Here is a 249,929-nt window from a genome sequence, read left to right as displayed (position 1 = left end):
GAATGCCCTTCAGAGAACCTCTCATTAGCCAGACTGCAAAGCTTTGAGTTCTTTTGCTATACTTGCTATACGACTGCCTGGGTTTCATTTAAACATGGGTGTAATATGTGTTCATATGTGTTCACAGAATATTCGGTTTAGTCTTTCATTTTTCCTGGACACCATATTCAGTCTTATGCAGAACTCAGTTAAATTATCACTCTACCCTAAAATAAAAATTAAAGACCATACAATCTTAATACAAATTGTATATACTCTAGGTATTTTTTTCATATGATTTTTATATAACTTCCAATACATCAGAATTATGAAAAAGTTAAAGCATTGCCTTTTAAACTAGAACCAGTTTTTGACCCTAAGCCTTTAATCTGAAATACCAAAACCAAGAGCAAAGTCTTGCTCCTCCCATCAACCAGAGGTCATAGAATCTGCACAGAAATACATCTGTGCTTTCCTGAACTACTGCCAATTTTGCATTTATCCTTCCTTCTATGCATTTGTTTCTATGTTGGATTTGATGTTATCTGTGGCTGTTGTGTTTTGTCTATAATGTGTTCTCTCTTTTTTTTAATGTTTTATTTATTTTTGAGAGAGAAAGACAGAATGGCAAGTGGAGGAGGGGCAGAGAGAGAGGGAGACACACAGTCCAAAGCAGGCTCCAGGCTCTGAGCTGTCAGCACAGAGCCCAATGTGGGGCTCAAACTCATGAACCGTGAGATCATGACCTGAGCCATAGTTGGACGCTTAACCGACTGAGCCACTCAGGGGCCCCGTCTGTAATGTGTTCTTAATACACAACCTATATCAGATGCATTTGTATCAGTGTTATCGATTATAGGCTAAAAAATCTCAGGTGCCCTTCAGAAGGGAGGAGTTTTAATAGCCAATGTCTTGAGTCTTGGGTCTGCATTACACCCACCTGGGGTGATTTGTTTATTCAAACACGGATGTTGCCCCCTGAAGGTTCCTCTTCAATAAATTTGGGGTGGGTCTGGGATGTGTGGGTGGCTCAGTCAGTGAAGCGTCTGACTTGGACTGAGGTCATCATCTCATGGTTTGTGAGTTCGATCGCCATGTCAGACTCAGAACCTGGAGCCTGCTTTGGATTCTGTGTCTCCCTCTCTCTCTCTCTGCCCCTCCCCTGCTTGTGCTCTGTCTCTCTCTCTCTCTCTCAAAAGTAAATAAACATTAAAAAATTAAAAAAAAAAAAGATGTGAAGTGGGCCTTACCACTAATTCTGATGCACAAGAGTTGAGAGGCATTCTTTTTAATATTATGTCAAGTCCTGTCCATAGTACCCAGCATACTGACCCTCAAAAACTCTTTCTGTAACTGGTAAACTGATTTGAGATGGAGCCTCACTTGAGGGGTCACAGGCAGTCCTTGCACAAGTAAGTCCAGTGATTCTAAGGAAATACAATGCTGACAAATCCACAGATGCACTTGACCTGTGTCCCTTGAGCCCACCAGATTATTGATTTAACCAGGACAGGCCCAACCTCTTTTATAACTAAAAAAACTTTTGTGGGGCACCTGGCTGGCTCAGTGGGTGGAGCATGCAACTCTTGATCTCAGGGTTGTAAGTTCGAGTCCCATTTTAGGTATGGAGATTACTTTAAAAGAAATACAATAAAATCTTAAAAAAAAAATTTTTGTGTGTAAAGATTCTAGTTGCTAACAATCTAAGAAAGAATATGCCTCTGTTGTCATAAAACACTCTTTATATTTATGGAGTTCTTTTCCTTGACTTAAAATAACCATCTATTCCAATAAGCGCTTCACATATAAGATCCCAGAGCTGAGTTTTATGATGCAGTAAGTTAAAATTCCTGAAGATTTGCGGGTAATGTAATGGAAGTCAGTGTTCTATTTTCTTGGTATAAACCATTTCCACGCTTGGTAGCTCCAACAACGGCGATTAGTTTGCGGCAATCCTAAAGCTGCAAGAATTAACTGGATTTAGACGATGGGGCCTGAAGGCCAGCCCTGGTACCCTAGAGGAAGAAGGGCCTGTCTTCCTGATCTCCGTGGTGCTTCACAAATGCTAGGTGTGTCAGAATCGCCTGGAAAGCTTGTTAAACACGTAGATTCCTAGACCTCACCTCCAGAGATTTTGATCGAGTAGCTCAGCCACAAAGCCTAGGAATCAGCAGGTTTAACAGCCACGCCAGGTTGACTCTGATACAGGGGAGGTGATACCTACAGAAATATGCTGGGTTGTGCTTTATTTATTTATTTTTTTCACTTCCAGTGTCTGAAGGAAACTAATTAAAGAGCTTAACAACCTCAGCTATCGTGGGGTTTTCCCATGCTAGGCATGTAGTAAACTGTTTTTATGACCTGTTTTCTAACAAGTGTATTTATACGTCAAAGAACCTCTTCTGCCCCTTGGAGACATTTATTCCTGGTTGAAATTCAGTCTTGGAGCCAATGTTTTCAAACCCAATGAATTAAACTGTCTCACCAAAGTTACTGGGAGTGTTTTTACAAGTGCTACCCTTTAATCTGAATGAAAATAAAATAGAGACTCCACTAAAACAACTTCAAATACAATGCATGATCTAACCAAGAGAGGATACTGCTAAGTAATCTGACAACATGACTAGTTCTCTGTAGTGGGAAGTAGATGGTAAGCAGTGTTGCAAAAGGGCTCGACTGAAATGGTGGTTCAGGCTGTGAGGCCATTGTGAGAGGAGAGGAGAGATGAGAAGGACCTTTCTCACTGCTTTAGTACCACTGAGATCTTCCCTAGTTTGGGCTGAGGTAGTGGGAGAAGGACCTGAGGTGAGTCCCTTCCCCCATATGGTCTTTTCTCACCATTTTCCTCTTCTGACCCTTGCTCTCCCATTTTGGTTTCCCTTACTTTTTCTCAGAGGTATAGTGAAGTCAGTGACCCAAGTAGAGCCCTTTGAAGGGGGCCACTTGACCTTTGAAAAACATGGCGATGATACATTTTCCTGCAGACTGTCAGTCAGAGGTCTCATCCTCACAATTGAAAGGGCGCAACAGTTTGTAAAACCAATCCATCTTTTCTTCCTTTTTGATGCTCACGGTAGTAAAGTCTATCGTGAGGATTTCTGAAATGGGGAGGAAATAGGAAATTAGTATCCTGAAACTGATTTGGAACCTCAGACAAGCCACCATTGTGAGGATGAGTCACCAAAAGGTCTGGGAGCTGTTTGCCATCTATCAACGCAGAAGGAGGTTAGAATGGAAATCAGCGAAAAACAAATGACTCAGTTTTCCTTTTTAGAAAATGCTCAGTTCCAGTGGCCTGATTTCCCCATTTAAATAAAAAGGATGAGACCATGGCCAGCCAATGGCAGTCCAGGCTGGACAGTTAGGGACAGCTTCCTGCATTGGTGTCAGTCAAAAAAGTGAGGTTTCCCACTCACTAGTGCTCTAGGAAACTTTTTGCAGAAGCTTATGACATTATGTACCAGGAAGAGGAGATGTAAGTCAAAGGAAGATTCGACCGTGTATTTATTTCCTGCTTTGTCAGAGACTCATGTGATTGGAAAGAATGAGAAGGCCTGTGTTTCTGTCCCAACTTTTCTATTTACACGCTATGTGACTTTGGCAGGTCGTACAACCTTTTTGACAGTGTTTTCTCTTCTGTGAAGTGAGAATAATATCTTATCACAGGGAAGTTGTGAAGGGCAAGTGAGATAGTATACCTGAGTTAGTGTACATTTTTAAGCCCTAAAAAATGTAAAGTATCTTTGCTGCTGTGAAGGTATTTGGAGGGATGGCAATGGCCTTGGGTCACAGAAATGAGGCGAGAGAGAGGGAGTGCACTATTACTGCTTTGAGGGGAAATGGTAAATGTTTGAATGGACATCCCTATTATCATATTTCATATATCTGAAGATTGGCCTTCCTTATAAAAACTCAATCATGACCATCATTGATTTCAAAATGTTAGGTAACAAATGTGTCAACAGTAGACATTTCTGATTAAAGAATAATAGCCATCATTTAATGCTCCCTTTAGACTCAGCATAGTAATACGCTCTTTTTCAGATGATCTCATTTAATCACAGCCCTGTGATGCGGAAGTTCTCAACAGCCACTATCAACAACCCCGCGCATTGAGTATTATATAGTATTTATCATATAGTATATATCATATAGTATTATTATTCCCACTTTAAACATGATGAAACTCATCAAAATTAAACTGTTAAAAACTTTCCCAGAGTCATACACCTACTAGGCAGTGGAGCAGAGTTTCAAACCCAAGTGTGTCTGACTCAGAAACATGTGTCCTTAACCACCAAAATCTTGAAGAGAATAGAAGCCACATTGTTTTCCACTGAATTGGAACAAAAGTCCTGTCTCTGTGACAAGCTGACCTTTACTTAAGTTCCTGTTTTTGAAATAGGTGAATGGTGATGAGAGTAGTGTAAACACACACACACATACACACACACACACACACACACACACACACATGCACACACATGCACACTCCCCTGCCTCACACCGGCCCCTGTCAACCATGATTTGCTAAGAAGTTGCTATAACTGATGAAATCAGAAAGCTTAGGCTTTTACTACTCCTGCCTTAGTACTGACAGCTATGTGTCTTTGAGTAAGGAATTTAAATTCTGAGCCTTGATTTCTTCTATGAGCGGAAGTCCAAATGTTTATCCAGCCCACCTCACTGGGTGAGGTTCAAATGACATGGTGCACACGAAAGTGTTTATAGATACTAAAGAAAAGGGAGGGCTTTGTTAAGAATCTCTTCCAGGGATGGGGCGTCTGGGTGGCTCAGTTGGTTGAGCATCTGACTTTGGCTCAGGTCATGATCCTGTGGTTCAGGAGTTCGAGCCCCACATTGGGCTCTCTGCTGTTAGTGCGGAGCCCGCTTCAGATCCTCTGTCCCCCTGTCTCTCTCTGCTCTCCCCTGCTCGCTCTCTCTCAAAAATAAATAAACATTTTAAAAAAATGTCTTCCAGGGCATGTGAGTGGCTCAGTCAATTAAGCATCTGACTCCTTGATTTCTGCTCAGTTCATGATCTCCCAATTTGTGAGACCAGGGATCAAGCCCTGTGTTGGGCTCTGCTTGGGATTCTCTTTCTCCTTTCTGGCCCTATCCACCCACTTGTACTCTCTTTCTCTCTCTCAAAATAAAGAAATAAACATTTAAAAAGAAAGAAAGGAAGAAAGAATCTCTTCCACCAGAAAGAGGTTGGGAGGTGGTTTGGCAAGTAGTACAGAAAAATAAAAATAACCATTAACCCCCTGCCTGTAATAGTCACTCTTCTCATGATGTATTTGCTCATCTAAAGAAGTGTCTTTCAAATCCTGGTGTACCTACTGGTGGCACACAACATTATTTAAAGGGGTATGTGAAAAATTGTTTTCAGAGTTTTATGCTCTAAAGTACTATAGGAAAACATACAAAACCTGTGATTTCCCTGATGATTGTTGAGGATTCGGCTAAGCATAAAAATTGAGTCAATTTAAAGTTGACTAAGTATTATCAAGTACAGGTGTCCCATGGATCTGGCAAGCATAGTAAAAGTAGAAGGCAAGTGCCTTTAGGAAACACTGAGAAACACTTGCTCCGTTTGGAAACAGACTAATCTTGGAGGAGTTGGTCAGGGTTCTCTCGGCTTTATCTCTGTTGATCTCCTCACGTCTTCAACAGCAGTCATCACGACAGTGAAGAGGCCTGTGGACACTCCTCAAAGTTCATCCCATGCCCAGCTCCCCTGCTCCAGCTGAATGTACTCCACAAGAAAGGCAATTGAAGCCAAAGGGCTCCTTTTTTCCTTCTCTAAGAAATATGCTCTTCACCCTGTGTGTTGCCCAGAGGATCCAAACCCCGGATGTGCCTTCTACACAGAGCCTGAGTCTAGTTTAAAAATTTACTTTTGATATCTCAAAAGTCCTGATCCAGCATCTTTCAGAGAGAAAGTCTAAGTGTTCCGGAAAAGGATTAGAACAGTCCTGCTGTGATTAATTCCTCAGTTTAGGCCCTGAGTGTCTGCCATTCTCTAGCTGCAGTTAAGCTACTAAAGGTTGAAAGCCAGTGATAACTATTTTACTGCAAGGTTTTTGTCTTTGATGACAGGACTTTCACTTAAGATGGCTTCTCCAGGCCTTTTTGAGAAACCAGTATTGACCTGGTGTGGCCTCTTAAAAAGCAACGCAGTTTTCTGTATTAAGGGACTTCAGTGGACCATATCCAATCTTTCTCCAAATATAATCTAACTACTCAGACAGTGGTTGGAAGAAAAATAAAGAAGCATCATTTATTAAGAAAAAGAAACCTTCCTGTATTTTCTCAAGGAGCTCCTGGGTTAATGCAGACATTTTCTCTCATCATTTTAATGCTTTTTAAATTTTATTTATTTATTTTGAGAGAGAGATCATGTGCAGGGTAGGGGCAGAGAGAGAGAATCCCAAGCAGGCTCCACACTGTCAGTGCAGAGCCCGACGTGGGGCTCGAACTCATGAACCTGAACCATGAACTCAGAAGATCATGACCTGAGCTGAAATCAAGGGTCGGACGCTTAACCAACTGAGCCACCCAGGTGGCACCCCTCTCATCATTTAACAGCAACATCTGGATTTTTAAAACATAGAGAAGGAGGTTTAGAGATTCACCAGCGGTCCACAGCTAAGGGGCAGATCTGTGATCTGAGCCCAGTTCTGTGTGGTTGCAGAGACTATGACTTTCCACCATACCACAGTACTCACATTCAAATCTTTATTAAGCGATATCGAGGACTAGCACTTTTTAAAATAATTTAATTTCATTAGGGAGTGAAGAGAATCAGAATTTGAAAGCTATGTGTACGGAAACCGCCTGCACACACCATTCATGGGGGCTTCCAGGCTGGTTGCTAAGGGGGACCGCTTGGACCCCAGCGCTGTCGTGGCTCTCGGTGTTGGGGAAAATGCTGGAGGAGCATAGCCACTGGGGCTGAGCCAGAGAGGAGTCCAGGGCAGGAACAAAGGCTGATGCACCTCTTCCCCGTTCCTCCTTACCCTGCCCACAGGTGTAAGCAGAGAAGGAAGCAGAGGGCCGGGGCGGCTATGAATCATTAAGGAGGGGAGTGCTAGGGCACTGTCTCAAGGGAGAGATTTCCCTCACCCAACAGAGGTTTTCCTCCCCCCACTTTGACGAATTTAGCTGGAGGAATCTGACAACAAACCACGAGATTTCTTTGTTGGGCTGAGCAGGCAGGACCCATGTGAAGTATTTTCCCACGCCACTTCTACCACCTCACAGAAAACTGCCTGAGTGGTTTCTATTTTCCTTCTGTGTCCCCCCAGCCCGAGGTCAAACAGTAACCGAAAAATGTCATTGCTCTCGGTCACTGTTTGGTTCTGCCACTTAGCGGGAGGACTGAAGTGAGCTCCTCCTGATCAGTCGCCTGTTGGCAAGGTTGCACAGGAGGCAGGCTCTGTACCCACTGTTGAAAGTTAGGCAGACACATGTGGTCCAGTTTGCCTGCCAACCTCCTGATGGAAAGTTCCTGACGGCTTCCTTAACATTGTGAGGAGGCACGCACCTTCCATGCTGCCCGCCGCCCCCCGCCCCCCCCCCCCCCCGCTATTGCCATTATTTATCATATGAAATGGATCGCCACAAAGAACTTGTTTTGAATTAGCCCAGGTCCCTGATTTTCAAAAATTATTTTGGCACTGAAATGTCTCTTTCCCTCTCTTTAAGTTTGTCATTGGTTGTGTTGCTTGCCTCTAGCCAGAGCCCTTTGGAATGCCTTACTCTTGAAGCTGAGTGCACGATGCCCTGAGATTGCCGAGTGGCAGGCCTGGCCCCGGGAATGAGGTTACTCAGGTGTTATCAGACTGTGCACCACCAGCCGCTCAAAACCCCACTCCAGTGCAGTGTGATAACAGCCCAGACTAATGGTCTGCTATGAAACACTCCCCGGCATCCCCCAAAAGTCTGTTATCTGGCAAGTATTTTGCACTTAATGCCCAGAAAATGTAAAATCTCTGGGCTCTGGTGGGTTCTCTGAATCTCAAGTCAGCAAAATGCTAAGCAGCTTTCGAAGCAAGTGTATAAAACGTGCTTGGAACAGCAGTTTGCCTCCTCACTTTTGTAACAGCTTGACTTTTGTCTTCTGCGAGAGCAATGTTCTTCATGCTGGGGTGTGTGGACCACATACCCTACCTTCTACCTCCCAAAGTCCACAAACACTTCCCAAAGGTACCAGGCAAGAGAGTCGACACAAAGACATTTCTAGACCTTTAATTTCTGTATGAATAATTTCCTCAAAGTCATCTGCCTTTGGAGGTGGGGGTGCCACTAGATGCTTCGTGCATTCTAAAGAATGAGGAAAAGCTGAACCAACTCCAGAGATCTGAGCCGGCTGGGTCTCCAGGAAAAAGAGAAACACAGGGAACCCCCAGGGGGACCTGTGGGGGAGGCAGCATAGATGGAGAAGGAGAATGAGATCCAGTAAATAGGACCTTGTCTTCCAAGGGACAGCAGACCTTTAAAAGGGACCAGTTCTCTTGGAGCAGAATTAACTGTAACTGGAAAAAGAATCTCCAGAAAACATTTCCGTTGGTGCTGATTATTGGTTTAAACTGCTAAGCTGAACTGAATAACAAGATTGTACCTGTGATTTGCCAGCTAATTAGATAAATATAATAGCCAGTGTGTGTTGGGGGCAGGAGGGGTGTTGTCTATGGTGGGAGAGGGATTGTCTATGAATAATTTGGCTCCTGAGATCTCTATACATTGTCTATTAAATCGCTCTCCTGTAACATACCCTCCCACAAATCGTAAATTTGTGTGTTTGTTACGATTTATAATTCACAAAGTGTTTTCACATTATCCCACTTAATCTCCCTATTCTTCTTATGCCACATTGAAGACAAGAGCCACTAGGATGAGCTCCCTCAACTCTCCGTCTGGGCTTCCTGAATGAATTCTGCACCTGCACCTCCCTGGCCTCCTTCCCTGCAGTGTCCATGGAATGCAAAGTGCCCCTTCCCCTGCCCAAGGCTAATTCCACCTCCTCCCCTTCCTGGGGACCCCATCAATCATCCACCACTAACTTTAGCATCTTTCTTTCAACTGGCTCTTTCCCACACACTAACATGGCCAAATCTCTCCTGTCTTCAGGGAAACGAAGACCCGGTTGACCTAATGTTGCCTCTAGCTACTGTCTCCATCATCTGCCTGCATAGTCTAGCTACGTGACAGCAGCTGCACTCTCCTGTCTCAGTCTTCAGCCCGCTGCTTCTGGTTTCTGCCATTCTTACAGAATGGCTTTGAAGTCATCAAATCCAGTGACCTTTATGCTACCCACTCTCCTTGAGCCATTTGGTACTGTGGAACAATTCCTCCTTCTTGAAACATCCCCTTTCCGTGACTTCAAGGTTACCCCTCTTTCCAGACTTTTCCCCATCATCTCTAGCTCTTTCGGCTCAGGCTCCTTCACTGCGTTCTCTTCCTTCACCTGCTCTTTAAAAAACTACGATTATTAAAGTCTGACATACATACAGAGAAGTGTACAAATCCTGACTTTACAGACCAATTTTTACCAGCTGAACATACCCAAGTAACTGACACATAGATCAAAAAAAAAAAAAAAAAACTGTTTCCAGCACCCCCAGAAATACCCCTTGCACCCTCTTACAGCCGCCCCGCCCTCCTAAAGAGTGACCACCATCTAGACTTTGAACGTCAGAGATGTGTTTTGCCTGTGTTTGAACTTTATATAAATGTGGACTAACATGTTTTGTGTCAGGCTTTTTTTGCTCAGCATCTGGATGGGAGAACTGTCCATATATTTTTTTTTGTAGGTGTACTTTGTTCATGCTTACTGCTGTAGGAGCTTTGACAGAGAGAATACTCCACAGTTCATGTATCTGTTCTTCTGTGATGGGCATTTGGTGAGTATCCACACGTTGCTGTTAGAAGGTGTGCCGTGATAAAACCCTCAGTGCCTGCTTTTTAAACAGTGAGCTCTCTAGATTTCCATTCAAGACCTCTCTTTTTACGTGGTGTCCAGAGTGGCTCTGGAATATTTGGGGAGGCAGAGATTGCTTAAACATGAGAGCCGTGCCTCCTCTCACTAAGTAAGATAGAAACTTGTGGACATGTTTCAGGTGAATATGTTTTCAAATAGTACTATTTTTACACACTAAAATGTAATATCTATATGCCAGTTGAACAATAATAACAATGTGAAGTCCAAAATTCTTACAGGAAAGACTAATTTAGTGCCAGCTATGTGCAAGATTCTCATAGTAGAGATTAAATTAGTAAAATATAATTTATTTCTCAGTGTATAGAGCCTATGATTCCATAATACCACTGAATGCTTAAGTTCTATTAGTTTGGTATTAATTTCTACTCCACAATAATTAGTGACGGGACCTGGTTCTCTTTTATGACACTATGTAAATGTCCCTAGCAAGGCAAAGTAGAAAATGGGCATACCATTCTTGCTGCAGTGAGCGGCCACCTCAAAAGGATAGCTCCAAGCCCCAAAATTCATTAATGAGACCATATCAAGTAAGAGTCAAGACTGATTAATACATAAAATCAAGGTGTAGATATTTTAGGTAAAAACAAAGTTCTGGGATTATACTCATATCAAGTCTATAAAGACATTTTTTTTTTTAATTTTTTTTTCAACGTTTATTTATTTTTGGGACAGAGAGAGACAGAGCATGAACGGGGGAGGGGCAGAGAGAGAGGGAGACACAGAATCGGAAACAGGCTCCAGGCTCTGAGCCATCAGCCCAGAGCCAGACGCGGGGCTCCAACTCACGGACCACGAGATCGTGACCTGGCTGAAGTCGGACGCTTAACCAACTGCGCCACCCAGGCGCCCCAATAAAGACATTTTTTTTAATGCTTATTTATTTTTGAGAGAGAAAGACAGAGCAAGAGTGGGGGAGGGGCAGAGAGAGAGGGAGACACAGAATCGGAAGCAGGTTCCAGGCTCTCAGCTGTCAGCACAGAGCCGGACACGGGGCTTGAACTCGTGAACTGCGAGATCATGACCTGAGCCAAAGTCGGACGCTCAACTGACTAAGCCACCCAGGTGCCCCTAAAGACATTTTTTATGTATTTTGCTATTAATAATTAAGAAACTATTTTTATTTTTAATCATTCTAAAAAAAAATGTAAATCCAACTCTAGAAATTAGTTAGTACTGGCATGTAATAGATACTCATTTTATGCTATCCTGAGGACTCAGGGAAACATGCACTACCTCCATTCTCATGATTTCTAACTTTTTCTCCTCCAAAGATATTTTTAAATATGGAATTTTAGAGATTATTTTTCTAGAGAAATTCCTCTACTCTGTGCCAAATGGTTTTGAAATATTCATCATTTCTCTCTGACGATGAACTATGTGGTATTGCTTCTGCTTTGAAAAACAAAGGAAAAATGTGTTTACAGTTTCACTTTGAGACTCTCTAGAGAGAATTCTTGTAACGGTGAATGGTAAATACATTTTAAACAAAAAGTTGGTTCAAAACTAGAAACAAATAGCAATACCCCACTTGATTCATGGGCCACCAAAGTGTTTGGAGAATCAGTTGATAGAATTTTCAGTGTTTTGATCAACTATGAAAGTGGGTTAGTCCCAGCTGATAATGTATCATGACTGGTGTGTTTTGAACCTGCCACGCATCTTCCCACTTGTGAAGCCTTCACGTTGCTCAGCAGGTTTTGAAAAATTGTCAGCCTTTTCCTAATAGATACAGGAACTGACAATATTGATTATTTTGGAGTTCTTTGGCTTCCTTAAAAGATACTCATGAAGTCTAGTTCTTTTCTTTTAAACGACTGCAACTCTATTGAGTTTTCTATTTGCGTTGCTGTTGCAATCATGTGCCTACCCAGGAATTGTATTCAGATACATTCCAATGGGCTGCGGATAAATTCTTTGACCCATTGTCAGTCTGTCCAGGTCAGATCCCCTTGTTGATTAAGGTAACTCACAATAAATAAATAGGCAGGAACCTTTCTGGCTGCAGTTGATAGGAGCCAAATGAGCTAATTTAGGCAAAAGGGGATTTTACTGGAGGGATTGGGGTGTCTTACAGCTAAATAGCCTGAAAGAGAAGCTAGGGAGCAGCTGTGTCCCAAGGACAACTGGAAACAGGGACACAGCTGGGACTCATGCCCTCCGCCTTGCCTCTCTATGCGATCCCTTCATTCCCTTTTGCTGCAGATCGAATTTCTCCAGCCATGGGGTACACAGCCTCTGGGCTCTGCCGACCCATATGGCTCACCTCTCTGGTGAGCTGAAGGCCCCTTCGTAAAAAGAAAAAGACACTCCTTTTCCCTGAATGTAGCCCTCTACCAGGGCCCAAGGCTCAGTCAGCACAAACAAGTGAGATTTCAGCCCAAACTCAGCTCTTGGCCTGGGCGCCGTTGCCTGGGGTACAAAATGAATCTAGTCCCCCAGCACGGATATAATTTCTCATAGCCTCTATATTTTTGTGATGTGTTTATGCTTCCCTTGAAGTCCCCCACCTCCTTTTGCTCAGTGCCCAGCCATTCCTATCTTTAGGTGTCTCTTCCCTTCCTAAGATGGGGGCAACAGAGTGGCAGCCTGCTTTCCTCAACAAAGGGCTTACGTGAATTAAAAGGGATTATGCTTTGAAGGGGGAAACTAGCCTCTAATCACCCAGAGAAGGACACAGTGGCCCGAGACAGAGGTGCTCTGAGCAGTGTTGTATGTCTGTTGCTGTCCCTCCATAAACTGAGGGCTTGGAGTGATCTCCTGTTCGTGTGGCCACCACCATGGGCTTTGTGAGACAGATCCAGCTTTTGCTCTGGAAGAACTGGACCCTGAGGAAAAGGCAAAAGGTAAGAAGGGCAGTCTGTGGTCTCAAAGTGAGGTGGAGAGCAAAGAAACGGTGGAGAGGGTGAGGTGGTGGTGGGGTGGGGAAGGTGAGAGGTCGGTGGGCTCCTTGCCATTTGGCACGGAAGTAACAGCTGGCTGCTCTGTGAACCTCTCTGACAAGCGTCCTTCATAGGAAGACATGTTTCTTTGTCCAGAGATGGGCCCTTTCCTCCTGCAGCCCAGCACGGCTAATTGTAGTCTTCTTTTGCCCTCCCTGCATGTGAATCCGAGGCCTGCCCATCCCTTCCCCCACCCCCTGGTGTTGAAACCTGCCATTCCAGTCCACAAGCCCTTTGAGCATCCATACTCTGCTGTGTGGGAAGATCCTAAGCCCTGAAGAACAGGCTCAAAGGAAAACAACACTCCAAGAGCTTTCCAGACCAATGATACTGTATTTCATTGATTCTATGAGTTACACTGGCTTTTCACACTTTCACATTTCTGACATTGGGTGCAGCATATGGTCAACCGGCACCTTAACTGGACACATTTGTTTCTTAGTGTGCAAGAAGTAACATTGCGCCTTACAATTGATGGTGTCTTAGATTCAATGAGATACAACTGCTTATCACCCAGCCCGGATTTTCACTGAGCCCTTTCAGTGAAAGGGGCTGATACAGGGCTGGGCTGGACCAGTGATGTAAAAGAAAAAGACACAGATTATACCCTGGACTCACTTCCAGTCTGGCTGGGGAAACCTGAAGGGTGTTTTGAGACCAAGAGCAATAAAAGGTAGGACAGGCCAGATATCCCCTGAGAAGTGTAGGCAAGAGCCACAGGGGATCAGAGGACCCCAAGGGTATACATGCAAATGCCAACTGGCTTCTAATTTTTTTTCTGGAAAGGGGTGAAGTAAATAGGTAACTATAAAGAAATATGCACTTTGCTATAGCCTTGCAGTCTTGGAAACGTCAAATGACTAAAGATGCTGGAGGAGGAAGGAAGAAGGAAGGACCCAGGGGTGGATAGAGCTGAGATTAGACAGACTGGAGGCAGGCAAGGCAGGGAGACTTTGGAAGGAGGACGGGGAGGAAGAAGAGAATGGATTTGTTCTAAGCCTCGATTTGAGATGGGTATATGCAGGCAGGACAGGGTTTTCCTGGGTGTTGGAAAAAATGTTAGGGAAGAAGGGGGCCATCTGGTAGAACATCTGAAGACCTGTGATTGTCTCGGTCAGGGTTCAGTCAGAGAAAATCTGGAATGTAAAAAGGTGTTAGCTAAGTACAAAGCTGCTACCCACGTGGGTGGAAGAGAGCAAGGTATCATAGAGGCAGCAATTGCAGGACACAGCTCCCACCCCCAGGGCTGAGGGAACCAAAGGAAGGACATGGAATTGGTAGCACTTGGAAACACTGAGAAGATGCTGGCGGAGCTGTAACTCAGACCTGTGAGGAAGGGGCACAATGAGGCTGCTCCTGGGGTCCCCTGCCCAGAGGAACCCCGGCTGGTGGGTGGGTTTGGAGCAGAGGGACAATAGCTTAATAACTAGCCCAAAGGGAGCAAGCAGCAAAGGAGACAGTCCAACCATGTGCACAGGTGGTCGGTCCTTTCTGCCGTGTGTGGCTTGGATAGGACTTAGGGAGGCTGCAGAGGGAAGCCAAGTTAGGATCCCCTCATATTTGGGAAACACCACTCTCCTCAGGCTGCTTTCCTCTGTCAAAGCAACTCTGATTTTCCAAAGTGTTGAAGTCAGTTGTTGCCCTCAGGAGCCAAGTGCTAACAGTAATCAGAGACTCAGTCCCTGGCTTCCAAGAACTTCCCTTCCAGAATGAAAATAGACAAAAGTTAAGCAAGATTCACTATTTTTTTTTAATTTTTTTAACCTTTATTTATTATTGAGAGACAGACCGTGAACAGGGGAGGGGCAGAGAGAGAGGGAGACATAGAATCTGAAGCAGGCTCCAGGCTCTGAGCTGTCAGCACAGAGCCTGACGTGGGGCTTGAACTCATGAACCTCGAGATCATGACCTGAGCCAAAGTTGGATGTTTAACCGGCTGAACCACCCAGGTGCCCCAAGACTCACTATTTTTTTAAGTTTATTTATTTTTTGAGAGAGAGTGCACACTAGTGAGGGAGGGGCAGAGAGAGAGAGGGAGACAAAGAATCACAAGCAGGCTCCTCACTGCCAGTGCAGAGCCTGATGCAGAGCTTGAACACATGAAACATGAGATCATGACCTGAGCTGAAATGGAGAGTCGGACGCTTAACTGACTGAGCCACCCAGGTGCCCCAAACAAGATTCACTATTAAATCCATTTATTTATTAATGTGTTCCTTGAATCAACCAGTACTTATTAATCAGTAGGCACTGTGCCAGGTGCTGGGTACACAATGGCAAACAAGACAAGCATGGTCTTTGTCCACAAGATGTTCACCATCTGTGAAATGCCAAGGAAAACCCAATCAGCAACTGTTTTCTTTATCTCGTTTCCTGAAGAAATTAAGAATATCACTTAATTCTACTCACAATGTGCTCTTTGTGGCCTTCAGACAATATGCTTGAGGACTTTACCTGCTGAAATAATTCTATTTCTGTGTCAGGCATGTTCCTATTACAGAGAACGACCCTATTTTTAAAGACGGGATTTGGCTCAGAGTCCCTCACAACCTCCGCTCCCTTTCCCTGATGTTGGTGGGTGTCCCCTGTTCGGGGACTCTGTCTTTCTCATGGTGTTCTCCGCAGAGGAACACCTGGCCAGCCTCTCTGTGGTGAGATAGGACCAGCTGGGCTGAGAACCTTGGCTGGGGGAATCTCCTAAGACTAGACCCAGTCTGGGCTAACATTCATTTGGTGTCATCTCCATGGCCTGGAATTTGAGATCTCTGCCTGGTATGCCTCCAGCCAACTTCCCCACTGCTACCATATTCCTGGAATTTCCAGGATGTCTGAGGAAGATGGGGGCATCTTCCACAGCCCCCTGCAGCCCTGACAGGGGTCTGTGGCTCCTTCCCTAAGCTTTTGGTTCTTCTGGAAGCTTTTGCCTCTACAAATAGTGACTGTAAGGAAAGTACAACACACCTAGCCCGCAACTCAGCTCCCAGGTTTTTACTTGGTCAAACGTCCGTGGTCTTTGGGTGTTTACTATTGTGAGCAACAGCAAAACAGATATCAAATGTCCCCATTCCTCTTCTCCCAACCCCTGACGGAAGAAGATGAAAATCTTAAGATCCGGGCATTCCTCCCACCCCTTTTTAAAAATTTTCTTCCTCCGTTAACATGTATCAAGTATTACCAAGTGCCTGGCACTGTAGTGTCACCACAGCTCCATGGGAGAGATACCACTGGTGTCTCCACAGGTACTGATGAGGTCAATGAGGCTTCAGAGGTTAGTGACGGGTAGGACTGGTCCTGGGACTTCAGGACAGGCAGATATGGCTGTGACCCCACACTGTGGTCATGGAGACCACAAAGATAGGGTGGCCATCTAATTTATTATCCAAACTGGGGCAGTTCTGAAAGTGAAAGGAGGTACTAGGAGCAATGGCACGAGGGCAATAAATGGAAACTAACACTTAACCTGGCAAACTGGGCTGTATGATCACCCTATACATCCAGCACAGCCCAGTGAGTCAGACACAGCCCCTGCTCTCATGGAATTTGGAGCCCGGTGGGAGCTCACACCTGCACAAAATTACCGACAGAATAGTGCACGCAACAGTGGAGTAGAAGGAAGCGTGGGGTGGGAGGTGAGGATGAGCTCTGGGCGCTCAGTAGAGAAATGGGGTTTGGAGAGCGTGAGAGAAGACTTCTCAAGGCTGGCCCTAGAACATGCACTTCCAATGACGAGAGCTCTCCCACTGCTCCGGACAAATAAACACCCGCCCGTATCTGCTACGGGCCAGGCACTATGCCAGGTTTATAAAGATCACTGGGTGTGTCTCCTGCCCCTGAGAGCTCCCGGTGCAAGGCCTCCTTGGTGTCCTCCCCTTGTCCCAGCTTCCATGTCAGAGCAGGATGTTTGGAGAGGCCTGAGGACTCATGAGAGTAGGGGGGTTATTATGACCTGGGCACCTGCTAGGCCTGTGGCCTTTGGTTCCAGGCCCAGCAATAGGCAAGGAGAACCTGGCAGGTGCAGGGAGGGTGGGCAGCCCGCTGCAAGCCTGCCCAGGTCCCAGGGTGGATTCATCCAGGCTAAGAATCCTGGCTGGGTTGTTTGTGCAGAAGGGAGAATCAAGCAGTTCATTTCAAGCCTTGGCTACCCACCTTTAAATTGGAAACAGACTAGGAGGGAAGGAAATCTAGCTGGCGGAGATTTAAAACAACAAGCACAATTCTGCCCTTCCTTGCAACCCCTCCTCCCCCATGTAGACTGAGCTATAAAGAGAGGGGGAGGGGAAGAAAAAAAAAAAAAAGGAGAGAAAGAGAGAGAGAACAAGGAAATACCAGTTAGGGAAAAAAAAAAATTTCCACCGGCCCCTTCTGAGCCTTGGCTGGGCTTAATTAAAGTTACAGACATGTTTAAAGGGAAAGGGTGGGGGGAGTCAGAGCCGCCTTCAAAACATGTTTTTAATTACGCTGTGGAATTTCTCCCTGGGGTATGCCTGCGCACAGTTGAGCATCAAGGACAAGGATGCCGCTTTGGGGTGGGGATGCTGAGCATGACTGGGGCGGGGACCATGGGGAGAGTTTGTTGTGAGGACCTGCCCGTCTGGAAAAGAATTGCCAGTGGTCTTTGTGCAGGAGGGAGTGTGAAATGCGGCCCCTCCAAGACAAACGTCGCAGAGTTAGAGCAATAGCACTGACCTCTCAACAGACGTTTTTCATTTACCAAGCATTACCTGTGCTGGTGGTTCTCAGACCCAGCTGCACAATCGGAATTACCTGAGAAGTGTTAAAAACAAACAAACAAAAACCAACCTGATGTCCGGTGTAATTGATGTGGGGCACAGCCTGAGCTCCCCACCTGATTCCAGCTGGCAGCCACCTGGGACCTGCCTTGAAAGAAGGTGGTCAAGAGGGGGTGGGGGGCAGACAACAGCAGCCCTAACTCAGAGATACGGTGGAGAGGAACACCTGCAGAGCCACACTAGTCCTAGGCCAGGCAAAAAATGAAGGAGGAAAAGGAGAATTCTGATCTGGTCTCCCACTTGGGGTGGGGGTGGGGGGATGGGGGACTTCAAATCACAATGTCCTGCAAAGACCAGATACTTCAAAAATACAAGAAGGAGTGAGTGAGGAGAGGAGAGAACGTGTGTGACAAACACTGGAAGGGATGTGTGTGTGTGCTAGCTTGGGTTCGGGAATTTTATCCACGGACGGGTAGGCCAGGCTGGCCCATCCCTCCCCTGGTGCAAGCCCCTCTAAGAGATGGAGCAGGGGACAGTGGGTGGTCAGTAACTCAAGAAGCCCATGTTTCCAAACCAGCAAATGAACAGTTCTGAATCCAGAAAGGGAGAAAGAGAGGGAACCTGAATGTGAGTGGAGGGCAGACCTAAGACCTCACAGGTAAAAAGTAAATGAGATCTCTTTGCTCTTTAGCCTTTACAATGTGCTGTGACCTACAGCGTCCCTGTGATCTCTGTGAAAGTGAGGGTCAATAATAAATGATATGTGTCTATTGAATGTTACCTTGTACCCGATTCTGCTCTAGGTGTTTCACATTCACTTCCTCCTCTCATCCACTCTGGGCGGGGGGGGGGGGGGGGGGGGGGGGGGGAGGTCCTGGTATCAGCCCCCATTTTACAGATGAAGTCCTGAGACATGGAGAGATTGAATGGGTTACCCAAAGTCATACAGCTAATAGGGAGCAGAGCTGGATAAAAACCTCAGTACTGACACTCTCAACTCTTAGTGTATGCTGAAGGACGAAACGGTCTCATTTCACAGATGAGAAAACTGAGATTCAGTGATGAAACAAGCCCCAAAGTGATTCTTATCCCAGATCTTCCCATTCCCAAATGTCTCACATACCAGACTACTCCGGATAGACATTGCTACGTGGAAGGAAGCTGACTGACTTGGAAGAAAGCCAAGGTTGCAAGCAATTGTCTTAAGGGGAAGAGTCTGATGTGTGGAATCTGGGCTAGTTGTCATGCTTCCTTGGTGAAGACACCAGGAACAACTTCCGGTTTCATCGCTTGTACTTGTCACTCACATGGTTATCTTGCCAGACTTGCTTCCCGATCTTACTCATTGACAGAAGGACCTAGGATAGAAGGCATGGAGCCAGTGTACAGAACATGCCTCGGGGGGTGCAGTTTGTTAAATCTGCAAACTGTTGGTGACTTGAGCCTCTGTGTCACCTCCACCTCCTCCAGGAACCTCCTAGACCAGTCTCAGCAAAGGTTCGTTCATTCCATACTTATGGGGCACCTATTATGAAGCTGGCCCTGTGTCGGGTGTGGAATCAAAGTAGTGACAAGGATAGACACGGCCCCTGCCCTTAGGAAGCTTGTAACCAGTGAGGGTTCCATTTCCATGAAGGAGTAAGGACTCTGATTTACAATGAGTGATAAGGGGAGTGCAGGGTGCTGTGGGAACAGCTGTGCTGGGGAGGGTGTTAACAGTGAGATAGGGTCCCTGGGGAAGAGGCTCAATCCCCTCTTCCTTTGGTTTGCTTGCCCTAGGGGAACTGCCAACATTCCAATGGTTATCCAATGGGGTCAGTCTTTGTAACACTGGATGGGAATTGGCCACTTTCGATGCTTTGCCATCTTATAGAAAAATGTGTACGGGAAGCCCTGAAAAGTGAGTGTCTTAAGGAAAATTTATATCATATATAATAATATTTTAGTGTGTTTCCTCTAACATATCTTCCCTAGACATATTTTGAATAAAACATTTAGTAAAAGTTATAACCTTGAGGCACCTGGGTGGCTCAATTGGTTGAGCATCTGACTCTTGATTTCGGTTCAGGTCATGATCTCAGGGTTCATGAGACAGAACTCCAAGTCAGGCTCTGGGCTCTGCACAAACCACAGAACCTGCTTGGGATTCTCCCTCTCCCTCTCTCTCTGCCCCCCACCATTTGTGGGCCCATGCACACCCAAGTGCACTCTCTCTCTCAAAATAAACTTAAAAAAATAAGTTCCAACTGCAACCACCTGCCCTATGCATGTTTTGTTTTTTCTTCAATGCATTATCCTTTCCCTTGCACTGATTTATGTTACAATTTGCAATAGTTCCATAGCCAGCATACTTTACTAGCAGGAAAGGAACAAATATTCACTGAGTACCTGCTGTGGTGTCTATCACTTTGCTGAGCACTTATGTACATTTCTGTGAAAGGAACGGCAAATGGTCAGGGCACCTGGGTGGCTCAGTTGGTTAAGTGTCCAATTCTTGGTTTCAGCTCAGGTCATGATGTCATGGTTTATGAGTTTGAGCCCTGAGTTGGGCTCCACACGCTGCCAGTGTGGAACGTGCTTGGGACTCTCTCTCTCTCTCTCTCTCTCTCTCTCTCTCTGCCCCTCCCTTGGTCTTTCTTGCTCTCTCATTCTCTCTCTCAAAATAAATAAACTTAAAAAAAAGAAGAAGAAAGGAATGACAAAGGGTCAAAGACCATGCAAATGACCCCTAGCTGATCTATATATATTTAAGTCTCTATTCTTAGCCATCAGCAAAAGTTCTCCTCCAGATCTTAGGAGTTTCCTTCCTAAGGTCTCTGGAGTGGGGGTTGGGTAGAATTGCTATTCCATTTCCCCAATTCACATGCCCCCTCCTCTTCTTCCCTCCCACAATCCCACACCTGCAACAGAATATGACTGTGCAATGCCACAGAATATGGCTGAAACAACCAATTGCTTCTTCCCTTGGAGTCAAGTCCTTAAACTCTAATTGAACCTATATTTTAGTAATGGCTTTCAACCATGTGTTGTTAGCAGCAGCCAGAATTGTAAAAACTCACAATAGTATGCCCTGCTTTCTTCCTTTAAGCAACAAGAAATTGTGGAAGGAAAGATGTCAGTAAACACAGATTTTTATTGACCTTGCTATGGATCACAGTACTTCGGAGTCATTTGCTCATTCATTCAGTGACCTCATTGCAAGGTCATTTGTTGGCGATACACACGAGGTCTAGTGTGCACTAGAAGAAGGCAGGGCAGTGGAGAGATGCAGAAAGAGCACTGGTTCTGGAGACAGGAGGCTGGATTCTGGTTCAGATGTTGTCACTGCTATTCTGACACTACACAGGTCACCTGCCCTCTCTGGGCCTCATCTGCAGAATGAGAGGTTGTAATGAAATCTTTGCTACCCGAAGCATTATCATTACCTGGGAGCTTGTTAGACATGTGAGATCCCGGTAGGCCTCTACAGAACAGAGTCTGTATTCACATGCACAGTGACATCTGAAAAGTACTGAAGCACCCATCTTGGTCCTTGCTGAAAATCTCTGTTAATGCAGTTTCCTAAAATAGAGGCAGAGCAGAACCCAAACGGACAAAAAGTCTTATTGGTCTAATATGTCAGGATAGAGGTAATGAGGGAGAGGCGACAAAAGGAGGAAGTCCTTTAGGAAATAGACCACAACCAAACCCTATTGCACAGATAGGTGCTGATTTGTGTGTCTTATCTGGGTGTGTTTCCAGTAATGTCTTAGCATCACTCTTCCTTCTTTTTGTTTTGTTTTTCCAGATTCGCTTTGTGGTGGAACTTGTATGGCCTTTATCTTTATTTCTGCTCTTGATCTGGTTAAGGAATGTCAACCCACTCTACAGCCAACATGAATGTAAGCATAATGGAGGGGGGTAGCCCTGGCCAGCCTGGAGGTCCAATCCTTTCGTTTAGGAAAGCCTTGGGGGCTAAGGGTGCCAGATTGGATCTATTTATCATTTCATGCCTACAGTGCAAAAAACAGAGATTCATTAGCATCATACAAACTAATATTTTAATCCTACATCTTTGCAAATACTTGTATGTAGTTACTGAAGAATTGTGAAATTAGTTTTTGTTTCTGCCGGTTCTTTTCTTTTTTTCCCTATACCTAAACTCTTACTGGTTTTAAAAGCGGATTATAAATGAGTTTATTTTGGAGACCAGTCTAGGGATATGTTATATACAGTGCTAGAGAAAAATGAGAAGGGATGCTGTACAGCCACATGTAGTCATATATTATTTCTTGGATCCCAGAGGTACCTTGGGACATGGAATGAGCCTGTGAGTGCCTCTTTTATACTATGTCATGGTTTCCAGCCAGGATGACATCTTCTCCCTCTGAGCAGCTGACGTGCAGACCTCAGGAGTAATACAAAGCTTCTCAGTCCTCTATTCTTGTTTTTTACTGTATTGTTCATGAGTTTTAAGCCTCAAGTTCTGGGTCAGTTTCCTGTTCATCAAACTCTTGCTTACACCCCAAGGAGCCCATAACCTGCAACCTTCTTGCATGCTTGGGGTAGGTGCTCATAAGAACATAAGGAATAGATGAACCTCCTTTCCTCCTAAAGTGTCAGCAACACTGTGGAGCCATCTCGAGCTAACATCCCTCCACCATCCCTCCTCTGTTCCCCTCCACACTTCCCTCCATACCTCTATTAGAACATTTGTCTGTCTCCCCACTACACTGGGAGCTTGAGAGGAGAGAGCCTGTCTCTGGTACTCAGCATAGGGCCTGACATCTATTAGAGGCTCCTGCTTCTTAAATGTTGATGAATGAAGGAAAACACCAGAGGGGCCAGGATCCTTCCTGCAGAGGCCCCAGCAACTAGAACCAGCATCCCGTGTGATTCCCAAGACTAACTCCTTGTCTTCATTTCCTGTCCTCAAGGCCATTTTCCCAACAAGGCGATGCCCTCAGCAGGAATGTTGCCGTGGCTTCAGGGGATGTTCTGCAATGTGAACAATCCTTGTTTTCAAAGTCCCACCCCGGGAGAATCTCCTGGAATTGTGTCAAACTATAACGACTCCATGTAAGTGTTGAGATTCCCCCGAATCTTGAGAGCACTGGTTCTTAACCTGAGGAGCTAACAACCCTTCTGAGAAACAGATGAAAACCCCTATGCCCCCAAAATGGACACACACATAAAATATTACATTGTGCATATGATTTGGGGGGAGTCGTGGACTCCAGGCTAATGACCTCTCATCTGGGGTCTAATTTCAAGTCAAATCACATAGAAAGAGAATCTGCCTTTGGAATTCCCTTTCAGAGCAGGAGGTGGGAGAACATAATGTTAGCATGTCCTATGGACAGAGGCTCAGGAATGCTCACAGGGTTGTCCTTTACCCACTGAGCTGATCTTCAACTTACATCTGAAGGACACCAACAAGGGGTTGTTGGGAAGTGGGCTTCACTATACTTGTATAACAACACAGGTCAGATGGAAAAGGATATTTGGTTACTCCAGTTCTTTTCCTTAGAGGAGCTCCGGATATAATTCCTCTAGGACAAACCTGTATTTTGACTCAAGAAAAGGAGCACTTGGCAAGTCAGCCCAATGCTCAGAGGTAGCCTTCCCCATTGGGAACAAACGATGGCTGTTTTTGCCCTACAATGGCAGAGTAGAGTAGTTGCAACAGAGACTTATGGCCTGTTAGCCTATAATATGTATCTGTTCGCTAATCCCTGGAATATAGGAAGATAGAAGAGGGAACATCTGTTTTCCTAAGAATGTCAGGGAGGTGACATTTTAGTTGGGCTCACGTGGTTGCAAACACCACCTGGAGATTTTAACTTGCAATCTACAACTTCAGCTTGAGTCTCCCTGAGGTACGTGAGAGGAAACACCCACCCATCCATAAAGATCCCATGGGATTATATGGTGGGATCAGGAGAGTTTTGGAGATGCCTCAGTGGAGGCTAGACAGAGCTTTGGTGGACTGGCACTAGAGGTGTCTATAACCTGAGGGAGTTGGGGAAGAAGGGCTTCAGACTCCAGCTGTACTTGGCATTTGAACCAGGAAATTTAGGTTTCACATTTCACACACTTGTTGCAGGTGAAATATTGACTTATTCAAGGTTCTTTTGCTTGCAAGGCACAGAAACCCATTCAAGCAAGTTGAAGCTCTAGAGACAAATATATGATTTGGACACTAGACCTTCTTGCAAAGTCAAGGGAAGCCAAGCAGGCCTCAGGGCAAGAACTGGACGGCTGGGGACCAGCTCTCTTCTGTCTGGGCCTACAGGGTTCAGCCCTCTGGCCCTCTCTGGGCATCTACTACATTCACCTCTCTCCGTGGACCAATGTCCCTGCTTCTCAAAGCCCAGGCTGGCTCTGGTTGTCTAGTTCAGAGCACCTTGCCCTAGCCAATCATAAGAGCATCCTTGACTACCATTCAAATTCCTGGGAACATAGCTGATTGGTTCAGCTTCATTTTGCTTGTCCAGTTAGCCATGGGAGAGGGTGTGTGTGTGTGTGTGTGTGTGTGTGTGTGTGTGTGTGTGTGTTTGTGTGTGTGCATGTACACATGCAGGGAGGAATTGGAGATTTAGCATGGCTGTCCCTGCCTATGAATGGCTGGAAGGGCAGGTGTCAGAGAAGTGGCAATGGTTGGAAAGAACTTCCAGTAATATCTTCTAATGTCATCCTGCTTAAGGCTTCTCTGGACAGAAGACACACAGAGCATGGGGTTGAGAGGTGACCCAGCCCTGCCAAAACTAGAAAACAAAACAAATTGCTCACCAGCTCTGTCTATTAGCCTATACGTACAACAAAGTTCAAATGTCCTTTTCTCCTTTGGCCTTCACAGTATGATAAGGATACATAATGTAGTAGCTGGGTCAAACATGTGGTATCTTAAAGAACAGCAAGAAGTGTTATTATTATTATGAAAGTGACAACTATATCTTTCCTGATGAAGCTTTGTCTTTCTTACAGCTTGGCAAGAGTGTTTCGAGATTTTCAAGAACTCCTTATGGATGCACCAGAGAGCCAGCACCTTGGCCATGTTTGGAAAGAACTTCAAACTTTTTCCCAACTCATGGACACCCTCCGGACTCACCCTGAGAGAGTTGCAGGTGTGCTGCTCTTGCGTGTTCTCAACCATCACTTGCCTCATCCATCAGAGAGACAGAAGGCACAGGAAAGAGCAGGGAGATTTGATGGGAAAAGGTACTAGAGGAGGCAGGAAGGAATGGATATAGAGGTGGCATGAAGTTCCCCTTGGGGAGGACTCCTCTTTCCATCAGCTTCGAAGTTAGGAAATTGAAGAGGGCAGGAAAGTTCTCATTCCAGGTAAGTCTAGAGACAGAAAGGAAAATGCCGAGAGAGGTTGTACTCTGGGAAGTATGGAGCTAGATTAGGTGTGGAAGCAGGAAGAAAGAGGTAAAAGGAAAGGTGTGGAACTGTTTCCATAGAGCACTAGAGAGCAAGCTAGCCAAAGATGTGTGGAAGCAATGTCAAGTAAGGGGCCAGGGAAGTCAGAGTGCATATGTGTATTGTGGCATAAATATATACGATCATTCCATTTCTTCCAGGGGTATTCAGCATCCCAGACCCTGAGGCAGAGCAGGTGCATAGGTGGGTGATACAGGCCTGGGGGGATACAGGGAGGTGCTGCAGAAAGTCCAGGAGGCAAGCGGTTGAGGGCAGTGACTGGAAGACATGCACTGGGTCCAGGCTGTATAAGGATGGATGATGGGATGCCAGAAGTGCTGAAATGGCTGGGAGGAAATGGGGGTACAAAGGAATAGAGGTCTCCTGAAGTTCTATGATCCTGTTTAAGGACTGGGGAACTGAGCAGGATGGAAGGCTTGGTGACTTCAAAGAGTGAGCTATGTGGATTCAGGATTTCCACAGCAGGCAGGAGCAATGAGAACGAGCCCCTGGGGGTGGCCACGGTGGCTGAAGTAGAGCAGAGGTGAAGGTAGGCGATGGGGAGGTTGAGGGAAAGAGAGGCCAGGCCATTGGGTCACTGAGTTTGTGCGGGCGAATAGAGGAGCCGGGCATCAGGGTAGGAGAGCCACCTGGGCTCAGAAATAGTGAGAGCTGGATATGGCAGAGGCCTGGGCACCAGCTGGAACCCTATCCCCCTTCCCACCTGCCCCCAGGAGAGCAAATGAGCATCAGGGAGGGAGCAAGCCTTGACAGAAATCCAGTCTTGACAGTCCTGCAGGCAGAGAAAAGGCTGCCAGTGCGGGAACTGTTAAGGGATGTGGCTCAGAGGCTGGGAAGGAAGAGGTTTGGAGATGCTGGATCATCCTATGTTCCTGGGATAGGGATGGGGGGCAGTGACTCTCAGGATGACCTTAGAGGATGACAGGGATGAGCACGGGGTCTACCAAGGGGATAGGAGGGGCTAGATAAAACAGCTCCTGCTCAGGGTTCCAAACAAGACGAGCGGGAGAATGGCACACATCAGCCCTCTGGGGCTCCTCACCCATGCAGCTCGACACACAGGTCAGAGTGGGTGGTCACCCCAAGGGCTCCCAGGACTGAGAGAACAGTGACCATACCCTGGGGAGGGCGGTGGAGGGAAGCAGGCGGGCTTCCAGAGCTCAGGACAGTCAGGAGGGGAAAGTTCTTTTAGGAGAATTCCTACTGGGCCACCTTCTCCTTCCTCTGCCTATTGGAGCAATGAAGGACAGGGGCATGTTCAGATGCATGTTAAGATTACTTCATTACATTTTAATTCTTTCAAAAATAGTGACACATGTTCTTTGTGCAGTAACTTTCTACAAACCAGATTATAAACACTACCTTCTTTGCTGCTCTGGATAGAAGAGTTTACTTAGCTCAAGCTAAGTAAGGTGTGAGTAAAATCAACATTTTAATGGTAAGAAAAAAAGGGGGAGAGGCAGCAACCAGAGAACACTTTTGCCCAGGATTAAAGAAGCAGATGAGAACATGGGCTGTCCAACCGCTGGAGTGATTGTCCACCCCATTCATCCAGTGGGATCTGGAAGGAGGCAGACATTTCATTTCGGTATCTGATTGTCAGATGGAGTCCAGCTGGGAGGAAATGTAAAGGAAGTCATTTCAAACCACAATTTCTCTGTGGTCTTTACAGTGTGTATATGAGAACCAAAGTCACTACTTGCTAACCCCAACATGGGCCTACTTTTGAGTTGGCATACAGGTGCTTCCTTCTGCAGGCCTCCAGGCTGTGAGGGAAATTCTCTAATTGAGAGCAGTTTTGGAGGTCTGGGGAGACAGGGTCAGCCAAGGCTGCCCAAAGGAATTTGGGGGCTGGAAGCAAAGATTTCGCGGAACCCCTGACCTTGGTGGCCATTAGAGGGGACCATCCCCAAAGTCTCTGAAGGTATTCTAGGCCAGGGACTGGGGTCCACCATCAGCATGGCAGACTACTTTAGGGTCCATTCTAGGGTCACTCGGGGACTTTGCTCACTGTGAACATTTGTCCTCAACCCAAAGCTCCATTGGAGGGTAAAGCCTTTGAGAGCAAGGTGGGCGGCTGTCATTGGTATGTGCTTTTGCCTGTCAGTTCCCAGTCACCTGGGAAAGTATGCCGATGGTTGACCCAGGCGGCCTTTTCTTTTCCTAGCAAACCTGTAGTGCAGCATTCTCAGCAGGGGAGGATTAATGGTAAAACACCAGACATGAAGCCCCCTCCCCTCTCACCCCCAAGCAAGCTCTGTGGTCTCTCAATCATCTTCAAACACCTTCTTCCCATGAGCCCTACACATTCTCCTTGCTTCTCTCCCACCCCAACCCTCAGCTCCCCTCAGCTCCATGGGCCTCAGCATCCCCCTCCCCCAGCCTCTTCCCAGGGAAGAGAACAAGAAGAACCACATTTTAAACAAAATTTATTTTTCTTTCCTCAGGCCCCCAGTTCACATTTCTCCCTCAGGAGTCTGGTAGAGCTTCTGTCTGGTATCAGCCACCTCTTACATTTTGGGCCCCACACTCTCCCTACAGGGTGGCCCCCACCCCTCTGCAGGTGTGTAGAACCAGCACACTCCTGCCCCTTCTCCCTGGGGCCACAGCAACTCAGTCACCTGGGGTGGGGGGGAATGGCTACCCTCTCCAAGCAAGATATTTGTATGTAAGTTCAGGTGAGTTAAAGAATAACGAATTAATCAACAGTCAGATGGGGTCCCTAATCTGGTCCCGACAATAGGTATTTATTGGGTGCCTCCTGTCACTCCACAGGCATTTATCGAGGCCCTAATTCCATGTCAGGCTCTCATGCTGGGTGTCAGAGAGAGGTGACTTCAAGGGCTTACAGCTGTGTGCCCAGCACTGCTAGTGCTAGGTATGACGAGGGGTATCATGAAAGCAGGGTCTATAGTCCTCTACTCTCCAAAGATATGTGTGTGTGTGTGTGTGTGTGTGTGTGTGTGTGTGTGTGTGTGTGTGTGTGTTGGGGTGTCACTGAAGCCAGTCTATGACATAATGCTATAGGTGAAGAAGTGATTGGGAGAAAGAACAACTGAGGTGGCGTTCAGGGGAAGGAAGAAAGGAAGCAGAGTTTGGAAGACGACATGACTCACGTTAGCAGGGAAAGGGGAAGGCAAGAATAAAATAGAGCAGCACCTTTCAGACCCCTCCTGCTCCCGGAAGGGTTCCCTCTTGTATTCCAGTTCCCCTGAAGCCTTTGGGCTTTCCCTATGGGGAAGGTGGGGAGACTGGACTCCCTGGTGGCACAATGTCTGAGAGGCTGCTGTGGAGGGGAGTCTCGGGGCCGGGTGCCCCTGACCCAGTTGCATGGGCAGGCCCGTGGCGTTGTCCCACCCTCTTTTAAGAGGCAATCAGCAGCAACCTCAATCTGGACGAGCCCCGCAGGGAGAGGACCGACCTGAAAAACGGAAGTGAAGGCTGTCAAGCACTCAGTGGGGCAGGCCTCTAGGTCGCCTGGTGAGGAGACAATGTGGGGGGGTGGGAGAGGATGGGGTACTGTGGTGTTAGGACCAGGAAGGAGCAGGGGCATTTGATAATTAAAGTTAGTTAAAGAAGCACTAAGAGATAAGTTGTCAACCAGGCTCCCAGGGGAGCTGGGATATAGACAGAGGCATTTTCACGTAACACAGATGCTTTCCCTTGATGTTGAAATGATTTCATAAATATCTGGGCCTATAGCCTTCTTTGGTGGCCAGGGCCTCACGAACTGTGGCAGTGGCCTGCTTGAAGTGTTGGCCCTGGAAGCAGGCAGTGGAGGTGGGTACCCTGGGTGTGAATCCCCCGGGAGGTGTCAGAATATTAACAACACATTCAGAACAAGCACTTATCCAGGGTTCGCTGTTTTCAGGCCTGGGAGTTAGCCACTTCACAGTCCTTACCCCGAGTCACCCTCACAATAACCCTGTGAGTTGTGGCAAGTAGAGACGCAAGGGTTCAATCACTTGCTGCAGGGTCACCTTAACTGTTAGGAGTCCTTTATGCCTCCTGATAAAACATTTCTGCTTCTGGAGAGCCTGGGTAACTCGGTTGGTTAAGCGTCTGCCCAGTTGCACGGGCAGGCCCTTGGGGTTGACCCACCCTCAGGTCATAATCTCGTAGTTTGTGAGTTCAAGCCCCATGTTGGGCTCTGTGCTGACAGCTCAGAGCCTGGAGCCAGCTTCTTTTTTTTTTTTTATACAATTTTTTTTAATGTTTATTTAGTTTTGAAGGATCGAGAGACAGAGAGTGAGCGGGGAAGGGGCAGAGAGAGAGGGAGACACAGAATCCAAATCTGTCAGCACAGAGCCTGATGCGGGGCTTGAACTCACGAACCGTGAGATCACGACCTGAGCTGAAGTGGTGGCTTAGCCCACCGAGCCACCCAAGCGCCCCCTGGAGCCAACTTCTGATTCTGTGTCTCCCTCTCTCTGCCCCTCCACTGCTCACGCTGTCTCTCTCTCTCAAAAATAAATAAACATTAAAAAAAATTTGTTTTTAATTTCTGCTTCTAGTATGTTTTGAGTGAAGTCAGAGAGAATGTGACTGGGGTCGATCAGAGCATGAAATTACAAGTTCAGGCTATCGGCCATCTCCTCTTTCCCACTTGAAGTTTTTCTTGCCTCATACAGCCCCACCTCTCCTTGCCCATGTCAACACCCTGAGCTGAGAGCCTTAGCTGAGATGGCAGAAATGCCAGGAAGGGTCCTCTACCCTGTGACAACACAGTGTGGACACAGCATGTATGTCCTCTGACCCTAGATTAGGTTTTTTTCAACCTTAACACTAATGACATTTTGGACCAGATGGTTCCTCAGTTTGTAGTGAGGAGGGAAGTTATCCTGTCTACTGTGGAATGTGACCAGCATCCCTGGCCTTTACCCAATAGCACCTCCCCAGACAAAAATGTCTCCAGACGTTGCCAAATATTTCCAGGGGCGACAAAATTGCCCCACTTTAGCTCCTCACCCCCATCCGGTTGAGAGTCACTGTTACAGACCAATTCCACCAGGCATCTGATGACCCCTCCCCTGCCCTGAGCTAACATTTTCCACCTTCTGTGCCTTCTCACTAAGTTTTGCCAGGCTGCGTCAGCAGTAAATGCTGTGACTGTGTTGGTGACAGCCTACTGGCAGAAGCCCTGACCTCCAAGGGAGGGTTCCGAGGGAACCCAAGAACAGAGTCTTCTGCTGAGAGCCAATTAGAAATGTTTCCAATCAGTTCTACATGTTTTTCCTTTTTTGACTCCTTCCCCATTTGTCACCCTGTTCTTTCATTCATATGCAGGAAGAGGGATACGAATTCGGGATGTCCTAAAAGATGAAGAAACACTGACGCTATTTCTCATGAAAAATATTGGCCTGTCTGACTCAGTCGTCTACCTTCTGGTCAACTCCCAAGTTCGTCCTGAGCAGGTGGGTGGATGTCACTGGTCCCTGGAGTGGAAAGGTGAGCCCTGAGCCTGAGAAAAACAGGGGAGACCTTGCATTATTTTTCCTTCTTGCTTTCACATTCAGAATCCATGCTTTGTTCCAAATATTCAGAAAAATACCTGGGGGTCATTTGAGATAATGGGCCTTCCCATCATAGGATTCTGAAGCAGGCCAAATCCTGGAAACACTTCAAACAGCTCAGATTTTTATAGCTGGAAAGAACCTTAGAGATCACATAGCTCAGACTCCTCTTATATTTGAGGAAACTGGGGTTTCTTCATGTATTCATCAAATACTTAGGGACATTTTAGGTACCAGACTACAGTGTGAACAATACAGGCAAGCCCCTGCCTCTGGGAGCTTACATTCCAGTGGAACAACAAGTAATAATCAAATAAGTGCTTCCAGGTTAAGATAAGTGCTGGGAAGAAAACGTGACAGAGTTGGGAGTTAGGGAGGAGCTGGGAGGCATGGGGTGGGGGCCTACTGAAATGAGACAGTCAGGGAGAGCCTTTCTGCCGAGGTGGTATCTGAGTAGACCTGCCTGAACAGAAGGCAGCCATGGAAATAACTGGAAGAGGAGAGTTCGGTGTGAAAACAGGCCACGCATGCGGTGTCTGAGTGTGCTGAGCTAACCTGCCCGGGTGGCAGACCTCTGATTTCCTGCATGTTTTCTTCTCAGTGCCAGGCAATCCGCATTGCACATTCTGACCTAATCCCCCCAGAATCTATTTCATGCACCTTCATAATCTCCTATAGGCATTCACAGTGTGTTCACCACTAACACAAGACTTTCTCATCTGTGAAAGTCTGGGCCTCACAGGCTCCTGCCCAGCCTCCTGGGCCTGTGGGTTCCTGGCGTGATGAACACGGTGAGAATGTAAGATAAGCAGTGGCCCCATAGTGCAGACGCCCCTCCTGCCTTTCCTGGCCAGGTCTGCACCTCCTCCAGACCCCAGGGAAGACTGAGACATAAACAGAGAATTTCAGAGCCGGTGTCAGTCCTGAGATAAAGTCTGAGCCCAGAGGAGGGAGGGGGATCCCACCCGCCTGGGTAGGGCTGGCTCTGTGGAAAGGGGTTTTCAAGCTGGTTCCCTGCACAGCAGTAAAGAAGCCCATACCTGCTTTTCTGGCTTCTCAAACCCTGAGGTTTTCCCTGAAACTACCTGAGGGGAACAGAGGGTTAGCCTTGAGGTGGTCCATCAGGCCCTTGGGACTCAGTGCCCACAGCACCCAGGCCTTGGCCCTTGAAGTCAGGCCTGGTGGCCCTGCTCTGCTCTCCCTCCCACCCCCACCTGAGGGGGTGGTGGCTGCAGCATTGATGGCTCATTCTCCCCTTTGCTTTCTCTTAGCTCATAAAACTTAAGTCCTGGAAATGCCTGTGATGACTTCCAGTTGGTAATAAAAGGGAGATGGAGATAAGGGCAGGAATTCAGGGGAAATTTCTTTCCAGTTCCTCACTGGCGTGACATTTGGATCTCTAGTTGCTGTGCTGCTGGCATCAGAGCTGAGCCTCTCACGTGGGGAGAAGGGGCCAGAGTCACTGGCTATTATTTAGGCTGCTTGCTCTGATTAGCTGGTCCTTCCCTGATCAGCAAACGTGAGAGCTTGAGTCAGGAACCCCAAACTCCTGCTGCTTGCAGATGCCAATGCTGTTGTCCCATCTCTCTCTGGGCCAATCCTGTTGTCCCAGCTCTCTCTGGGCCCCCCCATGCCCTCCCTGCTTCTCAGCCTGGTTGCAGGCTACACCTGCCTCCTGATCTCTAACTCAGTCTCCATCCAGCTGTGCAACTCCTTCCCAGCACCGTGCACTAGAGCTTTCCCCTATGGCAGCAGTGTTCTCTCTCTGTGCTGTCCAATATGGTAGCCACTAGCCGGATGCGGCTGGTAGCACTCAAGACAGGGCTAGTGCAGCTGAGGAACTGAATTTTAAATGTGATTTAATGTCGATTACTTTAAACTCATTATTATTATTTTATCAATGTTATTTTTGGGAGAGTGAGAGAGAGGGACAGAGTGAAAGCGAGGGGAGGGGCAGAGAGAGAGGGAGACATAGAATCCGAAGCAGGTTCCAGGCTCTGAACTGTCAGCACAGAGCCCGACGTGGGATTCGAACTCATGAACCGTGAGATCATGACCTGAGCCAAAAATCAGAGGCTTAACTGACTGAGCCACCAGGTGCCCCGTGATTACTTTAAATTTAAAAAAACCGTGTGTGGCTTACAGCTCTCTGATCGGTCATTCTCAGCAAACATGGGATTTTGTTCTTCACCATCAGGACTGGATGCCCCTCCTCGTCCTCTCTGCCTGGCATCCGAGCAGGTCTCCCTCCATCTAGGAAATTGTTAGACGATGAGAGTGGAATAGTTGTCTGGCTTGTCCCTCACCCTGCTCCCACACCTAGCTCTGTAAACTCCTGGACCTGCTTCAAGGTCCAGCTCAAGTGTTGCCTCCCCAATGAAATCATTCATAATCCCTCCTTTCTTTGTCTTGCCCCCTCCCTCTTCCCTACTCAACAAGGAGCAAAGAGGTAGTGATAAAGCACAAGCTCTCTGTTCAAATCTCAGCATGGTGGCACAGTTAACTATGTGACCTCAGGCAAGTTAAATAACCACTCTGTGCCTCTGTGTCCTCATTTGTAAAATGGAGACAGTAAAAGTGCCTACCATATTTGACTGTTATGGGGGTCAAAAAATTAATATATGTAAAGCACTTAGAACAGTGCCTGGCACACAGTAAACGCTCAGTAAATCCTGGCTATTCTTAACACTTCCCTCTTCTGTGCTCTGGTTTCACTGCATTCACTTTAGCACTTACCTGCTCTTTAAATGCCTGCATTTCCAGCTAACCGATAAACTCCTTGGAGAGCAGAAAACTCACCTTATTTTCTGTATCCCCAGTAACTGTTTTAGTCCCTGTAGAAAGGGACCCAGTGAAAGGGCATTGAATGGATGAGTCACTGAATGAAAGAATGAGCTGGAACCTCTGTGGTATCCCAGCTTTCCCACTAGCCTGCTGTGTAATTTTCTCAAGTCACCTAACCCCTCCTCCATCGCTTTTTTCCCCTAGAATATTAGAGGTTTGGGCAAAGTGAGCTCATTGATTCCCTCCACCTCAGAATGTTTTAGATGCTGGGATTAGGGTTGGGGGTGGGATTTTGCCTGGGGATAAGAAGCAGAGTGTGGGCAAAACAGAAAGTCTCTGTTGAAACATGCACCCAGTTACAGTCCCCTGAGTTTGATGGAGTCCACATCAACCCAATGTCAGCCATGACCTGTGCCTCATTTAGCGGGTGATGGGGTGGGGTGGAGGGATGTAAGCAGTAGAGCCTAAACCTGCCCTGCTCTCCTGCCCTGAGAACTGTGTAATCTGAAGGTTTGAGGAGACTACAGAGACCAGGGAAGCTCAGGAACCTGTTCACAATACCTAGGTGTCAGGAGTCCAAGACTCCAGGAGGCCAGTTAGTATCCTAGGTGGCCAAGGCTCCCTGGGCAGGGTTGAGGTCTCCTTGGTCTCTGAGGCCATCATGGGGACTGTGATTCAGGGTCCAAGAGTCACTGCCCATGAGCTCCACAGGAGCTGTAGGCTGTGGACTATCCAGCAGTTAGGGTCACCAGATCAAACACAGGATATCCAAGTTAGTTTGAATTTCAGATAAACAAATGATTTTTTTAGCATAAGTATGTCCCATTTGGACTCTATTTGGAACATACTCATACTAAAAGGTGCTCATGGTTTATCTGAAATCTAAATTTAACTGGGCATCCAGTATTTTTATTTGCTAAATCTATTGAGAAAGGAGAGACGGGGTTGGTCTCTTGCCATCACTCCGAATGCATCCTAGCCACTCCCACTCCTCAGCTTCAGGGGAGTAGATCCTGATGGTACCTTAGCATCATGCTAAGAACAGATCTCTCACATTTTAAGTGGCTCTCTGATAAAATGAGGCTTGGGAGCGTATAGTTTCCTGTGGCTGCTGTAACAAACCACCACAAACTTAGTGGCTTAAGACAACACAAATTTATTATGTTCTTGTTCTACAGGTCAGAAGTCTGAAAGTCAAGGTGTTGGCACGGCTTCATTTCTTACTGGGGAATCTAGAGGGAAATCCATTTCCAGTTTCCAACATTCCTTGGCTGGTGGCCTCCCCATCAGTGGCTAGTCAAGTCTTTCTCATATCACATTATTTTGACATTGTGTCTTCTACCTCCTTCTTCCACTAGGTTTAAAACAAAAACAAAAGCAAAACAAAACAAAGCAAAAAACCCTTGTGATTCCATTGGGTCCACCCAGATAATCCAAAATAATCTCCTGGTCTTAAAGTCAGCTAATCAGCAAGCCTTAATTCCACCTGCAATTCTAATTCCCCTTGCCCTACAACACAATGTATATACAGGTTCTGTCTGTTAGGACATGGACACCGTTGGGGTGGCTAGTATTTTCCTATAGGGAAGTTTCCAATTTTGCTTCTCTTGCCTGTAGTTTGCTCATGGAGTCCCAGACCTGACACTGAAGGACATCGCCTGCAGCGAGGCCCTCCTGGAGCGCTTCTTAATCTTTAGCCAGCGCCGTGGGGCACAGACAGTGCGTGATGCCATGTGCTCCCTCTCCCAGGGCACCCTCCAGTGGGTGGAAGACACTCTGTATGCCAACGTGGACTTCTTCAAGCTCTTCCGTGTGGTAAGGGAGGCATTTAGCGGCTTACCTCGTGGAAGGTAATTCCTGGGTGCAGTGGAGCCTGTCGCAGGTCATCAGGGACTCACAGATTGACAGTCAGGAGGGCTTGAGCCTGGCGTTCACAGTTCTTAAGGAAACTCCAGGCTCCAAAGACCTAAGGAATCTTGACTGATAATATATCTAGAGCAGTTGTCCTGGCACCCAGGAGTCACTGTTGGGTTCACCATTAGTTTTGTGGTTATGAGAGAACCATGGGGGATGGGTGGGTGGGGGAAGAGTTACAGAGAGGGAGGGAGGCAAACCATAAGAGACTCCTAGATACTGAGAACAAGCTGAGGGTTGATGGGGGGTGGGGGAGAGGGGAAAGTGGGTGATGGGCATTGAGGAGGGCACCTGTTGGGATGAGCACTGGGTGTTGTATGGAAACCAATCTGACAATAAATTATATTTAATAAAAAAATTTTTAAAAAGTTATGTGGTTATGTAGTTACGTGGCTAGGTTCACCCTTAGTTATGGGGCAGGTCTGAGTCCACTCCAAATGTGGGACAAATCCTCTCTACCACCTCTAGCAGTGGTGGAAAGAAGGCCTGGTTTGACTCCCTGCCCTACCATTTCATAAGATAGCTGACCTTTACTGGCCCCATTACTCATGTATAAAACAAATATAGGGGTGCCTGGGTGGCGCAGTCGGTTAAGCGTCCGACTTCAGCCAGGTCACGATCTCGCGGTCCGTGAGTTCGAGCCCCGCGTCGGGCTCTGGGCTGATGGCTCAGAGCCTGGAGCCTGTTTCCGATTCTGTGTCTCCCTCTCTCTCTGCCCCTCCCCCGTTCATGCTCTGTCTCTCTCGTCCCAAAAAAAAATAAATGTTGAAAAAAAAAATTAAAAAACAAAACAAAACAAATATAATACTGTATAGAATGTTAAGAAGGGAGACATGGAAAAATAAATGTAAAGCATTTAATAAATTTCAACAAATGAGAGCTTCACACTCTGGGTCTGCTCTTGACCACAAAGGTTGCCTTTTCTGGGTAGAAAAGAGTAACAGAAAACTTCATAGTCTCAGAAATTTGGAAAGCCCTCAATTAGCTCAAACCTGTGTTCTAGAACTGCATCCCAGACACACTTCTTGGGACTTGATAATACCTCCTCTTTTGCTAGGAGGATGAGAGGGAATTATAAAAAGGAGGTGAAGAGCAGCAGTTCTCACACTTCAGAGTGTATGAAAATCATCAGGGCAGCTGGTAAAAGATGCAAGTTCCAAATTGCCATCCCCAGAGACTGATGCAGGAGATATGGGCTGGGCCCAGAACCTGCCCTGTTACCTTAAGGGATTCCAGTGGACATCATTGTAGGCCATGCTTTAAGAAACACTCAAAATTAGAATCCTTCAGAGAAGATGACATATATAATAATATAATAACTATATACAGTTATACATATAATTATATATAGTTATATATATAACTTAATATAACTTAATAATTATATATAGTTATGTATAATAACTATATATATAGCTCATATATATAAATGTTTCTAGGATCCAATTGTGTTTTTTCTTGTGCCTGCATTTAAAAAATTTTTTTTTCAATTTTTGCTTATTTTTGAGAGATAGAGAGAGACAGAGCATGAGCAGGGGAGGGGCAGAGAGAGAGGGAGACACAGAATCTGAAGCAAGCTCCAGGCTCTGAGCCATCAGCACAGAGCCTGATGTGGGACTTGAACTCATGAACGGTGAGATCATGACCTGAGCCAAAGTCAGACACTTAACGGACTGAGCCACCCAGGTGCCCCTCTTGTGCCTGCATTTTAATTTCTGAAACTGTGTTGTAGGAATACGTCAATCATGAGAACTTCGTTGAGGAATTTGCGTTTTGCCTCTTTATGGTTGCTCTCTCAAGTCTGAGAAAATCCACTCTCAGCTTGTCTTAAAAAGCAAGCTGAAAGCTTTTAAAAATAAAACAAAATAAAACAAGACCCCTCCATTTCTGGCAGAGTTTATACTTCATTCCTTTCGAAGTGTGACTCTCCCTTAGAATGTTACTCTACAATGTTCCCAGCTTATCTCATTGGGTGGGTCTCCAGAGTGGTAAGAGGGGTCGGTACTTATGGATGCCATCACCACTGAGAGCCCAGGACCCCAGAAAGCTCTCTTGGCTCCCCATGCTGTGGGGAGAATTAAAGGCATGTGGTTCAAACTTCTCTGTCCAAAATTCCAAAGGAAGTCAATTTTAGACTCATTCCTTGGTTTGCTTTTAGAATCAGAAGAGGGAGTAAGGTGATAAAGATCCCTTATTCTGGACAGCTGAACACCAGCACAGCTAGGGACTAGTACCTGTGTTTGCAGAGGTGTTAAAGGGCCCTGGGCACCCAGGATCGTGCAATCCTCTGGTCACTAGAAAAAAGACAGGGTTATGCATCTCTTTTTGAAGTACCTTGGCTTCTGGAATAGGCAAATGTACCTTTAGGGCATGACCACCAATACTGGGAAAACAGCTTGTAGCAGGATAAAGGGGGACCTAGGCAAAACTTTCCATTAGGGACTGGAACCAAACTCAGGTCACTGGCTTCAGAACGACCAGAAAGTCTTTCCTTCTGTAAGTGCTAGAGTTCAGAAACCAGAGGAGAACTCTGGCTGGTCGTCCTCACTGACCTGAGACCTGTCCTGCGTGGTTGCTCACAACCTCTGTACATGTGTTCATGCACTCAAAGCTGACCGGGTGCCTTCAAGGGGCTAGGCACTGTGCTGAGGCCAAGTCTCCAGCCGTGAGCCTTGAGCCATGAGCCATGAGCCCTCCCACCCTCACTGAGCTCTCAGCCTGAGATAAGCAAAACGGTGTTAGGAAAACCAACACTGACAACATTTGGTCACTGTAGCAGTGGTTCCCAGCCTGGCTGCACATTGAACCACCTGGGGAACTTTTAAAAATTACCAATGCCTGGCTCCCACTCTCAGTGGGCCTTAGTGTTTTTAAAAGCTTCCCAGATCATTTCAATATCCAGCTGGGTTGAGAATCACTGACCTAGAACATAGGAGTTTGATTCCCAGGTTGAGAATCACTGACCTAGAACATAGGAGTTTGATTTACAGTCTCAGTTTCTGTAGATGAAGCATAATAATATATCCCAAATGCCACTAAGGCTTCAAAGCACTTTCATTTGATCACCCATAAGACCAGGGTGCTGTGGACCCCATCCTCCCTGCCATTCTTTTAACAAAGACAGCTCATAGCCCCAGAGACCCCCTGGAGGAAAAAAAACTCAGCAGGAAGTGGGTCCCCAAGACGACCCCCTACCAGCATTCTTCTTGCTCCTGCTCCTCTCTGTGGGGAAAGACGAGACCAAGACAGGACACATGGAGTGCAAGCAAAGAAGACAAACACCCTGTCTGGTGCCCTTGAAATGTGCTTCTTCATTTGAAAAATGGATAGAGTGGCTAAACATTAAAAAATAATAATAACTAATAAGGAAACCCAAAAGAGATTGCAGGCATGAACACCAGAGTTTTGCTTTTACTGCTCCTGTACCTATCCTCTCAGTGTTTTCAGAAAAACAACCCTGAGGCAGCAGAGAAAGGCTCAGGGAAGACCCTCAGACCCTCTGAGACGGCCATCAGGGAAGCAGGGGCTGCTCCGAGGCCAAGGGTGGGGGCCCCTCCGGGACTAGGCTGTTGTTGCAGCTGGTTGGCGGGCAGCCACGTTTAGCTGCAGCACGGGGGAATGCTGCACCTTCTGTTCTCCTGGGCTGTTTCTCATACGTGTCCGCCAGTGTGCAAATAAGGTTTTATTAAATGCCAAGTTAGTGCTCATTAACAAAGAAAGAGGGGCACTGTCAGCAAGCCGGTGTGACAATCCCCGCCCCCGTGGTGTAAGGTGCAGGGGCTTGCGTTGGTGGGTGGGCGTGCAACCTCCAGACCCGGAGGTTCAGCTGAGGGAATCCGGGAGGAGGGTTTGGCCGTTAGCACCAACTGGGGCCAGCTGTGTTTTCCCTCGGCCCCTTGGAGATCAGAAGCCAGTGTTCTCATCCTCAAATAATCCCAACACGGTATCCGCGGCCTGACTCCCACCCGGCCCGTCCCTATACATACAGTCACGCACACCCAGCGCACGTGCCTGCCGGAGCGTGCGCACAGGAAGGCACGCGCACGCGCGCCGCACGCCCAGGGACCTGGGTGGACTGTCAGGTGGCGGGATTTTTCTCTGAGGAGATTTAGGCCCTCCTGGTTTCAGCTGGGCGGAGATAGCTTGAAAGAGCTTGCCTTCACCTGCGGTCTTTTCGGGCTTGATGCCCCTAGCTGGAAAACCAGCAGCTCAGGCCTGGGCCCACGGTATCTGTATCAAGTAGCGTGCGCGCCAACGCTACCTGAAACGTTGCACACCTCGTAAAAATGGTATGTCAGTTTCGGGTGAGGGGTTGGGACGTTTCCCATCAGATTTGGCCCAAGGCTTGCATGCCCCTCCTCCTCCTTCTCCTCCCTCTAAGGTCCTTCCTGTTTTCTCTCTGACTCTGCTGCACAGCTTTGAAATCTTGCTGAGAAGCAAATCTGTCCCTTCTGCTCTGAATGTTTATTTGTGGAAGTTCGGCAGGGGAACGGAGGCTGTGCCAAGACCTGCCACACTGCTGGGAAATCTGAATTTCCCTCCCTTCCCCCTTCTCAATGGATGTTGATGGAGGAAATTTGGCCTCACGGGCATTTTGGCCCCCGGTTTTCCCCTTTGCAATCGCTTTCCGTGTGGCACAGTTCAGTTTTCCTTACTTACCCTCAGCCACTATTCTGTCACAGTTCTTACTTTTCTGACTTCATTTCACCTATATCTCTTTCACTGTGGGGTGGCTGAACACTGATTGGAACGCGGAAGGACCCGGTCTTGGGGGGCTGACCGTATGCGCCTTTCAATGTCCTGCTTTGTTCTTGGCTCTGTTCCCTAACTTGCTGAATCGTGGGGAATAAATGTGGGTGGACTGCCCCATGTGAGGTGGCCATGGTTTCTGTTCTCTGGGATCTTTCATTGCAGTTTGTTAAATTCAACTCAGCGCATTTCAATTTTCAGATAATGGTGCTGTGTCACAATTCTCTGGAAAAGCCCCAGTCTCCAGGAATTTATAATGAGGTTCCGTTAATGACTTAACCTCATGATTTCCTCTCCCTCCCGATTCTGAATCTTTGGACTGACAACTTTCTCCCACTTCTGTGTGAGTTTTGGGAGGGAGGGAGAGAAAGGAGTGATACCCAGTGCCAGCAGCATGGGCAGGGGGCAGCAGCTGTTGGATGAAAATAAAATGATGTCAGAAATTAGGGTTTTTGCTTTTTTGAAAATTATAAAGCTCACAGCAAGTATATTTGGTTTATAGCATTAGTATTTGTTCTGCCTGCATCTGTAAAATCATGTATCTATTACAATCAAAATCTCCACTGGGTGAATGGATTTCGGTAAAGAAATAAAGAGGAAATAGGAAAGAGAAACATTAATGTACATTAAATGTGCATCTGGCCAATGGGCTTGATTGTTACTGGTCTACTTAGATTTCTTGTGGGCCCCAGGCATACAGGAGGCCAGAGTGTGTTTTCATGATACATGAGATGTTATTTTCATCAATTTAAAAGGAAGAAAATACTGAGAGGTCAAAATGAAAATCAGACACAAGAGGACCCCTGCGAAAGTTGCTCTTCTGATAACAGGTCCTGGGTCCTGGCCTTTGCTTAGCAGATACAGATTGAGCACCAATGTATTAGGGATCAGGTTCTCTCCAGGGTAAACTGGTTTTGAGAAGGATTTTGGCCTCTGATAGTTCTTAACCTTTTTATGAATTAGGACTACCTTTGAGAATCTGATAACAGATCTAAACCTTTTCCCTAAAGAAATAGAAGTTCATGTAGACACACAGGGTAGGAGTTCATGGAGTCTGTGAAGCCAGGCCCTAGGTTAAGAACTTTTGCATTAAAATTTCTTTCTTACCTATTGTTAGTATATGACCTTCCCTCAAGTGTCTCATAGTCACAGATTCTTCCTTAACTCTCCTTATGAAGTAATCAGCTTCTCCCCTGAGCATGGGACGCAGTAGTGAGAGGACCAGAGGCTGGGCAGCCTGCTGGAGCACACACAGATCTGGGGGTCAGGACACTGGGTCTTGGCTCTGGGTTGGCCCCTAACTTGCTGTCATTTAAGTGACAGTTTGCTTACTTGCTACACTTGCTCCCCCATTTGTAGAATCAATAAGACCTATGCTAGTTGTCTAATGTGATAGTGAAATTCACATTAGAGAAGAGATGGAAAAGCACTTTGAAACAAAGCATTTTTGCTCTTACCGAAGCAAGAATGCAGCCACTTTGCAGAGGCTCCGTTGCTCCCTTGTCATTGCTATACTCCCAGAAATGTTCTGCTCAAACACTTAGGTAGGACATTCTCCTTTCTCAGACCCCTCAGACTAGCAAGAGTCTGTCTCACGCATTGACCTTTCAACTGCCCTTAGATTCCAAACTCAGTTTTGCTTTCATCAGCCACAAATATCGGGACTGAAGTCACAGCAGAGGAAAAAAGGCCTAGTTTCTTTGGAGCCAAGCAAAGTCCCATCACTTGTCTGTTCACATACTCCAGAGCCCACCCTCTCATTCAGATGCTCTGTCCCTTCCAGTCTTGGGAGACAGCATGTCTCTGTGACCTCTCCTGGTAGAGACAGTTTGGCATTTCCCCCAACCCTGAGTGATTTAGTCTGAATTCTCCACTCATGACGCATTTCCTGGTACTCAGGGTGTCCCCTCCTGGTTGCCCCCTCACCACTGAAGCCTGCTTCCTCTCTTTTCATCTGATGCTTAACAACTGTCAGGTTGCAACAAACATACTTCAAATCCACATTCTCCCAGTTGCCCAGCAACAACTTCCCTCCTGGATAAATCTGGATTTCCTGTAGCAGCAGCCCAGGACTGAACACAGCAAGCCTGTACTGTCTATCCACAGCTTCGTCTGCTTTTCACCTCTGTCTGGGTGCTTTCAAAACAGCAGTTCATCCTTCAATCCAGAACCTTCCACCAGCTCCCAAAGGCCATGTCATCCCTGTAAATACACTTTTAACCTGAGGCTACCTATTTACCCTTGTGTTAGATAGATCCTCAGCTTAGAAATAATACTGTTTTCCAGATGATCTTTTTTGAATCGGAGAAAGTAAAACAAACAAAAATCTCAACTCACAAAAACATTCTTTTGTGTGTCGGCAGAGTGGTTATCTGTTTGATTAATCTATTGGGTCTAAAGCATCAGCAAATATTGCTCAAACAAGATTTTTTTTTTAGTAGCTAATATGCTTTATTCTTCCTTAGCAAAAAATAATATGTAGTCCCAAAGGACAGACATATTTCTTATCCCTTGAGAACCCAAACAGAAACCTAGTATAGAGTCTTTTTGGCTGCCAGCTAGGTCCTTCTATCCATTTCTTAAATACAGATCAAGGCCCAGGGATCCCCTCCCCCCACTCCCAGACCAACCACACATGATGGGAAATGATAGGGACATACCCTTTCCATAGCCCTGTTTATATATCCAGTCTTTCTAAGGAGGCCTAATCAGACCTTGAACTTGGGTTGACAGTGTTGAGCCCAGTTGTGACATGGAAGGGTTACTTGTTATTTGGGAAATTAAGAGAATGTGTTGGCATAGGAAGCAGTGGGGTGCGTGTGTGATTGAGAGACAGAGAGGGAGGATAGTTGCCATTTTGGTCTCTGACCTTTCTTCCAGAAATGTTTTTACATTTCCATTCAAATAAACTTATAGTCTCTTCCGGTTCTTTTGGCAGGAACAATCCATGTGAATTTGAATAGATAATGGGGGAGGAAACCAAAGGAAGAGGAGATCCCTGGGAAAGTTATTTTATAATTTATGGCAACATCAGTCAGACAGTTGGTGACTAGATATGCATGGAGAGTTCTCTAGAGGGGGCAGGCACTGTTCTGAGATGTAAATGGTAAAAGATATGAATACAAGACCCCCATCATTTACCATCTCCACTGGAAAGAGCTAGGACAAGAATTGCAGATATGGTATAAGCACATTACTGGAACTTAGTAAATATATGAATAATGAATATTACTATTAGCAAGATCGAAAAAGAGAATATTAACTAGATATAAAAATGCATCTCAAGCTGTTGTTCCTCCTGTCTCCTCTCCCCCAAATTCCTGGTCTTGTTCTTATCTGGCTATGTCTCTAGTCACTCTCTCTTCACATTCCTCCCTCCACCTGGAATTCCTGGCCCTCCCTTTCCATCCACAAACACTGTCCTCACCCTCAGGATCATCACCTTGTCTTCTTTCGAACAGTAACCTTTCCCGTCCCCAGGTGGAACTGACCACTCCTTTCCTGTAAGTCACCATTATATCTGTAGAGACATACCTCATGGAACCCAAAACCTCAATATACTCTGTCTTTTCCCCACTAGATTATAGTTAATTTACTCATTAATTACTATAAAATATTTATTGAGCATCTGTTGTGCACCATGCCCTGAAGATACAAAATTAAAGCCTATCTTTATGCTTACTATGCTTTATGTTTACAGTATAGTGGAGAAACAGACACATTACAAATAATAGTAAACCAATATAAAAATGATAAATGAATGCCCTGAGAATTCTACTAGCAGCTAGGAGGAGCACCTAATGCATGGGGAAGGAAGGCTGAAAGAGCATGGTAGTGAGGGAAGGAAGACTTTCTGGAGAAGTCAAGGTGGTTTCAGATGAGTTGACAGTGGCCACTAGGAGTGGTGGTGAGAATGGGGTGGAATGGGATGGATTGGCCATTTTATTTATTAGGCTCTGAAATGATAGGTGTAGCTTTGCAGAGGCCTACAAGAATGTTTGAGACTTGAAAATAAAAAAAATTATGGCTCTGAAATACAAAGAAAAAGCTTTAAAACTGAAATTAATAGGCATTACATTGAATGTTTAAGGAAGATAATATTATTCAAGTTTAGTTAAATTCAGTATTCATAAAATTTAAAATTCAAAAGCTTGTTTGTAGTCCAACTTTACAAACATTCCTAAGTATTTGCAATGATTGCTAAGAAATCATATTGGATCATTCATTAAGTGAGCTACCCAAAGCTAAATAATTTCAAAAGCAAAATTAAGGGCCTTCAAAAGTGTATATGTAGAAATCTATCTATATTGATATGTAGATATGACAGAGACACAGGTGCTTTTCACCTGTGTGTTGGTTGAATTTGACGCAGGATGGAGTTTTAAGAGCAGACTATGCCTAGAACCTATGGAGGTAAAAGAGAGGGGATGGAGAAAAGATGTCCACTTATGTAAAACACAGCCTCCGATCATCCTCAGCCCACAGTCAAATGAGGAAAATAGACAACAAACTCACAAAGAAGGGGAAGTAATTAAAAACAGTTGGAGCTGGTGACTTACTGATGTCCAATCTCTTCAGACACATGAATGTGACAGTTCTTTATTTTCCACGCTCTGGGTTCCTAGCCCCTTTTGGGTTCCTTCTCATTACCTAGGACCTGGTTGCTTTATTTCTCTGCACTTAGGACTCTAGTCCTTGACTCCAGCTTCCTCCCATACCAGTTTTTCATATGTCCCTTGGCTACCCTCTTTGCAATCTGAGGGCTTATCCTGCCTCACACTCAGACTGAGTACCAGTTCCTAGGTCTCTAGGCCGAGGATTTTGACAATGGAATGGGAATGGGTATGGATCAGTGATGACTTTTAGGCTTTTAGCTTTGGTAACAGGGCAGAAGTTGGTGCCACCAGCTGAAGAAGTGTGCACAAGAGCAGAAGCTGGTCTGGGGATGGTGATGTGATTAGTTTAGGATGAGTTGGATCTGGGCAAAGGTCCAGCAGATGGTTGGGGGTAGAGGTTGGGAGTAGAAGTCATCAACAAAAAGGTAGCAGATTAAATGATGAGGGGAATGAAACTATCCAGAGAGAGTATGCAAAGTGAGAGGAGTGAGGCCACAGAGGCCCTCAGGAACCTCAGCACTGAAGAGAAGGTAGAGGCAGAAGAGCTCATGGGAAAAATCAAAGAAAAATCAGAGCAAACCAGAGAAGAGCAGTGTCACAGACATTGAGAAATGAAAAGGACATGATTAAAAGTGTTGAGAGGGGCGCCTGGGTGGCTCAGTCGCTTAAGCATCAGACTGCAGCTCAGGTCATGATCTCACAGCTCGTGAGTTCAAGCTCCGCGTCAGGCCCTGTGCAGACAGCTCAGAGCCTGGAGCCTGTTTCAGATTCTGTGTCTCCCTCTCTCTCTCTGACCCTCCCCCATTCATGCTCTGTCTCTCTCTGTCTCAAAAGTAAATAAACGTTAAAAAAAAAATTAAAAAAAAAAATAAAAGTGTTGAGAGAAGCAGAGAGGTCTGAAAACACAAGAATCAAAAGTATCTATTAGACGTAAAAACTAGGAAGAAACTGGGGATTTAGCTAGAATGTTATAGCATCTTGGTTGGATGGTGAGGATGGAAGACAGGAGTATTGGTGATGAATTGATGTCACTGAACATGGACTACTTTTCCAAGAAATTTGGGAATAGAGAGTGGAGGAAGGCAGTTAGACTGTAGCTACCAGGGAATAAGGCATCAGAGGAAGTTCTCTCACATGTGAGGATCTTGAGCACATATATGTGAGAATAGTGAAAGGAAAGCTGAAGATACATCAGTGAGATTCTTGAAGGTAAACTTAATTAAAGGGAGAACTTTGTTTTGATCATTGCAATATCCGCCCCCCACCCCCCCAGCACCTGGCACATAGCAGACAGTCTATTCCTATTTGTCAAATGTATAGTTATGTCACTTAGAAACTGTAACAGAATGCTGAAAAAAACAGTGGGTTTCATATTCTTTCCAAAGCAGGGTCCTGCAGTAGGTCATTCAGGAGTGATGTGGAGGCTCCACAAATTTTCCCAAGAACCCAGGCTCCTCTTCCATCTGCCACTCATCCCTAGCATGTGCTTGGTGATCTTGAGATGTCTTCTCTACCTCTGTCAGCACATCAGTGTTCCAAGCAGTGTTCCAGTGTTCCTCCTTCAAATGGCGTTCCCCAGAAGCCCCACTTCGTGACTTTTCCTGACACCATATTGGTCCAGTTTTGTCACATGATCACCCCATATACAAGGGAGGCTGGGCAATGTAGTTTTTTTAAGCTAGGCATTATCACCATTAGCAAAATCAGATAGACCTACATATTAGGAAATGTAGAAAGAAGTCCAGCTCTATGGAAGAGAAGCAAGAGAGAAGGCTAGAGGGGGAGCCATGTACCAGTTCATGAGAGGCCATGTGTGTATAGCACTGATACTGACTTCCTCCTAGAGGCAGTAGGGAGCTATATAAGATCTTTGAGCAGGAGAGGTGACATGGTTGAATTGGCCTGTTAAGTAACTCAGGTTACAGTTTGGGGAATGCATTGGAAGGAAGGAATCTAGAAGTTAGGGTCCATCAGGAAGGCTATTCTGATGAAGTGTTCTGGGAGAGAGGCATGGAGAGCATGGGCAAAGGCAGTCCTAGTGAGGAAGAGAAAAAGGATAGGAGGGAGTATTTATTTAGTATTCATTTATTCAGCTATTTACTTATTTTTGCTTGTAAATAGCCTCTATTTTTAAAACTTTCTATTACAGAAATAAGTATAAAAGTTGACTAATATAATGAACTCCCATTTATCTGTCACACAGCTTCAGCTATTTTCAACATTTGGCTGTTATTATAATCTGTTCCTCACTTTTTTTTCCCCGATATCTTTTTTTTTTTTTTTATTCTGAGAAAGAGAGAGAGAGAGAAAGAAGGCGCAGAAGGGGCAGAGAGAGAGAGAGAGACAGAGAGAGAAAATCCCAAGCAGGTTCCACACCGACAGCACAGAGCCCCATGCAGGGCTTGAACCCATGAACCATGAGATGATGACCTGAGCCGAAATCAAGAGTTGGACACTCAACCACCTGAACCACCCAGGAGCCCCTCCCTGAAATCTTTTAAAGCAAATCACAGGCAACATATCATTTCACCCTTAGATACTTCCCTATGTATCTCTAACAGATGAAAACTTGTTTTAACAAAACCACAATTCTGTGATCATACCCAACAAAACAATAATTCCTTAATATTATCTAATACCCAATCATGTTCACTTTCCCTCTGATTGTTGCAGTTGGTTTATTAGGTTCAGAATCAAAATAAGGTGCACACATGACATTTTATTGCTGTATCTCTTAGAGATCTCCTTTCATCTCTAATAGATCTTATTGGATGTACTTAGGAGGTGAATCAACAGGAGTTGGTGATAACTTGCCACTGGCGTACATTTTTACCTGCTGGTTTCCTCCCTGCCTACTGTTCTCAGCCCCACCCTCCCATGGAATGAAAACAGGAATTAAAGTGCTTTGCCCAGCGTATGCTGAAACTATTTTCAAGGAGTTTGAAAAGAAGTCCTGGCAAGACCAATAGCTAGGCTCAGTGTGAAGGTTAAGGAGAGAAGATGCTTCTCAGTGGTGTAGTTTCAGTGGTGGCTTTGCTGCTACTTCCTCTGGTAAATTGTTCTCCTGTCTGCTTTGTAGCTCTCAGAACAAAACCTTTCATTTTCCAGCTAGAAAATGAGCTAGAAATGCTGATGTTCCATGAGTGTGCCTATATTTATTCTCCAGTATCCAGGTCAGAGAGAATGCGAGGGCCCCTGCACCTACAGCAGGGAGAAGGGAGGGCAGGACCACTGCTTGAAATGGGAGGCTAGACTGCTCACACCCTAATTCCACCTGCTTCTCAGCTATGCCGTGGCTGGATCAGCCCACCCATCATTTAGGAGAACCACCTTGGCACATAAAAAGCTGAGGCTTGTGGCTTGTGGTCCACAGATATTTGAGTCAGATATTACACATTGATTTTGTTAAAAATGCAAAGCCCCTGCAGATGTACTCAAGATGCACTTTGAAGACCACCATCTTAAAACTTAGAATTCATTCCTAAAAGACACAGGATCAGTAGTTCAATCAGTTCTGAAACTATAAAGAATGAAGCCATTCACTCAGGACTAGAACTTGGTTTCAGGGAAGTGAATTTTTCAAATTGGGCTCAGGTTTGGAGCCAGCAAACTTGTGGGCTTCCACATTCCCCATATAGACGGAAAGTGGTGAATAGTTTTGTGTTGTCACATGGGCCTGGGATCACCAGAACACTGCCGTCAACTAGATAATCTGCAAGGAAACTTTTCAAAGCTACAGCAGCAGCTTTAAAAGCAGCATGACATAACTAGCCAAATCTTCCATATAAGAAAATAGTGTTGAACAGAGGAAGGGTCACAGCCTACTTGAAAGGCCACAAAGGGAGCAGAGACGTGAACAGTGCGGAAGCCTGAGAGTATCTGCAGAGCCCAAGGTACACAGATGGGCACCTCTGCACACAGCCTTCCCTTACAGTCCAGCAGCTGTGCTGTTTTCCTTCCTCCAGGAGGCCTGTTTGATGTTGCTAAACCAGCAATCAGAATCGCTTTGGCATATTTAATGTCACGGTGAAACTATTTGTGATTGGCTAGCTCAGCGGCATCACTCGGAATTGATTTTTCTGAATTAGATAAAACAAGTTTGCTTTTGAAAGTAATTTAGCAGAAGAGGTCCTGTGATGAAAAAAAGGGAGGAAATGTTTTTCAAGCATACAGGAGATCGGATAGCACCCATGTGTATACGTATAACCTATACATATATATGTATATACACATACTATAAACTTTTTATATATTTTTTCCTATCAATCATAGCTTCCCACACTCCTGGACAGCAGTTCTCCAGGTATCAATCTGAGATCCTGGGGAAGAATATTATCTGTTATGTCATCAAGAATTCAAGAGGTAAGTAGCCTGATGATACTAATGATAATTTTATTATATCTTTCCACCATTTTACCACACTTACTATATCAAACAACTTAATTTTACCTTAGATCTGTTCAAGGAGAAGTACTGTTTGAACTTTCCATCTAGTAACTTCAAAGCACCTGTTCATATCCTAATTATCTGTGCTCCTAGGTTGGAGGCAAAAAGAAGGGAACCATGGTTCTGATTTCACACCTAGGAAGAAATGGCACCTTGTCTTGTGTGGCAGATTATCAGTGGATTTGCAATGAATCTAACTCCTTGCAGTATTCATGTGGTTCATCCTCTTATGCTTTTACAATTCACCTAAAATCTATACTGCTGATAGCAACAACATATACTTACAGAGTGCTTACAGGCACTATTTTAAAGTGTCTTAAATATATTGACTCGTTCCATCATAAAATAATTGACATTTTTGTGTTTTGTGAAAGAAGTGCATGTTTTAATTAACATCTGTTTGCCCAAGCCTTTTCCATATAGGAATTGATTCTCCACTCAATAGATGAAAACTACTGGGGGCATAATAATGAAGAGACAAGTATGATCACTACCCTGTGAAACATGCAATCTAATGGGGAAGAGCAATGTAAAATAAACAGTTACCTTCAAGTGTGATTATGAAAGGGAGGCAAGAGCTGAAGTATGATTTTCGCCAAACATTTCTGCCCTCCAGTATTTCTCAGCTGACTTGGGCTTAGCCGACTTGGAAAATTGCATTGCAGAATCTGTCTGCATAAAACTAAGTTCATCCTGAGCAGGGTGTGAGTGCTGCTATGAGGGAAAGTTAGAGAAAGGTCCATTGTACTGATGGCCACCTGTTCTAGTGGGAGTCTCTGACATTCTTTTCTTCATAAGCATTTAAAAAATTCTTAGCAGTATAATAGGGTAGAAAATGGTAGAGAATGTGAAAAAAGTTCCCAAAACATATCAACACTCCTCATTCCGTGTGGGAGTCCCAGAAGTCTTCTTGCCTGTCTAGATAGCAAGTGTAAGCATTTCTGAACTGGGTTGCAGCAGATGGCTCAGTTTATATTAACTGATACTAGACCATTTGACCCCAGAACAGCCCCTTCATCTCCAAGTGCTTTGATTAAATGAGCAACATGATAATGATAATAACCTCTTTCAAGACTTATCATAAGACTTACTGTTGTCGAAGCAATTTGAGATTCCAACTTTATTATTGAAGCCTAGACTGTGATTATAGGCATGACTCACAGTGTGGATTCTACACAGCACTCAACAGTTTCAGAGGGCAAGTGTTGGCATGTGGACAAAGACAGGGATGGCAGGTAAACATCACTTACTGAAGTAGGGGGAACTGTTTTAAGTCTCCTGTGATTTGAATCCTAATGTTTTCTTTCTTTTTTTTTTAATTCCCAAGTGCCTTTGGAAATTAGTAGTAAGTGTGTTTGGGGAATAAAAACAGCATTGTTTTTATTTTGTATTTTCCCCTAAACCAAAGCCAGGTGGCATATGGAACCTGAGACTCTGACCACTCTGGCAACCCTCAACTTAGTTCTTAGCATTACAGATCTACCTTCAGAGGATGAGTCCAGCAAGAACCACAGGTACCCACAAGGAGAGGAGAAGACCACCAGCCTGTTCTTAGTCTGGTGCAGAATTTACAACGTGTTTTTCCAAGAATGGAGACTTTGTTCTATATTGGCTTGCATCTTAAGTCACACACACACACACACACACACACACACACACACACACACACACAGAAACTACAAACTACACATTTCAGGGAAATAGAAGAATTCACCTTTGATAAAATTAAGCTAATAAGAAGGTAATTTTCCAAATATAAGAAACTAAATTCTAAACTACTTAGCCAAAGAAATTTGCTGTGATCTTGCTTTTTTAGGATGGAACCATTCCTTTATCATTTTATTTCCATTTTTTTCCAGTATCCCCATCTTGAGGGATAACAGAATCCAAGAACTGGCTTGTAAAGAAATATTCTCTAAATTTATCCAAGGACATATTACCAAGGAATTCAGATAAAGGGTACTGGAAAAAAGAAGTGATAGGAAAATACATTGGAATTCACTCTTTGATTTTCTTTGAGCCTCATCCTAGTTTCCTTTTAGGCCCTGAGTAGATGGAAGAAGGTTCTTATTTCACAGCTAGATTAAGAATTGCTGAGAATATGTATGTTTTCTTTTCAATATGAAAGTTAAACACATATGTGGAGGTCTCCCCAAACTTTGCAGGTCTGGCATCACAGTGATGATGATTCTAACTGCCTTAAAATAACCCGAAGCATTTGCCTTGCCTTAGTTCGTTCATCAACCGAGTGTTCAAGACTTGCTGTGGGTGACCAGGCCTCTCATGCAGGCTGGGGGTCCAGAGACCTTCACACAGCTGATGAGCATCCTGTCTGACCTCTTGTGTGGCTATCCAGAGGGAGGAGGCTCTCGAGTGTTCTCCTTCAACTGGTATGAAGACAATAACTATAAGGCCTTCCTAGGGATTGACTCCACAAGGAAAGATCCTGTCTATTCTTATGACAAAAGAACAAGTAAGTTTTCTGAGTCATGTGTATGTAAAATGGCATCTGATGTTGGTTAAGCTGATGGTTTAACACTTCCAGGGAACCCCAGTCCTGGGGTTAAGTTGGTTTTGTTAAGGGGCCCCAGGCAAAGAATCTTCTTCCAGAAAGTCCATTTCCCCTTGGAGGAAAGGGGCAATGCTCATAAAAACATTTTGGATATGAGCCAGGGAAAGAACTGAGACCCACTTGGAAGGGGAACAGAGGGGACATTTTCCACTGATCTGACTGAACTAGGGTTAAGTTCTGAAGAAGGGAAGAAAGATAAATGAGGAGGCAACCCAGAGTTACAAGCAAAGCTCAGGTCAGAAGGGCCCTGGCAAGTAAACATGGCTGCAGGATGTTTTTACAAACACAGTGCAGTGAAATTCTGTGTGTGCAGTACTGAGTTACGTTTCAAATGGCAGGTCCCTGGCAAGCCATCTTTCCCGTCTTTTATTATTTTGGGAGGGGGAGGCTTCTGTGGGGTACGGGAGGGTGGAGTGGGGAAGAAATACAACCAGGTGACCTTTTAGTTAAAAATTGAAAAGAGGCAGCAAGGCACGCACCAGAAGTAGCTGTGCCCTAAGATAGCCCACACGACAAATTAAGCAGCTATGTGGAGGGAAATTATTGAGACTAGAGCTGAGATTCCAAGGGGAGGCTTTGTTTGGCTTCTTGTCCCTTGCATGTGAGAATGGCATCTGTTCCTTGCTATAATCCCAGGCAGGCTTCTGAGCCTCCTTCTAAAGCAGAATAAACCACAGGGCAAACCCCATCCTTTGTTTCTCTGATGAGGCCCTTATTGAGATGCACTGTGGCATTTTGTTACTTACTAATGATGAGCTTGTTATTGGTGGGGTACAGCCTATTAATTTAGGTTATTTGTCAAATCCTCCAGCATAGAGTTGAATGAGACATGTGATTTGAACACACTAATGACTATGTTTAGCTCTGAGCAACTGGAGTTTCTTTAAAATCTGTCCCTTCTCTCCTGGCAGCGACCTTTTGTAATGCATTGATCCAGAGCCTGGAGTCAAACCCTCTCACCAAAATAGCCTGGAGGGCAGCAAAACCTTTGCTGATGGGAAAAATCCTCTTTACTCCAGATTCTCCTGCAGCTCGCAGAATACTGCAGAATGTAAGGTCCCAGCTGGTCTTGCCCTTTCTACCTTGGACCTCCCAGAAGAACGAGAGAGTGAGGAAGAGCATGCGTGCCTGTGCACATGCACACAGGCAAATGCACACAGGCACTCAAGTACTCATATTCCTCTGGTAGCAAGCCTTATGTTTGTTTTTTGCTTAGTGGAGTCTTGGGTTCCTCCCCCATCCACAGTCATCATTGGAATGCTTTGTGCCAGAGTCACTGGCTGGGTCCTCCCTTCTCTACAAAACCTACAATGAGGTTTTCTTCCCCAGAGCCTGAATTTTATCTAATGGAAGGGATCACTGTTCTCTGAACCCTGGCTACCCAGGAACAAAGGGAAGAAGGGAGGAAGAGCATTTCCTCAGAGGGAGTCCAAATCTAGCTTTAATGAGGTTCTAAGACAATAGCATCATCAATATTACATGTATCTCTGAGGTATTAAGAAACAGATTCTGTCATTGTGGAGGCTGGGAAGTAGCATATTTTTCTGGGAAATATCAGTAGACTGAGAAAATAAAGATGCTTCCTTGAAATCCTTTCTCAAACACTGAGGGTTTGTGACAGGAGCAGGGAAAGTAGAATAAAAAGTTCTCTCTCACTTTTTTCCTCTCTGTTCTTGTCTCTGGTTTTAGGCCAACTCAACTTTTGAGGAGCTGGAGCGCCTTAGGAAGTTGGTCAAAGCTTGGGAAGAAGTAGGCCCCCAGATCTGGTACTTCTTTGACAAGAGCACACAGATGACCATGATCAGAGTATGTATGGCAGGGGGAGGGGAGGAGAAGGGCCAAGAAAGTTCCATAAATTTCCTTTTCTCAGTAAGGGTTGATCAACTGGAGTTGGATCGAAATATAACAAGCATGGGCCAAAGGCACTAGTTCAGGAGTCACTGACTTTGGGTGGGAAATGTTTCTTAAAATCTGAGGGAAATGGTGCGGACTGCCACAATATCAGTGGCTTCCTGAAGTTTCTTGCTTTTATAGATTCACTTGAGGGCCTCAGATTCAAAGGATCATCTCCCCAAGGGGCCAGCTCTGTAACTGTAAAGGTGGTTGTGTATGTCTGTCTGCTGTCGTTACCAACTTTGCAAAGCCAGGAGACTAGAGTCTTCTATAGCAGGGATAATTAAAAGAGAACAACAGCAACAACAACAACAAAAAAAACAACAACAACAAAAAGAAAGCTTCCGATATACCATTTTCCCTGTCATTCTTCCCAACCCCCAACATACACATTTTTCTTCTATACAGACCTGTGTATTTAAGGGAAATTGGATATAGATATGTATGCCTTATCGTGGAATGAAACCCACTAGCTTTTTAGGGAGGTTTAAAGTCTATCCCTATTCATTAAAAATTGGAAATGGCCTGAAACAAGGCCAGAGATCCTATGGAATCTCTAAGTAATAAAATAATAATGTAATAACATTGCTTCCTCCCAAGGACACCCTGCAGAACCCAACAGTGAAAGACTTCTTGAATAGTCAGCTTGATGAGGAAGGTATTACTGTAGAAACTGTGCTGAACTTCCTGTATAAGGGTCCTCAAGAGAATCAGGCTGATGATGTGGCCAACTTTGACTGGAGGGATGTATTTAACATCACTGATCGCACCCTACGCCTGGCTAGTAGATATCTGGAGGTAAGGCATCTCATTTTCCCCATTGATGAACCAGGAATTCTCACAGTTCCCAAACAGAGATGGATCCTGTTCTCTAATAGCTTATGCACACTTGAAACAGTTCCCTTTTTACGTCTCCTACCTCCTGATGGCTCCCTGACTCCACCCTGGCTGCTCCTCCTCCCTTGTAGCCTATACCGTAGTTGTGCTTGTCCTCAGCCCTCTCTTGTCTGCCATAGCTTCGGTCATCATTGGCCTCAAGTTCTGAGGTCCCACTGCTTTGTAGAAACTCTCACCCCCAGGTTCTACAGGCACATCAGACTCAATATATCCCAAAACAGATTTTCCTCCCGTAAAATCTGTCCTCCTCTAGCATTTCCTACCCTGATCCCTGTCCTCAGCATTATTCCTTTTTTTTTTCTTACAATAGGAATGATTTTCATTTTTTTCCTTCTATAATTAATTAGTTTATTTTTTAAAATTTACATCCAAGGTAGTTAACATATAGCATAATAATGATTTCAGGAGTAGAATTTAGTGACTCATCACTTACATGTAACACCCAGTGCTTCTCCCAACAAGTGCTTTCCTTTAGGCCCCTCGCCCATTTAGCCCATCCCCCCACCCAACACCCCTCCAGCAACCCTCAGTTTGTTCTCTGTATTTAAAAGTCTCTTATGGTTTGTCCCCTTCACTGTTTTTATCTTATTTTTGCTTCCCTTCCCTTATATTCATCTGTTTTGTATCTTAAATTCCACATATGATTGAAGTCGTATGATATTTGTCTTTCTGTGACTAATTTCACTTAGCATAATACACTCTAGTTCCATCCATGTTGTTGCAAATGGCAAGATTTCATTCTTTTTAATCACTGAGTAATACTCCATTGTATATATATACACCACATCTTCTTTATCCATTCATCCATCAATGGACATTTGGGCTCTTTTCATACTTTGGTTATTGTCAATAGTGCTGCTATAAACATTGGGGTTCATGTGCCCTTCGAAACAGCACTCCTATATTCTTTGGGTAAATACCTAGTACTGCAATTGCTGGGTTGTAAGGTATTTCTATTTTTAATTTTTTGAGGAACCTCCATACTGTTTTCCGGAGTGGCCGCACCAGTTTGCATTCCCACCAGCAGTGCAAGAGGGTTCCTCTTTTCTCCGCATCTTTGCCAACCTCTGTCATTGCCTGAGTTGTTAAGTGTAGCCATTCTGACAGGTGTGAGGTGGTATCTCATTGTGGTTTTGATCTGTATTTCTCTTGATGATGAGTGATATTGAGCATCTTTTCATGTGTCTGTTAGCCATATGGATGTCTTCTTGGAGCTCAGCACTGTTCCTAATTCTCAAGCCAGAGATTTTAGGGTCATCCTTTTTACCTTCTTCACATTTGACCCAACAGCTATTATTTACTGGGTGTTTCTTTGTGCCAAGCACTGTGCTACGTGCTTTTATACATATTAGCTCATTTAGTCCTCACAAGAGCTCCACAAAGTGTGCACTGTAATCATTCTTATTTTACAGATGCAGAAGCTGAGGCTTAAAGAGGCTAAATAAGATCTCCTCCTGTAACTGTTATGTATAGCAGATAAGATCCAGATCTGGGTGTGTCTGAATTCAGAGGCTGCCCTACTGACCCATCTACTGCCTCTGTCATGTCCAGTCACCGAGGATAATTGCACACCCAATTCTAACACATGATGCTTTTTCCCATACCACCAAGAAATTCTTCAACACCAGCTGGATGTCCTGCATTTCAACTCAATTCTGACACTGCCTGGAGTTAGCATCAGATCCCACAGGTTAAGGGCTCAGTCCCATGACACTGGCCCCCACCCCTACTTCAGACACCACCCTCACTTCTGCCCACAAGTTTAGATCACAGGTTCCCATGAATCCTTCTTGGATTCAGTTAATTTGTTAGAGCAGCCCACAGAATTCAGAAACATTTTACTCATTAGATCACTGGTTTATTATAAAAGGATATAACTCAGGAACAGCCAAGTGGAAGAGATACATAGGGCAAGGGAAAGGGTGTGGAGCTTAAGTGTCCTCTCTGGGCACACCATTCTCTCCAAATCTCCACATGTTCACCAGTTCAGAAGCTCACCAAACCCCATCCTTTTAAGTTTTTATGGAGGTTTTATTACTTAGGCATGATTGATTAAACCATGGCCATTAGTGATTGAACTCAGTTTCCAGCCCACTTCTCTCCCTCCCCTCCTACCCTCTGATCACATGATTGGCTCCACTGGAAACCAGTCCTCATCCTTAGGTGAGGTATAAAAGTCACCTTATGAACATAACAAAACACACCTTAATGGTGCTCTTCACTTAGGAAATTCTAAGGGGTTTAGGAGCTCTGTACCAGAAACAGACAAAGACCAAATACATATATCTTATTATATGTCATGGCATCACACTGAGCTTTATCTATCTCCTAAATATCTCTCAACTTCACCTCTTGCTTTTTAGGCTCTGAGTTCTGGAGGCATTATCATCTCTCTACCAGCCTGTTCCAGTAGCTTCTTCCCTGGGTTCCAGGGTCCAGTCTCTGTTGGATCAGGCATTTCTCCAGAGTTACATCCCAAACACACATCTGCCGGCATCACTCTCATGCTTAAAATCTCACTGACTCAGTCCCCAGAGAACAGAAATCCCTTCCACACCTGCCACAGCCCAACTTCCCAGTCATTGCTTGCTCACACATCTTCTGCTCTTCTCCACTGGCCTTTTTGCCACCCTCAGACATACGCTGAATACTCAGGATTTACTGTGTGCAAATGCTGCCATTTATTAGAGCTTTTTTGCCTAAACAGAAAAAGATAATTTTTTGGACATAACCTGGAAGTTCAGGGGCTCTAGGGATTGAATGAAGCCATGGGATCCTTATGTCTTTCCATCTCACATTGTGCTTGCCTCTGCTCAGCTTTAATCTCAGCTCGGCCCTCTCCATTTGGTGGTGCATCAGCTGCTCACAGCCCTCAGTGATTTTCTTCACCCCCAAAATTCTGCAAAAACAGGGAGTGGCTTTCCTATACCATAAGCATACTCCTGGATAGTTCTCTGATTGGCCTGGCTCTACCTATCCCTGAGTCTCTTGGGGGATTGTGTACTATGTTGGGGAGGTCTGGGTCATATGTCCACCATGGAGTAAGGAAAGCAGAGTTAGCTTAATCTGAGTCTTAGGGACTGAGCAGGATTACTGAAAAGTGGAGGAGGCTGTTTCCTCCAAAAGAAGAAACATAAGGCAGAAAAGCCTGAAGTGACTTTTCCTTCCCCATCTGTTGAGCTTCCATTCAGTCATTCTTTGAGAGTCAGCTCTCAGATGTCCCTTCTGCTTCAACATAAATTTTAGCCATTCAGTCCTCTGAGCTTCCTCTACCACCTGTATCCCCATCCCTGGCCATGTCACTACCATCCACCTGCTGTGGTTATAACACAGGCAGGACTCTGGCGGGGGGGGGGCGGGCAGAGATGGAAGAGAAGAGCTCTATTCCTTTATTCTTGCAGAATGGAGTTCATTGGTTCTCACAGTGTTTTTGTTAGGTACATCAGTAGTAAAGAATACTTCTTTTGTTTGACTTGACATTTGCATGGTGACACAGAGGTCTTAAAGGATTATTTTTTCCATGTAGCTTATGCTTAATGTAGCACCAGGCAACCCAACAGGTACTTAATATATACCAACTGTTTAGATGGACAAGAATTCAGTTTCTAGAACCATATTGCTTGGGTTCTAATCTCTGTTACTTGTGCCTCAGTTTCTGAATCTGTAAAATGGGGGTATTAACAGTACTTACCTAATAGGCTTGATATGAGAATTAACTGAGTTAATTCATGCAAAACACTTGGAACAATTCCTGGAATATAGTAAGCACTTTAATACTAACTTTTTAACAATATACAAACCAACCAAAAATAAGGCTTAGGAAGAAGACTGGTATTAGTGAAATCAGACCCAGCCGCTGAGCTGTTCCTGGTGCCCTTGTAGGGATTTTTGAAGGAGCTGATCACATCCTGTCTCAGCCACCAAGACTTCCAAGAGCCTTGCAGTCCCATTAACCAAGCTAAGTGCTCCTAAGCAAAGGCCATAGTGGCCACAGGCCAGTGGCCTCCCCCAAGTGTTCCTAAGAGTGGTTTTGGTGGAGTCACAAGCCCAGCAGGTGATTATGATGAGGTGTCTGGTCTTCCTGCTGTTGCAGAGGTAGGAGAGAGACGGAAAGCAAGGGGGCGATGAACTGAAAGGGGAAATGTGCAGTGAGGAAGAAACCAATCATTGCAATGGGTCCTGGGATTTTCTGCTTTTGTTCTTGTGCTTCGGGAAGTCTGGAAGAGACTTGGAGAGCCTCCATCTCCCATCCTGATGACTGCTTAAGAGCAGATGGGGATGAGACCTCCTCCCCAGTGGCTCTAAGAGTCTCTTCAGGACAGGAGAGCAAGTATGTTTCTTTACAGGCTGTTTAAGACTCAAATGAAGCTCTCCTTTTCAGGAATATGACTTGCACTAAAGAGGTTTAAGAACTTCCTCTTGGGCCACGCTTGTTGTCTACTTCCCTGCGTGTTCCAAGAAAGAAAAAAATCATTTCAGGACTATTAAGCAAAAACAGCCTTTTAAGTGAAAATTATGTTGATCTAGGTCAGTGTGGTACTCAGATGTGATACTGAACAATAACACAAGCTGTCAGAACTAGGAGTAAAGACCTTTAAGCCTTTTGTCTTTATAGGAAAAGGGAATGATTTCATTGGTTTTCTCTTCAACTGATAGAAAAGCTAAATCTGCTTCCTTTCTACTTGGAATGAGGCTTTAGTTACTGGAAATTCCATTAAGTAGCCTGGAGAGTTCTCATTCCTCTGGAGCCGCCTTGCCGGGTCACTTATATGCAATTTTAGGCTACTGCTTGTAGAAACTTCTCAGCTGTCCAGTGAGGACAAATGGGCCTGAGTCTCTGCTTCTTATGAGCTAAGTCACTGTGAGAAATTCACTTTACCTGCTAAGGCTCGATTGGTTTATATGTAAAATCCAGATAACACAACAGACTTCAAAGAGTTGATGCCAGGACAAAATGAGAGAAGTGTGCAGAGCAGTCTGTACGTTCATGCCATTGATAGTTTGGCATGTGTATAAATTCTCAACCTTGGGTTCTGGCTGTTAGGTGGGGGTGGTAATGCCCTCCTTTCCAGGCGGCTGTGAGGGTGAATGGGAGAGGGCTGGATGCTTAGTAGAGACGTTCCGTGCATGGCAACTCTTCCCCTGAACCACCAGGGGAAGTCTTTCCCTGAACCAGACCAGGTAAAGTCTTTCTCAGATTGAAAAACTTTGTGTAAACTTTAATGAGACACTATGAAGCTACTATTTACATTAACCTTAGTGAAATGGCTTAGAATCAAGACAGCCAGATCATTCCTGAAGGCCCAGAAGGATGGCTCTGCCCTGGGCTCCATTTTGTAACTTCTGTGGACAGTGGTCCAGTGGCTCTAGAACTTCTCCTGTCCTCAGCGTACCTGCTCAACAAGACGCTTCTAAAATCTCATTCATTCCATAATCCTCTGATCCCCTGCCCTTAGCAGGGAAAAAGAAAGAAATGAACAAAAGGCAGACTTCCTAGTGAGAACGTGGGCAATGGGCTAGGGAAAGGGGTGAGGGTAGTGTTTGGGGAGCCTCACATCTCAAACATGGAGAGATTCATTTCTGCAGGCCTTCTGATCACCGTCTTCCTCACATTTAAGGAGACTGAAGGCAAATGAGTCTTCACATAGGTAAATCTCTTAAACTGGTATATGTATACTTTATGGTCATAATTTATGTGTGTTTTACATATATTTTTTTCTTGAGAAAAACACAATGGAAAAATTAACAAATTATTCCTCTGATTACTCTTTAGTTAAAACAAACATACATACCCCTCCCCTTTGATTTCTTTGTTTAGTGAAAGATTAGGCCTGGCACAAATGGGATACTGTTTAGAGTTCACAGTGTATTTAATTTACATAGTATATTTGAATTTCAGGTCTTGAATTTCGCATCAGGAAGCTGAATTCAGCCAAATTTCAATATGAAAATACCTCCAATGAAGGCATAAAATTGTATTTGAACCAGTCAAAGCTACCTTTCCCTAAGTCTTGAGAAAACATGCACTCATTAACTGGTTTTGCCTCAGATGTCATCACAGTCAGTATATGTGTATAGCTAATATTTGTTTTCTTCATGGTGATTATCTTGCTGATAAATTAGCCATAGTGGGATTTTCTGGACTGCTTTTCCTCTGTACCTTGCATGCTCCTGGCCACATGCCACCACCACCCAACCAGAATGTGCTCAGGGAGTATAGTTTTCAGGCTAGCCTAAGAAAAAAAAGGATTAGAAAGATAAAGCCACTGATCACATAATATCTTTAGAGTCAGATATATAGATATTTGTGGAATATCTCTCCTACTGCTTTCTTCTGTTGATGCTTTGGCTCTAGATATGCACTGGGAAGCTAGAGAGAAATCAGGGGAGACGTAGAAAGTGCAGAAGTCTATACCATCAGAGCAGTGCTATTTAGAGGGCCATGAACTAGATCATAAGCAGTGACCTTATTCTCTGCCTCTTCAATCTCTCAGAAGCGTAGAATGGGACTGAGGAAGGAGAACGCAGGTGAGGGGTGAGCTGGGGTCATGGGTGAAGGGAAGGGACTTGTATTTGAGGCACTTTTATATGCCATCTCATGTAAGCCTCCTAACTGCCTGCCAGTAGGCATGATTGTTTTCATTTTATATAATTAAAAATGGAGGCTCAAAGAAGTTGACTGACTTGCCTAACAGTGCAGCAGATAAGTGGGGGATCCAGAATTCAAGTCCAGACCTGTCTGGCTCTAATGAGGAAGTTCTTTCTTTTATACTATGAGGGGCACATTGGTGGGGGCTCAGTATGTATTGTCTGGATAAATTATATAATGAGTTGAATGAAGACAGCAATTATTTTGTAATACTCTGAATGATAGACATTATTTTGATTGGGACTTTTCTGCTTGGAAATAACTAGATTTAGAGTGGGAAACCAAAATGATTTTAGCTGATTTGGTCGTTCATATATTCGCATGCACTGAACTACCTACATCTGAATACAAATAATCCCTGACCCCTAATAGCTCACACTTTATTGGGAGAGATAAGAATGATATTAAATAACGCCATATTAATGGTCTCTCAGAGGACTCCTAGAACAATAATTCAGTCTGATGGAGTAGAAACAAATTGCACAAATCCAAATTCACATGTCACCTATCCTCCAAGAACTGTCAATTCTTCTCCAAATCATCTCTGAAATCCCTGCTTCCTCTCCTTCTCCACGTATGGCCTCTGTTCAGAGTCTGTATTATCTCTCCTAGCTGGTCCCTGGATCTCCATTCTCTTGATGCTTCTACTCAGCTCCCACACTGCCTCCAGTGAGGTCTTTGTAAAACCAATTTCACCATGACATTCCTGCTGAAAGCTCCTTAGTGACACTTGGTTGCTGTAAAGGTGAAGACATTCCCAGTCTAGCTCCTCCAGGAGTCTTCCGCATTGTATGAGATGGCATGCTGCCCCAGGCCTCCCACCTGGACAGCCAGACTCCTCCCCTCCTTCACCTGCTGGCTCCCCTTCAGGATTCAGCGCCTGTTTTTCAGGCCTTCCTCTACACATGCTATTCCTCCATCGTAGCCCTTGATAATTATTTGTTCATAAGCCTCCCCATCCCCATAGACCTGAGCCCCTTAAGGGATGAAACTCTGTCTTATTTATCTTTTGATTTCCCACTTTATCTTAGTGGAGCTGCAGTGACATGAAGTAAATGCCCATACATGCCAAATTAAGACTGAAAATACATATATGCTCGGTCTAAAAGATTGAACTTGCTGGCTAAGCAAGGCAGAAAGATACTTTCAGGCAACAGGAAGAGCATAATCACAGCGCAGAGGTGTGGCTGTATCATCAGGGGGGTAGGTGGGGGTAGGGAGGAGCAGCAGTGTCTGGAGATGAGACTGGAAAGGTCAGCTGGCCTGGCTTCTGAGAGCTTTTACTCTGTAGGTTACAGGATGCCATCTCCAGCACTTATTCACGGGTTCTGTGATTTGGGGCAACAATACTATTCCACCGCCTGAAAAATGAGGGTGATAACCTGAGCTGCAGTTTGGGAAGTGTTTACCAGAGTGGCTGAACTGGCTATTTGTAATCAGAATGTGCTCTGACTGGACAGTGCCTGACTCTGGTGGTTATGAAACACTTTGAATACAGTAACACTGACCTCCCGGAGTTGTTGGAATGATTAAACTTGAAAGCTTTGAGAGCTCCAGTCTTCTGCAATTATTATCCAGGTTATTATGTCTTTCCTTGGACCAATTAGATAGGAAGCATTATCTGGTGGCTTTGCCCAGTGTATATCTTTGTGCTCCAACTTGCCTTTTTTGTTTCATTATTTATTTGTTTTAGAAACAGACATTTTTTTTAGCAGCTGTGCATTTCCTGTCCCTTTGTCTTCCAGTCGTAGTGCATTTCCTCACTCTTTGTGGTAGAAGGTTTCAGATGTCTGTCCACAGTGCCCAGTGTGTTAGATAAAATTTATTGTAGTGCCTTTGGCCTCGCTGTCTCCCCATCCCAACCAACTTGAGCAGCCCAAAGCTATTTTATTTGGTGGCTTTTTCCACGTGGTGGGAAATGAATGTTAAGTGTTAGAGTCTAGAGCTGCCAGGAAAGTCATTCTGGGATGTTTGCCCACATCCATTGGCACTTTTCAAAAGGAACCCCAGGTGTCCACATTAACACCAGCAGGACCACCTCAGGCCTCCATTGGCATTCATCAGCTGCTTTGTTCTCAGCCTTAGTATGGAAGTTAAAGATGTAAGAGGCAGGACTACAGAGCCTACATCTCTAAGGGTGCAGCCTCTCCCTTATCCCTGGACACATCCTGGGTGTATTAGTCAGAATATGTCCGCGCAGGGTGCCATTCCCCTGTGATTATCAAGTTCAAACAAAAAGAGAGATTCTTTCTTTGCCTCCACTGGGCCACGCTTCCACTTGGTATATAATTTAATTCATCTATTACTTAATGTGTTTGAATTTAGCGTCTGGCAGGTCAGAGTTGAAGAAGGAAGCCTGCTGCTACTGCAGCTTCTCCTCCCAAGGTGGTGTTTGATTTAGCAGAGTAAACAAATGACTGCATTCTCTAGGGCTCTTGAGCACAGCTGCCTGCCGTGGAGAGAGCTTGGACCTCTTCCGCTAGGGTGAACTCTGCTTCCTGGGGAGTATCAGCAAAACAACCAACGAGGAAATGTAGGGCTTGTACGGACTTCAAGTGCTGGTCACCTTGCCACTGGGGTCTGGCTACAGCAGTTGGGAAATGAAGGGAACGAGGAAGCCTTTTCTCTTGTCCTACTGCCCTTGGCTGTCACAGGGCATTGTAATGGTTCTCTTTTCAGATTCTGAACTCTGGTTGCAAAATTTGCCTGGAATCATCAGCCTCTGAGGCCATAAGACACAGACTTTTTATTCACAGAAGATGTCCTTTGAATTTTTTTCCCATTAGCGATGCTATCTTTATGTTGAGACCCTTAAACTGGCCAATTCTTACCTACCTACAGTATTCTTCCCTAACGTTCATGACCATACAGTTTCTCTCTGTGCAGAATCAGATAGCTTTTCTAGATAGACTCCATGGCCTCAGCCTTGTTAGAGCCTACTATGCTTTCACTTATAAGCTAATCAGACCAGACCAAATATGCCAAAATCCGTGACCCTAGCTATGGGTTTAGTCATTCATCTTTGCCTCCCAAACACACTCATGCACACAGTCACATAAGTGTACATGTCCATTATCCGAGATTTTAACTTCAGGGACAAGAGCAAGTACCAACAGATAATGAGGCCACTTGCTCTGAGGCAGGTGACCTCCCCATGAGAATACAAGGGTACATCATGAGTCCTATCTCAGAGGATGACCCAGGAACTTCTGACTTATGTCCAAAACAGTTTCCACAATTACTGCGCCTTTACTTGAGGGAGATTTGGTGAGGATGACGTTCTGGATTATCTTCATAAGACCTTCCTCTGGGTAGAGTTGTCTGACTTTCACTGGATGGCCAATGAGCAGCTAGTGAACATTAGTGATTTAGGACACACCCCCACCCATATCCCCATTGCCCAGGAGGGACACAGGCTTTGGCTTCAGTCTATAGTATTGTTGGAACCAGATAAAATGCTGTAGATCAGCTTGGGATGGGTTGTGTTCCCAGCCATATTATTGAAAGAAAATAGCTGCCCTCCTTCCCGGACAGACAGCTGTCACAAATGAAGGGCAACTTGGCAGGGGCTTAAAAGCCGTTAGACTTTGTTGACTTTTAAAATATTTTGCAAAAACAGTAATAAAAGTGGTATTTATCAAATTCTCCTTATTTGTGAGACCATTTAGTGTCCTCCGTGGTTAAAATATAGGCTCATTCCATGTATGTCAATCATTTGCCAATAAAGTGGTTTAAAAAAAAAAATAGGCTCAACTCCAGAGCAATTTTGCCTCGTTATGCCTCATACATGAGCTTGGAATGATAATTGTAACTGACCTCATGACATGGTTGCAAGGATTCAAGGGTTAATATGAGTAAAGCCCTTGGGCCAGCTTGGGTATGTAGTAAGCCTTCAGTAAGCATCAGCTTTTATTCTTACCAGGAGGCACTGGCTGGCCCTTCCCAAACACTGTCATGTGACCCTTAAAACACACCTATGAGGGGTAGGGTGTATCTCAGTTTTGCCAATAGGGAAACACAGACCATACAATCAGAAAACAGCAGAATGGGGATGGCATTCAAGGCTGTTTGTCTCTTAAACACTATGCCATATCACTTTCCAAGATGGGGAAAATAGCTGTGAAAATGGGTCAGATGTTTCAGGATAGAAATGAGTGTTTGAGAACCTATTAAGTTTTGTTTTTCCACAGAGTATCAGGGTACCAATCTAGGGGGAGGCAGCAGGAAACATGACTGTGAATCAGCTGCCTGATAAAACAGCCAGGATGGAGCCCACGTCATTGTGGGTCTCAACAATGTCACTGAAAACATCAGCTGCTTATTCCAGTATGGATTTCCCTTTAAGACATGAAAGGAGAGTTCAAAGAGAATGAGCTAGATGGCTCAGAAAGTCACATTATTAAAATATATTTGTTTTTATTAGCTTTTTTGCTTCAGTGAGAGTTACACTCTCATTAACATTATACCAAAAACTCACTTTTCACTAATTACTCCTAGTTTATCCTCTGAATCCAGGGTGCACAGGGTTATGTTCAAAATACAGTAGTAAAGCTATATTTATTACAGCATTCAAGATGTCTAAATTTAAATCAATTCAATTCAGTAAACACTTACTGCGTCCTTTTCACGAGAAAACACTCTTCCAGAGACCACAGTGAACAAGAATGGCCCTTGACCTCTGATAACTTACTGTCTCTAGAGCTTTGATGACCAAAGCAATAACCTGTGGCAACATGTGGCTAAATTTTAATTAAAGAAAAAATTCAGTGCCTCAGATGCGCTAGACATTTTCAAGTGCTCAATAGCTTTTTTTGGTTACTGGCCACCATATTGGATAGGGCAGATATAGAACATTTCCACCATGTGGCAAGTTCTGCTGTACAGTGCTGCTCTGCTGGACAGGGGCAAGAGATCCTCCTGTTTGGGAATTCTCTTGCCCTGACTTTGTAGAGTAAGTGTGGCTTACTCTTAGAGGAACGTGTGGAAACAGCACTACCCTTCAGGCTTGATGTTTGAAGACACGGATTCAGATTCTGCTCCTGACCTGTATTGATCTTGGGCAAGGCCCTTTGCCCTTCTGGTGCCAGTTTCCTCTTCAGTAAAGCAAGGACATCAGACCACAAAACCTCTATGACTCCTTCTGTCCAAATGCCCTGTGATACTGTGAGTGAATTTGTAGAATAGTCTGTGTGTCACAGTGTACCACAGCTAAACTATGATGAATTCCATCTCCCAAAATAATTTTTTCATCTTAGAAATTTAATTTCAAATTCACCTTGTCAGTACTAAAATTCTATATATGCAGACCTAAACTTGCTAAACTGATTTATTTATTAATTTATTTTATTGTTTTTTTTTTAAGATTTTTTTAAGTCATCTCTATACCCAACATGGGGCTCAAACTTATGACCCCAAGATCAAATAGTTGTATGCTCTACCAACTGAGCCAGCCAGATGCCAGCCAAACTGATTTTTTTTAATGAGATTATTTTATTACATTTTTATTGGACAGAGTCTCCCCAGAGGAAACTTAAATGTGTTTCTTTTTCTTTCCTTTTTTAATGTACTCTAGCAGTTTAGTTTTGATGCTTCCTTGCCCAAGCAGGTTGTCAGTTCTCTGTCCCCGTAGGGTGCTTTTAAGTACTGACCAGGGCTAGGAGTCACACCCTTGGTCTTAGACTGTGGTGAAAATCTATATTCCCCACCCCCCCCCCAAAAAAAAAAGGAAATCATAAAATACCAAACCCTGTGTTAGTTCCATCCAGAAAAAATAAACACATGTTTAGGACTTTCAGTGTCATGAGGTACTAAGTCCTTTAGTGCTATGCTGGGCAATGCCTGTTTGCAAAAGAATAGCTGGGTCAAGAAAATTTCCTATTTTTTTAATTCTGTGATATATGACTATACTTGTGGTTTTTTTTTTTTTTAACGTGTTACTTGTTTTTGAGAGAGAGTGCATAAGCAGGGGAGGGGCAGAGAGAGAGGGGAGCAGAGGATCTGAAGCAGGCTCCAGGCTCTGTGCTGACAGCAGTGAGCCCATGTGGGGCTCAAACTCACGAACCATGAGATCATGACCTGAGCCGAAGTTGGACGCTCAATTGACTGAGTCACCCAGGCACCCCACTTACTGGTATTTTAAAAAGAAATTCCACTTCCATTTAAGATAACTTAGTATGGTGTCACTTAAGCCTTGGCCCTCTATATTTTCTCATTACCTGTGTTCTCCTTTCCCATATCATCTGGAAAGCTAACAGTTTCTTTTGTTTCCTTTCTTTTTATCTAGAAGACTGAGAACATTACATGGGACCTGCTCCCAGGATGTGGAGCCTGAGGTGGGACAGCTTAGTTCAGAAGGCCCAAAGAGGGTGGGTTTGCAGTACTTTGTACTTTGTTGTTCCGATTCAGCTCCTTGGCCACAGTGAGGCTTCTGGTTGACCCTCTGAGGTTTCCTAAAGGAGACTTAGCAGTGAGGGGTTGGGTGAAGAGTTGGGCTTGCCTACTTCTTACCAGGTCAGCGGGAGCTCAGGTGTCTGATCAGTTCCTTTATGACCTGTCCACCATCCTTGCTTCTCTACTTCAGATTTTAGTTGTGGGATCAAGTGAGCTAGAGTTTGATACCTACTCCACCACTTTGGGGAAGTTACTCAACTTCTTGGAACCTAAGTTCCCTGGACTGCAAAGTGAGGATAAATAATAACTGTGCTCTCCTGCTTTACGAGACAGTTGGAAGCGCACAGTTGGGGCAGTGGACCAGGCTATATCCGAGGTTCCTGACATGAGGGGAGGAAGTCTGGGCCTCCTGGACAGTGGGGAGGGAATCCACGGCCAGCCACTTGCTAGCTGTGTGACCTCTGTCAGATCTCCTCCAGTTCTGTTTCTTCTTCAGTAAACTGAGGATTCCAGATAACTCACAGACTCTGTGTAAGTTTATGTGTTCCTTTAAGCCTCTGTCACAATTGCCTCCTAACCAGTCTTCCTGCTTCCCTTCTTGCCTCACCAGTGACTGAAACACAGTCGGACCCCACACATCATACCCTTGCTTAAAACTTTCCACTGGTTTCTTACGCATTTTTAGAGTTTGTCTTGAAGGCCTCTGGTTAGCATGGAAAGCTGCATGTCCTAGGAAACCCTTTGCTGGTTGGTCACACTGCAAGTGCAGTAGGGCAACTGATGTCCCCATCCACCTTCCTAGTGCTCACCTGTCACCACTCACCTCTGGTCACTGCCACTTGTCTGCACATTGGAAAGAGCATTCAGCACAATGCTGATGCCCTGGCCCTCCCTTTTGAGGGTCTGATGTCATTGTTTGGAGTGGTGTCTGAGAGTAGGTGTCTATGTAAAGCTCTCCAGTGGTTCTAAACACAGCCAAAGATGGAAACCACTGCTCTGTTCTTGTAGGTCTCCTGACACCCCACATGCTGTTCCCTATGCTGGAGCTGACCTTCCCCTTGATTTTTTCTCTTGGCTAATTCCTTATCCTCATCCTACTCAGGAGTTCCTTCCTCCAGGCAGCCCTCCTATACCCCTCCATGTAGACTTAGCTACTGATGGACTCTCAGACTACCCTGGGCTTCCTTTCATCAGAACCCAGTAATTCTGTATTATGGTTGGTATACTCCAACCCTCTCTTTATTAGGTCTAGAGCTTCAGAAGAAAGTTTATCTTTCCTCCTTGTATCCCTGGAGCCAGCAGGCTCTGGCACATTACAGGCTCTCGGTAAGTATTCGGTGAACAAATTAATCAAGACAAGGCCATTTGACCTCTCGTGAGTTATATTCTAAGAAACAAACATTGACACAATAACCCTAGTGTATTATAGGAAGAAGAAGTTAAGGAAAAATCAGATCCCAGTGTAGTCTAATACCTTAACAAATCTATAAAAGTGAACAAGCCCCGGTGTTCAAATTAAAAGAAATTCTTAGTGCTTTTTTGTGGGTAATGAGTTTTGTCTCTTCCGGGGGAGAAAAAAGACCTATTAGGAAATTCTCCCCCACCCACATTACCTGTCAAAACTGTAACTGGAAATGATTTTCCTGACTAAATCATTTTGGCTCTTTCTTTTATTTTCTTTCTTCCTCCTTGTTCTAATCCTTCAGCTGGCCATCATTGTGTGTTTGCAGAGATGCAGGAAAGTTCGCCACTAGGACTATTTCTCTCTCTCTTTAAAACTCTTTTATCGGCTTGCTTTCTGATCTTCAAAGCAGCCTGTATCCAATGTGACCCCACTCCCTTGCCTCCCCGTGCTGAGGAGTGAGAGCTGTGAGTATTTTTGTCATTTTAAAGGCTTGCATATTTGGACAGCCTTGGACAGCCGAGTAGTGCAGCCCTCACTAAATCTGGAGGGATGAGAGCAAGTCAGCGTTTGTAGGCCCTCTTTACCCACAAATCTAGACACAGTGAAAAATTGACACCAGACCTCACAGTTAAGCAGACAGTAAGTTCATAGATCTCCTTGCGTTTGACCCATCCCTTGGGGCAGCAGCCCTTACCCTCTGCCCTTTTTTGCAGTTGAGACTTTTCTGTTGGTGTTCTTCAAATGCTCTCAACTTTTGTGATTACCTGCAGTGCTTGATCCTGGATAAGTTTGAAAGCTATGATGATGAAATTCAGCTCACTCAACGAGCCCTGTCTCTGCTGGAGGAAAACAGGTTCTGGGCTGGTGTCGTGTTCCCTGACATGTATCCCTGGACCAGTGCCCTGCCACCCCACGTGAAGTACAAGATCCGGATGGACATAGATGTGGTGGAGAAAACCAATAAGATCAAGGACAGGTGATATTTCAGGCAACCTTGAAGGCCCTACATATCCGCAGGAATGTAAGGGCAAGGAGCATCTCCTCCTAGGGACAGGAGGGTTACTTGGAAAGGCACAGAAACACTTTGGCACCAGAGAACTAAGCTAACTAACTAGTTGGCCCTGTTAGTTGGTGGGACCAGGAGAGCTCAGTTACCCTGTCATCACCAACACCCCCCACCCACCCCGCCAACTCAGCACTTGTCCCCAGCTGGCCTTTGTGCAATGTGGAGATGGAAACCTCTAGGGATTGAATTATCTTCACATAGAGATTCTACAAATAAGGTTTCTCCAAAGTCACTGGGAAATTACATTTGAATACAGAGTGAGGGATTGAGACTGGACTGAGGCTAAAAATAAAATTAAGAGGAGATAAGATATTTCATAAAGCACAATGTAGGGTCCTTGAATGAAAGCAATTACAAGTCTTTTTGTGGCTGATATTTGTAACAGATTTAAACTGTGAATTAGAGAATAGAGTCAGATAGTTTGGAAATTTTTATGGGTGAGACTTCAAGAGAATGAGTTCCAAGTTCCCTTGTACTTATGAAGTGTCAGCGAGCTGTCCATTTCCATTCACATCCTTTGTCCCTCCTGTTGGTTTCTTTGTAGGTACTGGGATTCTGGTCCCAGAGCCGATCCTGTGGAAGATTTCCGATACATCTGGGGAGGGTTTGCCTATCTGCAGGACATGATCGAACAGGGGATCACAAGGAGTCAGGCGCAGGTTGAAGTTCCAGTTGGAATCTATCTCCAGCAGATGCCTTATCCCTGCTTTGTGGATGACTCGTGAGTCACAGGCTCCCAATCTCCCTCCCAGACACACAAATCAGGTTGCTGGGGTGGGATGGGAGTACTCCTCAGGCTTCAGTCTCTTTGGAAAGAAACCCAGAGAGTGGGGCCGGCTTGAAGAGAATAGAGCTCTAACTGAGGAGCTGGCTTCTCCTAGACTCCAGGCAGGGCCAGATGGTCAAATGAAGTGGCAGGGAGAAAGGAGTTGGTGTTGTGGGTGGAAAAGGGAAGGTGAAAATAAAAGCAAGGGAAGTGAGGTTGGGGAAGGGGACAAAGGCTTTTTAAATTTCCACTACGTAGTATGTTTGGTATGTGGAAGAGTTCTGGTCAGAGTGTTTCCCCAATGATTGCCAAATCAGCAAATTGGGACTCTGCATTGCAAGTAGGTCTGGTTCCTAGGAGCCTCAGAATAATGCAGCTCCTTCCTTAATTAACATTCCCATGCCGCATGCTTAATGAGAATGTAGAGGAATGTGTTGGATGAGCTGGAACCCTCCCTTCCTGCCCACCCCTATCCCCACCCCCAGGACTGTACATTTGTTGGCCAATAGCAAGCTAAGCAAGTAGCCTATTATTTACTGAAGGTGTATTTGGGGGATGATAGAGGGACAAAGAGGAAGAGGACACTAGGAGGCCTCATTTACCATGGTGGATGGGGGCAGAAATGCTTCCAGGACAGCAGCAGAGACCTACAATTAGCTTAGGATTCAACTCCTAGAAAAGAAAAAAGAAAAAGACCAGCAAGTTCACCATAGTGCACATTGTGTCTGTGGGGTTCAGAGAGGAGACAAACACACACCGCCTGAAAAAAGGAACAGTCAAATTGCTACCTGACAAGACAGTAAGATAAAGCCCAGTATGGGCACAGGAAATGCTCTCTCAGCACCCTAGTCCAATTGGTTCTCCTTCCTCAGCTCAACACAAGACTAAAGAGATAATGATGTCTGTTCTGTAGTCACTATGGTTTCAAATAATAGGCGGAGATGGGGTGTGGAGCCATGGGCAAAAGCGGGGTTCCACTTTTAGGATCAGAATGGGAGTGGCTGGCAGGGTAGTGGGGTACACAATGAGGAGGCAGTAGGGATTCTGGCCATTTAGAGTGGGAGAGCCCTCTGGTGGCAGGTCCCCAAAGTGCAGGCTTCATGAATTTCTGGTTCTGTCCTTAGGGCCATCTTGAGAAAAAACCCTCCCATACTGGAATTGGGCCCTTCCTTTGACAACCAACAGTTTTCAATAGATAATAGTCTTAAGGGCTTTCCTAGCACATCAAGTGCACGCAAAATATGTGTAAAGTTCACAATAAAATAATTCCAGAATATCAAATCTATCCTGCTTGCTAGAATGAACATCCATGGAATTATTCCACTGGTACATGGCTGGTGGAGTTAGTGGCTATTGGATTACTGATTGATTTATTGATGGGTCATTTGCCTTCTGAAAGTGTCACACTGGTGGTACTGGTTTTTTTGTGCCTCTTCCTGCTTAATTGGGGTTTGATCCTCTGGGATATATAGTGCTAAGCTGCCTGACCTGTTTGGGGGGCCCAGTTATGGATCTCACCACCAACACCAAGTCCCTTTGTTTGTGGTTTACCTTCTTGGACTTCAGTGTCAGCATGTATCTATTCCAGTCCCAACTGCATCAACAGGTTTGTAGTTTTTTCCCACAAGAATTTACAAGGTCTGTACTGTGTAACATACATAGTACAATTTTATTTACACATATTACTTGTAGAGCATTCATCTGGGCTAACCAAAAAGCTACCATCTTGCTCTAAGGAAAAAGTAATTCTTTCGGGGCAAAGTGCAATGCAGTAAAAGATTCATGCCTTTTGAATGCCCAGTGGGGATTTTCTGCCTTTCCCTACATCTGGGCTTTGTTCTCAACACATTCATTTGACAAATATTTAGTCCACCTCTACCAGGTACAGGGCATTCTACTATTCTGCTTCTCTCCTCTTGCTTCAGTTTTATGATCATCCTGAACCGCTGTTTCCCTATCTTCATGGTGCTGGCCTGGATCTACTCTGTCTCCATGACTGTAAAGAGCATCGTCTTGGAGAAGGAGTTGCGACTGAAGGAGACCTTGAAAAATCAGGGTGTCTCCAATGCAGTGATTTGGTCTACCTGGTTCCTGGACAGCTTCTCTATCATGTCAATGAGCATCTTCCTTCTGACCACATTCATCATGGTAAGCCAGATGGAGAAGGTCCAGGAAATCTTGAATAGTTTTGTACTTCCCACCTTTCCTCCTATTAATGAACTCATGCCTACATCAGTCATCTGGCTAGCAAGGATAGCCTGATATGTAGCTGCCCGCCCATTTTAGCCAAAGCGGCCATATGCAGCTGCCTGGTGATTTCAGCCAAGGTGGAAAATACTCAGATAAAATGTCCCCCCAAGGAACCTCTGTATCATACTGTGTTCCCTGCTCCCACTTTCTGCCCAGTGTGCTACAGTCTGCATAGACTATCTAACCCCATTCCATGGACTATCTGGAGAAGCTGCTGTTAGGAGAGCCCAGCACAGAGTGATTGTATGTGCAAAGGGTTCTATCTTTGCAGACACAGAAGAAATGAGTACAAAGAATGTTTTCCTGGGATTACTGCCCTAGCCAGCAGCTGGAGTTGGAATGTGAAGAGCCTTTTCAGTATATTAAGAGAGAAGACCTGGACTGTTTAATTACCATCATGGTGACACCATTCATGGCTTGATCAGAGGACATTCTGCTGCCTGAACAGTCTCCAAGACCACTCTGTTTCGAAGGATAGAATTTAGAGTCTGTCCTTTCTCCATGGTAGGAGTATTTATAGCTGCAGACAGCACACATAGGTCCATCCTCTGCAAGCTTGCAGCTCCCTCACAGGCCAGACTTGGAAATAAAACAGTATTTCATAATATATTCTTATCCTTCATTTGCAGTTCCTCCACAGCAGATGGTCTTCTGTACTTGTTAGATGATAACTTCATAAATTTGGGTAGTTTTTTAAAATGTTTATTAGATGGGATTTGGTATAAACTTCAAGCTTGGTGTTATCAAGCTTGTTCTGCCTCCCTAGCATTGTCATATTAAGTGCCCCTCTGCAGTAGGCAACGTGTATGCTGAACCATAGATTCTGGCTGTGTCCCATCCCGTGCTGGATCATACTGGTGTCAACCTGATCCAAGAATATTCCATCATATATCCTGTCCATCCAGCAGATATTCAGTTAAACCAAATCCTATCCCTTCTCTTTGCAGTAAAATGTACTAATTCTGAAGGGTTTTGTTTTCAGTGTTGCACTGAGATTCAGTGTGCTCTGTGACCTTAGTCAAACCCAGTGCTAGAGCCCTGTCAAAATTCTGATGTAGAGGTCATTCTGCTCAGGCAACCTCGCTTTAAATTGGTGGCTTTAAATGTGCAGAGTCCTGGAGCTCCACAAAGAGGAGGGGAGAAGCTAAGCTCCTTATCTTCCTCTAGTGGTCCCTTGTTCCTTCCCATCCTTCAGTCTGCTCCTTTTCCCATTTCCAAGGTATTTTGTGTCCTCAGAATTAAAGGAGTCAAAATGCATAAGCGTCAGACTTAGGCAAAATGGATAAACGTGTGTGTTTTCTTGCAATGTCTGAGAAGTGACGTTGAGATCTGCCTTCCTAAGAATGGGCATTAAGACTTCAAAGCTTTTAGGACGTGAGGTAAAGAATGTTCACTAAGAGTTTCTTGCACAAAGAGGTTTCTCCTTGTGGGAACCAGAACATTGTTCCAGTGATGACGGAAACAGAGCTTTCCACACCAGAATAGGATTCCTTAGGATGACGCTCCCATCTTTGCCTTGTTCTTCCTTCCCACCTCAACTCTGCAGGAAAGAATCTGGAAGCTGGACAATGGGGCGGGTTCCACTGTTATTCAGGCTATTAGGAACAAAGAAGAACAGTGGTCATTAGAGGAAGCTAAGGCCTGTAAGTCTGTTGGGTCAGCCAAGTAGCTGTCCCCTCTGCCTTGTCAGTGAGAGACTACACAGGTCTGGAAGTTTCTAGGACTTTGCTTTGAGCTGGGGTAAGAAACTGATTTTATTCTTCTGAAAATACCAGCAACCATCTTAAAGTTCTTCCAGCCATAGCCACATGTTCAGCCATGGACTTGCTTTTCCTGAGTTGTGTGATTAAGGAAAAGGACTGCGCTTTCCAGGTGATGTGGGGAGCTCTTTGACACACAAAATCAGGAGCTCTGAGTCCTAATTTTGACTTTCCTTTAGAGTTCCTCAGAGTTTTGTTCTAGTTAGGCATAGCCCTCTTCCACTCTCCTTTGCCATTTGTTTTATTCTATTTTTTAATCTGTTCCGTTGTGCCTGGCAGGCACAAGAGTGTGAATGAGGGAGAATCGGTAGCAGTAGCAGCTAAGTGGCGCATCTGTGTTCCACTCAGCTTCCACACACTCACACATTGCTCATTGTCTCTCTTTCCTATGAGGAATCTGGTGCTTCAGGGCACCACTACCACTTGATCAGAACCCATTCAAGAGATGAACCTATTTGTGCCTTTATGCTCCCGAGAAAAGAACAAGACAATCTATATGTATTTGGAGTTATGTGCAAAGCGTAAAATTCCTCATAGGAGGTCTATAGTAAAGGAGAACTAAGAAAGCCTAATAAGCGTGAACATCTCAGTTTTTCCTATAATGTGGTTGGGCAACAGCTCACTTACTGAAAATTGCTGATTTGGTCCTGATTTCTACATAGCCATTAGTTAATGTTAAAGATACTGAGTATTTGCCCACGGGTTCTATGAAATGTATTTGGATGATATTGTTGGAGGAGGACGATTAATCCACTTCCAAGTGATGTGGATTAATTACTGATATTTTTACCAGTGTGAGTAGTAAATCTCAGATTACACATGATTGAGTCAGCAGGTTAGGCCCCAAGCAAAACATTACAGCTTGTTGGGGGCTCTCCTATCTCCCTTTCTTGTCCCTCATCTCCTCAGTGTATCTTGGAGCTCTTGATGTTCTAAGATCTCCCTCCCCTAGACTTCCTCCTCTAGACTTATTTCTCCCTTCCCATCAAAGATTTGCTTACTTAATACATAATAATTACTCATACTGATAGGCAGCCTAATGTGTTACCCTCCCAGGGAGAATGACACTCACAGGATCAAAGGAATTCAACACACTGAGTCTCAAATGTGGAAATTTAGGCACCAGTCAAAGATGGTGGAGAGACCACTCTGGAGCAGAGGGCTTCTGAAGGCCCAGAATCGCTGCACAGAGGTTGCCCCCTGAGAGGGATGGTGCCGTGGACATGGGTGGAAATTACTGACTCAGATGGCCTCTTTGGTTTCAGCATGGAAGGATCCTACATTACAGCAATCCATTCATCCTCTTCCTGTTCCTGTTGGCCTTCTCCACTGCTACGATCATGCAGTGCTTCCTGCTCAGCACCTTCTTCTCCAGGGCCAGCCTGGCAGCAGCCTGTAGTGGTGTCATCTACTTCACCCTCTACCTGCCACACATTCTCTGCTTCGCCTGGCAGGACCGAATGACGGCTGATCTGAAGATGGCTGTGGTGAGGGACCTTGGGCTTACTCCTAATATATGATACATTTTCTTTGAGGGGTATGTAGTGGTCCTGGAAAATGGGCCTGCCCTTTGAGGGGATCCACTTTGCCTTTTGGCTCAGAGGGAAGTAAGGTTTAAAGACACAGGGGCAAAAGTTGGAGCAGTCTTCACCCTGAGCTACCTAACCATCCCTCTTTACCAAACCCACCTGATGAGTCTGCCCTGGGAAGCAATCAAAAACCAGTTCAACTCATTGGTCCCTTTATGTGTCCACAAGAGGAGAAGAATGTGGACCATTTCACTCAGTTTTATTTTCAAATCATGTGAAAAGATCCAGAAGGGAGGGAGCTAGCCCCCTAGCTGTTAGGCCCAGAAAGATGTTTCCATTCTTTAAAAACTTTCGTTTTTCTCCGTAAAAACTTGAATCCGGGTAGCTTACAAGGGTCTTCATCATGGTATACCACTGTGCAGAAAGGGTACAGAAATGAGCCAGTTAAGAGCCAAGCCTTCTTGCCAGTAGAGGATTTTCTTGAAAGATAGACTTCTTAGTTCACAATTCCCAAACTAATGGTACTGCCTTTTTCTCTATCATTTTCAAATAGGCCATTTCCACCCTCTCATTAACCAGGCTCAAACAGTTTTCATGCTCTCTTGGGTGGACTGTTTTGTCTTTGAGAACTTCCCTCCATAGTTCTCTATGCAGTGGAGTCAAGAAAGGACTACCACCTGCTTCTTATTGAGGAAAGATCCAAGGTGTAAGTTGTCCTAATCAAACCCAAACTTATCTGGCTGTAGAGCTGCCAGGGCATCTGCCTTTTACTTCTCATGTTAAACAAGAAATTAATTGCTGCTATTTATAGTATCCAATTTTCTAAAATCATAATGGGCTAGTAGCAAGAAGTCCTTCTGACTCAGTCTGTGGGCAGAGCTGGGCTCTCTTGATATACTGAGTAGACATCAGTACTTTGAGGCGACCACTAGCTTCATGGGTGTATGGATCCACCAAGAAGCTATAGTTCTGGCAGCTGTGTGGACCAGGGCTGAGCTGATATTTTTACAATGGTTTTTGTGAACCTACAGCTGGAGAATCTCTTCCTTCAATAGACAGACAATTTGAACCCTACCCTGGGTCCTGCAAGCTACAGAGAGGCCTCTGAGCAGAGGAAATGAGAAGAGCCCATCCCTCTGTATGTGCTTGTGTGCTTTATGCCATGCAAGGGACCACCTGTGGGGATTTGGCTGTGGACCTTCCTCTTCAGCTTCCTTTTGGACACCACCTATTTAGTTGACTTGTTCTCTCTACAGAGAACCTAAGAAAATGATTGTCCCCAGTCTGGAGATGAGAAAAGGTGACATCAGTGTAATCTGAGGCTTTTCTGGCCTCACTGACAGACCTCAGGAAGTCATGGGACCATCCTCTGCCTGGCCCCTAGACTGCCCTAGGACACCGATGACTTTGTGGACCCTTCTAATGGGATTCACACAGAGAAGCTCAAGTTATTCCCATTGTTCTGTCAAGAACTGTGTGATGTTAAGAAAGAGGTAGGAAGAAGGGGGGAAAGGTAGGAAGGTGAACATGAGGACCTCTGGTCCTTTGGTGTGTTGTGCTTTTGTGGTATTTGTCTTTCCCATGACACAATTGTATTCCATTGAACAGGTGAGAGATGGCCCAGTGAGTATTGGGCAGGGGTCCCCAAGTCCTGAGAGGCATTTTCAGAATTTTCTTCCTGTGGAAAGACTGCCTTAACCCCTCCCTGGGGTATCCTTACACCTGGACACAACCTGGACACTCTTTTGGCCCTCCTTCCTAGCCTGAGGGCATCTGGCTGCTGTTGTGTTGAATAAAAGACCTCTGCTGATCTCCTGTGCCCTCTGCCTCACTGCAGAGCCTGCTGTCTCCTGTGGCATTTGGGTTTGGCACTGAGTACCTGGTACGCTTTGAGGAGCAAGGCCTGGGGCTGCAGTGGGGCAATATCGGGAATAGCCCCATGGAAGGGGATGAATTCAGCTTCCTGATGTCTATGAAGATGATGCTCCTTGATGCTGCTCTCTATGGACTGCTTGCCTGGTACCTCGACCAGGTTTTTCCAGGTAAGTGTCAACCTCTTGAGGGTAAAGGTACTGGTACTGGGTTCTTCAGATTCCCAGCCCTCTCCCATCTTTTCATCTGGTTTAAATCTCATCCTTCCTAAGTTCTTTCAATGTGGACTTTCATAGCCAGCATTTGAAACTTAAACTTAGGTCAAAAATCCATCAGTGAATGTTGGTGGCCCTACTTTAGAAATAGATCCAGAATCTGATCCCTTGTCACCACCTCTACCACTACCTTACCAGTCCAAGCCTCCTTCCATAGTCATCGCCTACCAGTCTGTTCTCCATGCTGTATTCAGAGATCCTTTCAGAATCTGGGTCAGATAGTGTCAGCCTTCTGTTCAGATCCCTCCAGTGGTTTTTCCTCTTGCCCAGAGTAAAATCCAGTGTCCCAGCCCTGGCCTAGAAAGTGCTTCATTATCAGCCTCTAACTGTTTGCCCCATTTCGTGTCCTTCCCTTCTACCTCATGTTCTTTGTTCCAGCCACATCCGCCTCCTCACTGACTGTTCTTCAATACACTAAGTACATTTCCTCCTCAGGACCATTGCGCCTGCTGTTCTCACTGCCTGGAGCATGTTTCTACATCACCCTCCCTACATACCTGCAGGCTTGCTTCCTCACTTTTGTTCAGTCTTATGTTCAGATGTCACCTCATCACTGGAGTCTTTCCAGATTGAAAATATCTAAATATCTATCCCTATATAAATAACATTCCTTTAGTGCTCCTGAATATCCCGCTTTATTTTTGAGACATCACTATCTGCCGTGATGTATCTTCATGTGTTTGTTTCTTGACTCTCTACCCTTAGTAGAATATGGGCCAATGAGAGTGGGCCCACAGTCTGTTTTGTTCAGTGTTTCAGGCTCAGTGCCACAAATAGTGCCTGACTTTTGGTGGACATTGAATGAATACCTGATTAATCTGCAGCATGGAAGAGCAACTCCTGAATCAAAACTGGGTGTTTGCACAGTTTTGTTTTGCTGTGTAGAAATCAGATTTTCCTTCAAATCAGCATTTCCTGGTAGCTAGAGAAGTCCAGCCTCCATTTGAGTGGGTTCCAAGTCAACCAACTGCCACCTAATGCGGTGGCAGCCATGACCAGGCTTTCAGTGCTATGGCCAAGAGCAGGCAGGGTGAGTGAGGCTGGGCCCAGTCCCTGGGGAGGGATGAACTCACATCGTCTTGGGGCAGCCATTGTTGGCAGAAATACATAGGCAGCAACCCTGGAATAGGAGAAGGATTGCTAGGCTGAGCCAGAAGGCCTGGGTTTGGATCCTAGCCGTGTGACTATGTTAGTTTCCTAAGGCTGCCATAACAAAACATCACAAACTGGGTAGCTTAAAACAATTTTTTTTCTTTTTGTCTCACAGTTCTGGAGACTAGAAGTAGAAAATCACGGTGTTGGCAGGGCCATGCTCCCCCTGAAATCTGCAGGGGAAGGAGCCTCCCCTGCCTCTTCCCCCTTCTGGTGGTTTTTCAACAATCTCTGTCTTCACGTGGCGTTCTCCCTCCGTGTGTCTGTCTTCACAGGGCCATCTTCTTATAAGGATAACAGTCATATTGGATTAGGGTTCTATCTAGTCCAATGTGACTTAATCTCAACTAAGCACATTAGCAGTAACTATTTCCAAACAGGGCCAGAGGTTAAGACTCTGGGGTCTTTTCTCTTCTGATACCAAATGTGTCATTTTTTCCCAGCATCAGCTATTTCTCTAATGCAACCAGGTGTCCAACAATACAATTCAATTCTAATAGTAACTACCCACAATTAGCACAGACGCCACAAACAGATTCAGTCCTACAAGATTGTTCCCACTTCAGATACCAGCAGCAAATACAGTGCCCAAGCTACCATACTTTTGTCCAACTGAACACAAATTCAGGTGTTCTCACAACCACCTCCCCAGTTCAATAATTCACTAGAACAACTCACAGAATTCAGGAAAGTTGTTTATTTACAATTACAGCTTTATAATAAAGAATACAACTCAGGAACAGCCAAACGGGAGAGGTGCTTAAGTGGAGGTACGGGAGGGGTGGTGCATGGAGCCTCCATACCCTCTCCAGGTGCACTACCTTGAGAATACCTTGATGTGCTCACCAACCCGGAAGCTCCCTGAATCTCCTTCAAAAGTTTCTATAACTCCATCTCCAGCCCCCTTCTCTACCAGGATGGAGGGTACGGCTGAAAGTTTCTATCCTCTTTTCCCAGGCCTGGCCTTTTGGCAACCAGCCCCCATCCTGAAGCTATCTATCGCCCCTACCCTGAGTCACCTCATTAGCATAAACACAGATATGGTTGAGAAAGGGGCTTGTTATGAACAACAAAAGACATTCCTATGACTCAGGAAATTCTGAGGGGTTTACAAGCTCTGTGCTGGGAACTGGGGACAAAACCAACTATTTTGTATTCTACCATGGACCTCAACGTATCTTTGGGGGTTGGGAGGGGGTGCAATTCAGCCCATAATGGTGACTTTGAGCAATACACTTGACCTGCTTTGCCTCAGCTTTTCTATCTCACTGGGCCACTAGGAGATATAATAATTGAAAATTAGTTGGATTGAAAATGAAATTTGTCCATAATCCAAGGGCTTTATTTTAGCGGAGCTGAAACTTTAATTTGTCCAAAAACTATTTACTGAGCAGCACCTATATGTTTGGCTTAACACCAGCATTTGGGCAAAGAGGGGTGGAAAAGACAAACCCAGACCTACACTTGAAGGGCTGACGTTCTAGTGGTCATGGAACATGGGATAATATTAAATAAACAAAGTATTCTTACAAAATTAACATTTTAAAGGGAGCAAAGCCTGCTAAGAGAAGTGAAGAATTTGGGAGTCTTTTCCTTGAAATCCAGATGGATCCAATAGCATAGGATAGTTTAGATCAGTGGTATTAGAACCAGATTACCCATATTGGAATTCCTATACCTCTGTTTAATTATCTGTGACCTTGGGCAGAAGAATCAAACTCAGTGTGCCTCAGTTTCCTTATTCACAAGAATACCATTGCCTATCTCCTAGGATTGTTTCCAGGATTAAATTACTTAATGCAGGGGCACCTGGATGGCTCAGTCAGTTAACCTGATTTTGGTTCAGGTCATGACCTCAGGGTTTGTGACTTTGAGCCCCACATCAGGCTTTGAATTGACAGCGCAGAATTTGCTTAAGATTCTCTCTCCCTCTCTCTCTCTCTGCCCCCATCTGCTCTCTATCTCAAAATAAATAAATAAACTTAAAAAAATATATTTAATGCATGAAAAGTGCTTACAATAATGCCTGACATGGAAAGAGCATCCAATAAATGTTAGTGACTATCATCATTACTATCATCTGGTGATTGTTGAGAAAGGGCATGATTAAATTCTTTAATAAAATGTTTTCTTGGAAAACTAATGTCAACCAAGATCATCAGTCTTAGTGTTGCTGGGTCCACCCAAAAAAGTGACCTTTTGAATTCAAACATGTTGGAAGGAGTAGTCTTTGTGGGAGCCCCTGGGTAGCTGTGTAATGCTTATGAACTATAAATCTCTATAGTTCTACTTTGAGATTCAGAGAAATAAATTCCAGATTTTATAGAACTGTGGTAATGCAGGACTCCTTTGGCTTTTTCCCTGTCATTTCAAATGATTTACCTGTCATTTTTAGGGAACTATGGAACCCCACTTCCTTGGTACTTCCTTCTGCAAGAGTCCTATTGGCTTGGTGGTGAAGGTGAGTTGTTTAAAATTTTTTGATAAAAATCTTAATGTTTGAAACTAACTCCTTTGGCTATGTCATGGATACACATAGGCTATAGAGGTGGCTCCTTCTGTCAAGTGTGTGATTCCTGATTAGTTAGCTACCTCCTGAGGGCTCTGCCACTGTGGTGCAGCATCATAGCCTCTAGGAACCCACCTTTGGGAGTTGCTGGGCCAGGGTGAATGGCTGAGCATTGCTAAACCCTTGTGTCCTATACAGCTTGTGCCCAGCGGATTAAATTGCCTAGTAAAAAAAGGCCAAACCACTTTAGGGTGCAAATGACTTTTGCAACTCCTCAATTTAAAGCAGGGAGATCCATAGAATCATGAAGAAACCTTTGTACTAGTTATCTTTTGCCTCCCCTCCTGCTTTTTTATTCCTTTCCAAAATATAAATTAATGCATTCTCCCAAGGTAAAGGTACATCCAGAGGTTGGGGTGAAGCTATGATCTTCAAGACAAACACTCCCAGACTCTTCTCTAATACTCATCTTACTTATGGTTGGGGAAGAGGGGTAAGGGAGTATTTGCCCAGAATGCATCTTAGCTAAAATGTACCTCTCCTACTAAACAGGACAGGAAGCCCAGGGAGAGTTCTAGAAGTTCCATAGACTCTTTTGTGAGGTATGAGAAGGCAAGAAATTCCTGCCGTGATTACTGGGGACTTCCTTGGAGCTGGTAGTTTCTGGAAGCAAAAGAAATACTTTCCATTCTGTTCCTCACCTACCTGCACTTTATTTTATATTATTGGGTCTAGGCCAGGATTTATCCTTTACGCACTAAGATAGATGTTTGTTTTCTGTAAGTGATTAGCCTGGGGCCTTTAAAAAAGGCTTGGGTGGTTTATTTTGTTTTGTTTTGTTTTTATGGTTCAAACAAATAGCATTTCAACAGCTCAGTATTTTTCTATTATGTTGGTTTGTCTATCTTGTCTATAACTTTTAAATTTCAACCATAATGAAGTTATCCATTGTAAATGGGGTTTTTCAACACAGGAGCATATTCCTGAACATTTCTAATTTCAGTGAATATCAAAACTTGTGGGCACTTTTTCCCTCTACAATTTCAGCAGATAATCTGCTCTCTCTCAAAAAAAAATCTTAAGACAAATGTGCTCCTTCAAAAATGAATCACATGTATTTTTGCTAACAGCAGCCAAATATTTTTCACCTGCCTCACAGGCTAGACTGAAATAGATTCCTAACTGTCTCTAAAATCAGAAAAGAGCTGAGTTTTCCCACTTAATCCCCTCCTCTCACAGACAAAGAAATGGAGCTCAAGAGGACCAGTGCCTTGTCTAAGTCACTTTTGTCACTTGGGACAAAATCTGGAACTGGGACACACATTTCCTGGCAAGGAACTCACCTGCTGACTAAACTATGTAGAAGATCTCCCCCTGCTATTTTGTTGCATGTTAGTGCAGTAGGATAGCTAGTAAAGTGATCAAAGGAATTGTGGGTAGTCGATTTGAAAATCCCCCAGGAAGCAGAAATAGAAGTGCCAAAGGTGGCAGGTCCCTGACCACCAGGCCCATTACTTGCTCCTCCACCCACAGCTGCAGATCGAAGAGGGTGACCAGGAATGACAGAGGCCCTGGTTGGCCGCTGCATTAAAAAAACTCGCCCTGCCCACATCTGTGCTCCTGAGACCAGAGCCTTTAGATTCTTGGCGACAGTGGTTTCCTCCTGCCCCTGCTTACCTCTCTGGCTGGCTTGCTCTTCAGCTTGCTTCTCTTCCCCTTCCAGGATGTCCTGATGTCCTTTTAAACCAAATGCCAAATTTACAAAAAAAAAAAAAAAAAAAAGAAAAGAAAGAAAGCCTCTGTGTGTGTTTACACCACCTTCACAGTTTGTTATTGTTGTTTTTAATGTTTATTCATTTTTGAGAGACAGAGACAGTGCAAGCAGGGGAGGGGCAGAGAGAGAGGGAGACACAGAATCTGAAGCAGGCTCTAGCCTCTGAGCTGTCAGCACAGAGTCTGACATGGGACTCGAACCCACGAGCCATAAGATCATGACCTGAACCAAAGTCGGACGCTTAACCAACTGAGCCACCCAAGTGCCCCAACGATTTGTATAAGCCTATACCTCAACCAGTCCTAACTCTGGGGTTAGTTCCAAAAGACTTGAATGCCCATAAAAATGCTTAGGTAAATTATTTTTCAATCTGTAATTTAAGCTGGCTACCCATCATATCTCCTTGAATCGTCTTCTCTCAAGATTCATCATGACTTTAACATGTTTTTGATTGGAGCAGAAACTACTGTTGGTGAGGTAAAGAAAATTACCCCATTGCAAACTTGGTCCTGGTTTTGTGAATTTTTCTTAATTACAATTTCTGACATTGTGGGCCCCTGCTGACATGTTAAGAGGATGAAGTGAAACACCTGTTACAAAATACACTCTGAGCTCAGCAAAGATTGACAGTCCATCCAGCCAGCAATACCAGCCATTTTGAGAACTTTATAGGCCCACAGGCCCCTGGGAATGCTGACTTGGCCTTCTGAGGGAACTGTTTTCCAGCTATGGTAGGAAACTCTGCAACTACTTCCTTCTCCCCTCCTTTTCCTGCCTTTACTGATTGTTAGCTCTCACCAGGAATAACAGTGGCTTCTGGTTGGTGCAGGCTGTTCAACTAGAGAAGAAAGGGCCCTGGAAAAGACGGAACCCATAACAGAGGAAATGGAGGATCCGGAACACCCAGAAGGGACCCATGGTAAAAACCTCCATTAGGGGCAGAGAACAGAAGCAAGGGAAAGGCTCAGACTACTGTAAAAAGCTAGAGCAAAACCCTTCATGCCTGGCGTGAAGTAAAACCCAGGATACTGACTCTGTGGTGACAAGGGTTAAAACCTGATAGCTCCTCAAGGGCCAAGCTGCACGTGTGTGGGATGAATGGTCCAGCCAGACATTAACGCATATTTCCTAGAGAAAGCAAATCCCAAGTATGTGGTGTGTTTGTGCCCTTGTTAGGCAATTCCCAAGTGAGTTGCACAAATGTGCTGACTTCCGAGGATTTAGCAAGAACAATAACTTGGGTCACTGGGACTTAAAGCGGATATGAGCTATAAGGAAAGACAAAAATAAATGCTTCTGTGCACAGCAGGAAGGAGTCTAGTGGAGCTGACTACACTTCATTCGTAGTTTACAAATCTAGAGGTCCATTCATTCAAACCATCAAAAGCCTTTCCTGACCGTGGAAGTTACCTAACAATTCCTGAGCTGATGAATTAGGTTTGCAACTATTCCCTGGCTTTGCCTTCTTTGCCTTCTATCTTAAACCAGTTCTGTACTTTTCCCCATGTTCTCCATTCCCTAAGCATGTACACTTCTCTGTTATGCTAAAATGCTCTTGCCATCCTCACCTTGGGGTCAGAGAAGCAACATGGCCCCTGGACTTTGCCTGCCACCGTGTGAGAAGGTCTGGCCTCTGGCCCTCTGGCCTGCCCCAGGTGCTATTTCACAAAGCTGAAGTCAATGATGCATGGCTCATCAGAGAGCTGGTCTGCAGTCAATAGTGCCTCTGGGAAGGCCCTCCTCCCAGAGTGGAATTCTAAGTCCAAAATTGGGGGGCTGGGGCCTGGTCCACTTTATTTTTAGGAGACACCAGGAGGCACACATAGGAGAAACATTGGGATGTTGTTTTGTAGGGGAGTCAATGCTCAGAACTACGATGTTAACAAATTAGGGGGTGCTATCTAGGGTGAACTAAAGCAGAGAGTGACTGGAGGTTGGGAGAAGTGGACACTACATTAATGAGGGTCTGCACCGGGAGGGTGTCAGAGTGGGTGAGTGGAGGGGCAGAGTTGGAGGGGCGGTGATGAAGAAGAGTGGACTATACCCTGGGGCACCTGGTTGGCTCAGGTGGTTAAGCATCTGACTTTGGCTCAGGTCATGATCTCACAGTTTGTGAGTTCAGGCTCTGCATCAGGCTCTGTGCTGACATCTCACAGCCTGGAGCCTGCTTCAGATTCTGTGTCTCCCTCTCTGTCTGCCCCTCCCCAGCTCACACTCTCTGTCAAAAATAAACATAAAAAAAAAAAAAAAAAAAGAGTGGAGTTTACCCAGTAACTGAGGATCTATGAAGTATGAGGAGCAAAAAAGCTGCTCTATACAAAGTTAATGCAAAGGCCTGAGCCAAGATGACTAGGAGAGGGGCATTACAGGACCAGACATGGGAGAGTCTGAAGGAAAGTTATGTTTTGGGAGGAAGATAAGGAGCCTGAGCTGCTACCAGAAGCCCATGAGGAAATGTCCCTACAGACTTGGAAATGGCAGCCTGGCCTGAAGATTGAGCTTAGGGACTAACTCTCCAAATAGACAGTGAGTGCGCTCTGGGTTCAAATCTCAGCTCTGCTGTTCATGAACTATGTGACCTTGATTGGATATTTGATGTCTCTGTGTCTTAGGTTTCCCCATCTATATAAATGGGCATAATAACATCTACGCCCACAGAGCTGTTACAAGGGTAAAATGAGGTAATACATATAAAGTATTTGAAACAATGCCTGGCACATAGTAACTGCTCAATAAGTGTTAGGTACTATTATTACCATTGTTATTCTCTAGTAATCCGTACAAAGGCTATAACTAAGGCCATGGGGGAAAAAGACAGTGGCCTGAAGAAAGAACCTTGGGGAATGAATACATTAAGGCATTACACTAATATCATGTTCATTTTTTTCCTCCAAGACTCCTTCTTTGAACGAGAGCTTCCAGGCTTGGTTCCTGGGGTATGTGTGAAAAATCTGGTAAAGATTTTTGAGCCCTACAGCAGGCCAGCCGTGGACCGTCTTAACATTACCTTCTACGAGAACCAGATCACTGCGTTGCTTGGTCACAATGGAGCAGGGAAAACCACCACCTTGTAAGTTTTATGGGCAAAGATCCTGGATTGCCATTCTATCCTGTCATTTCCGGCTCTCTTCTGCCTCATTAGCTACAGTTTACTCTTTCCCATTGTGTATTAGTGACAAAAATATACTACGTATTTGTGTCCCAAGTGCGTATAAAGCACACTGCAATATTTAAAGCTCATTCACATACGTTGTTTTATTTGATCCTCACAAGAAGTGGGAGAGGAAGGTAAAGTAAGTTTATTGCCCCTTATGTGTGCTGGGGAAGTGGACATCCAGAGAGTCAAAGTGACTTTCTAGGGTCACCAACTTGCAATGCTTCAGTGAGAGCAAGAGCTAGATCTTGTCAGTTGTTTCATCTATGACACTGTAAGCCTGTCCTCCCACCCCCAACCTCTCCCGTGTCACTACCATCAATGATGGTGATAAAACTATGACCATCACCACCACATACCCCTGGTCTACAGAGAGTACTACTCATTTTCAAAGAGGATTCCTTTAGCTCTTCCCGTAAGCGGCCTGAGGTGATCTCTGAAAATGGTTCGCTATTCACTTGACCTGGAAAACCCCACCAAATCATGCAAATCAAGAGGTTCAAATCTTCATGTTCACTTTAAGAACACAGGCGAAACTGCCCAGGCCATCAAGGGTATGCATATCTGAAAAGCCACCAAGTATCTGAAAATGTCACTTCGCAGAAGCAATGTGTGCCGTTCTGACGCTACAATGGTGGAGTTGGTAGGTGTGCTAAACAGTGGGGCAGGACACAGGGTCCGTGGCCCAAAAAGAAGTGCTGAATTTTTACTGCACATGCTTAAAAATGCAGAGAGTAATGCTGAACTTAAGGGTTTAGATGTAGATTCTCTGGTCATTGAGCACATCCAGGTGAACAAAGCCCCCCAAGATACAGCATAGAACTTACAGGGCTCGTGGATGAACTCTCCCTGACACATTGAGATGATCCTCACTGAAAAAGAGCATTGTTCCTAAACCTTAAGAGGAAGTTCACAGAAGAAAAAGATACCACAGAAGAAACTGAAGAAACAAAAACTTATGGCCCAGGAGTAAATTCTACATAAAATAAACGCAAATAAAAGTAAAAACAGAGAAACAAAAAACAAAAACAAAACAAAGAGGATTCCTTTTCCTACCTGTAAGGGTTGGTGGTAGTTCTGGAGAAAATAAAAAGGGTGTAGTCTCTAGAGGGGCCTGTGGGGTAACCGGCTGGCAATTGAAGGTAAAGTTCAGGAAGATGCAAGCTCTGCATAGAAAAGTCAAGAAGTTCCCTTCACTTTTCTAAGGGACCAGAGCACCATCTGCTGAGAAGGAGACCATGGCTAGCTAAGGTTTCCCAAGGAGCGTCAGAGGCGGCCCTCGCAGGGGGCAGGGAAGCCACGTGACACACAGTCTTCAAGTCCTTTGACCTCTTACAGAGCCCCAGGAAGGAACAATGTAGTGTACACCCTACATTGGAATGTTCTCTGAGGGCGGTTCAGGGTGAATGGAATGTGGGGCTGATGCCATTATATTTGGTTCTGTTTCCCTCTAGTGGTTGATCAACAGAGATTTCAGCTTGTAAGTACAGGTCCAGATAACCTGAGATTGTATCTGAACTCAGGGACAGAGCTGGACCAGGCAGCCCTAAATCCAACTGATTTTTCTCCTTGTTAACTAATACGGGCAGAGAGCCCAGAGCGCCATCCAGGACCCCAAGGGTTCTCAAAGGCAAACACATGACTGCATCAACTACTGAAATGCAACTTCCCCTGGGGGTTGAAACACAATGTTTAATAAAAATAGTAATAATACTTTCGAGTTTTGCTTTACGCTGGCATAGTTCTAAGTGTTTACAAGTATTAGCTCATTTAATCTTCATAACAAACCCATGAGGCAGGCATCATTATTTCTCATTTTACCAAAAAAGGGCCAATGTTGATATTGGGCTTCTTGTTTTGAATCCAGAAATAGTATTGTTGGTGGTAATTCCCCTGTCTTCCTTCAATCATTCAATCAGCAAATACATATTGAATGCCTGGGCTCTCATTAAGACCCTGCCCTATGCTTTTGTGATAATAATATGAGGCACAGCATTGATCACACACTGCACACTTTAATTAAGCTTCCACATCACCAGGAGCAGTGATGGCTGAGCTGGGGAGGGATCTTTAGCTGTAAGTGAAGGTTCTGCAGCTGGGAACGTCAGGAACCTATCAGTGCCTGCCTGGGGCACTAGGAAATAAGTAGAAGCAAAGATGACAGATGTGGTCATCCGCAGTAGGGCTGGATGTACACACTGGTTCTAAAGCCTGTATGGGAAACTGTTGGTCCCCACAGCTAATAATGGTTTGGGTTCAATTGAGAGCCAGTGCAGGAATCACTGTCAGAGTCATCACTGACCCTAGAGTCGGGGGCTGCCATCCCAAAGCAGTCCTAAAGGCCATCTTTTCTGCCACTGACTCCTATTATTTGGCAGGTCCATCCTGACGGGTCTGTTGCCACCAACATCAGGGACTGTGCTCATTGGGGGAAAGGACATTGAAACCAGCCTGGATGCAGTCCGACAGAGTCTTGGCATGTGTCCACAGCACAACATCCTGTTCCACCAGTAAGTAGAACAGGAATTGAGATCGTCCCCATGCCTTGCTTTCCCCTGCCCCCCAACACACATGTTCTCTAGAGCTGAGCTCAAGGATGCCTGTTCTGGGGGCAGCAGGCAGTGTATTCTTGTTTGGTTTCCCCATGTTCAAGGTCCTTTGTCCTGCTTGCTCTAAGAGGTGTCCCTCAGAAAGTCAGGCTATGCCTCTGGCATTGGGAGCTGAGGTCTACCCCCTAAGAAAAGTACTTCCCCCTGCTCTCTGACAGAGTGGTCCCTCCTGGGGCCCCTGGTTCAGTCCTGAAATATTCCCTCTCGGGGACCAAGAGAGGAGACCATTGTTCCTGTTTCTCTCTTAAGCCAGGCACTAAAAACTGACTTTTCAGGAGGCTTTTCACTTGCTTTCCCCCGAAACTTTTACTTATTATTTTAAAAGCTATATTGTGTTTAGAGAAAGGAAGGAAAGAAATATAAATAGAATGGGGCACCTGGGTGGCTCAGTCAGTTAAGGATCTGACTTCAGCTCAGGTCATGATCTCACAGCTTGTGGGTTTGAACCCCACGTTGGGCTCTATGCTGACAGCTCAGAGCCTGGAGTCTGCCTCAGATTCTGTTTCCCTCCCTTCTTTGCACCTTCCCCACTTGTGCTCTGTCTCTGTCTCTCTCAAAAATAAACAAACATTAAAAAAAAATTAAAAAAGAAGAAAATGGAAGTCACCTGTAATTTCACCATCCATAACACCTTGGTGTATGATTTTTCAGAACTTCTCCTATGCAGGTGTGTGTGTGTGTGTGTGTGTGTGTGTGTGTGTGTGTGTGTGTGTGTGTTTTAATTATAAGGGAGAGTAAAACTCTGCATACAATTTTGTAACCTGCCATTTTTTAATGCAGTTAGGGTTTTTTTTCACTCAGGATGTCATGAACATCTTTTCATGTCATTATATATTCCTCTATAAAATAATTTTTTGTTTATATACTACACTATTATATAAATGTACCATCCTTTCTTATTAGATACTTAGCATGATCTGTTTTTTGTTTTGTTTTTTTGTGTTATAAACAGCACCACAGTGATCATCTTGATTGCTAAAACTTTGTGCTCACCCTTAATTCTTTCTATAAGGTGAATCATTAGAGGTAGAATTGCTGAGCCCATTGCCTTTCTTATTGCCCTGTCCCCATAGCCTCACAGTGGCTGAACACATCCTGTTCTACGCCCAGCTGAAAGGGAAGTCCTGGGAGGAGGCCCAGCTGGAGATGGAAGCCATGTTGGAGGACACAGGCCTCCACCACAAGAGGAATGAAGAAGCTCAGGATCTATCAGGTGCTCGGTATTGGAAAAAGACAGGACTACAGATGGCAAATGAATTGTCTTCCAGGACACAGGGCCCTGAGAGGGGGAGGCTTATTACAGACCTCGTAAGAGGTGGAACACTTCTATAACGTTATGCTGTGCACCTAAGAGCACCCCACCTCTGGATCATTTCCCACATGGAACCCTATGTTAGAGCAGCCTGAGCTCTATTGATTCTGATGTTTATGTGTTTGGACTAAAATGTGAGAACAACCTTCAGATGGTCTTATCCATTTCTGCATTTCTTGCCTTTTCTGCATTTAAAGAGGACCCCACTAGGTTTGAACACTATATAAACATCTAAGGAGGCAGCATCAAGCTGCTGCTGGTCTTAAGGTAACCCCCCTTCTACCACAGCCCTGGGCCTTTCTCTTCCGATCCTCTACAGCTGTCATGAACCTGTTGCCTTGTGCGTACCTCTAGGTGGCATGCAGAGGAAGCTGTCTGTTGCCATTGCCTTCGTGGGAGGTGCCAAGGTGGTTATTCTGGATGAGCCTACCTCTGGGGTGGACCCCTATTCGAGACGCTCAATTTGGGACCTGCTTCTGAAGTATCGCTCAGGTAATAGCCACTGCTTGGTGCCCTTTGTTCTCCCTGAAGCTCTATCTGTGATCTCCACTCTCATTCCTGGCGCTCTGTAACTGAGTATAGTTAACAGCCATAACTACACTCTGATGGGACTTCAGCAGTCACTCGAGTAAATCTAAGTTCCCGTGGAAGCCTCCTGAAGTTTTTACACAAATATAAACAGGAATCACTGATGGAGCAGACTACTTCCCAAAATATTCTAAAAGGTTCTCTCAACCTGCGGCCCTTCTGTCTGGAACAATGTGTGCAGCTCTATGCGAAATTCCTCTTTGACTAAGAAAACCCAGGTAACATGCAGACATCCCAAGGAACTCCATAACTGTCAGATGGTCAAAAGACCAGGTGTGAGGGTGACACGTAGGTGTCCAGTGCTCCAGAGGACTACTGCAGATAGCAGGGCAGTGTCTCAAAATGGGACCTTCTTTCCTCTATCCCAGCACCTTCCAACCAGAGGGTGCAGATCCAGAAAGACAGCAGGCAGAGCTCAGAGTGCCCATGAACAAGACGGCATGGCTGAATCCCGTGGTCAGTTTGCCATCCTGGAATCCTCATTACTGTTTTCTTTTAGTGACATCTCCTGTTGGTTTCAAAGGGTGTGTGTGTTCTTTGCAAAGATTGTAAGTGCAATGCTTAATGCTCCAGAGAATATGCATATGGAACTCAATAGATGCCAATTACTATAATAAATATGTCCCATACATGGTGATTTATTTGAATCAGGTCCAATGCCAGATGAAGAGATACTGTGTGTGACAGTGTTTTACAACATGCAGGATGCTGTCAAATGTTAATTGTTGTCACTATTATTCCAGTTTTCTGGACTTTGCCACAGAATACCTGTTTTTATTTATCAACTTCAAATTTTTATGCCCATGTAACAGGGAGGTTACTCTACATCCTCTCCCATCCAGCCTTGCCCAGGCCTGCCTGGTGATCCCCCTGACCTCTGCCCTTGCAGGCAGAACCATTATCATGTCCACTCATCACATGGATGAGGCTGACCTCCTCGGGGACCGCATCGCCATCATTTCCCAGGGAAGGCTCTATTGCTCAGGCACCCCACTCTTCCTGAAGAACTGCTTTGGCACAGGCTTCTACTTAACTTTGGTGCGCAAGATGAAAAACATCCAGAGCCAAAGAACAGGCTATGAGGTATGTGTCTGCCCAGGGAAAGAGTCCGTTTTGGGTGAACAGAAATGTACAGTGTGGTGCTGCCATTCCAGACCTCTCTACCCAAATCGGGCTCTTGCTGTTGCAATCAACCTCTTTGTTTCTGAGACTGTTTGCAGATTTTGATAAATGGACATTTCGAACCCTCCTACAGAGATGCTTTACCCTAAATGAAACAAGTAGTTTTAAACCTGAGATTATTGTAGTCCAGAATCCTAAACTACACACACGGTGTGCTGCAATGTAGAAGTGTCTCCGTCTACAAGGTTACACAGTTTTAAGGAGAGTGGTTATTTAAGCTTCCTGTTTTTCATTCTAACATTCATGTTCCCTAATTATTATTTAAAAAAAAATTTTTTTAATGTTTATTTATTTTTGAGACAGAGACAGAGCATGAGCGGAGGAGGGGTAGAGAGAGAGGGAGACACAGAATCTCAAGGAGGCTCCAGGCTCTGAGCTGTCAGCACAGAGCCTGACGTGGGGCCTGAACTCATGGACCGTAAGATCATGACCTGAGCCAAAGTCGGACGCCCAACCGATTGAGCCATCCAGGTGCCCCTTATGTTCCCTAATTAAACCCAAAGTCCACTAGTAAATGAAAGCCCAGAAAAGGCTTTCTTGGGGACTATACCCTAAAAATGGTGAAGCCAAACAATACCAATTAGCAGAGACCCCCTCAACATGTCAGGAGACGAAGTTCAGGTCTGGGTAGCAAGGTGGACAACCTGTGTCATCCTGGGTAAATTCCTTAATTCTTCATCATCGTTGGTTTCCTTGCATGCAGAAAATGAAACTGGTTATCTCTGCTTCTGCTTATCAGGGATGTGGTGAAGATAAATCAGGTAAAGCATTATGAATGTGCTCTGGACTCCTTGAGAATAGGCACTGCTCACATTTCAGTTGTCCCAATTATTATTTTGTAGCATTACCTATGCCTCTGGCCACTGTGGTGTAAGTGTTCCTGCCTCTAGGCTTTCTAGGTGGATTTCCACAGCCCAGTGTGCATCCATGGGGAAGGAGGAGCACAATGTCTCGCACAGGCAGACCCACAGCTGTCATATTATAATGGCAAGCCAAAGGTATCCTTTGAGGTTCTACTACTCTCTGTGCCTGACTCACACACTGGCCAGGATAAAATCAAATAACCACACCCTCAGAATGCTCACATGAAGCAATACATTCAAATGGTGACAGAAAATCTGTTGACCACTTTTGGTGGCCAGAAACAAATGAAGCTTGGTGGTGATAGCAGTCAGCATCAGGGAGATGTTATCATTCAAGTGACTGAACCCTGTCTGTTTCAGGGGACCTGCAGCTGTGCATCTCAGGGTTTCTCTACCAGGTGTCCAGCCCACATAGACGAGATAAGTCCGGAACAAGTCTTAGATGGTAAGGAGTGGGGCAGGCTATATCTTGGTTCTTGTCTGGTGATCATCTCTCAGTGTTGTCGGGTGTGTCCTGTTGTCATAGGCTTTAATGGGGGCAAAGAGAACACTCTGTGTACTTCTCAAGCCCATGCTCATGCAGTTGCTCATCTTTTTCTTTGGCCTTCCTTCTCTTCCATTCCCAGAGGAATTTGAAAAGTCCTGGGCCTAAGGGCCTCTTCTCTTAAATGAGGAATACAGTCTATGTTCACTCCTTGCCCTGCCCACTCCCCTCCTGGGTCCTTCTGCCCTGGCTGCAGGTGGCATTAGTGTCTGAGAAGGGCTTCTCTAGGTGCCAGGTGGGGCCTTCTGGTGAAGCCATGGTGACATACAGTCTCATAGTGAACTATTCCAGAGAGATTGCATGGACTGGATGCCGAGTTACACATCCCTGTTACACTCCTGACCTTCCCCTCAGCGTCCCAACTTCCTAGTAGTTCTCCCTTGAGTTAGGGTGCATTAAAACTCCTCAGGAGTGCCTCCATCTCCAGGGAGAGGCAGAAGAGAGGCTCTCGCCATAGGCACTCACCTCACAGGATCTGACCTCGGGGACCCCGAGCATTTGCCAACATCTCTCACTGTTCTCCATGAAGGCCCACTTCCATCCATCTTCTGGGGTATCTTTGCAAATGGAATACCACATGCCCCATATCCCTCAGAGGGGGCAAAATTCAACCCGTGTACTGACTCAGGTTGATGACAGGTGGGGTTAGGGGAATCTGCTTATCAAAAAAAAAAAAAACAAAAAAACAAAAAAACAAGTTTTCTTTTTAGCACAATTTTTTTTTCTAAGTCTGAGGAATTTACTGATTAAAATCTGATAAAACAAGAAAAATGGACACTATTTATATTCTGTGCTTGAAAGTTGAGGGAAATGTCAAGGTTTGCCTCACGTTTCCTCTCTCGCCCACTCTGCACTGACAGAACCTGCAGTGAACATGAACACATCCTTTCAGGATGACAGCTTTATGTCTTTCCCTAGCCTGCCTTGCTGTGGGTCTCTCCCTGCTTTCTGAAGGTTCCTCCCAGGAGGAATCTTGGTCAAGACCATGATAGTTTTTAACAAACCAATGCAGTGGTGCACCACAATCAAGTTGGAAACAGGGACTCCTGGCTGGAGTAATTTTTTTTTATATTCCTTTATTTCTAAATAAATGTTTGTTTTCTTTGACTAGAAGAGGGATGCTGTGAATGGTAGGAAGCGCAGTAAGTTGTTATGCCCCAAGTAAGCGGAGGAAGATCATTCTATTCCCTAGTTAGCTCCTTGAAGGAGGACCCACACCTGAGCACCACACACTCACTGACCTCTCTCTGCCAGGCGCTGTGAGCCCTGCTGCCCTCCAGGACTACCTCTGGAAGGCTGACACACATGACTAAGACACAATTCCTGGGAATCCAGCAGCTTCGGGCTTGATTTCCTTCCTCAGAGAACAATGAACATGACCCCTGGAGAGCTGTTAGGGCAAAGCTGCTTCCTCACGCAGGGAGCCCTCCAGCCCCTGTGTGAAGTCATCCCAGAGCTAAAGACAATTGAGTCCACTTTACAAACTTGACATAAATCAAGCCTTCCACTCCAGGTAGCCAGAAGGACGTGGGTTTGAAGCCATGTAATCCCTCCACGTGGGTAATTTTTAGAACAAAGAAAGCAAAGAACCCACTGGGTGACCCTCACTGAGAGGATTGTCTTCAGAAGTGCATGAGAGCTGGGTTCTGAGTCCCTACAATCCCTCTCCCTTTGACCTCCCTCTCAAGATAATAGGGAACTGCTTTTCATATATATGCTTTAAAATTTTAAGTTAGATTTCTGGATGTTAAAGTAATACATGCTTATGCATAAAATTAAATTCCGACTGTACGAGGGTGTCAGGGAAATACTTGTCACTGGACACTTCCTCATGCCCCATGTTGTGCATGCCACACTCCCTCCCCTCAGCCCCAGTCTGACTCCACAGCTTCTCAATCCCCTTCTGCATTTCCTGAGATCAGGGTGTTATAGTTTGTTTGTTCATTTGAGGAGGCAGGTACAGTCCCAAGGGAAATGGCGCATTTCTTCAAAAAGTTAGACCAGGCACGGCTGTGTGATTTGGGAAGGAGAGTTCTCACCCAGCTTGGTCATCAGTTCCAGGTGTATGTCTTACACAAGTCACCTGTAGCTTGGGCCAGACCAGGAAAGTGAAAGCAGCTTTGACTTAACCATCAGGCTTGTGGTGAATAAGAATGAATAATAACAATGATAAAAGCTTTCTTACTAGACAGGATGTTCATGATAACAATAGCAGCTAATGCTCACCTAGGCACCAGGTACATCATTCTAAGTGTTTTATGTATATGAACTCATCCAGTCCTCATAAATAACAGTAAAGTGCCTGGCTGCCATTATTTTCCCCTTTGCACAGATGAAAAAACTAGGGTATGACCTGCTTCCTGTGACATAGCTTGTAAGGGACAGACCATTTGATTGAAAAAAGGAGAAAACTGGGAGGGGGGTGTTACATGACCTCCCCAAGTTTGTCCAGCTAGTTAGTGGGGAGTGCTTTTGCTTACATCTTCCTCTCCTCAGTGCCCTTCACCGGGCCAACTGAGCTAAAACCGGATGGGCTGGAGCATCGGTCCTCTGCAAGGGTTGTGACTGAGGAATGAAATGCCCCTTGCCCAGATGGGAAGAAAGGGGATGTAAGGAAGTTCACAGTCTCCCAGGTTCTGGTAAACAGAGTTGCTAGCAGTCTCTTTTTGTGTCCTAGGGGATGTGAATGAACTGATGGATATGGTACAGCACCATGTTCCAGAGGCAAAGCTGGTGGAATGCATTGGTCAAGAACTTATCTTCCTTCTTCCAAATAAGAATTTCAAGCAGAGAGCATATGCCAGCCTTTTCAGAGAGCTCGAGGAAACACTGGCCGAACTGGGGCTCAGCAGTTTTGGAATTTCTGACACTCCCCTGGAAGAGGTAAGGCAGAGATTCTAGCTGGTTCCTGTCAGGTAGCAGAAAAGGTGGCTCTTTGCAAATGTCTAACACTAGGGGAAGTTTTATATAAGGCAGAAAGCCATAATTCCCCACCCAAGCGTAGCAACTATCTTCACTTTTGGCTCACTTCCTCATACCTTTGTCCATACAGAAACTTGTTTTACGTAGTTGTGGTCACTGTGTGCATACACTTTTATATTTATAGAAGACTGTGTTCTTAGATAAATCGTAATGTATTTTCCCTCCATTAGGAAGCAGTACCCAACAAAACTGAGCTTGGGTCAGACTTTTTTCTGAGAATGGAATGCCTAAACCACATGTTCTCTTTTTTCCTTCTTGACAGATTTTTCTGAAGGTCACGGAAGATTCTGATTCAGGACTCTTGTTTGCTGGTATGGTTCCAGAGTGTGTAGCTTGTTCCCTCCCCACACTCCCCAAGCTCTATATTGAAAATCTAAGGAAAAACTCATGAAACAACAAAGCAGGCAAATACTCCTCCACAGTATTTATCTGATCCGTCAAACAATGCATGTTTTGCATTCTTGGCTCCTTTAAATGACAAAGGAATGACAAACGGAATTACGTCTGGGTGGAAGGACTCTAGATGAATCAGGATCCTTAAGGAGTTCAGCCTGGGAGCTTCACCACCCCCAAGCTTCTCATCCCACTTTCTGGTCTCCTGTACCTGCCACATCACCATCCTCATCTTATCTCCACCAGGCCTCTGATTCACCCCTGTCTGCATGAGTGACAGCCCACAGAGTCCCTAGAGATAATGGTGACAGTATGCCATCTGGGATCTTCTGTCTTTTTTGAGACAGATAAAATTATTCTGAGCCTTCATTTAGTGCCCTCTGGAACTTTGAAACTGTGAGGACCATAATTTCTGTGAATTTAGGGGTCTGTCTTCTACATGTGTGAGCCTGGACACCAACTAGCTCCTCCTGTGATTTCTAAACCCCAGAGCCACCCAAAGCGTTCATGCGTGCACTTTACTGTGGAGGGTGGAGGACAGAGAAATGGACATGTAGGAGGGATTACATGCCACAGCACAGGCCGCTCCTGATAGAACAATAGGGGTCCGTCCACACTGATAAAATCCTTGATCTGGCTCCTCTCTCTCCATTCTGTTTTCCTCTCTCGCACTCACAGGCAAAGCTGAATGGCCATCTTCCTTTGCTGCCTTGGGCTCCTGTGGTTGGTTACCTCTTTCTACCCAGTGTAGCATATCACAGTATTTTCCTGGGCAAAGACCATTTCCTCCCTGTAAAGTTTCTGATGCCAACTGTTAAGATAATGTGGTTTTCATCTTGCTTCATAAGTGGTCCCAGAAGTCTGTTTATCAGTTATGCTTAGAACTACCAGTGGGCAAATATGCCAGCCCAAATGTGCTCCCTGACCCAGGTAGCTCATGTGGCAGCTAGAAGAGGTGGGCATCCTGGCAGAGTGGGGAGGGAAGGCAGTCCTCTGGAGACAGTGGTAGCAGCTCACCACAGGGCCCAGCTTTTCTTTCCAGCTTTGCAGACACAGAAATTGAATTCTCTCCCAGGTCACCCAAAGGCAAAGACTTAGGTTAACCAAGACCAGAATGAAAATAAGCGAATTTATATCAGAAACTATGATGGAATCAAGAGTTGGGGCCTTTTATCTGCACAGAATACTCCTTAATAATTAGGTCTTCTCAGGAGAATATCAGAAGACTGGTCAACCTGAGCATAGAATAGGATGTTCCAATGAGACATGCAGGGGTAGAGGTTAAGAGTATAGCTTTTAGAATAAGGCAGATGTGCATAATTTGCTAATTGAGTGGCTTTGGGTAAATACTTAGCCTCTTTGTACCTCAGTTTCCTTATCTGCAAAATGGGATTGATAACGGTATCCACCTGTTAGGATTGTTGAGAGAAGTAAATGAGTTAATACACGCCAAGTTTTAACACAGTGTGTGATTTCTGATTAAGATTTAGCAACCCTTATCTCAACGTTTACAAATCTTTTACTTAGGGGCGCCAGGGTGGCTCAGTCGGTTAAGCATCCGACTTTGGCTCAGGTCATGATCTCACAGTTTGTGAGTTTGAGCCCCGCATCAGGCTCTGTGCTGACAGCTTAGAGCCTGGAGCCTGCTTCGAATTCTGTGTCTCCCTCTCTCTCTGCTCCTCCCCCACTCATGCTCTGTCTCTCTCTCTTCTTCAAAAATAAATAAAAACATTAAGAAATTAAAAAAAAATAAATCATCTTTTCCCTCAAGCTAGTTTAGCCCTTTATACTTCAGGGAGCACTTAACATCCATTGTTTCGATTGTCATTATAATCTTGTGAGGATGCCAAGGCACGGATTAGCCCCACTTGGGGGAAACTGAGCCCGCACAGATTAGATGACTTGCTTTAAAGTCACACGGGCTTCTGAGTCTTACCCCTGGTTTTAGCTCTCAGATCTAGGAACCTCAATTCTATATTCTCACTGCCTCCCATTTTTCAGATGGCTAAATACATTGTTTTTAATTGGCTCAGTTTTAGAGGACGATGTTTTCCGATCATGTTTCCAAAGTCTGAAGGAACTTGTAGCTGTCCATTGGGTCACAAGTTGCATGGTACCAGAAGGGTCAGTGCTACTTCTGAAGGTGTGGCTCACAGCCAGTGACCGCTAGAGGGCAGTGGAAAGCCAGGGACAAACATGATTCTGACCACCCTCAGCTGGCGCACTCAGCTCTGGCCTGAACAGTGGGCTCCAGTCTGGATGGGGCATCAGAGAGAGAGCAGAGCTCATGGGATAGACATGAGGAGAGGCAGCACGAATCCCGCCAGACGAGGACCAACCACAGCAGACATCAAACCTGAGCCCTGATCAGGGAAAGGAGGCAGAGAGCTGGGGCTCTGGCACCTGGTCGTCAGAGAGCCTAGAGAAGCCAGGATAGTGCATTGCAGGTGCAATAAGTGTTCGCTGAAAGGATGACTGGGCTGGCCCAACTCCCTTTGCAGCTGCCCTTGTCCTGGGGGACTTCAGGAGGGTTAAGAAAGCAGCTGAAACCAACCAATGTTCCTATAAGCTCTCCCTTTATGTCCAACAACACGTTCTATAAATGAACCTTAATCATTGGTGATAGAGGCGCCTGGGTGCCTCAGTTGGCTAAATGTCCGACTTTGGCTCAGGTCATGATCTCACTGTTCATGAGTTCAAGCCCCGCGTTAGGCTCTGTGCTGACAGCTTGTAACCTAGAGCCTGCTTCAGTTTCTGTGTCTCCCTCTCCCTGCCCCTCTCCCCCTCAAAAATAAACATTGGGAAAATTTTTTTAAAAATCAGTGATGATGAACTATATAGCTTCAACATAACTAGTGACTTGCAGTGAGTAGTTTTTAAAGCACATTCTCATGTGTTAGCTCATTTAATCTTCATAACGACCCTGTAAAATATTTCATTTTCATTTTACAGGTGAGAAAGCCCAGATTCAGATAGGATGAGTCACTTAGCCCAATTTGTGCACCTACTAAGAGTCAGGATTCAAACCCAGGTCTCCTAACCCTAGTTCGTTAGTCTTTCCACCACTTCACAGTGGCCTCCAAGAATTTAGAAAGAACCAATTCAACTCTTAAATCCACAGGTTACACATGAATATATTTTGCTGTTTAAAGATTCAAATAATAAAAAAAAGGCTAATATCACTCTTCACCCTCACCCCTCCCCACCCCCCCATCCCCGCCCTTTATCCAGCTCCACCTCTGGAGTGGTAACTGCTTTAACAGTTGGTGGGTAGTCTGTCACGGCCTTGCAGTTACAGATGTGCGTATGTGTATGTATGTATAAGATACATTTTGTTGTATATGATAAACGTGCTACCTAACATAAATATGATCTTATTACACATATTGTTCTGCAGCTTCAATTTTTTTTTTACTAGTTATACATTTTAGACCTCTCTGTCAATGCATTTATATCTATCCTCTTTATCTACTGTAGAGAATTTTTAAAGGATTTCAGGTGATTCTGTTGACGGATGATTTACACCAAAAAAAGACAATTTTTTTTAAGTTTATTTATTTTGAGAGAGGGGGAGGAGAAGAGAGAGGGAGAGCGAGAATCCCAAGCAGGGGATTCTCAGCACAGAGCCTGACACAAGGCTTGACCTCACAACTGTGAGATCACAATCTAAGCCAATACCAAGAGTTGGATGTTCAACTGACTGAGTCACCCATGCACCCAAAAATATAATTTTATTTTAAGTAGGCTCCATACCCAATGTGGGTCTTAAACTCATGACCCTGAGTATAACAGTCACATGCTCTACTGAGGAAGCCAGCTAGGTGCCCCCCAAAATAGAATTTGTAAAAATTTATTGACATGCCTGAATTGATATTTTGTTGCTGATTTAAAAAAAAATTTAATGTTTTATTTATTTTTGAGAAAGAGACGGAGTGTGAGCAGGGAAGGGGCAAAGAGAGAGGGAGACACAGAATCTGAAGCAGGCTCCAGGCTGTGAGCTGTCAGCACAGAGCCCCATGTGGGGCTTGAACTCACGAACTGCAAAATCATGACCCAAGACAAAGTCAGACACTTAACTGACTGAGCCACCCAGGTGCCCCTCTTGCTGATTTCAATGAAGAGAAAATGAGTTCAGTGAGAAAAAAAACAAAATGGCATATGGGAGCCAGACCCTGTGAGTATTTTTCTAAATTACTAATTCAGTCTTTCAAATCAGGTGGCACTCCACAGAAAAGAGAAAACGCCAGTCTCCGACACCCTATGGAGAAGGCCAGACAGATTCCCCTGGGCTCCAATGGCTGCTCTGCAGAGCCAGCTCCTCACCCAGAGGACCACTCTTCCTCGAAGCCAGAGGAACGCAGCCGGTTCAACACAGGAGCACAGCTCATCATCCAACATATGCAAGCATTGCTGGTCAAGCGATTCCACCACACTGCTCGCAGCCACAAGGACTTCCTGGCCCAGGTACTACTTTGGGCCCTTGCCTGTGGTTGGTTGCCGGTGGCCAAGGCCTGCCTGCCCTCTGCCGGCCTCTCCATCCTCTCCTTGGCTTTCTCCTGCACAGGAGTTCAAACACAGCAGTGAGCACCCTCTTTAGGTTCTATTGGCTTTCTTTGCTCCTTGCCAACCTTTATTTTGGTTCTTAGTAACATGAAGATCCTTCGTAAGCTTTTAACCTCACATAGCAGAGAAAATAAAATAATAGTGATTGTTTTTATTTTTGTTTTTAAGATTTTTGTTTTTAAGATTGTTTTTATTTTTACAGCGAAGGGTGAAGTCATATTTTCATTCATTTTTGCATTGGTCCTACATATCAAGGTCATTGGCCTCTTTTTTCTTTTTATTACTTTTTTATTAACTTTTAAATTTTAATTCCAGTGTTATTAACCTACAGTGTTCTATTTGGATCAGGTATATCATATAGAGATTCAGCAATTTTATATGTTACTCAGTGCTCATCATGACAAGTGCCCTACTCAATCCCCGTCACCTGTTTCACCCACCTTCCACCACCTATCCCGCCTTTGGTAATCATCAGTTTGTTATCTGTAGTTAAGAGTCTGTTTCTTGGTTTGTCTCTCTTTTTTTACCCCTGTGCTCGTTAATTTTGCCTCTTTAATTCCACATATGAGTGAAATCATATGGTATTTGTCTTTCTCAGACTGACTGATTTTACTTAGCATAATACTCTCTAGCTCCATCCATGTCATTGCAAATGGCAAGATTTCATTGTTTCTTATGGCTGAGTAATATTGCGTTGTCTACATATACCACATCTTCTTTATCCATTCATGTAACGATGGATACTTGAGCCGCTTCCATTGTTTGGCTATTGTAAATAATGCTGCAATACACATAGGGGTGCATGGATCCTTTGAATTAGTGTTTTTGTATGTTTGGATAAATACTCAGTAGTGTGATTACTGGATCATAAGGTAGTTCTATTTTTAACTTTTGAGGAACCTCCATACTGTTTTTCACAGTGGCTGCACCAGTTTGCATTTCCACCAGCAGTGCATAAGGATTCCTTTTTCTCCACATCCTCGCCAACACTTTTGTTTCTTGTGTTTTTTGATTATAGTCATTCTGACTATATGACTGGTATGGGTGGTATCTCGTTGTAGTTTTGATTTGCATTTCCCTGATGATGAGTGATGTTGAGCATCTTTTCATGTGTCTGTTGGCCATCTGGATGTCTTCCTTGGAGAAATGTCTCTTCATGTCTTCTGCCCATTTTTTAATTGGATTATTTGGTTTTTGTGTGTTGAGTTATATCAGTTCTTTATAAATTTTGAATGCCAGCCCTTTAGAGGATCTGTCCTTTGCAAATATCTTCTCCCACTCCATAGGTTACCTTTTAGTTTTGTTGATTGTTTCCTTTGCTGTGCAGATGCTTTTTATTCTGATGTAGTTTCAACAGTTTATTTTTGTTTTTATCTCCTGTGCCTCAGGAGACATATCTAGAAAAACGTTGCTATTTCTGATGTCAGAGAAATTAATGCCTGTGCTCTCTTCTAGGATTTTTATGGTTTTGGGTATCACATTTAGGTCTCTTCTCCATTTTGAGCTTATTTTTGTGTATGGTATAAGAAAGTGGTCCAGTTTTCCCAACACCATTTGTTGAAGAGACTGTCTTTTGTCCATTGCTTCTTCTTTCATTCTTTGTCAAAGATTAATTGACCATATAATTGTGGATTTACTTCTGTGTTTTCTTTTGTGTTCCATTGATCTATGTGTCTGTTTTTGTGCTGGTACCATATCGTTTTGATTACTACAGCTTTGTAATATAACTTGCAGTCTGGAATTGTGATGCCTCCAGTTCTGTTTTTCTTTTTCAAAATATCTTTGGCCACTCAGGGTTTTTTGTGGTTCCCTGCAGATTTTTGGATTGTTCGTTCTAGTTCTGTGGAAAATGCTGTTGGTATTTTGATAGGGATTGCATTCAATCTATAGATTGGGCACTCCTTTTTTTCTTTTTATTTGTTATTCAGATATGGAAACTCTGGTTCACCTCTGGTTGAACATTGGCCTGCTTCAGTGCTCAGGATTGGCCTACTTCAGCCATTCTTCAGTGGCTACCAGAACATTCTGCTTACTGCTACACAGCTTGCCTTTGCACATCTTCCCTTGTAATGTTCCCCAGAAGCCTGACCTTCTTTGCCAGGGGCCTAGTTATGCTAGTTATGAGGCTACGGGATGTTTAGAACAATGAGTGTGTGTGTGTGTGTGTGTGTCTGTGTGTGTGTCTGTGTGTTGGTGTGGGAGTGTGTCTTTAACATACCACAGCCCACATTGCCATGTTTATTTTCTAACAGATTGTGCTCCCGGCCACTTTTGTGTTTTTGGCTCTGATGCTTTCCATCATCGTCCCTCCCTTTGGTGAATATCCTGCTTTGATCCTTCACCCCTGGATGTATGGGCAGCAGTACACTTTCTTCAGGTGCATAGTCTCTCTCATCCCTAAAGGTCATCATTTGCTCCCATGGGTTGTGGGGCTCCCAGGTCAGACTGCGTGGTGGGCCTTCACCTTTTGACTCCCTGGGACAGCAGCTAATGTGGTAGGGGTCCTTGGACTGCCCTCCAAAAGGAAGTTAGTGTACCTGCCACTTGGAAATGGTGATTCCAAGTGGACAATCAGGACTGCCAAGAGTAAGGAAAGAGAAAGTAAAGGTTGGGTGAGTGGGTTGAACTCCACCTTTTTGAGGCACAGACATGATATGGCATCAGATCACTGGGCATGTTTGAGTAGCACACTCCCTTTTCGGAAGACCTATGACCACTCCTAGGCAGCATTCTGTGGCTTGTGTATGTGCCCGGTATGTAGCAGCCATTCAATAAACACTTGTCAAGTTGCATGTTGGCTGCTTTGTCCCTATGTCCTAGTCACGTGTCTGTCAGCTCAGCCCCTGTCACTCTGTCTAGTTTGGACCAGCCAGGCAGTGAGCAGCTTGCAGCACTTGCAGACGTCCTCCTGAACAAGCCAGGCTTTGGCAACCGCTGCCTGAAGGAAGAGTGGCTTCCGTAAGTCTTTGTGCACCCCCGTCCTACCATCACCAGCTGCCCCTCCCGGGGAGGGGGACCCTGATGGTGGGGTTCCGGGATGGCAGGTTGAGAGAGGCTCCACCTCAGTGCAGCTCTCTATTACATGGGTGCTTCCATATCCCTCACTGTCCCCCAGCCTCTCTTTCGACACCCATGTGCAAGGGTGTCACCACTTCTTAGGAAGCCCCTGCATCACCGGCAGCTCTGTATTTCTATAATTCTCAATATAGAAAGTTCCATACTGAACTGACATAAGCTTCCCACTTATTTGAAAGGAATCTGAACAGAGAAAGGAAGGAGGTGGGGGATGTGCTGTTGTTTAATTAGACCAAGAGTAGCATTAATTACATAAATGGCTAACTTTCAATTATTGCTGTAAGTATAGAGAAGGGAGTTATAGAAGGCAGTTGAAACCCACCAAAAATCCAACAATTTAAATATAATTGTAACTGCTCTCATTCAGTATTTTTCAGATATAGATAAGGGCCAAAATAGACTAATTTCAAACTCTTCTTTTATTCTATTTCTCAACAGCTAGAGGTGCCAGAAGGAAGAAAGCAGATAAAACAGTCCACAAAGTAGATAATTATTGCGCAGCCCCACACCTAGTCAATCAACAAAATTCTAGTCTTGATTTTTTTTTTTTTTTTTTGAGCAGAAACTAACCTCCCAAGAATAGAAGAAGAAAATGCATGGGTCTGAGGAGAAAGAGGAAAGGCTAAGGAGAGGGTTGGGCATTATCTCTCATTTTTAGGGATTTTTTTTATCAGCTGGAGCTGCTTGTGAAATATTTTTTTGCCTTCCATGAGGGAGTACCCCTGTGGCAATTCAACCCCCTGGAAGACTCCGTCTGTGTCCCCAAACATCACCCACCTGTTCCAGAAGCAGAAATGGACACCAGACGACCCCTCGCCTTCCTGCAGGTGCAGCACCAGAGAGAAGCTCACCATGCTCCCTGAGTGCCCAGAGGGCGCAGGGGGGCTCCCACCCCCTCAGGTACCTTGACCCTCCATGGGAAACCAGGGGCCCCGAATCTGCCTATGACAGCAGGGATTAGGGAAAGTAATACACTGTGCCTCCTGAGTTTCTAGCCAACTAACATTTCAAACTGACAGCTAGGTGAAGAGCCAGGTGAGTCCCGGGGTCCTCTCAGAAAGGTGCCAAAAGGCTCTATCACAGCCAATTAGAGAAGTATCCAATAGCTTCATTTTCCACCAAGCACTGCCTCTTCATTCTAGTCAAAAAAACTTTAAACATTGAAAAAAATATACAAGTCATGTATGCTTGTTACAAAAAGATTAGAAAATACCATTAAGTCAGAAGAAAAAAATAATTGGAGATAGCCAATAACCTTTGCTTTTTATCCATCCAAACAGGATTATATTCAAAATGCTGTCTCAAAACCTGCCATTTTCACTTAAAACATATGTTCATGTCAATAAGTATCCATTTACATCATTGTTTTTCATGCCTGCATACTATCCCTCTGTTTTGATTTATTTTAATTTATTTACTCTCTCGTTGAACATGTGAGTTTTCAGTTTTTTCCATTATAAGCAGTGTCATAGTGTCCGTTCAAATGCATATGTATTTGCACTCTTGTTAACAACCTAATTAGGAAGTTTGCCATGTGCCATGTAACTAACATGCATACACATGCATGCATATGCACACACAGACACACATAGCCACCTATGCTTTTCTCTGAGCAGCATCCTCTCTTGGGAGTTCTGAATCCCTTAATGTATCACAGTGAGTCTTTCCCAGGGGTTTCAGAGACAGTGAAAGGGGCCAGAGGAGTCTCACCCTGTGTTCAGTTGCTAATAAGCCCCACAGCTGACTTGCACAGAATTGGGCCTTGTGTGGCCCTCTCTAATGATTTGCCAGTGACTGATGATTCCCCGACAATCATAGTGTAACACAGTGGGATGAGCACTGGCTTGGCATCAGAGAGCCCTGGGTTGGTTACTTGGCCTTTCTGAGTCTTAATTTCCTCACTTATAAATTAAAGGTAGCTACCTATTTGATAGCATTATGTTGAGAACTCAATAAAATAATGTGACTAAAGAAACTGTAAACTCAATTGATGACAACCTCAAGCTAACAGTGAGTAAAATAAGAGGCAGTTTGTTTCTCTCTCATGCGAAAGTTTCTGCAGGCAGTCCATGACCTTGTGTTTTGTTGCTCCTCTATGGTAAACACGCCTCAGCCTCACTGTCCAAGATGGCAGAATCTACTTCTCTGGCAGCAGAATAGAAGAAGGGATGAAGAAGAGAGGACAGTGTGCAAATACACCATCTTTTAAGAAAGATTTCCAGAAGCTACCACACTGCACTTTCTCTTGTACATGATTAACCACAACTGAACTTCAAGGCAGACTAGGAGCTATAGTCTTTATTCTGGGTGGCCTTGTACCCAAGATAAAAGTATGTTACTATGGCCTACAGCAGAAAGTTAGAGCACATAATGGGGGACAACTGAATTTTGCCATAGTGTCAGTCACAGTTGCTGGCCTATAAATGATTCTGTGTTTGTGAGCATCCTCCTCTTTTTTTATGCTAAAAGCATATGGCTTTATACTTCGCAAGCAATATGTTTTCCCCTTGAATCACAACTCAGCCACTGTAGCATCAAAGAGATTCCATAGTAGGAAATCAGGGAACTTGCCCCAATTCTCTGTACCCCAAGAGAAAGCTTTGCTTCTGTTGGAATTACTCAGGGGCCCTGTGACCGTGTCCACTCAGGTATATCCAGCATCAGGACACTGAGGGTGAGACACTGGGTGTCAAGTCCTTGGCTGGGAAGACAGAGAAAGAAGGCTAAGCATAGCTGTGTGAGGTTTCATTTCATCCGTGAGTCCTACCTTCAAGCTGCCCGCCTAGCTTAGGAACTTTTTTTCAGTAGTTAGTCCTTGGTCCCTGGGCGGGGTGGGATTTAACAGACCATCATAGCCAAGTCTTGGGAAAAGATGAGCCAGTTCCTGTGATTTTTTTTTTTTTTTTGGTCACTTCTGCATTTCCTCACTATCATTAATGCTTCTCTTGGAAACAAATGAATCTCAGGCATCTGCACAGGAGGTGCCCTGTGTGTGTGTGTGTGTGTGTGTGCGTGTGTGTGTGTGTGTGTGTCACATACTCGTATTTATACCCACTCACCCTGTTCACTCAGACACACTCTCCTATTCAGCCTGAAATAAGGCCAAAGGGTATGGGCTTCACTCAGAGGTAGTAAATTGTACATATCAGGAAAACGGGGATGGTGATGCAGTCTTCTCTAGGGTCCCTTGCTGCCCTAACATTCTTTGAATGGTGGTAGGCCCTGAGGTGGAAGTGCTCCATCCCTAACTTCTAGAATGCACAGAGATCAAGTTGTAGGAGTATTTTATTTGACAGAATTAAAAAAAAATTTCTCCCAAATTACCAGGCACCAGCAATTGTTCCAGCCTAGATTCTACCAGGGTAGCTTGGTCCCCTGGGTACCATTCTCAGCTTGGTGAGAATACAGGGTGATAGAGTGAAAATAGCTGGGCTGTGGAGACAGACAGCTAGAGATTGAAATCCTAGACCAATCACCTACAAGTTCTGTAACCTGGTGCAAGTTAGCTGAGCTTTCTGGACCTCAATTTCTCTGGCTGTAAATTAAAGCAACAGTTCCTCTTTCATAAGAGTATAAGGATGAAGGGAGACAACATATGTGGAGGATTTAATACAATGTCTGGCTCACAGTAAGCGGTCAGTAGACGGTAGTTCTCCTAGCATTTGAGGAACCAAGTGAAGAAAATTAATTAAAAGGAATAAAATGGGAATGGGGAAGGGAGACAGAAAGTATATAAAAATATAAGGAATGGTATGTGATGGTATATGTGATGTGTTTTTAATGCCACCAAAAATCCCCTCAGCTACATCTGGGTGGTGCCCCTGACACCCCAGGCTCCTGATTGACCAGAAACTGAACTAACAGTGTAGACCCAAATTTAAAGTAGTATTGCCACCTGGTGGCCAAACTCATGGGCTTTTTGAATCCTCTAAAGTCGAAATAAGCTTCCAGTTCTGGATATATTTTGAAGCGTATTATTACAATCTGTAAATTATAAGGCACTGCTTGACTTCTTTCATTCATGTCACAAATTTATTGTTTAAGCTACATTCCAGCTACTATTCTGAGTGCTGGGGACACCACAGAGCTCTCACAGAATTCATGTCCTATGGGGAGGTAACAGAGAAACAAGCAGATCAACTGGAGAGAAAATTTCAGGCAGAGATGCAGATGTGAAGATAATACAGCAGTAGGTTATGATCGAGAATGACTAGAAATATAAAATACTTCTCTGAGGAGAAAAATGTAGGTTGATACTTGAATGAGGAAGAGCTAGCCGTGTGAGGTTGTCCGGGCAGAGCAAAGAAGGCAGAAGGCACTGCCAAGTGCAAGGCGACCTCAGGAATGAGGAGTGTGCACTGGAGATGCAGGGAAGATACGTGGGGAGGGTGAGGAGTAAGGAGAGTGGCGGCAGAGGGCCTCAGAGAGCAGGTCAGGGCCAGATCATGAGGCCGTGGCAGCCGTGGTGATGATCCTCAGAGGATCCCAGGGGTTATTTGAGTATGGAAAGCATGGAGTGGGGTATTCTGATTTATATTTTTAGAGCTCGGTCTGGCTTCTAGGGAGAAAATGGATTTTGGAAGGCCAGGGTTGAATGAGGGATACCAGTCTGGAAGTCTGTGTCGAGGTCCAGGTGAGATCTGAGTGGAGGCTTGGACTGGGGTGGCAGTCTGGAACCGGAGGAATGAGGATATTTGTTTTGGAGTTGGCTCTATCCTACCTTGAAAATGGATTGGAGAAAAGAGAGGGGCCAAAGATGACTCCCACTTTTTAGTGTGGGAATTAGGCACATGCCAGTGCTTTAGTTAGTATTTTCCCAGCAGCTGAGTCCATAAATAATTTTTGGAGAAGAACAAGCATCAGATTCCAAGGTGATTAACACAGATGTCTCATTGCCTCAGAGAATACAGCACAGCTCTGAAATTCTACAAGATCTTACAAACAGGAACATCTCTGACTTCTTGGTAAAAACATATCCTGCTCTTATACGAAGCAGGTAAGAAGAGATTCTTTCATACTTTTAATCCTGGCTTCCTGTAGAAAATATTAACTAGAGACAGAAGATAATTTATTCTCACAATGTATCAACTATCAGGGCAGTGGAAAATTTTCTTTTCCCTGATTTGAGGGCCTCATCCAACCAAAAAAAAACAATTGAGGCATATACAAGTAAAATGTAATTTAAGATTAATTTTGTTTTTGTTTTTGTTTTTTTTTTATTTAGGCCAAGCAGTCTTAAAGTTTAACCCATGCAGCATTAAAAGTAACATAAGAAAGCATAGAGTTTATCCAGTAATGCAGCCTCATGTTTTAACTGGTTAAGAAACAGAGACCACATTTAGAGGGAGAGTAAAGGAGAAAAGGTAGAAAAAAAGGAGGGAAGCAAGAGGGAAAGTAAGAAGCAAAGAAGAGAAAGGAAAAAATCAGACCAACATAGGAAAAAGGCAGTGGGATGGCAGTGTGTGAGTGAGCCCGCAGGTTGGCCAGGTTAACTGCACATTGCTGTAAATTATCACCTCCATTGCCTTAGTATGCCAGTGAGCTCTTCTGTAAGTGCTCGCTTCTCTCAGCTCTGCAGCTGTTCTTATCAGGCTCCACCCCGGGGATGAGTGGTTTCAGCAGCCCCTATCAGAGATCCACAACAGCATGCTCTAAAAAGAGGGTCAAAGGAAACCCTAATCCAGTCCCCATGTGCTCTGAGGCCTTAAAACATACTAATTTTAGTAGTGCATTCAGTTGCTTCCTCTATCAAACTCTGAACAAGGGATAAATGGACTCAGAACACACTGCTGGTGGTGAGAGCCGCTGCTGAGAGGGCAGTGCCAAGCCAGCAGTTAGCAAAATGAAAAATGCCATCCAAGCACAAAAGTTAAGAGCAGAGTGCATAGAATTTATTCAATACTATAATAAACAGCAACCGCCCAAACTTTGTTCTCAGCAACAAATTTTTGCAATATGGAATTTGGGATTTTGTGCTTGATGACCGTGATAGTTTCTGGGCCTAAACTATGAGGTCTAGAATTGGCATCTGCTCATTTCTTGTCTTATAATTTTACCCCTGATTGGCTGGAATTCAGTCCTTAACTTTGGGCTTAGACTAAGTCAGAACTTTTCCCAAGTGTGCAGGTAATTATTAGAGTCTTATTTATGCAGGATGGAAGATGGGAGGGCTGCAGTATTCACTCTGAACTGGTATAGTGGTCCATATTTTCTGGGTCCAGATGGTCTGACAAATGACCTGACCACAGGGCCACCCAGAGGGCCCAGCATGCGGGATGTGACTTGGAGAGCCAATGGTGGAGTATGGTCCTTCCTCTGCATGTGTATTTGGGTTCAGCCCTTGGGCCTGGAGGCTTCCACACTGTTTGGATATCAGGAAATGCAAAACTGCCCTGGAGGACTGAGCTGCCCCAGTGAGTGTTTAGGAAGGAAAGTTAACACTACTGCCTTACTTATGGTATTCATCGTATGATTTGTTTTGGCTTTCAGCTTAAAGAGCAAATTCTGGGTCAATGAACAGAGGTAAGAAACTATTTTTTTAAGAAGTTAAAATCTCATATCCCTCTAAAATAATTGCACATAAAAAAAAAGCCACACCTCAAAGCCATGTGGGCTGCTCTGTATGTACTCAGGAATTCACAAGACACGTCCTGAAGGATATGTAGCTCTGACAGAAGGTGCTCAGCAGTTGATCTCGGAGGATCTATATGGGAGGTGGTATTTCCTGAGGAGGAGTTCCAGAGCATTCTCACTTGGAGAGGGTTCTAAAACTTCACAAGGATAACAGTGTAGAAGGCTGCAGTGAGAGGACTCATAACCTAAGCCCTGCCACTCTGGCATATCCCTTTTGAGCCTCAGGGAGTCTGGCCCAGCCCCAGACTCACCCTGTTCCTGGGACATTCTGGAAGCTCAAATGGTTTCAGAGGTTTGGAGGATCATCCAGGGATATTCTAAGAATGAGCTGTCCTCCCGGGGTCCCTTAGGAATAGGACCTCTACAATGAAAGCAGAGCTGATGTTGACTTGATTTCCTGGGTAGAGTCTGGACCACGAAAGGGAAATCCCCCTAGAGGGAAGTGTGGGGCCTCAGTTGAAGCAGAAATATTGGGGGGGGGTGTGCAGTTTAAATCCCTGAGAAATAAAGTTCCCCTCTTCTGCCTTGCCTAAGCAGCACATTAATTTAACTCCCTGTCTGAGAGTTTGGCTTTTATCCTGCCACTGAAGGGCTTTAAACCAGAGAGCGACAGGCTCAGATCAGTGTTTGAGGATGATCACTTGAGACTTCCAAGCACTGTGGAAGATTGGTTAGAGCAGGAGAGCCAATGCTAGGACCCCAATTATGGGGCTAAAGGCAGAGAGGATGGTGAGGGGCTGCCGGAGGCAGGCTGGGGTTGAGAGGCACGGACAGAGAGGCCCAGCGGGACTGATCCTGACCAGATGAAGGTGAGCCCACTGCTGCCAGAAGTGCCTGCAAAGTACAGAAGTGGACCCATAAAGGAATCATTGGTTGGAGTGTAAGGAGAGTCAGGGAAGACTTCAAAGAGAAGATGACGTATAACAGATGAGTTGGAGTTGGCCAGTTGCTCAAAAGAGGGAAAGACACTCCCAGGAAGCTAGCAGCCCCGCAGAGGCAGAGACACTAAGGCAGCCTGGACCATCAGGGGCTCTGGAAGTGATTTGATGTGGCTGGAATATGCCACTTGAGGGAAGGCATGAGGAGGGGCTAAGTTGGAGAGGTAGGCAGAGACCAAGCTCAGTAAAGATTAGGACTTATCCCGGAGGCAACAAGGAAGTGTTAATAGTAGGTTTGTAAAGTGGAGTCATGTTGTTCCCTGGTCCATAAAATCCCCCTCAAAGTACACATTTCCCTTCAGAACCTGAGAGAGTTACTGACAAGTAGGAAGCAGCACAAGCACAGTTCATGGCACTGACTTGAGGACTTCTTGTTCCCTTGTCAGGTACGGAGGAATTTCCATCGGAGGAAAGCTCCCGGTTCTTCCCATCACTGGGGAAGCGCTCGTTGGATTTTTAAGCCACCTTGGCCAGATAATGAATGTGAGCGGGGTATGTAAACAGACTGAAGATTTGAATAGAACTTTTGACATAATGGTTATCATGAAACAAATGATCATGAGGGCTAAGCAGGGAAGAAACCCTTGTGCTTGTTCATTATGGTTTTCTAGGGCCCCATTACCAGAGAGGCCTCTAAAGAAATGCCTGCTTTCCTGAAACATCTAGAAACTGAAGACAACATTAAGGTATTGGCCCTACATAATCTGCCCTAGAGCTAAAAATTCGCATAAGCTAGTTATTTTAGTTTTATTTTCCCAGCTTAATTAAATTCCATCCCTTCTCCTGTTAAAATCTAGCATGGAATGTCTTCCAGCTGCCAAACCCTTCTTCCTCCTTACATTCTTTTTCCTGCAGCTCATTTTTTCTCTAAACAGCTGTAGCACCACCTAACAAAGCCTATTATCTCTGTCCCATAGGTATGGTTTAACAACAAAGGTTGGCATGCCCTGGTGAGCTTTCTCAACGTGGCTCATAACGCCATCTTACGGGCCAGCCTGCACAAGGACAAGAACCCTGAGGAGTATGGCATCACCGTCATAAGCCAGCCCCTGAACCTGACCAAGGAGCAGCTCTCAGAGATCACAGTGTAAGCCACCTTGGCCCCCAACCTCACAGTTTGCTTGTCACCCTCTCCATTCTTTGGACACCCCAAGAGGATTCTCACTAACATGAGCTGCTGGGCTGGATGGCAAGGTTGTTAAATCAGGCACACATGAACATGAGACTTTCAAACGCCTTGTGTACCAAACTGTTTGGCCATTCTTTCTCTTGGTATTTATTTGGAAAGTAAGCATGTATATAGTTCTCTTCCCTTTCAGGTCTTGATAACAAGTTGCTCCTGGAGCTTACACAAATATTCTCTTTTCCAGTATGCAAAGTGACTGCCAGGAACTGGGAAAGTTGAGTCAGTCTTTGATCTCCCCAGAAGTAATCATCTTAGATTCTGGTAATATCCCTCAGATGACCAGGTTTTCAAGATATCAATAGATCTTTGCCTTCCTCAAGCTTAGGTTCTTACTGCACATTTTCTGGCAGTAAAAAACAATAATCTTGTGTAATTTTGTAGTATATGTGCTCCATTTGAGGCCTGTTTTTGGTGGGTATGCCTTTGTTAGTGCAGAATTCTTCTGGTAGGCTGTGAGGGTCCACGTTTTCCTATCCCAGTATATTGCCCTGAACACTGGGCCCTGAACATGTCAAATGTCATCAGCTAAAACTTGGGCCCTGGTCCCTTCTGGCCTTCCTCTGGATACCCTCTGAGGCCCTAAACTAAGGAAGAATAGTCTATCCTACACCAGTTCTCACTCAGTCCAAGTTTCTATGTCTTCTGCTAAGCCTCTTGAATCTGAAATAAGAAATAGGAATCTTCTGAGGTTATAAAAGTAGTATATGAAATACTATATGTTCATTAAATCAAGTTTATAGAATAGGGTTTTTTTAATTTATTTAATGTTTTCATTTAGTTTTGAGACAGAGACAGAGCATGAGCAGGGGAGGAGCAGAGAGAGAGGAAGACACAGAATCCGAAACAGGCTCCAGGCCCTGAGCTGTGAGCACAGAGCCCGATGCAGGGCTCGAACTCACAAACCGTGAGATCATGACCTGAGCCAAGGTCAGATGCTTAACCGACTCAGCCACCCAGGCGCCCCTAGAGTTTTATTTTTTATTTATTTTTTTATATGTCAGTTTATAGAATAGGGTTTTAAAAACTTACTTGCTGTAACCCTACACAGTTTTTGCCTCTAAACATTTTTGTGTGTTTTCTTCCAGTTATTTATTCTGTTTTTACTATATGTATGGATCATGTTCTTTGTAGTTTTATCAGGGCAGCACAAAAAGCACTCCTTTCTCTGTGAGGGCACTGCCCCACACCAGGGTCATAGTTTGTATGTGAAGCTCAGGCTGGACTTCAGCCCACACCTGCCCCCTTAGCCACATGCTTTCTCTTCAATTCAGGGAAGGGTGAATAGAGCCAAGCTTCTATGTAACTGGCCTGTACTCTTTTCGCTTAAATTTACATTATGAACATTTCTCCATGTTGTGATATGTTTCTTGAAAACGTGACTTAACAAGATTTCACACACCCTATTGCTCTACATAGAAAATTCAAGTTATCTATTGACAAATTATGAGAACTAATGAGAACATTATAGTATATGAGATTAATATAAGAATCCATTTCTATATACCATCTACAGATAATTAGAAAACATAATAAAATTTGTTTAGATTATCATATTAACATGGAAAATATTCAATGTTCACATTAATATTAGTATTCAGTTGTAACGTGGAACAGGAAGCCACAGATACCCATTTAACCTTGACCCAGTTTGAGTAGCACAATTGAGTGAAGCAACAAGCTTCCAGCCACTGAAGGGGATTCTGGAGGCTGCTACCTGGAGATGGGTGAGGACTTCCCAGAGTCTAACTTTGTCTTTCTCCTGCATTTGCTCCTCCTTCTTTACCTCTGTCTCCCCTTGTCTCTCGTCCTGCTGCAGGCTGACTACTTCGGTAGATGCTGTGGTTGCCATCTGTGTGATTTTTGCCATGTCCTTCATCCCAGCCAGCTTTGTCCTTTATTTGATCCAGGAGAGGGTAAACAAAGCCAAGCACCTCCAGTTTATCAGTGGAGTGAGCCCCATAACCTACTGGCTGACCAACTTCCTCTGGGACATTGTAAGTGTCAGATCATGGCACCTCCCTTGCCTCCAAGGCCCAAGGTGGCGGGTGTTTGCTCTGACTGAGGGGACATGGCAGGGTGGGGCTCTCATACTGTCAGGGCTACAGGAGGTGCTGTGTCTCGAGGGCCTTGTGTGTTCGCGGTCTCTTTGAAAGGCACAGAATTAGAAGCCCCGAGCTGGGGAAGGATGTGGGGCTCAGCTTAACAACTGCTGAGTGAGGGCACCAAGGGGCCTTCTGACCCACTGAATAATCATTGCACTGCAGGCATGAGGCTGGCCTTCTGGACATAATCTGGAGCTGAAGAGGTAATATCAAGAGGTCCTTCATCCTACATTCTCTTCTTACATCCTGACCTACCCCTAAAAGGGGGAGGATGGAACTTCCCTTGTGGTAGAATCACCAAATAAATATAGGACATCAGTTAATTTTAAATTTCAGATAAAACATTTTAGTATGAGTATATCCCACTCACCCCCCCAAATATTGCATAGGACAAACTTACACTAAAAAAAAAGTATTGGTGGTTTATCTGAAATTCAAATTTAAGTGAGCATCCTATATTTCTATTGGCTAAATCTGGCAACCCTACCCAGTGGCCTTACTTTGTTTTCCCCATTAAATCCAATTAGCCACCACTTTAGAGAACATAAAGAAAAAATTATTTATCAGGTCAACATCAGACTACCACCTCTCTGACAACCAAGGTTGTTGGGAGCAGGAAGAAGTCAGGGTGGGTTAATTTATGACAGGCCACAGGATCAAAATAAATTGGTAGCAAAGCCTTAGTTATATTATAGCAGGGATCATTATGATACCAGCTCGTGTTTTCTGGGGACTGTGGGTGGGTAACAAGATCCTTTATTTTATCCCAGTATTCTAAGACTAACGTGCGTCTCTACTTCATGTTATGATAAGATATATCATGGTGGAGGCCAACACAAACAACTTTTTTCACTGTGGTTTTTAATAATTATGATAAATACTAGGGTTTATAAAGACATGATTTCTTTTCTCTTACTCAGCTTCCTAAACACATTCATCACTTAACATTACAAAACCAGAAATCCATCAGTAGCAGCTAAGTTCTTTCCTCTCTGTCCTGTCTACCTGAGAAAACACTGAATGCATGGGGAGGAATCAGAACCTGCAAGCCTCGCTTTGGATGAAAACATCACGTGTAGCCACCCACACTGGCCCTGTGCTTTAAACATGGAAGGAGCTAGGCTTGCCTGCATTGAAAAGCTATTCAAGTCCTGGTCTTTGCGTTCTACTTTTTTTAAAGACAAGGATTATAAAATTTATACTTCAGGCTAACCCATGTGTTTGCCTATCTATAGAGATCTCTGAGCCAAAGGAGAAATTTGTGGCTGGAAGGGTAGAGTGGGTATCTCGATGGGAGGTGATATTAGCAAAGTAGACATTTGGCAGGCCAATGAAGAGTTAGAAGATGGTGAATATGATGCTATCATGCTTCTGAGGCTCTAGAATTTTAAGACTGGCCTGGAATCTGAACTGTAGGATCTACAGTGTTGGAGCTTAGCACCCTCACTAACCAGTGGCAAAAAGATAACATATGCCTGAGGGTCATTGTTGAATGAATGAGTGAATGAATGAATGAATGAATGAATAACACTTATTGTTTATATCATTCACTCAGCACAGATAGGATATTTTAAGTTATTTTTTTAATGTTTATTTTTGAGAGAGAGAGCACATGTGCAAGTGCAAGTGGCAGAGGGACAGAGCAAGCTCTGTCTGAAGCAAGCTCCAGGCTCTGAGCTGTCAGCACAGAGCCCGACACGCGGGGCTGGAATCCATGAATTGTGAGATCATGACCTGAGCTGAAGTTTGACACTTAACCGACTGAGCCACCCAGGCACCCCTAAGTTATTTTTTATATGTCATCTGTTTTTCTTTCAATTTTGAAACAATCACAAAATTGTTATAAAAATAGTTCAACACTTTTTTTCTAAGCCATTTGAGTGTAACTTCCCAACAGGATGCTTTTCACACACACACACACACACACACACACACACACACACCTCATACCTCCAGTGTCTACCTCCTATAAATGAGGACACACCCAATACAGTCACAACATAACTGTCAACATCAGGACACTAGCACTGGTGGGTCACCTCCATCTTGTCCTCAGACCCCAGTCAAATTTCATTAATTGCCCCAATAATGTCTTTTCTAGAAAAGAGTCTAGGTCTGAGTCACTGCATTTTGTTGTCCTCTCTCTTCACTGTCCTTCAATTTGGAATGGTTCCTCAGTCTTTTCTTGACACACACAACCTTGACCTTTTAAAGATCATAGGCCAGTTATTTTGTAAAATGTTCTTTGAGTTTGACCCAAGTTTTCTTATGATTAGATTCAGGTTATTGTGAATGGTGGTATCATTCAGTGGTATCATGAATGTACTCTGTTCTTCTCACTGCATCTGATCAGGTAGCTTCTGATTTCAGTTTGTTCTATTACTGATGATGGTCACTTTGGTCACAAGGTGTCTGCTGAGTTCCTCCATTTTATAATTGATAAGAGTTGGGGGAGAGGTACTTTGAAGCTATGTAAATATCCTATTTGTTATCGGACTTTCCATTTATTTATGTATAGCCATGTGGATTAATGGTTCCTGTGTTAATTACAGTCTGATACCATTCTTATTTATTTTGATGCTCAGATTATCCCGTTTGGCCAGTGGGAGCCTCTTCAAGCCAACTTTTGTTTTCTCTCGACTTGTGTCTTCATCTTGCTTGAGCACCTCCATGCTCCCTGGCATAGTGAGATGTTCCAGGCTCATCGTGCACGTCCCTCAGCCCTATCCTGGAATCAGCCATCTCCTTGTGGAATGCTGGTTCCTTCCTATGGAAAATAATCCTCAGAAACCAAGATCTCAGGGCTATATATTTTCTCTGCCACTGAGGTATCAGTGGCTTCAGGCCTTCTCAATGGAGAGAGATGTATGTATATACATAGATATGCACGCATTTACATCTGTATTTCTCTACACACCAAACAACATGAGCTCACTAAAACCTCCATTTCCAATACCAACACCATGGATTCTCTGTGTTTCCATATTTGTGACTCTTCCTCAAGAGTGAGGAACTGGCTTCTGTTACTCCTGACTCATTTACCTGCCTGCACAATATACCTGTATGGACCAAGTCTCCCATCTCCGCCACCATCTTCTCCCTCATGTGGGCATCCCCCTCTAGTTGCTCCAGCTGCCCCCTGTGTGGAGGTCCTCCTCATTCTGCTCTGGCTCTGATAGCCCCAACCAGATCGACCCCTATAAGGACATGCTCCAATACCCCACACCAGCCGGCCCTCTGTGGGATGCTCTCCTCACTCTTCTCAGGTTCTCATCCTGCTTGGGACTGCTGTGACACCTCCTGTAACCCCATTATGGGTGCCCACCTCTCCCTGTCCATCCTGATGGCTTTAGGACTGAATTGTGTAGGAAGGGAAGAAAAGGGATAAAGTGGTAAAATGGTATCATCTATTTGAAATTCATGAGGCCAAGACCTAAATATTTTAAGTTTTTTCTGAATCCAGAGACATGCTTAGAAAGTAGAATCAACAGGACTTTGTGACCAATTAGAAAGAGAAAATGAAAGATTAGGTGGAATTTGATAATTCATTCTTTCAAAAGATATAGGCTGAAAGTTTCCTGCACTGGGACGTGGAAGTGGGGAGGAATAGGAGGACAAAGGATGACTTAACATATGTTTGCTAACTAAGAACTGTTCAGACAGAATCAGAATCCCAGACCATAATAAGTCCTGGAGGAGTCTGCCCCAACCCTCATTTTATAGAACTGAAAATAGAGATCTCTAGAGGTTAAGTGCCTGTTCTCCTCTCTTCAAGATGAATTATAGTGTGAGCGCTGCTTTGGTGGTGGGCATCTTTATTGGGTTTCAGAAGAAAGCCTACACTTCTCCGGAAAATCTTCCTGCCCTTGTTGCACTGCTCATGCTGTACGGGTGAGTTGTTTGGTATTAGCTAATGCTGCCCAAAGGAAAGCCGGGGGAGGGGGATGCTCTTCTGACAAAAAACCAGAGTTTCTGGCAGCCATGTTAGCTTCCAGCACCCAATAGGGTGTGTGGCTACCGACAAGGAATTTGTCTGTCTTCTGTTTCTGACTCCACACATGGATGTGTTCCTGGGGCTCAAATGAACCTTCTTCTACACAAACTGTGGCCTGACCAGAGTCTGGGGATCTGTCACTCTCCCATGCCTCACCCAGCTCTGATTCTGATTCATCTGTGGCCAGCCTGTCCATCTCAGTGTTTCCAGCTGTACTGGCCAAGAGTTATTTGCACACAGAAGACTGCAGCTGAAAGGCTGTTCCTGAGTCAGGGCCAGAGGATGACACAAGGATTAAATCCCATAGAATCATACAGCAAAGCATGCAACTTTATATCCAGGCCTACCTCTTACTGTATAACACTGTCCTGTAACCATGGACAAGTAATCTGGGCCTCAGTTTCCTCATCTATGAAATGGAGATAGTGATACCTGATCCTTCCTACGTGGGCCAGTAAAGTCCTGCCAGAGCAATGGTCTCTATTCTTCTCTCTTAGAAATAGAGAATTCAGGAACCAGCCTGACTGTGACATACCAACTCAAGTGAATTTTAATGATGAGACTATTGGGATCTTAGCTCAGGTTTGGTGATCCAGACTAGAGTGGGAAACATTGTAGGTTAGAGACTGCCCCCTCTGCTTTGTAAAAGGCTTTGTAGTTTATAGGTACATTCACAGCCACCATCTCACTTGCTCCTCACCAAACCCCCATAGGTGGTCAGGGGAGGCATTATTATCTCCCTTCAAAGATAAGGAACAAAGACCAAGGGATGGAGTAGCTTTCTGGTCTTCCTGGGACTCCCGCCAGTTCAAACATGTCACCTCGTGTGAAGGGAATGTATTATATTTAGTGGTGGTACAGAAAATGGAATAGAGACTGGAGTTCTGTCCCACTGAGTTATGTCATTTCACACAGATGGGCAGTCATTCCCATGATGTACCCAGCATCCTTCCTGTTTGATATCCCCAGCACAGCCTATGTGGCCTTGTCTTGTGCTAATCTGTTCATCGGCATCAACAGCAGTGCCATCACCTTCATCTTAGAATTGTTTGAGAATAACCAGGTAAGCATAACTTTCATGGCTTTCTTGTTTGATTACTAAAATACTAGAGAGTATTTGATGGTCAGGTAGAGCCATGGGCAAGTACTGTGGCTGGAAAATCTTAGTGCATACATGACTGTTGCTTCCTCCTCTCCTCCCTCTCTCTTGCTCCCTCCCTCCATGCCTACCTCTGTGCCTGCCTCCCTCCTTCCTTTCATTTCCTTTCCTTCCTTCCTTCCTTCCTTCCTTCCTTTTTTTCTTTAAACTCATTTAACTCTTTTAAGTTTATTTGTGTGCTCTGAGTGTCATGGTTTTCTGAGCTCATTCTGCAAGCTATAAATGACTTTTTGTGATCCTAAGCTTTTAGACTTTCTTATTCTTTCAGGGTTTCCTTGGTGACTTTTGGTGTTCAGTTTTCTACACACACACACACACACACACACACACACACACACACATACACATACACATAATACATTCATGTGATTTCAAAATTTAAAAGGAGCAAAAAGGCACATAGGAAGTCTCCTTCCTACCCCTGTTTCCCAGTCACTTAGGAGGCAAACTTGCATTTTAGTTTCTTGGTGTTCTGGCAACAAATAAGCAAATGTATATGTTTTCTTTCTCCCACTTTCTTATACAAATTGTAACAGAATAACATTTACTACATGAAACTTAATCCTGAAGATAGGGTTAGGAATTTATGGTGCTGATGATTCATTTTTATGAGTTATAAATTACAGTTGACCTGTCCGCATTCCCCAGACTTCTCCTTGCCCAGAAAGAGCTGGCCAGACTAATCCCTAAAACAATGGCAGTGGCTCCAGGGCTGTTTCTGCTTGCACTCCCACTCCCAGCCTGGTGTGTCCGAGCCTTGCCTGTGGCTGGCCTGGAGCACTCTCAAGCCCTGGTAGGCTCACCAAATGCCTGTGTCCCCAGTGGCCTCTCTAGCCTGTCCCTCCCCTAGTAGGTCTTCGTAGTTCAGAGTGTAAGCACCAGCCAGCACATCTGCACTGCTGGTTCTGTGGCCCCTGTCCCTACTCCTACCCCTAGGCCCTGCTGGGAGGACCTATGGCAAATCTGCACTAACCCCCCCTCCCCCCATCCCATGGCCTCCTGAGTGATGCTTTCCCAGACCTTGTCAGACTTTCTGCAGCCACTAAGCAAGAAATAAAACCCAAAATTTCCCATGACTGGTAAAAAAAAAAATGTAACATGTCACAGTCAGACCCCAGAAGGGAGATGGATGAGAAAGAACACAGACCCTGCCAATGGCAGAGTCTTCTGGCAGACTGAAAATCCTCCTCTCCAGAATTGTTTGTCATGGGCTCACAGCCCACTAAGTCTTAAAAAATTGTGTTACTTCAGAATAATTAAAGAGTAAGCTCAAAGCAACTCAAAACATTCTCCCCCCTGAGGGTTACACTCATTTAGCCAACATTTACTGATCATACTCCTTTCCCCTGCATAAAGCCTGGTTGCTTTCATGTAAGCTATCAGATAGACAGATGCTGCAGAAATTCCCAGTATCCCTCAGCAGGCTCTCAGGTCCCAGTAGCTGCTGTCTCTACTGAGTCAAGAGGTATCGACCAGGTGAACACCGTGTGATGGATGTGCTGATGGAAACAAGTGTGACCCGCTTATCCTGCCCTGCTGGAACTCCTGTTCCAGTCAAGAAATGACCTGCGCACCAAGCTAGGAACCAATATGAACCACCATACACGTCATCCCATAACACAGTGTGTGGTAGAACAGCAAAGGAACGAGACAGATAAAACACTACAGATCAGAGTGGGCCAAAAGAATGGGGCTACAGGGATCAGGAGAATCTGGGTAGAGGAAACACAATTGAGCCTGGCCTGGAATAAGCAGAATTTTATTAGCCCATGTCACAAACAATGAAGTACCTATTTTGAGCTAATCATTGATTAAGGTATTTAGAAAGTACACCAAAATAATTAGGACCTGGTTGTTCTCCGGGAACCACTGACTGGTGAGGACAGTAGGCAAGTAAAAAATAATTAGCCCTGGCTGGCAATGTTATAAGTACTAGAAGAGAGAAGTAGGTATGTTACACAGGAATCTGGAAATGCTTATGAGAGAAGGGGTTATTCAAGCTGGCTTTCTAAAGAAGAGCAGGAATCTGCCAAGAACAGAAGGGGAGAGAGCATTCTTTCCTGACAGCAATGATTAATAGAAGCTGGGGGTGCAAAGGCCTGGGGGCAAAAAAGCATCATGCTGGGAGCAGGGGAGGGGGGATATGGGGAGGAGAGTGAGAGAGAGGAGGTCATATGAGCAAAGGTGTGGAGACCAGGAAAAAGCCAGTTGTGCAGTAGGGACGGGCCAGAGAAGTGGGCAGCCTCGGCCTGGTCAGCCTCGCCTCTCGGTGTCCCCTCTCCTGTCTTGGGGGAGGGTCTGCCCAACATGGCTAGGCTAAAGTAGCAAGCACAGTCTGACCATCTGAAAACAAGTCCCCCCAACTCAACACAGACACCAGAAAGTCCCTGGCCCTCTTTTCTACTGGCAGCAGCCAGACACCTCGCTGTCCTGTGGGAGCTGAGAAGCAGAGCTGGAAGACGTGCAGGTCCCCTCTCTCCTTTGGCACAAGCTAGGCTAGGAGCAGATGAAAGAGCCTCAGAACCCAGTGACAGCTCACAGCTGTACCAAAGGAGAGAGAGCCTGGGCCAAAGTCCCAGCAGCTGCTGTACCTCCTGGAAACAAATGCCCTGGAGGGCTCACATGTAATTTCAAAGTGAGTCTGCAACGACAGCTCCCCAGGCAGGCTACCTGGCTAGCAGCATCTCCTGTGAGTATTCTAAAACCTCTGTTTCTGTGTGACAGATCCCTCCTGTGGCCAGGCTGGCTGCTAGGCCCCCTGTCTCTTCAGGCCTTCCCCTGCTTCCACCTTATGAGGGCGTCCAGGCCCCTCTCTGCTCAGGAAGGGCAGGTGGGCTTGGTCCCCACGGCTAACTGTCCTGCTTTTCTATGTTTCAGACGCTACTCAGATTCAACGCCATGCTGAGGATGCTGCTCATTATCTTCCCCCACTTCTGCCTGGGCCGGGGCCTCATTGATTTGGCACTGAGCCAGGCCGTGACGGATGTCTACGCCCGGTTTGGTGGGTGGCATTCCAGACCTGTGGAACATGGCCCCAGATCCTCTGCGTGTGGGAGGGCTGCCTCCGGAGTTTCTATGCCAGACCCGCAGCCTGGACTGGGGCGGGAGGGGGACACCTGGTTGTTCTGGTAGTGTCCTACTCTCCAGGAGGGATCAGGTGCCTCTGTTTCTGTGGCTGAGGAGCCACAGAAGGGGTCAAGACCTAGCTTCCTACTCTTCCCTACTCTGACTCAAGAGGCTGAGATGAGACGTGGGTTCAGCTCTCACTTACTGCTTTGCCTGAGGCTTGGTCTAACTGGGCCAAATGTTGTGACTAGGTCTTTAGGGGCAGCTAGGGCAGCTGAATGGACTTAATTCCTGTCCCCAGGTGAGGAGCACTCTTCAAATCCATTCCAGTGGAACCTGATTGGGAAGAACCTGGTTGCCATGGCAGTAGAAGGGGTGGTGTACTTCCTCCTGACTCTCCTCATCCAGCACCACTTCTTTCTCATCCGATGGTACGTTCAGGCTGCTGCCCTAGGGTATCAAGGGCAGCTCCTTGCTTCTGTCCAGGGACTTGGCTTCATATCCATGTGGTCATCTCTCCTCACCAGCCCCACTCCATGATGCTTTTTACACTCTTAAAGCCTGGCTTGTTCTGAATAACACAAGGAGAGACACATTAAAATAGGCACATTGGAGTTTGTGAAGAATCTAAACTCTAAAGTATTTAAAATACAGGGTTTTTAAGGTTTATTTATTTTTGAGAGAGAGAGAGAGAGAGCATGAGCAGGGGAGGGGCAGAGAGAGAGAGGGACAGAGGATCCAAGTTGGGCTCCACACTGATAGCAGCAAGCCCAATATGGGGCTCGAGCTCACGAACCACGAGATTATGACCTGAGCTGAAGTCACACGCTCTACTGACTGAGCCACCAGGTGCCCCTAAATTACAATTTTTAATTTCAGTCACTAATATTTAATCCCTCTCAGTTAATTAACAGATACTCATTTCAATTTGGATGATAGCACTGCAAATGATAACGTTTAAGGGAGATCCAAAGTACTGGAAAACAGATTTATGCATTCATAAGAAAATAGACAAAGTGGGGCCCTTTGCTAATTAGAGATTTGAGAGTAGAGACGAGTAGTAAGATGGGGGTGACATCCAAGGTGACTGCAGCCAGGAGCAGTGTAGGGGAAGCGATTGTGCCCCTCTGGGTGGGGGTGGAGGTGGGGCTGTCTGCCTGCTGTGACCCAGCCCAGCTGTGCCATTCTTCCCTACCCAGGCCTGGCCTCGTTCTGACATGGGCACTCAGATTTCCAGAAGGCAGTCCTCTGCAATCCAGGCTGACAGACCTTTATTAGGGCTCAGCACAGGGTCCTGAACTGCAAATCACGATGTTTCGTTTCTTATCCTATCATCCTCTCAGGCTGAGTCTGGTCACATGTAAATAAAGATTCAGAAGACTTATATTAGGTTTTGATCCACCAGGAATCAAGTTATTAGAAATGAATCTACCTCCCTACTCACAGGGTCGTGAGGATTGAATGAGATAATAGGTGTCAACACACTTGGAATAAAATGACATAACCAGGAAGTGGTGCTAGTTATGAGGGACAGTGGTCCAGGGACCCTCAGCCCTCACAGGCCCCCTTCTGTACCTCTGGCCACATCTTGAAGAGACCTTGGGGTAGGAGGGAGGAGGCAGACTTGTTTACCAAAACAGACTCATTAGCTTCAAACTCTGTGTCAAACAATTGAGCAAGTCTTCCACATTAGGCCTGAAACAGCACCAGAGAAGCATTCCACAATCTCTGGCTTTAGGAAGCCCACACCCATGCTTATGCTGAGAGGCAACCAGGCAAAGAGAAGAAGGGAAGGACAGAAGAAAGGGTGCTTTTGGTAGAGAACATGCTAACATGTGGAGAGTTCAGGATAGCTGTGAAGGGGGAGGGAGAAGGGGCTGAGAGAAGAGCCTGGAGACGTAGGCAGAGCCAAGTCCTAAAATGCTCTCTCACCTCGATGAGGACTTCAAGTTTAAGCCTGAAGGCAGCAGGGAGCTATTGGGGTGTTTTGATCAGGCAAGTGAGTGATCTTCCAGGTCTAGAAGGAGAGACCAGACAGGAGGCCATTTGGGCACCCAGGCAAGGCAAGAGTCGTTGGTGGCCTGGATAGGAGTTCAGGGCATTGGGAGATGGAGAAAAATAGGTTGATTGGATAAATGGTAAGCAAGGCAAGATTTAGACATGAATTAGATGTGGCCAGTGAGGGAGGAAAGAAAGTTTATAGGCCAGGGTGGTCAGGGAGGGTTTCATAGAAGAAGCTGTGTCTTTAAGGATGGGGAAGATTCTGTTTGGCAGGGCAGGAGGAAGAGAACACTGAGGCCCTGGAAATGCCTGCAGAAGCTGGGAATTGGGAAAGACCAGCATAGGCTGGGGAGCAAGGGTTGACCAAAAGGTTGGTGGAGGAGTTAGTTCTAAAGATAAGTGGGAGCTGGGTGACATTCACTGAGTGCTTACCATAGATGAAGTGTTTTAATAATGATAACAGCTACCAGGTTTTGAGTTCTGACTCTTTGCCAGAGGCTGTGCCAAGTTCATCTTCTCCACGGTCTATGAGGTAGACACTGTTATCTCCTCCCTACCATATGGTCGAAGGAGGTGACATTTAGAGAGGTTTAGTGACATGCCCAAGGTCACACATGGGTAGGCCAGAACTGGGAACAAGGCTGACTCTGGACTCAAGGACTTGCCTTCTCTGCCTAATGTCTAACTCTTCTCCTGTTTGGAGGCCTTTTGAGAATCAAGCATTAGGGGATATAAGGCAAGGCTGGAGCTGAAGTGAGGGAACGGGAAGAAGGTAATAGGAAAAGGAGAGTTCCAGGGATGCGGTACACCAACTCAGTCCTGTCCCCTTTCCCTCCTGTAGGGTTGCCGAGCCTGCTAAGGAGCCCATTATAGATGAAGATGATGATGTGGCTGAAGAAAGACAAAGAATTATTAGTGGGGGAAATAAAACTGATATCTTAAGGCTAAATGAACTGACCAAGGTAAGGGAATAGGTGGAGGTGAGTTAGTTTTGAGGTGCCAGTTGGATCCAGAAATGGCACAACAACATAATTACAACATTGTAATTTGCCTTTGGTAGCATCAGCAATATGCCCGTGCAGGCAATTCATTTTCCTGATCTTAAGCAAGGTTGTCAGAACTGTGTTTTAACTTGTCTTCCAAGAACACCTAATTCCAGAGCATTCTCCCTAGTATTCATCTTGGGCACTGGCACAGGGCCTCGGCGAGAGCCCCTACAACCGAGCCTCGCTAAACCTTCTCCATTCCTTCTCTGCACGGCGGGTCGGCTTTGAGGTTTCCCAGTGCTCACGACACTTCTTTGAACACCTGTGCCAACGTATAACCTCCTCATGTTGGTAGTTCTCACCTAAACCATCCTTAGCCCCTTGCTCTCTCTAACCTCTCTCAGTTCTCAGTCCAGTTTCTCTGCATCTTGCAGATTTATTCAGGCTCCTCCAGCCCAGCGGTGGACAGGCTGTGTGTCGGAGTCCGGCCTGGAGAGGTGGGTACCCTGCGGACTCCTGTGCACACCTCTTCTCCCTTCTAAAGCAGAGCTATCCCAAAGAAATAAAATGCAGCCACAGAGGTCACTTGAAATTTTTTAGCAGCCACATGGAAAAAAATTAAAAGAAAAAAAGAAAACAGGTGAAATTAATCTTGATCATTGATTTTACCCAGTGTATTCAAAATATTGTCACATCAACATGTAATGTATATAAAACATTATTGATTCAATATTTTATGTTTGTTTTTTGTTTTGTTTTACGTTTTCAAAATCCAGGGTGTGTTTTACACGTACAGCACATGTCAATTCAGACTAGATGCATTTCAAGTGCTCAGTAGTCACTGTAAGGGAGGAAATCCTCTTTCCTCTACTCTTCTGGGTTCTCTGGGTAGACCACTGTAAATTTGACTGATGAAAGACATTAGGAAGAGAAAAACAAACAGACCTTTATTAGCACGTGTGTGGCACCTACACAAGGGACCCATCAGAGGTGAATGACACATGGGGTGGTTAGAACTTGGGCTTGCATCGCATCTTAGCAAAGGAATGATACATTTTCAGAGAAGTGACAAGACAAAGGGGAAAGAACCTGGAGTCAGTAGGGGCGGCAAATTATAGGAAGGCAAATATGGAGGAAAGTAATGGCAGATAAAGTCTAGTTAGCAAAGTTTGCTATGTAGATTCCTCTGGTGCTGTCTCCAGGCCAAGGTTTCAAAGTTGTTTCTGGCAGTTAACTTTTGTTCTTCCTGGTACAGAGGGGAAGAAGAGACACCTTATAAATTTAAGTCCTGCTTTTAGGCAAACGGGAGGACAGAGAGCTTTTCTCGTATCTGCTGCTACTTAATTGCTTTCAGCTTAAAATCATCCTTATGCCAAAGTGGCATATGTTGGGGTGTCAAATCCTGCTAGCACGCACCACACATGGCCAGTGGCCTCTGTAATGGCAGCACAGGTCTAGAATGTCTCCCACCTGCCCACACACCTGCCCTAGGGCCTGACATTCCACATTCCTTAGGCTTCTTAGACTCTAGAATGAGGCCAGTTCTGTGTGTCTTCCCTCAGTGCTTTGGTCTTCTGGGAGTGAATGGAGCTGGCAAAACAACCACGTTCAAGATGCTTACTGGGGACACCACAGTGACTTCGGGCGATGCCACTATAGCAGGCAAGAGGTGAGTGTCTTGCTTATCCTGTCTCAGGGTGCCTGTCACAGGTCCTCGGCCATGCTCTCATCCCAGCATAGGGAGAGTGAGCATCAGATTCTGTACTGAGGGTGACTCTGAGAGCATGGAAGAGCTGTGTAGATAAGTAGACCTCCAAGAGAGCATGGTCCACAAGTATAAGACATAGACTCTCTGGGAAACTGAAATTAATTGTGATTGTTAAGACATGCTCCTCTTAGCATGGATTCTTGGAAACTTCTGGGAAGCACTAAGTCAGTGGTTCTTACTCTTTCTGGGGTCATGGATTCCTTTGAGTATCTGATGAACACTTGTGCAGTCTTCCTAAAAAATATGCCATTGTTGGGGCACCTGGCTGGTTCAGTTGGTGGAGCATGTGACTCTTGATCTTGGGGCTGTAGGTTTGAGCCCCACATTGGGTATGGAGATTACTTTTTTAAAATCTTTTTTTAAAACCATATATATATATATTAAAAACATACTTTATATGTGTGTGTGTGTGCGTGTGCACATACATACATATACCATTATCCCCCATTACCTCCTTCCATACATTTTTTGCAAAGAGTTTAAGGGAATTTACTGTGCCCTGAATCACATTTACATTCCCTGAGTCCCTGGTTAAGAACCCCTGTGGTGAAGCATCCTTTCTCTGGATCAAATTTCTAAATGGGGGCTGGTTTAAGAGCCTTCAGGGGCCTTAGTCTGAATTGGCTATTTCTGTGCTGATCCTTGGCTTTGCCAGGCCAAGGAGGCTTTATAAAGGGAAAACTGGCATGTGTCCTTGGATTCTGGAGGGTGCCTGCTGTTCTCTGTAATAAGGTATGAGTAAACACACTGGTCCTCTGTGGCACAGGATCAAGAACATGAACCTATGCTGTTTGCCATTTTCCAGGCTGCTCCTTAAACAGCAGAGCTCACAGGCATTAGATGTGCCTTGAGGAACCCTCTGCCCTGGTTTATAAGAGGAGTTAGGCAGTGCGTACTTCACTCAGCAACTGCCTGACTAAGGCCTCCTTCTGTCTCCTGGAAGCCATCCTCAGCAACATGGCTGAATGTCCACTGAACATGGCTCAGACAGGATGAATTTGGTTCCCCAGCCTTCTCCGCCATCCCTGTTGGGTTTAGAGCAAACAAGCAGGGTGCAACCAGGCCATGGCTTAATCTATCTCATCTGTAGATGCAGCTTAGCCTGCAACCAAGCAAATAACTTGACAGTTGTAACAAAAGGAATCTTGAGGGGCTAAGGGACAGCAGGCAGGAGGATGTAATAGGATTTACCATAAGACATCAAATGACAGCCCAAGTAAGACACAGCCTGATACCTATAAGAGGGAAGCTAAATGAAATGGAAACTGGAACACAACTTTGGATTTAAGATGCAAGATTGGGTTTCTCTGGGAGGGCAGCTCCCATGAATTTGGCAAAGTACTGTCCTTGCTTCCCTGAGTGGTTTTAATTGGCCCAGCCATGCCTGAAGTACTTTTTGTTATAGTGGGGGACTACATGGTGCCTCTCCCATCATATTGCCTGTATCTTTTTTTTTTTTTTAATGTTTATTTATTTGTGAGAGAGAGAGACAGAGTGTGAGTGGGGAAGGAGCAGAGAGAGAGGGACACAGAATCTGAAGCAGGCTCCAGGCTGTCAGCACAGAGCCCAACACGGGGCTCAAACTCAGAAACGGCGAGATCATGACCCGAGCCAAAGTCGGACGCTTAACCGACTTGAGCCACCCAGGCGCCCCTTGCCTGTATCTTTTGTTCATAGACCCTAAGCTACAAGGGAAGCAGGGAGAGATTGGACCAGTCTATGGACAGTTTGTTTTCATCAAGATAGTGTATTTTCTACTGAAGGAGAATATATCAGTCAAAGGGAGTTAATAGAACTCAATTCACTTCCTCTGTGTTCCCTGACAGTGTCTGGCTCTGGGTAGTGATCTGACTGGTTCCTCTTTCGCTTACTGTATATCTGCCAATAGACAAAGATGGATCAAGTTTACTTCCTTTCAGAAGCATGCATCTTCTGTATTTCCCAAATGTTTGAAAGGGATCAAAAATCACTGACGTTTTCTAACACTTGATCTTCCCTTTGTTTTTAAACCCACATGTGAGGTGACCCACTCCAAAAGTAAAGCTGATTTTGGGTAAGAGATATTCAGTTTATCCTAGACAGAGAAACTTGAAAAGATCTATTGGATTCAAAGCTCAGAATTCCAGAGTTCATCAGTTTCTAACCAAAGGGCTTCTGCTTTGATTTGTAAATGTTGCGCACATTTCTGAAGCAAAGCAGAAGAGGTAGCTTGCTTATCTCACAGGCAGAAGCTCTCCAGCCCCAGTTCTCTGGTCACCCCCTCTATGAAGGAAACTTGCTAATTGCCTTTTCTTCTTGCAGTATTTTAACCAATATATCTGATGTCCATCAAAGTATGGGCTACTGTCCTCAGTTTGATGCAGTCGATGACCAGCTCACAGGGCGAGAACATCTTTATCTTTATGCCCGTCTTCGAGGTGTACCAGCAGATGAAATCGAAAGGGTAAAAAATGGTTTCTTGTGGCTACTCAGAAGTTTGGTAAACCCTAAACCTGTTTCGTGAGAGTGCATTTATTTAGACGTGGGAAAGTTAGAGCATGCTATCCATTCAACAAATGCTTACTGTGTGTCTACTATGTGCCAAATACTGTTATAGAAAATGGGGGTATGGCAGTAAACAAAACAAGAAAATCCCTGCCTTCATATCTAACAAAATAATACCTGCATTTACCCTTTGATTCAGCAATCCCACTTCTGGGAGCTTACCCCAGATATATACCTCCCACAGCGCAAAATGCATATGCACAATGTTATTCATTGTACTAGTAGTCACAAAAATTAAAACATTAGAAATTACCTAAACATTCAGGCATAGGAGATTGGTTGAATACATCTTATGCAGCTGTTACACACATACACACACGCATGCACAGAGAGAGAAAATCTCTGTGAACTGATAATGCAGTTATTTCCAAGAGATATTTTTAAAAATTTTTTAATATGTATTTATTATTTTGAGAGAGAGACAGAGTGCAAGTGGGGGAGGGGCAGAGGGAGAGGGAGACACAGACTCCAAAGCAGGCTCCAGGCTCTGAGCTGTCAGCCCAGAGCCTGACACGGGGCTCGAACTCACAGCCCGTGAGATCATGACCTGAGCCAAAGTTGGACGCTCAACCGACAGAGCCACCCAGGTGCCCCCCAAGAGATATTTTTAAGTGAAAAAAGCAAAGGGTAAAAGAGCACATGTAGAATTCTACTTTTTTTCTCCCACTATTTTCTATTGAAGTATAGTTGACCTACAATATTATATTAGTTTCAGGTGTATAGCAGTGATTTGTCAACTCCATACATTAAGACACTATTACAATGGGCTGTAGGATGCTACTTTTTAATGTAAGAAAGTAGGAAAACCAAGAAAGCAGACATATGTCTGCTTAGCTTTACAAATACAAATACAGGAATGATAGGCCTAAAACACAATGAATTTGGTAACTAACAATAGGGAAATGGGGTAAAATGGAAATGGGAGGGAATAACACTTCTCTCAGGATATATTTTTGTATGGTTTTGACTCTTGGAAGCATGTTAGTGTTCTATGTATTAATAAAATAAAACTAAATTAATAAAAATGGGAAGGGGGTAAAAATAAAAACAAAAAGAAAATTCTGACTCTGAAAGCAAATAGAAACAAATTAATCCAATTTTATTTGAAGTAAGTATCATAACCATACAGAAGGGGAGGAAAAGAACTACAAATAACTGAGGGCACAGTATCTGACTATATTTCCTCAGCCTTGGGCAGGCAGAGCAGAGGGAAAGAACTATAGACAAATTCCAAGCTCTTTTTAGTTAATTTGTTTTTTTATGGTGTCATGAGCAAAGCAATTCTGAAACATTTTTAGATGTGTTACTGGATTAAGTAAATGAATAAATGTGTTAATGTTGTTTGAAGCCAGAGTTCTCACTGTGTAAGAAAAGACCTACAAATATGGAAAGGGGGAAAGCAAGAAAGAACCCTGTGGGGTTGGACTGGAATTAAAATATCTCTGTCAACTCCTGAAATATTGATATGCATGTGTTTGTGCATGCATGCATATGGGCTTGTGTATATTGCACATATGCATATAAATGTGTATACATACACATGTGCATGTTTGTGTATGTATGTATCTGTCCTCTGAAAGGGCCAAGAAGCAGAAATACTCTAGTAGCAGTGAGTACACTTAAAGCCCAAATTTTGGTGTCTAATCTCATTCCCCAATAACAGGAACCATAACTCCTCAGACAAATGACAAATTCCAGGGCTGGGAAAATGTAGGTATAAAATGAGCTTGGAACATCTTATTATACCAGAAAGTAAAGTGCTTAAAAAAAAAAAAAAAAGAATCATGTCATAGCCACATAGGAACCATCTCAAAGGGGCTCCCAATAGCCAAATATGGTACAATTTGAGCGTCAAAATAATTAAATACCATGACAAAGTATAAAACATTGGGAGAACCATGGGAATTCATAACTCCATACTGTTAAATAGATAAATAAGAGAAAAGGGGATGGTTTCTGCCTACACTCAAATGCTTAGAGCCAACTGGTTAGTGTGGAAGAAATTCTAGAGTTGGAAAAATCATTTTGCAGTGATCATAATAAAGATTGAACTGTACAAGAATCATCAATGGCTGCTAAATCTAGGGGAAATTTTTTTGAGAAGGAAGATATTTGTATATCTTAAAAGTATCTCCACAGATTGTTTATTGGTTGTGAGGGGGAAGCATAATAATTTTACAATGGAGAAATTACACAACACCTTAATTGGGTGTTCAAAATCAACATCCCCTGTGAGGGGCACCTGGACATTTCTACCCCTAGAGGTGATACTCTGGGAAGGACACAGCTTCACCTCCATAATATTCTGATTGGGAATGTGTAACCTGAATATTATCATGAGAAAATACCAGACAAACTCTAAAGGAACATTCTATTAAAAAAAAAAATACAGGGGCTGTACCCTTCAAAAGTATCAAAGTCTAAAAGACAAAGGCTATGGAAATGTTCTGACCACAAGAGCTAAGTAGACAGAGTGACTGAGTAATGGACACTAGATTGTATCCTATACTGAAAAGAGAATAATGCCATGAAGGACATTATTGGGCCAGCTGACAGAACCAGACTATGACGGGTAGATCAGATGAAAATATCATAACAATGTTAAATTTACTGACATTGATAACTAACTATACTGAGGTTATGTAAGAGTATTCCTCTTCTTAGGAAGTAGACACTGAAGTATTTAGGAGTAAAGGGCCACGATATGTAACTACCTTAAATGGCTCTGAAAAAATCGTGTGTGCATGTGTGTGTGCGTGTGTGTGTGTGTGTGTGTGTGTATAAGAGAGGGAAAGAGGAAAGAAAAGAGAGTAAAGTGTTTATGAGTGTTTTGTATTATTCTTATTTTTAAACATTTCTATAAGTTGGAAACTATTCCAAATAAGTTAAAAGTGAAGCTTACATTCTAGTGGGACAGATAATAAATAGATAAGTAAATAAAATACACAGTACATTTGAAAGTGAAAAGCCGGTAAGGGAAAAATAAAGTAGGAAAGAATTGTTGGGGGGAGGAATTGCACTTTTAAGTAGGGTGGCCCAGGGCAAGCATTACAGAGGAAGTGACCTCTTAGTGAAGACCTAAAAGAGGTGACAGAGGGAGTCACGTGGATATCTAGGGGAAGAACATTCCAGGCAGAGTTATAAGCACAGAAGGCAGAAGCATGGTGGCCTTGTCTCCAAAGACTTCTCTAGTTTTCTTCCTGTGCACATTCATACACACACACATGCTCACACTGTTTTCTTAATCATTTTTTCCTGTTGATTTTCCTCAAAGCCCTATTACAACCTTTCGTTTTTCTGTTTATTTTCATTGTGTGTCATCCTCCACCCTGTGAGTACAACAACAATGGCTGTGTTCACCATTATTCTCCAGTGCCTGACTCATAGTAGTTGCTCGATAAGTATATATTAGATGCATGAGACTTCAAGTGTGACCCGGTTGAAGGATGGAAGCAACAGGTCTGAGACCCTAGGAGTCTTCCACTCTAGCCATAGTCTGGGACACTGGGTGAGAAGCATAGTCTTGCTCTTCACAAGGCTGAAGGTCATTTCTCAGGGGGATACACCAAGCCACACTGTGTTGTCAGGCACAGTGTGGAAGGGAGACATCTGGCTCCTGAAGCTCATGAACCACCACATGAGCCAGCAGGTGGCCTTGTTTCAGCCTAGCTGGGTCTATCCTGAAGGTGTGAGATCTGGGAGCCCAAGACTTTGAATTGGTGGAGGTTTGATGTGTTTGATTGTATATCTTTTCCAAATGGGATCTCTTTCTCTTCCCTAGGTGACAAACTGGAGTATTAAGAGCCTGGGCCTGTCTCTTTATGCAGACCGCCTGGTTGGCACCTATAGTGGAGGCAATAAGCGGAAACTCTCCACTGCCATTGCACTGATAGGCTGCCCGCCTCTGGTGCTGCTGGTAAGGACCACCAGGACCTGCAGGGACAGATGAGCCCAAGGGCTTAAAATAAGTGCTGCATCTCTGTGTTTGGGGCAGTAGACTTAGAAACTGCTACGGTCTCTTTTCATCCAGACGGTTTCCTATACTGCTTGTTTTGAACAAATCAACCCAGTGTTTGATTCACAACTCTTGGGGGAAACTGGAGTCACAACATATTCTTACTGTGAGTCCCTGGGAACTCTCTTGTGGGCCCACAGGCTTACAGCAGGGAAGTTCAGTCCCTCCGGTCAGGAATTACTACTGAGGAGGTCTGTTTGGGATACAAAGTGGGCAGGAGCATTGGCCTAGATCAAAGGGTCATGTGATTCTCACTGGATCTGTACCAGACTGAAGGCCCTTGTGCCCATGTGGTCTGGGGTTTATGAGGGCAGGAGTCTCAGGACTGGGAGGTGACTCATAAAAGTCACCTGGGCTATCTCTCTGCCTCCTTGTAAATGTATGTGTAGGGTTGTTGCTTTTTTTTTTATTTTTAATATCATTCTCCCATTGCCTTAATCAACTTTAACCCATTCATGGGCTGAAATGGGCCAATGGGTATCATAATTTCTCTTTAATCTCCTGGTTCATCTTCTGTCTTCTATATCCAAAGCCTAGATTCCCCAAGTCTTGCCCACTGGGGAGGCACTTTGCCCATTGTGTGCCAGAGAGCAGAGAGCACAGCTGCTCAGAGAGAGTCAACCAAGCAGGGTGCAATAACCAGGAGAGGCTGGCTCCAAGCCTAGCTCACTGCCCTCTCTGTCTCCCCACAGGATGAGCCCACCACGGGCATGGATCCCCAGGCACGCCGCATGTTGTGGAACATCATCGTGAGCATCATCAGAGAAGGGAGAGCTGTGGTCCTCACATCCCACAGGCAAGAGATTCCCAGGGGCTGGGACGGAGCAGTTAGGCAGACAGGAGTCCTCCCTACTTCTTACTTCCTCTCTCCTGCCCCACAGCATGGAAGAATGTGAGGCTCTGTGTACCCGGCTGGCCATCATGGTAAAAGGCACCTTTCAGTGTCTGGGCACCATTCAGCACCTCAAGTACAAGTAAGGATATGCTAGCGGATTGCCTTTGTTGCCTTTCTTGGGAGTAGAGGGGAGTCAGCCAGGCCCTGTGCTCTCTGCTGACACTTGGGAGGGTCCTGCTGCCTTTATCCCACAGTCAGAGGTATGGTATGGTCCTTGTTCCACAGCAACAGAGAAAGCTGCTGTGCTGAAAGAAACTTGTCTGTGTTGGGCTAATTGCCTGTGGTTGAGGGTTCCCTGAGTCTCCAGATGGGGATCTGATTGGGGCATACAGAGCCTGGCTGAGATGAGGGAGGGTCACTACCACTGCCTCATTATCCCACCACTTATCCCCACGGATCCAGCACTCATGATCAATTGAATAAGAGTCCATGACCAACGTAGGGATGGTTAGGGGACCAAATGGCCTGGGAATCAGTTTTCCTTTCTGACACGTGTATGCTTTGGGGTTTGAGAAGTAACAATGTAGCATATGACAAACTAACAATGCCAATAATCTTCAGTAGGATTACCCTGTCCCTACAAATTGTAAACTACTAGATATAATGCATTATGAATAATAGTTTGTGTGCCAAAGCCAACAATCAGTTAAAATAAGATTATGATAATAATGCCATGCTTCCTTGCATTCTGATATGCTTTAAAAACTAGGAAGGGTAGATTTATAGTTACCACTCATTTATTTAACAAACACTTTGTAAGAGCCCAGAATATAAAAGTCAGTGTGCTAGTTGGTAAAGGAACAGTACATAACCCACCTTATCTAGGCCAAGATGCTTAGTTTTGTTGTACCCCTGGGACTGTTGCACAGGACACATCATCCTTCATATGCATCAGGGCAGATAAGCCATTGACAGCAAGGTCTAGTAGATTCGCTGCTTTTGGGTGTTTGGCCCCTTGAGCAATGACAGCTAGGTCACTGCACAAATATCTAGGGGGACATCAGCATATGAGGCCACCAGACCCGTGTCATAGCTTCCTGGGCCCAAATGCAGGAGACACGATGGATTCCCTACCCCTTTCCCTCTCACTCCTCACTGTCCTCATGGGAGAACAGGTGAGAGGGGAATGTTTCCAATGTGGAGAGACCGTCAGTTTTCTGGAGCTGAATGGAAAGGTATTTTATTGTAGAGGGGAACAACCCTTGGTCATGGAGGGAGCATTGAAATAAATTAGAACTGACACAGTATACCCTGACATGAGCATGTAGGGAAGCCAGCTAGCCGCACTCCCTGGTGGACCAGTCTTTTTTCATATGTGGGTGACCAGTTCACCTGGTGAGGGGAAGAGAGAAGCACTGATAGTTCTGACCCTAGCAGCTTCATTTTTTCTGGAAGCTTCCACAGGGAAGTGCTGCCTTCCTAAGTCTCTGTTCCCTCCTGGAGATCCCTTAGAAGGACCAGGCAGCATTTCTATCACTGAGTACACACTAGCCCCATATTCCTTCATGTGTAGGTTGTGATCTCCCCAAGGGGCTCAAACCACTTTGACTTCAGCAGGGATGTGGGAGGGAAGGGAGCAAGGAACATCTGTGTCACAGGTCTGGTGACTTACTTCACCACACAGACATTTAGACCTCTAAAAACTAGTATCAATCTATCTCTCCAGGAACTGTCATTGTTTTTTTTTTTTTCCTATTAGTTTTAAACATACACACAAGGTCTGTTGTATGGGCCTTTAATCCCCAGTATTTTTGATGTATCTATTCCTTATTTTGGAATTGTCTTAGACCCAGCCACTAACATGCCTGTGCCATGCCGCCACGTGTATCCCCTAGGTTTGGAGATGGCTACATTGTCACAATGAAAATCAAATCCCCCAAGGAAGACTTGCTTCCGGACCTGAATCCAGTGGAGCAGTTCTTCCAGGGGAATTTCCCGGGCAGCGTGCAGAGGGAGAGACACTACAACATGCTCCAGTTCCAGGTCTCCTCCTCCTCCCTGGCCCGGATCTTCCGGTTGCTCATCTCCCACAAGGACAGCCTGCTCATCGAGGAGTACTCAGTCACGCAGACCACACTGGACCAGGCAAGTTGCCTGAGGGGTACCATGTACAGAACTGATGCACAGGCTGGGCTGGAAGCCACATGATAGGGAGCACGGCATGCCTGATTTTTAACACTATGGTTCCTCTGTCCATTAGAGTAAAGCTTGGTAGATCAGAAATTGTTTTCTAACAATATGTTAGAAATATGTTAGAAATATAAGCAAATTTCACTGACTTTACATCATCCTTCCCCACTCTACTATGACTTTATTTCATCCTTCCTGGCTTGTGGTGGTAGCTTTGTTATCTTTTCAAATCAATTTTCCTGATGCTTAATTTACATACATTCAAATGCACCCATTCAGAGTGTTCAATTCAGTGATTTCTTTTTTTTTTAATTTTTTTTTTTTTCAACGTTTATTTATTTTTGGGACAGAGAGAGACAGAGCATGAACGGGGGAGGGGCAGAGAGAGAGGGAGACACAGAATCGGAAACAGGCTCCAGGCTCTGAGCCATCAGCCCAGAGCCCGACGCGGGGCTCGAACTCACGGACCGCGAGATCGTGACCTGGCTGAAGTCGGACGCTTAACCGACTGCGCCACCCAGGCGCCCCACAATTCAGTGATTTTTGATAAACCTGTGTGCAGTATGTCAGGGTTTTTAATGTGGTCACTTTTTTTTTTTTATTATGGCAAAGTATACATAACAAAATTAACCATTCTTAAATGTACAATTCAGTGGCATTAAGTACAGTCACATTATTGTAAACTGGATCACCACCATCCATCCCCAGAAATCTTTTATCTTCTCAAACTGAGACTCTGTATCCATTAGACAATAATTCCCCATTAACTGCTTCCCCCCCCCCCCGCCCCCCGCCACCAGCCACTGTTAACCACCGTTCTACTTTCCGTTGACTACTCCACCTACCTCGTGTAAGTGGAACCGTACGGTTGTCCTTTGGCCTCTAGTTTATTTCACTTAACATCATGTCCTCCAGTTCATCCATGTTGTAGTACGTGTCAGCCTTCTTTTAAAGGCTGAGTCATGTTCCATTGTATGTACATACCGCGTTTTGTTTATCCATTCATCCATTTGGACGTTTGCGTGGTTTCTGACGGTTTTGTTGTTGCTATTTTTTTAAATAAACATCCTTAAGACTGTTTAATAAAGCAATGGGAATAGGCAAGTCTCCATTTCCCCTTTGAGGAGCTGGCTCCCCAGCACCTTCTTGCCAGTGGATGAAGGCAGGAGAGAGAGTCCTAGCCATAGTGCACAATGAATAAAGAACAGAAGGGAGAAGAGATCAGACTCCTGCTTTTGTTTTTGTTTTTTTGTTTTCAGTTTCTTTAGAGGTTTAGGAGGATAGTTGCTAGCTGAGAATCTGCCCTGAGGCCTTTGAATCCTCCCTCAGGAATTCCTTTGGCTTAGCTCAGAATTCTAAGAAACCAGCCAGATCCTGGGCACTCGTGGCTAGGCTACCTCTCCTGCGGAACATGGCTGCTCTAGCAGGGCTGTATATTAACTGGGAAAAGAGAAAGGAAGTGATGGGTGGCAGATACCATTCTTCTGGAAACATCTACCTACTCTTTCTCTCCTACTCTTGCTTCTAGGTATTTGTGAATTTTGCTAAACAGCACACTGAAATTCATGACCTCCCTTTGCACCCTCGAGCTGCTGGAGCAAGCCGACAAGCCAAGGTACTCCTGTCACTCTCTCCTAGTTCACTGTTTGAGGCACATCCTCAGCTTGGGGACTGGTCCACTGGGCCTGAGGGACCCCAAGGCCCAGATACGCCTCCCACAGAGAACTCCACCCACACCACATCACCACATCCCTGCCACTCCCCACCAGTTCTGAGCTAAGGCCTGTTCAGTCAGTGGTTGTGTAGTTTCCTTTTGTAATCAGGGAGCCATCTGGGTGGTGTGGGAGAGCGTTTTTGAAAAGAATTTTCCCGTATGTTTTTGCTTATAGTGAAAAAACTTGGATTTTGGAAATATGACGCAGGGAAAATAGAGAATATTTAAATGCTTGGGTTGTTGGGATACTTGACATTTATGTTTTTGGTCATATGTTTGAGTTTCAAAGGAAGGAAATTAATTGACACTCCATTTCAATGGTGGACATATTTGGTTAGAGCAAAGATTGTCTGTTTTAGGAAGAGGGCTCTTTGTTCTTTATAAAAATGTCAAGGGGCCCCTGGCTGACTCAGTCAGTGGAGCATGCTACTCTTGACCTTGGGGTTGTGAGTTTGAGCTCTATGTTGGGTGTAGAGATTACTTAAAAAATAATTAATTTAAAAAATGTATCAAGAGTGTGGAGGAAGAAGCAATAGAAGGTGTGTGCTGGCCTGTGATAACCTTTCCAGGAGCCTCTCCTGGCATGGTGATCCATGTAAGGAGCATGTCCACCTCATTCCAGTTGCCAGAAAGAGAGAGAGAGAGCGAAGTACTGCAGGAGGCACCAGGATCCAAGTGCCTTGGCTGAAGCCTGGGAATTTTTTTTTTTTTTTAAGGAGGGTCCATGCCCAACATGGGGCATGAACTCAGGACCCTGAGATTGAGAGTCTTATGCTCTACTAACTGAGCCAGCCAGGCATCCCAAGCCTGGGATTTTAAAAGGACAAATTAATTCAGCCATTCTATCCAAACTTACCTGGAGAATAAAATCAAAGCAGTTTTACAATAAGTAAAGATGTGCAAAACCTTATTTCCTATAAAATTCTCATTCCTCCCACAGGCTTCTTAATTGCAAAAAACACACAAATCTTGCCATGGATTGAAACACTTCTTTTCAAGGCCATGCTTGCAATGAATTTTTCCCTTTGCTCTTGACCAGTAGAGATCTAATAGCTACCTGACAAGGTTAACCTTGCCCCCACCCCATCTCCCTAGAGGACCCAGAAAGGCCTAAATAAAGGCATCTGTCCAGGTAATGATAGTTCTGCTAATATTTTCTGGCCACTCTTCCTCATTTATAAATCTTATACTTGATGTTTACACCTGTAGAAAATTATTCTTTGAAAGCCATTTCCAGTTACAAATATCTTTTATAACTTAAAATACATCACTGGGCAGCAAAAGTATTTCTTAGAACTGGCAATGGTCTCCCCACCACCACCCAGTATACTTTCTCTTAAAGGGCTAAAACCAGGTCATCCCTAGGCCAGGTAGGGGCTGCTGATTGTCTGTGATCTGCAGCATTTAATTCCAAAATTGTCCCTCTTCTTGGATGTGACCATTTTTCTATTTTGTCTGTCACGTTTTAGTATACAAATATTAGAAAACCTACTGTAACACATTTATTAAATTGGCACATTTTTATAATAAATTTGTGACTTAAACCCTAAGTCTGATTTAATGATATATTACCTTTAGAAAGGTTTGCAAAAATCCTCTTGTATAACATTGTATGTAAATAAATGTCATGAAACCAATAGTAACTACATTCTTGTTTACATTGTACTACTTTAAAATAATTTCCCTTAATGTCTCTTACAAACAAGAAAAAGGTCATGTCTCTCAATAAGTTCTAGTAAACATTCACCACTTGCCTCCAAACAAATGTGAGAGCACAGCTTGATGAAATTCAGCAGGCTGGTGGCTTCCCAGCCCCAATTTGTGAGCAAGGACCACACCAACATTTCATTATCTTCAGAGCAGTGTGACTACTTATCAAGGATGTTTTGAGTTCTTAAAGTACTCAGTACTGGAAAATATCTTTTGGGATGAGGTTTATAGAGGGTCACAATCTGTTTTATGGAAACAAGTAAGGGTCAAGGTTTTGATAGAAAACTAGTAGATAGATGATCAGTCAACTATGGTTTGTAATTGAGTGACCATCACATGTGTTTCCAGAATCAGGAACAACTCAGATGAGTTCCTGACCCTTATTCTTTTTTTTTTTTTCTTTTTGGTATGCAATTTTTTTTTAACTGAAATGTAATTGATATACAATATTACTTTCAGGTGTACAACATAAAATGTTGTAAAACTGTAGTGATTTGGCAATTATATTCATTACAAATGCTCGTGATAGTCACCATACAACATTGTTACAATATTATTGACTATATTCCCTATGCCATACTTTTCATCCCCATGACTTATTTATAACTGGAAGTTTGTACGTCTTTATCATCTTTACCTATTTCATCCATGCCCCTCACCCCTCCCTCTGGCAACCGCCAGTTTATTCTCTGTATTTATGAGTGTTTCTGACTTATTTGTTTTGATTTTTAGATTATACATGTAAGTGAAATCACATGGTATCTGTCTTTCTGTCTTATTTCAGTTAGCATCGTACCTCTAGGTCCATCCATGTTGTCATGAATGGCAAGATTTCATTCTTTTATGGCTGAATTATATTGCATTGTGTGTGTGTGTTGTGTGTGTGTGTGTGTGTGTATGTCACATCTTTTTCTTTAGTTTTTTTATTTGAGTATAGTTGACACACAATGTTATGTTTCAGGTATACAACATAATAATTCAACTTCTCTATACCTTATGCTATGCTTACCACAATATACCACATCTTTATCCATTCATCTCTCAGTGGACACTTGGGCTGCTTCCATATCTTGGCTATTGTAAATAATGCTGCAATAAACAGAGGAGTGCATGTATCCCTGTGAGTTAGTGTTTTTGTTTTCTTTGGGTAAATACCCAGAAGTGGAATTACTGGATCATATGGTATTTCTGTTTTCCACGGTGTTTTCCATAGTGGCTGCACCAATTTATATTCCCACCAACAGTGCATGAGGGTTTCCTTTTCTCCACATCCTCACCAACACTTGTTATTGCTTATCTTTTCGATACTAGCCATTTTGACTAGGATAAGGTGACATCTCATTGTGGTTTTGATTTGTATTTCCCTGATGTTGAGTGATGTTGAGCATCTTTTCATATGTCTGATGGCCATTTGTATGTCTTCTTTGGAAAAATGTCTTTTCAGGTCCTCTGCCCATTTTTTAATTGGATTTTTTTTTCTGGTGGTGAGTCTGATCCTTAATCTTACACATTGTTGAAGAGTTTCCATGTATAACTCATATCCTTATCAATTAGTTTCTGAAGTATTGTCAACCTTGACTGGGATCTTTGCCCTACCTCAAAGCATGTTCTTAGCCCTTAATACTAGATTAATCATCTTCTTAAGAGGATGTATGATTTTTAAACCAGAGAATTGATAAACCACATTTTTTCCAGATTTGGGTAGGCCTACATCCAACCCCCTCCTTACTGACACTCCCACCCACCCCCCATAACTGGTATAAGAGTTCAACCTGTACCTTCTAACCAGACACCATGTCTCTGCAGTTAAAAAGATGTCCAATTCTCTAGGAGCTGGACGTAATGCCTGACTTTGATTTGGAGCCTGCTATCCTAACCCCAGCTTCAATTTCTCCCACCTTTCCATGCCCCTGTCAGATTTTCATGCTTCCCAGGAGCCACCTCTGTAGGAACTACACAAAGGGAATTCTGTACCTCATGAATTATCTAAGTTATGATTCTTGGTTTTCAAGACAAGAAGAGCATGGTAACGTTTTTAGGCTAAAAACAAACCAAAAGATACCATGACAGCCTTTGGAAACTGCACAGAGGGTGTAGCTTCCCTCTAAGAGGTAAACATGTGCACACATATGGCATGAGTCTTTGTAATGTCTACACTGTAGAGCCAGAGGGACCTGAGGGGTCATCTGGTCCAACCTTTTTGCAGACAAGGAAACAAGCGTGGCCCATACGTTGGTGATCTGACAGAACCACTGTCCTCAGCGGAGCTTCCTTCAGCAATTGATTGACAGATGTTTAACTTTTAAAATTTAAAAGCCAATGTGCCATCTCTTCAAAAATCCAGGATGACAAGAGTCCATCTGACCTCCTCCACAGGTCTGATCTCCACACCACTCATTCGCTATGGCTGGAAAGAAACCTCGGGCAGCTGGAAATGCGGGAGCCTTTGCCATGTGGTCATCTGACCAGACCAGTTTAGCAACAGAAACAAACACATGCAGGCCAGGCAGCGGACTCCAAAGCGGACTCTTTCAGAGAGAAACCAAGACTGACTTGCTCACCTGGAACACCTGACGGTAAAACCGACCCGGGCAAACAAATGTGAAACCCTTTTCATCCAGCCAGCAGAAGTAGAACCCCAGCCTACCCTCCTAGTGGCACTGACTGGATATCACTCTCGTTTTCAATGGATCTGCTTCTGTGTGTGTGTGTGTGTGTGTGTGTGTGTGTGTGTGTGTGTGTGTGTGTGATTTTTAAGGAGAAAATAAAGTGCAAACGTGCTCATCACAGACTGAATTCACTCGTCTCCCTGGTGTGCGTCATCTGGTATTTAGACCTCCTTTGTGCCTGTGTAGCTTCCTGTCACTGTGTGAGCTTCTGTGAGAGTTGTCCTAGAAGTGCTAGTCACGGCAGGATTCTGCAACGCTGGGGTGGAAGCGAATGGACTGGTCTTGAGGTTCCACGGCAAGTCTGCTTTAGAGGGTTTGAGGAAAACACCCAGCTGGTAATGCATGTAAACATTATCCATCGTCAGCTGGGTATTACCTGAATCTAGGTTTCCTGTCTGCTTGCCCAGCTTATTGAGTGCCTGCCTCATAGGTGTAATTAGGACAGGAGACAAAGAGGCAAGGGCAGGTGAGAGTGGATCCTCGGTTGGATATGAGATCCAGTATGTCTATGTACTTGTTTAAAGATGTCGATGCCTCACTCATACAGTGCTGTGCCATTTCCACAGTGCTGACGTGTGCATCTTCTGCAGGGATGTTAGGGGGTAGTGGTTCACAGGACATCTGATTGCTCACAGAAAAGCTCACGAAGAATCAGAACATAATCGTTTTTAATCCAAACCATTTTAAGAGACTTGTGGATGAGGAGAGCAAATGGTGCCTTGCCAAGGCGGTCTTCCCTATATGGTCCACAGACAGGCTTCCTAGTTCAAGCACTTTCTGAAGCAGGGCTGCTCCACACACATAACACTCAGTGTAATCCAAAGTCCTGGGGTGAGGGAGGAAAGCAGGAGAGAGATGCTGAGATTTAGTAGCTCTTCCCGAGAAGGGCAAGTGGAAGAAAGTGAACATGAGGCGGTGACCTTTTTCCCCTCGGCGAGACTCCTATGCTTCCCCAGAGGCAGAAAGCAGAGGGCTTACACAGCTTTAAATCCTGCACAGTTACTGGCCCACCGCTTTACCCATTATAGATGTTTATCAGGAAACTACAGATTTACAAAACCACTCTGGTAGCCTCATAGCTTAATCTGGTTTTGACTTTTTTTTTAAATCTACCAATGACCCAAACCATAAAACCATTTTAACTAGAATTAAAATAGTTTGGGAAAGCCCAGAGCATGCTGTTGATACTTACCACATGCCCTTGCATTCTGTCTGGTTTTGTCATCTAAGTCAGCAACTACCATATCACAAAGGAGACTAAGGTGTGGGGAGAGGAGCATAATCACTCATTTGTGCTGGGTCGTGATGGTTTGGGGAAGGAGTCCAGGACTGGGAAGAGTCAGATATGGGAGGAAATCCCACCCTGTCTGGGGGAGGGAAGCTCAGTTTAGCTGCCCGTCTCAACTACACCTGAGCTCTCCACTGGAAATGTCTGTCTTTTCTGTCGTTTTCCCTGGCTCCTGACACACAAAAAAACACTCAATAATTACTTGCCAAACTAAACATTATAAAAACCCAGCAAGGAAAGATATGCAGAAAAGAAATACATCCAAGAAAATGATACCTCTGAAAGCTAAAGACAGCAGCAAAGTGCAGGTAGACCGACAGGGATGCCATACTTTTTTTAAAAATACCAATTACAAAACACACGCAGGGGGAAAAAAATCCAGGAGGAAGAGGCATGTTGACGCTTCGTTTGGGTTTAAAGAGTATTCCTGTTGGAAGCGTGGCTCAAATATCCTGAGAACATATTACTCTATTAAAAGGTCTCCCAATCTGATTTAATAAGATTTACAAAGAAGAGGTAGAGAAAATGGAGAGTCAGTTCAGAAAAAAGACCACTCAGGAGATATTCCAGGAATGTGACTTGTTGCCAGATCTTCTCAGGTTCCAGTTCTCTGGGGGAGCTGAAGATTTTGGAATAATGGAGAATCAAAAAAGAATCTTTTACTCTGAGTAAAACAAAACAAAACAAAACTCCTAGAAAACTTTACTTTTGCCTGCTATTATGGCTCTCCTAAAGAGACAGTAAAGGGAAAGTGAGGCAGACAACAAGCTTTGGGCTTGGAAGAAAGATACCCTGTGACACCCTGGGTACTTGCCCCGGGGCCAACAAGGACGCAGTTCTGTAACACCAGTCCTGCAAAGTTTATGGAGAAAGGAAGATTATCCCTAGAAATACGGCAGCATGACCTTGGTGGGACAGCTGTTTCAAGCACCAGAAAGACTTAGACCACTAAGCCCAAGCTATGTGGGGCTTGGTTTCCTCAATGTGATAATTCAGTGCCTCAAGCAGATCCCAAGATTAATCATTTGTGACTCCTGATGTTCACAGGGCAGAATTGCTACCACATATTGTCCAAGGTGGTTGTCAAGTTAAGAAAAGCTTAGGTGCTAGAAGTTTCAGATTCATAGAACAGCCTTGTAGAACTACAAAATACCTCAGTGTTCAAAAACTAAGGCCTTAACGAACTGTTTTGTTTTGCACCATTTTATTGGAAAAGGAAACCATTTCCCAAAAAGATTAAATTACTTGGCTGGCCATGCAGCCTTCCCTGCGGGTCCCACTCTGGTCTTCCTCCAGTTATTTCACGCCCGTGTCCAAGGAGGCATCAGGCCCAAAACTCTGGAATTCCCTTCCCAAATGTTCTAAAGTCTGCTTGTAGGGCCTGCGTGGGCCTCTTTCCTGGATTAAAGGTGGTCTTCAATCATGCAGACTCACGTCTACACGTGGCACGTGAGGCCCCTTGGGAAAGCAGGAGAGGGAGGTGAGCCATGGGGCAGCTGGCTCTGCATCAACGTAGTCCAACATGGAGCTCCGTGGAAACCAAGAAGTAAGAATTTGAACTTCTATCATCATGAAGGTCATTATGGAGCAGTTTGCTAGCTTAATTTATACTCTTTTTTTTTCAATATGTGAAATTTATTGTCAAATTGGTTTCCATACAGCACCCAGTGCTTATCCCAAAAGGTGCCCTCCTCAATACCCATCACCCGCCCTCCCCTCCCTCCCACCCCCCCCCCCCCATCAACCCTCAGTTTGTTCTCAGTTTTTAAGAGTCTCTTATGCTTTGGCTTTCTCCCACTCTAACCTCTTTTTTTTTTTTTATTCCCCTCCCCCATGGGTTTCTGTTAAGTTTCTCAGGATCCACATAAGAGTGAAAAGATACGGTATCTGTCTTTCTCTGTATGGTTTACTTCACTTAGCATCACACTCTCCAGTTCCGTCCACGTTGCTACAAAGGGCCATATTTCATTCTTTCTCATTGCCACGTAGTACTCCATTGTGTATATAAACCACAATTTCTTTATCCATTCATCAGTTGATGGACATTTAGGCTCTTTCCATAATTTGGCTATTGTTGAGAGTGCTGCTATAAACATCGGGGTACAAGTACCCCTATGCCTCAGTACTCCTGTATCCCTTGGGTAAATTCCTAGCAGTGCTATTGCTGGGTCATAACTTAATTTATATTCTTGAAGAATTGAGACATATATTACATGAGAACTCCCAAAAGATGCTCTCCTCAGAGCCTTTCCCAAAGCTCACCATGATACACTCAGCTTTCTGGGCAGGTGCCTGATATTAAGGTTCAGATGTATATGTCTTGTGGGACTTGGCCTAAACTAGTCATCCTCTTGATCTTGTACATTCGTAACTTTAATAAGGAACCACAGCTTACTATTACCAAATCCCATAGTCTTCGGTCATGGTGAGTTTCAGGAAGCACATTTCATCTACAAAGCACAGCACGGGTAGCACCTGGTCAGACAGCATTCTGGCACGCGGTGTGGCAGTGCTGCTAGTTTCGTTTTCCACCATAGCTTGGCAATCTCTTTGGTCTTGAACGATACTGACTGCTGCCAGAGAAGCAAAGGAGTAAGAGAGAAGAGGAAAGAAACTGAAGGCAGAAGAAGAGGAACAGAAAAAATTCCAGTGTTCCATTTTTCTGGTTATTAAGCAGAAAAGAAGACATAGCCTCTGTCTTCATGGTGTTAACATCCTCACACAGGGGTCAGCCCACTTTCCGAAAAATATCAAACATTTTCAGCTTTGCAGGTCAGACAGTCTCCAGTTGAAACACTCAATTTGGCCACTGTAGCACGGAAGCAGCTGTGGACAGTATTTAATGGAATGGGTGAGGCTGGATTTGGCTCACAGGCCATACTGTGCCCACCCTGTTCCAGTGAGTAAGCAGAGTTAAGTATTAGAGGGACAGCAAAAGCAGCTCCGGGTGCCTTTTAGGGACTCCCAAACCACTTGTTGCCTTTCCCGTTATACAGTGGGGACTTTCACTCCAAATGAGCAAGGATAATTCTTAGGATGGAGAATGAGGATGATTTTCAAGCTCAGAAGCTATCGTTTTAGATCTCCAATCTTGATTCATGGCTCCAAAACAGAAGATGATCCTTATCAATAACAACCGACAGCAACCAGCCTACAGAAGGTGTCACCGAGCTTGGCTTTTTGCCTGCTTCACATCCACCAGGTCTCATGCAACAGGATATCTTATGGGTGTAAGCGTCAATTCTTGGCCTAAAGCAGCGTCTAAGGGCCCAGCTCCAAATATCCATGTTCCTTCCCTCAGCTAACCAAGAAGCTCTATAGAAACAAAGTAGCACAGTCAGTAGATTGATTAATGTTTAAATATGGGCTCTTGGGCAAAAATGTCAGGGAAGAACTAGGAAGTCTGCATTTATTTTTAGTCCTCTATTTGGACAGAGTTTCCCTTTTTTGGAGTAACCAGTGGTATTTACCACTATAAAGACATAAGCCTTGAAATTTACAGAATGCTAAGCCATTATAAGCAACTTTGTACGTTTTTAAAATTTTTAATTATCATCCGTCTCTGAGATTCTGAACTCTTCTCCCCCTAAGGCTCAACATCTCAGAGTCACCCTCCTCCTTGATCTCCTCCTCCTCCTTCCAGCTTCCAGCATCACTAGGTCATTCTCAGCTGTCCCTCTTATTTTGCTTTTATCATTTCCCTTTCTCCACTACCTTTACTGCTTTTTGCCTGGGTGATGTTCCAGCTTCTAACTGGGCTGATCTGTCTTTTCTCCCATCCATCGATACCATACTCTGCTTCCCAAAATTAAGCTCTTGAATTCTGTTCGGTAATCATTACTAAGCAGCTGTTTTGAAATAGGCACTGTGCTAATTACGATGAAACAAGAATAAAGCTCTAACATCACTCTGGTTGGGAAGCTGTCCCAGAAACAGATCAGGTCAATGCAGTAGGAAGAGAGTGCTATAGACCAAATGTTTATGTCCCCTCAAAATTCATATGGTGAAATCTAACCCCCAATGTGCTGGTACTTGGAGGTGGTGGGGCCTTTAGGGGGTCCTTAGGTCATGAAGGTAGAACCCTTGTGAATGGGATTAGTCCCATCCTAGAGAGCTCCCCAGCCATTCTGTCATACACAGTTACAGGGAAAAAACAGCCATCTGTGAATCAGGAAGTGGATCTTCATCAGATGCCCAATCTTCCAGCATCTTGATCTTAGACTTCTAGCCTCCAAAACTGTGAGAAAGAAATTTCTGCTGTTAATAAGCTACCCAGGCTACAGTATTCTATTGTAGCAGTCTGAACAGACTGAGATAGAAGGAAGAGGAAAAGAGAAGGAGAGAGAGAGAGAGAATATAAATGAATGACCTATAGGAGCCCAGAGGAAGCCCACTCAATCCTGACAAGCAGGAAGTAGGAGGGAATAGAGAAGTCTTCCCAAAAAGATCATGCACCTACTCAAGTTTCCAGTGATTCTCATAAATCTCAGAATAAGGTACAAAACCCTCAACTTGGCATTAATAGCCTTTCATTTGTCCCCAATTTACCCTTCCAGTTTTAATCCTTGTCAGTCCCCATTATATATGTATATATATACATATATATACCAAACCAAACCCCTAAAAAGGCCTTCATTTTCTTATCTCCCTGTTTTTAATCATTCTCCTCCCCCCTAGTATCCAGATATAAAGAACTATTAAGATTCAAAAAGATAAGACAAACAGCCCTAGAGAACAATGAGCAAGGAATATACATAGGCACTTCACAGAAGAGGAAACTCATATTGTCACTAAACAGATGAAAAGATGCTCAGTCTCACTAGTAATCAAGGAAATGGAAATCCAAATAATAGGATACTACTTAACATCTATCAAGTTGGCAAAAATTAGAAAGTCAAATAATACTGTCTTAAGTCAGCTTGGGCTGCTATAAGTACCATAGACTGGGTGGCTTATGACCAACAGAGATGTACCTGTCATAGTTCTAGAGGCTGGAAGTCAGGGCACCAACATGGTCAGGCTCTGGTGAGAGCCCTTTTCTGGGTTGCACATTGCTGATTTTTGTTGTATCCTCACATGCAGAAGGAGAGCAATCTAGCTTTCTAGCCTCTTATAAAGGCACTCAGCCCATGGATAAGGGCTCTACCCTCATGACCTAATTACTTCCCAAAGACCCCCACCTCCTAATACCATCACATTGGAGACTAGATTTCAATACATGAATTTCAGGGGCCACAAACATTCAGTCCATAAAAGCTATCAAACCTGGGGCAAAGTCACAGGGTTGTGGGAACTCTCACTACTGGTGGGAGCATATGATGGTTGTCCCCAAGGCCACCCCTACGTTCAGAGAATGGCTAGGAGGACTTGCATATAGTTGTAGTCATGGCTAAGATTTATTACAATGCAATATAGTGTCTGTCTTCTTCTTCCACAATAACAGAGTAATGGCTCGGTGTGTGGTTGCCCAGGTAGGGACCGCGTTCCTTACACTTGTAGCAAGGGGTAGTGTTGTCACTGAGTTCACTCTGGCAGAATGAAGTGGAAGTGATAATGTGCATCATTGGAACCGGAGTGCACTTCCCTGCTCTCTTCTCCAATCTAATATCTGGACTTGGTTTTGTGGTAACCCAGCTTCAACCATGGAAATGACCTCAAGGACTTGGGATGGCAGAGCTACAAGATAGAAGGACTATGGGTTCCTGAGTAGGGAGGGAGGGTGGGGAGCAGGGGATGGGAGGGGGCAGAGCTGCCCAACAATGCAGCACACACCTCCTAGACTATGAGGTGGCCCAAAATCGTTTGCATCTTGCTTACAGCAGCCTAGATTGGTTGACTTAAGTGATGTGATAGAAATATCATTTTTGACTCACCCAACAACCAAAAACGAGCCATCCTAGACTGAAGCCAAGAAGCCAATGTTGTAACAGGCCCCTAGGCCCTGTGCACTGGCAACAACGGGCCCTGGGTCAGCTAACAAGGAGCTTGCCTTGAAGGGAAGTAAACTGGGCTCCCCATCCCACGTGGGGAAGCATACACACTCCCTCCGAAGAAACTCAGGCAGCTGTGTAGGGTGTTAAAGCTTCTCAACAGAGCAAGCCTGGAAACCCCTGCTTAGATGTACAAATGTCCTCAGGAGAACCCAGAACACTTCCTGCAAGTCTGGGGCCGGCTGCCAGCTCAGCAGCCGGCTCCACACTAATCATTGGGAACTCTTTCTCTAGGAAGACGCAGTAAGCAACATCACTGGACCCAAAAACCAGCTGGGCTGGTGTTGGATAGACCAGGGAGAGAGAGTGTTTATCAAGCAGGATTGAATCTCCATAAAATTATCCGGTTCCGAGCAAGGCTACTAGCAGCTCCCAAGCCATGTGAATCCCAATTCCAACTGGCTACTCACCAGATAACACTCAGGGATCAAAGATCAGTTGTTACATAACATAGACATGGCCCACAGCAGGGGTGCACGCGCGCGCGCACACACACACACACACACACACACTTTTATTAGCAACAGACCTTGGCTTTGATAACTACATTCTACCCCATTTGCTCAGGAGTGTGTTTTTATTTTTAATAACTCCAAATAATGAATGCCTATTTTTGATGTTCTATAAAAAAAAAAAAAATAGGCCAGCTATCTGAAGGCGCTAAGGCAGAAGGAAACTAGGGTATCTGACCCTGGACCTTGCAAAAAGGAGTGTGGAATTTGCCAACGGATGTAGCTATGAAGATATTTTCAATAATTAGCATTTTCAACAATTTTCAGCCTGTCTCTGAGAAACAGCCTGGACTCTTCATTAGAGACAATAAAAAGATTTAAGGAACTTGCCCAAGGCCAGAAGGAGACTCCATGTCGGAGCCAGAATTAGGCTCAAGTCTTAATGGCCCCCATCGGTCTTCAGCCAACGCTCACACCTTCCAGTCTTTTAATTAAAAAGAAGAGCAGAGAGAGGCGCCTGGGTGGTTCGGTCAGTTAAGCATTTGGCTTTGGCTCAGGTCATGATCTTGCAGGTTCGTGGGTTTCAACCCCGCATCAGGCTCTGTGCTGACAGCTAAGAGCCTGGAGCATGCTTTGGATTCTGTGTCTCCCTCTCTCTCTGTCCCTCACCTGCTCGCTCTTTCTTTCTCTCTCTCTCAAAAATAAATAAAAATTTTTAAAAAATTTTTAAAGGAAAAAAAAAGCAGAGAAACAGATGGGTATCAAGCAAAGGCCAAAACTGCATGTATATGCTTGCCAGACCCTCTTCTCAGAAAGCATAGTATTTCTATAATTACCAACAAAGAGCTGAAAGGAAGGAAAGAAGAGAGGAAGGGGATAGGTTTTGCAGTTCTTAAAACACTAATGAGACGCAAAGCTAGGGATTGGGCAGGAGGATAGGTGGAGAAGAGATCTGAAACAGTGCCGTAACTGTGTGCAGAGAGACCGGGTAGCTGAGGTCGTGCACAGAACTGAGCAGGGAGCATCAGGCTGGAACAGACTTTGGGGGACACGGGGACAGTATTTCCTCACGACACTCCCCAACAGCATCATTCCATGGGAAATCCGATGAACAAACATTGTTTCATGAGGTTCTGTGATGAGGTGAAAAGAATGGCAGATATCAGGCCAAACTAGAAGAGACAAAAGGATTTAAGAAAGCTAAAGCAGCAGAGGTGGTGAGACACTTGGACTAAACACTCTGGAGCTGTGACATGTCCTGGGGCTCTGGGTACAGACTCCACGAGCGAGGAGAGGCTGGACAAGAGCCTCCTGTCAGGCTGCGGTTGCAAAAGGCAGGCAGAGGTAAAGCCGGCAGTGGAAGTTCCAGAGCCTGCGTCTCGCAGCTTTAGGAGTGTTGAGAATGTTCTAAACGTGAAAACACATAGGCCTCCTATTCCGTGATCTGCCTTCATGTGGGCGACAGATAAAGAAGAGTTATGGTTGGCCAGAGCAGAAAGAGGGATGGTGGCCTCTTCTAAAACCACAAAAGCCATGGTCTGGAGCAGAGTCCAAGAAGGGAGAAGGCTTGCTTCCTCTCTCTGCTTTCAGCCATGTGGGGACACAAGGGAAGTCAGCAGTCTGCAACCCAGAAGAGGGACCTCATCAGAACTCCACCATGCTGGCACCCTGCTCTTAAACTTCCAGCCTCCAGAACCGTGAGAAATAAAATTTTGTTGCTTATTTAAAAGGGGAGGGGGGAGGTTAAGATTGTCATCAAGGGGTTGGTTTCTCGACACCAGGCCCAGATGCCCACCCTCCCGCAGGTGTCATGTTCCCACAAACACACACAGGGCCCACAGCTAGTCTTCAGTGGACTGCCCAAAACAAGGCCTTCATCGTAAAACCTCACCGCACGGGCTTGCCACGCTGTCCCCGGAGCTCATGGAAGGTAGTGCTAGCTCTACCTTTTCCAAACTCTTCATAGTTCTTGGCCCAGTTTTTGTCTGGTTCCGGACTCTTGCTGATGGTGGTGTTTGTGGCCCCTTCCACAGTTGCTGCCTTCAGGACTTGGCAATGCTACTTGATCTTAGGAGCGCCAACCCTTGGTGTGCCCGCCAATGCTGACCCAGACCGTCACTCCTTTCTCCTCGAAAGTCCTGGGGTAGGACCTCTATCTTAGTTTCAGCTTCTGGGTTCCCTGACCCCCCACTATAGCCTACCCCCAACCAACGACCCCAGTGGCCTACCAGTCCTACCACGGGCCTGTTGAGCATGGTTTTGCACAGTTTGGACAGGACAACAGTGGGACTTGTGATTGTACTTCCATTTGTACTTTGTTGCATATAGTATGCCTAATCATGGCTACTAAAGTGTGCATGGTTAATCTTACTGCCTGAGCTGCTTCTGTATTAATCCCTTTGTTGTCCTTAAGAGAATTTAAAATAAATACCACTGCTGCCATTGGAGTTCTGTTAAGAAGATGTACTAAACCCAGTAGACCCAAGTCTCTGGTGCCTCTAACTTGAGAACTTGATTCATTTGCAACTGTTTCAGAGCCTCTACTAAGGGCCAGGAAGCATAGTACACACTGGGAAACCAGGGACAAGACATGGCCCCCATTCCTGTGGAACTCATAGTCCAATGGGGAGAAATATGAGTACCCAAATGATTATGAGTCAGCATAAGCACCGCTAAGAGGTAAGTGGAAGAAGCATGCTTAACCCAAAGGAGACATGGCTGAGTACATTATTAAAAGGAGAAAAGAAAACAAAGGGAAGGAGGCAGGGGAATGGGAGGGAGCATGTTCTAAGCAGTGGGAGCAACGGGGGGTGGGGGTGAGAGACCCTAACTCTGTGCAGTGCATCAGTCTGGCTAGAAGCTGGGAGTACAGGGTGAGCAGGTGCTTCCAGGGGGAGAGAAGATAGAGACAGATCTACATCCTGGTGGGTCTTGTACTCCAGGCTCTGCAGTTTGGATTTTATCCTGTAACAGGAGATATCCATGGGGGAGTTTGTTCTAACTGTGGTTCCCGAATGCTGCACACAGAAATTCAGATTTAGCAGGTCAGGGAGTGGACCCAGGAATCTGCATTTTTATAAGCACTCCCTTTGCTGGATGAGTTTGTTGAAGAGGATGATTGGATAACACTTGTCTAAATACAGCTGTAGGAGATGTAGAGCCATAGAGGGGTGGTGTGATCAGATCTGTTTCAGAAAAGTCACTCTGGCAGAAAGTACCCCATCCATGCTCACTCAGCAAAGCTCCCTAATCCTTTGATAATCCCCCAGTAACCTTCTGCTACCCATGGGGTGTAGAGCTCAGAGTAGGCTCTGAAAGAGACAGACTCCTGAGAAAAGAGGCCACTGGGAGGGTCATGCCTGAGTACTCCTGGACTGTTTTCCTTGCGACATTTGTAGCCCCAAACCCAGGGCAACCAGTGCTTGCTGCGAAAATACAAAAGCTTTGGGGCCCTAGGTCCACTGATGGACCTCTGGATTCTAGAGAATACAGGCTGTGCTGGGGGCTGGAGCCTGGGGTAGATCCATGTCCAGTCTAGTCAGGGCCACAGGAGCTTTGGACAGGACAGAACATGTGCTCGTTTGGTTAACAAAAGCCCAGGGGGAATTTGGGTGCAGGCCATGTCAGCTACTTACCTGAAATGCCAACTCTATCATTTCAGAGAATGGAACTCACCCTGCTTGTAGCCTAGTTTCCTACAGCCAGTGGTGATTAATGCATTGATAAATATGACAATGACATTCCAACCAAGAGCCTGCCCACTCACCCCCTTGGAGCTGCCTAACCAACTGAGCAGGATTTCTGCAGAAAAATGCCTTCTCATTATCTGGTGATTCTGCCTGGTAAAAAAACCCAAGCCAACTGACACTGCCTGACAGCATGGAAGGTTAGGTAATGTTCACATTACCCTGGTGCTCACCACCCACGTGCATCCCAGGATGAACCCTCAGAGCCCAGCCCTGGTCGCATCTTCCGTGCCTCTTCCACGGCAAAGCTGCGTCTCCCCCAGGATTGCACGATGCCATCGTCTGTAACATTTCATTTCATATTCTGCCATCTCAGAGGGCAAGAACCATATGTTTCAGGCTTCTTTTTTCTGATTCCCTACGCCAATGAGTGGCCACTCAAATGAGCATGCTTGAAACAACCATGAGGCCTCTGTCTGGGTCCATGTTCAGCCACTGAGCCAACATGCTAAGAGCTCAGCCCTGCAGCCACCCAGTCACCAGCTTCTAGACCAAGACATGTGTTTCTTGAACACTCCCTAGATTTTTCTTTTTTTTGGCTTACACTTAGCAGGATTGCCCCACCACTGGATGAATCCTGACTGGCATTTGCTGTGACTAAGCCTCATTGACACTCTGGTGGAACACCACTGAGGATCTAGAGAAGAAAATGGAAAAATAATCACTTTCAACTGCTTTAAACAGCCAGTAGGAGATGATTCCATTTAAAGCAGCTACAAGGTACCTAACTCAAATATTTTGGCTTTTCTGTGTCAACTTGTCTGTCAGTTTCCAGGCCATAAACATTTAAAAAATCATTTGTATGTGATCTAATGACATTTGTGAGTGTGTAGTCGATACCTAAAAAATCTAAGAAACATCAACCTCATATAATTAATCAAAAGATAAGTTTCAATATAGGTACCAAAAATCTTTATCATGGGGCACCTGGGTGGCTCAGTTGGTTGAGCGTCTGACTCTTGATTTGGGCTCAGGTCATGATCTCACAGTTCATGAGATAAAGCCCCACATCAGGCTCTGCTGCTGACAGTGTAGAGTCTGCTCGAGATTCTCTCTCTCCTCTCTCTCTGTCCCTCCCCTTCATGCACAATTTCTCTTTCTCTCTCTCAAATAAATATACAAAATATTTATCATTAACAGTGAGTTTATAGAGAGTCAAGCATTTGTAATCAGCTTTCAATACCATGATTCAAGCTTGAAGAAATGGCTATCAAAGATACTATTCTACTCTAAAGAACTAAAGCAATAATGTCATTACAGTTCATTAATATGAGGAGTTGAGTGGTTGGCCCTAGTAAGACCCAATCAAGTACACTATGTCTTGGTACAGAGGCCAAGAGGTCAGGACAATCCAATGATGATGGTCTCTTTGCTGTCCATGATGCCTGGTGAGTTTGTAATTCACCTAACTGGTGGGCACTGTCACCACCCATTGTGATATGGAATAAAGATATCTGAAATCTTGAGAGAACTTTAAGATTTAGGATTCAGGAATTGGTTTATTTTAATTAAAATAAACCTTTAAGTAGTCTTCAAAATGATATGTTCTTGTCATCTTATAACTATTTTGTCAAAAATAAGGACATATATGTAAGATACTTTCACATACACGATATTCATTCTATGTAATTTAATTCTAGATATTATTATCCCAACTTTTATTAAGAGGATTAACCTGGGGCTCAGGGAGAGACTCAAGATCATATAACTGGTAAGTCGCAGAGTTGGGACTCACCCAGATCTGTCTGCCCCAATTTTCATATTCCTTCTGCTACACTTTCTATCACATCACACCTATGATACCTAGGTTTGCTCCTTTTATCCAGAAGACACAATTGTTTCTCGATCTTATAGTCAAGAATTTCCAGCTGGTGTAAACAAAAATTACAACGAAAAACTCTACATATTGGTCATATGTGTCCTACTGGTCTAGGGTGTCCCCTAGCATATTTAAACCAGTGCCAATAAGGCCAGAACCAAAGGTTAGGGGGGTCCACTGCCACACTTCTACCCTTCCCAAATGCCTTCAGCTCAGGGACACTACTCAGAAGCACAGGACAGGTTTTCAGACACCCAATGACAAAAGTGAGTTTCAGTAGATTAATATTTACTCCTGAAACATGCACACAAACAGCTGTGCTGCCCTTCATCTTAACAGCCATACAAAAGGCTTTATGTGCCCCTGGCTGTTTCCTCTCAGAGACTGGATATCAGACAGGTTGGGCAGAGTCCTTCCCATTTTCAAATAAACCCCAAATGCCTCAAGCTGTAATAATTGTGTGACAAAGGCTGTGACTCCTTAACTACCCCCCACCCATAGCAAACAGAGTAGGCTGAAGAGACATAATAGGAATGAGGAACACTAACATTTGTCAAGTTCTCATTATGAGCTAGAAGCTTTCAAAATAACCCTGCGAAGTAGTTATTTTTACCCCTGCTTTTAAGATAAGGCCACCCAAACTGGGAGATTGAATTATCTACCAAGCTATAGAACTAATGAGAGACACAGCAAGATTTGAACCTAAGCCTGTCTCTCTTAACACCCATGGGTTTGGAGGGAGGTGTTCAGGGCTGTGTTTGTTGCATATAGGGGCAAGCTGAAGAATCACTGTAGACCATGGAGACTGAGTTTCAGAGGGGTCCAGGACTCTCCTGCCCGCAATGTCATCCCTACCCTGGTGAGGTGGGCAAGTAACCATGAGTTCTGAGCAGCTCTGAGACCCTAAGATCCTCAATGTCTCCTGGATGACTTAATCAATGACAGTACCTTATTCTATTTCATTTAATGGTTATCTCTTCAATGGTTTCATGGTTATCTCATTTAATTTCATTTCATATAATTTTATTCTTCCTTAGGATGATGAAGGTATTTTTATTCATAGCATACTTCTTTCTGACCTTGGCTAAATCTATGCTAATGAGGTGACTAGTAGTGGGCCCCCTACATAGCTTCAGAGGAAGCAACCATGTGATTAGATCTGGGGGTGGGAGGGGGAAGGGCTGAAAGTTGAGTTCAATCACCAATTGCCAATGATTTCTTCAGCCATGCCTATATAAAGAAACCCCATATAAAAATTGTAAATAACAGGGTTTGGGAGCTTCAAATTTGATAACCATAATCACATACTGGGAGCGTTGGGTACCACTACTCCACCAGGACAAAAACTCCTGCACTGGAGACCTTTCTGGACCTCGTCTTATGTACCTCTTCATCTGTTCCATTTATATTCTTTAAAACATTTTTTTAATGTTTATTTATTTTTGAGAAAGAGAGAGATAGACTGTAAGCAGGGGAGGGGCAGAGAGAGAGGGAGACACAGAATCCGAAGCAGGCTCCAAGCTCTGAGCTGACAGCAGAGAACCCGATGTGGGGCTCAAACCCACAAACCATGAGATCATGACCTGAGCTGAAGTTGGATGCTTAACCAATTGAGCCACCCATGTGCCCCAGGTCCATTTATATTCTTTACAATAAAATGTGATCGTAAGTATGTGTTCCTGAGTTCTGAGTATTGTTCTAGCAAATTATCAAAACTGAGGGGGTAAGAGGATCATGGGAAGCCCCAGTTTTGTAGTCAGCTGGGTAGAAATACTGGTACCCTGGGGACCCCATTTGTACTTGGCATCTAAAGCGGGGCAGTCTTATGGGACTGTGCTCTTAACCTCTGGGGTCTCTGCTAACTTCCAACAGTTAGTGTGATAATTGAGTTGAATTGCTGGACACCCAGCTGGTATTGGAGAATTGGTTTTTGATAAAAAACGACACACTTATGCTCCTAGGAAAGTGTCTGGCACATAGTAGGCACTCAACTAATATTTGCTGAATATATGATGGAGGGATGTCATCTCCCCTATACCGAACTGCTGTGAAAGTTCTCCTATTTTGGCCATCATCTTCTTTGGCATCCATACTTTCTTCCTAATGGCTATCTGATAATCCAACAAATGAATATTTTTGAGGTCCCAACAAGTGCCAGGTACAGAGAGTTACCAACGTTGATGAAGTTAGCCAAGAGTCATTGAGGATCTTAGGGTCTCAGGGCAGCTCAGAACTTGTGGTTACTTGCCCACCCCACCAGGGTAGGTTTGGATGCTGTGGACAGGATAGCCCTGGCCTCCTCTGAAAGTCAGTCCTCAGTTTATCTACAGCGATTCTTCAGCTTACCTCATATGCAACAAAACACAGCCCTGAATTCATCCAACCTTCTGAAGCCTGGAATAACATCACCTGGAAAAGACTGGCTCTAAAGACACAAAGTTTGAGAGTCATTCTCAGCAGGAAACAGATGGAACTGCAAAGTGGCCAAGAGCACAATCCTCTATGTTTTCAGCAAACAAGTTTCTCCCACATAGAGAGAGCATCCAAGAGCCAGCTGAGTCTCTTGGTCTATCTCTTCTCTTAGCTTTTAGCTTCTACAGCCAACATTTGGGGAATTTTAAAGAAACTCCACTTACCACACAACATTCACAAGAACAAATTCCAGACAGGTTCAAGTGTTTAACTTAAATATACAACTCCTACATTACTAGAAAAGAATATTATTGTAATCTTGCAGTAGAAGAGTCCTTAACATAGAGGCAATAAATGAAAAATTACGTAGATTAGACTAAATAAACTTTGAATCTCTTAAGGACAAAGGACAAGACTAACAATGTCAAAGCTAAACTGATAGAAATATTTTCAGTTTAGATTAAAAGTGATAATATGTAAAGGTAAATAATACATGATACTGATAACATATAAAGAGCTTCTACAAATTAATGTAAACCCTTTGAAGACAAAGGACAAGAAGGAAGAGATTTTTCTTTGTGAGGGTGGACAGGGCCAAAAAAAAAAGGGAAAGGAGCAATAAAACAAGAAGAGCATCTCCCCTCCCACTTGATTCCCAGACTGAATTTTAGGCTCCTAGCAGCAGAAATTGATGGGACCATTCAGAAGAGCTGCATCAAGTCTCAGGGTCTAAGCAGAGCAGCCTTGGGCCCCCAATGACAAAGGGTGGTCAGCACATGGTGAACAGATGACCTTTTCCCCATACCTGCCTGAAACTCACTGTCTCAACTCTGCCAGCCAAGGACAGGAAGCTTTGAAGACATGGCACCCATGACCTGGACTTTGGTGTTTGGCTTCTGTGAGTTTCTTCAAGCTTCTGTGAGCAGCAGATACACTAGAAGCATGGGAGAGGGGACACAGAAGTTGCTATGTGGGGGGACAACCAACAGGGTTATGGACTCAGGGGAGACACCCTTCTGGGGACTTCCAAAAAGAACTGAAGGACGTTTTAAGGGACCAGGGAACCTGTTTTTACGTGGGATCCTGCAATAGAAAATGGCTAGGCATACATGTATATGCGTTCCTTTGTCTGGAAGGATGATTTTCTTAGGGAAATGGGATTATAAAAGGAGGCAGGAAATTTCACTTTCGATTATATACACTTCTGTGATGTTTAATTTTTTGTTGTAAGGAACATATATTACTTTCATAACAGTAACATACAAGAAGACAGTCCCATTTAGAAAAACAAACAAACAAACAAAAAGGCACCAGATGTAGCATCTGGCTTTCAGAGATTGCAAGTGTGCTGGTGACAGACAGCATGAGCCCACAATCACGTCATCAAGTGTACATTGCAGCCTGTGGCAGGGAAGAAAGCACAGAGGGGTAAGATGCACGAGAGATTCTCTAGCCCCAGGTCTGGAACTGAACCACGTCCAAGGGCAAAAGCTGGTTTGATGGCCAGCATGGAGTGCCAGAGTTAGTTATAATCCCTGGCATAGAGGCCAGGACTTTTTCTGCCCCTTTTTCTCTTTTGAAAAAACACCTTCTTTTGTGGGCTCAAAGGGCTTCTCTCACACCCACTTAAGCTGCAAGCAAGAGATGGAATCGAGGTCTCACGCCCTGCTGCTCTCGGGAAAATGTCCAACGTCTTCATCAAGATTCACAAGGCCTGGCCCCTGACTTCCTCTCCAGCCTATCTCTCCCCTCTTCCAGCTCTTGCTCCAGGCAATAAACTACGTGCTGTCCCCACACTGTCACCTCTCTCACCTGGAACCCCTTGCCTGCCCCTTCATTCCTTCTTCTATCCCCAGCTGCACTGTTACCTCAGAGTCCTGCCAGGGTCCCCCACTGAGTGAGAAACCATCAGCTCTGCTCCTGGAACAGCCTGGGTCATCTCCGAAACATTACCACTCTGTAGAATGGTTGCCTGATTACATGCCCATAGCTCCCACCCGCCTGGTAGCTGTTGTCCTGGCCAGGGTGATAGTATTACCACAGTGACCTCCAGTTTGGGCCCTAGGCTCCATAAACATTTGCTGAATGAGTAACTTGCTGGCCTGGCCTAGCCAGTCAGGAACCTTCAGGTCAGGCACCACTGTGTTCTTGCTGGCTCACCATGACCTCCTCAGAGTTCCTGAGGGGAAAGATGGTGGGAAAACCCCAACAGTTAACTGCCCTTACTAAAGTGTCTCTTCCTGGAAGAGAAACTTCAACACAAAAAGAGAGTTACATACCAACAGAAGTAATGGCATATAGACTTTCCTCATGAAGTTCTCACTGTGTCAATTTACCAGGAACAAAGAGCCCAGCAGGGCAGAAAAAGGCATACCAAGGGACTAGAGTTCCGGCTCTGACGCCAACCCAAAGCACTGTGACTTTGGGCAGATCCCTTCACTTCTCTGGCCTGTCTGTCCCAGGCCTAGGAAGTAAAGGGCTGGGTCAGGTCCTTGCTAAAATCCTGGGAGGAGAGGCAGGAGAGAAGCTGAGCGATCTGAAAAGCACATCATTTGGGCCCCACTCAACCTTGACCTCAGCCCTGGATATGGCCCAACTCAATTCCTCCTCCCTAAAACAAACCCCCCTACAGTGGGCATTTACAGTCTGGGTTACAGGGCAAAATTCCCACCAAGGCCTTGCAGTTGGTACTTTTGACAAACAAACAAATCTAGACTGAACTGGCACCTTTCCTTCAAGAGGAAGGACAGGAAGGACACCTCCTCACACCACATTCCCCACAGTACAAGTTGTGCTTGGACCTTATTTCTACCCAGACCGGGCAATTACCAGACCCATGGTGCTGGGCTATGTCACCAGCCTGAGCCTCCCTCCCTGAGACAATGCTGGAGGTAAATCCACGCCCCCTGTCCAAGGCACTAGGGTTGGGAGACTGTGGACCACATTATAAGGAAGAGGGGAGCACATCTATTCCCACCGATTTCACTGAACTGGGGGAAAAGGAGAGAATTTGCTGCTATTTTTCCTGAATTCTACCAAATGCACACTAGCTTGGATATTGATCACATGTGAGTTCAAGTCCCAATTCTGCCACTTCCTAATTATTTCACTTTGGACCAGTTACCAGCCTCTCTGCGTCTGTTTCAAATCTGTAGAGTGGGGATATAATGCTCATACTGGAGGCCTCCCTTGAAGGGTTGTTATGAGGATTAAATGAAACACCTGACAAACATCCAGCACAGGGCCTTTTTAGCGCTAAGTGCTTAGCAAACGCTAGCAACTGTTAACAGCCTGGAAATGTCTGGCACAGAGCAATGGGGCTTATGTTTTTAAAATAATTTCCCCATTAATCATGGTCAGAACCAAATCCTGATCCCACAGCCCAGAATTCAGGTCTCGTCATGCCACCTCACTTACCGCCCCATAGTTTCAGCTACTTTTGATTAAACAACGGAGAACTCAGAGTTGTGAAAATGAAAATCTCCAGGCAAAGACTGTCCCACTCCTGACCACAGCGGCAGACCCAAACCCAGGAATCCCCACAGCTCGGATCTGCGGTTTCTTTCTGTCCTAGCAGTACAGCCCTGAGATCAGGCGGCCCAATTCAAGTTACTGACTTTGAGCCTGGGATGCCTCTCTCCCAGTGAGCTTTTGCTCATAGGGGAACCTTTAGAATACTTACTTTTGAATCTCATGAAAAATCCCTGTGAGGGGGTAAGAACCAGGAAGTTAGAAACACCTTGGGAATGCATGATAATGAGTGGCCCCTGGACAAAGAGCTGTCTCTGCCAGCTCTGGGCCAATAAATCTTTTTTTGCTGTTTGGGTTGGTCTCAGTTTCTTTATTTAAATGAAACCAAAGGATCAAGATGGGGCATGGAGTAGAGCGAAAAAAGACATCCTCAGCCAAACTCTCCTTGACTTGGTTAATAAAGAAACCAGGGATTAAGCTCTAGCACATTCTATTCTGTAGCCCAGAAGGGATCCTCCTCATTCCAAGGGACATGGACACTAGATTAGTAGCTTCAGTCCCTACCCAACTTCCCTGTGTCTGTGTCTGCTGAATGTGGTGGTTGACAAGACCACCTCAAACCCCAGAGTCACTTCTGGGATACCACCAGGACTAGAAAGGATCCAGAGGCAAAGAGAAGCTTCTGGGGCCCTGATAAACAAAATTGGCCCATGAAGGCATGGTGTATGCCTGGCAGTGTGCCAACCACTTTCCATGTATCTCCTTAGTTAATCCTCATAACCCCATACCGGGGAACTGTTATTAGTATGACGGCTCTGAGGGGTTGAGTGGCATGCTCGAGAAATTGGCAGAAATAATCTTAAACCCCACAACTTGGTGTGGGAGGGTATCATATAATACTGCCTTTACCATTTCACTACAAATTGCAAATGATGTAGTATTTCCAAAAATTAGGAAATTAGTAAGCAGTGGATTTATCTGGGAAGGTTTGGAAAAGGGGAAGGATTTGCAGGGTCCCGGGGAAGGGGAAGAGGCAAGGACCCCACGTGCTGGGAAGAAGTCCTACATGTGCAAGAAGCAGGGGCAAGACCCAGATCAGACTTTTCTACAGCAAATGTTCTCACTTCCCTCCTGTAACGTATCTAATCTGGAAATTAAAGGCTACCTGAGCATGTATAAAAGGCTACTTGAGCGCTGTCAAAACACCTATTAACTTCAGCAGCTCTTATAAATGCCTTGCCTGGGCACTCAGGATGGAAGAGCTGCCAGGAGGGCATGTGTCTTCCCAAGTGGGTCTCCTCAGCCAAACTCTGCTGACATTCCTTTCCCTCCATGGACCTCAGGTATTGCAAAGTGGGGCAGCTCATGACAGCTTCCTCCACACAAGCTCTTTGGACTCAAAATCCTTTTTTTTTTTTTTTAAGTTGTTCTTTCTTTGCTCTTTGGAAACTACTGTTCAGATGGTTCTGCAAGTTTAATTTCTTCACTCTTCGGCACTGAGAATTTTGCTTTTGTTTTTAATAGACTTATGCAAATCAAACGTATAATATTTCTCTTAAATTGAGGTCATCTGGGTGACTAGTTCAAGATTCAGAACAAGATGCATTCCAGGATGTCCTGACACAACCAGAGAGGGACTGTCACTGTCTGGCTGAGCCCCCAGTTCCCCATGGGAGAATGTTGAGCCCACCGTCAGCCCCCAGCTCCCAGATAGCACGAGTCTCTCCTTCCTCCTCAGGCCCTCAGCCGTAGGTAAGTCTCAGCCTCCGACTCACAGATCTCTCTGTGACCAAGCCACCATGTAGGAAAGTTCCTGGAGGTGAGTGTCATGCTTCATCCACTCTTCCAACAAGTATGCCTTATTGCCTTCTAAGTACAAGGAAATTGCGGGGCTCTGGAATACAGCTAGCTGTGAGCAAGACTGTCCTGGCATTGCAAAGGCATCGGACTTATCATACTTAAGAGTACAGACTCTGCAGCTAGATTGCCTGGATCAGAATCTCAGCTCTCCCACATGCTAACTATGTGACCCTGGGAAACCTTAACCTCTGTGTATCTTAGTTTCCTCATGTATACAATGGTGATGATAACAGTACTCACCTCCCAGCTATGAGAGGATTAAGTGAATTCATGTTTAGGTGAATTCACTGTATTTATGATTAGTAGCCAGTAAATCCTATGTATAAGTTAGTACTACAGACTGTCGTGATCATGAACCTGATAAAAGTGCTCTCTACGGCCAGCATTAGTACAGGATGTTTTAGGAGGACACGAGAGGGGTGCAGAACCCAGACAAGGGGCCAAAAGATGTCACACATTCAACAGACACTTAAAGAATCAGATAACCAAAGTGAGGGTATGTGAGGACAGGAGAGGGTCCAGAAGGAGGGACAGCAGGTGCAAAAGCATGGAGGCAAAAATCCATGCTTGCTTTGGCAACTTTGCTTCATTTAAAGAAACAAGTGACAGTAAGTCAGTCACCAAATAACAGTTATTACAGACTTTGTAATGTGCTTTAACCATTAATGTAAAAACAGCGAAGAATTCAGATTCAGATGACAAAGAGCAAGTCTGAACCAAATTTATCTCTGAAGGTTATACCAACAGGTCAGAATGGCTCACAAGTTCTCTTTATTTCCAATAGGAAACAAACATTTACGGACCTCACAGTTCGGGGTTAGCTGGATCATTTCTTGGAAGATTTCTGATCTGTAACAGAAGACATAGCAGAGTCTTGCTTTTTAGTCCCCACCTCTGTCCCCGGCTCCTCACCTGCATGTGCTAGTTACACAACAAATGGCTTTTTTTTTTCTTTATACTCACATGCACTGAATTTTAGTTCGTATCCTAATTGTTTGGATTTTTTTTAACAAATGCTTTTTAGACGGCAAATGTTAAAATGAATTTTGCCAACGCCCCATGCTTCTCTTCCCACTCAGTTCACAGAAAGCAAGTTTGGGCCTGCCTCTGATCTCTTGCAGCAGCAAGCTAATCTCCAAGATGACCTCACTGCAGAACTGTGTTTTATAATCAGCTAGCAAATCTCAGCATGAACCGAGAGCAAAGGTTAGAAAGACAATAAAAATACAAACAAGCCAGGATTGTACAAGTCAGGTTAGTTCAGAGAACCAGCTGGACCTATGATTAAATTTTAATTAAAAAAAGAAACAAAAAACCAACAACTATAGGAGGAGAAGCCTTCCCAGCAGATAAGAATCCTTTTCAGAAGAAGAGCAAGACCTTTTTCTTATTAACAAATGGAGATTTTGTAGTTCCTGAGATAATAAACAAAGGAAAAGGATTTGAAAATTCACCTAAGCTGTGGATTTTTGAACAGGTTTTGCCGGAGGGAAGCCTTTGTTCACATGAAATATTTACCAAGATGTGTAAGTAAAACACACTAAGACAGAGCTTCTCTGGCTAAAGGCAGGGTCGAGGCCCCAGTTCCAGCTGTTGCCCACCTGACCCTTGAGCACTTCTAAAACCACTCCTTGTGGTCTAACTCACTGCACCTGTCACTTTACAGAAGAAAAGCCCGGGGCTCAGAGGAAAATATTTGACTTGTCCTAGGCCACACAGCTAGCCGCTAGCAGAGCCAGGAGAAGTTCCTAGGTCTACCACTGCAAAGTCAGTGACCCTTCCACGACACTACACAGACAGGAGGGGAAATACGCTCACTAACATGGAGAGGGTGGCTGATGGGAAGCGGACAGAGCATGAAGAGGAGGACTGCCCTTTAAACGCACAAAAGGATGGGGCAGGGCAAAGGCATGCAGTGGCTACTAGCTGTTCGGGGGCTCCAAGATGCCTGCTTATGTGAGAAGACAGCATATCCCATCTTTCTGCTGGATTACCAGCCCACAGTGATTTATTCACATGTTCAGATCAACAGACATTAGCTGAGCATCTGCTATTAGGTGCTAGGCAGCATGCTGGGTACAGCAATCCAAAAGCAAGTAAGCCACCCACCACCCCAGAGCACCTGGGCTAGTACAGAAGACACAATAGAAACCCCAGCACCAGCCAGTCTGAGACCGCAGTGGTGGACCTGCAGGGTAGCTACACAGGAGGGGGAGGGGTGAAGAGAGGAGTTCACTGGGAGAAGCGAAGATGGCCCAGAAGAAAAGACACCCATGCTGTGTTTCCAAGGATGAGTTTGTCAGCAGGCGGACAGGAGAGGAGGGACTTCTCATTCCAGGAGTTCAGAAACAGGTTTTAAATGGAGGCGAGAGGTACCCATTTGCAGTTGAGAAAGATCACCGCGGTGGCATTGTGGAGATCCACAGCATGAGAAGGCTTCTGCAAAGGGTTGAAAGGGGGGGACCAAAAGCAGAGATGGAAACCGGGTGGTTTTCACAAAGAAAATCAGCGTGGGGAGTGGAAGCCATAAGGGAGGAAAGGAGGGCTCCCTGGGCTCCCACAATTCCAGAAACTGCTAGAAGTTAGTGCACCAAGTGAGATACAGAACAGTTTAGGAGGGAGACGGGGAGCCAGGATTAGTGGCCAAGAGTTCAGGGTGCCAGTGGGCACTCCAAGTGGAGGTGTCCAGCAAGGACGTGGGTGTAGGAGTCATCCAATGGTGCACACCACACAAGGCTCTAACTTCTCAAGGACGAGCCACTGCCCTGTTTCCCCCTGTCTGATGCTTGTAGTAACTAGAATTTGCTGAAATTGTGTTGTATGTTTCTCCTTCCCTAAGCTATCTAGTAGAATCCAAACCCTATCAACTTTAGCACATGTTAGCTGGAGAATAATAGCCACACCCCAGAGAAACTGGCTTGTTCTATCTGATGTGGGACATCTTCTTTACAGAAAAAGTAACATTGGTGAAACATTGGTGCGGCTTGAATCATCATAAGGTGAGCCCCTGTGTAACCTCGCCTAGGTCAGAAAGTAAAATGTTGGTGGCACTCCAGAAGCCAGCTGTGTGCACCTCTCAACTCACAACCCTGCCCTCACTCTCAGAAGTGACCACTGTCTTGACTTTTGGGACTACTGCTTTTCTTTACTTTCTACTTGTTTGTTTAATGCTTATTTATTTTTGAGAAAGAGAGAGAGCGTGTGCAAGCGGGAGAGGGGCAGAGAGAGAGGGAGACACAGAATCCCAAGTGGGCTCCAGGCTCTGAGCTGTCAGCACAGAGCCTGATGCGGGCCGGAACCCATGAACCTCGAGACCTGAGCGGAAGTCGTATGCTTGAGCAACTGAGCCATCCAAGCGTCCCTCTACTTTTAATACCTATGTATGCATCCTCAAATGGTATGGTATGGTGTTAGCAATACAAGTGAACTCGTACTACGAGATTAAAAGAAATGAAATAAAACAATATGATAGTGTGCCACTGGATGGAAGACAGAGATAGAAGGGAACGACTAGAAACAAATCCAAGTATGTAGATGAATTAGAAGATACCTATTTCATATCTTGTATCAAAAAAATGCCAAATGGAATAAAGATTTAGTGTAGAAACTGAAGCAATAAAAGTACTAGCAGAAAATAGAGGGAGATATTGTTATGTTACCTCATGGTAGAAAGGCCTTTCTAAGCATAATACCAAAAGCTAAAGCCACAAGGGAAAAGAATATCAGATTCGTTTATAAAGAAATAAAAAGCTTCCATAAATCAATTAACACAGTAACCAAAACTGTTTTTGGTTTAACCAAAACTAAAAAGAAAATTCCAAATGGGAAATTACATGTGACATAAGACTAACAAAGCAATTATGTCCTTAGTTTTTACAAATCAGTAAGAAAATAAAACATGACAGGGGTGCCTGGGTGGCTCAGTCAGTTAAAGCGTCTGACTTGGTTTTGGCTCAGGTCATGATCTCACAGTTGGTGAGTTCAAACCCAGCGTCTGGCTCTGCACTGACAGCGTTAAGCCTGCTTTGGATACTCCCCCTCCCGTTCTCTCTGCCCCTTCCATTGCTCGTGCTGTCACTATTTCTTTCTCTCTCCAAATAAATAAACTTAAAAAGAATTTAACATCAAAAAAAGTTTTTAAAAATATTAATGATGTACTTAAAAGTAGCTTTAATAACAAAAGAAAATGTCTTCTATGATGTTAAGTTTTTTTATTAAAAAAATTGTTTACTGGTTATTTTTGAGAGACAGAGCATGAGGTAGGGGGTGGGGGGGGGGCAGAGAGCAAGGGAAACACAGAAATCCGAAGCAGGCTCCAGGCTCTGAGCTGTCAGCATAGAGCTTGATGTGGGGTTCGAACCCACAAACCATGATATCATGACCTGAGGCAAAGTAAGATGCTTAACCGACTGGGCCACTCATGTGCTCCAAGTTTTTTTTAAATAAAGATAGTTGTTGACAGTATGAATTCTAGTCATGTAAAAAAAATGTATTTGAAAAAACAAAGTAGATACCTTTGAGTCTGGGCCTCTAGGAATAACTCCCAGAGTGACACTGCTAACCTAAGTGTCCTTCCAAAAGAACTGCTCCTGTGTCACAATAAGAAGGGTGAGCAATCAAGAGGCTGCCACTGAACCTGCTGATTTTGAGAAAGTATTACTATCACTTTGTTCCAGGGATCAGGAAGCGGTGCAAACTGCCTCCTGACACCTGTAAAGCTGGGGATAGGACAGGAGACCGTGGCTGTCGTGAGATGCAGGAAGATGCCCTCCATCACACTTTGAGATCTAAAACTCGCACATGGCATTGACGTAATCTAACTTGTACCTAGAAGGAGAGCTGCAAGGGATGCTGAGATGACAGGGTTTCGCTTCCACACTCTGCTGCACACGAAGGCACCCCGGAAGGTATTTGGGGATTGAGTGCCAACCGAAGATTTCTACCACAGAGCACATTATCAAATAACGTAGCATGGACTTCCTATAGCAGTGAGGCACTGCGGACTGTGTTCCACCGGCAAACCATCACCCCAGGAATTGAACAGCAGCCTCTGGTCTTTCATGGAATGTTGTCTAACATGCCTCATTGGAATTGCTACAGAAACAGGAACCGGGAGGGAAGAAACTTGGCCTGTGAAGTTTTTTAAAACATGTCTCAATTACTCCTTACTAAAAGCTTGTTTGTCTCCAGGGGTTACATACTGAATAGATATGTGCTAGTTGACTTGATCAAACATGCTTTAAGGCCAAAACATGCCCAAAATTAGCAACGTTCTGGTCTGTGTGTCAAGAGAGACTGGAAAATAATTCAGTATAAAAATGGGAAAAACGCTTATGCTACAATATTAATTTTAAAGGCATGTAAAACTACATAGAGTATGATCACAATATATCATAAAACAATAAAATCTTACCAGTAATCAAAGAATAACAAGATATACTTACCCATCAGACAGACAAAAATTGAAGAGACAGATAATATCTAGTGTTAGTGACTGTGGGAGGAAATAGGTAGTCTTACACAATTTAAATTTGAGTGTAAATTGGTTCAGCAGTAGCTTTAATAAAAGCAGGAAATGCACACCCTTTAAGACTGTAGTACTACATTTAGTTATTGGAGAAAAATGTTCCCCTGTGTACAAAGAGGCAAGTACTAAGAATGTTTATGGCCCAATGTTTATTCTAGTAAAATTCTGAAAGCAATTATCTGGCCATTAAATACAGAGAATAAATAAATTATAGTATGGGCAGCACAAAAGGAAAGGTCTCTCCTGACATGTATCGTGGCAGTCCGAACACCCCCAGAAAATTGTGCCAAAGGGTTTAAAAACAAATATACAATAAAAGTAAACACACAAGCACACACAGAGACACACACAGAACAAACTTCAGGTAACTATTGTGGATTGTAAACAAGGATAAATTTAATGTTCAAACAATCTGATAAAATAACCATTTGGAAAATAAATGAATAAATTATAGTATGTTCATATAATGGAGTATTACGTTGTTTTTAATATGGACAAGATAGACATCTGTGTACTGTATTGTCTGTTATGGAGAATAATATAATAGTGTATTATTAAATTTAAAATTGAGAGTGGGGTGCCTGCGTGGCTCAGTCAGTTAAGTGTCAGACTCTTGATTTTGGCTCAGGTCATGATCTCATGTTTGTGAGATACAGCCCCACACGGTCAGTGCAGAGCCTGCCTGGGATTCTCTCCTTTTTCTCTGCCCCTCCCATTTGCATTCTCTAAATAAATAAATAAATAAATAAATAAACAAACTTTTAAAATTAAAAAAATTTAAATCAATTGCATAAAATAATATTAAACCAAGATTTGATAATTTGAACCCATTTTACCTTATTAAGAATAAAATGTACCAGGTGATTCCTTAATGAGGTAAAATTAATTCTAATTCTCACATTTTGTTTATTCTTGGATAATGTAAAAACAGACTATGAATAAAAATGTGACCACTTCCTGCAACAATTCACTCATGAGAACATTTTTGCTCTTTGCTTGAATCTAAACACTTATAGCTCATGAGCTCTTGTTGGGCTTCCAACAGTTCATTACGTTTTTTTAAATTGTTCTGTGATCAAATATGTTGAGGAAATTTGGGTGCAGTGTAATTACAAGCCAGTTGAGGAGAGTGGTTCTCAAAGGGAATCATGGATTATAGTATCAGATCCTGGAAAGGTCAAGGAAAATGAAAAAAAAGAGTGGTGGATGTTAGTGACTTTTGTATTTACAAACATTTGCAGAACTTTAAAGCAGGTAAAACCAAAATTATGCTATTCCCAAAAAATGGAAATGTCAGCAATATTACTCCTCTTCTATAGAAAAGATTCCTTCAAAATAACTGTGTATGATAAAGTTCTTCTGATTTTTCATTTTTTGTTTTTGTCACCAAATAAATTTATAAGATTAAGTTTCCCTTTCTCGATACTATGAAATTATGACAAGGCTATCAGTAAGTATAATATATAGATTTTTAAAAGCCGTACAGGTATAAAAAGCATATAAAGCATTCATGCACACACTCAAGAATTAAAATCACATCAATAAATACACTTTTTGTGTCAAAAGTAAATTGTAACATGGAAGAGTAAGGAGTTTGAAGATAAGAGGTCTGGGGTTTGATTGGGGCCCCAATTCCTTTTAGTAGTGAGATTTTCAGTAAGTTTATCTGACTTGCTGTGAAGACTAAATGGGTTTACATAACATAAACTTTAAAAACATAACACAATGCTGCTATGAATTCATTTTATGAATTTGCCAATGTTGTGAAAACTGGATTGTAAGGGGAAAAGAGTGGAGGTGTTAATGATAGGGGCTCTCATAAACTGAACCTTTACAATGAGGCAAGTACTATACTAAGGACTGTAAGTTCTCTAATTCCTCACACCTGCTCAATGGGGTAGATACTATGTCAGGTGGAACTATGGAACCATTTCTGTAGGTCAAAAATGGTCAATTATCAGCAATTTCATATGGCTTAAACTATCATCTGCCCAGAATAGAAAAAGTGAAAGAAAGAGACAGTTAAAATAGCCAGTACCTGGTAAAGTCAGGTTTGCAAGGCATACAGGTTTACATCTGTGACCAGTATGCTGTATAAATTCCTAGCAAGAAAGCGGGTCTAATAGTTTAGGAGGTATAACCTCTAAGTTTTAATCAAGAATTATTTGCATGATATTAGAGAATATACAGGAAGTCAAGAAGCAATGCCACAGCAAATTAACACAAGAATCAAATGTTTACAGGGGCTCAGATAGTTAAGAATTAGACTTGGGCTCAAGTCCTGATCTCAGGGTTCCTGGGTTCCAGCCCCAGGGCGGGCTCTGTGCTGAAGCTCAGAGCTTGGAGCCTGCTTCGGATTCTTTGTCTCCCTCTCTCTCTCTCTCTCTCTCTCTGCCCTTCTCCCACTCCTGCTCTGTCTCTCAAAAAATAAATAATAAAAAAAAATTGTTTTAAAGAACCAAATGTTTACATTAATTAAAATACTCCATGCTTGCTCCTGCTTCTGGCATTACCCTTTTCAATGAATTCTTACTTTCATTCAGCCAACAAATATTTACTCAAAATCAGACTCAATCTCTAATGTCCTGCTACCAGCTTCTTTCCACTTCCCCCTGAATTTTTACCAACCGGAATTTATCTCTTTTATAATAGAATTTTGCTTTTTAATATATCTAATTGCTCTTAACGAGGGTAAATGTTTCTTGAGGAAAGCTCAATAAATGTTCAATTTGAGGTTCATACCAAGTCTACTACATATGAAATTTAGTAGTAAAGAATCACAAAATCTTCCCTGATCTCACCGGTCGAAGTGTTCTCTTTAATCTGAACTCATCAGGAAACTGCCCTACGCTACCCTTTCGTATGCTTAGGCCTTATCTTTAGAACTAGAGTATTAGCTTCTCAAAAACAAAGATTAAGCTTTACTCTTTGACTTCACACACTGTCCAGCAAATAGTGCAAATCAAGAGACCTTAAAGAATATGAACACCCGCAGTTTGGGGGGAAAGGCCTTAAGAAAGAAAATGAACTAAAAGGGTAGAAGGGGAACTTTGCCTTAACACCTGCTTTTGGGAACTAAAACCAACTAGTGTTTCAAAGCCATGGTAGATGCTTTCGCTGTCTTTTTAAAGAGGTATGGAAGGAAATCACCAGCGCGACCGCCCATTGGCTGGGAGGCGAAACCGCGAGCGCGGCTGGTGACGCTAGGTGGAGGGGTCACGGGCCGGCGCTCCGTCCTCTGACCGGCAGGGGGAGCCCTGCCGAGCGCCGGGTCCCTCCCCGCCCCGCCCCGCCCCGCCCCGCCGCGCGCCCAGCGCTCTCTGCGCCGCGCGCCCGCCCGGCGCCACGCCCGCTACAGGCCAAGGGCCAGTCACCCGCGGGCGGGCGTCCCGCAGCCTTCTCGCCGCCCCGCCCCGCCCGGCCCCGCCGCGGGACGGGTAACGGTTACCAAGCACTTTCTCAGCCGCGATTTCTGCTTAGTCATTGTCTTCCAGGAAACGGTCCCTTCAGTTGGGAGTCAACTCTGAGGCGGCAGCCGCAGTAGCAGCAGCCGCAGCCGCCAGCGCGTCCCTCCCGGGCCGCCGCTCCGCCACCGTCCGGCCTCCCTCGGTCCCGAGCGCAGGCCGAGGTCCCGCCGCGTGGGGCCGGCAGCCTCGCGCTCCGCTCTCCCGCCTCGGGCACCGCGTCCTGCGGGGCGGCCTCCTTCCTCGCCTGCGACCCCGTCGCCTCCTGGCCCCTTCGGTCGGCCGCTGCCATGGGCACCGACAGCCGCGCGGCCGGGGCGCTGCTGGCGCGGGCCCGCACCCTGCACCTGCAGACGGGGAACCTGCTGAACTGGGGCCGCCTGCGGAAGAAATGCCCGTCCACGCACAGCGAGGAGGTGAGGGACGCGGAGCTCCCGGGGCAGGCCGCCGGCCGGGCGGCTCCGAGAGGGAGGCAGCGCCCGAGGGGAGGGCGGGCGGCCAGGCTCGGGGCGCGGCGGAGGGCGCCGGGTGAGGCCGCTGGGGTTACGACGTCGCCTCCAAACCTGCTGCCCCGCGGCCGCGCGTCTTAAAACACTTGGCAGGTGCAACTTCACCCCGGGGGATGCCTCTGTCAAGCTTCCGGGCGACAGCCGAGCTCTCGAACGTGCCGGCCCCCTCTTCCTCGCGGGGGTGGGATGGGCGGGGTGGGTGCTGAGAGAGCCAGTACCTCGCTCCCACGCTCTCCCAGCCCCCCGGCCCCTTCCCCCTTCCCCACCCCGCGGCCAGGTGAAGACAGTGTAGAGACTCGCTTTTCCGGGATTCAGGTGAGGGTAGCAGTAAATAATCCACTTAGCTCGGAGGCTGACAGGAGTTTCTCTATTACAGTAAGGCAGGTGACTAAACGCTCAGGTTCGGCTTTGGAATAAGGTACAGATTTTTCTCGCCCAAGGTGAATCTCCCTTAGTTTATTTCCCTGAAGACTAATCGCTGGTTTGAAGTGGCAAAGATCAGTCTGGAATTACACACGTGTTACGGGTATGGTGCTGGTCATCCCTGCGTGGGGAGTCCGTGTGCACAGCCCGTTGCGGAGGCATGTCGGTGGTGTGGGACGATCCGAGTATCGAGGGATGACTAAATGAAACACACCTTTTCGTTCAGGAGCTGTGTGACTGTGAGAAAGTTCCCTTCCCTCAGTCTGTCTCCACAACTTTGAAGCTGATCAACCCGCTGTGAGGATGAAAAGAATATAGGAAAATGTTCACCATGCAGGCATTTATCTCATTATTATTTTCATCTGATTGCGTCAGAAAGCTAAAACAAAGCTTGATTAAAAGAAGAAGTGCCCTATGCCACCTTATGACGCTATCAGCTGTAGTCCTAGGCAGCGTTTGCTCTTTTATTGGAGATGCTGGTAATCGGTGCAGGAGCACAGGGCATCCGCATATGCTCTGGGCCTGTGGCCAGGCCTGGCGTTGAGAGCGAGCACCCATCAGAGTGAGGACTCTGGGCTGTAACTTTAATAGGAATCAAAGTCCGCACCATATTCTGTGACCAGATTCCATCCACCTCAGTGTGTATACATTTTTCTGTTTAAACCGCCCCACTTAGACTATTTCTCCCTCAAGTAAATATTCCTGTATTTCTAGTCCCTTAATTTCCTCTCAGCCCTGTTGGTTCAATGCACCTTTTTCCATGTATATTAACAATATTGGGTGAAACTTTTGCTCTCTTGTTTCACTGCAACACCCTCTAAAGTAGTGGCCTTCAGAGTTTTTTGACTGCAAGCCCAGTAAGAAATTTTACCTTGCAGTCGCGTTCATAGTCCATAAGGACAGAAAGTAGGATGCGCGGTTGCCTGGGGCTGGGGGTAGGAATGGGTAGTGACTCCTACTAGGCACATGGAGATGTTCTAAAATTGGATTGTGGTGATGCTGCACAACTCTGTAAAACTCTGCACAAATTCTCTAAAACTCATTGAGTTGTGCACTTAAAATGAGTGAATTTTATTTATGTAAATTATACTTAAGTAAAACAAAAAATCTCAAAGGTTTTATGAAGATATTAACCTTTAGTATATACTGTGTATCCTGATTTTTTTTCTTATTTTTTAATGTAACAAGTCACATCCCACACTCTTTCTTTCTTTTTTTTTTTTTAAGTTTGTTTATTTTTGAAAGAGAAAGGAAGCACAAGTGCGGAAGGGGCAGAGAGAGAGGGAGAGAGAATCCCAAGCAGGCTCTGACTCAGGGCTGGAATCCGCGGACTGTGAGATCATGACCTGAGCTGAAGTCAGATGCTTAACTGACTGAGCCACCCAGGTGCCCCTACACTATTTTATTTTATTTTATTTTATTTTATTTTATTTCATTTTATTTCATTTTATTAAGTTTATTTATTTATTTGAGAGAGAGAGAGAGAGGATCCCAAATAGGCTCCTCACTGTCAGTGCAGAGGAGCTGAAATCAAGAGTAGGAAGCTTAACTGACTGAGCCCCAGAGGTGTCCCTACACTTTTTATTTCTTAATGTAACAAGTCATACTCCACAATTTGAAAAACATTGTTCAAAGGACTAATTCTGGTTTGGGTGTTTTATTTTGGGTTGCTGCATAAGAGGGACAAAATAAGCTAGAAAACATTTGAGGAAAACTTGAAGATAATGGCAGCATATTGTAGGGAAAATATGACAGTTTAGTTAGGAGAGGCATGTTTTGTTTCCATGTAAAAAGGAACTTTGTATCACCCAAAGCTCCAAATTAGGATATGCTACTTGAAACAGTTTAATCTCCTAGAATAAAGAAACTGAATAAATCACTCATTATTAAGAAAATTTACACACTGAGAGTTCAAGTTTCCTAAAAAGGTCTCTTCTAGTTCTAATGTCTTTCTTTTCTTTCTTTTTAATGTTTATCCAGTTTTGAGAGAGAGAGAGAGAAAGAGAGAGAAACAAGCAGGGGAGGGGCAGAGAGAGAGGGAGATACAGAATCCAAAGCAGACTCCAGGCTCTGAGCTGTCAGTGCAGATGCAGGGCTCAAGAAACCATGAACAGTGAGATCGTGACCGTGAGCCAAAGTTGGCCACTCAACTGACTGAGCCATCCAGGTGCCCCTCTAATGTGTTTTGTCAATTCTATGATCTTTAAAAACATTTTTTTTTCACTAGAATTTTATGAAGTCAAATCTTGTTTTTTAAATGAGCCATTATAGGACTGTTTTGCTTAGTTCTTTGTTGTAAGAGTATTTGGCCAGAGAACTCACGTAGTAAGTATATTTACAACTCTTAAACAACATGAGATCTGATGATACATGACATTATGATGATACTTCTCTTCAGTGATCATATGTGTATATGATAAGAATGAAGAGAGCAGAGCATAAAGAAGTATAAGGTTAATGTTGGGTCAATATACATAACATATAAAAGATTAGAAATCACTAGGTTAGTGATATAGTCAATGAATTTCTCATATTATTGTAACATTGGGTCTGTTCTGACATTTTGCAGAATCCAAGATTATTAAAGAAATGGTTTCAAGAAGGGGTGAATACTCTGAAAATATACTTCCTTCCTGAATTGGAGAATTCATCAGGAGAGCCTTAAGTATGCAAATAAGCCATCCTTCCAGAGGAAGTTTTCTTAAAATTCTCTCATGATATGAGCCAAACCATACTTGATAGAATTCTTAACCTGCTACCTCAACTTTTACTAATTTTGAAAAGAATATTGACTTGTAATTCTCTTTGGAATGATTATCAACTAATTTTATTTACTATTTTAAATTTGATTATATATTTTCTATGAAGATACAGACCTTGTAGATTGAATTCGTATGGGTTATTGTGGATAGCACATATAGTTTTGTTGTAGATTATGAAGCTTAATCTAGATGACTCTGAGCTCTTAAATTGATAGACCAGTTTCTTGTAATTATCTGTACTAAGATAAAAGCAGTAAAGGGCTTGTGTCCATTTTTATCATAAGCAGTCATAGATCAGATAGTTCAGAAGCTGAGTCTGTGTTATTGCTATTTGGAAAGTGCTTTTGCAGTTCAGGGACTTGCTCCCAGTTACTCATTTATTTTCTCATTGATTGCCCACAGAATGCAAAGCACTGTGTCCTTGGATGTTTATAAGTGATTTCAAATTGCTAGCGTTGCCCATTAGTGGTCCTAAATCAGTTTGCTGAGTCATAGAACAGCATATTTTTTTCTAATTAATAGAAGCCATCAGAATGCCTGGCATGTAGCAAACTATTTGTTTTGTAAATATTTTGTTCTGTGTATGTAGGTAGTCATTCTCTATGTGAATGTATGTACGTCTTACTCTGGACTACTATTAGACAAGTTTGAAATACACTGACATAAAGCATGAAAGATGAATGAGCATTTTAATGGATTTACAACATATATAATGTCAGTATAAACAAATTTTTGTTTGTACAAGAATATATTGAAGGCAGGTTGGAGGTATACCTAAGTGTTAGGAAATGACGTGTGGGCTGACATTATGCAAGTTGACTTGTGTTAAGATATGACTACAGTGCAGGGCACCTGGGTGGCTCAGTCAGTTAAGCCACCAACTTCGGCTCAGGTCATGATCTTGTGGATTCGTGAGTTCGAGCCCTGCGTTGGGCTCTGTGCTGACAGCCTGGATCCCGCTTCAGATTCTCTCTCTCTCTCTGCCCCTCCCCTGCTCATGCTCTGTCTCTCTCTCTCTCTCAGAAATAAATGTTAAAAAAAATTTTTTTAAATAGTTAAAAAAAAAAAAAGAAAGAAAAAAAGATATGACTATGGTAGTTCTCAAACTTTATATGTTGATTACATGGGATACTTGTTAAAATGCAATTTCCACTGCCCTTAGAGTGATTCAGCAGGTCTAAGCTGGGGCTCAGGTAGTGTAATTTTTAATGAATACCACAGGTGAATAATGTAGGAGTTCCTCTGGCCACACTTAGAAAATCATTTGTCTTTGAGGAATATCTCATAGTGATTAATAATAATTTTAGTCAGCCTCCCTGAACTTGAACCCCTGTTTCTTTTTGTTTCTTTGGGAATACTTTTATGTCTCAAAAGTTTACTTAAACTTTCATTAGTACAAAAATACTTTTAAAATAAGTACTGTTTATCATCATTTGAAGATTAAGGTAAAAACATTTAAATACGTTTTTGTTGAAGAAAACAAAAAACTTGTAAAACTAAAATTTTGGTTTTTATGATTTTTCCTATTGACATCTTTTTTCCACTTATCAAACAAATACATTCTTATTGTAGAAGTATGGAAAAATGTATAGAGTTTGATTAACAGTTTCAAAACGCATCCCTTTTACAGCTTCGAGATTGTATCCAAAAGACCTTGAATGAGTGGAGTTCCCAAATCAGCCCTGATTTGGTCAGGGTGAGTAAAATGTGAATGAAGAAATCATGTGGGTCAAAAGGGAAATGCAGTAAGCAGGGAATTAATTCCCCAGTTGTGATAGGGAAGTCAAATAGGCAATTAGCATAAAACTCCCTGTAGCTGATTTGCTGAGATGGCTGGCTGCCTGACCCAGTATGCTTAAGCATAAAACAGAAAATCCAGGATGTGTCACCAAATCTTCAACTAGACAAGATAATCAGGATTCTCGGTGCTTAATTCCCAGCACGGTATCTTCACAATGTATTTTGTTCCAGTTTATATTTGGTCTAGTAAAGGAATGACTGTTGAGCAATTTTGGTTGCTAGATTGCTTTGGTAGAGCATCATAACTCTCAATATAATTTTTTTAATGTCAGTTTCAAGTGAAACACTGGGTGTCACATTAAATACCAATATATGACTATTATAAATATTAATATATAAACCAGAGTGGTTGCAAGCCACTCTTTGGAATCCAATTCAGCCAAAAGCTCATAACAAATTACATAGACTACTTTAAAACTATGAAAGAGGACATGTGCTGGAAACGCTTGTTTCCCTGGGCATTCTGCAAGTTTAAACTCTCTAGCTGCTAGGCAGATGTTGATTAATGTCTTTGATCAGTCTGTGTTTCTCTGAAATGACCATTTGCCTCTATGCATGACTGATAAACACTTACTGTAAGCCCTCGATGTGTGCTAGGCATTGTAATATGCTCAAGAACTGTGAGGAAGCCCTCACTATTTACTTTGTAAATGTGGGTTAATATATTTCTGATATATATGTACTAACATTTTATCATTTTCCTCGTAATTTATTCATTATAATGCATTAGAATGGCCTTTACTTTTTTTATTGCATTCAGGAAAAAAAAACTTGTTTTAAAGTGTTTGTGATTAATATAAGAAGTTTTTAACATGTCATTATCCTGAATGGATAAATATTTATCATTTTTCATTGGTTTCTTTTTTAACTAAAATTATGTACTGTTTTGTTTCCCCACCGCCACCACTATTTGTTTTGTTTTTGTTTTTTATCATGCATTCCTCTGAGTACCTGCTCAAAATGAGTTAATTTTTCCCAGTAAATGGACACACACACACAGCATTTTACCTTTGTTTCAGGGTTTTGCAAACCTTATGAAGCTCATCCAGACATTCAGTAAAGAACCCAGTTATCTTATGGGCTCTCTGCTTTTTTTTTTTTTTTTTTTAATTTTTTTTTTCAACGTTTATTTATTTTTTTTGGGACAGAGAGAGACAGAGCATGAACGGGGGAGGGGCAGAGAGAGAGAGGGAGACACAGAACCGGAAACAGGCTCCATGCTCTGAGCCATCAGCCCAGAGCCTGATGCGGGGCTCGAACTCACGGACCGCGAGATCGTGACCTGGCTGAAGTTGGACGCTTAACCGACTGCGCCACCCAGGCGCCCCTGGGCTCTCTGCTTCTAAAGGGCACTATGGACAATAGAAAACATATAGCTAATCAGAAACATTAATTTTATATTTATTGTAAACATTGTGTGTTTATTATAGGAGTTTCCAGATGTCTTGGAATGTACTGTATCTCATGCAGTAGAAAAGATAAATCCTGATGAAAGAGAAGAAATGAAAGTTTCTGGTAAAGTCCAGCCTTTACAATTTATTTTGTAATACAGTGGAAGTGATAGATTTTGTCAGGCATGGGAATAAACCTTTCTTTCCCTCTGGTAATGAGAGACTCAGTCACTAAGTGTGAGAAATACAGAGATTCTTTTTAAACATAATCTTGATGTAAACTCCAAGAGGAAGTTATAGGAGGTCAGTTTTGGCTACTTAAGCAGAGTCCGAATAGAACTTCATCTTGCTCTTCTTCATGGTGGTCTCATTAATTTATATGTTGGACTTCAGAGCAGTAGGAAGATTAAGGTGGAGGGAATGGAAAGAAGAAAGGGAAGGCTTAAGAGCAGTGTCTACCTGAAGCGAGCATAAGCCTTCTCTTCCTGGTGGAACACTGCTGAGCAATGGCTGAAGTCATCTGAAAGCGTAAACAGAAGTCTGGCAACAAGTTGCATGAAGAGAAGTAAAATACATGTTAAACTCATTCAACAAATATATTGAGTGACTGTTTTCCAGAGACCATGCTAAGCTCAAGGAACGAAAAAATAGAGATGTGCTGTTTTTGCCCTCAGTTTACAGTCAGCATAGCACAGTTATTAAAAGCTTGACCTTGGCTAGATTGAAATTCCTTCATATACAGATTACTGACTGGTGTAATCTTGGGCTAACTAGTTACTTAACCTCTCTGAGCCTCGGTTTTCTCATTTGTAAAACAGGGATGCATCTGTTTCACAGGCTTCTTCGTAAATTAGGTGAAATAACAAAAGCACTTAACATAGTGCTTGGCAAAACAGTTAAGTGCTAGCTAGATAGTTGTTATTTATTACCATTTGTGGTTGTGTTGTGGCTGTTATTTTATTAGGATGGACCTGTAAGATGAGATAGGGCATTGTCTTTTGACTCAATAACTACCATTTGTTGAGTTATATTGAGTTAGCAATATAACGATTTGGTTATATTTCCTCACATGATTCTCAAAACAATTCTACAAGGTAGGTCTATTGTCCCCATTGCACAAGTGACGTTAAATAACTTAGAAGTTGTCATGTAACCAGTATGTGGTTGAACCAGGAATCCATCCAGGTATGCCTGACTCTAAAACCCATTTCTTTTACAACACATTGCTATTTGTGTTGGAAAAGGAGGTAAAAGCAACCATTTCTCTGTGGTTGATTGCAGTTCTTCATGGTTTAGATCCATCTTGGAGCTTGTACAGGTTGTCCTCAGTTCCTAGAGGGCTTGAGATTTTTGATAAGTATCAAATTTTTCCCTATTTGAAGAGCTTCCCTTTCCCTACGTATCTAAAAATACCTCCTTTTTCAGAGAAAGGAGACCATTTCAAATAGCCCAGATTCATGACCACAGGGATAGTGGTGGGGAGGGTTTTCATGGAGCATAACTATGGCAGCTATGGTTGGACCAAAGTGGTGAAGATTGACTCTCACCTGGTAGAGAGTGGTGATGACTTAAACAGAGAAGCTGCATGAGGAAAGCAATGCTTTAGGAATATTAGCAGTAGAAAGGAAGGGACAAACAAAAGAAATGTACAAGGTAAATTTGTTGTATTTGTTGAATACCAGGCAATTTACATACAAATACTTCATTAGCCCTGTTTATTTCTCCATTCCCTTTTCTGATTTTCTCTCTTCTTGCTCTCCCACTACTCCACCTATCTGTCTATTGAGTAAATTTAGATTTTGAATACTGAATTTACATGAGGTAAATCTATACAAATAAATTTGAATTTAAATCAAGCCAAAGCCTCAGTCTTACAGAAAACTACTCTGCTTTCCTGGTAACCAAAGAAATGCCAATTAATGTGGTCCTGAAACCACATTAGGTGTATATTGTACCTATTAAATTAGCAAAAAACTTACATTTGATAGTGTTCTATACTGTTAGGAGAGAAATTCTGTTTTTTGGTTTTTTTTCAAATGTTTATTTCTGAGAGAGAGTGCAAGCGCAAGCAGGGGAAGGCAGAGAGAGAGGGAGACAGAGGATCTGAAGTGGGCTCTGCGCTGACAGCAGAGAGCCTGATGCAGGACTTTAACTCATGAACCGTGAGATCATGACCTGAGCCAAAGTCAAGAGTCAGACACTTAACTGACTGAGCCACCCAGGCACCCCCAAATCTTTTATATAACAGTAGGAGGTAAATAAAACATAAGAAGACTCACAAAAAAGCTCATACCCTTTGACTCATAAACACATTTCTGACAATTTGTCCTTGGGAAATGCTTCAGCATAAAGTTGAACAAAGTTACCAAGATGTTTCTTTAACATTGTATGTGATAACAAAAAACTGGTACTAATGTAAGTGTTCAAAATTAGGAAATTATTTAGTAAGTTATACCCTATCAAAATTACAGAATAATGTTCAGCCATTAAAAATGAGTATGTAAAATTATTCATTAAAAATAGAGAGTATACAGAAACCTAAATAGTGACTGCTTTCAGTGATGAGACAATTGGCTTTTTTTTTTTTTTTTTTGGTCTTTGTATTCTTGTAGGTTCTTCTCATTTCTAGAGTGAATATATTGCTATTATGATTTTTAAAAAACTTTAAGGGAACTAAATACTTGATAAAGATGTAAAAAAATTATGTAAAGGTAAACTAAATAGATAGGAATAAATGCTATACCCTGCTTCATATGACCAGTAACTGAAAGGTAATGTCTAAAACTTAGAATGATTATATTAGAAAGGTGAGGTTGTGGTGTTCTTTTCATTTTTCTTCTCATTATAAGTAATTTTAATTTAGTCTTTGCATTGATTTTAGTTTATTGAAGAAAGTAATATGCTCCATTAATATTTAATACATAAAAATATACATTTTGAGTAATTTAAGTTTGTATATTTATCTGACCTGCCTTCTAACAGATGGAAAATTAATATTTGCTTTTTTGTTTTGACAAATGGGTATTTTTTTTGGCAACTGACATATAAGTTAAAAATTACAATGGAAATGTACTTTCATGTCTTAAAATGGAAACTATAAAATTATGTGACAGGAAAGGAAAGATAATTCATACAGGATTCTCTGTCATCTTACTATTGTTGGCAATGTTAATACTGTGTAGTAAAAGTTACCCAAATGTAGTAATCAGTTTTGTTTTCTTTTGTTACCCAGCAAAACTGTTCATTGTAGGATCAAACTCTTCATCATCAACTAGAAATGCAGTTGACATGGGTAAGCAAAAATTTAACTTTTTACCTTCATAATGATCTTTAAATTAGTATAGGTGTATTAGTTAGGTCTTGTGTTCAGGTCCAGAAAAAAAGAAAATGAGCTCATTCCAATTTTACTCTTTAAGGTTCTAGCCTAATTTCTTAAGGCTTATGTCAGATCATATAAGCATTTGTAGGTTCATATTTTGATATATAAGAAGAATGTAAAAGATATAACATAATCAAATATTGACTATATGTTTGGAGATAGAAATTCTTAATCCTATTCTTAGCCCTTTTAGTACTATAATGAAATACCACAACCACCACCACAACAAAACAAGCATTTTCATCTTTGGCTCTTGGTTAGATTATTGTGATATTACAATTATTCAATATTTTTTCTTCTAAAATGTTCTTACAGTATAGAGGTTGGACGCTTAAGTAATTAGCTCTATAATATAACTGTGGAATGGAAAAAGAATCATTTAAAGTAAACTCGTTAAATTATTTTTATAGAAATTACCTCTGTTGGGGTGCCTGGGTGACTCAGTCGGTTAAGTGTCTGACTTCAGCTCAGGTCATGATCTCACAGTTCGTGAGATTGAGCCCCACATTGGGCTCTGTGCTGACAGTGCAGAGCCTGGAGCCTGCTTCAGATTCTGTGTCTCCCTCTCTCTGTGGCCCTCCCCCACTCACACTCTGTCTCTCTTTCCTTCAAAAATAAATAAACATCTTAAAAAATTTTTAAAAAAGAAATTAAATTACCTCTATAAATATAGACTAGAACCATAAATTTAGTTTTTCAGAGTCTCAAGACTATTCTTTGCCATGACTACCAATTACAGAATATGAGGTCAGAATTCTTATAGTCATCCATATAAGATACTAGTAGAACTGGAGAAGAAAATTTTATGAAGATAAGGAAGCTACCAAAAAATTGTCTTAGAAACAAGATGAAGGCCTGTTCTCCAGAAGGACTATAATAACTGTGAGTCCCTAGGAAGGAGGCAGGTCAAAGAAACTGACTTGTCTGCCACACAGACCCAATAGATGAACAGGGGCTTATACTTTTTTAAGAGATGGAAATGTTGTAAATGATTATGAAACTGAGTGAAATAATCTGCTATATTAGAAAACTAGTGAACCATATGGACAGAATTTAGTGGGATACTTGAAGGACATTAGAAATACTTGTTTTTATTATGTAACAAATATTTATCCTTTTCATGTTTTCCTTCACATCAGCCTGTTCAGTCCTTGGAGTTGCACAGCTGGATTCTGTGATCATTGCTTCACCTCCTATTGAAGATGGAGTTAATCTTTCCTTGGAGCATTTGCAGCCTTACTGGGAGGAATTAGAAAACTTAGTTCAGAGCAAAAAGATTGTTGCAATAGGTACCTCTGATCTAGACAAAACACAGTTGGAACAGCTGTATCAGTGGGCACAGGTAAAGCACAGCGAGATCACAAGTACTCTGGGAGGAGCCCAGCTGTTATAGTCTTTGCTACATACTGTTTAGCATCATACACAATAGTGGACAGTCACTGTTGATTTGCTATTCCAAATGTGGGAGTTTTGAGGCAAGATTTATCTAAAACATTGGATTTTTTGGTCTCAAATACGTGCCTAATTGAGCTTAATTATTAATTGGTTTTCAAATAAGTGACATATTGGGGTGCCTGGGTGACTCAATCGGTTAAGTGTCCAACTCTTGATTTCAGCTCAGGTCATGATCCTACAGTTTGTGAGATCAAGCCCCATGTTGGGCTTCATGCTGACAGCATGGAGCCTGCTTAGGATTCTCTTTTTCCCTCTCTCTCTCTCTCTCTCTGCCCCTCCCCCATGCATGCACTTGCACTCTCACTCTCTCAAAATAAATACACTTAAAAAAAAATGAGTGACAAAAACACTGGAAAATGTGTCCTGAAGCACTTGTAGCCAAAATGAATTAAGGCTGTTTCCTTCAGTTTTACTTTTGTGATAAAATTATTACATTTTTCTTTAGATAAGATTACATTGTGGTTCTGATTTCTTAAGTAAGGGAATATCATATATACAAATATTTTGCTGTTACTTAAAGATAAAAAAGACTTTAGGTTCATAGAATTTGATACAGAGTAGGTGTCATAAATTAATCACACTCTCTGGCCTAATAATGTACAAAACTATTAGGGAAGTTGCTTACTAACTAGTATTTTACCTTTACTCTCTGTGTTGTTCTTTATTCCTTATACTTCATCCCCAATCTTCTCCTTTTCAGATTTTTCAGTTTGTTATGGACAGGAAGACCCTAGAGAACATGTTGCCCCTTCTCCCTTTGATTTGGTGATAGCCAGAATGTGGCCAAGATTCTGCTGGAGAGACTTGGGTGATCTGGAATGTATCTATAAATTAACCGGAGCAGCTGTTAGAAATTATCTAGTTCTTTTTCAAAATGTGTCTGATTTATAACCATATTTTAATTTTATTTAACGTTTATTTATTTTTGAGAGAGAGACAGAGCACAAGTTGGGGAGGGGCAGAGAGAGAGGGAGACACAGAATCTGAGGCAAGCTCCAGGCTCTGAGCTGTCAGCACAGAGCCCGATGCAGGGCTCGAACTCACAAGCTGTGAGATCATGACCTGAGCTGGTCGGAAGCCCAACCAACTAAGCCATCCGGGCGCCCCTATAACCATATTTTATACTTTAATATTAAATATTTGTATCACTCCTCTTTGATCTTTTACCTTTAAGACATACTCCCTCTTTAGCTGGAACCATCACACTTAGAATCATGTTTATTTCTGAGACAGGTGTACTAGGTTGCAGGTACTAGCGGGAGAGTTTCTAGTAGTGTAGCACTACATTGGCTACCACCTGGAGTTCTTTCCTTTCCCTGTTACCACTAACATGAGTTAGAAAAACATGTTAATAAATACATTCATTTAAAGTATTTTATAAACTGTAAGCATTATACATGCAATATTTCATATTTTCTAAAGTTGTGTCCTTTTATTGCTTTCCACTTTTTGTAGTACTTAATTTAGTGGCAATGTCATGATTTTCTTCACTTTAGGTAAAACCAAATAGTAACCAAGTTAATCTTGCCTCTTGCTGTGTGATGCCACCTGATTTGACTGCATTTGCTAAACAATTTGACATACAGCTATTGACTCATAATGATCCAAAAGGTAAGATTGAGATTTTCATTTCTTGATTGATCATGAGGTTTTATCTTACAAGAAGCTACTTGTTAAAATTTAATTTTTAATTTTGTACAGTGATAAATGTTACCTAGAACTTCTTTTAATGGTTAGTTCAAAATACATATGCCTTTATTTTAGTTTCAGAAAGCTTTATTTTGTCTTTATATCAATGGGAAAAAAATTAATGGGATCATTTCCTGAATACCCAGTCTGTTGAAGTTTATAAATATTAAGGATCTTTTAGGATATTTTAAATAGTATCATATAAAATCTTGTATAGTACAGCAAAAATTGTACTGAATAGCCACTTAAAGGGGATAAATATCTAGAAAGAGAGACAGGTAAAATTTAATTTAAAATTTAAGCATCTTAGGATAGGTAATTGATTAGGTATTTTATTAATCATTACTATCAAGACATGTTTTGTGTTGATCAGAAACATTTGATTATTGAGAATGGCTTCTCTGCCTTCTGTAGAATAATTTTTATTAACATTTTACAGGATAAGTAGGGAACTGGGAAGGGAATGTTTTATACTTTATACTTATTTATTTAGCAGTCTGCTCCATTCTTATTTTTTCACTGAAAAAAATGAAACAGTGTTTTTGGTATAGTTCTAAGTGAGAAATGTCTTGTGAAAGTTTTAAATCCCTAAGACATTTTTTTAAATTTTAATTTATTTTGAGAGAGAGAGGGAGAGAGTGAGCGTGAGCAGGACATGGGCAGAGAGTGAGGAATAGAGAATCCCAAGCAGGCTCCATGCTCAGCACAGAGCCCAATGCAGGGCTCTATTTTACAAACCTGAGATCATGACCTGAACTGAAATTAAGAGTCAGACACTTAACTAACTGAGCCACGCAGGCGCCCCAGAGATTTGGCCTTTTTTACTCCCCAAAGTAGGCTCCACACCAGTGTGGAATCCAGTGTGGAATCCAGTGTGGGTCTTGAACTCATGACCCTGAGATCAAGACCTGAGCTGAGATCAAGAGTGGGACGCTCATCCAACTGAGCTACCCAGGTACCTATGACATTTTTATAGAGGTTTTAGTTTAATAAATACTGGAAGAAATTACATTTTCTAGGTGATTCTTGGAGAAAAAATATTTAGCTTTTACTTCCATGTCTAAAAAGATGGCTTTATACTGGTGGTTGGATTCAGTTAGTGTGCTCATGTATACCCCCTTAAGATGTTACACTATTTATTAGCAGTCTGCCACATTTTCATTTTTTCACTGTTTTGTATGAAGAGGAGGAGTTTTAATAGTTACTGTTCATTAGATACTAGGTATCATGCTAAATGCCTTTGAGAGATGATCTGTAATCCTCACAACAGCTGAAACTAGACATTTTATTGGTAAGCCTCAGAATTAAGAAAGTAGCCAAGGCGACCCAGCTGGCATGGGACAGAGTTTAAACTTGGACTTGGTCCTGGCTGAATTTGGAGCCTTCCTCCCTATGCTATACTATCGTTTTGATTTGAGATGATAGCGTTGTGGTATTTCAGCCTGAAAACCTTACTTGTCAGTTTTCATTTAAATGATACCAGAATAGGAGATAATGACTTTTGCCTCTCCCTTTAGTAATTACTTTCATAAGTAATTAGATTCATTTTTTAAAAAGTCATTTTAGTTGAAAATCTAACAAAGAATTTCTATGCTGATTTGTTCTGAAACATAAACCCAGCTTTAAATTCCAACTTTCCATATGTTAGTAGATATTATATCACTTATCTATTTATTTGGTGGGGGTGAGGAGGAGGGGGGCTTTTCCAACAGTAATTATTACCAACAGCTGATGGATGAGCCTGCACCCCATTCTAACTCCACTTGAAAAAAACTCTTTCCTTCTTACAGTAGGAAAGGAAATAGGAAAAGACTAAGGTGTCTGGTATTTTATTTCCATGTTATCTAAATGTTGGCATGTGGATTATGTGCTAATGCATGTTGTTATGGTGAAATAAATTGCATATATATATGAGAAGAGAGATTTAATCCTTTTTTGATATTTTTTTGTTTTACTGACATAACTTGACACTTGGATGTCTTTCTAATTTTACTTCTAAACCCTTTGATTAGAATTTATAGGCTGATTCTGCATATACCATTAGTGAATCTTCACTTTGATCTATAATGAAGCAATTATTTTCTTAAAAGATTAATTGTGTTTACTGATTCTAAAGAGCTCGCATGGTTAATGTAAAAGTATGTAGTTAAGTTGATGAATAATAGCATAGCTCTCTGATTATGTGTGTCACATTTTATTTTTTAAGCACTCAAGTTGTAAAACATTTAACTCTACTTGTCATCTAAAATAGAGTTTTGTTTTTAAGTCCCCTCTAAAGCCCTTCCTCTGTTCTAAAATTACCCTGTTCTTCAGAAAGTGTTTATTTTCCATTACTCTTTGCCCTAGAAGTTGCGGTAACAGTTCAACTACCGTCAGGGTGAAACTGTGAAGTGGGTGATCCTGACTCAGAACCTTCCCGTTTTCATTTGTTTCACCCTCCCCTCACTCCCATTAAGTCTGATCTGCTTTATGTCTCATTTCCTCCAGAATCCTCTTCTCTGTCAGATGGTCTGATAAGCAAATCCATGTTCATGTTACTTTCCCAAAGAGACATTCGCCTTCCATTTATGAAAGCTACACTTTACTAGGCTGCATAGCCAAGTTATCTAACCTCTCTGCCTCAGTTTCCCCCTGGAAAAGGGGAGAATATATCTATTTTATAGGGTTAACATGTGGATTAAATGAGCTAATACATGTACTCAGAAAAGTGCCTAGCACATGATAATAGCAAACATTTACTGAGAGTTTACTATTGACATTATTCAAATATCACAGCAGTTCTTTTGGGGCAAGTGGGTCCTTTAGCGCTCCCAAATCATACAGTCTAGATGGTCACTTAATCCCTATCTGTGTGGTTGGTTCTGACCCTACTAGAAACTTTTCACATTGATTGGTTGATTCAACAGACATTTGAGTACCTATTATGTGTCAGGCAGTGTTCAGAATACTAGGGATATAGGACGAAGTCATATAAATTCCAACACTCATGATGGGAGGAGACAGACCATAAGATAAATGTTAAATGTGATAAATGGTGGTACATGCTATGGAGAAAAGTTGACTGAAGGAGGAAAGAGTGCCCAGGTTAGGGATTGTTGTTTTATATGGGGTAGTCAGGGAGACCTCTCTGCTAAGGTGACATTAATCAGAGACCTGCAAGAAGGGAGAGAACCTGTGGGAATCTGGAGGAAGAGGATTCAGGAAAGAGTAATCAACTGATTCAAAAGTGTGAATGTGCTTGAGGATTTCAAGGCCAGTGTGGCTGGAGAAGAGGCAGTGAGAAAGAGAGTAGTACATCAGAGCAGGATGTAAATGTAGAATCAGAAAATAATTACTTTATCAAAGAGATGCCAAAGAGTTTTTAAATGATCACTGGTGCCCGAGAGAATATGATAAGATTGGCATTCTGACATTATCAACTGCTAGTGGAAGTGTAAAGTACAGCCCATCTGGAAAGCAACTCAGAGTATCCTATAGATCAAGCTTTCAAAATGTACTTGTACTTTGGCTTTGTTATTCCATAGCCAGGCATGCATTTTAAAGATGTTCAGCATAGCATTATTTTTATTAGCAAAATACTAGGAAAAATTTAATTTTTTTGGTTAGCAATGAGGAAATGTATAAATTATGAGATCTAGATAATGTAGTATCTGGGTAATTATTAAAAGTGATACTTCCGGGGCGCCTGGGTGGCTCAGTCAGATAAGCATCTGACTTCGGCTCAGGTCATGATCTCACAGTTTGTGGGTTTGAGCCCTACGTCAGCTCTGTGCTGACAGCTCAGAGACTGGAGCATGGATTCTGTGTCTTCCTCTTTGTCTGCCCCTCTCCCACTCACCTGTGTCTCTCTTTCTCAAAAATAAACATTAAAAAAAAAAAAGTGATGCATCCAAAGAATAATTACATGGAAAGATTCATAATATAAGTTGAAAAAATAAATTAGGTTGTAACTACAATTATGATTTTTAAGATATGGAAAATAGATGCAGAAAAAAAGTTGGAAGGAAATACATGGCAATGGAAATGATCTGTCTCCAGTTGATAGGATTATTGATAACTTTCCTTTTTCATCGTTGTATGTAACTTTCCTGTATTTTCACTGGCTCTACATTAGAATCGCCTGGAAATCTTCAAAAACAAAACAAAACAACAACAACAAAAACCAAAACAACTATGCAGGCTCCACTCATCAGAAGTTATGAATTAAATAGGCCGGGGTACAGGTGTAGATACCTTAAAGAACTGCCTGGCTCTTTCTGATATTCTGGTTCAGATTCATAGCATACATTAAGGAAAAGCATATTTTATATTCTTCATATTTTATATTTCTTTGAAGTGTTTCTTTTGTTGTATCTAAATGCTTACCTACATGGTAAAGTGTTATTTTCAAATTTAACACTTTGGGTTTTTATTTGTTGTTTGTTTGTTTTAAGAACTGCTTTCTGAAGCCAGTTTCCAAGAAGCTCTTCAGGAAAGCATCCCTGACATTCAAGCACACGAGTGGGTGCCCCTGTGGCTACTGCGGTATTCAGTCATTGTTAAAAGTAGAGGAATTATCAAATCAAAAGGCTACATCTTACAAGCTAAAAGAAGGGGTTCCTAACTATGACTTAGGATCATAACCTACTTACTGACTTATAGTTTCATTGAATATAAGATAAAATTGAGGTGTATAAAAATCTGGTTACTTCCTGTAAATGCTGTCATGGAGGCAGCTATTCTTCAGTTATATTTGACAACATGTTATCCGTCAAGTTTTGAATACTTCTCCTGCCTCCATATCAGTTCACTCACCTGAACCACTGTATTGTTTTCATTAAACTATTATTTTCTAATTGAAATTGCCTATAAAGAAAATACTTGCAATATATTTTTCCTTTATTTTTATGACTAATAGAAATCAAGAAAATTTGTTGTTGCATATATTTTGGGCCTAGGCATCAGGGTAATGTATATACATATTTTTTATTTCCAAAAATTAATTAAAGGCTTCTTATTCTATAGTATAACTAAGCAATTACAATTGTTAAGATTGAAATACTGGAAGATATTTTTTCTGTTATTAATGATTATATCCAGAGTAACTGGAGTAGCTGGGATCCACAGTAGTGTAAATAAAATTCATTTCTTCAATACATGAATGAAAACTTAATGTGTCCTTGCTTGTATTTACCTATAATGATTTAACCTTGTATTCTTGTGCCATGTTTTCCTTGCAATGATTTCCAAGACAAACCAAAGCAAATCTGAAAAAGGAGACTAGAAGCTTTGAAATTATTATTTGGGGTTTTATAAAAGCAACTGTTATCATCTCCAGATTCTTTTTAATTCTTGGTCCATCCTTAATATTTTGCTACTCATTCAAGAATATTCAAAAGTATTGAGCGTTTACCATGTACTGGACATTGTGGGCTATGGGAAGTGGGGGGCATAAGCATTCAGAATCAGTTGAGTAAAATAGGTAATATTTGCTCCCCACTAATAACTGGCTAGGAGGTACTAAAAGCCAGAAAAGGAGTGAAAAAAATCTTTAATTCAGGGCCAACATTGTCTTTTTGGACAACTTTTTTGAGATGCAGTCTTAACTATTTAAAAACAAAATGGTATAATACAAACTTTAGAACTAGAAGAGGCTGTAGATTATTTATTATAATTCCTCATTAGTTTAAGAACCAGAAAATAGCAAATAAATAAGCCATGACCTCTGATATATACTCTATGTCTCCATAGTTCTATAAATTTGTGTCTGTCATCCAAATAGTTTGAAAATTTCTTCAAAAATCTCACATCTCAATCAGTACTTTTAAACCATGTGTCCTAATACATGGTTTATAAAAATTAAGATATAAAACTAATTTTGCCGAAGTTTTTTCAACTTAGACAAAAAAAATATGGTTTCATATTCAAAGTAAATACACTAGACTCTTCCTATTCTAAACAAGGTTTTATAGTTTACTGGTTGGATAATTTCATCATTAGAATTATAATGTGAGGGGCGCCTGGGTGGCGCAGTCGGTTAAGCATCCGACTTCAGCCAGGTCACGATCTCGCGGTCCGTGAGTTCGAGCCCCGCGTCAGGCTCTGGGCTGATGGCTCAGAGCCTGGAGCCTGTTTCCGGTTCTGTGTCCCCCTCTCTCTCTGCCCCTCCCCCGTTCATGCTCTGTCTCTCTCTGTCCCAAAAATAAATAAACGTTGAAAGAAAAAAAATTAAAAAAAAAAAAAAAAGAATTATAATGTGAAATCAGCTGAATTACTTGCTAAAACTCATTTAAACTTAGAGCTTCCTAAAGCCTTATATAGCCTTTTTAGTAATTGTATATGTTATTGAATGTATATAGTTAACTTTTTTTTTTAACCTGGAAATGTACATTTTTTTCATACAACCTAAGTTTTTAAACAAATGTTCATTTTAATTTAAGCCTAAACAGTGAATTGGTCAAGGTATTTTAAGAGGGAACTTTAATATCACATTTTTTTTTTAAAAAAACCCTAGACTTACAGAAATGGATTGTTTGAAGGGTTATTTTGAAGATTAAAAAAAAAAAATGTTGCTGATTTATGCAAGTGTCAGAGGAACTTTTTTGTGTGTTCTTCTCTCCCCCCTCTCAATGAAGAAGCAAGATTATAGTTTCATGTTGTGAAGGGGATCAGGTAGATATGGAATTTTAAGATTATTTTTTTGTTTCACTTCTGTACCTTTAATTTCTGTTTTTTAATAACCTGTAAAAAATGATTTTTTTAAGGCTTTACAATTTTCCAAGCTGATATTTGCATCTTTTTTTCATAAACTATCAGAATATAGTGAATACTTTCCAAATACTTAAGGACTTAATGTTTAAAAAGCCATAAAATAAAGAGCAGTAATACTACCAAATAATTGCTTAAAGCTGAAAGCTAAGTTATCAATAGTGTATATAACAGATACGTTTTCTCAGGAGAGGTGTGTCCATGACTCAATATAGAAAGAATTTATATAATTGTTTTTTTTTCCCCATAAACATGAAAAGAAGCTACAGCTTGTTTTTACATTTCCAAAATACACTGGAGCCTTACTTTAACACAATGTACTGTAACTTAGAATTTGTTCTGTGATGAGTCTATCTTGAATTCCCATCCAAGAAACTATAGTCACCAGAAGGACCAAGGTGTCTTATAAAATACGTTCACATTGTGTAAATTCTGAAGACTACATTGTGCTGGTATCCAAGTTAGGGTATCCATTTAGGGATGGCGGGTGCTAGATTGAATCACAAGTAGCTAATGATTTTTCTGTTCTCAAAGATCACTTAAACAGCTATGTATGGAATAGAAAATAAAGTTACTCTATTTTGCATAAATGCTGAGACTTTCCCTACCAGAGCCAAGTAGTAACTGAAATAAGATCTTTGTTTTCAATGATAAAGGCTTAAGTCTCATTTAATTACATCTCATTTTTTAACAGATTTCTTTCCAACTTTTCCACCTAGCATTTTCAATATTGGGGAATGTAAGTGATTGATAGTTTATTATATATTTGCCAACATTTGATCTCTCTGCAAATTGTATGTTTAGAAAAATTTGAAGTTGTTTTAAGGAGAATTTAAACCATTTGTTTTCATAAGCAAATATACCAACTTATGATTCTGAACCTCTTTTTTAAAGTTAACTTCCTAATGTACCAGAACTTTTACCTGTCATTTCCCCCATAAAGTTGATGATGGGATATGTCAGTTTTATTTTTGAAAACTATGTAACATAATTTTCACTAATATTTTTTATAGTTTTCAGAATTAGAAATACACTTAGGGGAAAATGTTTTCATTAGATAATTCTACTTTTATGTGTCTGTAGTAGTGTATTATGAAATACAGGCAAAATAAAAGCATTAATAAACATGTTTATAATAGTCTTTAATATCACCTATGAGTATTAATGAATTACCTAATAAAGTGTGTTGTATATTTTTTAACTGAGTTGAATAGTGTAAGCATCTAGAATATTATATTGATTTTGACCTATTTGAATTCATAAACAGTATGATTTGAAAATTATGAATAGCTTTTAAGTATCCAAGCCATAAAGCTATTCATGCATTCATTCATTCAATGATTTATCAAATGCCTACTGTATGCCAACCACTGTGTAAGGTATTGGCAGATAAACATAGAAATGAAAAAGAACCTGTGTCTTCAAGGAGCATATAGTATATTGGGGGGGGGGGGCGGGGAAGAGAGATCTGTACATGAATAAGCAATAAAGGCTGCATCTGTTAATGACTGAAGTGGTGAAAAGGGATTGGAGGCATAGGGAAGGAAGTGGGGCTAGGGAATATCTACTGCTAGGAGACTCCCTGAAGAAATTAGTCTTAGAGTAGGATGACAGGATAGGTGGGCATTCTGGCAGAGGCCTTTGTTTGCCTCATTTGTAAATATGCTTTTATTGAATGATGAACAATTTATATGTAAACTTTAGAAACTCAGTGAAAACACTTTCTTAGAGCGCTTGCCCTTACAGATAAAAAGGAATGGCTTCTGTTGAGACAAGAGTAAGGTTGGAAAAGTAATGTTTTATAATCAAGAGGCTAAAACTTGGCCAAATCCCCCACATAGATCAGAATATGGCTGTTACATAGTTTCACTACCAGAAAAGTCAAACAAAACTTTAATATGTATCTCTCAACAATGAATAAATGTATAAAATGTCATACAAGATTTTTGTGTGTCTGTTGGTCCATTATTTTAGAAAGGTTCATGCTTGACAATGTCCATTACTTATTTTAACTCTATTTTCCTTGTTTCTTTCCTCACTGTTGATTCTTTCAACTTTTCTTGCTTAAGTATATGTCCTTAGTAATTCTTTCCTGGAAGGTCATTGGGCAGTAAACTTTCCAGGTCTCGTTTGTCTGAAAATATCTTAATTTAGTTCTCAATCTTAAATGATCATTTGACATTATAGAATTCTAAGTTTCCAAATACTTTCCCTGAGCAATTTGAAGACAATATTACACTGATTCCCAGTATATATACTCTTCCTGATGAAAATCTGGATTTCTGTCCCTAAAAGTAATGTCTTTTTCTCTAGTCTCTTTTTTATTTTTAGTTGAAAATTTCAACCTACTTTGATATGATTGGAATTAGAACAAAGCAGGAAATTAAAGCTGGCTGCAAAACTTTTTGATAACATAAAAATCACAAAAGAAAACAGATAACTGGATTTAATCAAAGTTTAAATCTTACATCCTTCAAAAGACATTAAGAAATTGAAAATACAAGATACAGGCAGGGTAAATATTTCTAGTACATATTTCTGAGGAAAAATAGGACATAATAAAATTATTTTAAAATTACACTTCAAAGTACACTGTCAAGAAAGTAGAAAGACAACCCACAGAATGAGAAAATATTTGTAAATCATGTGTAAGGTACTTGTATCCAGATTGTATAAAGAACTCATAACTTCATAATAACCCAATGAAAAGCAGACAAAATGTTAGAACAGATTTTTCTCCAAAGATAACATGAATAGAGGCACCTGGGTGGCTCAGTCATTTAAGCATCTGACTCTTGGTTTCGGCTCAGGTCATGATCTCATGTTTCATGGGATTGAGCCCCACATGAAGCTCTGTGCTGACAGTGCAGAGCCTGCTTGGGATTCTCTCTCCCTCTCTCTCTGCCCCTCCCCAGTGCGTGCGTGCGTGCGTGCATGCATTCTCTCTCTCTCTCTCTCTCTCAAAATAAATAAACGTTTAAAAAAAAAACATTAAAAGATGCTTAACATCAGGGATATACAATTTAAAACCACAATGAGATGTCACTAAAACACAAAATATCTAAAATTTTAAAAGACTGATAGTACCAAGTACTGACAAAGATGTGGAGCAAGCATAACTCTGATATTGCTGGTGGGAATGTAAAATAGTATGCCACTATGGAAAATACCTTGACATTTCTTACAAAATTAAGTGTTCACTTACTATATGACTCAGCAATTATTCTTCTAGGTATTTACTCAAGAAAAATAAAAACATATGTCCAAAAAGGACATAAATGTTTATAGCACTTATAATAGCTGAAAACTGGAAGCCACCCAAATGCTATCAACAGCTGAATGGATAAATGAATTGTATTATCATAGAATACTCCTCAGCAATAAAAATTACATACAGTAGCATAGATGAATCTCCGACACATGCTGAGTGCAAGAAGCTAGACATTAAAGAGCACCTACTTACTGGAAATTTTAAAGCAGAATTATTCGATAGTGACTTTGATTTATTGCTGTGTCTGGGTACCTCAAAGTGTCACAAAAGGTTGCAACCAAAAGTGTCAGGGGGTGCCTGGATGGCTCAGTCGCTTAAGCGTTCATCTTGGGCCTAGGTCATGATCTCACTGTTCCCAAGTTTGAGCCCCATGTCAGGCTCTGTGCTGACAGCTCAGAGCCTGGAGCCTGTTTCAGATTCTGTTCTCCTCTCTCTTTCTCTGCCCTTCCCCCACTCCACTCTGTCTCCCTCTCAAAAATAAACATTTAAAAAAAAAAGCATCAGCTGGAATTACAGTCTCATCTACATACTTGATTGAGGTTGGTCTACTTCCAAGCTTGCTCATATGGTTGTTGGCTGGAATGAGTTCCTGGTTGGCTATAGGCCAAGAGGCCTCCCTCACTTCCTTGCCACATGGTGTCTCCAAAGGGCAGCTCATAACAAGCAACTCGCTTCCCACAAAATGAACAAGTGAGACTGCAAGATGGAAGCCAGCTTTTTTTTGTAATCTAATCATAAAATAGATATGTATCACTTGTCATTCCTTTCATTGTAAGTCCAGTCCACATTCAAAGGTTTGAAACTTGGAGACTAGAACATTGGGGACCATCTTACAAGCCAGACTTTAGTGTTTTATATTATTTAATACAGAATGGTTACAAATAGTATTTAGTTTTAGAAGGCTCATGAACTAAAACCCCCATCTTTTGGTTAATGCTTGAAGTTCCAGGGAAAGATTCAAACCTTCAATTTAAAGGTTTAATTAGTAAAATATTATCAAGGGAGAATTTCCCTTTGAGCCTGAGTGATAACTACTGTATTTTCATACTATATCTAACTAAAATTGGGTATACTGGATTGGCCCTAAATCCACCTTGGATAAAGAGGGTAGGCAATAAAGGTAGAAATAGAAACATGGCAGACCTGATTAGCCCACATAAAAACGGAACACGTCACAGTTTTGCCTATTATCAGCAGACTGTTTATAGTAGACCAGCTCAGTCTTCTCAGATTATGAATATGTACTGCCATTTTAATTTTTGCATTTTGTTTCTTGAGCTTGTTAAGATTGTAATGTTTGGGGGTTTTGTTTTACTTTTTTTTTTTTAATGTTTTATTTATTTTTGAGAGAGAGAGAGAGACACACACACACACAGGATCCGAAGCAGGCTCCAGTCTCTGAACTGTCAGCACAGAGCCCAATGCAGGGCTCCAACTCACAAGCAGTGAGATCATGACCTGAGCCAAAGTCAGTTGTTTAACCAACTGAGCCACCCAGGTGCCCCTATTTGTTTTACTTTAAAGGGGCTATACTTACAAGTGAACATTACACATTGATTTTCTAATACTTCCCAATTTTCTATACCCACTCCTATGATCTTAATTGCTATTTTCATGAATTTGTTCGTGTTAAAGTTGTACAGTTAATGCATGTAAAGCACTTAGTACCCAGCAAATTCGAGCTCATTGCTATTACTATAATTGACACTTTGTCCTCCATGCTTTTGATCTCCACTACCCACCTCCAATAGATTCGTTTTCCTTCCTCTACAGCATTCTATTTTGTCTTTAAATCTAGCCTGTTTTCTTTTATGTTCTTCCTTACATAGTCTCATTGCTACTAGGCCATACTAAAATTCCTCCTTTGTTTTACCACATTCCCCATAAGAGTCAGTCTAAACCTTTTCCATTCCTCTAAGTAGATGAATCTTCTACTTACAGAGAAGATTGAGGTTATCCATCCAAAAGCCCCTCTACTTTCCTCCCCTTTAATTTCCTTGCATTCACATTCTCTCTGTGCTTGATATCAACTCTTCCCTCCTGCCTCAAAGGAAGGAGCATTCTTTTGTGACTAACTCCTCCATTTCTACTTTTTATTCTATTCTTCAGTAGGGATTAGGCTCAGCTGCAAATAACAGAAAATCTCCAGATGACAGTTTAAGTGATGAGTCACTAAGTTCTACACCAGAAACTAGTATTACACTGTATGTTAACTGGGATTTAAATAAAAACTTGAAAAAGAAAAAAAATAAAAACACAGGTATTTCTCTCAGGTGAAACAGATCTATAAGTAGGCTGTTTAGGACTGAAATGGCAGCTCCATCAGTTGTCAGGGATTCACTTTTTCTTTCTCACTGCTCTGCCATCCCTAAAGTTTGGCTTTATCCTCATGGCACAAACTTGCTGCATGAAACCTGAGAATATAGCTTTCCAGGGAGAAAAATGAATTAAAGAATTAAAGGTCCAGGGAGGACCTCCTCTCTTTTCATATAGTCCCTATATGAAAAATCCCTACTTTTCATGTAGTCCCTAAATAACTACACGACCCTTAATTTGTATGTAATTGGCCAAAATTTAGCCACATTTGGCTGCAAGGGAAGCTACCGAAAGGACCTATTTAGCTAGATGGCAATGTGCCCACTTAAGTATGTTTTGTGACAGTAAGAGAAATTGGTTTTCTCTTATAAAACAGTAAAAAATAGATTTGATGAGACATTCATCCTTTCTCACTTCCAATATCCGTTTTCCTACTTCAATCCTTTTCCATTCTCCTCAGATATATTCTAGGTCTCCATCCTTCATCCTAAAAGAAAATGAAACGCCTTTTGATTCTGGTCATTCCCTTCACTGCAACAAAAACAAAACAAAATAAAATGATCGCTCTCCTTTACAATTTACATTTCTTCTTTTCTGCTTATTTCCGATCACTAGTTACCATCCCACCTTTAGATCACACAGCTTCCTAACTAGTCTCCGAGTTTCTGAGACATTTAACAAATACATCTTTACCTCAAAGAGTCTTTCAATGTTATTAATATTTAACTGTACGACTAAGGGCAGGATGTTGAAAAAAAAAAAAGGTATTATAAACAATGCAAATGATTCCTTCGGTCACACCCATGACTATATTAAGACCTTTAGAACTGCCAAATTAAGAGGATGGATGAAGTTGGAAAGAAGATGCAATTTTCCAATTTTGTGTGAAACTGGCACGGGGCCCTCGGTCACTGCGGGTTCCGCCGCCGCCACGAAGGTCACTCCCTGCAGAAGGCCGGTGGATCAGTCCTCCACAGCAAACACCGCAGCTAACCCTAGAAGCCGTGGCCTTGGGAATCCCTAGGTCCGTGGGCCGGAGACTGGCACGAGAGTCTCGCTAGTTCTGGAATCCTCGCGGGAAAGGCTAGCAAGTCGCTTCTTTGACGCACTTCCGGGGCGCCGGAACCGAGGTGGCCGCGAGACGGGAAGATGGTGGTAACCAGGTCCGGACGGCCTCAGGCCACGATCCAAGCCACGTTGGCTGAAAACTCCCAGCAGAAGGTAGGGGTCGCAGCGTGCCGTCATTTCTGCCCGCCGCTTCGCAGAACGGCGCTTGGGTGGTAGGGCGGCGCGCAGGCCCGGCGGAGCAGCGTGAGGACGAGCGGCGGGAAGGGCCTGAGCCGGTCGCACGCTGCCCTGTTTCAGGCCCGTTGCCAAGCCCGTAGCTACCTCTTCGGTCCTCGCTGTGATCTTTTAAGGCAGTCCTCAGCAGGGAACAGAGAGATCAGGTAACTTGCTTCGGGCAGTACACCTCCGTAATGCAGGTGCATGGCTGCGGCCTTTTAACCTGTTAGCACTGTACGAAGGAGGATTAATTTCGGCAACCAAATACGAGTCTGATGAGGGTGAAAAGAATGTGACCGTTTTCACGTGGGGGAGCTGGTAATGGCCTCAGCACTTTCTTTCGGCGTTGGGGAGAGCTTCAGTGACGCCGCCTGGTGGCTGTTAGTGGCGCTAGTGGTCCGCTGGTCTGTGCGGCCAAGGGAATGGAGCGTTAATTCCTTTAGGTACGTGAAGGTAAGGGACACGACTGATTCCACTGGTGTGTGTGTGTGTGTTCCTAAACACATCTGTGCTCAGAGTTAGTATTTCCCTTCTTCTCTCTTCTCCTGTGTGTGTGTCGGAATGCAGGTCCACCAAGCATATTTGGCATTTGATAACTCAGTGCAGAAAATTTTCAATTACTTGTTTTGTTCCCTAAAGTTAGATCTAGGTCTTGGGGAGAAGACTGAGGCAGGGTCCTCCAAATGTAGAGTCAGATCCAATGTGTTTTATTTTTACTTTCTAAAATCATGGGTACTCGTTATTATGAGGAAGGGTCCTGCAAATGCAGGAGCAGATCCAGTATTTAAGTTGATTTTTTTTTTTCTTTAATCGTGGGTGGTGGTGGTTGTCTTTGTATTAATCTCACTGGAGTTTTTTAGTGCCCTCTTAAAATTTGCTCCTGAGAGGAGTATTTCACTCGCTTTGCCCTAATTCCAGCCCTACCTAAATGACAGTGTATTTGTTCTGACTTCCAGAATTCTGCTAAAAGAATTCAGGCACATCCAAAAAGCAGGAAAGAATCTCCACCTGTTGACCCAACTACTGCTGAATCACAAACCACTAGGAAACAAAGTCCAGTCCCTAGAACTCCTAAAAGCAGAAAGAGGAAGAGTGGAACTACAGTCTCATTACCAGAGATAAACAAGCCGTATACTGATGGAGAGACCTCTGAGGTAGAGTCAGATTGTTCTTCTGTGTCTGAGCTCCAGGATCCCATCTTAAGAGTAACTAGGAGACGGCAGATCTTGGTTGCATGCACCCCGGTGTCTAGTGTTAGGAAAAGGCTGAAAACAACTCCAATAAATCAGTCTCATGCTGAAGTAGACGATGACTCTGAAGCTGAATCACATGTCTCAGGTATTTCTAGAATTGTGCCGCCTGCATTAATAACTACAAGAACTAGAAGAAGTAAGGCTAAATCCCTAAGTGAGCCAAACCAAGAATTATATGCAGAAATTATTTCTGATGCTGAATCATCATACTCAGACATTTCTTCATTTTCTGAAGTTACAACTATGAGAACAACAAGAAGTATGCAGAAGAAATTACAGTCACAAACTGAGGAGAAATATACTAACATTGTACCAGAAACTGAAAAGCAGATTATAAATTTGCCAACGAATTCAGAGGATTCAGATACCAGACAAACAGCTTGTTTACTTGCAAGATCTCTTTCTCAGATAAATAAGCCAAATTTCTATAGTAATGAAACTTACAATGACTTTGATGATTCCTTCCACAGAAATTCAGGGGGAAAAAAAGCAGTGCAAAAACGTCAACATTCCAATCTAAGAGAGGAAAAACAGGCCAGTGTTGTATCTCTCAAAGAAGTAACAAAACAGAATTGTAAGAATTTAGATGAAGAATCCAAAGGAATGGTAGAGGAGGAGAAAGAAAGAAATGAGAAAAATTCTCAGTTGGAGAGCCTTTCTGAACCTCAGGACACTGACATTCAGCAGTTAGTTTCTCAGAGGCAGTCAACCCCCCAAAATAACAAAACTACATCAGAGTCCTCACATCTGAACTGTGAGGCTATAATGAAATCGTTAGCTCAGACATTTGCAGTGGTAGAAGTGGACAGATGGAATGAAGAGAGAAAGAACACCAAAAAAACAAGTGACCTGACAGAATTTGGTGGTGGTAGTGATGAAGAAGAGTGCACCGTCAAAGGTATCCGTGAAGACATGAATGACGAAAGGGGTATAGATTTTGAGAGCGAAACCAAACTGTTCAAGTCTGAGCTCAACACATCTCTGGATAAAGGTGATTCTGTTTTATTAGTGCTCAGCAGTGATGAGAGCCAGCAGTCTGAAAACAGTGAGAACGAAGAGGACACTGTGTGTTTTGTTGAAAATAATGGTCAAAAGGAGTCATTAAATGGAGACTCAGAAAATATGTCTTGTGACAACCCATTGTTTGTAATCGACACAACTCCCGGACTGAGTACTGATAAACATTTTTACCTGGATGAGGGAGACAAGGCAAGTGAGGTTGCCACTGAGGAAGAAGAGGAGGAAGAAGATGAAAAAAGTGAAGAACCATCAGACCTTGACAGAAATAAAGATGATGACTTTAGTGATGAAGACGACTTACTAAATAGCACAAAGTCTAAACTGTAAGTTTTACCTTTATTTTTAAAAATAGGTTTTTGATACATACTTCAAGTGGCTAATTTATCATAAAAATATAAAACAAATCAAGGGAATTGAGAAAATTACTGTCTTATGTTCTTTTTCTTTCTTTTAATGTTTATTTTTGAGAGAGAGCATGAGCGGGGAAGGGGGTGGGGGGAGGCGGGGAAGGATCTGAAGCAGGCTCTGCCCTAACAGCAGGGAGCCAGATGTGGGACTCGAACTCACAGACTGTGAGATTATGACCTGAGCACAAGTCAGCCACTTACCGGACTGAGCCACCCAGGAGCCCCTGTCTCAGGTTCTTTATGAAAGAGCTCTTTTATCCCTCATTTCCCTGGTATCTGTGTGTGCCTTTGTTAGTCATATTTCTCCCACCAGTGACCTATTAGAAATCTATTAAAGATTTTCCTACATGATAGTTAAGAACAATATAAAAGGAAAGGAACTTTTTTTTTCTTTTCCTCCATGCAGATCATAGACAAGTTGAAAAATAGAGAAAAGCTGGAGGAAAAATAATCACCTATAATCTGTCACCCATTGAAAAGTACCAATGTTTGGGGCTATTTCTTTAGTTTCTTTTGTTTTCTCTTTTAAATTTGTTTTTCTAGGCACAGGTCCCTGGTGGCAATATATCCACTGGAAATACAGACATTCTTGGTAAGGGCCTATACATTAATGGATGCCCAGTCTTCACTCTAAATCAATGAAATAAACCTCTGAGGCTAGCCGCAGGCATATTTATTATTTTTTAAAGTCACTCTCCTCCAGGATAATTCTGATGTACCTTTAGGGTTGAGAGTCACTGCCAAACCACTACAGTAGTGACTTCACTTTCCAGTAGAGATTGATCAAAGCTTTCAACTGCTGTTCATATGAATAATTAGATAAGAAAGTAACTATAAGTCCAAATGTATTTGCTTATAAACAGGACCTTTCAGTAATGTAAAAGTAGAAATTCTTATTACATAAATATAGCAGGAGCCCAGACCCAACTGTAGAAGATTCCGATTTGGTAGATCCTGGAATATGACTTCTATATTTTTAAAAACCTTCAGTGGGAAATACAGATACTCATTACTGTTTAAAACTCACTGATTTAGAAGCATTACCAAATGCCCTTAGTTACCCAGGAAAACGTTTTAAGTTTGGGTAACTTGGAAGTTCAAAACCTTTCTCATTGTTACTAGCGATGGCAGGTGTATATTTGTTAACTCACTGCCTGTGTATGAAGTTGAGCTAGACTGCCAGATGTATCTTTTCTTTTCTGTAATTCTTTTCTTTATAAAATTCCTTTATGAAGTACATTGGCATATTATGTGGTCTTAATCTTTAAGAAAATCTAGGAAATCAAAAAAAACTTTTTTCATTCATTATTCATCCTAGAATGTTCTTCTAAATGGTTGTATTAGATTTAAACAAGTATTCAGTTTTTCAGAATCCATTGTAAAAGTAAGATTTTTCTTTTTTTTTGTAGGGGGAGAGGTCATTGGCAGTAAAGGAGAGAAAGAAAAAGGTGATTTTAAAAATATAGTTTCGGGGCACCTAGTGGCTCAGTCGGTTAAGCATCTGACTTCAGCTCAGGTCCTGATCCTCACGGTTTGTGAGTTCGAGCCCCGCGTTGGGTTCTGTACTGACAGCACAGAGCCTGCTTGGGATTCTTTCTCTCCCTCTCTCTCTGCGACCCCCTCCCCTACTCACTCACACACTCTCTCAAAAAAACTTTTAAAAAAACAATAAAAATAAAAATACAGTCTCAGTTGTTTCCATTTTTATTTGATTACTTGATCTTTAAGTGATTGTTTCTCTTTCAGTCTGAAGTTGACAAGCAGCAGCATAGACCCTGGTATGAGTATCAAGCAGTTGGGTGGTTTGTATATTAATTTCAATGCAGACAAACTACAGTCAAACAAGAGAACCCTAACACAGATCAAGGAGAAAAAGAAAGACACGGTAAGTTACACGGAGTGTCCTGTTGGTTTTCACAGAACTATGCAGTCACTTCTAGAAATTATTAGTCCTTGATAAGAGACTAATTTTCTTGCAGGAAAACCACATTAGCCTACTGTGCTCCTTTTCTCCCCCCTCAAAGTCCTAGCTATAAAAGATGACATTTGAAAAATAATACAGGATCAGCATTCCTCTTCTTGCACCTCCCAGTTATCCCAGGGGTTGTATTTTCTTCTCTTTTCCTGCTATATTTTTAGTAGGAATCCAGGACAGGATTCTGTTGAATCTGATGCTGGATGCTGTTGAGAATCTGAAAACTGGGTGCCCACTCCCCCCACCAGGAAAAATACATACCTGCATGTAGACCTAAAATTATACATATAATTGCAGAAGGAAATCCCAGGGTAGGCAACCTCACCCAAACCCTCATCTTTCATCACAACCGTGCATGGCTTCCCCAAATCTGTATTTTCTAGCCTTGCTGTCCCTTCAGGTCTGTTGTGCCTGTTGTGTCTAAATCCTGTTGTGCCTGTTGACTGTTTATTCAGATTTGCTCAGGCATTCAACCTCACTAATAGCCCTCCTTCTCTTTCTGGCTGGAACCAGCTCCTTCTTCAGTATTCTCTGTGCTGGTTAATGATGCCAAAATCTCTTTTCCTTTTGCAGTCAATCACTGAGCCTAAGGGATGCCGCTTCTTACATCCTTGTCCTCTGTTCCCTCCTTTTCACCCCACTGTCATTGGCTAGTGCAGAGCTTTGTTTTTTCATCTAGACTACTGCAGTGGTCTCTTTATTCTTTTCTTCGAGCCACCCTCCATACTTGTGCTAGATTTCTCTTTTTAAAAATACAAATCTGACTCGGTTGGAAGTTGTATATGTGGTATACCACTCTTGTTCTCCATGTTGTGAGTACAAGCCCCATATTGGGTGTAGAGTTTACTTAAAAAAACACACAAACACAAATCTAACCATGAAATTCTCCTGTTTAAGTCCTTCAGTGGTTCTTCAAAACAAGGTGCCTCTGTTCCTTCAGCTGTGTTCACATGCTGTGTTCCCTGAACATGTCCTGCTCTTCCCAAAGCCAGTGCAGAGTTCATAGACCACTGCCTTTGGGAGACATTCTCCAACTCTAGTCTTTTCCACCACCTCTGTGCTTCTGCAACACCCAATATAGAGTTGACTCATTATTGATCATATAATTGTTACTTTCCTGTCTTTTAGCTTTATATTTCTAAAACAGGATTCCTCAACCTCAGCAATACTGGTCTTTTGTGCTAGTAACTCTTTGTTGTAGGAAGGTGTCTCGTTCACTTTAGTATATGTAGCGGCATCCCTGGCCTCTATCCACTACTGGTCAGTGGCATCCACCCCCCAACCTCTCTCTACACACACACACACACACACACACACACACACACACACACACACACTCATTCACACTATAGTACTTGATACACAACAAGCTACTAACAATCTGCTAAATAAATGTCATGCTCTCATTTCTGAGTGAAAGGAAAGTCTAGACTGCTACTCTACTATCCAGAAACTCCTACGCCTGAACCTGAATTGAGGATTTCTGAATTGATTAATTTCAAATATTATTGACCAAATTAATATTTCTGTGAACTATTTTGAGGGCTCAGGAGCAGTCTTCTTTAGTTCTTACACTATGGGAGAGGTCTAATTACCCTGAAGCACTTTTTAGTAACAGAAATAGTATTATGACAATATTTATTTATCGTATGCAAACAAAAAATGCAGAAGAACCTCTGAAAAAGAACCCCCAAAAGTACAGGCATCTCCCACAGAAGACTTGTATATAACTAATAAATACACAAAAAGATGATCAACAGCAAATGGAAACAGCCATAAGGCACCACTAACGACACACAAAAATACCTAGTGTTGGTAGCAATGTAAAGAAAAAGGCACTGATTAACCGTTGGTAGGATTTAACCTTACTTGAATACAAGGCAATTTAGCAGTACCTGTCAAAACTTAGAATCTTACAGAAATAATCATATGTGTGTAGAGATGATGTTTATAGTGTTTAAGTGGGAAAAGGTTTGATGGACACTTAAATATTGGAAGAAAAATTATAGTGCATAACAGCTATTAAAAAGTATGAAGTTGATCTATGTGTGAATTGATGTTAAAAGAGTGTCTGAGATATCTTGTTGAATTGTACAAAGCAGATTTATCGAGACAGGATGATTTCGTTGATATAAAAAAGTGTGTGTTGTTTAATCAGATTTATATCACTGTACTTAATATCAACTCCTCAGATCAGAGGAAGCTGTTTTACCAACATCAAAAGAACTTACTAAAGGCTAGGGTTTTTTTGCTTGTTTTTTTCAGAGATTTCAAGAGCTGTCATGGCATTTTTCCTGTTGACTTTATTTTCCAGTTTGGTGCAAGTGGCTGGTTGCAAATCCATGAAAACAAGTTAGACAAATTAATGTAAATCTGATGTGTGCTGATTTAGTTTAGAAAAAGAAATTTAAGATGAAGTTTCCTAAAATAATCCTTCAGTTTGCCTTCTAAAGCATTTTTATTGTAATAGAATTTACAAACTTAAGGACTGAAACAACTTTGCAGTAGTATGGTTGTATATAAAGAGGGCTAATATATTTGGAGTAGTCTTCAGTGTGGGAGATGTTTAGAAGGTAAAAGATGTTGGAAAAGATTATATGATACTCTGATATTTTTAAAACCAATTTAATATTTTTGCAGCTTTTGCAGAAAACCATCATTACTCCTGATTTTGAAAAAAACTACTGTGTCCCACCGTATAGTGAATCAAAGTATCAACTTCAGAAAAAACGCAGAGTAAGTATAGTGGCTCTCATTATTTAGAATGTTTAGGTGTGTTTGACTATATATATTCAGCTTATACACCATGGTTGTGTAACTTAAAGATATGTATTTTGGGGGCACCTGGCTGGCTCAGTCAGTAAAGCACTCAGTCAGTAAACCCTTGATCTCAGGGTTGTGAGTTCTAGCCCCATGATGGGTGTAGAGATTATGTAAGAAAAATAAAATCTTAAAAAAAAATGTATTTGCAAAGAAAGTTGTCACAAAAATTTAAGGGCCCATAAAATACAGTTTCATAAACACGTTTTATATAGATTTTCACTTGGTGAAAATTTTTTCCCCTTCCTTAGACAGCCAGCATATAAGGTTACTGTCCACACCTCTTGGTTTATAGGTACTGTTCACAAAGAGTTAAGAGCTCTGTTGTAAGCTGTCGTAGGGAACTTAATGTAAAAAAAAACCCAGGTCTCTGTAGTCTGCCCACTGAGATGGTAGGAAACTATTTACTTTTTATTTTTTTTAAAGTTTATATTAGAGAAAGAGAGAGAGACAGAGAGAGTGCACGAACAGAGGGGAGGTGCAGAGAGGGATGGAGACAGAATCTGAGGCAGGTATCTGAGCTGTCAGCGCAGGGCCCAACACAGGGCTCAAACTCACAAGCCGTGAGATCATGACCTGAGGTGAAATCAGATGCTCAACCGACTAAGCCACCCAGGCATCCCTAACAAACTAGTTTCTTTTGTAAAAATAGGGGATTGTTTCCATCTGCCATTTCAACTAATAAGGGTAAAGTTATCAAGGGAGCTTGAAGGAAATTTGAGGGTGTTCCCCTGGTAATGTCTCAGCACTAAGGTGGAGCATTACGGGCATGTGGTAGACACTCCATAATGTTGTATGAATGAAAAATAAAATTAGGTAAATAACTTGCTGGGAGTTTCTCAAAGAATAGAATCCTTTTTTTTTTTTTTTTTTTTTTTTTTTTTTTTTTTTTTTAATTTTAGAAATAACGTAAATTTCTGGACTGGTCAGACTAAGTGACTTTGAGTCTCCTGGGTGACTGAATAAAAATGTTAATGTTAACATACAAGCTCCAGAAGTGAAAATGTTTTTATACACTATCTCTTGTGTAGGCCAGATTACAAAATAAAGATTAAAGGTGTGGGTTATTCTCCGGCAAATCAGCAATTCTTACTAAGACACAAAATAAATTTTAAGGAACCCTCATTTATGAAACTGATAATACTGTGCCTAATTTACCAAAGTAAACACTTGTGATTCAATTTCTCTTATGAAAGGTGAATCTGAGGACTAATAATTCTGTAAAGTAACCTCTTTTGTTTTTAATTCATGAAATTCTCTATATATAATTTTGGAGGGAATGAGGTATAGTTTATACACTGCTTATTAAGGTCAGAATTTTTGGTTTAATTGTTCTTGAAATCTGAATTTCAGAAAGAACGACAAAAATCAGCGGGTGATGGCTGGTTTGGTATGAAAGCTCCAGAATTGACAGAGGAACTTAAAAATGATCTCAAAGCACTGAAGATGAGAGCTAGCATGGACCCAAAAAGGTTTTACAAGAAAAATGATAGGGATGGCTTCCCCAAGTACTTCCAGGTATGAAACAACAATGGTGGTGGTGATGTTCTGTGCATTTTAGTTTGGAGAGCACTATAGTGTTCTTTCTGTTTACTCTTAACACAGATGAATATTTATGACGCACATCTGCTTAGGCTGTGTAATAATGGCCGGAACCCAGTTGGCCACCAACTTGTAATGGCGTTCTCTATAGAGAGAAGGTGTTGCAAATGGTAACTAAGTTGCCAGGTCATACCTCTAAAAGTTACAGAACCTCTAAGTTGGGTGTATCGTGTATAAATAATATTAGCCTAACAGCAAGAATCCTTACAGGATGGAGGAGGACATAGGGAATCATTTGCACCAAACTCCACTTCTCCAGGTAGAGGGTCATTTCCAGGCAAATGCTGAAAATAAGTTAAAAGTTGGTTTTCAAAGTGTTTGCAGATGAAAATCCAGTTGATTCACCCTCTGGTAGCTGTCAACTTTATTCTGTTCTTGTTGATTACCTTACTTGTCAGTCATCTGAATTACTATAGTAGTCCTTCTCCTCCAGGTCTGCTCTCCCTTATAGTCTATCCTTTACATTGTCGCCAGTCATCTATTCTTTACAAAAAAAAAAAAGGCAGTCTGCTGATGATACACCTCTGCTCAGTGATATCACAGGTATCAGTGAATGATACCTTCGATGTTTCTTTATGACATAGAGGGTAGAGTCTATATAGTCTGCACTCCAACTGGCTAACTAGCCCTTCTTTTGTCACATAGCCCTCTTAAGCTCCAACACACTCAGCCACTGTCTTTTCAGAATATACACAGACTGGTCTTGGCATTCCGACTTTGCATGATGTACTTAGCTCTGCTATGTTTGCTTGGTGAAATTTTGCCCATACGAATCTAAGCTAAAATGTCATCCTTGTGAAACGCTGACTTCCATTAGGTGGAAGTGGTCACTTATCTTTTCATGGCATCTGCAGTGTTTTGTTCAGCATAATATGTTATGCTTTAATCTTTTAGTTACTTGTCTGTGGATTTTCCTTAAGACTGTGGGCTCTTTGCTGGCAGGAGCCAGATGTTGTCTTTGTTTCCCAAACACTTAGCACAGTATTTGGCACATAGTAGACACTGTAAGTTTTACTTGGTTGAATGTATGAACAGAGTGGTTACTAAGAAGGTAGCATTTATGATAACGTATGAGATCAAATAAGCGTGTAGTAGAATTTATGTGTCAGTTATATTGAGAAACTAAAACGTAAAAGAATTTAAATTCTCTGTCCCACTTTTCTAGTTACACTGTTCATCAAGAGTTTGCTGTACTGCCTAGCACTAAATTACATAAAAGGATTTTTGACTTTACTATAAATTCTATTGAAATGTCATTAGTAGGACCCAATGCCAATTGAATAAGTGGCTTCTTTTTGCTTTAAAAAAATGGCAAAACTGACTTTAATATCAGTTCAATTTAAGTTGGGTTTTCCTTTCCTTTCTATAAATACAGTTTGTTAGAGCTACCCTGAAATATGAAGGCAACTTAGCATTCAAGTATTACATGACTTGTTTCAATCATTTGCTCATAGATTGGAACCATTGTTGACAATCCAGCTGACTTCTACCATTCCCGAATTCCCAAAAAACAAAGGAAGAGAACTATTGTAGAAGAACTGCTGGCTGATTCTGAGTTCAGAAGGTAAAGGAATTTATGTTTCATTTTGAATTATATATGCTTTCCTTTCGAACATACATAAACTTTTAAATTTCAGGTAATTTTTAAATGCTTTAGCATGGCAGCACTATTTACATTTTGGATGAGATAACTGTTTATTAAGGGGAACTGTCCTGTGCATTGTAGAATGTTTAACAGCTTCCCTGGTGTCTGCCCACTATAAGTCAGTAGCACTCCATTCCCAATATGTGACAGAAATGACTACTGACATTTTCAGATGTCCCCTGTGGGGCATAAGCAGTTCCCAGTTTAGAACTACTGCTTTACATGGAAGCTCGTAAATATTTGACTGGCTAGAGGAGACTGAACCTGTGAAGGAGACTGGGAAAGAATGGCCAACGGACATTGAGACAACCAGGATGGCATAGTGTCATAGCAGTCAAGCAAGAGAGTGTTACAAGCAGATATAAACTGGAGGGAATGGTTAACAGGAATAAATGCTGCGGAGAGATCAAATAAGAACTAAAAACTTCCTTTGGATTTACGTGGGGGTCACAGCATTCTTGCCAGGAGTTTTAGGGGAGTGATGGGGAGGAAACTGGATTGGAGAGAGTTGGAGACATGGAGACAATTCTTTGAAGTTTGTGAAGTGGAAGTGGAGTTGGAGGATTTTTTTAAGATGGGAGCAGTTAGCAATTGGGAGTATGTTTAAATGTCCTTAAAGCAGCTATGTGTGTATTCTAGGAGATTTAAAAGCATGCCTCATACAGAAACCCTTGTTGAACTTCCAGATTGGTTTAATAGCAAAAGTGAAAAGGTCTGTCAAAGGGTTTTAAAAATTTTGTCAGCATGGAAAACAAATTTAACCCAAGTGTTACATAACCTAATTAGTCTGATAATGGTAAAAATTTTAGAAATAAGCAATGCTCTTTTCTCACTACTCTCTCCTTGGGAGTTTCATCCCCCATAGGGCGTCAGTTATAATTTATATACTGCTGGCTTCCAAATGTATTATGTGTAGTCTGGATCTCTCTTGAGTCCATACCCACATAGCCATCTGCTGCCTCAGGAGCATCCAGTGGATATCCCACAAACACCTCTAAGGGCTAACTTGGTCTTTCCTGACCCCACCCTTGCAATACAGTCTAATCCTTTCCCAGTGCTCTGTACCTCATGACTGAACAACATCACCATCCATCCGTTAGCACTTTCTTTAATCCCACATTCAGACTGTCTCTCCTATTCTATCTCAAGCCTGTCATTTTCTCTCCATCCCCACAGAGGTGTGGTGCAAGCTGATTCTTTGCTTACTAAGTGTGATCCATATGTTCTGGTTAAAAATTGGCCTGTATTTTGTAATCTCGTTGCTAGCAATCTCAGAAATCACAGCAGTGTTGATAGTGCTTTCACTAAAAAGTAATAGCATGAGGAAGATGGCAGTAAACTAGAAATTTCGTAGAATGAAACTCATAAAATTGCAGGTTAGAGGTAGTCTTACAGTTCATTGTTCCCATACTTCAGTCACTGAGTACCATTTTCATGTTTGCATCATCTGTATGTTGCCTGCTTTTATTTTAAAGGGAAACTTTAGGGGCCCCTGGGTGCACAGTCGGTTAAGCATCCAGCTCTTGACTTTGGCTCAGGTCATGATCTCACAGTTCATGAAAGCCCCACATCAGGCTCTGCGCTGACACTGGCACCTGCTTAGGATTTTCTTTCTGCCCCTCCCCTGCTGGCATGCGCTCGCTCGCGTGCGCGCGCTCTCTCTCTCTCTCTCTCTCTCTCTCAGAATAAATAAACTTAAAATTTTTTAAGAAAAAAATAAAAGGAAACTTTATATTGCCTACTATAAATGGGTTAGTTGGCTTATAATTTTTGTAATGTATCTGAAGATAAATACATTGCTTTAAGTGAATATTGTCTATCACCTAAATTTATGTATCACACTATGTGAAACACTCTACTAGCCCATGGAATGTTTTAATTCTTTCTACAACATTCTCCTTAAGAGGTTTCTGGCCTCTGAATACTTTAGGATAAGGAACTTAACATTTTTAATGTGTCATATGTTCCATTAGTAGGAATGTCTTGGAACAGAAGAAGTAAGTGTGATATACAGAAGGAAATGTGATTTTCAGCGTTGTATGTGGTTTTTGGTTTTGTTGAGATATAGTTGATATACAGTGTTTTATTAGTTTCAGGTGTACAACGTAGTGATTTGACAATTCTGTACATTACAAAATGCTCATCACTGTAAGTGTAGTTATCATCTCACCATACAACATTTTTGTAATTTTGACTATATTCTCTGCTGTGCTTTTCATCTCCATAACTTATTTTACAACTGGAAGTCTGTGCCTCTTTATCCTCTTTACCTACTTCACCCATTCCCCCACCAGCCTCCCTTTGGCAACCATCAGTTTATTATCTGTCTCTCTCTGAGGAACCCCCATACTGTGTTCCATAGTGGTTGCACCAAATTACATCCCACCAACCAAGCCCAGGGGTTCCCTTTTCTCTATATCCTCACCAACACTCGTTACTTCTTTTTGATAATAGCCATTCTGACTAGTATTTGAGAGTCTGTTTTTTGTTTGTTAGATTGCACATGTAAGTGAAATCCTACAGTGTTCGTCTTTCTCTTTGACTTATTTCATTCAGCATAGTATCCTCTAGGTCTATCCATGTTGTCATGAATGGCAAGATTTCATTCTTTTATGTAGCTCAATAATATTCCATTATGTGTCTGTGTGTCTGTGTCTAACACCATCTTTATTCATCATCTGTCCTTGGAACACTTGGGTTGCTTCCATATCTTGCCTATTGTAAATAATGTTGCAATAAATATAGGGGTACATATATCTTTCCAAGTTCGAGGTTTTATTTGGGTAAATACCCGCTAGTGGAATTACTGAGTCATATGGTATTTCTATTTTAAATGTTTTGAGGTACCTCCATGGTGTTCTCAACAGGGGTTGCACCAATTTCTATTCCTACCAACAGTGACGAAGGTTCCCTTTTCTCCAAATCCTTGCCAACATTTGTTGCTTCTTGTATTTTTGATACTAGCCATTCTGACTGGTGTGATATGATGTCTCACTGTGGTTTTGATTTGATTTTGCCTGGTAATTAGTGATGTTGAGCATCTTTTAATGTGTATTGCCCTTCTGTATGTCTTCTTTGGGAAAATGTTATGGTCCTTTTGCCCATTTTTTAATCAGATTGGTTTTTTTGGTCTGAATTGTGGAAGTTACATATTTTGAATACTAATTCCTTATCAGATACCATTTCCACATAAATCTTCCATTCAGTAGGTTGTCTCTTTTTGTTTTGTTGGTTTCCTTTGCTTTGCAAAAGTTTTTTATTTGGGTGTAGTCCCACTTGTTTATTTTTGCTTTTGTTTTCCCTTGCCTGAGAAGACCTATCCATAAATATGTTGCTAAGACTTATGTCCTAAGGTATTACTGTCTATGTTTTCTTCTAGGAGTTTTATGGTTTTAGGTCTCATATTTAGTTCTTTAATCCATTTTGAGTTTATTTTTGTGTATGGAATAACAAAGTGGACTAGTTTCATTCTTTTGCATGTAGCTGTCCAGGTTTCCCAATTATTAAAAAGACTTTTTCTCCATTGTATATTCTTGCCTCCTTTGTCCTAGATTAACTTACTGTGTAAGTGTGTGTTTATTTTCTGGGTTCCCTATTCTCTTCCATTGATCTCTGTGTCGGTTTTTGTGTCAGTATCTTACTGTTTTGATTACTATAGCTTTGTAGTGTATCTTGAAATCTGGGATTATGATACCTCCAGCTTTGTTCTTCTTTCTAAAGATAGCCTTGGCTATTTGATGTCTTTTGTGGTTCCATACAAATTCTAGGTTTATTTGTTCTAGCTCTTCAAGAAATGCTGTTGGTATTTTAACAGGGATTGTACTGATTCTGTATATTATGTTGGGTGCTATGGACATTTTACAAATATTAATTCTTCCAGTACATGAGTGTGATACATCTTTCCATTTGTGTTGTCTTCAGTTTTTTTCATCAGTGTCTTAAAGCTTTCAGCATATAGGTTGTTTCAATTCTCCTTGGTTACATTTATTCCTAGGTATTTTCTTTCTGGTACAATTGTAAATGGGATTGTTTTCTTCTCTTTTTGCTACTTCATTATTTGTGTTCAGAAATGCAACTTCCATATTAATTTTGTATTCTACAGCTTTACTGAATTTATTTATTCTGATTATTTTTTGTTAGTGTCTTTGTTAGTGTTTTGTTAGTGTCTAGGGTTTTCTATATGTATGTCAGGTCATCTAAGTAGTGACAGTTAGACTTTTTCCTTACCAGTTTGGATACCTTGTATTTCTTTTCTGTAATTGCTGCAGCTAGGACTTCTGGTACTTTATTGAATAAAACTAGTGAGAGTGGACATCCTTGTTTTGTTCCTAATCTTAGAAGGAAAGCTCTTAAAGTTTTTCTCCATTGAGTATGATGTTAGTTGTGAGTTTTTCATATATGGCCTTTATTTTGTTGAGGTAGGTTTCCTCTAAACCCACTTTGTTGAGAGTTTTTAAATCATAAATGGATGTTGTATTTGGTCACCTACTGAGATGATCGTGTGGTTTTTATCCTTTTTCCTACTAATGCACCACATTGATTTGCAAATATTGTACTGCCCTTGAATCTGAGGATTAAATCCCATTTGATGGTGGTAAATGATTTTTTTTTAACATTGTTGGATTTGGTTTGCTAATATTTTGTTGAGGATTTTTACATCTCTGTTCATGAGGCATATTGACCTGTAGTGTTTTGGGGTTTTTTTTTGTTGTTGTGGTGGTGTCTTTGTCTGGCTTCAGTATCAGGAATATGCCTTACAGATTGAATTTGGAAGTTTTTCCTTCCTTTTCTATTTTTTGGAATAGTTTGAGAAGAATAGATGTTAACTGTTCTTTAAATGTTTGATAGTATTCAGCTGTGAATCCATCTGATCTTGAACTTTGTTGAAAGTCTGGAGTACTGTTTCAGTTTTGTTACTAGTAATAGGTCTGTTCAAATTTCCTATTTCTGATTCAGTTATGGAAGATTTTATGTTTCTAGCAGTTTATCTTTTTTTTTTTTTTTTTGGTTGTCCACAATTTGTTGGCATATACTTTTTTTATTTTAGTATTCTCTTATAATTCTTTGTATTTCTGTGGTATCTATTAATTCTCCTTCATTTCTGATTTTGAGTTCTCTTTTCTTGACGAGTCTGGCTTTTTTGTTTTTTTAGTCTCTGTTTCATTTATTTCCATTCTGATCTTTATTTCCATCCTACTAACTTTGGTCTTCATTTGTTCTTTCCTAGTTCCTATAGGTGTAAGGTTACATTGTTTGAAGTATTTCTTTCTTGAGGTAGGCCTTTATCACAATAAAGTTGTCTCATAACTAACTGCTTTTGCTGTGTCCCAAAGATTTTTGACCATTTTCATTTTTTATTTGTCTTCATGTATTTTTTTCCTCTTTGATTTCTTCATTGACCCATTGGCTGTTTAGTAGCATGTTGTTTAGCTTCCATGTGTTTGTTTTCTTACAATTCATTTTGTTTCACATCATTATCTTTAGAAAAGATGCTTGGTAAGATTTCAGTCTTAAATTTATTGAGACGTGTTTTATGAGCTAGCACGTGACCTATCCTGGAGAATGTTCACTGTTCCACTTGAAAAGAATGTGTATTCATGGGGCGCCTAGGTGGCTTAGTCAGTTGATTGTCCGATTTCAGCCTAGGTCATGATCTCATGGTCTGTGAGTTCAAGCCCCGCATCGGTCTCTGAGCTAACAGCTCAGAGACTGGAGCCTGCTTCTGATTCTGTGTCTCCCTCGCTTTCTGCCCCTCCCCCACTCATGCTCTGTCTCTCTCTCTGTCTCTCTCTCTCTCTTCCTCAAAAATAAGTGAACACTAAAAAGTAAATATAGAAAAGCATATCAATAAATTACGTATTAAAAAGAAAGAAAAGAATGTGTATTCTGTTGTTCCTGGGATGGACCGTTCTGTTAGGTCCATCTGATCCAGCGTGTTGTTTAAAGCCATTGTTTTCTCCTTGATTTTCTGTCTGGATGATCTATCTGTTGGTGTAAATGGGGTGTTAAAGTTCCCTACAATTATTGTATTACTGTCAGTTTCTCCCTTTATGTCTGTTAGTTTTTGCTTTATCTATTTAGGGGCTTCTATATTGAATGCATAGAAATTACAATAGTTATATCCTGTTGTTGGATCCCTTTATTATATAATGCCATTCTGTGTCTCTTGCAACAGCCTTTATTTTTAGTCTATTTCATCTGATACAAGTATTGCTACCCTGTCCCCCACCCCCACCCCCACCCCCCATCCCACTTCATTTGCACGGAATATCTCTTTCCATTCCTTCACTTTCAGGCTGAAGTGAGTCTCTTGTAGGAAGTATATAGAGGAGTCTTCCTTTTTTATTCAGTCATTCACCCTGTGTCTTTTGATTGGAACATTGAGGCCATTTACATTTAAAGTAATTGCTGATAGGTTGTAATTATTTCCATTTTAATTGTTTTCTGGTTGTTTTTATAGTTTTTCTCTGATCTTTCTTCTCTTGCTCTCTTCCCTTACGGTTTGATGGCTTTCTTTAGTATTATGCTTGGATTCCTTTCTCTTTATTTTTTGTGTATCTGTTACGGTTTTAGATTTGTGGTCATCATTGGATTCATATGTAGCATCCCATGTGTATAGCAGTCTATATTACTTTAATGTCACTGAAGTTTGAATACATTTGATTTTGTTTCATTTTTAATGTAATCTTACATTTGTTAGAATGTGTGTAAATTGTGGTGCTGACTTCTTGTGGGATTGAGTGAGCTGTAATATTGTAATGGGCTTCAATAGCTTCTGTTTTATTTTTTAAATGTTTATTTTTGAGAGAGCCTGTGCACAGGGGAGGGGCAGAGAGAGAGAGGGAGACCGAGAATCCCAAGCAGGCTCCACTCTGTCAGCACAGAGCTAGACACGGGGCTCCAACTCCCAACTCATGAACCATGAGATCATGACCTGATCCAAAACCAAGAGTCACACATCCAACTGAGTCACCCAGGTGCCCCTCCCCTCTGCCTTTCTTAAAACTGTTAAATAGCTTCTGTTTTAAAGAGAGTATTAGCTAATCCTCAGCTTTAGTAATAACAGATTTATGTAACAGTGAAAGTGGTCTAGAACTTTCTGGCTAATTTTACAGGTTAGAGAATTTTTACTTTTTCCTAATTAACTGTACTGATAAGCCCTTCTTTTGAACTTTTGTGTACTACATTTTATTAATATTTGCCATAATGGCAATTAAAATTAAGAAACTTCAAAAATATTTATTAATTCCTTTTAAAATAATATCCCATTACACATTAACAAAAACAAATATTTTCATGAACAAAACAAAAATAATTTAGTGCAGATCTCTTTAATGTCTGGCTTAAAGATAGATAGAGCCTCATATCTGCTTCTGCATTAGTCTATGTTTACATTTTCATCCTACAAAAAATGTTTAAAGCATTTGATACCATCTGATGACTGGATATAGTGCATGGGTGTCCAGTGGCTGAAAGCTTTCAAAAGCCCTCCCTTACAGTTGCCATTTTTTCCTCAATGGACTGCAGGCTCTATGAGGGTAGGGAATGTGGCTGTCTTGTTCACTGCTCAGTCTCTCAGCTCCAGGTACAGCTCCACATGGTGCAACTTAGTACAAATGTGATTAAACAGTGATAATGCAAAAAATGTTTTGAGGGTTAGAAGTTATACAACCACCATTACATTAACTTCTAATGTCATACTTTAGAACTTAAACGGTTTGGTTTTCTTTTTAGATATAACCGAAGGAAGTACTCAGAGATCATGGCTGAAAAAGCAGCAAATGCAGCAGGAAAGAAGTTTCGAAAGAAGAAGAAATTTCGCAATTGAGATTCACCGAGCAAGCCACGTATTTTACATCTCTTTGTTTACTCAAGATGTTTTTGAGAACTAACACCATCGCACAAATTAATATAGACTGGCCCTGTCTGAAAGAAGTTGACTTGAGGGAGAATCAATCACATACCCCTTGGGATAAAAACAAGCGTGTCTACAAAAGACCCACCCATCCTTAGACCCTTTGAGGGAGAAAAAGGAAAACATCAACCATTTTAAGATGATTAACATTTTTGTAAAGTTTTCGACAGTTATTTAAAGAAAATTGAATTAAAAAACATTTAGAAAGTATAAAGTTTGTTAACATATACAAAAAACTTTAAAATTCGATAATAAAGCTAAACAATACCGTGATTCACATGTAGGGGTGTGTGTGTGTGTGTGTGTGTGTGTGTGTGTGTGTGTGTGTGTGTAGACAGGAAATGCCCATTTCCAAGTTTAGCTCCAGAAAATTGGTGAAGCTACAGTTGTTTCAAGTATAAAAGTCATAGTTGGAACCAAAGTGTTTTTGGAGCAGTATGACTGAAAAGCTAAATGAAATTATAAAAAAGTCTTAAAAAGGTAACAAAGACTTCCGAGAAAGTTTGGGTTAAAGGTAGAAGACACAGGAGAACTGTTTTCTTTCCCTAGCAACTAAAATGGGAGGAAAGATTAATTTTATCTAGATTGAGTGTTGTGTTTCAGGTGAACTAGGATTAAATCAGTATAATTTTAATTTGGCCAGGAATAATTTTAAAGTGGTTGGGTTTATCTCCTTCTCCAATGGCAGAAGTATGCATCCTGACTAACCTACTTGTGGTACCCAAGGCGTGTTGGCCATTTCTTATAATGCTTCTTCGTGGGTTCTTCCCTTTAATGTCATCATTTATGGAACCTCTATTTTTCCAGCAAACTGCTTCCTTGGGATTTCAGTAAATATAAAATCTCGTATTTTGTGTTTATTGCTTGGGATCATAACCAACCTAGTATTAGAACTGACAGTGGCATTCATAGGTGGAATTAGGCAAGTATCTGCATCTGTTCTCTTTTACAGAAAAATTTTTATTCCAAGAATATTAAGTTTTGCCTCCCACTGGGTAAAATAAGGACCCCACTATGAGAGCATTGAATAATCAAAACAAGAAGTTAGTTTACCCTTCGCAGATTCTTCCAGAAGGAGTCGCTGTTCTCAGAACATTACTTCAACTCATGCATGCTACTACGCTGTAAGAAGACTCAAAATTGTTATAATCATTCAGTATGATGTCTCTGTGCACAGAGGGTTGAGGACTTACCCAGCTTTTCTCAGGGTCATGGTGTATATCCACTTCTTATCTACTGTATGATTTTCGTTATGGTTTCTGACTCATGAATGCCATGATGGATTGAATATTTGGTATTTGAAAACTGCAGCTATGACAAATATTTGTGATGTCCAGTGCATATTACAAGGAAAACAAGATTAGTGACCTCTGATCTTTGCCACACAAAAAAAGCATTCGAGCTCTCTAGGTTAGGAGGCAGTGGTGAGGAAAGAGAATTGAGCCTAAGTGCCGAGTCCAGCTCAGTCAGTCTGTAAGCCACCATAGAGGTGTTCTGAGGGTTTACTTTTAGTTACATTTTAACATGCTCTCTTTTGTTCTGTCCCCATGGATTCATTTTTAATATTACTTCATTATATGTATCTTTGTGGAGCCATTTAAATAACTTGGAACAAAAAGAAGAGTTTTTAACAATTAACAAAACTTATTCAGTGGAATAAACAATTCAACTAAAAATCATTTAAAGGTATCTCTATTAACATTTATATGTTATAGTTTCATCTCAAATATGATCTTAAATTTATTTTAAACCTTCAAAACTAAAGAAAGATATCTAAGTATAATTATAGTAAAGGTCAGAAGGAAATCTACAAATAACCTTCTACAAATATCTGTGTATTTGAATAATGGATGTATTTGTCCTTTGTTTTTAAACAAAGCAGTTCTATGGAGAAGTAGGTTTTGGTGATTTTGGCTTGTGTCCCTGAATTTGGTTCACCTGAACTAAGGCTTAATGACTGAGAAAGTAGCTTGACTCCTCAGCTGAAAAGCATTATAAAACATACAAAGTGCCAGTATGGTAGAGTGTGCTGATAAAAGGGACATCAACACATTGTAAGACCTTGAAAGATTTCTAAAACGCCCTACCTTGTTGCACAGGCTTAAGTGAGGAAATGAGGAAACAGAAAAGGATGGTAGAAATCAGATGAAGCCAGGGTGAAGTCAGTAAACAGTTCTGTAAAACCAAGTGTAACAGTTGGTAAAGGTGGGGCCTGAGCTTCCTAATGTCTAACACAAAAATCAGTCCTACGTGCAGTATTGATATAAAAACTGCTTTAGAGAAACATGTATTCCTTATTACTAAGACCTGAGAAACTGTCTCATGGGTCCCCATAACAAGGATGTCTGATGAGAGGCCATACTTGGCTGTCAAGGATCCATGGCAGTTTTAAAAAGAAAAGGGGGGGGGGGGTTGAGAGCTATATAGAAAAGTTTAATAAAAACTTGAGTAACTGGGATAAATTTATGGGATTCCCACTTTTAGAAACAGTAAGTTACAAGAAAACAAATGAAAAAAAAATGTTAATACCATTTCTGAGGTATGTATAGGTACTTTTTCCATTCAGTTTCTCCATTACAGACAACTACCGTTCAGAGTAACAACCTAGGACATTTTATTGGAAGTTTTCAGTAAGGACTGAAACAAAAAATGCATTCTAAATAGCTGTTCCCCAAGCATCTGACCAATTAAAATGTAAGATGCAGGTCTTCTCATTATTACATAAGCTAAAATGAGGAAGAAAGGTTTCTAGTTTTAAAAGTGAAGAAGGAATACTTCCGATTAATAGCTTCCAAGAAGCAGAGTTAATAGCATGACCTGTTACTAACTATCCTAGCAGATCAGTGTTGTATCAAAGAAATGAAACCTCAAAACGAGCTAGGAGATGTGAAGTTAGATAACAGTGGAGAGTTCCTGACGTGGAAAAAACGTGATTAGTAAATACATCAACAGTGAGGAAGGCAAAATTATTTTAGGTACAGGTGATGGGTGGTGCATAGTGTATGTTCCAGTTATCACTGTGTAACAAATTACCCCCCAAAGCTCAGTGACTCCAAACAACCACTGTGTTTTTATAAATCATGATTTGGTGGGTCAAGGCGTGGCTGGGTGATTTGGGCTCCACATGGTATTAAGATGAGGTCACTCTGGTATTCAGCTAGTAGCTGAGTAGATCTGGATGGTTCAAGATACTTCCCTAACGTGTTAGCACCTTATAATGTTCTCTTTGGGGCTCAACGCATAGTATTTAGGAAATTCTCCCTACCTGCCTCCTTCCTACTCACCCCTCTGGAGGAAAAAGGATTGAAGTGAACCCAAGATACTGGGCTCTATCTTTGTAAGTGAAGAGAGTTGCTGTATTAACAAGTCTGAAAACGTGCAGTCACTCTTGCCCTGTTAGGGTACAGGTCTACCTCCTCTCTTCCAGGGAAGATGGGAAACTGGAGTTGGGGCTATTCTGAGCCTCACTTTCTCTACTAAAAGTAGGGGATGATGGGAATATAAATTATTCCCTCACAACTTAGCTGAGAAGTCCTTCAGTGTCCCCAGCTGTGCGATGAGTGGTACTTTCCCTCCCATGGGCTTTTCTTATGGTTACAACCAGGATTACAAAGGAGGGACTGGTAGGGCTCAGGCACCAAATCTGACCTCAGACCCCATGCAACATACTGAAATTCTGACGTTCATTAAGGGGAGAAAAAGTGAAATATGGATATGAAAACTATGGTTAGATTTGGTTCCAGTTACCATGAGAATTTTAGTTAACATATGCAGTGAAGAATATTACAAATGATGAGAAGGTGTTTTCCTCGACCTTTTTAAATGATAGGAAAGAAATATGTGCTTGTAGTCACCCATGTGAAAAGAAATGTATGAAGTTTTGTTCAGTCTCATTCTCTCCTACACCTACTCCTCCACCCTCCATAGAGTAACATGCTAAAGTAAACACAAAAAAGACACACATTGTGGTTAGACTTTCTAGATATTAATGTTAGTGTATTATCAGCAAGACTTATTTTTTCCCTTAAATGTATGTATGTATGTGTGTATGTACTCAGATTTATACACATACACGTTGCCAAAATAGCAATGAACATTGAGAAGAACAAGTCCTAGCTTAATTCCGGAATGTGAAGCTCATCAAAACCTTGGCTAATTTGTCTAACGTCTGCCCTTCCAGCCAAATCTGCCACTACTTCCGACTTGAGCTTTGCAAAAGTTCATCTCAGCTGCCTTGATATAGAGGGGAGTTAAATTTTTAGGTAACTGTATATGTGTGTACATACAAAACATATATAATAATTTAGGTAACCTCAGGTAAACCTACGAAGTAGATGTTACTATTATCATCATTATGTAAGTTAAGAAACAGGCACAGACAGCTTAAGAAATAACTTGCCTAAGGTCACAGAGCTAGTAAGTGTAACTCTTGTCACACTTGTATTTTAGCCTTGCACTATAACTATCTGCATACCTGTTTCCACATCACCAACAAAATCTGCTGAGCTTTCTTCCTTTCTTTACTAGGTACGGAACACATAATTTGTAGCTGAGAATGTGGCTACCTGGAAAAAGAGAAAAAAAGCTATGATTCTCACCTTTCTACGGGATGTGAGTGAAAACAGTATGTGCAACTTCTGGGAAGTGTCCCTGAGATGAGTGAGCTTGGAGTGGGACTCTGTCCCTTTATTTTTCTCCCCACTAACTAGTATGTTGACCTGATGGTAGGAGAGGAGCAATCTTCTCGGAACATCAGGAGGAGGCTGCATTTTAAGGTGAAAGAATAAAAAGGAGCCTGGGTGACTCTTGATCCAGTAGTTGCCACTGCCTGATCTTTCACCTGAGGAAGACACCTCGATCTTGCTAAATGCATTGTTTGAGTTTCCTGCCACTCACAGCCAAAGCCAATCCTAATTAATGGGACTCTCGATCCATGGCTCCCTGCCCCACACTAGGGTGAACTCTTAAGAAAATGCACTCTATCTCACTCACCTTTGTATGTCTTTCCTACGTGGTTCCTTATGCTAGTACTCAAAAATATAAATCAAATTGAGGATGAATGAGATTATAAAATATTTCTTAATATTTTATATTAAGATGGAGAAAGCCCCAGATCAGGAGGAAGCTGAATGAAACCACTCCCGGCCTCTGGTCTTTCAAGTCTTTATGGACCACAGGCAGCAGTAAGATGAGAGTGTCTCCACCCCTTCAGGCAACTCCTTCTTTGTCAATACCTTCCTGGAGTCCTGGGTGTGTGGGGCAGAGCTGGAAAAGAGCACAAAGAAAATAGGTCTTCAAAAATGAACACCTTTGGTTTTCCCTTGACCTTCATGCTTGTATCCCCCCCTCTTCCTACCTGCCTTAGAAGAGCAGATATTTTCCCATCATCTCTAGGCTACTCTTTTCATCTTATTCCTGATGATCTTTGCATCTTAATTTAAGATGCAAATTTAAGAATTAAGATCTTTGCAACTTAATTTTCTCATCTGTAAAACGGGGATAATCATTACTTGCTAGGATCTGGGGAGTAATTAAATGGTGAGGGCTAAACTGGTTGGCATAAGCAGTTGTTTGGAAAACTGTTAGACGTTTCCCTTTTCCTCTTGACTCCCTTCTCTAGAGGCACCTTGCTCCATCAATTCTTGGAGAGAATACTTCCTTCTAGTTTTCTTCCTACTTCTCTGGCTACCCTTTCTTGGACTCTTTGAAAACCTCATTCTTTGCCTATCCATCAAATGTCTGTGTTCTGGGTTTCTCCCCACACCACCCCTAGTTCCAGCCTCCATCATTTTTTTTTTTTTTTAGTTTATTTATTTTTGACAGAGAAAGACAGAGAGAGAGCATGAGTGGGGGAGGGGCAGAGAGAGGGAGACACAGAATCCAAAGCAGGTTCCAGGCTCTGAGCTGTCAGCAGAGCCCAACACAGGGCTTGAACTCACAGACCACGAGATCATGACCTGAGCCGAAGTCGGATGCTCAACTGACTGACTCACCCAGGTGCCCCAGCCTCCATCATTTTCGTACCTAAACAACTCAAAGTACCTTGAACTGGTCTTCGAGCTTCCAGTCCTGCACTGTTGGTCCAGCCAGGTATTCACACTATAGCCAGAGTGGGGACAGAAAGCACACATTGAATAGTCACACTGCTTCCTACCTAAAAAGCTGTTCAGTGGTTTCCCACTCACTACCTTTTCTGTCAAGTCCACAGTCCTTAACATGTTTGAATAAGACCTCCAGGACACAGTGCCTGCTGGAATCACTGTAAAGAGATACTTTGTTTACATGTTTCTCCACTCTTAACAGGAGGAGCTCCTAAACCGTGTACTTATGCCTGAGATCCAGCATATAGTAAAATGTAAGTAGTCAATAAATGTTGGATGAAGTTCAGAAAATCTTTAATGGATAAGTAGTATCACAAGGCTGCCCATATGAAAGTGATCTAGGGAACAGACAAAATGTTTTTTTCCCCTTCATCATTAACATTAGGTTTTGTTTTTGTTGTTTTTTTCTTTTGCTTTACCCTTTCAAAACTTAACTTTTTTATGACAAGGATAAGATAGACTTCATATGAAAAAATTCAAACATTACAATGAGATATAAAAAAAGAAGGCCCACCCCCCCCTCATATCACTGTTCTTCCTGCTCCAGCATTGTTAACTGCATATGATTCCAGAAATTTTCTACGCACATACAACCATAGTAATACACATTATTACTATTATTATTAGCATTATTTAGCCCAAGAGAATCATATTAAACATGCTCATTTTCATACATATTGGCTTTCTTCATATAATCTTGGATATTTTTCCATAGTATACATAAATCTTCCTCATTTTGTAAAGGTCTGCATTGTATTCAATTATATGGCTCTACTATACTTTCTTCAAACAATTCAATTGTTTTTTAATTTTTTTTTTTAAACTTTATTAGCTTCCAGATATATATTTTTTTTCAACGTTTATTTATTTTTGGGACAGAGAGAGACAGAGCATGAACGGGGGAGGGGCAGAGAGAGAGGGAGACACAGAATCGGAAAGAGGCTCCAGGCTCTGAGCCATCAGCCCAGAGCCTGACGCGGGGCTTGAACTCACGGACCGCGAGATCATGACCTGGCTGAAGTCGGACGCTTAACCGACTGCACCACCCAGGCGCCCCTGTTTTTTAAATTTTTTAATTGAAGTATAGTTGGCATAGATCAGTTTCAGGTGTACAATATGGTGATTTGACAATTCCATACATTAAGCAATACTCACCATAATAGGTGTAGTTACCATCTGTCACCATACAAAGTTAATACAATATTGACTATATTCCTTGTGCTGTACTTTTCATCCCTGTGACTTATTTTATAGCTGACGTTGGTACCTCTTAACGTCCTTTACCTATTTATCGCCCATCCTCCCACCCCCAACAACCACCAGTTCGTTCTGTGTATTTAGGAGACTGTTGCTGTTTGTTTTCAAACACTTCACTATTGATAGACATCTAGGTTATTTCCAGTTTGGGGCCATTCTAAATAATGCTGCATTTATGGTATATAAACAAATGTCAATCTTCCTAAATATGCAAAAACTGCAAAATACTAGAATACCAAAATAAATATACATCACAACCAAGTAGGATTCACTTCAGGAATGCAAGAAGGGTTGAATATTAGAAAATCTCTCAATATACTGCACAATATTATAGATCAAAGGAGAAAAATTTCCACAGATTACTGACAACTAGGTATAGTTTCTTAATGTGATAAAGTGTGTGTGTGTCTGTGTGTGTGTGCACGCCAACCCCAAAAGCTAGCATCATGCTTAGTGGAGAGGCATTCCTATAATGATCGGAAACAGGACGACTCAGTCTACTGTCACCATTATCACAAAAATGAACATTTTCTAGAGATACTAGCAGATGCTATTACAAGAGAAATAATAATGAGGCATAAAAAACAAAGATAATACTTTAATTATTTGTGGGTGATAGATTTCCAAAAACCACAATGTAGTTAACTGAAAAAACTTTTCCTTTTAAAAAAGTGAGATATAATTCACATACCATAACGTTCACCCCTTTAAAATGTGTAGCTCGCTGGGATTTTGTATATTCAGAGTTGAGCAATTGTCATCACTCATTCCAAAACATTTTTATCACTCCCAAAAAATCCCATTAAATACCCATTAGCAGTCACTTCATATTCCCCTTATCCCCAGCACTTAGCAATAACTAATTTACTTCCTGTCTCAATAGATTTGCCTATTTTGAATATTTTATTTAAGTAGAATCATATAATATGTGGTCTTATATGACTAGTTTCTTTTACTTGGCAGAATGTTTTCAAGATTTATCCATGTTGCAACATGAATCACTATTTCATTCCTTTTTATTGCTGGATAATAATATTCCACTGTATGGATACACCATATTTTGTTTATCCACTCATCACTTGATGGACATTTGGGTTGTTTCTACTTTTTGTCTATTAAGCATAATGCTGCTATGAACAATCATACAAATTTTTGTGTTAACACAGGTTTCACTTCTCTAGGAGTGAGATTGCTAGGTTCTATAGTAACTCTGTACAAATTTTTGACTAACTGCCAAACTTTTTTTCCAAAAAGATGCCACCATTTTACATCCCCACTTCTCCACATCCTTGCCAATGTGTGTTATTGTCTGTCTTTTTTATTCCAGCCATCCTAGTGGATGTGAAGTGGTATCCCATGGTTTGGAACTGAAAAGCCATTTTAAATAGTAAAACAGTTCAATTAAGATGGCTACATATAAATTTATTATTTAAAATATCGAAAGCCTTCTTATATACAAACAATAATCACTTAGAAAACATAATGGAATAAAAGACTCCAACAAAAAGGATAAAGTAGGAATAAAGTTAACAAATAATTCAAGATATATAATAGAAAACTTTTACATACTCCTGAAAAGCAACTGAACAAATGGAAAGGCATAGGTGTTCTTTTTTTCCCTCCTTTCTGCTCTTAAATAGTAAGATTCAACACAATCAGTTCAATTCTCCCTATATTAATCTATATATAACATGACTCCAATACAAATATCTCCTAAGATTAGAACCAGACTAGCTGTAACTAAAGCTCATGTGAAAAGGCAACGCAGAATTATGGTTTTACCCAAAGACCCAGGCTTCCTGGGTTCCCATCCTGGCATACTGCTTATTATTAGCTGTGTATTCCTGGTCAAGTTACTTAACCTCTCTGTTTCAGATGCCCCTTCCATGAAAGGGGATAATATCTACCTGGTAGAGTTGTCAGGAGGATTAAATGCCTTAAAATGCATAAAGCACTTAGAATAGTACCTGGTATATAATAAATGCTAAATAGGTGCTAGTTATTAACATTATGTGGGAAAAACAATTCAAGAATAGCTGAGGAAAAAATTTTCAAAAAATGTTATGAGAAAGGATTGGCCCATTAGACATAAAAACAGCACAGTTCTGGTGAATCAGAATGAAGACAGATCAATGGAACAGAATAGAGAATCCAAGCACCCCAATGCAAGTGGAAATTTAGAAAATGATAAAATAGGCATTTCAAATAAATGAGTATAGAAAAGAAGAGTTAGGGTGTTCATTACCAGTGATTCTGGGACCAAATTCCCACCTTACCCTTGATACAAAAGTATATTCTGGATGAAATTAAAATTTAAGTATAAAAATAAAACCAGATAAAGCACTAAAATAAAACATAATGAAATTACTTAAGAATCTGAGTGCAGTATAACCCCAAACCTAGAAGCCATAAAGGAAAAGACTGATAAATCCAAATATATGAATTTCTGTAAGGCAATAAAATAAAATACTATATAGGAAATCAAAAGACAAATCAATTGAGGAAGAATAATTGTAACACATATAAACAAAGGACTGGTTTCCAGAATATGTAAAGAACTACAAACCAATACGAAAATGACCAACTATGCAATAGAAAAATGAACAAAACCTAAGAACAGATAAATAACAAAGAAGAAATACAAATCATTCCCCGTATGAAAAAACGCTCAGCTTTCCCTCGTAATAAAAGACATGAATTGACACTACAACTAGAAACCATTTTTCACCTGTTCGATAACACATGGGTCTGTGAGAGTAAAGTGGGTACAATCTCTAGGAGAGCAATTTGGCAATATCTATCAAAGAATGAACAAACCCTTGACCCAACAATCCAACTTCCTAGGAATCTATCCTATAGATATACTTGCACTTGTTTACAACAATGTAAGAACAAGCATGTTCACTGAAGCATTGTAACAGGAAAATATTTACACCTGAATTTCCAACTATTGAAGACTGTTAAATCATTACAATACATACGTACAATGGAACAAGGCAGGTCTACCTATATTAATAAGTGAAAGAGCAAGTGTAGCATACTACCAATTGTATATCAACAACATCAACAGAGACAACAGATATAAAAATTGACACGTGCATAAAATACATTTGAAAATATTTCCAAGAAACCATTTTCACTAATGGTTATAAAGAGAATTGAAAGGCTTATAAGCTTATATAAAGCTTATAAAGAGAATTGAAAGGCTAAGGTATAGGAACAACAACGCTTACTTTTCTCTGTATGTTTTTTGACAATTTTGGATTTTTAATTTTTTGCATCAAATTTGTTACAGTGAATTTTGAAAAGCCCATTCATTGATGTACTTGCATTTAGTGAGGTGGAACCCTAATCACATGCAAACCTATGAGTTGTCGGAAGAGATGCAAGATAGCAATCCCTGCCTGGAGGAGCTGACAGGCAGAACGGACCTGGGACTCGGTTCCTAGCACTGGAATCCTGGGATTGAGGAGCGGGCGTTCTTACCAGAAATGCAGATTCCTGGGCCCCATCCCCAACCGACTCCATTCGAGGCCCTCAATGACGCCCAGGAATCTGCATTTCTGACAGGATCCTACTGGGGATTCCGGTACGTGACAATTTTGAAGCCTCCGGGACTGGAAGGGCAGTCAGCCTGCACAGCGCAGGTCACGGTGTAGGCCCATTTTCTCATCCTTCCCGCGCCCTCCCTAGCGCTCACCGCCGCGCTCCGAGCTAGGGGTTGTCAGCACAGGAGCGTGGGGGACACTCCTCCGGAACAGCCGAGACCCGGGCCAACTTTGGGCCGAAATGGCGAGGCCTCGCTTGGGCCACCGGCCGGAGCCGTTCCTCCCAGGTCCTGGATCAGGCTCCGCTGTCAGCTGGGCCCAGATCCTGAGCCACAAAGCTGAGGAAGCGGGGCGGGGGGCGAGCGCACTGGCGCGAGCGGCTAGAGGCGGAACGGCCGCAGAAGCCCAATGCAGAAGGAGAAAGGGCAGAGATGGAGAGGCAAGTTCAACCGTTTAGGGAAAAAAATAACGGGGAGAGAAACGATGGGGTCAGAAAATAATTTCGAGGGGAATCGGGAAAAACTGCGACTCCGCCGGGACTCGAACCCGGAACCTTTGAATGCCTTCAGCCTCTAGAAGTCCAATGCGCTATCCATTGCGCCACGGAGCCACCTGTTGGAGTCCTCGCGCATCTGCTGTGTTAAGCCAGAGGCGACGGCCCCGCGCCCTTCCCACCGCCCCCTGAGCCGTCCCCCCAGCCATCCGTCTGTCTTGCCGAGACCACGGTATTGCTAGCCTGCGTAGCGACCACCAAACGTGAGCCGAAGGCGCCCATCCTTCCCCAGCGGCCGCCTCACACGAGGTCGCCAAGCCCTGCGACTCCGCCGGGCCCCAGCCGGTCGGTCCGAGGGCTGCCAGAGCCGGGTCCTGGGCCTACCCGGGGCGCCACCGTATCTGGCCGCTCAGGACAAATCACACCCTCGCTCTTCCTCCCCGGTCCCTTCCTGCCCCGATTGCCCCCGCCTACCGGGTCTCTCCGGCGGCCGCTCCCGCCCCGCCCTGGCCCCGGCGACGCGGAACCAGGCCGGCCGTTGCGCCGTTAAGCCGGGCCGGTAACGCCGGGCACTTACGTCGCACCTTTTAGCCGCCGATCTCGAGCGGCGGCCCCTCCCGGGTCCCTGGCTCTTCCCTGGCGGGCCGCGGCGACGTCTGTGTGCGTGCTTGTGCGTGTTTTATTTGCGCAGGGTTCGGTAAAACGGGGTTTGGGTTGCATTTCGCTCCCCACAGACCCAGAGCCGAATTTCTGAGGTATCCGGGCTCTGGTGGACTGAGGGGGGCGACGCGCCCCGCGCCTGGCATCCTCTGAGAGCTTGTCCGAGGGCCGGGAGCTGTGTCCGCCGGCGCCGCGCGGCCGCCCCCAATCCGCGCCCCAAGACCACGCGGTTGCGTGGGCGGCAGCCGTGAGGGTGGCTGCGCGCGTGGGAGCGCCGGGAGCATGCGTGTGCGGGTGCGTGCGGCTGGAGGGCGCGCGCCCGAGCGCTGCCGCGGGGTTCCCGGGGCGGCGGGAGGCGGCCAAGCCAGTGGCTCCTCGGAATGGCGTGGTCGCCACGAATCAGGTGGGTGATGGGGGAGGGGGCCTCAGTGCCCCAGTAGTCCCCAACAGCGCGACCCCGAAGCCACTTGAAATAGACAGTCTAAGTAAATACTGCGTGGTTGCTATGCAACCGCTGCAGACAAAACCCCAGGGCCTCCCTCTTCAATCAGTTTGCGGCTTTCCGAGCCCCGCCCACGTAGAAATTTCGGCTCTGCAGCTGTGCGCGCTCTTCAGGTCGGTCCTCGGTCCACCATTGCACCAAACCACCAGCAGCCGCAACTCACGCCATGCCTCACGCCATTCGTCCCTGCCTAGCATCATCAGGCATCAAAGCAGGGTAGTCTCTCAGTGTTCTAAAGAGGGAAAGGGAGCTCCCAGGAAGAATGTAGTCTGGTAGGGATCTTTCCATTCTTATTTAACTCCTCAACGGTGCTATGAGGCAGCTATTATTGTCCCCTTCAGAAAGAAGGGACACTGCAACTAAGAGAGGTTAAATTAATTGTGTAGGGACACCCAGCTAGTAAGTATCAAGAACTGTGAAGAATCTGAGATTTTACCCTCCTTGCAGGCTAACACATTAGCTTGTCACAGCTTCATGGATGCTGACAGAGCACACGAGAGTACTGGGTCATAAATGAAAGACTGTTACAGCAAAAGCAGTAGCCGCAGTGTCAACATGTTTGTGTTGGGTTCCGAACCCCAATTCTCACAGGAATGAAGCAGATGGGCCCAGATGGATGCTTGCACACAAAATGGATTGCATTACAAGAGAGAAATGCTAAACTTGGGGAACCCACCATTTTATAGCAAGCAGTAAGCAAGACTGCTCTTTGTCCTATGGGGAGACACCCTCAAGTTTGCTCACTGTAAGCACAACCCTGAGAAATGGCCCAAGTGAGCAGGCTTTTGCATCTTAGTGCAAGGATCCTTAGTGTGCAAGGATTCTGAGGGCCCATGGTTGCCTGTCTCTCCAAACAGTAAGTGGCAGGACCCTGATTGCTGTCAGGCCTGTTTCATTCCACCATAATATAAGCAACATTCCTTGACAGCAAGTATTTTATGTATAACATTGTTATGCCCTCTTTAATAAAGATTAATGAAATAAAATATGTCTTTGCAAGCATCAAGGAATTCTTACATGTGCAAAATTAGCCTGTAAAATAGAATATGACTTTAAATCATATTTACATAAATCTTTACTGAACTCTGCAATGTACCAGGCACTTGTGGCATCTGTCTTCACTGGTTCTTGGAGTTGAACATGGAGGAACAGAGGAAGAGACAGGTGTTCAGTGCCCCTGTGGAAACACTTTGCAGAGGAATTTTGTCTGGAGGTGTTGGTGCCAACTCTCAAATGATGAGTCACTGACATAAGTAACAATTCAGACTCATATATAAAAGTTCTGTGTAGGGGACATTGGGAAAGAGACAGCGTGCTAGAGGATGATGTGTGTGTTCCTTATTCCACTTGATGAATCAAACAAAGAATTTTGGATATTTGATTCCTTTTACTAGTTGAGATCAAAGCTCCTTCTCCTGTCATGGAAAACACTCCCAAGATACAGGGTTAGCAGACAGTGTGGGAAAATGAGGCTTGTAACAAACTCTGCTAGCAATCGAGGTTGTACTTTTTACCCCCTACAGTTAGAAGACTGGGAAAGCCACAGTGGAACAAGCTCTGTGTGTGTTCTATGACAATTAATAAGTGCTTTATAGTGAATCTAGCTTCAGAGAGAGTAATGTTAGCACGTAAAGGGAATGAAAATGTGTATTTAGTTTCCATCTGAGAAGAAAGATTCAGTAGGTTTTAAGGTCTTAAGCCTTTCCTAACTTTAAAAGATGAATTTTTTCAGACAGTACATACAGTAAACAGCAGCCATTATAAAACCCGAGCCAAGAATTACTCCAAGTAAAAAAAAAAAAAATTACCTCTTCCTTCCTGCCGACAGAGGGAGCCAAAGCACGAACTGTAACCACCTCCACTCAGGCTGATCACGCCCAATTCTAGTTTCCTGAACAGCAAAGCCCTAAATTAAATAAGACTTCATTTTGGTGTTTTAAAGTTCAAATCCATTATACATCCCTGGGAGACTGCAATAACACTTTTCATGTTTGTACAGCAGAATTATTTTTAAGTTACTATGTTCGCTAGCTTTGCTTTGCTTCAGAGAGAGAAGGTCATTGGAGTATGGATTTAACTCAGTTCATGGAGTGTTTAGGGAGGATTTACCTGGGTCTACTGTGGGAGACAGAGTGGAAGTTTAAGACACAATCCAAGGAGACTTCCAATTCCTTGGGAGAAATGTGACCAAAGAAAATGAAGCAATATGCAAATAATGCAGTACAGCATATGAAAACAAATGGCAAAGTGTGATGGGCACCCCTGCCAATGTAAGGTTTTTGAGTTTGCACTCCCAAGTAATAAATATGTACTACTATATTAATTATGAGCATACCCCAATTAGAAGTTTTAGAAGGATGAGATTTTTTAAAAAAGTAAAGATGCTGAGGTTTGGAGCACAGACTGTAAAGTCACACTCCTGGTGTTCACATCCTGGCTCTGACTCTGATTTGAAAGACATAATCCTCAACTTCCCAGAGCCTTTCTTTCCTCATCTGAAAAAATCCCAAAGTTGTTTTGAGGATTGCAGAAATTAATCCTTGCAAGGGTTTATCTCAGGCCTGGCACATGGTAAGTGTGTAACAAGTGTTTGCTATTATTATTAGCAAGAAACTCTCAATTAAGAAAAAAAAAAAGCCACATCCTAAAGGAACAAACCAGAGTTCAGATACAGCATCAGCTAAATTTGTCACAACCCACGACCCAGCTCCCACTGGACTGTAGACATCATGTCTGTTACCAAACAGAACACCCAGCTTCTCAGTCTGGAAGCCGGAAACATTTACCTTCAGCTTCATGATTTCCTCAGTTCTGTCTCAAAGAACCTTGAGTGGATTCTTATTTCTACTTGTGCAACCGCATGGTTTTCCAAAACGAAAACTTTTTGCCAGACAAAATCCCTCAACATTTATTTATTTATTTAAAAAAAAATTTTTTTTTTCAACGTTTATTTATTTTTGGGACAGAGAGAGACAGAGCATGAACGGGGGAGGGGCAGAGAGAGAGGGAGACACAGAATCGGAAAGAGGCTCCAGGCTCTGAGCCATCAGCCCAGAGCCCGACGCGGGGCTCGAACTCACGGACTGCGAGATGGTGACCTGGCTGAAGTCGGACGCTTAACCGACTGCGCCACCCAGGTGCCCCAAAATCCCTCAACATTTAAATGATGGCCCTTTTCATCCTAAAAAATCTTAGCACGGAAGTATTAGCTAGACCAATAACCAAACAACATAGGTGGCAAGATGGGAATAAGGAAAAGAAAATAAAATTTTCCAAGATGAAGAAATATAGACATTAGGACAGAAAAGAAGGACGAATAGGCCCTTACAGAAGTACTGTGGGGGCTGAGGAGTTAAATGTGTTGGGAGATTAGGTTGGACAGGTAGGATTGAGGCCAAGTGTGACAAAGCAGCCTGGGCAGGCCTGGTTCAGGATGAGGAATGTGGATGTAATGCAACAGGCAATGGGGAGCTACTAGGTTCTTTTGGTGTGTGCTTTAGAATGACTGGGCTTTAGAAAATGATTTAGGAGGTGGCATGCAGGCTGAATGGGGGTGCGGGGCAAGGGTCAAAGAGACCATTAAATTTCATTAAATGCATACTTGGTGTTTTCCTATGCTGCTTCATCTCTTCAGCAAGTGATGATTGAGGGTCTACATGAGATCCAAAGAAAAAAGACACATGCCTGGTTTATAAGCCTAATCTAAATGAACACAGATACACAACCAACTGTGATGCTGGCTCAAGAGGTCTCCAGGTGAGGTACAGGTGGAACGGGACTTCAGGGGAGAGAGATTTCATCCAGAGAGAGGGAATTAGGGAGGAAGGCCACATATGAAAACATTCTCTAACCTACGGCCAATTTGTGCTCAGGGATACTGGCAGGGATTAGCATACAGCCTGGGGGATGTGAGGAAGAAGACCAGACAGTCTGGGAAAATGGTAGAGGCTGAGCAGTCCAATGCATGGTGTGAAAAAGGGTCGAGCTAACTTGGCCTTGGTTGCAGCTAATTTGGCCTTGGTGCTGGTAGAACAGGTCACTGGGGTTCGGGGCGCCAGTGACAAAGTCAAGTGTGGGTCAGTTCCGTGGTTCTGTGCCATCAGCCCATTCTCAAGAGGACGAGAATCACAGCTGAGGATAAATGGAACATGATCGAGTCCTCAAAGGGAAGGGCTTGGGAAGAGCTGGTTGAAAATCTCAGACCAGTAGGCTGGTGTTCGGGGGAGGGGGGTCTATTCACAAAGGGAAAGTGGGGTAGAAGCAGGTCTTCATGTTCTGAGGAAGGCAGCGCCAGCTCTGGACTTTGTGGCTGGGTTGGCTGGGTTGCTGAGCAGGTTTCTAAGCAGAGCAGAGCTCAGGAAGAATGTAGGACCATCCTGCAGGTGGCAGTCACCATCTGCTGTCGAGATGGCTGGACAAAGGCCAAGCCTGACCCTAGTCTGGGTTTGGTCAGGCTTTGCGCCTGCAGATAGCACATTTGTTCTTTTACGCAATGAGCATGGCTAAATGTGGGGCTCCGCACTAGTTGTGTTTTGTTTTGTTTTGTTTTGTTTTGTTTTGTTTTGTTTTGTTTTGTTTTCAGCTCCTCAGGTGATTTTCATATGCAGCCAAGTATGAGAACAAATGATTTCTGCCCATTCCTACTACAGTGATGACCATGGCCCAGGAGCATCAGCAGAGCCTGTAAGATGGACAGAAATGCAAGGTCTCAGACCTTCCCCAGACCTGCTGAATCAGAATCTGCATTTTTTTTTTCTTCAGGGCAGGTGGAGTGTGGTGTTTTTCCAAGGGGGCAAAGAAGGCTCACAGGATGCAATATGTGGCTTGGGGTATGTGTGGGGGTAGTTTGTGGAGCAAGGAGAGGATGAGCTGGGGTGGGTGAAACCATAATCTGCATTTTAATAAGATCCGCCAGGTGATTCATTTGCATTAAAGTTTGAAAAGCACTGGTTTGGGATTCAGGTATTCAGACTCTCATTAGTCCACTTGGGCTTCTGTTATCAGCATTAATTTAAATTCTCAAGGAGATCTCAAAACTACATCAGAAAGCTCAGGACCAATCTGATTTATTGGCCCAAAACATCAGCTCAGAGGAAATTATGCCCTTTTACTTCCCACTGTGTGGGGAATTGGGGAAGGAAAGGTATGTTGTTAATGACGTCCAACAGAACCTGGGTTGAGTCCATTCCAGGATTGGCAGAAGAATCACTCCAGGCTGCCTTTCTCCTGAGTCAGACTGAGGGACAAGGCGTATGAGTGAGAAGGAAATCTTCCAGGCAGAGGTGTCCAAGCTTTTAGGGTCTCAGCTCTTTCCCCATGGCATGTCTGTCATAGACCCCCAAGTGACCCCAACAACCCTTTGTCTCAATGGGAGTCTTGTTATTTGGCATCAGAGTACTGATTCTAATTAGAAACATTATTTATTTATTTATTTATTTATTTATTTATTTATTTATTTAGAGAGAGCACACGAGCAGGAGAGGGGCAGAGTGGGGGAGAGAGAATCTCAAGAAGGCTCCATGCTCAGCACAGATCCTAACTCGAGGATCTATCCCATGACCCTGGGATGGTGACCTGAGCCAAAATCAAGAGCTGGATGCTCAATTGACTGACCTGCCCAGGCACCCCATATTGTCCATTTTTTAGTTATTTCATTTATTTGTCATTGCTTTAGAATGCCATTTGCTTCACCTTGTCTCCACCAAGTGTGAAAGAATAACATTTTTGTAGGCAGAGGTACTTTTCAAATCTTCATCCACCTCCACCCTATGATCATATAATACCATCATTAAACCCTGTCTGTAGGACAGCCTGGCTCATCTCTGCAAGTCGGTGGGAGGAGGGAGAAAGCCTGAGAGGCTTGGCTAAGTGAGGCAGTGTGGCTTAGTGGGCTTTGGAGGCAGTTGTATAACCCTAGGAAATTACCTCTCTGAATTTTCACACTTCAAAGATGGAGAAAATAATTTCTATTTCACAAGATTGTCATGGGAATTAACTGAACTTCTAATACATTGACATGACATTAAAGGATATAATAATTGTCTATTGGGGCTCCTGGGTAGCTCAGTCAGTTGAGTGTCTGACTCTTGGTTTTGGTTCAGGTCATGATATCAGGGTCATGGGATCAAGCCCCATGTCATGCTCCATGCTAAGCATGGAGCCTGCTTGAGATTCTCTCTGCCCCTCTTCTCCTCTCAGGCTCTCTCTCTAAAATTAAAAAAAAAAAAAAAACAAAACAAAAACCCACCACCACCAACAATGTATTACCCTAGACCTTAGCAGTTTAAAACAATAAAAAGTTATTACCTCACAATTTCTATGGGTCAGGGAGCATATGCCAAATGGTTTACACTCAGGGTCTCTCATGAGGTTGTTTGGGGTTGTAGTTATCTGAAGGTTTGACTGGGGCTAGAGAATCTGCTTCCAAGATGATGCACTCCTGTGGCAGTTGGCAGGAGGCCTCAGTTCTTTGCCACAGACCCCTCCACGGGCTACATCCCCCAGAGTGAATAATCTAAGAGTGAGAGAGAGAAAGGTGTAAACCACATATTTTTTTTATGACCTAGCCTCAGAGATCACATACCATCACTTCCACTGTATTCTATTGGTCACATGGACCAACTCTAATACAGTGTGGGAGGAGACTACACAGTGGTGTGAATACCAGGAGGTGGGGGCCCCGGCATAGTCTCCTCCTTCTCTCCTTTCATGCCTCCAGCCCTCCTCTCCGGCTCTCCTCTCCCCCTCCTTTCTTCCTATTAGATGTGCTTCTGAGAGGCCCAGATGTAGAACCAGGAGGCCTGAGAGCCAGGGTGGAGGTAAGTCACTCAACCTCTCCGGCTTCAGTGTCTTCCTCTGTAAAATGAGGGGCCGACCAGATGGCCCCTAGACTCCTCCCTCGCTCTAAAATGCTTCAAATCTTTGGAGCTGCAAGACTGCAGGGTGCAGCAGAAAAAGCCCCTCTCTGATGAGTGGCATCAAGACAGCCCCTGGCTGGGTCTCTGTCTGCCAGACCTCCCTGCCGCGTGAAGTCCCCGCCTGGCAGATGTCACTTAGATTCTCCCCACTGGCTCCAGATAGGCCTGCTTTGGTTAGCTGGCACACATATCTTGCTACATCTGACCAACTCAAATCATGCCACATGTGCTCATTACAAACCTGTCTTTGCGTCAGTCAGAAGGATGGGGTGCTTCCTGGTCTCCTAGTTAAAGGTCAAAATGGCTCTCATCGTGGCACAGCTGGCCTTGAGAGAGGTTTTGTTTCACTTGTCATATCTCCGTATCCTGTTTAAATTCTGTTTCCCTAGTTAAAGTGTTTTCATTTCTTTGTTTTTTCGATAAATGCTTCTTGAGCACCTGTTACTCTGCAGGGCCTCAAGAATACAAAAACAAATAAGGCCCTCCCTTTCCGGAGCTGGCAGTGAACATGGCTTTCCCAGTGTGCCCTGATCTTTTCCTACCTAACTCTCCAGCCTATTTCCCTCCTGGCTGCGTGGCTGTGCTTGGGTTCCTCCCGCCTGGAGCACTGTCTCCTTCCCTGGCGAGATTTTGCACATGCACATGCTCAGTGTGAACTGGGACCCCACCCCCGTCTCTCTCTCTCTCTCTCTCTTTCTCTCTCTCTCTCTCTCTCTGTCACACACACACACACACACACACACACACGCACACACACCCCTTCCTCTCTTTGGACCCCCTCATTCTGCATGTTTCAGCTTAAATGGTCAGGGAGACCATCCCTGACTGCCCCGCCCCAGCCCCAGACTGAACACACCCCCTTCTTACATTCTCCCACAGCACCCTGGCCCTCCTTTTCAAAACAGTCACCATCTCGTAACTCCTCATTAAGTCTGCTCCTACCTCGCTGGCGCTGGCGGGGGAGCTACCTGGCAGCCCTGGGGAGCCGGGTCTCTCTCTGTCACCGAGGAACCGATTCTGGGATGAACAAGGCATGGATGTGTACATGGATAAGCAAAGCTGTGAAGAGGAGAGACATAGAAACAAATATATTCGGTCAGGCACTACCCCGAGAATGTGAGCAAGGCTGATGGCCAGCCCAGGAGGAAGAGTCCCGGCCACTGGGACAGGGAAGGGATAGTGGGAAGTCTCACAGGACATTTGTAGCCAGTCTTGAAGGAGTAGGAATGGGAAGCATGAATAGGAGAGGAAGGAGCAGCTCAGGTAGAAGAGAGAGCAGGAGTGTAGACAAGGGGTGTGGCCCCTGGGGTCCTCAGAACCTAGGCAGAGGAGCTCTGGGGCAGACAGAGTGCCCAGCCCTTGGCCTGCCTTCTTGCAGGAGATGGTTCCTTCTGCTCTGTCTCTCCGCTGCCTCCGCCCACCCCAGACACCCAGCTTTGGAGCTTTCAGAAGCTCTGGCTCTGAGGTTCTTCCCATGGCAGGGCACACGAGATAGCAGACTTCTCCCTCCTCCCCACCTTCCCTCCCTCCCCACCTTCCCTCCCTCCCCACCTTCCCTCCCTTCCTTCCCTGCTTTCCTTCCCTCCTTCCTTCTCCCCTCCCTCCCTCCCTCCCTTCCGGAACTTCTTTCCTTCTCCCCTTCCTCCCTCCCTCCCTTGTTCCTTCCTACCTTCCTTCCCTCCTCTCCTTCCTTCCTTCCTTCCTTCCTTCCTTCCTTCCTTCCTTCCTTCTTTCCTTCCATTCTCCACCAAATTCAGTGCATGTTTACTGAGCTCCTTCTATGAGTTAAAAGTTAGAGATTTCTCTTTCTCTTTGAAAGCTTTTCTCTTTGAAAAATGAATCCCTCCAAAACCCAGCAATGGTTCCACTGGGCTGGAACTGTGGTCTGGGACACCAAGAAAGGCTGCCATGGGGGCAAACAAGGGCAGAAACATGCTCTGGCTGAAACCCAAAGTAGGCACAGATTTAGAGGGGCCAAGTAGGCTGAGTTGCCCAGAACAGAAATGGGGTAAGGAGGGCCAAACAAGCTTCACTCATGTTGCATGCCCTCTAAATGCCTCTGCTCTGCTTCACGTGGAAGTGCCCAGCCAGTGGCTGCTGATTCCAAAGCTTTGGCCCTGGGGAAGGAGGGAGGCTGAGCTGAGGATAGAGAAAAGGGCCATCCTGAATCTCCACCAGAAGGGGCAGGCAGAGAACGCAGAAAGGCAGGGAGCATGGCCTTGTTTGCTTTCCACAAAAGAAATATTACTGCCTCCTGCTGGATGACCTCTGGTTCTCTCTCTGAAGAGACCTTAACTTTTGCCTTGGTTGCTTTTCTCTACCAGGGAGGAGCTTAAACCTGCAAAATGCCTTACTTCCCTGCAGGTAGGAAGGAGAATCTGCCCACAGAGGCTGCTACTTAGCTTCTGAAAGCAAAGCAGTGCGGTGGGGCAAGATGAGTCCCGGAGGTCAGGCCGCCTGTGGTGAGCTGCCAGCTTAGGTGGAGGCCCAGCAGTGATGGCCCTGGAAGTGAGACTGTAGCCCTGAGGTTGGCTTGGGGACACACATTTAGCACTCAAATATTTTATCTTGTATTATGGAGTGGAGTTTTGTGTGTACTGGCTCCCTGACTTGACCTTGGGTGTTGAAACAATGCCATCCACTTATACGTTGCCCGGGGAATCCGTCCCAGAGCTGACTAAACCCCACTGAGAGGTCTCCGTCAGTACTTGTGAGGAGGTGAGGGAGGGTATGGCTGGGAACAAAACTCAGGTGTGTGTGGCTCACAGCCAAGCCTTGAAAAGCTGCCTCTCGCACAGAGTCTGCCTCAGACCACCTGGGCACACAGAACCACCTGCCCAGTAGGAAACTTTAAATCCAGATTAGGTGGCTTTTTTGATGAGACCGAAGAAATGAAGAGGAGGAAAGACCCCGGCAGGCAGCTATGGGCTTACAGATGGGCGGGGGGCGGGGGGGGGGGTTGTAAAAATAAAGAAGTCATTTGAGCAATGAGAGAAGACAAAGAGGTTAGTGTGATGGGAAAGCTGAGAGGAATAAAGCCAGGAAGCAGAGTAGGAGGGAAAGAGGGCCGCCAAGAGAGGAAGAGGACCCTTGCCAGGAGGAGGCAGAAGAACAAAGGGGTGAAGGATGGTGCATCTAAGCAAGAGTGAGGGAGGCCATCAGGAGAGAGAAGAGCGGTTGGTTCCTGGTAAGTGATTCTCCTGACAGGGAGAGTTGTCATCAGAGGTCTGGAGGGTATAACCCCCCACTTAGCCTCCACGGTGGAGTCCAGCCCCATCCAGCCCTCTCCATCGGAATGCTCTGCCTTCCCCTTAGCTGAGGGAGTCAGCCTCCGCCTCCTGGCCAGCTGAGGAAAAACGCAGGCTCCTGCCAAACCTCACCTCACAGAGACCGGGGTAGCAGCACTGGGAATTCTGAGAGAAAATGTGGAAAGAAGTTATTTCTGTCTATACTATTTTATTCTTTGGGAGTCCTAAACATACTGGTGGGGACAGTTCCCGGGGCTAGTGCAGGGGCACTGGAGGCACGGAGTACATAGGAGGCAGGGGGTGCAGTTGGCCAGGCCGCGTGGGCCATGCCTGGCATGATGGCCCGGGGTTCATTTGGTCATTCGACAAATATTTGTTGACTGTCTACTAAGACAGCAAACAAGACAAAGTCTCTATCTCTTGGATTCTAGTTTACATCTAGATTACGTTCTAGTCAGAGATGATAGATAGGTGAACAATAAGCGGGTCCTGTAGGTATGTTAAGCAAACTCTTTGGTTCTTCACTTCCCAACCAGATGGAGGCTGACTAGAACCAGGTCTTCTTAACTCTGGTGGTGACAGAACAGAGCAGAAACATAGTCGGTCCTTTTGTGGGTCACTACTTGGTTTTGTAAAACTTTTTTGCATTCTTTTCTTTTCACTATTTCCAAGGTAGTCAACAATCCTTTCAGGGGTGAAAAAGAAAGACAGGCTTCTGAGAGTGGACCCTTCCAGAAGGAGACACAGCTGCCTCCTAACTGGGATTCCTTCTGCTGGTGTCTTCCCCTCACTCACCTTTCTGTACTCCTAGAGGAAGCCTTATTAAATGCTAATGTCATCACGTGACTTCTAAGAGCTAGAAAGCCCTGACTAAACCGGCGTGGCCAAAAGACACCCATCATCTCACCCAACAAGAAACCTGAGGAAGGGGCTCCCCATAGACAAATTCAGTGGTTCCAGGTCTGGGAGCCCCAGTGCTTCCCTTCTGCTGTGCCATTCCCAGGCTGGATCCCTTCAGGTATGCACAATGCCTGCTGCATGCAGGCACCTCCACACCCAGCAGCAGAAGAGGCACTTTGTCCCTGTGTATCTGGGAGGAAAGTCTTTGTCTCTGTGTACGACAGGGAGGAAAGCCTTCCCAGGGCCCCCAGCAGACTTGCCCTCAGGACTTGTGGGTCTCCTAAATCACTGGCAAGGGAATGGCATTTGCATGGTTGTCTCTGAGAAGCACAGGACCATGCGGGGAGTAGGGATTGTGACCACAGAAAGGGGTTCTGTTAGTTAAGGAGAAAAGGGTGAGTGGTGACTGGTTGATGGGTAGGTGGCCACAGATGTCTGTTACAGATGACTCCCCCTGCTCAAACTATGTAGCAGGACATCAAAGGCACTTCATGAGCTGGTCCCTGCCTGCTCCTTTGGTCTTATCTTTATCAACAACACCCAAGTGTCTTTCTGGAGCCATATCAAAGCATTGTGATGATCTGAACCCTCTTTGTTCTCTAGTGACTCAGTACCTTTGCCCATACTGTCCCTGGCCCTCCCCGCCTTGTTCTCCCAGCCAATTCTTGGTCAATCACCACCCTGATCAAGCACACACATTCCCAAAAGCCTTCCTTGATTCCTGCCTCCAGGTTGAGTTAGAAACTGCTCCTTTGCAAGTGGCTTAGTCATAGCAGACAGGTATAAATTGGTTAGCAGTCGTACAACATGGACATGTACAAAAAAATCTAACATACATTGATAATACTTCATATCTAACAATGATGTAGCACTTGCCATGTACCAAGCACAGTTTAAGTGCTTAATTCGTTTGATAATTTAATCACAGAATTTTAAGAGTCTATGTTCCAAGGTCATTTTACCATGTTGTTTAATAACCACAGTTCCTCCGGGCACCTGGGTGGCTCAGTTGGTTAGACACCCACCTCTTGGTTTCGGCTTTGGTCCTGATCTCATGGTCCGTGGGTTTGAGCCCCGCATCAGGCTCTGCACTGATAGTACGATGCCTGCTTAGGATTCTCTCTCTCTCTCTCTCTCTCTCTCCCTCTCTCCCCTGCTCGTGCACACATGCATGCACATGGTCTCCCTTCCTCTCTCTCTCAAAATAAATGAATAAACTTAAAATAAAAACCACAGTTCTTCACCAACCCATTTTATGCCCATCCATGGCACTTTTCACTCTCTGACATACTATATGTTTACTTCATTACTTTGTTTCTCCACTAAAATGTAAGCCTCCTGATGTATTTGTTTTATTCCCAGCACCTAGAATAATGCCTGGCATATAGGTCCTCGATAAATAGTTGATGAATGATTGATAGTACTATTATCCCTTTTTTACAGATGAGGAAACTGGGGTCCTGAGTGGATAAGCAGCCTGCTCAGATCATAGCTAGGAAGTGGCAGAATTGGGATACACGTCCAGGCAATTTGGTTCTGGAGACACAAAGTTGTAACAGTAGACTCTTAGCCCAGGTACACAGCCCAACTAGTTAAGACGCCCTGAGTTACCATAAAGTCACAGCAGGGATTACTAACACAGGATGTGAAGGGACCAGGAAAACAGATGGCCAAAGAGTAAATGTTGTGGAGCAATCAGGAAGGTATTGCCCTCCTAGGCTCAGGACAGACAAACTAGTTTTATTATTATAACTTTTTTGGTTTTCTTAATGTACTGTTTGCTCACCTGCCCCTCAAGGCAGTTTCAGGACTTCAGTAAAATACAAGTTACTACCTGTTTGTATAATTATAGCTGAGATAGTTTGCAGGGGGCGGGGAGGGGGTTCATTTTGTTCTGTCTTCATTTTTTTTTGCATTCCTGAGTTATTGTGACCCTAGCTATGGTGGTGGTTTTGACGTTGTCAATCACGAACTAAGCTGACAACAGCTTAAATGCCATCAGTATTACCATCAATTGCTTGTTTAAACAGTTTGGGTTTCTAAAGGATTTTATGAATTACCAATTAAAACAAAACTGGAAATTGCAGCATCATTTATTTCAAAGTATTGCTTGGGGCATATGGTCACGAGAAAACATGAACTTTATCCTTCTGTTTGTTCCTGAGAAGGAGTTACACTACGGTGATAGAATAAAGTAGGTCCTGGTGGGCTTCCACCACAGCTAATTTTTTTTTTTTTTATGTGCCTAATATCTGCCAGGTGTGATACTAACTTCAAAGTGGTGAACAAGACAGCATAGTCCTTACCACCATGGAATTTTCTAGTGTACTTTCCCAAATAGCATTCACCCCTTTGCAGAGCAGAATGACTTAATTATTTACCCACTTGTTCTTTAGGAAGTAGTGATGCATTTGTGAATGCTCCATTCACATTCTTCCCCAGCATCCTTTGTGGGGGAGCATACACATGAATGAGGAAGCAGGGCAGGTGGGAGTAGACCAGGATAAACCCAACACAGGCCCTGACCATGGGTGCGTAAGCTGCACTCTGTCCTAACTCGCCCCTCTCTAGTTGAAGACAAGTATGTTTGCTCCCTAATCAATCCCTACAAAATTACATTGTAAAGTGACTCCTGATTCATGTTTCCGGCCCAAGCACGTTCTCTGTATATCTGTTTACATATAGGGCATCTTCACGCAAATGGTACCTGGCCCTTTCCATGTTGGAATTCATTTTCCCTGAGAAGAAGCCTGTGAGGCAGATTGGTCAGCCAGTGGTACCTCTCAGGTGCATGAGAAGTGACTTCTGTCTGTCATGTAAATGAGGGGAAGCTGGGAGGCTTCTCATCAAGTCCGTTGGGACTACTCCCCCCCAGCTCCCCGCCACCTCCTCCCCGCCAGTGCCTTCTGGCCTGACCTCTTACAGCCTAACCTGGGCACTAGCTTTATAAGTGAAGTTCACTTGTAAGTCAGCATATACTGAGTACTTGTCTGTGTGAGACTCATTCCTCTGAGCAGGCTCAGAATTCCATTCATTGAATTATGGGTTCTCAAGAATCCCAAGATCCTCCAAACATGAAGAGACCACAGATGCTCCAGAGAATAGGTCAGATTTACTACTACAGATACCTCTGCTCTGAAAAGTATTTTTTTTTTTTAATTTTTTTTTTCAACGTTTATTTATTTTTGGGACAGAGAGAGACAGAGCATGAACGTGGGAGGGGCAGAGAGAGAGGGAGACACAGAATCAGAAACAGGCTCCAGGCTCTGAGCCATCAGCCCAGAGCCCGACGCGGGGCTCGAACTCACGGACCGCGAGATCGTGACCTGGCTGAAGTCGGACGCTTAACCGACTGCGCCACCCAGGCGCCCCTGAAAAGTATTTTTTAAAATAAACATTTATTTATTTTGAAAGAGAGAGTTGTGCATATGCACAAGAGTTGGGGACGGGGAGAGAGAGAATCCCAAGCAGGCTTCAGGCTGCCAGCGCACAGCCCAGCGTGGGGATGGATGTCACAAACCGTGAGATCATGACCTGAGCTGAAATCAAAAGCTGGATGCTTAACCAACTGAGCCACCCAGGCGCCCCTGAAGAGTAAATTTAAGTAAGAAAAGAAACCACTCATTGATTCCATGCTGAGAAATATTTCTCTCCTCTCTTTCTTGATATATTTATTTCTCATAATTCTCCTCTGAGCTTCTCCTGGGGGCATACAAAATGAATCTCTCTGGTGTCCTGGGGGAACACCCAATAAAAATAAAGCCCTCAAAAGGAGGCCCTGGGCCACACGGGAGGTACTAAGCATGGCCCTGCTTCGCGTGGGACATGAGAAGTCTGCCTCAGAAGGCACAGCGATCGCATTTGTGATGTCTTGCTGCTCTGCTTGTCTCCAGCACCCCATAAGCCATCAGCTCTGTGGGGTTCCGTGCAGCCCCAATGCAAAGCCTGGGGTATAATTGGTGCTCAATAAATCTTTCCAGGCAGCCAGGAAGAAATGTGTGTGTGGTTACCTAAGCTTCCGAAAAAGGACCCGAAGAAAATGTGGAGAAAGACCTAAAGTCTCGGTGAGAACAGAATTGGCACAATTCCCCAGGGTTGGTGCAGGTGAGAGTCTGACGCGCTGAGAGCCCAGGTTTGCAGAGTTTGGTGGGGGTGGAGGGCGCCTGCTCCAGCAGCCCCGGAAGGGGAGGGCCCACAGCTCCGCCAGGCTGGGAGCGGCGGTGTGGCAGCAGCCAGCGGACGTGGGCGTGAGGGCTGGTGGGTGCACAGAGGACCCCGGACGATCCACAGCACAGAAACATGGAAGCCCAGGCCTCCTCGAGTTCCTTCACAACACGATTCATGGGAACGTATTGTTCACGGAACCCTCGGGTAAGGAGAATAGCTCTGCCTTGGCAGCCACAGACGAGACACTTTGGAGGCTTTTTAGGTAGTGGATGGGGGTCCGGAAGAGCAGCTTGGGCACTCAAGGACCTCCTGGGCTGGGCCTGCGGAGGAGTCCTAGCAGCCCGTGTAGACATTTGCACTTGGCCACATTTAAAGGACCCCTTCACACTCAGGGACTGTCGCCCGATTTTTACAGATGAGGAAAACGAGGTTCGATAGGGCTGAATAACTTTCCTATACTCAGGATCTGTACTTCAGGGCTTCTGGCCCCTTGTCCTCCCTGTCATCAGAGGCGTAGCGCCTCACTGTAGAAAACGGCCAGCAGAGGGCAGCCTTCACAAAGAAACTGTGCATTGCCTTTCCAGAGCTCAAAGCTAACATTCCTGCTCTTGGGACAGACTTACCTCATGGATCCCCTCGTGAGTTACACTGAGAGGGGTAGAACATCCTCTCCTGTGATTTTCCTGCCAATAAAATTGCTTACCCAAATCTAACACCGAAATACCACATTCACCTACATTCAAAAACGGTCTTATTAAAGTAACTGGCTAGGGCCCTTCAAAAATGTCAAGGTCAAAAAATTCAGAGAATGGCTGAGGAGCTGTTCCAAATTAAGAGAGTAAATAGACAAGACAACTAAATGCAACACATGACTGATCCTTGATGGGTTTCTGGGCCGGGGCGGGGGGGGGGGGGAGTAATAGATGTAAAGGACATTTGGGGAAACAATTGATGAAATTTGAATTCGAACTATAGTCTATCCGTGTTAAATTTCCTGAAGTTGACAATCATACTGTGTTTATATAAGGGAATGTTCTTGTTCTAGGAAATATTTAGAGGCAAAGGGGCACAATGTCTGTAACTTGCTTTTAAACAGTTAAGAAAAAACAGAATAACACAATGAAAGAAATAGAGCAAAATGTATGTGATGGGTGAATCTGGGTAAAGGGTACATGGTATTTCCTTATTCTCTATTTGCAATTTTGAAATTATTGAAATTATTTCCAAATTATTTGAAATTATTTCCAAATAAAAAGTTACCAAAAAGGTGAAGAGGGGCTGCCCTAGTTCTCTGAAGGTTGGGCCTTATGGTGGCCACACTTGATTCCAGGCAGAGAAAGGCGCTCTCCTCAGGAAAAGTGGCTTCAACCTCTCTGGAGCCCTGTCTCCTGGGCTGACCAAAGTGGCTGCACCCAAAGCCTACCTGATAACAGAATTGCCTGAGGTACAAGATGGCCTTTGATCTAAATGTTTTGAGGGGAGTTAATGTAGTTAATGCCAGTCTGTGGAGGAGGGACGGTGCACCTAGCTGAATGCAGCATAGAGCTCAAGGCTCCACATCTCAGGAGGCGCGAGGGACACAGGGAACATTCCTAGGCCTGTGAAATATAGAAAAGGCATGCGATTTGGGGCAGATGGAACCAACCACCTACAGCCTTGGGCAATCCTAGAAGGTAAAGACTTCTAGAATCTAAATGAGCAGGGAAAACGTTAACAGTAAACACATACTATAAGGAGCAGCCATAAAAAAGGATGTTGTGTAGGAAAAAAAAAAAAAAAAACACCTGGAAAGGGTGTAGACCAGTGTGC

General features: G+C 43.3%; 3 protein-coding genes, 4 long non-coding RNA genes, 1 other non-coding gene and 1 pseudogene across 12 annotated transcripts; 5 read left to right on the top strand and 4 right to left on the bottom strand.

Annotated features, from left to right (window-relative positions):
- Positions 1–12,642: 12,642 nt before the first annotated feature.
- On the top strand, positions 12,643–144,766 carry ABCA4 (ATP binding cassette subfamily A member 4). 3 transcript variants are annotated; one of them, XM_045478341.1, is made up of 50 exons: positions 12,643–12,828; positions 21,442–21,535; positions 22,571–22,712; positions 24,621–24,760; positions 30,366–30,493; positions 34,994–35,191; positions 48,928–49,017; positions 51,334–51,574; positions 52,585–52,724; positions 53,363–53,479; positions 54,167–54,364; positions 69,678–69,883; positions 70,518–70,694; positions 72,665–72,887; positions 76,015–76,236; positions 78,116–78,320; positions 81,973–82,038; positions 84,690–84,779; positions 86,756–86,930; positions 89,393–89,524; positions 90,697–90,836; positions 91,290–91,427; positions 92,413–92,606; positions 93,929–94,013; positions 96,790–96,995; positions 97,357–97,405; positions 101,704–101,951; positions 104,303–104,427; positions 104,910–105,008; positions 105,839–106,025; positions 110,027–110,121; positions 111,615–111,647; positions 113,083–113,188; positions 113,308–113,382; positions 113,614–113,783; positions 115,699–115,876; positions 119,760–119,875; positions 120,894–121,041; positions 124,015–124,138; positions 124,505–124,634; positions 127,046–127,166; positions 127,625–127,687; positions 128,753–128,859; positions 131,260–131,401; positions 135,284–135,418; positions 136,210–136,313; positions 136,399–136,491; positions 138,248–138,497; positions 140,071–140,157; positions 144,343–144,766. In XM_045478341.1, the coding sequence occupies exons 1-50, from the start codon at positions 12,763–12,765 to the stop codon at positions 144,346–144,348; spliced, it is 6,804 nt and encodes a 2,267-aa protein (XP_045334297.1). In that variant the 5' UTR covers positions 12,643–12,762; the 3' UTR covers positions 144,349–144,766. The 3 variants fall into 3 exon arrangements, with proteins under 3 accessions (XP_045334297.1, XP_045334298.1, XP_045334299.1); XM_045478342.1 differs by lacking the exon at positions 84,690–84,779; XM_045478343.1 differs by lacking the exons at positions 12,643–12,828; positions 21,442–21,535; positions 22,571–22,712; ... (1 more) ...; positions 30,366–30,493; positions 34,994–35,191 and adding an exon at positions 39,346–39,579.
- On the bottom strand, positions 34,517–35,445 carry LOC123598262. Its single transcript, XR_006712469.1, has 2 exons — positions 35,217–35,445; positions 34,517–34,730 (listed from the first exon to the last, which is right to left on the bottom strand). It is a non-coding gene; the product is annotated as an uncharacterized LOC123598262 (long non-coding RNA).
- LOC123598259 lies at positions 70,308–89,381 on the bottom strand. Its single transcript, XR_006712466.1, has 4 exons — positions 88,071–89,381; positions 83,764–83,823; positions 71,342–71,411; positions 70,308–70,587 (listed from the first exon to the last, which is right to left on the bottom strand). It is a non-coding gene; the product is annotated as an uncharacterized LOC123598259 (long non-coding RNA).
- LOC123598258 lies at positions 87,069–88,026 on the top strand (annotated as a pseudogene).
- Positions 144,767–155,181: 10,415 nt separating the features above from the next.
- On the bottom strand, positions 155,182–174,759 carry LOC123598260. Its single transcript, XR_006712467.1, has 2 exons — positions 174,649–174,759; positions 155,182–156,748 (listed from the first exon to the last, which is right to left on the bottom strand). It is a non-coding gene; the product is annotated as an uncharacterized LOC123598260 (long non-coding RNA).
- Positions 161,959–167,126, top strand: LOC123598261. Its single transcript, XR_006712468.1, has 2 exons — positions 161,959–165,632; positions 166,458–167,126. It is a non-coding gene; the product is annotated as an uncharacterized LOC123598261 (long non-coding RNA).
- Positions 174,522–196,762, top strand: GCLM (glutamate-cysteine ligase modifier subunit). 2 transcript variants are annotated; one of them, XM_045478345.1, is made up of 7 exons: positions 174,522–175,080; positions 179,989–180,054; positions 181,589–181,673; positions 184,782–184,841; positions 186,068–186,270; positions 187,880–187,994; positions 194,566–196,762. In XM_045478345.1, the coding sequence occupies exons 1-7, from the start codon at positions 174,955–174,957 to the stop codon at positions 194,586–194,588; spliced, it is 678 nt and encodes a 225-aa protein (XP_045334301.1). In that variant the 5' UTR covers positions 174,522–174,954; the 3' UTR covers positions 194,589–196,762. The 2 variants fall into 2 exon arrangements, with proteins under 2 accessions (XP_045334301.1, XP_045334300.1); XM_045478344.1 differs by lacking the exon at positions 194,566–196,762 and adding an exon at positions 192,506–193,224 and having other exon boundaries at positions 174,525–175,080.
- Positions 196,763–200,324: 3,562 nt separating this feature from the next.
- On the top strand, positions 200,325–221,176 carry DNTTIP2 (deoxynucleotidyltransferase terminal interacting protein 2). Of its 2 annotated transcripts, XM_045478340.1 has the most exons (7): positions 200,349–201,627; positions 202,647–204,286; positions 206,117–206,255; positions 208,986–209,081; positions 210,519–210,683; positions 212,222–212,331; positions 220,147–221,176. In XM_045478340.1, exons 1-7 carry the CDS (start codon positions 201,556–201,558, stop codon positions 220,238–220,240), a joined length of 2,316 nt encoding a protein of 771 aa, XP_045334296.1. In that variant the 5' UTR covers positions 200,349–201,555; the 3' UTR covers positions 220,241–221,176. The 2 variants fall into 2 exon arrangements, 1 of the variants encoding a protein (XP_045334296.1); XR_006712464.1 differs by lacking the exons at positions 210,519–210,683; positions 212,222–212,331; positions 220,147–221,176 and adding exons at positions 204,914–204,962; positions 205,780–205,818 and having other exon boundaries at positions 200,325–201,627.
- Positions 221,177–231,758: 10,582 nt separating this feature from the next.
- On the bottom strand, positions 231,759–231,843 carry TRNAR-UCU. The gene is given in 2 exon segments: positions 231,759–231,794; positions 231,807–231,843. It is a non-coding gene; the product is annotated as a tRNA-Arg (tRNA).
- Between the last annotated feature and the right edge of the window lie 18,086 nt (positions 231,844–249,929).

Source organism: Leopardus geoffroyi, chromosome C1, assembly GCF_018350155.1.
Source record: "Leopardus geoffroyi isolate Oge1 chromosome C1, O.geoffroyi_Oge1_pat1.0, whole genome shotgun sequence".
Lineage (NCBI taxonomy): Eukaryota > Metazoa > Chordata > Mammalia > Carnivora > Felidae > Leopardus > Leopardus geoffroyi.
The sequence above is the reverse complement of the archived record's forward strand: the minus strand, read 5'-3'. Positions and strand labels throughout refer to the sequence as shown.

Excerpts from the sequence above, each read along its gene's own strand:
- DNTTIP2 (XM_045478340.1), top strand. The coding sequence starts at position 201,556 with ATGGTGGTAACCAGGTCCGGACGGCCTCAGGCCACGATCCAAGCCACG. Across the intron at positions 209,082-210,518 it reads AACTTCAGAAAAAACGCAGA|AAAGAACGACAAAAATCAGC; the intron begins GTAAGTATAGTG and ends TCTGAATTTCAG. Across the intron at positions 212,332-220,146 it reads GCTGATTCTGAGTTCAGAAG|ATATAACCGAAGGAAGTACT; the intron begins GTAAAGGAATTT and ends TTTTCTTTTTAG.
- ABCA4 (XM_045478341.1), top strand. The coding sequence starts at position 12,763 with ATGGGCTTTGTGAGACAGATCCAGCTTTTGCTCTGGAAGAACTGGACC. Across the intron at positions 49,018-51,333 it reads TGTCATCAAGAATTCAAGAG|TTCGTTCATCAACCGAGTGT; the intron begins GTAAGTAGCCTG and ends GCCTTGCCTTAG. Across the intron at positions 52,725-53,362 it reads CTCGCAGAATACTGCAGAAT|GCCAACTCAACTTTTGAGGA; the intron begins GTAAGGTCCCAG and ends CTCTGGTTTTAG.
- GCLM (XM_045478344.1), top strand. The coding sequence starts at position 174,955 with ATGGGCACCGACAGCCGCGCGGCCGGGGCGCTGCTGGCGCGGGCCCGC. Across the intron at positions 184,842-186,067 it reads TAGAAATGCAGTTGACATGG|CCTGTTCAGTCCTTGGAGTT; the intron begins GTAAGCAAAAAT and ends CCTTCACATCAG. Across the intron at positions 187,995-192,505 it reads GACTCATAATGATCCAAAAG|AACTGCTTTCTGAAGCCAGT; the intron begins GTAAGATTGAGA and ends GTTTGTTTTAAG.